The 286,771-nt window shown below is 34.9% G+C and overlaps 2 protein-coding genes across 4 annotated transcripts; both read right to left on the bottom strand.

The window, feature by feature from the left end:
• Positions 1-20,589: 20,589 nt before the first annotated feature.
• Positions 20,590-171,540, bottom strand: LOC124642120 (5-hydroxytryptamine receptor 1-like). Of its 3 annotated transcripts, XM_047180432.1 has the most exons (5): positions 171,139-171,540; positions 128,418-128,478; positions 87,824-87,862; positions 25,214-26,609; positions 20,590-24,847 (listed from the first exon to the last, which is right to left on the bottom strand). In XM_047180432.1, exons 4-5 carry the CDS (start codon positions 26,171-26,173, stop codon positions 24,113-24,115), a joined length of 1,695 nt encoding a protein of 564 aa, XP_047036388.1. In that variant the 5' UTR covers positions 26,174-26,609; positions 87,824-87,862; positions 128,418-128,478; positions 171,139-171,540; the 3' UTR covers positions 20,590-24,112. The 3 variants fall into 3 exon arrangements, with proteins under 3 accessions (XP_047036388.1, XP_047036391.1, XP_047036389.1); XM_047180435.1 differs by lacking the exons at positions 87,824-87,862; positions 128,418-128,478; positions 171,139-171,540 and adding an exon at positions 57,244-57,383; XM_047180433.1 differs by lacking the exons at positions 87,824-87,862; positions 128,418-128,478; positions 171,139-171,540 and adding an exon at positions 44,820-44,951.
• On the bottom strand, positions 71,800-76,908 carry LOC124642121. The gene is made up of 3 exons (XM_047180436.1): positions 76,596-76,908; positions 75,072-76,053; positions 71,800-71,936 (listed from the first exon to the last, which is right to left on the bottom strand). Exons 1-2 carry the CDS (start codon positions 76,900-76,902, stop codon positions 75,074-75,076), a joined length of 1,287 nt encoding a protein of 428 aa, XP_047036392.1. The 5' UTR covers positions 76,903-76,908; the 3' UTR covers positions 71,800-71,936; positions 75,072-75,073.
• Positions 171,541-286,771: the final 115,231 nt, after the last annotated feature.

The raw sequence follows: 286,771 nt of genomic DNA on the forward strand, positions 1-286,771 counted from the left end.
CAAAATTAACTGTCATCGGCTGAAAAAATGTAATATATTATATATGTATTCATGATTTTCAAGGGAGGTTGTGCTCAATTAATATTGAGGATAAATAGCCAACCTGGAGAATTTTATTTACATAGAATTATTTACATATTTACAATACATATAAAAAACTATCCTAATAAAATACAAAACAAACACTATAAATAAACGCATCAAAAAATTCGTCCCTATCGCTGTCGACTGGGAGCGTGCCCAAGAAGCTGGCAGCATTACCTCGTTGGATCGCCATGCTGATCCTTTGTCCGAGGTAATAGCCAGCCTTTTGGTCACGAGAAGCGTCAACCCGCCGCCTAGAGAGATCTTTTAATAGAATGTCCACGACCGGAAAGTTTCAACCCCAAACTGCCAACCTTGGATGGCAGCTGCACCATGCAACATTAGTTTTATCCTTCAGCGTAACTTTGCACTTACAATGCTGTTAAGAGTGGCCCAACCACCCAGACATACACCAACTCTGGCATAACTTAAAAAGTGTTATAAATGTAGTCATTTATATAACAAAACACTGGCTCCACAAATTCTGTTTGCTACTTTTTTATGCAAGGGGAAAACTTGTAATGGAAAATTCTCTATCTATATCATAAACGAGTTTTCCTGGAAAACTTAAACTTTGAGCTAAGTTGCGAGAAATAGTTCCGTACTTTGCTGAAGGTAATTTGCGTCAACGGTCTTTAGCGGGGATATGGTAAGTTAGAGCTTTTCGATAGGTATAGATACGCTGGCTGAAATTGATTTCTATACTTAAGATGAAATTGTTCAAAGGTAAAGATTGAAATTCAAAGGTGCATAGTTTGTTTGAACGTGCAAATCTCAGGAATTACTGGACGGGGTTGACAAATTATAATAATAATTGTATAGTCTTAAATAGCCCATTTATAGATGAAAGCTATAATATCTGTGGGGTGAAGGAGTTCCCACTGAATGTGGTATAAACCACTGATAGAAACTACTTTCACAGTACTGCTACATATAGTACTACATATGACAGAAGTTTTTGTATTGGGACCCTCTGGTCAACCCTCTCGTCACAATCAGGTTCATGACTAAGATAATATTTAAGAAAAAAAAATCACATTTCCAAAAGTGGTTTCAAGGTATAAACTAATACATACAAATGCTAAGCTTTACAAAACACAAGCTATGAAACCTTGTGCTCATAAAAAAAGAAAAGGTTTATACCAACTATAGCGTGTCCAAGTAAAATATGTGCAGGTCTTTATAAAGTTTAATATAAGTTATCGAGCACGTTTGTGCTATATTTTATGCGAATCCCTATATTGTCTCTTAGGAGGCGCGTGATTTACGATGCACCGTGTTCGCTCAATGCAGTTATTATTTGACGGTGTTTTAATAAGTTTATAGCGTCTGTGTATGTAGGTAAACAAAATCTTTTTTATTGTGGTTTAAACTTCTAAAATAAATATATCTGAAAATTATAAATGCGAAAGTTTTTATGTCTTGATTGAATTTATGTATTTTGTTCCCCTTCCACGCAAAAACTACAAGATGGATTTTGATGAAACTTGGCACTAATATAGCTTATGTATTAGAGTAACATACAGGACTACATTTTACGGGGTGTGGAAGGCAGTTCTCTCGAGAAGTGGATAAAACGTCTAGCAGAACATATAAGAAGATAGTCATATAATAAAAAAACCACAAAGTTAAGGTGTTTTATTTGCCCTCTTCCTAAAAAGGAAAAAAATATCAAATCAATCTGAACACCGCCCACAACGTAATAAACATTTCCTATCTTCTACTGATTATTTCCGTTTTAACATTCCATTACTTTATCATTTATCAAGATAACGGAGATAATATCTCTTTCAGCGTAATAAATATTTCATAACAGTTTCATGCCCCTGTGGTTTCAACGCCCATGGTATTTAATTAAGGTGATTCTCATACTGCCCCGCATGATGCAGCGTAGCGCGTGGATGCGTTTTCTTCCGTTGCTTGTAAATATCTCCGTTTGTATGGAAAACACGCACAGTCCAACACACTGAAAATGCATCCACGCGCGTTCATGCGGATCACGCGCATACACGCGGAGAAACATGCACCCCCGCGCGTAGGTGCGGGGCGAGACGCAAGGTATGGCACACCGAATCCCGCAGTAACGCGCGTGATTTTGAATGGGCGTGACGTGTATATTTGAAAATAGATCTCGATCGCGCGTGAGTGCGCAAAAAACCCGCACGATGATGCAGATCTGGACTCCCGCAGGAACGCGCGTAGATGCGTCGACACGCAATATGCAGCGTGACGCGGGGCAGTGTGAAGATTACCTAAGAGTCTCGAAATATTGTACTTGCATCGTTTATACTTTTTAGGTACTGCGGGTCCTTCAGATGTCCCTAACTGGGATTGTTGTCCCGTAAGTCCGTCTGTCTGTCTTATCGGTTTTTTTTTCTCTCAAGAACCCATAGACATAAAGGTATGAAAAGAAGAAATGGTAAAAAAGACAAGTAAGGTTGGGTTCAAATGACATTAATCAATACAAAAAAAAAAAATCGAAGCCTGCTTTTTAACTGAGTAAAAGATACCAGATGCACAGACAGATTGAGCTTCTGTTTGATTACACTAAGAATATGAGCAAAAGAACCATAAAACCAATGAAATAACAAATAACTAAAGAGAATGAACATGAATAACATTCGGTTTTACGAAGTCATTTCCTGAGTGACGGCGCACAAATTAAAATGGGAGGATGTTCAATGAATGCGTTTCATACGGAGATGTGTGTTGTGAAAACACGTAGATAATTAAAAACCGAAGCTGATTATTAATTACGGGGTTTTCACACTTTGTTCAGTAATTAATTAGATAATTATCTACTTGACACTAAGATTTAATTTATTTGCATTGTATGACGTTTTCACAGCCGCAACAAGAATATCTGATTACAATATAATAACATAATACAAGAATACTAAATCATATCCATTTCCATGAAAAATATTCAGTTACTTTGCATGAAATATCTTCGAACTTTTATAATAGGTGACAAAACGTGAGTGAAATGTATATGCACTACGGTTCTTAGCAATTCTGTGTCTTTTGTTGTCAAACAACATTCAATTTTTGAATAAACGAACCTTAAATTTCTATGGAAAAACTTATTTACAGGTAAAAGATAATAAAAACCAAAGTCAGACAATAAAAATATTATGTCTCCAAAAGGCTGCAGTTCCTGTTGATGCAAAATGAATGAAAGTAAACAAGGAAAAATAATTATGTACATAAAAATCTATCACAAATCCGTAGTTATTTCTCACTATTTCTCAGTCATATGCAAGTCAACTTTCCTTAAACATTCTAACCCTTAACAATCCCTCCATAGTTAGTTAAACAAAAGAATGGGAACACCATATCATTGGTTGGTCCCCGAGCTCGGTTACTAGGGCGCCCCGTTTCCCTCACATCTTAAGGGATAACTAGTTAAGTGTAATTGTATACAGCATCTACAACCATTGATGTCATACAGTAGGTTGTCTTGATTTATCAAGAACTTATAGTTTGTGTTTGAATATCGTACTTTGTTTCTAAATAAGAAAGTCGTGGTGGCCTAGTTCGTAAAGGACCAACCTCTCAAGTATGAGGGCGCGGGTTCGATCCCAGGTCAGGCAAGTACCAATGCAACTTTTCTAAGTTTGTATGTACTTTCTAAGTATATCTTAGACACCATGGACTGTGTTTCGGATGGCACGTTAAACTGTAGGTCCCGACTGTCATTGAACATCCTTGGCAGTCGTTACGGGTAGTCAGAAGCCAGTAAGTCTGACACCATTCTAACCAAGGGGTATCGGGTTGCCCGGGTAACTGGGTTGAGGAGGTCAGATAGGCAGTCGCTTCTTGTAAAGCACTGGTACTCAGCTGAATCCGGTTAGACTGGAAGCCGACCCCAACACGATTGGGAAAAAGGCTCGGAGGATGATGATGACTTTGTTTCTAAATAATTTAATGGACAATTTCAAACACTGAATTTTCTTATTAGACGACTTTTTCTCAGAAAATACTGGTCTGATTTGAAGAATTCTTTAAATGTTGGATAGCTTAATTATTGAGAAAGGCTACATTATACTTTTATTTGGGTGCGGGTTGTGGTTCTAGCGTTACGCGAATAAAACCGCAGGCGGAAGCTACCACAAAATATTTATATTGATCCTGTAATTACCAATATTCAAAAAAATTAAACAAAATTCGTCTCAAAAATTAATAAAGAACAGGTCTATTAAGAGACAAAACTCTGAAGCTTATCTTCAATGATTGATCGCATCTAATGGCGCGAGAGGGATTCGTCATTAATCAATGTGTGTTACATTGAATGGATTCACTCAGGCGCGCCGTAGAATTCCCCTACAAAGCCCGTAATGGACAGTTCAAGAGTATTTATAGAATGATCGTTCTGTGGTGAACAATAAAGAAGTCGGTTCTTATGTCTTTATTTAGGAGGATGCCGTTTCACACGTTTTTCTTTCTTCCCTCTGTCTTTGTAGTGTATTCATTTCAGAGTGGTTAAAATATACGTTAAAATATATAGAAGATTTAGACGAAAAGATTTAGTAAGCTCAAGTAGGTAAGTCTAAGATGTAATGATCTATTTTCTATCTTTGTAAACTGTGTTTTCACTATAATAAATTGTTGGCTTCTATTTGTAAGAAATGTTTATTGTTTGTTTTAATACTTAGTCTAAGCATAGGTATGAGTTTGATTTTATCTGTTACAAAACACCTGCCTTATTTTAATTAAATAAACCGGCCAAGTGCGAGTCGGACTCGCGCACCGAGGGTTCCGTACAAATGCTGTATAGATAAAAAGTGAGTTTCGCGCCAACCGTTCAGTTTAGAACAATCATAGTTATGGTAATTTCGTGAGAGTCAAAATAGTTAATATTTTTTATTTTATAATATAACTAAAATAGTAGGCCAGTACCTTGTAAAAGTTATTTTATTGAAGTTATTTATATACAACATTTTATAGTCATCATTCAGAAATCTGATTGAAAATAACTAATTATGTCTTAAAGGTCATGGGGCATATCTGACCCGCTTTGTAAAAAGTGGCGGACATGAATCAAAGTAGTTTTAAATCGTGAAGAATGGTATGACGTTTCTTTGAATATAAATATTTTATTAAAATTCCATGGAGACGAATGTCCAGGATCGTTTGAAAAATATAAAAGACAAGCAGTTTCAGAGGATTGTACAGGTTGCAATGCTAGTTTTTATTGTTAAAGACATTTCATAAAGAAGGAAGGTGCCAATCCGGATGACCAGGATCTGATGAGGATCTGGAAACCCTGAGAAATCGAGGGCAACTCTTGAATATTGTAGGCACGCATCGAGTCATAACCAGACATGTGAGTGTATTTTTGAGGGTACTGTTAAACAGTGAAGGTTTGGAGCTGATTTGATTATGGAGACTACAGAGAGTCAAGGGAACTCCCGAACGGTATGTTGCAACTACCACGTGTTTGGGCTTATTTTATTCGTATTGGCGAAGACTTTCCACAAAGATAGGTTTGACTGCCATTGTGGGATCGACAGCTAAGATCAGATATAGTTATGGGAACTCCTTTACAATTTATAACGTAACCTTGTGTTGGAGCTTATTTTATTTTAGGTGATGAGAATTCACTACTAACTTGGGTTAAAGCAGACCGCCTGACGACTTGTAGCTGTCGAATTGTAACAACGACTTCTAGAGAGTAGGATTCGGGGCTGCTGGCTTTACGTTTCTAGAGCCTTGACAAAAGTGTAATTCTGTCCCTTTCTTTGTTTTATAAAGTCGGCATTATTTTATTTTGTAGCATTTTACAAACAAATCCAACTTCAAACATATAAAAAAGCAACAAGAAAACAAAAGCAAGAAAGAAATTAAAAAGATGTTAGGTGCATCGGTCTAGAAGTCGGTGTCTAGAGGATGCATCTATATTTACTTAACCACCGAGATCTAGACCGATGCATTTAAACAGTTTTCTTGTTGTTTTAGAAGTTGTTTTTTTTTGTAAAAAGTTTTTTATTTTTAACTTTTGTGAAAAGTTCTCGTCAATACGAATAATATAAGCCCAAACACGACGTAACTAAAACATACCGAGTTCTCTCGACTTTCTCACGTCTCCATCATCAGATAAGCTCTAAACCTTCACTGTTTGATAGTATCACCAGACATACATCTGAGAATCAAGTTTTAATCCTATGCATGCCTACAATTTCTGATAGTTGCCCTCGATTTCTCAGGATTTCCATCATCAGATCCTGACCTGATGACAATGGAAATAAACGGCGAGTATACTCTTTCACTACAAAGAAATGATTTCTCAAATCCGTCAAACTTGGTCGTTTAAATTCCCCATTGAAATGAGGAAAATATTTGATGTTTACACTTGATTTTCTCTAGATTCCCATGGTTCACATTGATGCGACTAATGCCATAGTAAATCAGAGCCTTTATCATTATACTGTGCTATATTTCGTTCGTATCCGCCGTGGGTATGGTTTTCATACTAAGGTGCCCAATGACCTTTGAATGATTTAAAATTTTTCACAGTTTAGAGGCCATTATATTTAAGAAGTGTTTGATATGAATTTCACTTTTTATTCGAAACTTTAATATCTCTACGCGTTCATGTCAAAAAGGGTAGGTAGTAAGTTTAAATTATTAAAAAAATATTTTATGTCATGTAAGCAAAAATAATATTTTAATATTTTATGTAACTTCAAATTTATCATTTTCGCAATTTTTCCTTTATCTGTACTATATAACGTTGCTTCGTGCCGAATTTTAAGATTCTGAGTTCACGGGAAGTACCTTGTAGGTTTTGATTCCCTAGCGTGTGACGGAAATTCGTCTAAGGTGTCGGTAAAACTGCTGTATCTTTTGATCACGTTAACTTAGAAGTTTGATTTTTTCATTGCTTAAAGGGACAATAGACCTAGGTATTTGATATAAATTTCAATTTGGTACCTTTATTCGTTCGTGAGAAATAAGGTAGTAAGTTTCATTTTATTAAAATATTTTTATTATATTATATAACAAAAAAAAATGAGATTTTCGCAATTTTTCCTATATTTGCATTATATAACAATGCTTCATGCCAAATTTCAAGATTCTGAGTTTACGGGAAGTACCCTGTAGGTTTTGATTCCTTTGCGAGTGTCGAAAATTTGTTGAAAATATCGACATAATCGGTTGTATCTTTTGATTGGCTTGGCTTAGAAGCTTGATATTTTCACAGCCTAAAGGGGCAATAGACCCGAGTATTTCATGTGAATTTCAGCTTGATACGTCCACGCGTTCTTAAGATAAAGGGTCTTGACAGACAGACAGACAGACAGACAGACAGACAGACAGACAGACGGACAACAAAGTGATCCTATAAGGGTTCCGTTTTTTCCTTTCGAGGTACGGAACCCTAAAAAGAACGCAGGTAAAGATAACACCAAAAAAATGAATATAAATTAAATTTGTTTACCATTCATTTATGTAGGACTTAAAAATTTCGGAGGTCCGGATAAAATATCGTTGAATTTTAAGTGAAAAAAAACGAGTCAGGAAACGTGGCCATTGAGATTCATGAATATCTTGCGAAGTTTTTATTCGAAAAGGCCCAAAAGGAATATGGCATGTTAATTTTATAATGGCAACCCCTGAATTTGTAACAATTGCTGCTAATTAATATTAACCGCTGTCCGTTCTTTTTACATTTGCATTTACTTTTTTTTTAATTGCTCTAATTGAATAATTCAAGTGCTTACGATGATTTAGGGGACATAAAACATTTAAGAAAGTTCAGTAAACCTATTGTTAGTTTACTTTTAATTAGGTATTATTGTGTAATATGAAGTATGACAGTTCATCTGTCTTTCAAACCCAGATTAAAATGTTTTAGACTATTTTTAATCCCAGTGGTGATTAACGCTTAATCCTTCTCTGTGTGGGAGGAGGCCGTTGTCCCGTAGTGCGACGATAAAAAGGCACACGTAAACGTAACATTTAGGGTCAATTCCCACTGAAAGAGCAGCGGCCGGCAGCGGCCGGCAGCGGCCGTGATTGCAAGGGATTGAGCGCGAGCGCGGCGGGCCGCGCGGCGCCGCACCGCGCCGCGCTCTTACATTTTCCGTGCTCTTACGGCCGCTGCCGGCCGCTGCTCTTTCAGTGGGAATTGACCCTTACTTCAAAATAATAACTGTCATCTAGCCTACCCCATTAATTATATACCAACGTAACAACAAAAGGGTGTATATGTAACAACATATCGTAAGTCAACACATTTCAGTTCTCAGAAGTGTAGTTCAGTGACTCGAAACGATATGTCATTCGCTTCCAGGTAAGGCTTTTTGTGTTATGTGTGACGAAACATGACATAGCGTCATTGATTTACTAACCAATGTTTACTAGGTATTGGAATCTTTAATACTAATATTATAAAGCTGACAAGTTTGTTTTGCTCGCATGAACACGCTAAACTTAGGACTTCTGGTCCGATTCAGAAAAATATAGGGCCTTACTACAAAAACTTTAAACCCTGTTTTACACTTGTCTAATAAAATTTTGGCTGCAAAATGAACCATATGTCAACGTCATAATTTGTCATTTTTTTAGACAAGGCATAAACTGACGTTTAAAAGTTTTTGTGGTAAGACGGATAGTGTTATACAGTGTTACAAAACCCATTGATAGAGGAAGTCTAGTCAAATCAAAGTCAAGAGTTTTTAATTGAAATAGGCCTTTGCTACGTCTTATGAAAAGTCAGACACTAATTGCACTGTTCAATTAATGGATCCCACTGAGAAGAATCAACAGAAAACTCCATGGACACTTTAAGAAAATAATTATCCTGCAAAGGAAGAAAGAGTCTTTTGGAATAGACTACTAGTCAGACAAGAGACGTGAGTCTACTTTATATAACACTCATAAAAGTTGAAAGTGAAACTAGTCTTAGAAAATCCTCTACGCAACAAAGAAAAATAAATGCCTCTACTGTAATATGCAATTACACAATTATTTTTTAACAATAATACCTTTGTAATTACAACTAATAACAAGAAGACACACTTTTTTACATTAATAGTTCCTTTTATAATCCATTTTAATTCTTTAAACGATACACTGCATTGTTTTAAATTGTAAACTTAATTAATTGTGTGAAATAATTCCTTGGAAAACCCGCTACGTTTGCGTCATACCCGCTTCAAGTGATTGATTGAACTGCCTATTTCTTTCGTGTGAAAATGTATTGGTTTCCAACGCCATTTATATTATTGTAGGTAATGGATGCTTCTTTTTTTCATAGTGGGATAATTTACTGAGTTGTCTTACTACTTGTTTCTATACCACAAATTATGTAATTCTTACCAATGTCATACCATTAACTCTGCCTGTTTGTAGTCTGTCACACGCTAAAACTACTGATCCAATTTTAATCAAATTTTGAACACGGATAGTTTATCTGGGTGCGGGAAGAAGTACCCACTGGACGCGAGTGGTAACGCGGATAAACTATTAGTAAATCTAACTAGTCCATCTGTGTATTAGTAGTTTAGTTGTGAAAACCTGTCAGACAGACAGAGTTACTTTCGCATCTACAAAATTATTTAGGATTTCAACAAGAAAACATTTTATCATAATCAATTTCCAGTAAAGTAGAATTAGTTATGAGTTTCGTAGGAATTGCGTAGCTCACTTAACTTTGCTTACTTGATGAAGTAATTCCTTTATGCTAAGCTGGCGTACGATGTAACATGGAGTTAGACATTTATATATTAGAGTTTATTACAATAAGGGGGATATCTTGTGAACAAGGGATTTCGAACATATCCATTTTTTTTGTTTAATTTACTTTTTGTACCGATGGTTGACTGGTAGAGAATGCCTTGTCTACCAATGTACCTACCATTTCTTATACATAAAATTTAAATAAAAATGTAAAATCTGCCATTGGACAATTTAAGACGAGTGCAATTGCAACACAGTAGACAAATTATTGAAAGCTTGTATGCAAAACTTTATTTAATCCTGCAATTAAATGATGAATCAGGTTGTGAACATTTGTAATCATTTGTATTGTACCTACTTCAGGTCTAGCTAAGCCGCTATACACATTTATATCACAAATCCAAATGATTCAAATCATATATCTCAACTTAAAACTTACGAGTGACTTACTCAATTGCCCACTATATTTATGAAGTCATACACGTAATCCAGAACTTATTGAAACTACTAACAATTGTACATTCTAAAGCGTTTCAACAGTAATTTTACTAAGGGGCTCACTTGCTCACAGTCGCTTAAGAGTACCTACACACTGCAAACTTTCAGTCAGTCGATAGACTGTTTGGGCTCATAAATCAGTATGGAGACAAGCCAAACTAAAAGAACATGCTTTTCTTAAAAAAAAGGTATTCGACTGTCGACTGTTTAGCAGTGTGTGGATACTCTAAACTGGTATTCGAAATGCAAATACAACTTAAGTATTAATTTGGTAGACTGTTAATGCTTAGTTCTGAAATTGCAGCCATATAATGAAGACGTTGTGGTTTGATATTAATAATATGCATTAGGATTGTGTTGAATACTAGCGGGAGTTATTTCTCGCATTAATAACTTAAGTAATGGGAATCGTTCTTAGAAACTTTGAAGGTCAATGTTTGGAGATGTGAAAGTTAAGCTAGCTTTTAATGAGTAGGTAAATTGTTCGTATTTATAGATAGCATTATGGAATTTTTTTAGAGATGCCTAGTATGATAACTCAAACTCAGGATACAAAGGAAATATGAAGTCTGATTATAACATTTCTTTACGTACATAATATATTTGCTCACATAATAATTAGTCTCACTGCAGAGCAACATACCAGAGAGAGATCAATAGTATTTAACTGTGTTAACCAAATAGTAAAATATTTTTTGTACACTAAGTTAACTACGTAAGTTACAAATCTTCGTAGTTTGAACGGAAATAGTTATTTTTGTCGTAAAATATTCGACCATTAAATACGTATAAATAACTCAGTAGAAATAAAATTGTTTTTCTTGGACAGTCCATTTAATGTTTTACGTCGAATTTGTTTCAGATATTTTTCTGCTATAGTGGTTTAGACGTTTTATGGTAATGGCCTTAGTGACTTTTGTCTACTTTAAGTATACAATTGTTTTGAGGTCAATAACTGGATTGAGAATAAAATAACAATGTTGAAATAGTGGTGACCGAATAATCATTTGAAATGTTTTCTAAGTAAAGCATAGACTTAACAAATATTATTTGAATATTGTCTGAAGAAAAATATTTTTACTCATAAAATGGTTTGTGTATTGATATTGTTTTGCGAGTTTCATTGGCTATTGTTACATTTTGTTAAAACTGGTGCCTTCACAATCTCTCGTAGGTATATTCAAACCTCTCGATGTATTTATTGTATATTCACAAAGTAATGTACCTAAATACACAAAATATACTACTTAAACACTTGTACTCGCGTGTCTAATGTTTTCAGTCTAACAGGCCTATTAATACAGCCGGCGATAAAGACACTTCAAACGTATTGACTTGGGTACAACAGTGCGTTTAAGCGCCGAGTAGTAAGTACCTAAGTATGCTTGTTGATCCAACACGATGTACTCAAATGAGTACATTAGGCTGTAAACACGTATTTTAAGCTGAAAACGATTGTATGTAGTCTTCAGTGTGAGCATTTTGCTGATATCTTTTTGTATCTAAGATATAGCTCTATATCTATCATGATTTCACAAGTATTTTATCATCCCACTGCTGGGTGTGGGCCTCGTCTCACAATTTGCTCAATGCATGTTGGTGATTTAAGACATTATGTCCAAGTATTCTTAAGATGTTTTCCTTCACCTTTAATCATCAGCCATTGGTGTCCAAGATAGTTAAAAAGTGCATACAAACTTAGAAATGTTGCATTGATGCAACCTTGATCGAACCCCCGACTTGAGAGATTGGTGCTTCAACCACTGGGAAAGAATAGTATCAGTGAATACAATACATTCCCTTACTGTTATTATTGATGCATTGTATACTTGCGTCTGACGCGAGCCACTGAGCGAAACCTTTTTTAATCGATCAATATGTTGAGATTGACTTTTCAGACGGTAAGTTTTACTAAAAAGTTTAAATATTTTCATCTGTTACCTATAGGTATTCATCGATAATTGGGTATAATATTAGGTGTAGCTTTTCTAAGTTTATATGCACTTTCTAAGTATATCTTGGACACCAATGGCTGATAAAAAGGTGAAGGAAAAATCTTGAGGAAACCTGGACTATATAGTCTGAAATCACCGACCCGCATTAAGTAAGAATGGTGATTAATGCTCAATCCTTCTCCATGTGAGAGGCTGTAACAGTAATAGTAAGTATAGCGTATGTTTTCAAAAGCCACACCAGCTGTCAAAGACACTCCATGCAGTGTTGATCCAATACGACGTACTCCACGAACACTGTGCATAATGACGTTTGTTTATCAAGCTGTTGTCGCGTTAGAAGTAGTTTCATGCTCCGATGTTTAGTGGGAACATATTACGATAGTGAAGTAGTAGTGTACTTCGCGCTTTACATCTCTGTTATGAATGTACCCCTATAAAGAAGCAAGTTTTAGCCGACGAGATATATAATTGAGTTTTTGCGTTAATTTAGATTAATTCTTGAACTACTTCACATAAGATGATGTCTTGAAATTATGGTACATCTATATGCAATTATTAGTTAAGGGAGGGTTGCAGCAACTTTAACCAAATGCGCTGTTAAATCGTTGATTTGCCCAATTGGCGACGATATGACGGCTGGTTACGGCTTGGTTACCCTTAAGCCCTAAATGAGATGCCATAAGCTTCTCTAAGCGTCTTCTATAGATTTCTATTAATGCTTGTACAATGATTCAACGATTCAAAGAATAACAACGAAAATAGATTTCTAGATAACTATCTAGCCACAATGATGATAAAAACCAACATTTAACAAATCACAGATACAGTTAAACCATAAAAATATCGGCAATAACCCAAATAGGTTCCAAAATAAAGTCTTTAACCTATACAAACAATAATTCACCAAAAATATTTTGCCGTACTTAATGTTCAGTAATCACGAAGGTAGTGCATGTCGAAATACTATTGTCAACGAAGACTAGACTCAAAAAATGAAAAACTACAAAACTTAGGACATTTCACGCGACCATCGTTTCAATGAGTCAAGTTTATTAGCATAACAGCCCTTTCATATGAACATTGGTTAGGTTTTTTTTTTAGGAATCAAGAATATGCTTAACCTTTTTCCAAATATGCTGGGTCAGTTTTCAGCCTAGATTAGATTATTCTTTATTGTACACCAAGAAAATTAACAATACAGGAAATCATAATACACAAAGAAGAGTGCAATGGGCGGTCTTATCGCTAATCAGCGATTTCTTCCAGACAATCTTTGGATGGTGTTGTCAGAGTCTATGTGGATGCAACTGCAACGAGTGTACCAAAGTGCAATGACTGCGTATCTGACCTCTTACCTCTAACCTGTTGGTAAAACTAGTTATCAGACTTTCTGACTTCTTACTACCTCAAAAGACTTTATCACATATAGAGAGATAGACGACCGAATCTTTTTCTTATAAACGAAGAATAAGTTGTATGTGAAAGGCCTTAACCACGAAAGTATTTCCGTCACAGCGGGTGATAAACGGTTTCAACAGCGAAGGCAATTATTTACTTTCTTTCGGCGCTGCCCTAACTTAGTTCGGTAAGGTTTGTATTATCATTTAACACGCTCGTTATACTTGAGGTTTTTTTAGCGGGAATTAAGTAAGTTAGAAGTAATCTATGAATTATTTAGAGTAGGTACAAAGTAATTGCAGTAAAAAATAACCGTTTGGAACCAGACAGAAAACTCGTATGGAAACAGAAGACTGAAAACGAGGAACTTGAAAAGTCTGAGTATAATTTGTAAGATTACATTACATTACATTACATACATACATTACATTACATACAAACATTACATAACATACATTACATTACTTTTATATAGATAAAGTAGTCTTAGAAAGAATATAAAGTTTGGGAGAACTCATAAATTGTCATTTTTACACGTAACCACACGAACAAAAGTTATACCTTCCTTTACATCATCGACATCATTCACAAATATTTTATCTTCTCATACCCCAGAAGAGACGAAAATTATACGTAAAAATGCTGAACAATCACTTGAGATCGGCTTTTGTATTTTTTACTGGAACTCCTTCATTACGTAGTTTTGTTGTCAGAAGCGATCTGAAGGAGAGCTTTAACGAAATCACTTCTTGTCGAGTTTTTTTTTTCTTTTATTTTTCTACCTTTCCTTGGAATATCTTAGTGACAGACAAGTTGCATTGTGCTATGCGATGGTCTGCGAATACGTAATTATTTATAACTGAAAACCAATCATGTTCTTATGCAAAATAACGTATGTAGTCTGAAACTTGAGAGCCTGAAATACTAGCCTAGGTAGAAATTTCTTTTTACAGGCATACATCAAACAGTCAAAAATAGATGTGCCTACTGTATTATTAAATAACAATGACAACTACTGTCAGCCCTTTGGACACAATATTCTGTGATATAAATAGAAACACAATTAATGGTCAAGAATAATTTATTACTGCCTACAGGCCTACAGTAAGCTTTATCCCAACTTAGCTAAGTCCAATTAACTCCTTACCAATTCCATTATTCATTTCTATATCTCCCCAGAGAATACAGATGTAAATAGATAATATAATTTTAGCTACCTGAAGGAAGGACCAATCAAAACAAGGCCCTGTCTTACAACATTAATAAGGTAAAGTTCACAAATCTATGCGGGTCCGGTTACGAGCCATTTCTCATTATGCATTTATACTTGGTTATCCCGCGTTTTCACCCGCATCTTAAGAGTAGTTGAAGAAACTGGGTAAAATCTTTCTATCTTCGCTAGTTTTTATTAAATCACTTAATAAGTCTTAACTGCTAATCATTAATAAATTGTCAAATACAATTATAATTTAGTAACAAGTTACTATTAAACTCTCCAACTTCTTAAAGTTGAGCCCTATGGGGTCCATAATTGTTTCTAAACTATAATGTACCACCTGTATAATATATGAAATGCTAATAAAAATTGAGTATTGAGCTTACCTATAAGAAACTTACAACAAAAATGTAAAAAAAGGATTACAATATAGGATAAAAATACCACCAACATGCATAGAACCGTGAAACCAACCCCAACGGGATTGAGAAAAGACTGAGTAGATGGCGATGAAAAAAAACCTTATAAACTTTCCTTTACCAATCTGTATATTCGATTTCTCTTTAGCAGTTTAACAGTGAATGCTTGACAAACAAACAAAGTGACTTGGCATTTATAATATCAAGTTAGGATAGTTAGACTGTCGTTACCAAAGGTACTATTCAGATGAAACTAGTGTGTCACTTGAAAGTTAGGAAACTTCGTGATTCCAACTTTGATGGAGGATCTGTGTTAATTTCAGTATCGCTTTAATTGATAGTTTGGCTTTTGCGAAATATCTATATTCTATGTAGTTTGAGTATTATTTTGAATAATTTGTCTGTATAAAATTGTACTAGCATGAGTTGGCATATGTATTATAAAAAAAATATCTATCAAGCTCCGTTTGGCTAACATGTTAAAAAAATCAGTCATGTTTTTTCTCTATAAGGGACATATAATTTTTCTCGTATAAACTTTTTTAGAAATATAAAATTTATTTTGGTTAATCTTTTGGCCACTGAAAAGTTAAACTATTTATTTACAAGAAGTGTGTTAACGATAAAAATGTCTTCTAGCATCTGTCATCAGATTTTTTCATTATTATTCCAATGTATGCTGATATACGCGAGACAATAGATTTTCTATTGTTTTATAATTAGAGGCATACAGTTAATACTTACAGCAGATATCATAAGGTGACAAAACAAAAGAACAGCAATTAGTTATCATTATCACTGACGTCATATCACGCCTAACTAATTTGTGATAGCAAAGTTTTGCATAACAGCATCGTTATGGAAATTGCCGCGAATTCATGATGCGTTTAGAAGTGGCATGCGTCATTCGATGACGAGCAAGTTTCATAATGGTGGTAGATGGTGCGTGTATTGTGTAGGTATAGTGTAAATCTATGGTGTGACGACAAAGATTATGTGTATGTGTACTCTGTGTTCAAGCAGCTATGAATCCGGTGGTAAAACAAAAGAACGTGGGTTTAAGCTGGTGTTTAATGCCCATAGAATATGTTTTGTGGACCTGTTTACAGAATTATAAAATGAAAATTAAGTATTTAATCAACCTTATTGTAGGTATTTCTTAAAGCTATAGCCTGTCAGGGTTGCAAGATGGTTCGAAAGAGAAGACTGGTACATAAAAGGCTTACGAAGGAACATTGTGGGTTTCAGTCAGTAAGAGTCTGACACTATCTCACGCTGCAACCACGATGGAGGGTACAGGTTTTTTTGATGATATACCATAAAGAAAGTTCTAGCATGTTCTATGCTCTTTATTATCCGATCACATGACAAACATCTTTCATAGAAGCCATTGCCTAAGGTCATTGTCATCTGACGTCAATTTGGCAATAGAGAGGCGTTGAAAGCTTGTTTAAAAGTCATTAGATAACGTACGGTCTGGCAGCGGGACAATTTGGGAGATGCTTTAGGAATAGGCGACAGCGATAGCGAGGATTGGAAGAATATACTTGTATAGTATAGATATATACTCAAAGGCTATGTTTTTGCGAGTATTTTTGGCAAAAAACACCAAAGATGTGTAAAGAAATACTTATTAGCTTAAGAGAATACAAAATTTAAAATGCCTTTAATATTTTTTTGATTTCTACTAGATCGTGTGACTTACTGGAAGACGAAGTATTTTCTTACTAGAGACTAACTGTAGTTTATTTCCTGACCTAAAGAAGAATATGGACCGATTTTTGAAACAGCAGTTGACTTCTATCTGAAGAATAAATATAGCGATTGAGAAATCGGCTCTAAGTAAAATAAAGTAGACTACAAGTAATATATAAATATATATTTACACAATACACATATACTACATTTACACATGTACTTTATAAATATACATTTATAGCATAAATTATATATTTACAAGTTGACATTAAATATCACATATACTTACTTATACTGAACAAGATTATCGTTCTTCTATTCTAAAATCAAATAGACTCAGACCGTATTTCTTACAGCTTTGTGCAGTAAGTCTAGACTAAGATTTCCCTTTGAACGGTCACCCCGCATAACTGCCCAGCTTGAATCTCAGTCAAAGGCTCTGTGGTCAAGTGCGATCCGTCTTAGCCTCACAAATTACTCTTGAATTTGAATATTCATTCATATTCAGCATTGGTTTAAGATTGGCTGTATAAGATTTTGCTATTGCGAGTTGAATAATCTTACAGTAACCAAATAAATGGATTAGGTATTTTTTTTTAGAATTCGCCTTAGAATATCATAAAGTATATGTGATAGGATTTAATGTGATTAGGTACGACACACTTTTTTATAATGCTTTTATAAAATATTCTCTTATTAATTGATTAAAATCACTATACCCCACTTTTACTTTATAAAACACTTGTCACATTAAATAACTGGGATTACCGAAAAACGCGCCAAAAAATCGGAGCTGTAATTTAATTTCGGAATTCAAGGAAAATCCTTAGAGACTGAAGCGGTAATATTAATTTAATCCATCCATTACGAGACAGGTTTGGTAAGTGAATGCGATTATCCTTAACACACCGATTTTCTTTGGAAATGTTATTTAATTTTCTTGTTCATAAGGAAATTCTGGCGTGTGCGAAACGCGAAAGAAAAAATTGAAACCCGTTTATCGGAATATTCGATGGAATGAACAGGAGTGTTTGCTGACCGATATTTTTTGTGCTTCAGTATTTGTAAGAAAAATAATACAATTATTTAAGGTTTATTTAGTGAACGCTGTTATGCTATGACGTGCGTAGCAATTTTCTTGATATGTCAACCATTCTACAATAAACATATCTGAATGAATTGTTAAATAAATTAATGTGCTAAAAATAACGAACAAGCGGTCTCCTTTGACAACTAAAAGTTATCAAAGGCGAAAAGCTCTCAAAATACAAAATTCAATTTAATTTGATGTCTCAACAAAGTACAGACACTTTTCAAAATGTCACATCTCTTATAACTTGGCTTCGTATTTCCTTTTACAACTGAAATTGTTGTAAAAAAATAATTCAAGGTGGATCTTGTCAGTGTCATCGAAGTTTTACGTACATTTTTTTATTTTTAGAATTATAATAAGCGAAGATGAGCGACCATGTTTGACAATCATTATTGTGTACAGACGCCATTATAGATAATGAACTAGAATTATTGTTTTCTAATAATGACTTCTATAATTATCTTGTATAAATGTGGTCTCTTTACTACGATTACTGTTACAGCCTTTTCATCGTCCCACTGCTGGGCACAGGACTCCTCTCACACGGAGAAGGATTGAGCATTAATCACCACGCTTGCTCAATGCGGGTTGGTGATTTCAGACTATATAGTCCAGGTTTCCTCAAGATTTTTTCCTTCACCTTTTTATCAGCCATTGGTGTCCAAGATATAAGAAAGTACATACAAACTTAGAAAAGTTGCATTGGTACTTGCCTGAACTGGAATCGAACACACACCCTCATACTCGAGAAGTTGGTTGTTTACCCACTAGGCCCACACGACTACACCACGACTTTACTACGATTAAGAAGACAAAAAATAAAAATCTCCGGATTTCTTACCCGTTTAGATAGGATTTCTATGAACTAAGATCTAAAAATAAGCCTGACAGTTTCACATTTCTTGGAATGACAAAGGCGGATTAGGAATATAGGATGAGAAAGATCAGTCGTCAATTCGTTTTCCATCTAAAGGCTTTCTGATTTGTTGAGATTCCATATAATGTTACTGCCTATAAAATCATGCTTATTGGTAAATACGTTTTGATATACTTATTTTCTTCGTAGAAATCTTTATGCTAACACTGATCTATACATTACATACTAGGAAGCAGAAAAGTGTGTTTGTTCGCTTGCATGTGCTAATCCTAGGAAAACGCACGACACTATACCTATAAACGTGAAATTCGCTAGTGTGAAAAGTGTTTCGGAAGAGAATAGTTATTAAAATAGTTAGATGCACATTTCATAATTGTCGGTTACTTCTTTTGATACATTAGAATAGTTACCTACCACGCTAATTTGTTTGCTGAAATCACGAACGCATTACAGCTTAAAATAATTACGCATAAAAACTATTTTGTATCCCATATCAAAGTGACAGGTCCTGTCAACTTTAGGCGTTGACGAGTCTAGCAACGCATATTTTATTTTCTGTAGCTGACTCAGGTCAATGAACTCTAGTAAATATTTCTATGAGAATTAGGAAATATACTTTAGTTTGAGGTCAAAAAGTCATTGCCAAACATTTGTTGTTTATGATAATTAGTGACGCAAGCATTCATTATTTAGCCATTTTATATTTTGACATTGTTACTAATGACTTAGAAGCTTTACGGTATTTGGTACAAAATTCTGTTTTTTTTTTAAAGGATATGGTTTTACCAATAATTACTCAAACTAATTTAGTGTAGATAGAATAATGCTCAGTATAAAAATCCGCCCCTAAGACGACCCACTGACCCTTGGATTTGGATGTAGAATACATATGTTATCGTCATTTATCTGTCATGAAGGAAAACATCTTGAGGAAACCTGGACTATAAAGTCTGAAATCACCAAACCGCATTGAGCAAGCGTGGTGATTAACACTCAATCCTTCTCCGTGTGAGAGAGGAGGCCTGTACCCAGCAGTGGGACGATAAAAAGGCTGTAACAGTAAACTCAAACGCAAACTCAAACTCAAAATTTTTTATTTCAAATAGGCCTATGAAAGCTCTTTCGAAACGTCAAAGTTAGGTGCACGGTTCCAAAGAGTTGGTCTCATGGAGAAGAACCGGCAAGAAACTCCATGGACACTCTTGTTAAAATAAAATAAAAATAATTACAAACATACAGTTTTCTATCTAGTCCTGAGAATGTTATACAATACAAATTGAGCTAAAAATGTATTAATAAATTATACAAAATAATTTTAGTGCAATCGTTACTCGAAAAATAATTTATACAATTCAAAGTAAAAATATATTGGGTAACCAAGTTATTATATAATGCAATTTGGGGTCTTGCTGGCTTGGGCTTGGCTGGTCTGGGCGGAGGCACTCCCGTGTCCCGGTCGCCGGGGAAGCCACATGTGCAGAGAAAAAGAAAAAACAATATTAATTTAACGCCAGGCATCACTGTCATTAATGTAATCCTGAATTTTATAATACGCCTTTTTAATCTTAATTAAATTTTTAAGTAAACCGTATTATCGTCATTTACCTACCTATTTGGTAATTTTTTTCCTTCCGAAGTTTGTAAAGGGAAAATGAAACAAAACAATATCGAATCTAATTTTTATTTCGTCGCTTTTAGGACCCCTACATAAGAAAAATACAACAATGCCAAAAGATAAGAATTCCGTTCGTTTCGCTACTATGAAAGTTTCCATATATTAATCATGTACATTGTTACAATTTATATTTATTTATGTAACGATGACGAAGCTAAGTACACTACGTGAATGGTGGAAAATTTTACGTACTTACTTATTGAAAAAAAAATATCCTTAATGATAAAAGATTTATCATCCATTTTTTCTGTTTCTATGCGGAAAATAAACGCCTCTTCGAAGATATTTTTATAGTAGCTAAGTACGTCAAATGTTGGACTGGTATTCCAAGTATTTATTTTAGGCCTAAAAGGTTTGTATAAGCTTCGGCAATTGTTATTAAGGGCCTAAGATGGTCCTTGCGGCATTTCTCTTCCTTGTTGAACTTTAATAAAGTATTTTTAAATCAAATATACTTACAACTTTATTTTTAAACTTCTGTAAAATTTCCCAACATTCACATAAGTGTGCGTATATGTATATTCTATAAAGGCAGTATTACAACACCGAAAATACACTTTATATGTACACTTTTTCAATTCGATGTTGTAACCCCGGCCTTACTTTAGATTATCCACAGAATAAATACATAGGATATTTAAACATAAGAGAAACACAAATAATTTTCAATCAACAAACAACTGCTTTGTACTTAAAGAGCTCTATTTAAATTAAAAATTTTAATTATTTACAAGTAATTAACTGAGGTTAACAATGTACTCACTTTGAAAAAATGAATGTCAAGTCACTAATGATATTACGTCGTGAAATAAAATGTAATCGAAAACAATATTTAATTTACGAAGTTCAATTAAAAAAATCTTTGATAGGAAAAATAATATAGAAAAGAAAAAGGAGACAATATTATTAGTTAAAAAGAATGCATTAAAAAGACTAAATAATGTCCACCGTTCTTAATTAAAAGCCATTTAGACCAATGCACAGTCATGAGAAAAAAAAAAGATAAAATCAAGCCCGATATGAGCATTGAAATCGAATGCAATTGGGAAACAATAGAAAATCCCCGCCAGCAGGGATACTTCATATTTGAGTACCAGACTCAGATACCCAAATAAAAAAAATGAACATCGCTGTAAGGCTATTGACGAGATAGATTCAGAATTTTCTGATAACTCCTGGAATTAAAGGCAATCAAATAAAAGTGATAAAAGGGGAATGTTATATCTTCTACAAATCCCCATTTCTTTCTTAGGTATTATTCAATATTAACCCGATTAGTAACCCGCATACGGCAGACTACCTACAGTCAGTTCAGATTTTTTTTTAGGAAAGTCGTGAATTCAATCAAAGTTTTTAGTCGGTCTGATACCGGACAAATACCTATCTGATCGTTGTTATGTACGTGATACTATTCATTTCCATACCGATTTGCGAGCCCGAACAAACTGTCGACCGACTAGAAGTTTGCAGTGGGCCACAGGATATCACTTTATTCTGAAAAATTTAATAAAAATTACTTTCAATGTGGACAAAGTTCAGCCTTGAGACACAGAATACGCTTGAATTTATTAAAGCTTTTTTGCTTTTACCACAAAAAAGTTTTTATTAAGTTATTCTATAATTTGGTTATTTGATATTTTTACGTAAAAGGTTTGACCTTTCAATCAGCGGTGAGACATTGGTGACGTAGTTTTGTTTCTCTTTTACATTTTAATTAGTATATTAAAGGAAAAGTGGAAATTATTTCACAACAATTATCATGAGTGACTTGTCATTCGATATCAACAATGTTGAAAAATATTAAGCACTAAACTTGAATTTTACTTCGATCACAAAATGGAGCCACAATTTTCGTAGATACACTACCCTTTCAACAAAACTTTAATATTCTTCAACGTTGAACAACAAACAAAGTAAAACTTTAAAACAACAGAAACATACAAAAACTATATTGTGATGGCAGAAAATGGCATTAACCCTAACTATAAGATTTACAAAATGAATTTTAGACCTAAAAGTACTGAGAAATTTGTGGTCGATCATTCATTACATTTAGATATATCTATTTTAAATAACAACCACGATATTCACATTGGAAAGAAACTACATCAAAGAAATAGTATGTACGTTATTAATTAAAACATCAAATTGAACTGTCAAATTATTTTTTCCAAGCGTAGTTTCCCCACACGGTTTCTGCAATATATTATGCTTATTATTTATACTCATTAACCGTATTATTAATAATAATGTCATTAGTATTATTAACAATATTTACAACACTGACTTTTGTTCTAAGTTAATCTAATTTGAAACGGAAGAGTTAAAAATTAAAATATAGTTACGTATTTAACAAATATATATCACTATGTAGGACACATACAATAGTAGAATAGCTGTTCTTAATAAATTATGAAGGAGAAAATGAATATCGTAAGAAGGCAAATTGGAACCAGAGAAATGGTTAAAATGTTGAAGGCATTCTGAGCTTTATTTCCAAGAGTGTAAGGTTTATAATGATAAAACAGGCTGACAGAAAGTCTAGCTCAGTAACTATGCACAAGAAGAAATAAAGCAATGTATACTCTATGGTACTATGGCTATAACACTTTACGATTACTGTTTTACTATTATTTATCTGGCAGTGCCTATTATTAACTTCAACCATATCTGAAAGATGCTTTGCTTCTTTATATTTACATTCAATTATAATAATATAATTACATTACATTAAAATGCGCATGAAATAAATAAATATCAATAAATAAATGAAATCAAGAATAGAATTCTATATCTACTATCACATGGATTAATACTTCTGACTAAACTTAATGTCATATACATCATTTTATTATTTAACAATATAATACACTGCTATTATTAAAGTTTATCAAATTCACAACATCTTATATGTAAAACCTCGCGTTTTCAAGTTAATATTTATAACTCTTTGGTCATTCCAAAAATTATTCAATAATTATAATACATTCACATCCCATATTAATCTAGGTATTTATAATTTTGAAGTGACGTAACGTACCATGTGATTGTTTATCCTATTTTATAATAAAATCGTACAACTTACTTGAGGTCCATTTATATTTGCAAGGAGAGAATGTTTAGAACACTATTTTGTACGTACGAACATACGCAAACATTACAATTAATTCATTTGACAGATAACAATAATGCCACAACGCAATGTCACGGTTTACCAAATAATTACACAATTACGATTATTTACAATAGCTACTATTTTATCTAACACGAGTACCGCACATTCTCTGCTTGCAGATACAAAACGGCCATTTCATATTTTATTTATCAAACGAAACTTCTCGTACATTTACATAAGTAACGACTAGTTGGGTAGAAACAGCCTTTTATAATACACAAGTTATCTAAACGAACGAAATCGACGAAAATCAACACTGTTAGACCGCGGTTCTATATAAAAAAAGTCTTAATTAGATCACAGTATCTAGGTCTCGAGTATCGACCTCTGGCATTGTCAATCATAGAAAACTTTCCGAAGCTCGCGTCTCCTCTCTATCGACGGCAGAAACTATCTCAACACCCTCCTCATAGTTATGCATCTTAGTAGTATTGTTCACACAGTAGTGCTGATCAGGATCACCGTACTGGCTGTGGTAGAACTCCTCCCGCATCATATGGTTTAGATTGCCACATCTGAAGAATAGGATCTCTTGGAACGGCTTTCTGAAGTCGCGGTTCAGTGTCGCGTAAATGATCGGGTTGAGCAAACTGTTTAGGTAGCCCAACCAGAGGAAGAGCGCGCTCACTGCATCAGGGATTGCGTCTTCCTTCACGAATGGCCGAAGGAGGGCTAACACGAAGAATGGTAGCCAGCAGATCACGAATGCTGACATGATAATACCGAGGGTTGTGGACGCTTTGCGCTCTTTGGCTAGTTGGAACCGCAGCTTCTTCTGATGAACCGCGTTCTGCGGATGTAGCAAGTCTTTGGCGATATGGCTTTTATGAGCAAAATTTGAGAGGGACGACCGAATCCTATTGGTCGTGTTCTTTTGACTACTCTCTGAAGATTGTCGTTGTCTCTCCTTCACGGCAATTTTCCCGGGCATCAACTGTGATGGTGACCGGTTTATGGTATGAATAGGCTTGGTTGGAGTCTTTGGTTGTTGCAACATTGGGCACTGTGACTCGTTCGATTTTCTTTGGCCGCTGAAGCACCTCCCAATTGTGCTCTCAGTTTTTTCTACGCTACACTGTAACAAGGATAACCATTAGTATTTAATTAGAACAAGTAAAAACTATTCTTCGAAAAAAAGAATGGCTACGTAATTTGCAGTTCATTTTCATTGTTTATAAAATCTCAAAGACCTAAAAATTTTCAGAGAACAGGCGAGTAAATTAGTTTTCGCAACTGTTTGCAATTTATTTGCAAAATAATTCAACAGAAAAAGCTTTCTCATTGTATCCAACTAGCTTCTATTATTCAGTAAACAATATTCAAGACAGAATATTATGCTGAGAAGTCTTACTAGATTTCTTATTATTACAAGATCGGTTTCCCCTAGAGAATGTGCTGGAATATTGTAATAACTGCTGAAAGATTTATATGAAGAGCTCACCGTTGTGTTCGTGCTCGCCGTGGAGCCCCTGGGGGGTGGCTGCGCCGGCTGGTTGCCCAGCAACTTGGCTTCGGCTGCTCCGCCATTCTTCACGTTGATCTCCAAGTAACAGTGCGTCTCCAAATGCGATTGAGCACGTTTCTCGTCTTTTACAATCTTCCTAGCAGCTCTAAATATCTTATAGTAGACCACGATCATTACAGTCAACGGTATGTAGAACGAACCAAATGTCGCATAGATTTGGTAGGCCTGATTCTGCGACACAGAACAGGAGGTATCAGTCTTCTCATTACCTAGGATTAGGACCGGAGGGAGGGATATGAATGCTGCGCTTATCCAAACAATGAAAACACAGAAAAGCATCCTCCGAGGAGTTCTTTTCACACCATACTCTAGAGGCTTCGTTATTGCGTAGTATCGATCCACAGAGATCATACATAAATTCAGAATGCTAGCAGTGCAGGATAAGACGTCACTCGATACCCAGAAATCGCATATGACGGGTCCGAAAGGCCACGTTCCCATAATATCGTACACAGTGGCTACTGGCATCACTATACACGCCACACACAAGTCGCTCACTGCCAGCGACACTATCAGATAATTACTAGGCCTTCTCAATTTCCTAACTAAACGCACGGCGACGCAAACGAGTACGTTTCCTATAATAGTGCCTACTATAACTATCATAAATATGGTGACCAGGAAAATAGTGGTAGGTATGGAATATTTTGAATGCTTAATGTGACCGTGCTTCAAGAATGTGGAATTGTCGTCTAGAAACGTCCAGTTGACTGTGGAATTTGGGTTGCTTACGTTGAAATCTGGGCTAAGAATTGAATCTAGTTCAACCGAGGCTAGTGCCGGTTGCAAAAGAATGGACGCCAGTACGAGAAGACACGAAGGTAAAGCAACAAAGCTAGGCAGTGAACAATAGGACTTATGAGTTTGAGTCGCCATACGAATCCCTGGTTTGGGTGACGATTAATTTGTTCGTTATCTTGACGTAACCATACATTGGTTTTGTTTCCTTTTTGTTAAGCAACGATGCCTAAATTGCGTTACCGAATCAAGTCTGAAACACGACCGCGTCACGGAGCTTTTTGGTCTTAGAATGGCGCGCTTGATTACAATTGAGAATAGGCTTTAATTGACATATTGCTTGGATTGTGTTTTCAATTCGGATGAGAGCCATTTGACTGTGGGATGTTGAAGGATTGTGGTCGCTGCGCCGTTGTTATAGAGTTTGTTTTTATTTGAATAAAGTCTTTGGCGTAGTCAGCAGGGGCGTGTTGTTTTATTGCTCGAGGAAGGTGGCGGGAACGGCTGCTAGTCCAATATCCCGTCTGCGGATTGCTTCATTAGTGTTGGCTGATTGGCGAAGAAAATTTCCGATCTGCAAAGAAAAGAAACAGTTTTGAAGGCTTGCTTTTTATTACTACTTTATTTTACTAAGCTTAGTTTTACTTTTGGCATCGTGAGGGACCTTATGAATAGTAATGACCTTTTGGACAAAAATTGCATAAATATGTATGTGTTCAAATACAAGCATATTTCTCTTGGGAGCAACCCAAAGTAAAAATAATGTTGCCAGAATTTGTTTATACATAGGACATAGTTTCAATTTAAATATTTATTGCAAATATCTGAGCCTTTGAGGAGCTTAAGATTAAAATAGCAATGTGACGGAGAAATAAAACATTTTAGGTAGGCAGTTTTATTGCGAAAATGTTGAAAGATATAAGATTAAATACCTATATTAATTCAGAACATGTATTTTAATATGCTCGAATCTTAGTGAAAATTCTTTAATGGTAATTAACAAGACTACACTTTATTAGGCTTACCACGTATTAACCTAAAATACTGCTAATTTAAGTTGATGAATTTAGAATTTAAGTAGTAATTTAGTCCTTGAGACGAGGCCATGGAGAAAAGACATGTAATACGTTTTACTTATTTACTGAACTTAACCTAATGACATCGTTTATATCGAAAGGGTTTATTCGAGAATGATAAAAAAGTATATAAATAAAAAAAATTGATACATCAATAATTTTAAAATGTTGTTCTTTAAGTAGTGTTTTGTCCTCCTATGACGTAGTTAATGCGGTCTCAACTAGGTATCATGCGAAATTCGAAACCTTTTAGCTAAAACGCTACCTCACGGTTTCGTTCAGCAAACGAGTAGATAATATAACAGAGAGCACACTCCCATTGCAGCACAAATGATATGTTCCCATTTGATGACATAAAAAATAGGCTTTCAATTAATTTTCTAAAGCTACATTTTATTTTGCACCGACAGAACTGAAGGTTAAGAACTTATCTATACCTACTAATATAATATAGACTCCAATTATAAACTTTTTTTTGTTACTTTGTATCCTAAAGGCTCCAAAACTACTGAACCGAATTAAAAAATTTCACTGTTGGGAAGCTAAACTATCCCCGAGTAACATGGGCTATATTTTATCCTGGTACGTGAAGGCGTTTCTTCTGTGAAAACCGCGGGAAAGCAGCTAGTAATGCATAAAGTTATATGCATATATTTAATACAAATTAAATGATAAAACTGGCAGCTATTACTAGAACTAAAATATTTATAATAACTATGTTCCATCATTCCATCGATATTCAAACAAGCAATAATGTAACATTGACTTAAGCTCCTGGAAGCGACACACACATACAATATTAAATGAATGTAGCTCGAACAATGCGGATCGGGTGAAACCATTTTACAGGGGAAATTATAACCCACATTTCGCTTCATAGAATTATAAATATGATCATTTTATACCTCTTTGTGAATTTAGACAGCGGTGTTCCCGTGTAATTGTGTATTTCGTTTTTGTGTTAAGCTTGTCGTTTGATATTTTGGGTTACCTACCGCAATTTAATGTTTTTTGATTCAGAGTTTCATGGTTTATCGTCGTTAAGTACTAATATATACTAATATGATAAAGAGGTAACATTTTTTGTTTATGTGATTTGAACAATTCTTTCACTGTTAGAAAGCTACACTCTTCCTGAGTAACATAGGCTATATTTTATCCTAGTGGGTACAGGGAGAAATTTCCACGGGTGAAAGAAGGAGAAAGGCTAGTTAAATATAATGACACTATACATATGTTTCCTAAGTAGTTAGTTTCAGGAACTTTGCATGTAGAAATACACTACCCGAATCACAATTTAGTACCTAATTCATTTTGGCAGTAAATACCATATTAACCAGTAATTAAATCATCATCTCAGCCATAGGAAGTCCACTGCTGAACATAGGCCTCCCCCTTTGATCTCCACAGATACCTGTTGGAGGCGACCTGCATCCAGCGTCTTCCGGCAACCTTAATATAAAGTAATTAAATAATACCTCATTATTCGAGGCATCCATTGGTATTTGTGAAATAACTAAGTAATTGAGCTGGATCATAATGTTCATAAAACAGATAGGATATATAATATGGTAAAATCCATAGGATTTAATATATCAGTACTGTTAATATAACAATAGCTTCTCAATAATTATCGTTCGTAAATTGGTAATCCCTCATTATGATTTAAATTTTAATCGCCCAGATATTATTGGTCGGAATTCATAGGTCCTCATTAACGTTTGCTAATTGATTTTTATTTACGTTTTGATCTCCAACTTACTTATTTACGTAATTATTTTATTTATATAATTGGATATAAAATTTCTCTTTGTCAGTGATTTTTTTCGGAGCTTGGTAATGTAAAAATACGAAAGCTAAATATTAATATTGCGATTTAGAATTCGCCTGCCTACTACTTATATATTCTACTATCTGGTTAGTTTTCCTTAATGGACTGCCAAAAATATCTTTGATAGATATCTGAACACAGCAAATTAATTGTTGACAGTTCACAACAATGAATATTAATCATACTTTAAAAATAAAAACAAATGAATCACAGTTTGACGTGTCAAATGTGACAGGACTATCTTAGATTATCCTATGTAAAACAATTGGGAAACGACATGTAGGTAGACTTATGAGGCCAAAAAACAATTAACCTGATGACGATAGGCTCCATAAGCAGTTAGCAATATAGAAACATGGTCCTTAAAAGGCCATAGTGACGGTATTATGGCCCTATACGCCATTTTAATTATTGTTTTTACGACCCAGCTCGTAAGCGTTGTACGAAAATACGTGATGTCCACTTTTGGTGGTACACTTTTGTATTTTGGTTTTGGAAATTTATGGTAATAGAGTTGAATTAAAAATAGTCTTATTGTTCTTTCAACCAAGAATAGTAAGAAACAAATAGTCAAAAATGTTTATTTCTGGAAGTTTTCAATCCCATCCATTTCTGGATAAGCTATATAGACTTTGGGGACCGAATACTAATTGCCGTTATTCGATCGGTACTCGGCCAGTTTTTAACCTTAACAGTCTTAACACTCAATTGAGCAAGTTGTGGTCTAGCCCTATGATGCATAATAATTACTGGGCTAAACATAACACATTTTAATTAAACTAATATATTGATATCATTCGTTTCACATTCATATCTGTGGAAAGCAATTAGATTCGAATGAATTCCTACCATTATAGTATTAATATTAGCCTTGTTTTTATAATAGCTAATAGCTATTAAATATAATATGAAAATAAATATTAGTACCACTAAATACCAAATAATAATTCATTACACATATTTGTTCACCAATAAACAATTTGATCTAAATCGCGTTTATAAATTCCATTGATATTAAAACGTGCGGAAATCGGAAGATTATTTCGGTTATTACACAATTTAATTTTTTGTATTTGATTTTAAATGCATGACTGAATGCGGAATATACTTAATATCCCGCGTTTTCATCCGCGTCCCGTGAGAACTACTGCCCATAACTGGATAAAGTATAGCCAAACTTACTGGGAAGAAGTGTAGCTTTCTAAACGTTAAAGAATTTTCAGTAAATCGGTTCAGTAAATTCCGGTCCTTAACAGCCAGTTTCTTCATCAAAAGTAATGTCATGAAGTAAAAGTAACGGTCAAATTCGTTTTATCTAGGTATTAGTTTTGCTGTTACTTTAGCCTTGGAAAAACGAATTTGACCGTTACTTTTACTTTATGGCATTACTTTAGCTTTTACTTTTGATGAAGAAACTGGCTGTTAGGGTACAAATAAACAAAAAATATATTCTCTTCTAATCCGTGGTTTCGTCAGTTTTAAATAATCTTACATTTAAGTAGGTTTTGGTCAGATAAAATAAATGATACCGATTACTGGCATTATATTTTGTGAATATACAGACAGTACGGACAGTATTTAAATTGTGTATAGATGGCCTTAAAGTCCATCAATAAAGCAGGATAACAAGGATATATTTCGTAATCTGAAGAGCCGAGTTTTTGCTGGCGTCGATCATTGTCAGCGCGGTATTACAAGGTACTGATTTATCTTATTTTTTTTTCTGTTTTAAGATAAAAAGCCATTGTATTTTTAAACAATGGACGTTAGGGAAAGGTTAATTGATTTCCTGGGTAGCACTCAACTTGTGATGGAAGTGGCCAAAAGGTTTTCTTTTGAAATGGTTTTTATTAAATAAACTTAGGTTCTCTTTAGATTTTTCCCTTTTTTAATTACTATTAGATTGCTTTGAGAAAACAGAGATTGGAAAAGGGCCAAGAAAAAAACCTTTAAATAAAAAATAAAACTTAATCTAGGTAAGTAATTGCATTGTCTATTGATATAATAAAAATCTCTCTTTAATCTACAATAATTGTCTATTTCAATTAGCCGCAGTCCCAAATTGAACCAAAAGGTGAATTGTAATTTCTTTTCTACAAAAAGACACACTAGACCTTTCTAACTTGCTCTACTTAATTAACAAAAAAAAAAAAATACACGAAGAGAATTCTCCAAAAAGTATTTACACACTGCATTAATACCACATGTTGGCAGCCCTGATAATTCAATGTGCAGCCAACCGAAGCTCAAAACATTCCCACACGCTACAAAGACATAACGAGCCCAACGTTTCCGCAGTTAACAGTAACTTCATCGTAATATGGAAATACAAAAAACGTTATTTTTTTATCTTTTTATTGCAGCCTTGTTTTTTTAATATTACCAACATCCTCTGTGTACTTGAGGCATTTTCTTTTAGGATGATTTCGGATGAAAGGAGGTAAAAAAGAAGGTTCTCAGTTTGACCTGTTTGTGCCCGATTATCTCACGTTTGGCTGAACCAATTTTGATACGGTTTTCAGCATAGTATTTTTCAGACTTAGGAGAATGTTTTGGGTATATTACTGAAGTTGGGTTTATTTTTTCGTTTAAAGCTTTTCGTGGACAGGTGTTGTGAAGCAAAAAAAAAATAACACACGTATAAAGAAGCGCTGGTCCGAAATGCCCTTTACCAAGAAAAATGAGGAAATATCAACCGAGTTGACAGGTAAGGGACAGAAGCTGCTATTTGACACGTCATGTCCGGCCATTTTAGGAATGACGTCATTCGATGCGATGTGGTTTGAAAGCGTCGAATATACGCCATATTTTTTTGTCTATCTTTTGTCTAGGTTTGATAGACGTCAAAATAAAGTAGTATAAATCTAACCAGCATTACCTTTGCCCAATACAAATATGCGTGCGTGTGTGCAATTAAAAATTATAGTGCGCTCCTGTTTAGACGTTTTTTACTAGACGCCAGTTTTCTTGAATTTTCAAAATAAAGAAATATTTTAAGTAAATCAGACGTTTCTGTTGCCGACTTGAGACTTGGGCTTTGTTAGGGTCTATTCTATCAATTGAATTCATGATCACAAACATAACACGACATCTATTACTATTTTATCACCACACTAAAGGTCTTAAGAGAGTTTCTAACGATGTATTGGTATTTCTCCAATGTATGTATTTATAATGTGGAAAGGTCTAGAAAGATCGATCGCTAAGTTATTAAATTCCATCGGACGAGAATTCTTGATCTAGCTTTGAATAGCTTTATTGTGAATATTATATTGATGAACTTCGCTCCACTTATTAAGGTTCGCATGCACTTTTAATTAAATATGAATGATTAAGAAGTTTCTAAAATGGTTTTAGTAAATGCTAGATGCAAGCGGAGTATCTTCATACTTTATTAATAAAAAAATAATGCAAGTTAATTCTATAGAGAGTTATTTTGCATAGTATTGTATATACCTATTAAAGTGGATATTTTTATGTATTAGTTTATAAGTATTGTTATGTTCGACATAGGTGTATTTGTATTTTTATGGGCCCTAGTTGCCTGAAATAAAGGAATAAATAAAATATAAATGCAATGTGCACAATTGCATACAAATAAAATGATTCTGCTAATGGCATCATAATTTTACAAGCCGGTAAACCAGATACTACAAATTTGCTCATTAATCTACCAGTAAATACTTAATCATAAGCCCTTATTGATTTTCTCTCACACTCGTACGTAACATTAATAATAAATGGTCGTAAGTGGCGCCCTCCTTACATATCTCTCCTAGGACTTGAAATTATGCCATAGACTAGCTTCCGCCCGCGGCTTCGCCCGCGTAGAGTTCGGTTATATCACGTTTTCAAGAGAATTCTTCAAAAGTCCGGGATAAAAGCTATCCTATGGTTTTTCTCAAGGTCAATTCTATCTCTGTACCTCTCTGTACCTTCTATCTCTGTTCACTGGTTTAGACGTGAAAGCGTAACAGACAGACAGACAGACAGAGTTACTTTCGCATTTATAATATTAGTAGGGATAATTTAACAGGAAGGATAAGCACTAGTACATAATGGTGAACTATGTTTAATCTGTTAAATCCTAGTGTTTATTCCCTAGGCTGCTAGATTAGTAGTAACCAAACAATATTTTGGTGAAATTATAATCAGTACCCGGTTTATTGTTTATAGGATAAAAGCCTTTGTGGGCTTAAACTAATTCAGTTTCATCAGTGGATTATTTCGTCTCCATAAAAAGCGCAGCGCTGATAGTTGAACATCTTTGGCAGTCGTTATGGTTAGTCAGAAGCCAGTAAGTCTGACAACCAGTATCACCTAGGAGTACTGGGTTTCCCGGGTAACTGGATTGAAGAGGTCAGATAGGCAGTCACTCCTAGTAAAACACTGGTACTCAGATGCATTTGCCTAAACTGGAAACCTACCCCAACATAGTTGACAAACATAGAATAAAAAAAAAGAAACAAGAGAAAACATTTTTGAGTCCCCAAAAACTTGTACCCCATCATTTGAGTCAAAAAAACACGGCACATCATAACTTTCCTTCCCATCTTCAGAATCTGACATCAAAAGTCCGCGTCCATATTTAGGTACCTACGTTTGTTGTCCATTCAGAAAGGGCACGCCTGAAGGGTATTCTTTATGATTTATCGTCAGAACGTCCACCACACTCGGTCTGACCCGCATCAGATAGCTGTTTGTGTCTTTATATAGCTGTCTGACTGACCCTTTGTACCTCTTCATGAAAAATTAAAATAGGTATTAGTTTGGGCTAATAAGGTTTGGCTTAACTGTTGTCGTTCTAGTTTTTTAAGGGATTATAAAAAATAGATTTTATTTTGTTTTTGTTTGTAGAGGCGATTAAAACGCGCAGATGTTAATCTTTATAAATATAAGGAACATTTTTCGTATCTTGTGCGTTTGTGCTCCGAAATGACTGAACCTATTTTTTAAATTATTTCATTGTTAGATTGCTAGACTATCCCCGAGTTGCATAGGCTACATTTCGTGAGGGTATGAACAGAAGTTTTCCCGAGATGCGAGTGAAATAGCGAGGAAACAGCTAATGGTTTATAAGACAAAAATGTTTTCAATTTTTTGTTTGTTTTCTAAGTTTTCTTAGTAATAAAATAAGTATATTTTTTCATTCATTATCCCAGTCATGTTGCTGCGCAAGTAAGATCTACCTTAAGTCACAAGAACTGTCTTCCAAAAAGTAAGTAACGTAAAAGGAATCGATTTATGTAGCTACCAGCTCTCTCCACTTAAAAGATAATAATAATATGGAGCGTGTACCTATGTATAAAAGCCGACCCACTTTGCAAGACTTAACGAAAATGCTCTCTCATCGGCACGGAAAATAGCCATAACATAAATAGTGATATTTTAAGTGGAAGAGGATTACTTAGTTGTTTTTGTGTTAATTTAATATAAGATAGTCGAATTAGGATTATAATTTTATAAGGCAGAATTAATTATTACAAGAAAGACGACAATTTAATCAAAATACCACTGTTTTGGGTTTATTTATTTAAGTCGCTTCTTTAATTTAGAAAAGAGTAATTGCTCAAAAGTATATTTTCATCAATCAAGACACTGAAATAATAATATGTATTGTATTATCAATATCAGTAGTCCAAATTCCGTTTCACACAGTACAAATTGCCTCTTACAAAGATTAAAAATCGATTAAAATATACGCGTACAATATTACGTTCATTGTTGTACCTTCTCAAAAATATACAAAAAGCGTGTTAATAAATGACAAAAAATTAGAAGTTTTCGATAATTGTAGTCAAGATTCCGTCTCACACATATTCCTCCCAACAAAAAATAATACGTTTATTGTTTTTACACGCAAAAATAGAAAGTGAATATAGAATTAGGGGTATGCTTCATATGTATGAATAATGCGGCGCCTACCCGGATTACCGTCGGTCCGGTCATAACGCCGGAATGAAGGATTAATCCACGGCACTCCTAACTTACTAACCACCCGTTGTCAGTGTAAGGATTCCTTACATCTCTGCAACTTGTGTAATTGTTGTAATTATGAAATTGTACTACATTCTATGGATTGAGATGTGTAAAATTACTAGATATTTTATTTTTCGCCATTTGTTGAATTTCCTGACTCATCAGTTCTCTTAATTTGTAAAACCCACGCATACTGAACTTATAATTTTATTTATTATAAGTTATTATTATTATTTATTCGTTCAGAGAATATATTTTTGAACGAATAAATAAACGAATAAAAATACCTAACTAAAAATAATTCTTTGAATTTCAGTGCACTAGCTTCCGCCAGCGGCTTCGCCCGCGTAGAGTTCGGTTGTATCGCGTTTCCAAGAGAATTCTTCAAAAGTCGGGGATAAAAACTATCCTATGTTCTTTCTCAAGGTCTATCTGTGTACCAAATTTTATTAAAACCAGTTCAGTGGTTTTGACGTGAAAGCGGAACAGACAGAGAGACAGAGTTACTTTCGCATTTATAATATTAGTAGGGAGTTCATTTAATAAATATAAGCTGTGCACAAAATACCCAATAACACAAGACCGGGATATTGGATCAGATAGGATATAATTAAGGACCTTTTATTACGAACCTAAGGACCAGGTACAGGTACCTAGGCGTCGGCTTATATGGATAATGGCTTGTCGAATTTGAAGCTACAGGATCCTTTCAGATAATAATTTAGCTAATGAAAGGGAGCAACATTCTATCCGAAATTTCAAAGAGCCGTGTTACGGAAATTACAAGACTCATGATGGGAGAAAGAGTATTTATACATGTTGGAGTAGGAAGATTAAAGAAGACGGATCAAAATTGCCCCACGTCCTATAACAATGTGACGTATCTCAAAAAAAAGATAAAAATGTTTAAAAAAATATGGCATACTCTCCAATTCATTTTTTTTACACCTTCATACGAAAAAAATGCTTTAAAAATTGTTCAGGCGCTGTTATGAAAACATCGTTCATAGGACTATTTATGGACTATTTTATTACATTATTTTTTGTTTTGATAGGGTATACCTCACAAATGGTCCCATAATCATCAGGTCAGGATCTGATGATGGAAACCCTGAGAAATCCAGGACAACTTTTGAAAGTTGTAGGCATGCGCAGGATAAAAACTTGACTATAAGGTGTACGTCTTATAACAATATGCAACAGTGAAGGTTTGAAGCTGACTTGATGATGGAGACCAGAGAAGGGCGAGGGAACTGGACAACTGAATATGTGAACTGCCTCGTGTTTGGGCTTATATTATTCGTATTGATAAGAACTTTCCACTTATGCGGATAGTGACAACTGTGCTTGTCACTGAAAAGCCAAAAATAATAAAAAAACTTTTTGCGATAAAAAAACTTCCAAAAACACTGAAAAGCAAAAAAAAAACTAGTCTTAGGAGCATCGGCCTAGAAGTCGTTGGTGAAATAAACTTAGGTACATCCATTAGACACCGACTTCTGAGGTAATTTAAATATTTTGCTGTCGATTTCCCTCGACCTTCTCTGGTCTCCATCGTCGGGTCAGCTCCAAACCTTCACTGTTGCAAAGGTCTATTCAATACAAATAATATGAGCCCAAACACGAGGTAGTTTACATATTCAGTTGTCGAGTTCCCTCGACCTTCTTTCGTCTCCATCATCAGGTCAGCTCCAAACCTTTACTGTTGCATATTGTTATAAGACATACACCTTATAGTCAAGTTTTTATCCTGCGCATGCCTACAACTTTCAAAAGTTGTCCTGGATTTCTCAGGGTTTCCATCATCAGATCCGGATCTGATGAATATGGGACCACCTGTGAGGTATACCCTATCAAACAAAAAAATAATTTAATAAAATAGTCCATAAATAGTCCTATGAACGATGTTTTCATAATAGCGCCTGAACAATTTTTAAAGCATTTTTTTCGTATGAAGGTGTAAAAAAAATGAATTGGAGAGTATGCCATATTTTTTTAAACATTTTTATCTTTTTTTTGAGATACGTCACATTGTTATAGGACGTGGGGCAATTTTGTATGGATTGTGATCCGTCTTCTTTACATTAACTGTTGGAAAATATGAGATAAGTAAAGATAATTTGGGTTAGTAGTGAATTCGCATAATTTAACTAACTTGGCGACATTTCATTAATGATATAATGCGTATATAACTCGCATTTCTGAAGGGGTCGATTCGCCCACTTTGTAATTATATATTTGTACGAGTTACATATACAAAAAATATCATTAAAAAATGAAATTAGAATTGACTTATGACCCATGTTTCCCTAAAAAATATTTTAAAGCTGGTTTATCCCTGTCCAGAAGTCTTAAACGGCGTGTAATGCGGAACCATACGTATTTACATTAGGATTTTTATAAAGAAGTACGAGAAAATAAATCTACGTATCAAAAATATAGTTTTGGTACGTAGCATAGAACACAGTAATAATTATGTAGTGTACATAGTACCTAATTATAAAGAAGTCGCGGTGGCCTAGTGGGTAAAGGACCAACCTCTCAAGTATGAGAGCGCGGGTTCGATCCTAGGTCAGACAAGCACCAATGCAACTTTTCTAAGTTTGTATGTACTTTCTAAGTATATCTTAGACATCATTGGGTAACTGGGTTGAGGAGGTCAGATAGGCAGTCGCTTCTTGCAAAGCACTGGTACTCAGCTAAATCCGGTTAGACTGGAAGCCGACCCCAACATAGTTTGGGAAAAGGCTCGGAGGATGACGATCTTAGACACCATTGACTGTGTTTCGGATGGCACGTTAAACTGTAGGTCCCGGCTGTCATTGAACATCCTTGGCAGTCTATACGGGTAGTCAGAAGCCAGTAAGTCTGACACCAGTCTAACCAAGGGGTATCGGGTTGCCCGGGTAACTGGGTTGAGGAGGTCAGATAGGCAGTCGCTTCTTGTAAAGCACTGGTACTCAGCTGAATCCGGTTAGACTGGAAGCCGACCCCAACATGATTGGGAAAAGGCTCGGAGGATGATGATGACATAGTACCTAATTATAGCTCTTATTAAAGAGCAACATACCCCTAATTAAACTAATTATAAACAAGATCATATTGATGCCAAAATTAATGCGTAGACTATTATTAACCCTTGTATAGACAAATAAATTCTACCCATGATGTATATATGGTATCATTATTGTAAATTATGTTCTAGGCGTTGGATGGTCTGAGAATTTTCGTCCAAGATTTATGTCTAATGCATAATGTCCACATTTTCGGCCATTATTATTGTTTTTATTGCTAGGGGAGAATATTATCTTGAGGCTGCCTATTTTCGACAACGGGTTTCACGTCGTATTTGTTTTTGTTTGTTTGTACTCTAAAGGGTCCGAAACTACAGGACTGATTAGAAAAATTCTTTCATTGATGGAAAGCTACACTCAAGTAACAAAGGATATATTTTATCCTGGTTTGGGCTGTAGTTTCCCTGGGTAGTGAGTTCAACAGCGGGAAAACGGCAAGTATGGAATCGGGGAATAATTTCCACAGAACCCTTGTACTTAATATCAATAGAATATTAGGATCTCAAATTGACATTTTTAAATACCTAATTTTAGTTTACGAATATTCTTCACAAATAAAAAATCAGAAGTTCTATTCTACACAAAGGACCGATACGATCAGTTTATATCTCCTAAAATCTCTAACATACGCTTACTTTACATGACTACGCCAGTTTTAATCCTTTGAGCAAGTCTACAAGCTTTACAAGTTTAGTCTTAAAGGAAAGCAAAGGACTGTAGATTGAGTTCATTGTTAGAGCGCGGGCACACTACAAACTTTTAGTCGGCCGATATTTAGTTTGGGCTCATAAATCAGAATGAAGTTGAATGAAAGTACATACATAATAATGATCAAGTATTTGTCTGGTATCAGACCGACCAAAAATTTCGATTGGACCCACGATTTTAGTCGGTCCGATACCAAACAAATGATCGTTGTTACGTGTGTCTGACTGTATTTCCATTCATCACATACAACCAAACCAACTGTCGGCCGACTAAAAGTTTCTAATATGCGCGTTCTTAAGGGTGCATCTACACGGTGCAAGTAGCTTGCGCATGTTGAGGCACATGCGCAGGCTACATGCATTTTTAAAACGTGCAGGTCCAGCGAGTGGCGCATGTACCAAAGTAAAATACCCACCCGCGTGCTCTTGTCAATTGTCACTTGCGCATGTTAACTTGCTACTATCCACTACTAACTGCTACATGCACCGTGTAGACGCACCCTAAAAGAGGCAAAGGATTGTAGTCTGAGCTTATTGTTACCGTCCTAGTTATCGCCTCAAAGGGTTTATCGCGGGAATGTATAACGTGTAACGCTATAATTTATATCCGAAGATTATAGGAGACATTGTTTTGTTATTAATGTCGTTATATAGCAGGATTTCGTCGTAAAGACATAACTGTCTTGTCGCGTTAATTATTATCTGACGTTGTTATATTGTGGGGATAGACGTATATTATGGCACCAGGATCGAATAAGTTATTGATATTTTATATGGAAAATATACATATTGTAAAGTGTACATGGTTTTAAAATTACTATTATATATATATATATATACGATATATATACGATACTGTTCTCAATCACTTCATTTAACTTTATTTTCTCTCAATTCAAAGATATAAAAATATAAAGAACCACTTTCAGAAGTAAATATAACTTCCCTTTCCCCATACAATAACAGATGAAGAAAAGGACCACATTACCGAAAGGGCCTCCCGGTAAAAACTTCCCAAACAGCCTAAAGCAAAAAAAGGCTTCTCTTATTAGGGGACAATCGTGAGCTATCAATATTGTAACCCCCTTCACTTTATGTTTACCCATGTCATATTTCCGTGCCTCGTCTTTTTATTTAAACCTTATGGAGAACTATTCGTACCTCTGTCTTATTATTTTTTTGCTAGATGGTGAGATAACAAAGACAATGGGAAATGAAAGTTAGTAGAAGTTGTGTAATGTTTTTATGTTATTTCTTGGTATAACCAGCTATTTTTTTGTTTCTGAAGGAAATACTTGCCGCACCCAGATAAAAGGAGGCTATGTGTTATTCTGATGTATAAGCAATATTGCTGCCAAGTTGAATCTAAATCCGTACAGTCGTTTGCGCGTGCAGAAGTAGCAAACATACACTCTTTCATAATTATAATTTTAAGTATGATAACACTAACATTCACGTTACTAAATACACGGTTATAGGCATGAATCCTAAAACAATCACCATTTTAAATATGTAGGCTTCATTAGACCAGATGTTCATCATATAATCTTTTTAATATTATAGTACTCTGAAAATAGAAGCCACCGCTCTTCTGAAATTCAGGCGGGTACCAGAGTTGTATGCCAAAATAAAACAGGCTGCCGACAGACAGTCAAATAAAATATTCTGCGCTTATAAGCGCGTTTTTCTAACTTTTTAATTAAACCAGTTTGTTGGCGGTCGCGAACAAATAACAAGCTCTTAGCTTTTTGAATTGTGCTCACATATGTTGACTATGTATAATAAGTGCATATTTTTTTATCGTAAGCAGAAGTTTCGATAGTTTCGAAACTGTCAAGTGGAAGATGAAAAGAAGTGGTGTTAAAGGAAGTACATTATCTTTCTCATCAATAGTGTCTTCTTTAATACAGTAACCAAAGCTTTCCTTGGGTATTGATTTTGAAATGTGTATCTTTACACCTACGCTTTATTACGAAGATAGAATGCTTTTTATCTAATTACCATCTAGCCTTTTTCTGTAACTATGTTAGGTAAATGTTAGGGTCTGTTTGTAGAGGTTTTTACCTTACAATAATAATATGTTACATTTCATAACGTTTATTATTTCTTATATTCTTTCATTTCCTTGAATATAATGTGAACTATATATAAACTGTGGGTGTAGAACGGAAGGTAGAATGGGGTTAGTGGGCAAACGTCTGTCAGCAATGAACGACTTGCCTCGTGGTTTATAAAGACGAAGACAGCCAGTAATATAAGACGTTATAGAAAATACATTACTGTTTATATTTATAAAATTAATCTTTTTATGACAGTTCGATTTTTAAACGCACGTCAATCATACCTTTGCGTGAAAAATATATTTTGGACATCATTTTCATGTCAGTTTATATCAACCATTTGTCCTAAATATGCATCAATTTTAGAAATAAGTGGTTAGATGAAATATATTACTAATATTCCGTTTGTCTATCATTACTGTCAGATAATCATAGGTAAACAAAAAAATAAGCTTGCCTAGCCTAATCAAACCGATATATATAAATAGAAGCAACAAAACGTAAATATACCCACACTTTCCCTGTAAAAGTATTTAGCCTACCAAAACAGTCCTAATAAACCACTCGAAGCAAGGTCAGGAGATAAAATGCAAATCCAATATTAATTTAATTAAATCAATTGATAACTACGTTTCAGGTGAAGTGATAAGATATCGGTATCATTAGCCTTATCAACGCCTACTGTTACTGAAATTACGATTTACATAAAAAAAAACGTTTTACCTAAATACCAGCTGTTTTCCACAGTTTTACCCGCTTTTTGTTAAAACTACCGCCCTTAGCTGGGTAAAATATAGCTTATGTCATCCGGGCATTGTGTTGCTTTTCAACAGTGAAAGAATTTTTCAAATTGATTTCGTGGTTTCTGAGCCTTTAGGGTGGGTACAAAAAAACAGACGGAAAAAAACAATTCAAAAATTATATACGTAGGTTTCTGTGAAACCATTTTAGCTTGTTGAAACCATCAAAAAAACTTCTGCCATGAAATTCTCAAGTGATTGTAGCATAATTCCCGAAGGACCAAATTGCGCGCCGCAAAGGACCAGTAATGTAATAATTGTAATAGCATAATCTCACAAAAGGGGAATAGCGTCAATTTTCCTAAATGCTTACGGCCCCCCATTCACGATTTTACGTGCCTACAACTTTTCTTAATAATACCTTTTTTTTTTTTTTTTTTTTGTTGTCGCTGGGCTAAAAATGCTATTACGCATCCCCTTCCCATCGGGGGACGGGAGAGGGGTATGTGGGACTCCCCGGTAAAGACGTTCCCGGTATACCCACTAAAAAGGCCCAGCGGCACTCCGACCTCGTCTGAGTGGAGGGGGTCTGGGAATCCATGGCATCCAGTCCCCCACCGGCGATTGCCCGCCTTACGGCAGGCCCCTCATACCTCCCCCTAGTGGGGAAGGGTCCTTATAATGGCCGGAGCGCAGGGGTTGATCCTTGTGGTGCAGGCGGTGGCGCCCCCGCGCCTGTCGCCCGCTGATCACCCCCCGGGGCGGATGGGGACAGACGTTGTATTCGCCGTCTTCTGCCCCTTCTTCGTCTACGGAGCGGCACCGCGAGAGGGTCGTTCTCCCGCATGCGCTCCGCCGCTTCCTTCTGAGACATGACGTCTTCACAGAAGGAGGCTACCGCTTCCCATGTCTCCTCACTTCCCAGCATGGCAGCAATCACGCTGGAGAGCGAGAGGTTCTTAATAATACCTACATCTCTTTTACTGTACCAAAAATCCGGCCAAATGCGAGTCGGACTCGCGCACGATGGGTTCCGATTTAAAAAACGGACAAAAAAATCACGTTTGTTGTATGGGAGTTCCCCAAAATATTTATTAAATTCTAGTTTTCAGTATTTGTTGTTATAGCGGCAACAATAATACATCATCTGTGAAAATTTCAGCTCCCTAACTATCACGGTTCATGAGACACAGCCTGTTGACAGACGGACGGACGGAAGGACGGACAGAGGAGCAAAAACAATAGGGTCCCGTTTCACCCTTTGGGTACGGAACCCTAAAAATGACAAGAATAGAGAATGTTGGTAAGTTCAATGCTTTTCTTTTAGGTATATATTTATAGAAATTTTCTCCTGTAGTAGACATATAATTTTCTCTATTTTTATACATACATTTCAGCCTTAACAAAAACCTTCGCAGCTATAGAATTAACCGTACTTACGTCAAGAAGGCCCAATTATTTTAATGTACCTTCTCATTACAATATCCTTAGCACTCTTACACAGCGCTGAATACCTCTTTCAGGATTTAAACGTGTAATTTTCTACGACAAAAACCCATTTTGTTCTGAAGGCTGTACTTACAATTTATTTTATAGAAGCATTTAAGAGAATTCTATTCAATAGCCATGTGAAATGGCAGGTAGAAAAATAAATCAATTTCAAAGATATGTAAGTTAATTCGTTCTGAATATTCCTAGAAAGACGAGACCTTTTTTTATTAAATCAATAAGAATAATAATATCTTGGAATTATCTAAATTCTATGAAAAATCCTTGTTTATTGGTTCATTTGAAATAAGATCCGAATTTAAACACAGAAAAATCACACTCCAAATCCTTAGTTCTGTGTATTCTGATTTAATAGGGTTTTATGATAAATCGTTTTTTTCGAGCTTCGTAGGTATTTCATATTAAAAAGTCAAGTAAATAGTATGGCAAACATCCAACAAAATAAATATATGATTAAAATAAAGACATATATTTTGTTCGCAAAAGAGTTGTTAATACATTCTATATCCATTCAATACAAATCGAAATAGCTCTCGATTCTGAATAAACGATTATGAATATTCATATGTATTTCAAGATAACCGACATTTTTTGTTCCAAGTTCCATCGGTTGAACAACGAATGAAAATATACTGGTTGGATGAAAGAATAATTTCGAAAATATATTCCCCTTTCAAATTTCGAACAAAAGCTGAAAAGTATTGATTTTATATCGGATATGTTTCTTTTTAATGTTTTCGTTGATTTGCTTCTATGTGTGTGTAATAATGGGAGGATGAAAGAGTGGATTTGAATGAATATGAATGAGTTTTCAGGATACCAGTAAATGGAGAATAATCTGTATTGAAATAAGTACCTTTTCATTAAAATAGCGGCATAACGTACTTATACTGATTGGATTAAAAGTTGTTCTTATATTTTATACATTTATCTACAGTCTACAGTTTAGGCTACAGTCTACTTTTTATCGCGATACGCGGAGTAGTTCCACACGCGAGTGAAACCAATCGCAGAAGCTAGTATTTATTAAATGTAATTAATACCACCCTTAAATACGGAGTATCTACGTCAATATTAGTTTGTATACATATGAGTACAACATCGTATCTAAACACGCGACCCAGAAATTAACCCCAGCCATGTAGCTAATACAATTAGTTCCAAAATCATTAGCGATTAACTCCTAACCTAAAGACATCATCGTTAGAGTAATCAATGTTGGTTTAACCTTTGGTTTAAAACTTACGGTTAGTTTACTGAGAGGTCAAAGTTAATTTTTTGATTAACTTGATAGAGTTAACCTCAGTTTGAATTAATTAAAACTATCGTTTACACTTTCTAGTTTATCTCCTGATTTTGATTAGTTTAATTATGGCTTATGTTAACGTAATTTATTTAAGTTACAAACATTTCAGTTTGACTTTGACGACCTCGATGGCGCAATGGTCACCATGACGGACTGCCGAATCTGAGGTCTCGGGTTCGATTCCCGGCCCGGTCGACATTTGTATGATGAGCATGCTTGTTGGCCGCGACCTGGGTGTAACGATATGTATTTATAAATATGTACATAATTTAGCTATACATAGTGTATCAGTTGTGTTAGCACCCATAACACAAGTTAATTAATACCTTACCATGGGGCTAACCGACCGTGTGTGAAAAGGTATCCTGACATTATTGATAAAGTTTAGTTCGGCCAATCGCTAACCCATGTTGTGTAATGCCAGTAAAATGCTTTTAGTCTAAATGCAAGTGAAATTCTGCAACTTTATTCATGCATGTACAATTTAAATTGGTTGTTTTACCTTAAAACGAAGCCAGTTGGATTTGTTTGTTGCGTACCTGTAAAAACAAAAACAAAACAGTTAATACAAAAGTTTAGAATTTCAGGACTATTTAATTGATACCATTGTGAAGCAGAAAGTCGTGGTGGCCTGGTGGGTAAAACACAAGCCTCTGAGTAGGTACGTGGGTTCGATTCCAGGATAGTACCAATGCAAGTTTGTATGTACTTTCTGTTTATCTTGGACACTGGTGGCTGATTAAAAGATGAAGCAAAACATCTCGAGGAAACCCTGACTATAAACTCTGAAAACACCAACCCACATTGAGCAAGCGTGGTGATGTCATGATGGTGGTGATACTCAATCCTTCTCTACATAGAAACTAGTTAAATGTAAAACTCTCCGATAACCAAATGTAATATAAAAATCTATACGTACATCATTTGGTTCAAAGGACCACATTTTTCGTAGGACCAATATATCGGCCACATGAGAAATTGCATCTGTCATGAGCAGTTTCATACAGGCGTGAAATAGAAGTGTTCCTATTCAAGACGGTCAGTTGTATCAGGATACATTTATACCTTCACCGCAGGGGGTAGGGAAGAAATAGAGTATAGGAAAGAAAGATAGAAAGGAAAAACATTTATTGATACAAGATTGACGCAAATACGGAATAAAAAGTTGAAAAAAAGAAATAGGTAGTTTTGCTGTACAGTGGGTAATAATGTGGCAAACTTATAATATAGGAAAACAGTGTTCATTTCCTAAATACATAGTTTGCATGCAATACATAATAGGAATTTATTTATTTTGTAAATTAGCTTGAAAGATACCTACTCGAATTTTGAATTAATCTAGAGGTATAAGAGGACCCTCTCTTAGAGATCAATTCAAAATTCGAGTAGGTCCTTCGTGTAGATTAATTTAAGTATAAATAGAATGAAATATTGGGCAATTGGACCTCATTTATGAGTTCCACAATAAACATAAACACAATAAAAAAACAGAGAGAATAAAATTTTATTTTTAATCTTAAAATGGCGTCTCTCTAAACAATTCTATTTGGTTCAAAAACAAAAGACTACTGACAAAGGCGCGGTAATCTAGTGTCAGGCCCAGATTTACTTTTTATATTTTTTTACGTATTTTCCACGCAAAAGTGCGATTCGAGGCCTTGTTAAGATTATTTTTCATAAAGAGATAAAAATATGTTTTTATCAGGCTTCAGCGCTTTCAATGGGCCGCTGTCAACTTAGTGGCTTCTTACAGGCAATATCTTTTGTGTTAAAAGAAATATGTCTTAAAAAGCGAAAGTTGTGGACAGTAGTCGACTAAAGAAATACCTATATACAAAGTACATATTAGGTATCATAACTACTCAATACATAGGTACATATTTCTTCAAAGAAACAGCACTGGGTGCAGTATTTTCAGTCATACAGCCCACGTAGAAGCAGAAAAAATATAGGTTACTTCTTTCCACGTGCGGGAAGTATTTCCCGTGGAACACGACATCACGGACGGAAGCCAATATTCATTAATAATACACCAAAACACAATAATTAATTAAAAATATTTAATAATATGAAACCCAAAGCTGTCCAAATTCAAACAATTCTCTGAACACAAAGTTACATAAACCCCAAAACGTGATTGATCTCAACAAACAAACCAAAACCCAAAATAGTGAGGTGCCCTGTCAATAAGTTACAAGAAAATATAAACTATCGTGTTATCGTATCTAAGCGAAACGCAATCCCCGCTCTACGGGTCTATGAATAATGCAAGGCTTGATATTGAGTCTTCGTTGTAAATATAGATATCTTAGGGTACCTATGTATCTTGGTTATCATTATGTACAGTTTAAACTGAAACTAAAATATTATTTTGTTTGTTAAGGTATAAAAGGTATTTTTTGCACACAAAACACAAGTCTGAAATCGCTCAAAATAAACTTCACTATACTTTTAATCTGACGATGAAATAAATATGCACATAAAATATGTCTTAACCGATTTCATATTCTGTTACAAGTAAAGTCCATTGATCCCTTTTTATAAAGCAACAAAGCACATTTTAGCGAGTACATTCCACATTATAACTATGATAAAAAAGACCTTTTGAATACGATATAAGTATTTTCCTTTTCTTTTGAGGATTCCAGAAATTCCTTAAGTATATTTGAAGTATTGCTACAAAAATACTTAAGTATGTATCTATGGAAATTTGTAGTCACCTTAGTTATATAATAAACTTGTGTATTAGTGCTGGTATCTACCCAGATGCCTTAAAAACATCGATCATTAAGCCGCTTTTCAAAAAAGAGAACAGAGAGTTGATGAAATGTTACCGCCCGATCTCACTTATACCCGTAATATCTAAAATATTTGAAAAATACATATATAGTGAGCTTTATAAATATGTCGAAAAACATAACATTTTATGTGACGAACAGAAGGGATTTAGAATGCACAAGACTATTAATATGGCCATATTTGATTTTTATTACAATGTCATAAGTAATGTAGATATGACAAGACCTGTGTGTGGTTTGTTTTGTGATATGACACAGGCTTTCGATTATGTTCATTATCCTACTCTTTTAAGGAAACTAGAAGCATACGGCATTAGAGGTAATGTCCTTAATTTAATAGATTCGTACCTAAAACATAGAAAACAGATAACTGAAGTAAACCAATTTAATAAATTCAATAAACATGAAGATGTATTTCGATCGACAGAACGCGAAGTTACATATGGTGTACCGCAGGGAAGCGTACTCGGACCGTTTTTATTTATACTCTATATCAATGACTTCCCAAAATTTATAGAACAACAATTGACATTATTTGCAGATGATAGCACCGTTACTATACCGTGTAATAATTTAGAGACGTATGAATATGATATAAATAATGCATTAAAATCCGTTGTAAACTGGTTAGATACAAACAACTTAAAAATTAACTTAAGTAAAACTAAATTGATACATTTTAGACAACGGATACCTAATAAAAACGTAAATGTACAATACGATAGTAATATTATAGAGGCAGTTGAAAATACTAAATTCCTAGGGCTTGAGATAGATATGAAACTTAATTGGAAAGCTCATATAGAGATTTTATGGAAGAAACTTAGCAAATCGGCATACGCCCTATACACTTTGTCGTCAATTATATATACAGATGCACTACTTACTGCTTATTACGGCATAGTTGAAAGCCACTTACGTTATGGCATAATATTTTGGGGCAATGCGACCGAGAAGGAAACAGTTTTCAAGGCACAAAAAAGATGTGTAAGGGCAATGTTTAAGCTTCAAACCACCGATAGCTGCGAACCTTATTTTAAGAAATACAAAATCTTAACGTTACCCTGTTTGTATATATTAGAAGTGGCTGTGTTTGTAAAGTCGAACCCGAGCCGTTTTAAACGACTTGCCGATACTGTTCCACGAAACAGACGCGACAATAGCCGACTATGTCTCCAGACCGCTAAGACTACTTTAATGCGCAAAAGTGTCTTCTGCATGGCTCCGATCATTTATAATAATATACCTAAGTCATGGAAAGAATTGCCTATTAAATTATTTAAAAATAAGTTAAAGCAATATTTAGTTACCAAAGCATACTATAATATAAGTGAATTTCTGTCTGACAAAGACATTAAATTAGTCGGTAATAAGTCTACACATTAATTGAATACTGTTAATTTGTTTCATTGTTTTATTTTATTTATATTGTTAAGAATTTTCATCTAGTTTTTACTTAATGCTACTTATTTGTATAATTTAATTGTTTAGTTGTAACGTCAACAATTTGTAAATGTTTGCACGCCGAATGGCAAAATATGGCAGAACTTATTTATTTTTATAACACCATTTACTTTTGTACCCATATTTGCAAAATAAATATATCTTTATCTTTATCTTTATCTTTAAGTACGAGTCAAGAATCCAAAACCGTTGGAGGATAAAAATAAATCTTTTATTCATGTTTTCATGAAAATTATGTGCGTTCTTTCTGCTTACTTTAATCAAGATTATTAATGGTTATTGATTGTGAAGCATGTTTCATATTAAATAAGAAATTGTATTATATCTGTATTTGCAGCTTTTGATATATAAATAGACATGAAAACTAGAAAACTGAGGTGGCTTTTCATTGTTTAGCGTCAGACTTTGTTAGTCAATTTATGACTCTGACCTAAGGAAGATATAGTTTGTCTTGCGAGTTGGAGTTTTCAAAAATAGAACACATGAAAATTTAATTCCCCCCAATATAAAATGCTGTAGCAATTGGCAACAAATAAAATAAAATAAAGGAACATAATAAATCCTTTTCGATCAGAAAACAATTGACACTTCTATTGTCAAAAGTTTTTTTTTTGTACTCGAAACAAAGAACTACTTCAAAATAATTGATTTATATTATGCTTCAGCGCTGGTTGCTTTGACATCCTTGCTAAAGGAATTTAGTCTTTATGTCCAGTGCTTAAGACTTTAGATTTGAAAGCAATCTGTGAAGACTAAAGGAGATTGCGTCCATTCTTCCCTTTCTTTGAAGTTTGAAGTCAGAAGATAATAGAGTGGATCAGATTGTCCCGTTGTGTTAAATGCAGGATATATTTTTAAGACGTACAAAAAGCAGATTTTTTCATTGAATTTGATGATAAGTTCTATAAAATTACCTACATTTACTTTTCTTTCAATTATTTACAATAATGTAAAGTAATATTTACTTCAAGAACCGATTCCACAATAAAGTTCTATTGAAATAAAAATATTATAATATTCAAAACACGAGGCTTAGGTCAGAATATAAATTGAAAATTTGTTACAGCAAAGGAATACTAGTACCTTATTTTTATCCGATTATCCTTTTTCTATTCAGTAATCCTAAACACTAGTTTTATTTGACACACACCTTTTATCGAAATATGAAAATATTTTACTTGACGACGTAGAATTGATATTATTATTCATTTTCATTTAAACATTTATAATACATAATTCTGTTTAAAAGGTTTTGTCGCTGAATAAAATAATGTTTTCAGAATATTAGGTTACGTCAGCATCAATAAATAAAATATCCTGAATTTATTTCAAGCGAATTTGTTTAAATTCGTCCGTAGCGTTATTGGTCAGCACATGCTCTACAAAACACAAAGATAAAAAATACAAATAATATTACTATGTATTCGATTACTTCCAAACACACTATAAAAGAATGAGTCTTGTTATGAGAAAAGTTTTGAACATACTTGGATGAGAAAAGAGGAAGTGGACCACCAATAAACGATGGATGAATTGTGTGAAAGACGATATAGCTAGAAAAAAATATACTTGAGAAATGACACCAGAAGTATTGAAAGCACGCTGAAAAGAATAATAACATCAATACTACCCAAAAAAAGTCATCCGATCGATATCCAAATAACGTTTTAGTAAAACAGCGGGCTCTTCAGTTTTTTCCGAATCCTGAATAACGTCAGGCGATTACAATTGCTAATACAGGCCCTCCATTCCTCTTCATATTACATTTTAGCATGCATTTACATACGACTTTTTATTGAAACTTTGCATATTATTTTATTTAACCTTTGATGTAAATAAAGTTTGTTTTTGAATAGATTTAGGCGTTGCTATTGTGGTTGTGTGCTTTTATTGAATTTTTGGCTTATTTACTGAACTGATTATTTTTTTATCAGACTATTTTTCTTATATTTACGGGTGTGAATCGGTAATATTTATTTGCGAGAACTCATATTCACGCATGGAGAACACAAAAGTGAGAAGTTATTCAAAAATTCTAGTAAAAACACAAACAAGTAGGTATCTAAAAAGACTGTGATTTTACAAGAGAAAAGAAATTAGAGAAAAGCTTGTTACGTTGTCTGTACGAGACCAAATCCCAGCACGGATTTTTAGTGCAAAATAAAAAACTCGAACATTAAGTTTTGTAAGAGATTGTTTGTAGGACATTTTTTTTGTATCCAATCCAAGACAGATACTCCACAAAAGCACTAACAATTTGTACTACCAGACTTTAATAGAATTTACTGTAATTCCGTATCCAGTAGAATACCCGGCGTCCATTACAAATAGAAGTAAACGAGCAAATAATAGTAAAACCAGTGTGCTAGGGGAACTATTTCCTTTTTATTTTAATTCCAATCTTCTACAATCCTTTTCTGTTCCATTGTGTCGATTATTTCTAGGAAAACGGGATAGTACAAGTTTTATGGTATGAATAACTAGATGTTTTCCCATCACAACTTCTTCCCTTCCCGTATCCGGGTAATACCCTGCGTTACTCGGGGATAGTTTAGCTTTCCAATTGTGAACAAAATTTTCAAATGGGTTCAATAGCAGCATCGGATTCTTACGGTACAAATAAAACAAAAAAATATCCTCGTTATTATATTAGTATAAGATATACATAGATGATTCATTTTTTATTTTTTTAAATCATTCATCATTTTTATTTTTACAACCATTTATTATTCTTGACAGATATCTACAAAATTAAATTAATATCTTCAGTAAATTAAATTATCTGATTCTCAATGAATAAGTATCTCTCACTTAATTTAATTTTATTGAATAAAAAATTCTTTCCGTCAACCTTTTCCCAGTTGATATGATATTTTATTTAAATATTTTTCCCGGAACTTTGGGTCGCCTTAAATTTAATAAAATAAAATTTATATAAAAGTATTTCGGTATCAAGGAAAATCAAGTGTATCTTTGAAATTTGTATATTTCCTGGATTTTTAGACCTTTTTACTTAGATAGTTAATTATAGGTATCCTCATTAAAATATTACAATGGCTGCCTAATTATTAGGTCACTGCCTTTCAAAGTTCGATAGATATCTGACTGGTGTTGAATAGAAGGCAATTAGATAAAACGGGCTTCAAATATTTTTGCTAATTAGTTATACATATGTAAAGGTTAAGTTAGGTTTTTATTTTTACTAACAAAAAATTTTATGTAGGTACATATGTAGGTAAGTTATATAATTTTATTCAGGGGTTTACTGTTCTGTATTTTCTTAAACGTAAGTAATCAACAATTATTAAAATTTTCAGCAGTAAATTAAAACAATGTCCTGGCAATATAAATCACTTGAATTAAACCATATTAATAATAAAATAGTTTCCTAGTCTAGGTCACACCTACACTTGTTACATTACATACACATTTTCATACAGTACATTTTGAACATAAACATGAAAATGTATTTCATACAGTACATTTTCTTTAAACACCGTCTTACACTCAAGAATCAATATGGCATACCATTGCAAAGGACCTTTCCCATTTCTTAAGAGAAAATTATACGAGAAAGGTCAATAAACACAATGTATTATGACCTGATAGAACCATCTTGTGGGTATGACCTGACTTCGGAAGATAGGTATTGAATTAACACAATCTTTTGAAAGGAAACCTGTAGGTAGTGGCTGACCTTTAAGAAAGACCTAAAGATACAATTATATGAAGGGGTCGTAAGATAACAACACAAGTACCTATGTAGCTTACTTGGGAGCTAACCGACCGTGTGTAAAAGGCGTCCCGATATTATATTACTATTATATAGATTTTAGGGACTTTTAAATTGATCACCTTTTCCTCTTTTGTCAAGTAAAAAGAGCTTTTCTTTTCAATACACATATACCTACTTTGGTATTTTATAATATACAAAAGGCTGTGATAAAATACTTTTTTTACCGATTGTAAGACAACATAAACAAACGGGCTCCATAAACAAAAAAAAAACAGACTTTCCTTTTGTAAACAAATACATGAGATAATTGAACATAAAACCTCATTGTTAGAAGTACACTACAAAGCAAAAAAAATGTAGCCACAACAATCTCTCCGTAATTAAAGGGAAATATTTTTTAAAGAATCCATTTCTGTAAGTTGCCAAGGTTTCACGAACATAATTCGCCTGAGGAAGCGAAACCTCAAACATTGTCTGTTTTGTACGTAGAACAAGGGTTTTGGAAACTTTGTTTGTCGAAAAACGGCTGAGTCTTGTTATGACTGTCAAAGTTGATACCAGAATGGTCTATGACGTCAAATACCGACTTCTAAAGTGTACTTCAAACCGCCTAAATGTTTTGGAGTTTGACCATGATCATCCTATTTTGTTGGTTCTGGAATTTTGATGATTATTCTTGTTAGGTATGTAGTTAGTAGGACAGAAGTAGATTTGGGTCACATTGTTTGGTCCTTTGGTACGGTGAAGTTCTAGTTAGTAAGTGAGCGAAAGCAATTGAGTCATTCTAAAACTACTGCTGTGCAATATGTTATTTTTTCGCCAAAGACCTAGGTAGCTAAAATAAAAGTCCCGATTTTATCAATTTAAATTCTCTCATTGGAAGATTTGTTAATTTATGAAAACCTCATACATTATGTTTTGAATTCATTATTTTCCATGTAATTAATACATAATAGAGATAAAACCTCGTCCTTGTTCCAGTACACTTAATTAATTAGAAGTCAAGCAGTAACATTGAAAATAGTTCAATAAATACCTATTACAAGATAATTTATTCTAATGATACAGGTAAACATTTATTAAAATCTTTTTCTATAGTATTTGTGCCGAGAAAAGAAAAAAGTAACATATTTTTTTTACATTTTACGAACTTTTGGGAAAATAAATGGGGTTTTTGAGACCGTCCCCATAATTTACATTACCACCATGGAAACCTTTGGTCGAAATCAATTTAGAAATGGAACATGATTTATTATTTTCATAAAACATTGAGAAATGATTTATCATGGCTGCCCTAATGGAATTGGTTTGCGATACCCCCATAACTTAGCATACGACATATTGATTTTAAAGCTGTACTTTCTTACAAGTTTACTTTCATAGATACCAAAACATAGTTTAAAACTAGAATAAGATGTGTATTTAATTCCTTCTTTTTTTTGTTATTAAGGGTTAAAGTCTAAAACAAACAAACATAATTTTAATATTGCTTTATAAACTTTAAGACCTAAGTCTCCTAAAGGTGTGAAAATCTTTTAAAATACCTATCCTACTTACACTTATTTTCTTAGGTTATTTAGAACTTAGAAAAATCAAGAAACAAGGTTCTTAGTTTTTATCGAAATCAATTATAAAAATCACCACAATCAAAACATTCTCAACACAAAATTTCGAAATCCGAATCCGAACATTTCTTTTTAATCACAACAGCACACATGCTCATTCACTCATTCATCGACAGAACTACAAATTACTGGCACAAAACAACTGGCAGACACCACCTTCATCAATCTACGTTACACTAGTGCCGTTAACGAGTTCCTATAATATATCTATCTTTCGATTTGCTTACTGGAGATAGATTTTTGACATGAGCCCTATGGGGGACGCACATACAGGGCCCGTTGAAACGGACCAGCTCGGAGAGCATCGGTGCGCATTTTTGTTTTCACACAGACCGGTGCCGATCGGCTGCGCGAGCATTAAAGAGCATGCAATCGGAGCCAAACGTCAAGAAAAAGTACGCGAGCCCATCGGCTCCTATTATTATTTCACACCGAGTGCCTGCGAGCATTCTTAATGTCAAAAGCAGCACACATCCAAAAATAGACCTTTCTACAAATACTAAGTACTCGATTTCCAACGTGTTAAGGATTTCCGAGCTGGTCTGTCTAAACGGACCCAAAACCTCCTTTTTCATACCTATAATTGTTTTCTTAAAATATTTTGACTTGTGTACACTTGTGAATTGTAATTTGCTAGAGAATAAAAAGTTTTCTTAACGAATATCCGCATCAGAATTTATTGTATGAAATATCGCACAGAAACATTGTGAACGTAGGTAAGTATGTTGTAATACCCAAGCAATATTAGATTCCTATTTTTAGTAACAAAAACAATAGAGGGATCGAATATTGGAATCGTTTGTAAGATAGCGACGTGAAACAATTTGTAGGAAATAAAGAAGGGACTCATTGAATTAAGGGACCGTCACAATGCATTCTGTGTAAGCTTCTGATCTCTTTTGATGTTGATTTCCTGGCTTCTTATTTTTATTATAAAGTGAATACTCTATTGAATCTTTAAGTGCGACCCAAGATTTTTTTTAATATCATATTTATTCTTTGTCTTTTTTTTTTAATGTTTTTCTTTAATTCAGTTTATGTACATATTTACATGACGTAAAAAAAAGCCTTATTTATACATATATACAACTAAAAAATGGCATCAAAAAATTCATTCTTTGTCTTGGATTTCGATTGCGAGTTTTGTATCTGTAATATTGAAGCAGTACCTATATTTTTATTTAACTTTGGGAATAGAAAAAATACATAAAGATAACTCATGTGCCCTCATGTACACCTACTGTTTTTGTTTTAATTATTTCACGTGGCATCTCAAATAATCCTATAGGAATGGGATCTTCTAATTAATAATAATATGAAATTAAATTCACGTAAGTATTAAGAATCTCTCAATTTGACTTTTGGGTGTTTAGGAGGAAGAAGGAAAAGGGAAAACTTCGAATTCAACGTTACCTTATTTAAACAAATTTCCTTTCAATTTAGCACCGAAAAAAATTATAGGGTCTCAATTTATTTTCATTATTCATTAAGAAATTCAAATTACATTACAACGTAACCTTTCTATGATAGTAATTCAAAATATCGAGCGAACAGAAAATAAAATAAAAACCGAATTAATTTAACAAAATACTGAATAATCTCTGCAAAATGCAATTTTAATAGCATTAATGATTTAATTTGAATTTCTCAGCACATCCTTCTTATTGATGAGAGTATGAATTATATATAGAGCGTACATCGCAGAGGGTTATTCAGCGCCCGAATAAAGACGCGAGTGAACGCAAAATACAAGGATTTAAGCATCCAATCCGGCTTCTCGAATCGCGAACATTCTCGTCTCGTTTCTCAGTATTCAATTATTCAACATCTTCATAGTAGGTGTTTGTAAGGCGTTGTGTTCAGCTTTAATATAATGTGATGATGTTTTGAAAAGCAAGAAGGAGGTGTTTTGATAAACTTGGCTAAAAGGCGAGCTCAGAGACATGTATGTTTCTGAGCTCAATTTTCAGCAGGCAGTCAATAGCTAACTCATACAATTACTCATATAACAATAACTTAAAATTACTGGAATTTGTTTCAATATTTATTTCGTTAAACTTAGTGTATACAATTTACTGTTGATTTCTATAATTTTGACATCAGTGCCATTTAATTTTGTGACAAATTACATAAATCCGCGTGATGGGCTACCTATATAATTTTTATTGCATTTCAAAGAGTTGTTTTAACATACTTTGATTGATAAAAAAATACTGTATACTTTATATTATTTGCACATTCATTAACACGACGGCTAGCAATACTAAAGGCATTTAAAAGGTGTTGCCATCTTTAAACAAAGTGATCAAATTAATCAATTTGTGTTTATCTACCGAACATAAAGATTACCGTTAGTGGTCAAGTAAATAAACAAAATAAGATAAATTGTGAAAAAGCAAATATTTTTGTAATAAATTGAGTGTGGTTAACATTATGTTTGTTTAATGAGGTTCGCTGTGAAAATAGTGCTAACATTAAGATGATTAAATTACGTAGTTGAGATTATTTTTAGAAGTAACCAAGATTTAAAGAAAAAACCGGCCAAGTGCGAGTCGGACTCGCGCACGAAGGGTTCCGTGCTATTATTTATAAAACCGTTTGCCGTTATCGATATCGAGCAAAAATTTGCAAAAAAATCACGTTTGTTGTATCGGGGCCCCCCAAAATATTTATTTTATTCTAGTTTTCAGTATTTGTTGTTATAGCGGCAACAGAAATACATCATCTGTGAAAATGTCAACTCTCTAATTATCACGGTTCATGAGATACAGCCTGGCGACAGACGGATGGACGGACGGACAGAGGAGCGAAAACAATAGGGTCCCGTTTTACCCTTTGGGTATGGAACCCTAAAAAATAAGTGGCGAAACGAAACATTTTTAAGAAACTTTAGCAAAAAAAAAAACGAGAAAGAATTGAGTCACTCCTTTTTCGGGATGTTGGTTAAAAAAAGGCGTTATTCGTAGACCAAAAAAATTTGATTGCCAAAATACACGCCTTTACCAAAAACAAAACACAGCTTCGATATGAAAAACCTATCAACACAAATTGATTGTGGTACAGACGGCAGAATAGAATATTTTATTTCATCCAACCAGATGTTTCGTGCGTTGTACCGAAATGTATTGAGCGGTATTTTTACTCTGCGGCTGTGGGTGGCTTGTCAACCCTGACGGTCCGAAAGCTTTCGTTGGATATTTCAAATGGCGAATTTAGAATATGAGTCATCTTTTTTGTAATATAGGGTTGGTATTTTCAATTAATAAATATCTTGAACAAATGTTTATTTTTTGAATAAAATACCTGAATATGTAGGTAGAGTAATTGAATGCTCACTGATTCAGGCCCGGTATCCACCAAAGCGGAGAGGAGAGGAGACGAGAGGAGATGTGCCGCGAAGCTGGCAGGTTATTTCCACCAAAGTGGAAGAAATGAAGTGAGGAGATGTGACCTGTGTGTAGCAGAGATGTGAGCTGTGAGAGATCGAAAACAGTCAAGTTCTGTCTACGAAAGGAAGACATTATGTCGTTACAAAAGTTATATCTTAATTTGCTTGAGGAAGGAGAATTAGAGGTTCAAGAAACACAATTAATTCTTCAACATTTAAATTATCGACGGCAACATACTAGATTCTGGATAAGAAACCATATAAAATGTCACAGTCATGGCGAATATGCCATACTGTTTCGAGAGTTTGATGATGAAAGTTTTCATAAATCTTACAGGGTAACAAGGAATAATTTCCACCAGTTACATGATTTGATTAAACCCTATATCCCAAAGCAAGACACCAGTGACTGTCACCGTGCGCATCCCGGCCGCCCGACTAGACGCTTCTCCGCTCTGCCGCGCCGCTTGCTCGCTCGCTGCACAAAATTCTATAGAAAAATGAGACATCTCCTCTCCTCTCCGCTTGACCCATTTCCACCAAAGCTAAGCAGAGAAGAGATGTAGAAATAACGAAATCTGATTGGTTTATTCAAAAAAATCTCCTCTCGTCTCCTCTCCTCTCCGCTTTGGTGGATACCGGGCCTAATATACAATGCATAGCCTAAACTGCAAAAGTTTCAAACTTCAGATAACAAAATTGAAGATAAAGGACAATTTAAATACTAACGGACACACTCAGAGACATACAATGGTCACTTGAGCCGTTCCTTATTGCAGAATTTCTATGAGAATCTGTCACTAAGGAGTGACTTCATTAATCATTAAATTTCTCTGAGTGCGGGGGTAAGTAGGTGAAGCAGCACCTAAAAAAGTAAATATACACAACATTTACATACGATGCTAAACTAATAAATTACAAAACACGACCAAAAATCTTTCTAAACAAAAACTAAACGCCCAACACAGCGAAGCACTCACGCGGTCAAATAATCAACGTCAAGCACGCCTTTCAATTTGCTCGCCACACATTGTACATCTAATTCCGTAACAAATTAATGGCCCATCCTTCGGCCACCTTCCAATAAGCCTGACAATCCAATAAAACTGAAGGATGGACGGCCTGACAGCCAGGCCTAATAAGGAAAGGTACCACACGGAGGAAGGAGAGAACGGAGATGCCATAATGCAAGGCTAAGGAATTGTTCGAAAGATTTACCGCGACCCTGGTAGACACCTGGATAGACTTATTCGAAGTCTAAAGGATAAATGATTGAAATCTCAATTTAAATTAGTAGTTATAAGGGGCTCACTCGAACGAAGGACTGCCGGGGCTGCGGGACTGTTCGAAAGAATTACCGCGACCCTGGTACATAAAAGGCTTAAGAAGGAACATGATGGGTTTTAGTCAGTAAGAGTCTAACATTCACGCTGCTAAACCACGGCGGGGTCATTGATGATTTCTCATAAAAAAAATGCCATAATGGTAGCTTAGACGCCTTCTAGGTCAAATTCGTACGGTGGGCATGACCAAAACGATCAGTTACTAGTAAACACTACCTACCTACCCTACCCTAGTCTAGTAAGTAGACCTAGTCTAGTTAGTTTTAACGAGGCGTTCCGGTTCTTAAGACATCTGTCAACGATTTTTGGTATAAGAAAAAATGTCCGAATCCAAAGAAGGCGTACAAGAGCTAAAAAGAGCAACGTTCTTCATCTTCCGTTCACCCGCATTGTGGCGCGCTACTTTCTTAGGCGATTTTCCGTTATAGCACCTCCACTATATAGTCATGTTATTCTCTGTGTTCTAACATCATTAAGTGACGCACAAGCGGACGTAGGCACGTCTCTATTTGTATTTTCTACAATAGTTTTGGTAAAATTGTTTTCGTATTAATTGAGTAAGTTGTGTGTTTTAGGATGTTTGTTCGTGTTATGTGATGGAAGGCGGTTTTAGTGGTCGAATGACATCTTTGTTTTGCTAGGTGAAAAAGTTAGGTGTTAACAAACAACTTTGTAGGTGTTTTAAAGCTATTGAAAAAAAAAAACCTATACATATATGGTTTTGCAGAATAATATACCTACCAGTGCTCTATTTCAAGTTACTTTTTCAATGCATATATACGACTGGTAAAATATATTTATTTACTTTAGAAATAATTGTACAGATAAGCAAAATAATGAGTCATCAAGAGATCGAAGTCCAAAACCAAAATATTTTTACTTAAATTTTTCCTGTATTACATTTTTTGTCCACTTTGAACTTTAACCCTTCCAAACATCAAAATAATCTTCAACGGAAGATTTTAACGTCTTATTATTGTAGTTTAAACGTACTTTGCCGTGTTTCATGTTCATTCAAGTCTACTACACTATCAGACTATAACTGAAGTATATTCCTTTGTTTCCTTTATTAGGTAAAATCTCTCAAATGTATAATACTACTAATGTCTTTGCACAATGGGTCATAATCGTGAGCACTTAGGAACGGACATTAGGGCTCAAGAGGAACGTATTCGGTCCGTGAAGTATTGGGACCATTTATCACCGTATTTATGTTCCACAGAATATGTGGGCGTTTTGGAAATTGTCCGTCGCGTGGAGCACAAAATGACTAGCGGAGGTGCCATACCTAACGCAAAATCTCTTAAAAAGTAGCGCGCCAAAATGCGGGTGTGTGGGGACGAGGAACGTTACTGTCTCCGCCCTGATATGTCTTGGACCTGCCCATTTTTAGTTATAACAAAAATTGTCGACGAATGTCTCAAAGAACCAGAACTCCTGGTTAATTCACTCGTAACTGATCATTTCGGTCACACCCATCGCACATACGTACTTGGCCTAGATGAAGGCGCCTGGCCTACCTGCACTATGGCATCTTTGCTATTTCCTTATTCCATGGTATGTCTAGTCGTCTACATTATATATTGACGTTGCAAAGTGTTTATAACTGAGTCTTTTTTTGGAAAAATGGTGTAAGTTTGTTTCGGCTGACTGATGACCAGTATGACTGAGCAGTTTTTGTTGTCTGTGAATAGGAATGTCTGGTTAAGGTTCAGTTAACAAGTCAAGCTTATTATGTTTAGCCTAGCAGTAGGTTTTTTCTGTATTAATATCTGTTCTTGAAACTGGCTTGGAATCTTTTTTCTGGTCTTACAAATGGTAAAGTTCGGTGTGAACTTGAGTACTGGTATTAATAAAAACAAAATGTTCTTTCACTAATAATATAAACTACTGAGAGACAACTCAATTTTGCAGTTGTACAGGTCTATAATAATTCTACCTATTACACAACAATCTAACAGTCATATTGTCATAACTTCCATATTGTTCAATATTCACCCTTATGAACTAGAAAATAAGGTCTAAAACGACAATCAGTAAAGTTAAAGTATTCCTTTAATATTTAATCATTCAGTGATCTTGAATAATTGAACGTCTATTTAATTTTGCAATAATCTATTCAAATTGTAGGAGATTAAATTATACCATTATCATTTAGTGTTTACTAATGTTTTGAACATTAGATACGTCTATCTTTGTGCTCGAAATAATTCCTCTGAAATAGCCTGGAGGTCTTTAATTATCTCTATTACACTGGACTAACTTTTGAACCTTTTTAGAACTTTATGGATAAAATACGTGATTCATATGTCCAAATTAGGAAGTAATTTTTCTATAAGCACTTGTTCTTTTTCGGATAAATTTCGGATAAATTTAAATACTTTTTCTCGGTCTTGCAGACGTTTGGCTCCGATTGCATGCTCTTTCAACCGAACGGAGCCGATCAGAGCCGATTCCAGTCTGTGTGAAAAGAAAAATGCGCGCCGATGATCTCCGAGCCGGTCTGTCTGAACGAACCCTAAGACCACAAAATATTTCGTTTAAAAAATGGTAGCTAAATACGAAAATACGAAACAATGGATACAACACTTAGTACCTTTTCACAATCGATCCCTATTTTTCATACTTATCACCAAAGGGATGCTTAATTTATTAAGGAGTTAATTTCGGAGGGTTAATTACTTAATAATAATCTAACGAAGGGTCTGCACAGGCCTTTCGACCTTCGCAATTGTGTTGATGTCTTAGGAGATTCTCTTTTGAACAGATTGGGTGACTAATGACCTTGAGATGGAATTTCATGGTATTAAAATGACTTCGAAGGGATTTTGTGGTGTTCATTTAGGTTTTTCGTTTAACAAAAAATAATTGAGGACATAATAAAGACATTTGTATAAGGTCTATATCATTTACTAAGAAAATCGTGCCAACACGTCAGTATATCTATATTCGTTCCAGTGATAATGTAAATGTAGTAATAAGCAAATGTTATTTCAAGCAAGTAAAAAAAAACAAAAGAAAAATTCATTCTATTTAAAGATCTCTCTAGGCGGCTGGTTGACGCTTCTCGTGACCAGAAGGCTGGCTATTACCTCGGACAAAGAATCAGCATGGCGATCCAACGAGGTAATGCTGCCAGCCTCTTGGGCACGCTCCCAGTTGACAGCGATTGTTGCAGCGAACAGTTTGTTTCACTAGGATAGTTTTTGATTTTTATTATAAATATGTATTGTAAATATCTATGTAAATAATTCCTTTTTGTTTCATAAAGGCAAGAATTCTATTATAATATATAAATGTCATTGTAAAATAGAAAGAGTATTTTGTAAATAAATTATTATAATTAAAAAGAAAATGAAAAATAAAACGCAAATTGTTACATTAATTATTTCAACAAAAAAGAAAAGAAAATACAGCAAAACAAAAATAGAAACAAGAGAAGGTCAAAAATATCTCTCAAAAGGAGTTTTCTCTAAAAGTTTTGCCCTTTCACTTTAAACGTGCTTTTACTGTGGTCAAACAAAACGTCTATTTTTCTTACCAAGAAAGTACCTTAAGAGACACACTGCAAACTTTTATTCGGCCGACATTATGTTCGGACTCATCAATCAGTACGGACGTAACGAATGGTAGTACGCACATATCAACGATCAGATATTTGGCCGGTCTCAGAATCGACTAAAAACTTTGATTGAATTCAAAATTTTCTTAATTTTTTTTTTTAATCATTGGGCCAACTTTTGGCCGATTTAGTCACCAGTGGGTACTTTAATTTGTAGCCTTAAGGAATATTTTATTCAAATATAAATATGTACAAAATAATTCTTGGCAACAGCAAGGAATATAGAACGGTATCTTATTCATAAGAGTTATGTGTCTGTTTTGTTTTAATCGCCAAATAAATAATAAGATTTGAATGGGTTTGGTATGCACAATTATACAAACTAAATTGAACATGACATTCTGGCGGTTAGCCCATTGAACAGTGAAATGTATTTAACATATTTGAAAATCTACAGAAGCTATATTTAGTTTATATTCTGCTTGACCAGCACAAAACGAAGAATAAGAAGTGATAGTGATCGTAGTTAGAAGCATTTTTGAAAACACTTTTGCTCCAAATACACTTCTTAAAATACCTACATTACTTAAGTATCTATGCCTTCTAAAGAACGCTGTAAGTGCCACCAACTTAGGCATGGCGCAATTCAGACAAATGGTAATGTAGCTACTCTTAAACAACATTTAGCCCAAACTTGGCTATTTCCACGAATCGTAGGCACGTTTTGCGGTTTCCAAAATAGGGCCCCAGGACTTGTGGTTTCCTGGCCCAAATTGAACATTACCTTACTTTACATTACCTAGAAGTTTTGACGTTTTAGAGTTATCGACGTCTATAAAATAATTGTTTGAAGTTTGTTATTGCGGAGGGTCTTGAAATTCAAGATGGCCGACTTCAGGTTTACGAGGGTAAGTAATGATACGCCGAATTTGGGTTGTGTTTAGTTACCGTCTCGAGTAATTAAAAACGGGGTAGAAACTCAGGTATAAACATGAACTTGGTAGGTAATAGTAACCTTTGTTAATTGTGTATTATTTATGTAGCTTTAAAAGTTTGACACAATATTTTCGGATAGAAAATTTAATTTTAGAAAATTACCCTAGAAGACGACAGTTTACCAGCTTATCAATCAAAATTAGAAACATTTTTGGATTAGGAAAAGTACAGCGAAGTAAACAAGTACGTTGTCAGTCTAATAACAATCGAAAAGTATAAATATAGGTGCATCATGGAGGCATGAACCACTAATAGTGATTCATATGAACATTTGACCTGACAGATGTTATGTAAACACCAATAAAAATTATCTTATTGCTATGTACAATTAAAACTAATAGGTAGTACAATGATGGATGTGTGCTCTGCATTTCTTAGTATTTAATCATACATAGTTCCATTGCAATAGTCGAAGCTTGTAGTGTAGTACCTATGGTATAGTTGTACATGGATAAACAAATAAATAACAAACTTTTATGTTTATAATATCAGTGTAGTAATAATTGAAGAGTAGATGCCAAATTTCATAGGTATTTCCCTTTACATTAGACTACAAATTACTCTCTTATATCATCCAGTCCATTTATTTTCTTTCACGCATAATTTTTTAGTTCCTATTTACAATTATTCTCATTATAAACGCAACATTAAAACTCAAACAAGCACAACCAATTGAATTAAACAATTACCATGTTCTATCACTTGGAAGCAGTCCAAACAACGTGATGGCATACTAAAAGTTTTATAGTATTTTTCTCATTAAACAGGCAATATCCGCTGGTTTTGAATGGAAGAGAAAAACCACGGAGTAAGGAACGATGAGCGGAGATACCATAATGCAGGTAGGTCAGGCGCTTTCTTCTAGGTCAAACAGGTACGGTGGGCATGACAAAACGATCAGTTAAGAGTGAACTGCCGAGGCGTTCGGGTTCTTGGAGATATCTGTGAAAGATTTTTTTGTATTATAAGAAACGGTTGGTTCCAAAGAAGGCATTTAAAGGCGAAGAGAGTAACGTTGGGCACCTCCGCTAGTCATTTTGTTTTCTATGAGAAAAACTATTATGTGGGTGTTTGATAACGCACATTGGTACCGCGAACTATTATTTGTAAACACTATAATTTAGAATGACAGTATCCTGTTGAAAACTGACATCATTATTTATTTGCGTTGCACTCTGTTGATTTAAGCGTTATTAAGTGTTTTTCTATGAAAATGTATTGCGTTGATGTTACTTTTGATTCTGCTAGTTTTTTTATTTATGCCTTGTTAGTATGTATAGACTGGACGTTTTTCATTTATCATTAAATGAAGAGCACCGCATTACATATTGTTTGATTTGAATATTTTCCTTTTACCTTTCAAATATACTAAAGAAAATTGTGGTATTTAAGTAGTCTTAAGTTAATCTATGTAATATTATTTATAGTAAAAAGCATCCTATGTAAAACTATAAATTATTTGTTTTATTTATCGAAGTTCAACTGAACTTTTAAATAATTCAATAGCTTTCACATTTTACAGCGAGAATTCATGGAAAACGATAGCAACAGTAAATTATTCTGTTGCCGTAACATGAATAACTATTTCCCACATCTGACATAATCGGCAAATTGTAGCGTGTCTGAAATATGAGAACTATTCAATTGTAACATGCGAGGGCTGTGCTTTTCAGTGAATTTAGGCATAATAAATAATATGTAATAGTTTGACTTTAAAAATATAATTGGACGTAGGAAGTCAACACAATAAAATATAAGGATTTTTTTAAGAGAGAAATGATATTCAGGGATATTTTTCAATTATAGGGGGGGGGGGCATAGTAAGGTGGACCAAAATTGAGACTTCTCACAGAACATTATAATACATATCACTCAATAAAATATAAGGATTTTTTTAAGAGAGAAATGATATTCAGGGATATTTTTCAATTATAGGGGGGGGGGGGGGCATAGTAAGGTGGACCAAAATTGAGACTTCTCACAGAACATTATAATACATATCACTCAATGCTACTCAGATTTTGAAGTGTTCTACCTACAAGATACAAAACATCTTAATACACTCACAGAACATTAAATTCCCTCGACATTGCACAGAAATAACCATACTCCTGTCCTTAAATCCAAAATTAATTAAGATCTCAACCTTCCCACATTTGTATATTACGACCATAATATATTTGGACGTCCCTTGACGTACATACGTAAGATGATTCTACTACAATTAGCGTCCTATGTCCACATAGTTTGACCTCGTCAAACGTCATTATAGATGCACTGTCAATGCCAGGGCTGTCACTTGGTATGTCAGATTGTATGTAAATGAGTCATTAAGATTAACGATTATGTTTTCTTTTTATTGGTCGTTGATATTGTTTGTGATTGTTTTTATTGCGATTTGTATAGACGTTTAGGATCACATTGTTAATTATGGTTCTTGTATCGTGCCAAAATTGTTGGACGTTAATAAAATATAAATCGATTTTTTGACAAAAATACATATTAACCATGTATGAAAAAGTTTTGTCAATCAAAAATGTTGTCCGTTTCTTCCGTTGCAGTCCCTGTATGGAAGATGAATTATTATTACCGAAGTATATAAAATGTAATTTCTTACGCTTTTACTGTTTACACAATGCAAGAAGAAGTTCCCTCCACTGGCGACGTTAAATACCTATTCCCTACTTTAACTCCACTAACAGAATAAAAAATGCCCTCTAACATACAGATTTTAAGCCAAAAAACCAACACAGTTAGCAGTCAACCCTACAAATGCTAGTGTCGCCTCCAAGCTTCCGTGGCTAGGCGTCCGCAAATAGTCCGCGGTCACGCCGTAGGTAACTCCCACATTTTTGTCCAGGGAATTTCATGAACGCGCGAACCGAATTTTTGGTAAATAATATTTTGCCGCGGTTTGCGTAACGGTTAACTATTTCTGTGAGGATTTTTTCGATGCACTATTTTATGTGTTTTTTTTCTAACGCATGGTTGCGTGGATTTTTAATAGTTTTTGGGAATGGTTTATTTGCTAATGGTAGATTTGCCGTAGGCTACCATGTTACAAAAAATACACTTGGATACCTACTAACAATATGCAATACAGCAAAATGCGCGATAGGCTAAAATAATTTATGATTTGTAAAAGAGAAATTAATAAGTTATTTTCACCTACAACTTTGTAGTGTCTACTTTTTATCTACTCTTCTAACAAAAATCTACTGTTTGGTGGCACTTTTAAAAAATGTAACATCACGTCACAGTTCACAATATAAACATTGAAAAAATACCAAAGAATAAAATGTCCACGAAGTGTCCCTCTAATGGTACAAACCAAGCGCGGTACGGGAAACGTCGACTGTGACAGATAGTGCGGACTGCCGGCTCTCTGTGCAAACGTCCAGTTTCCATCAATGTGCTGACAGATGGATTGCTATGCCGTTTCCATGTAAAAAATATCCATGTACTATGTATGGTGAAAGGTTATATAAAGTATGGTATTCACAGATTTTATTTGGAAAGCAATTGAATACCTATATTTAGGACATTTTTGTATGCCGATTACACCTACGCAGGGATCTACGTGGATCACTATTGACTTAATCATTTTCTATTGTCTGACACATTGCGACCTTCAGAAGTGAATCTAGCGAAAATTCTAAACCATGATCAGCAGATCTGTCTTTGCTAAGAAAAGCACATAATTAAAAAAAAAACTATAGTGACTACAGTAGCTTAAAATAAGGCAACCAACTTTAATAAAAATGTACTTACATTTATTATTTTGTCAGCGCCGACTGGAATTGCAAGCACATGACACGTCTCAACTTTGTTGCTCAGATACGGATAGAGTGCAATGAAATGTGAGACACGTAGTAAAGTGAAGCAGGGGTATCAAACGAGTTTAGTTTGTAATATCTCAGTGAACGACTTGGGACGTGTCGCTATTTCAATTAAAAGATGGATATTTTTAATTTTTTGGAGATTGGAGTAACTGAATAGACTTCCAATAATTTTTGGAAAGTCGTTTAAAAAGTTCCTATTAACAGACTTCCGAATAAAAGAAACTTCTATGTTAACCGATTTAAAAATGGGAGGTGTTAGGTTACTATAAGGTCGTCGACATGTCAGAAGAAACTAAATCTTAACCCCGATAAAGTACCAAGATTTTCGAAGTTTTGTTAAAAGTTTCGAAGACACTTTTTATAAGTGCAGCAAAAAATACATTACCATCATGTTGAATTTGAGAAAAAAAGCACCTCGAGTATTGCAGAGTTAAATAGCTAAGTGAAATGTGTCAACTGCATCAAAGAGTACAAAGTGCTGCAGCCTATGTTGGCGTTGAGTGTCAATCACTCACTGTCCCTCCGAACAACGTTGGTTTGGGAGGTAGAGGGTTATACGTCGTATTTTCTTTTTTATGTGCACTGTTTCGGTCGTGTGAAAGAAATTAGTGTTCTAAATCCTTGATAATTTAACGTATTATATTATTAATCCGTATATTTTAGTTACATGCGTGTTTTTCCGATCGGGTGGTATCGCATGTATATACGCGTGACAGAAAACAATTGACAACTACTGAACTATTGGACATACATGAAAGTTGGCTCCTGAAAAAATCGCCCTTCGTTTGTTTAGATCAAAAATTCGCTAGTATGAAAACAATGTGGCAATTGCACATACATACATTCACATTATACTTGTGTTTTAGACTTTTCCGCTTAACTACTTGCATTAAAAAAATCACTCAATGCTCCAGACAGCTGTTTGCAAGCATTAGCCCAATGAGCCAGTTCAATTTCAGAAATGGCCAATATTTTAACGTGCTTATTAAGCGGGATTTAATCTTTAGCGAGTTCAAACGGATACCTGCCATAGCCCACAATTAGTGCGTTTGTCAGTATTTCCGAGGCTCGAAATTTCGACTTGTATTTCACCGCAAAATATAGGCAGTAACCGAGGTGGAAAGGTCAGGTTTCACTTTGGTAATTAGTGCGTTGTATATTCTGTTACGTTTGGGTAAGGGGTGAAGCTAAATATGAATGTATTTACTTGAGTATTTTCTACAAATAAATAAAGCTTGGGCTACGTAATTCCTTCCATCCTTCTCCATATGAGAGGAGGCCTGTGCCCAGCAGTGGGACGATAAAAAGGCTGTAACAGTAACAGTACGTAATTCCAAGATATGTTTAAATTCTACGTAATATATGACGTCTGTTATCAACCGCGTATAAACCTACGTAGGTAGATACAAATATGTCCGGATCGCTAATGAAAATTCTGATGAAAAACCGAATAACGGTCTGATTTAAAGGGATGTCTGATTTATACTGTTATTTAAATCTTCGGGAAAGCTCCGTAAAATCCATTCATGTAGCTTAATGGCTAATCATAATACATCCTACGTAGCTACGTCGACAGTTCTGCAAAAATCAATCTTATGCGCACGTAATAAGAGTTAATTATTACCGTTACATTTGTAACGACATAAGACTGTTTAACACTAGTAGTTTCAGCATACCTAATTGTTTACGACTGTCTTTAATAAATGGCTTGTAAATGCGCATACAAATTCAACACTACGCTAAAAGTGCCACGTGGTTATTGTCTGAAAGATTTATATTGTTTACACAAGTAGTTTTTGTTGGGAAGCACTTATTGAGAGTTTTATGTTCGTCGGTAAATGGTGTTATGGGTCGTGGGGATTTTTTGAAAGAGTGTGGATAACGTGGAATGGGACATCGCAATTTATGGGTCACCTTTTCCCATCTCTATTGATCGTGTCTTTGAAGCTCAGTCACTGCAATAGAATAGTATTTACAAAGATGCACCACGCAAGGGCCGTAAGAGAGCAAGATTTTTTTTCTAGTGACCACATTCTTCTAAAATAGCAATATAGAATACACATTATCTTTTTCTAAAATATGGAAAGGGTACTAGAAGAAAAAATTCTGCTATAAACACTAAAACTTTTAAGATTCATGGTGTTTAAAGGCAAGATTATCACACTTTTACTATCTACAAGAACAAAAAACGAATCAGTCCAGAAAACACGCAAGGTGTGCCAACAAATTGTCACTCCGAAAAAATCTTCAAAGCTGGCCACTTCACCACAAATGGACACAAAGCATTCGTAATGCGTTCTCCAGTTGAAGCCAGGGCGAGATGAAATTTCCGTCTACCCTCCAACCAGACGTCAGCATGACCCAAATTAATTGTAGTTAGCTGCCTAAAATTTGCATAATTTGCCAAAATACAGTGTATTTCGTGTAGTGTAATTCGCCATGAATTCAACTGGTACCTACCTTATTTGTTTTAGGCGGTGAACGTTTGAGTTTCTATTATTTTTAAAAGGAGTTTTTATTAAACCAATATAATGTTTTAAAACTTTCCGCTTTGTTTTCCGAATAGATACGAAGACTTCACATAATAATGTAGTATGTACGTCCTTATTCTTTTTTCTAACAAAATGTAAATTCTAACATTTTCAATATGCAGATCAAACCGTAGAATGCATCTGGTCTGCGGGATTGTTCGAAAGAGTTACCGCGGCTCTGGTACATGTGGTTCTCTTGTTAGGAGATTAGCCAACTGCGCAGGACATGTTATAGTGCATAAGCATTTGCAGACACACAAAGCGATTTCGGCCCGACTCGGGAATCGAACTCGAGACCGCGTGTTCAGCAGCCACGCATGCGACAGCTAGACCAAGGCAGTACATAAAGGCTCTGGTACATACAGGGCTTAAGAAGGAATATGATGGGTTTTGGTCAGTAAGAGTCGGACATTCCCTTACGCTGCACCCACACTCCACAGCGAGAGAGATTATTTGGAGATTTCCCATAAAAAGGATATATCTGGTACAGTACTGCTTCGTTATAAATAAATATTGCTCGTTTGAGTAACAACAAGCGTTTTATGGATGTTCGCGATTACTTTCACGGGATTTTATGAACCGATGCATTAGACCGTTTGAAGTGTTTGAGAATTTGTTTGTTTGTTGTACTCACTGTGTTTGAATGCGAACGTTTTAGATCGTTTGTTTTGTATTTTATTTTGTCTCTTTTGTGAGGTTATTTTGTGTCAGTTTTAGGTCTGAAAATTGAGTTGTGGATTATTAATGGTTAAACGAACTTACCTTAAGTGATGTTTGACCATAATTATACGAGACGTTACATCCGAAGAGATTTAATAATAAACCTTGTAGTTTCACTTCTCAATGTACCAGGCGTCGCACATAATTTTTAGAGCTGTAGAAATAAAAATCAAATTAAAAACCTTTAAATTAAACGTCAACTGTCATTACCCACCGACTGCAGCGCACTCCCCGCACAACTTCATTCATTTTAGAGCAAGTAGTCTCGTTTGATGAATTTTTTTATGGGCTTTAGTTTCTGGGTTCGGGAGGGACTTAAATCTCTTCGGATGTAACGTCTCGTATAATTATGGTCAAACATCACTTAAGGTAAGTTCGTTTAACCATTAATTATACATACGACGTTACATCCTCAAGATTTAATAATAAACCTTGTAGATGTTTAGAGCATTCAATCAAACGAGATTAAATCATAACTGGCCTTTATTTAGATAATAATACAATGTAATAAACACAAGAAAAAACGCTCTTCTGCGTATTGTGGACATTTTAATTAAGTGATTCTGATTATTATTAATAAATTTAAATCTAAATTACATCAACAGCATTGCAAACTGCCTCGGCAAAAGCATTGTCCTCATCTACCGTTATAGGACGATTATAGAACTTAGCAAATGTAAGGGAGTTCCCTGACCAACCCGCGGTCTTTTTAATGATATCTACAGAAACCCCTTTACGGCGTGCGGCCGAGGTAGATGCGTGGCGGGTGCTATGGGCTGAAAATACCTCGGTATCAATACCACTTTCCGTCAACACGTCTTTAATCCATCTGCTTATAGATGCGGCACTAGCGTTATGGATTGGTTTCTTGGTGGTGAGAATAAGTCTTTCGGTCAGTGGTAAGCTCCTATAAATCTTAGTAGCTTCGATATACGCGGACAATGTTTTTGCTGGGCAAACTTGATCTCTGTTGCGAAAAAAAGGTATAACTAATTTAGGCGCTGCCCTATTGGGTGCCGAAGTTTTTATTAGATCGTTTATATAAATGACTATCTTCGCGCTACTCACTTCAACACTGGACAAACGTATAAGCGATAGCGTCTGCACACGTTGTGCAGTTGACAATGCGAGCAGAGCCACTAACTTTTTGGTTAGAGAAGCCAGGCATAGATTCTCATTTGGGTACAATTTTGAAAGATGATCTAGTACCAAATTAGGGTCCCATGTATATTTATATCTAGGGAAGGAAGGTTTGGTTCTATACACGCCCTTCATAAACCTTTTAATTCGATCATCTTCACTTATAGATTTACCCAGTATTAACGTAAGTGCGGAACGGCAGGTGTTAAGGGTTGAAAAATTTGCGCCTAAATTATATTCGTTAACTAAAAATTCTAGAATACATGGAATACTCTTATCAAAGATATAAATATTCTTTTCAATACAAAAGAACCACCATTTTCTTAAAACAACGTTATATTGTTTGAGAGTGGTGTCAGCTAACGATGAAATCATAATCTTAATAGCACTTTCTGGTAACGATTGTGTTATGTACGATTGCTTGATAATACTGACGACACCAGGGTAAGTCCTTTCCAAAGTGGGTGTGGTGTCCTGGAAGGTGATAAAAGCAATAAGGGACTCGGTTCCAAATAAATAACCTGATTCCGAGCAAGGGATAAAAACAGTGGGTACCATGGCTGGCTAGGCCAATACGGTACCACTACAATGCCAGTAGCTTTATCATTAATTATTTTTCTTAAGCACTTTAGAATCAACGAGAACGGGGGGAAAGCGTAGAAAAAATATTGAGACCAGTCTAATGTAAATGCATCTATATTATACGCTGACGGATCTCTTTTCCATGAAATGTACTTTTTACATTTCGTGTTTAATCTCGAGGCAAACAGATCTATTTGGGGGTCCCCAAAAGTATTTGTAATTTTATCGAAAGCCGATGAAGATAAATTCCATTCAATATCAATATTTAAACGTCTAGATTCATGATCTGCTTCTGTATTATCTTTAGACTTAATGTAAGAAGCAAAAACAAACAGATTTCTTACTTCACACCATTGCCAAATTTGTCTAGCAACATCATTAAGATGCACGTGCTGCACCCCCCCGTACCTATTTACATATGCTATAGCTGTGGTGTTGTCAATTCTAAGTAAAATTTCCTTATTACGAAGGTCTTTAGCAAAACACTGTAGACCGAAAAAAGCTGCTTTCAATTCTAAAAGATTTATTTGTTCCTTAGACTCTGTATCACTCCAAAAACCGTGAGCTCGTACTCCGTCACAAAATATACCCCAACCCGTTAGGGATGAATCGGAAAAGATTTCTAGATCATATCTACCACTTCGAATTGGATTTTTTGCCGTTAAAATAGTATCTTGCCACCAAGAAAACTCTGACTTAAGATTGGGTGAAAGGTTCATAACACAATCGTAACTACCTTTAGAATCACGCAACGCTAGAAATTTTTCATGTTCGAAACGTTTCGTGTATAACCACCCATATGAAATAGCTGGACAAACCGAGCAGAGTAACCCCAGGTATTTTGCAAAATCTCTTATTAACAAAGGGGTGAATTTCCCGGGACCAAAAATTGCGTGGCATCGATGAAATCGGTACTAAAAATCATTGTTATAATATTCTTATATTTTTTTCTAAGTAGGTGAAATAGTAATCTATGTGTAGCACTAAATATTTTGTTAATAGGATTAATAGGTTCTCCAAAAAAAATAATTAAACCTCAAAATCTTTCATTGCCGTGTTTGTCCACACGTCACCTTGATGTGTTCTAGACCTTATTGATAAAAATGTATTAGTTATTTATATTAAAACCTATTTTTATTTGATTCGTGAATAGTTAAAGTATTGTTACAGGATACATTTGTTCAAATATTTAAACAATACAACGAATGGTTAATAAAAAATAGTTTGTCTCAGAACTACCATTCATCGCCATGTCCTAAACATATTTGAGAATATTGCTTTTTCTAACGGTTTGCGTCCCTCCCGCTGTGCGCTAAATGTTGCATATTAGTGGACGTCAAGTGTTCGACGTGGAATTACGTGTGCACGTGCCTGCGTTTTCGCGCCATAAATGTAATTATTCAATTTTTTTAGTACTGGACATTTTTTCTTTCATCGCCGTGGATAGGTCTAACTTCTGTTTGAATAAGTTTGTCCTCTTAATTGATCATTCGGTACAATGCCATTTATCTTATGATTATTTGTGACGTGTTAATTACTGTGAATTATTAACAGATTTTTGTTTTTTTGATGTTTTTGCCTTGATATTCATCGCCGCGCTCTCATTTCCGTGGTTTCCGTGGTCAAAATTTGCTATGTCAATGAAAAAAAATACACGGGGATGAAAAAATTTTCATTTCCATGCCTTGTAAAACAATTTCGTTTCATTGCCGTGGCCACATGTTTCATTACCGTGACTTATGTTTTCATCGCCACGGCATGATTAAGAAAAAAAATCAATTTGTACTATACAGTCAACTACAAAATGATATTTCCACGTTCACCTCACAAAAAAATTATAAACATAATAATGGATTGATTCTTTCTAGAAAGCCAAGATGCCTAAACCGAAACTATCGGAAGAGGAGAGAAAGGAAAGAAAAATATTGTCTGAAAGAAACGACGTGAAAAGTTCTTTCATTGCTATGGACGCACGTTTCATTGCCGTGCATGCATGTTTCATTGCCGTGCCATGAAAATTTTAAGCTTGTATATCTCGTTAGATTTTTAAGCTATCTACTAGATATTAAGTAAGAATACATATCTTATCTAAAACTTAAATAAAAACTAATTTTCCTTGTTCTAAAGTTGAAGAATAAAAAATCCACGGAAATGAAGATTTTATTGGACCTGTTGAAATTCACCCAAAGATTTCTTTTTAGCCATTCTTTTTGTTTGTTCAAGTATTTTTTGACGTTTTAATTCTGGCAGCATTAAACACATTTCATGAGAATTTATTTCAAAACCTAGAAACTTTTGAATTTGTTTCGGTATTAGTGTACTTTTTTCTTTATTAATTACAAAGCCTAATCTTTCTAAAACGTGAACAGCAATTGTAGTACTTTCCATGCAACTACTAAAAGAGTTATTTATGCATAACAAATCATCTAAATAAACAACCAGGAGTAATCCTTGGTTTCGAAGATGAGTTACCACTGGCTTCATTAATTTTGTAAAAACAAAAGGTGCTATTGACAAGCCAAATGGGAGACATTGAAATTCAAAAATTGAACCTTGAAATCTAAAACGGAGATATTTTTTACTAGAATTGTGAATGGGCACTAAAAAGTATGCTTCTTGCAGATCCATAGTTGTCATAAAACAATCTTTGCTAATCAATTTAGCAGCGGTACGAATGTCTTCCATCTTAAAGTGCTCCGGCCTTATAAATTTATTAAGACATTTTAAATTTAGAATGAACCTAAACGACCCGTCACTTTTTGGAATCAAAAAAATTGTTGATATAAACTGATCGGGTACGTCATGGCATCTTTTTATAGCCCCTGAAGACAATAATTTAGAAATAGAGAGCTTTAAATGTTTAAGTTCAGTTTTACTAAATCTTGGGTTAGATGGTACGAATTCTTGGAAAGGAAGCTCAACAAAAGGGATTTTAAAACCCTTTACATAGTTCAACACTACTGTGTCTTTGGTTATTGATTGCCAGTGGTTAATATAGTGTCGCAATCTACCAGCATGAATTATTACCTCTAGTGGTTCCTGCGAGTTCTGTCCGTCTTCCGGGCAGGCGGGGCTCGATTGGATGCTGGCTGCCTCCGACCCTGTTGTGTCGATTGTCCTTGACTGGGTGTGTACCGCGGTTTCTGCCCACCCGGCTTGGAACCTTTGGTTGATTGAAACCTGGGTGGGCCCCTCCAGTTTCCCTGTTGTCTAGATGTAGAAGGAACGCTAAAATTGTTGCGTTTTATTTGAAGTCCCGATTTTTCAGCCGTTTTCGTGGCCTTGATTTTTTCTCCAAGGTCCGTTCCAAAAAGAAATGAATCTCGCTTTAAATCACTCATAGTAGCCGTAAATTTTTTATCCAGTGCTGAGGTAATCAACTTTCTCCTATGTTGAGAATTCTCGTAGTGTAGATCCAGGAAAATTCTACTGACATCTGACAGTTTTTTCAATATTTCCATCTTCGGCTGATCGTCTTTAATCAGAGACGAAGCCAGATTACCCAGGCCAGCAATGCCTAGCCCAAGTTGATTCTGAGCTTTTTCGAGCAATTTATCCCGATGCTTAATGCTATCACTTATGACCGCCGACATTTCTAAGTTAAGCTTTGGCGCTTTTGATAAGGTAAAGTTCTCCGGCGTTAGGGTTGCTTTCATGATGGCTTCCTTCGCCTCTCTAGTCAGCCCCTCTACTAGAATTCTACCCCAACGTTTAGAGATCTCCTCATTTATAGGTGGACCCAAGATCTCCTCTTTGCCTGTTGAGTCACCTAGCGCTTCTAATATTTCAGGCGGCAAAACGTCGGGTTCTACTATTATGGCATCATTTGAACTAGCAATATGGCCCTGAGGGATGATAATAGGTGCATCGCTGGTGTGCGATGGACTATTGGGTATGACAACCTCAGATCTCATTGGATTATTTCTTCTTATCACTTCCGAATCATCGGAATACAAAGACAACCGCCGGGAGTCAGGTGTACGCGATCTTGAGTGAGAAGAATAATGTTCTGCAAGATAAGCGGAAAAGAACAATTGTTGTAATCGTTCAAAGTTTGTCTGCGAACGTACTCGCGGTACGCCATTCGACTGTTTATTTGTCAAGCTGCAGGATTCAGCGTGTTTAATATTTTAAAGTCATTGTACGTATTCACGATACGCCACTAGACTAATTAGTTATCAGCCGTGCTCACGTCACGGAGTATAACACGTGTTGATGCAAGGACTTCATAAATTTGCAATCTTATTAGGACCTACTGATATACTTACTTGTCGAATAAAACAAAAAGAAACACCCGACATACTAATCTCGACCTTATTCCGAACGTATTAAACAATGTACTATGTTCAAGGGAAAAAATAAAAAAGTTACCGCAAAATGAAGGTAGATAAAAAAAAAAAAAAAAATTGCAGTAAGATCGTATAAAAATAACATAATTTGAAACAACGAGTTCATAGATATAATAATGATTCTAAGAAACACAGCCGATTGGCAATATAATTCAAATTAGGAACATAGCATAGTAAAGAAGTAGGTTATTAGAGTACTAACCTTCCTCATGTTGACCAGATGATGACGATGACGAACGCAGTTTTCGTTCTAAACGCCTTATCTTTCGAAGAATTTCCGATTTACTACGTTCCCTTTTACGTTTTCCCATAATGACACTGTATTTTCCAGCACTTAAAATATTTTTTAACCCACGCGATGTTTCGACGCCTGCACATAGAAAAGGAATGAAGTTGTGCGGGGAGTGCGCTGCAGTCGGTGGGTAATGACAGTTGACGTTTAATTTAAAGGTTTTTAATTTGATTTTTATTTCTACAGCTCTAAAAATTATGTGCGACGCCTGGTACATTGAGAAGTGAAACTACAAGGTTTATTATTAAATCTTGAGGATGTAACGTCGTATGTATAATTTTGTTCGTCTTTTTGTGAGCAAGTGATAATAATTAAGTTTATCAAAATTAATCACTAGCTATGTAAACTTTTTTCTTTTATGCCAACCAAACTTCAAGGTACCAAATAAGAAGCAAACAAATACTGAAAAATAATTCTCTAGATTCTAGATAAAATAAAAATATTATATTTTTGTTCTAGAACTGAACCATATTTGAATGTGTTGTTATACGAATGTGATGAGTTTAATTTACAATTCTGTTATTCTGTTACAGCCTTTTTATCGTCCCACTGCTGGGCACAGGCCTCCTCTCACACGGAGAAGGATTGAGCATTAATCACCACGCTTGCTCAATGCGGGTTGGTGATTTCAGACTATATAGTCCAGGTTTCCTCAAGATGTTTTCCTTCACCTTTTTTATCAGCCATTGGTGTCTAAGATATACTTAGAAAGTACATACAAACTTAGAAAAGTTGCATTGGTACTTGCCTGAACTGGAATCGAACCCACACCCTCATACTCGAGAGGCTGGTTCTTTACCCACTAGGCCACCACGACTTTAACGAACGCACGAATTTACAATTATTCCATTTGTAACCCTTTTTTAGTTCGCAAAAAACAATAATTGGGGACCTTCAAAGTTGGATCAAAACATATTCATATAGCGTTCCTAATCATCTTTTTTTGTTCATCAGTAAACACTTTTTTGATAACGGATTAAGCCATAAATAGATTGTACGAGTCACGTAACCTTTTTGCGTAGAATATACCATAGTAAAGCATATATTTCATCGTGTACATTAAACCTAATTCTACCTCTTTACACGCTGTTATTTCAGAACATAATTTCTGCATTACGTTTCGTTCCCAAATTGTTATAGAGATATATTGTACAGGTTACAACAGCATAAAATTACCTGAAACGTTCCCGTGTTTAGGGAATTACAGCTTTATGCCTTTGAGTTAAATTTGAGTTTTAAAGGTTGTAGTATTTGCAAGTTTATGAGAACGTTTCGGTTAGAATTGTTTGGCTTTTCTTTTTAATTTTATGAGGAAATAATCATATTGTAATGTTTTCTTTTTGTATTTACTACTTATAAAGGTTGCCGGAAGACGCTGGATGCAGGTCGCCTCTAACAGGTATCTGTGGAGATCAAAGGGGGAGGCCTATGTTCAGCAGTGGACGTCCTATGGCTGAGATTGATGATGATGATGGTAATGATTTACTAGATATTGAATTTAAAAATAGATTTTTATATAGGTACTCACTTTTTACAATGTTTGAGTACTTTATATACTTCTACAGCAAGGTTTCTCACTCACGAAATAACATAATTATTTACATAATAATTAGAGTTAAGCTTGATTATATATCAATCACGAAGATATATTAATATTCTGAACCAAAATACAGGAAGCCGAACGTTTGATTGACACGAGGGAAACATCAAAGATTTGTCTATGACTTGAAATATTACCAAATGTCAGTTCATACGGAATTGTTGTTTATACATAATTATAATAATTATAGTTGGTAACGAAATAAACATGTATGTTAGTTTAAATTACACGCAATTTCTCGTTAATTGACAAATGAGATGTAAATAATTATGTTAAGTATTTTATTTCCTTTACTGTGTTTATTCTCTATACATATGACTACAATTTATTGGGAAGATATTATAGATTTAACGAGAGTACTATTTTTTTGTATATATTGTACTGTATCTGGTCATTATAACACAGATATTTTAAAAAAATATATATCAATACTATTGGGGATGTGTGTCTCATTAATTCTATTTTGTGATTTCCATAAACATAGCAGGATATACCCAATATTTGCTATAAAAGCAAGTTTGTACATACCCTTTTTTACTACCTAATATAAAATTGCACATAACACAACCACATGCAGAGCTAGTTACCCGTAAATAATGTCGACATGTGAGATTTCCTTGAGAAATCCCGCAAAGCTGCCAGCTGCTCACCCGTATTTATCAACCCATCACACCAGGGATCTATTCCCGTTCATCAAATCACTATTTTAAGCTAAAACTCAGTGTAAATGGTACTAATTAATACACTTGTTAAACGTGAATCCGGGACAGTCGATCACTTCGTTTTCTCTTTCGATTGTTAAGATTTGGAACTTAGAAGGTTGTGTTTTGTTTCTAATCATATTTTTTTAAAGAATGGGTTATTAGGTGTTCCAAAATTATTGCTTGCAAGTGTATGTAGTTTCCCTATTTGTTATACATAAACTTTGTAGCTGATGCTTTATATATGGTTATCCCTAAAAACCTTTGAGAGTATTACTATATATAATATTTTTGTATTAATAAAACCACAAAGGGTTGATGCGCTGCACGTCAATGCATTTTTTCAAAATAACTCAGAGCCAATACATATTACTCGTAAAAACAACAGCTTGTATACAGTCATGAACGCCAGCGGTTTAAAAACTTATGGATACGTTCAAAACTTGAATGAATCTTGAAAATAAACCTATTCATGGTAAATAACACAAATGAACCCAAACCAAAAAAATATCAACTTCAAAATACGAATAACTTGTCTTTCAAGTTTATTTCAAATACATTCAGTTGTTTTTGTGTAGGTATAAAAGAGTAGGAACATATATCAACTTACATACGAATATCCAACGTTCCACACTTACAAATATTAGTCTAATGTGATGATATCAATCAGTCTTTAAAACTTAGCCCTCTACCGCTTATAGCTTCGACCAAGCCGCTCATCTTTCGTTAGAGCGGTCTGTTCATATCGGCGGACGTAAATAAACGGCCGTAGATCATTACAGGCATTCTTCCAGAAACGCAGTTATTTTTAGCGTACCAGGTCGATGCCGAATAAAAACTAGCCGCATTGAGGCGAGTGAGGTAATGTATGCGTAAGTTTGTGATTTTTACTGTACATCAGAAAAATAAGTGTGGTCTAATTTATAAATGGTTTTGATATCCGATCGAAAATTTTGTTTCTAATTTGTAGTAGTTGTAAAATTTTGTTTCTAATTTGTTGGGTAAAATCCCTATGCAAAAAACGTAAGTACCGCTTTATTATTCACACGCTACATGTAGTAGTATCCCCGTTCACAACCAATGAACACACAGACAGAAAAACATAGATTAGTCAAACTTATAAAACCCCTCTTTTTACGTGGGGGATATAATGAAAGACAATCGGCAACATTACCTACTCGACTCCAGTGCATATAGGTAATATATGTATTTACTCTGTTACAGCCTTTTTATCGTCCCACTGCTGGGCACAGGCCTCCTCTCATACTGAGAAGGCCACCACGCTTGCTCAATGCGGGTTGGTGATTTCAGACTTTATAGTCCAGGTTTCCTCAAGATGTTTTCCTTCACCCTTTTATCAGCCATTGGTATCTAAGATATACTTTGAAAGTACATACAAACTTAGAAACTTATATATTTACTCAATAACAATATTTAATTACCAATTTCTCTAACATGTCATTTCGTACATCAGATGTTCGTTCATCGATTCGTATGTCAGATGTTCATGTATTATTTGTACCGATACAAGATTAATTAGCACAACTGATCTAAACCTATTAATCTATTACCGCAGGCCTTTTCAACTGAAACATATTGGATGTACATTAATTGTTTCGTTTAGTTCACGTCAGAACGGTAAGTGAACTTGAGATTTTCTTAATTGATAAATCGCTGTTTTTAACTGTGATTAATAAAGAGTTGTTTTGTTTTTCTATTTTTTTTTGTTTGAAGTTAAAGGATTAAATAAAGAATAATGATGTGCTTCTGCCATGGGCTTAACTCGCATCCCGTCGGGCTTACCTTCTTCAAGTACCTAACTAGATAAAAGTAGCTAATAGTGTTGTATATCAAGAAAATTGTTTTCAAATTAAATCATCAAAAGCAGACAAATTCTTTAGTTTTTTTTACTTTCAATTCCTCTACAATATGTATTTGAAACATAGTTGTCACACAATAAGTATACATTATTTTTCAACTTCACATAAGTTAACAATCATTTAGAAATTCCGAAACAAAAACATAAAATTGTTCTTACTAATATTCTTTAATAAGTAAGACAATATTCTAATCTAATGGCCCTATTTCTTTGTCACGAAAATGACAAGGCCAATCTATTAATAACTACGTTAAATGTCAAGTTTTTATGAATGGGGGCTCTGAAAGCCCTTAGCGAAATAACAAAAGAGAAGATTATCGTGAAACAAATCCGTATTTATGTAAAAACCGAAATACCGATCAATATTTCAACAGATAACAACAGATCTTTTGAATACCAAATCTATTTAATTTTACACAAATTCTGTTTTGTGAAAATCACTTACAATGTTACGTATTCGATCAAGCAAAAGAAATAATATCAAACAGTCTGAATTTACGGCTGGGAATCCGGTGCCGAAATAAATTGTAAAAATAAACATTGCTTCATTCTTGTAGGTGTAAATACCTACATACATAAATTCAATGGGGGTGTGTTAAATTTATTGAACGTAAGTCGTATTTAAAAAAAATTTCGAATGTAGAAAACGTTATCTTGTCACAACTAATGATATATAGGTACCTACATTTAATCACATGCTCACTTTATCTTTTATTCAATCAATCTGCCTAGCCTTTTCCCACCTACATACATTGGGATCGGCTTCCAGTGCAACCGCTGCAGCTAACATCACCAGTGTCTATCTGAAGACTACTGTCTACGAAACACAGAAGAACTTGACAGGACAAGATGCTTGCCCATCCACGGGCCGACCGCGCCAAGCATAGCTTCACCTAAGCGACCGACCCGCGTGCCTGTTACTTATCCAAAAACTTTTCCACGTATACTCCAACATCCCCAATTCAAAAAAGGTGCAAAGAAAATACAGCACAATTTCACATTCATTCAATCGGATAAATATAAATTGAATTTCAATTTAATAAATTAACGTTCGCAGCAAATAAATTAAACTGATCCTGCAACTTGTATTTTCAATTAAAAATCTTGCTTGTGGAATGGAAACGAATATATTTTACTTTATTGCGAATATAAATGGTGTATGAAGCTGAATCGGCGAACGCAATCAATTAATTAGATAAAACAGGTTAGCTTTTATTCTGAAGAGATGTGTTCTGATTGGGATTTGCTTCCAATACATATTGTAGTAATATTGTAATGCGTTTCGACAAAACCGAGATTATCTCCATTTATAAGCACTAGTTCATCGTTTGTCCCGATTGTCGCTTGTTTACTCACTACACTGTTAATACGACGTGTGAAAACCCTCATGGTTTTTCAACAAAAAAGTAAAATCTTTAGTTCCGATTACCTACATAGACCCCGATTACCTACATAGATACTACAATTTCCCCGAGAATGGTTACTTAGAAACTAAAACTATAACATAACCAACAAAACAGTCAGTTTATTTGACAAAGTAACATTCAATTCCAAAACCGTGGTCTTTGTTATTTTCTATACAATATTTTGTTCATTTTACCCGCACCTACTCAGTACAAATAAAGAACGGTTGCGGTCGGAAGCAAACTGTTAGACTGATCGTCGTTTGTTGAATGAAACTCGCTCAGTGGCAGTTTTCCCAGTAAAGAAAACGTATTGGAAAATAATATCGAATGTACGAACGAGCAGAATAAATTTTGAATTATTTTTATGCATTTTTCTCGATATAAAGGTTTGTTTTCTTGAGAAAACTGTAATATTTCTTTAATAATACCACATCAACTTTTTTATGTGTGTGGGTGAACGTAGTTCTTAAAATGGAAAAGGTCATTGACTTAAAGTAGGATAGTTGTAGGTACATAAATATAATAGGGACTTCATCCTTTAGGGCCAAAGCCTGCCGAGGCTACGGAATTGTTCGAAAAAGTTACCACGGCCCTGGTACACAAAGGAAGCAAAGGTGGTTTTTAGTTAAAAAAGCTCTGACAGTAGCGTTATTTTCATGATTTTTAACAGAGTAAAGGTTCTCTAACAGTAGATATAATAATTATATACTAGTACTTTGTGCATAGCTTTATGCAGAACAAACATTTGAACACAATATTTGAGTTTGTACAAGTTGTGTCAGTGTAAACTACAGTTGCGCAAAGGGTTAATATTTGTTGTTTGAAAGCTCATACTGATTACATCTTAGAATACACACATGTGTTTAGGTATTATATAATATACTATGAATTTTTTATTTTTTGATGTGCCACCATATATTTGCTTGAAGTTCATGAATAAAATATTGCTCTATCTAATCTCTTGCTTCTTAGAAGAAAAAGAATGATATACTTATCAGTCTCAATTGCTCAAAGTATTTACCACACTAGCACCCATGTCTCATAAAATTTACTCCACGCACCCGGATGGAAAGGAACATTAAATATGGTCTTCCTCTATAAATGTGCCATCTAACAGTGAAATAATTTTTCACATCACATCAGTTCAGCAAGTTCTTGAAATTAGCGTGTTCACACGAAATAACTCTTCAGCTTTAAAATGCATATTAGTTCATATAATTTACCTAATCTCCCAATAAGTAGTAAAGCATGAAAAACGCCCATAACCCTCGTTAAAAATAATAAATCATACTAATATTCCTTACTTCTTAAATGGGGTGTCTCCTTATAAAGTGATCGCACTATAATGGCTGCCGGAAGCGTGGCGCAAACATCGGAATAATGAAGTAAAGAGGAGTTGAGATTTACGCGTAGGACTGATGAAGAAGGATATCTTGAGTATTTGTTTACAATGTTTAAGTGGAATCATTATTTTTAAGAAGTGACAAGCCATATAGAAGGGCAGAGGAATAATAAATCACAGTTACTTTTACTTTATTTTCAGGAATATTGCCATAGAGCTACTTTCATTCTGAAACTATAGAAACACATAGGTATATTTAGCATTATTCGCACGAAAACCAGATTTCACGTAACTTTGTTTTATCTAAACAATTACAAAAATAATCAGCTGACACAATGCCAAAAATATGCAAATAGACTACCATCTAATAAACCCAATAATTCAGCTCTCATTCAGAAACCTCAATGAAAACAAAACGTTATTAATAATATTCAAAGCCGTCTAAACAACTATGCAGCTAAAAATAACAAACATTTCGGCTTGTATAGACAGACGAACAGACAGTTTTAAAAATTTACTCGAGTTTCGCCCACTAACGTCATTGGAATATGGAGTCGACGGAGACCAAACATAGGACGATCGATTGATGGAGAAAATAGGGTTTTACATTCGGTCTATATTGAACATATAAAGTAACTTGTGAAGCAATTTGTGTATCTAGTTGTAATTTCCATGACAGTTTTGACACACAATTATCTATTACCAGCTTCAACCAACCCTTTTATACACGTCCCGTAAGAACTCTTTCCCGCACCTAGATAAAAAGTAGCCTACAGCTTTTTTTGGAAGCTAACTTACAATTCGAGACATTTTCAAAGTTACCTAGTGGTTTCTGAGATTACCGCGTTCAAGAAAACAATCAAATTTTTCTGTTTTATAATATTATATGAATTTTAATATTCTTAGTGTTTGGATATTTTATTAATCAGAATAATAAGTAATAGGTACATGCAAAGCTTTCTTAATGTTTTTCTTTTGCGCAATATGTAAAGGTAGTTGACACATAATTTTTAACGTTAGTCGCTTTTATACAGTTTCAACACAGAACCGTAGGTATTTGAAAAATAGCACTCTGTGTAAAATCTAATCATGTGCCAACGCAACGCACAAACCACTAATGAAATTTCAATTTGCGGTTTGTGATCTATTTTGCTCTGCTTTTCTCTCTGCATTGTAGGTACGCAAAAATAGTCTAGTAAAAGAAACAATTAGTAAAATAGGTATACTATGATTCATTAATCTGTCATCACAGGTTTTTGCTTTTAAAAATGATTTAGCTTAGTCACGTCTTTCAAGATTTTTTTAGTCTGTCCCAGTTGTCTTATGAATTCTGACAGATGTTTGGTCAGAAACATGAAAGTATGAGTACTAAGCCAATTTTAGGATATTGATAGTACTTCGGAGTTGGGTTGTCATGCTGCCTGTCACTGGTAGACTATGATATGTGTAGCAATAAGTTATAAGAGGGTCAATGAGTCGACTGGCAGCGTGGAAATACTAGTGTCAAACACAAAAGCGACACATCCCAAGCGATAGATTTTTCAGAAAAACTGAGCGATTCAGCTCAAGTCATAGTGTGAGAGCGCTTTAAGAACCGATATACCGAATAAGGTATTACAGCCGGAATGGTTCCACCTCTAATCAGTCTAATAGGTAGTAAACGTCTTAATCTAAGATTGAAGCTATCCCATCTGACTTTCAATCCAGCACATATGTTTACGAGATACTCCCAGCTCCAAGTAAAACCCCTTTTCGTGTAGTGTCAAGTCACCTATACCAAAAGATTTACGAGCATCGAATAGCAAAGCGTAGAACATTACCGAGCTTCGATCTCTATAGAATTTATACGTGACAGAATTCCGGGACATATAACGTACGAATTTAATTAAATTTTATTTATTACCTACGTACCGGTCCGTGGATGGGTGAACATATTGTCGTGATGAGTTTCACCCTCCGGTTTCGGAACGATACAGAGGTGGATCCCCGCCTGTCATTTGGACATCTTTGGCAGTTATCACGGTAGTCGAAAGACAGAAAGTCTGACTACTAAGCGATATTGGGTTACACAGGTACCTGGGTTGAGAAGGTCAGGTAAGCAGTCGCTTCATGTAAAACACTGGTTCTCAGCTGCTCAGTTAGAATGGAAGCTGAACCCAAAATTGTTGGTAGCTAGGCAGATGACGATTCTGAGAAGATTTTGTGGTATTGGATCATGCGGGATACTTTTAGCGGATTCCGGGAACTATGTCATTAAAATGAACGTTTTTTATATAAAATACTTTGGTGACTTCACTGTTTTCATTGGCTACGAAATAGGAAATCGAAAAAATAGGCATGCGTTGGTCATGAATGCATTCATTGAAGACCGTCAAGTATTTAAAAATATCATGCCATGCAAGCAATATTTAAAGCAATATAAAAGAAAATGATATCGGATCTCGTCTTACCGTGCGTTGCACCATGGTAACCGAACCATTTTCAGTTGTCAAATTGCCAAATTGACCAATGGGCGGCGAGTTCATGGCTGGTTATGGTTTGGTTCTCATTATAGTTAAATGTCTCACCCTTAGAGTAAATCAAATCTTTCGAATTAATATCCAAAAGTAAGTTAATCAAACCAAGTTTGTTAGAAGGTCGACATTTCCCACACAACACAACTAGAAGGACAGCCTTCAATTCTTAGTTAAAAGTTCCGATTGTATTAAAAAATCGATTCAAAAATAAAACTAGATTTATTTTCCTTTCGAACAAAACAAACAACTTCAGTGTGAATTTATTATAGCATTGACCTTCCCCAGCCATTAGTTCAGCTTCATGTCAGACATCAAAAACAAAATGAGTCGATTGTCCATATTGCATTTTTGATGCGATAACTCTGTAAGGCGTCACTTTCCTTGTCTATCAAGGACAAATCGAAACATCGTTTAATACATAATCGATATTGTCTCGACCTTACTACTGTACTTTCACAATGTTAAGGTTCAGTTTGTCATCGGATATTCCCTTGAAAACTTTTTTATCCATCGATATTTTTTGTCATGATTTTTACTTTCTGTATAGGAATTTTTCATGCGGAATTTGTTAATTAAAAAAGTATGCAATGCGAATTGATATAAAATTAGGGATAGATACATGCTGTCATTCATGAAATTCCGCTCATAGCCTTAATGTTTTTTTGTCAACTAATATCACATGATTGATTATATTACTTTGGATTTATAAACAAATTCATTATATGTATGATAAATTACCATAACTTCAGAACGTTTCACTCAATATTCAGACCAAGTCATAATGAAATGAGAGTCTGAAATAAACTCGTAAATATTTTTGGCTGTAACGTGGGTGAAAGCACGAAAAGTAATTCATGTGGAATAAACCACCATGTTTGTGGCCAAACGACTGATAGTTGAATGCAGGTTACTGACAAATATTGGAACCATATTGGGACCAATATACCAAATTTTCTTTTTGTATGTTTCAGTTCAGTTTGTATATCGAAAGTCTATGTAAATAACGTTCGTTATCAAATATTTGAGGTGGCACAAATATTTTTCCTTTTGTTATATTATATATTATAATTTTTAAAGAAAGCTCAAGTTGCCCGATTTATTTAATTTTGTCCAGTCTACTGTGGCTTCAAGTATAATGGACTGAAGTATGTGATCGATAACCTAAGCACAGAGAATAGACTGTTCTTTAGAAACATTTTATTATGTGCGTACCTTAAACCAATGACTTAATATTACCACGATTTATCAGCATTTAACCCATCTTAACTTTAAACATTGATTAAACAAGTTACAACGCAAAACCTTCATCCGAATAGATAAACATCTTGTTACAAAATCAAAACTTGGCTACATTTCAGACAAGCTTATCATCTTAATTGGTATTCGAAACTTGTCTTCGCCAAGTCAACTAACTTTAGATCTAGGTTCTAAACTTGGAGATCTAAGGTGGAATTCATTATGTCGACATGTCGTGGGTCGTTGGGCTGAAGCTGTGATATAACTATTTTATTGCCAGGATATGTTCCACCTGGCTTTGTGTTTAGGGTTTAACTTAATGTTGTAGGCCTATGATGAAGTTTAGAAGTCTAAAGGACTTGATCAATGATTGAAATCTCAATTTAAGTTTGTAGTAATAAGTGATGTACCTATATTGTGTAGGTATGTATGTTTGACAGTAAAAGCTGTTCTCTTACCTAATTTATTTGTTTTGTTATGGAAGCTGATTCTGTTACCTGGAAAATAAAGAAGATATCGTTATAAAAATATCAATACATTTTGAAATCGTTTTCAAGGTTTTAAACATAAGAAAAATATTGTTTAAACAGAAACTATGTAGGTGGGTAAATAATTTAAATAATGTTCAATAAACACAATTTAATTATTATTTCATACGTGAAGTGAGTAAAATTCAACGAGTTTTGGTATCTCGTTAAGTCCCAATAAACATAAACCAAAGGTGTAATTTTGTGAGATTTTTATTATTGGAATAAATTCGAAGCTTCAGAATCATTGTCGCGTTGAAATATATTAAATTGGCACTTCCACCGACGTGACCTATTGATAAAATCCATTGAACTATTAAATGAGGTTTATTGGCATCCAATTCGCATGTGAGAGCATTTTAATATTCATAAATAAAAATTATTGAGTTTGTAACGATCATGATGTGATATATTTTGCCCCCGTTAAATATTTTTATAATAGTTCAAAAATCAGCTTATAATTATCGATTCTATACAAACTTTATCGGCTAAATACATACCTATTTAAACAGTACATGAAAATATTGTAATATAATCTTACTTCCCTGTTATAAAACCCCAATACAAAATTGCGTAATTTCTTACTCAAAGTTGAGGAAGAATTTTACGAATGACTGAATTACAAGTCAATTACGACGAGCTTGTTTACAAATAAATTCATTTTCAGAACGTTTGATGTATTCATTTCAGTAGTCTTAAAATAATCCCTGAGATCTAAATTTTACTTGCTGCCATACCAAACCATGTTGGGGTCAGCTTTCAGTCTTAACGGTATGCAGCTGAGTATTTTATATGAAGCGACTGCCTATGAACTCGCATACCGTTGGTAAGACTGGTTGTCAGACTCTTTGCCAACTACAGCCGGTAGGTACCCCACCACCTTAAACTACCTCCCAAAACATGGAGGAACTTGCCCTTTCAAGACGCTTACTCATTCCAAGCCATGCTAAGCATTGCTTAGCCTTATGATCGATCTCCCCGTACACTTTAATTTTAAGTAGTGAGAAGATCTTGCCGTCTTCAATAGATCCAGAAATGGCCTCAGATTTTTATACCTATTAGGTTAAGCAGGTGATGAAACAGAGTATAATTAGTTCTATCCAATTGATATAAGGGTCAGCCGATATTGTTATTAAATGTTTCTCACGTGCAATCTTCTTACCAAAAGGTTACCTCATAATTCTTAGTGCATTCCCATTGTGTGACGACAAATACGAAATCGCACATTCGAATCGTCATATCTTATCAATTTTGATGGATTACTGGATATGTTCTCATATATAGGTACGATACGAGATTACGGATTATCGTCGCTATGTAAATGACAAGATGTAATGGGTTAAAGTATGCAAATCCAGACATATTGAAAACAGATTTCAATAGCCTCTCTGTAGTTTAGTTTACTTGAATTATCATGCAAGTAAAGAACTATCTGTAGTAACCAAATCAATAGATAGATATTTTATTGAATTTCACATTAGACACGCCGTTCCGTCAAGGTGCAGTGGGAACGCGTGCTGACACTAACCCACCCCACGTGAGAGGTCGCACTGATAACCATAATAGTGATAAGTGATATATTTAGTAATTTGTTACATAATTATCTTTATCTGGGTTTGTTTGTTTGAACATACCTATTAGCTTAATAGTTGAGTCTGTATTTATTTGAATCTGAAGATTACTTACCAATATTACAAATGCGAAAATAACTGATTGTCCGTCTATCACGCTTTTACATCTTTATATATGAAAAAACTATACATATAGAATTTGCTTCTTCTTTCTTCTTTTCCTTCTTCATCATTCAGTTCATCAATTTATTAAGATCGAGTTTAAGCACTTTAAACGCTTTGCTGTCTCTAATAATCTTTTTTATTATACTAAGTGACATATTAACGATACTTTAGTTTTAACAAGGAATAAAAATCACCTTCATCATCATCATCATCAGCCTATAGCAGTCCACTGCTGGACATAGGCCTCTCCAAGTGCACGCCACTGAGATCGATTTTCGGCTGCTCTCATCCAGCTCCTGCCAGCCGTCTTGCGCCGTCATAAAAATCACCTACGCAACAATACTAATATATAAATAAACAATACTAGTACATCTTGTCACAAATAAACGACGAAGATATTCACACAACATCACGACAAGCACTTGTGAGCTTCCCTTAACAAACAATTCGGATTGTATCCATTCGGGTATCGCATCCCTCTTAACATTCTCACCGTTGCCTACATCCCTCTCGACAGTGGGTCTACAAGAGACATTGAATACTCGACGTACCTCGAACAATCAAGGTTTGCATCAGTATTTGTAAATGGATTATCTTGTAGGGTTCATGTAACAGTTTTACTATGTTTGGCAAATGTATCGGATTTAGTTAGGAATGGTGCTCGTTTTTCGGTAAATTGAAACGCTTCACAGCAGCCATAACTATAACGGGCCTGCTGGAAGAAATTTCTCATGAAATAAGCTGTGCCTATGTACTATGTGTTCTATTTTTCTTCTTGTCTGTATTCCGTGTGTGTATCTGTGTACCTGAACTATCAAATAAATAAACAGCTTATAGGATCTTCTTCTTCTTCTTCTTAGCGTTTATCCCGTCTTGTGACGGGGTTCGCTTTCCGTATCTTCTTCTTCCACTTCGCTCTATCCTGGACATCTTCCTCTTTGAGTTCGCAGATTTCCATGTCTTTCTTTACGACACTCAACCACCGCAGTTTTGGCCTGCCTCTGCGCCTTTGACCGGGTATATCGAGATTGAGTGTCGCATTGCCGATGTACTCAGGTGGTCTCCTTTTAACATGTCCGTACCATCGCAGCCGTTATTCTTGTAGCTTATAGGATGAAATGGGCATAACAACACTTTCACACTAGCGAATTTTACCGCGTGACAACTCTCTGTGTGGCGCGTATACGAGCAAAAGAAAACAATTGACTACTATTGATACAAAAGACGACGCGACGTTTAAAAATCGATCGTCAATTTTTTATCACTCGAATTTTCTCCGCACGACAAGAAACTTGAAAGAGCTGTTAAGCAAGCGCAATATAAGGTATATTTCTATAAAACATAATCATCATTATTCTGATTAACATAAAATATGAGTCTAGAATTGCTATTAAATTTATTTCAAAGAACAAATCTTTGGTTTTCCAGTGAACAAGAGTTTATATGTAAAATGATGTTTAATACTAATTCTACATCAGTCTAGTTGAAACACCACAATACAATTTAATTCTCAAAATAGTACTAAGAACGTTACTAAATTCTATAACGATGTTCATCGTTCCAGCCAGGTGGATATCTAATATATTATTAATTTAATATATTAATCTGAGAGAAATGTTCTGGCAAGTATACATCAAAATCGTAATTATAATTAATCATGAATGATTTATTGACTCCTACGTTGAAATTTAATTTATATATAGGTAAGCATTTAATCGAGGGATATATGTACTTCTGGTATTATTTTTATCATTTTAATGAGATATTAAAACACACTACTGTTCGCTAAATATGATTTACCGCAAAATTAATTTTAATCTAAAAAATTGTGTAGGTATCGTATTATCCAAAGTGGAAACCAGACATAGCTTATCGGATTCAGATTTGTTTTACATAATAATCATTGTATTTAGATAAATGAATTAATCAATCATTCTCATTACTACGTGATTCTGAAATCAATAAAATTATTATGTAAGCAAATAAATAACAGTGTAAGCGTGATGTGATGAGAACCGGTTGCTAATGTAAGGTATGTGCGTTTTGTGACATTTTTTCTAGTGAAAAATGTTAATTTTTTTGAATGAAAAATTACTCAGCGAATTTTTTTGTAAAGGTTTACGTCGGGGAAGTACCTCATACTGGTTTTGGCTGCCATACAAATATTTCTAAAATCTTTTACCTTTTCTTACATATTGTGACCTCATTAAGTGAGTAATATGGTTTCGTTCAAACATGTCTAAGAAGCTCTGCTGAAATACCAGTGTTCATCTAAAATCAAGCGCATCCAAATCGATACAGAGTTTCAAGAGCTACGAAGCCAGACACGTAGATATACAAACGGACAGACACACCTAGTGGTCAAACTTAAAAAAAAACCTTTTTTTGGGGGTTAAAAACTACATCTATTTTGAATGACATATACCTACACATTTTACTTTATGTTAATTATAGTACAAATATAACCACTAGAGGGTTTGTCATGATGTATTTAAAGACACCGCTAAGGTATTACAAATTCATGTTCTAATTACCGGTCTGCTTGCCAAGCTACATGGGCGTGTAATACGGATTTGTAAAAACAGGCCAAGTGCGAGTCGTATTCCAGTGTTATTAATTTTCCATTTTTAGACATTATCAGCCTTACTACAAAAACTTAAACATCTGTTGAACACTTGTCTAAAAATGTGTGTCTGCAAAACGGACCTTATTTCAACGCCATAATCTGATTTTTTTATACAAGTGTTCAACAGACGTGTAAAAGTTTTTGTGGTGCGACGTAATAGCATGATCAATGCTTAATCAGAGCGATTTTGCCACTAAATTTTTATTGTAACAGTCTGTCATTCATGATGAACCAAGCTTTTAAAATTGGAATCAACTGATTGACAATTCACTCAGTTTTAAATCCGTTTCCGATAGCATCAGAGTTAATATTGAATGCCTTACGTCATTTGCCTACTCGTACACTGTAGATTTATCAGTGGGCCGACTGTTGTCACGGTGGTTGGAAAAACATTTTTTTAGAAAGTCGTCAATTCAATCAAAGTTTAAAATCGGTTTGATACCCAAAAATACCTGGTCGTTGTTGCGTTTACTTCCATTCATCATCATACTGATCATCGAACCAACTATCGGCCGACTAAAAGTTTGTAGTTTGCACGTACTCTTGATGAGACATAAATACCGATATGATCGACCTTGTCTATTGGTTTTCTTGTCTCGCATTATTTAGCTGTGCGATCATCGAGTTATATCGATAAGGCATTAAGCTTATCGAGAAATCTAATTTCTAATCGATATGTCAAAATTTGGCTGTTCTAATGGATAAATGTTGGAATTAACAGAAATTGTTTATAAAATAGTTTGTTTTGGTTGCCGCATTAATAGATAAAAATCATTATGGATTACGTGTTTTGATTTTGTAATAGATTTCTGGCATGTATTCAGCAGTTTCTGAAATGATTTCATATCCAAAAACAGAAGGCTTTCGAGTCAAAACAACATACCTATGTATAGTTGCTACTAAGTTGCTACCAGAAACTTTTAATTTCACAAGAACTAGATATGCCTATCGATAGATTTTAATGCCAAATTATTTCAGCAAAAACCCAACCGAGATATTGTATTTTTTTCTTCTTTTAACATGACAATAAAGAAAAACAGACCTCAGGCGGAAAAATCTGCCAATGCCAACTAAGGTTAACCAGTAAATCAATAATCTTTCCTACCGCGACATTTTCCTACCGAATTGTTCAGTCCTCCTGAATTAAGTAACCGTAAATCTTTCCCTTCAATTGACTTTATCGAATCTCACGATACGCTCTCAGTACATTTTTAGGGTTCAGCACCCAGAGGGTAAAATGGGACCCTGTTGTTTTCGCTCCTCTGTCCGTCGGTCCGTCTGTCTGTAACCAGGATGTATCTCATGAACCGTGGTAGTTAGAGATCTCAAATTGTCACAGATGATGTATTTTTGTTGCCGCTTTAACAACAAATACTGAAAACTAGAATTAAATAAATATTTTGGGGGGCTCCCATACAACAAACGTGATTTTTATGTTCGTTTTAAGTATAAATAATGGTACGGAACCATCCGTGAGCGAGTCCGACTCGCACTTGGCCGGTTTTTCTATTTTCCTTTCATTTCCCTTCTAATTGATTCAAACACATATTTAACTTGATGAAGAAAACTTTCCAAAGATTTCCTCCGTGTTAATTTAAACTAATTAAGAAGTTGTAATTAATTCATGGGTGCTTGATTGAAATGGGGATGAAAAGAGTCTTCGTTGAAAGTTGTTTCAATTGTGGAAGAGATATGAGAATTTTGAGTTTAATAGAATGTTTTAAGTTTTACGTATTTGTATTATTTTTATCTTGTTTTCTACAATTAAACTACACCATGATTCTTATGGTTTTACATAACCTATGACAATAGTTTTCCAGATTTTCTTTCTAAGGTGTTGAGACATAAAAGAGGGTAAAACCTAAATTTCTCTGTCATCAAAATGAATACCAAATGAGACTGCCAGTGTACAAATCACCCAAATTAATAGGTGCTCAAATTATAATCATAAATGTTCTCTAAGATAACTGAAAGCTTAGTACTACGTAGCTAGGATGTCTGGTACATTTTCTATTACCCATTATATCCTGAGTAGACGCTGAATTACAGCCTTTAAAAACAATCGAACAAAGGAAATTACTTTGAGCTTCTTACAGACTTTAGTTTTACTTTTTAAAGTTTAATAATTCATTTTATAATAACGAAGGTTATCTTTATACTTTTTCATATTAAAAATGTTCAAACTTTGGTGAGTTTTGCCCATGCAATGGATGGTTAGACTAGTAAAATCTGCACATAATATACTTTATTATTATTGAATATTTGCAATTGTTATGCATAGCACGTAATATACATAGATGCTGTAATACTAATAATAAGTGCGTGGATCATTTTCAACAGTCAATAACTAGGTTAATAACTTCAACTTTATTATAAGATACGAAACTTTGACGGTATTTGAAAAATCGCCTAGCCATTAGCAGTGCGGTGTTTAAAAATAAATATCAAAATATATAAACATTATCATCCTTTATATTTAGAAATTTATTTTTCAGTAACTCTAATTAGGTTTCCCCAAAAACAAAAACTCCGACACTTAACGTACGCAGAAGAAACTTAATTGAAACTTGGCCAACGCCTAATCAGCTTGGCCCAAGTTTTTGCCAATTTTAGGCCTCGTTTGGACAAAAAAGTGACAAAAACCGCCTCGTAATGGGCATGTTTTCATACAAACCTATTGCCTGCGGGAAATGAGATACGTTCAGACAAGCAGTTTACTTTTTTAGACCTCAATAGAAAGTCGCTTTTAAAATATATGGCTTGAAATCTTGGGTCTGTAAGCTCTTTTTGTCTGTTTTTACATCAATTACTTGTATTTTATTTAAACGCTATGCTATGAATTTGGTACATTAAAAAAAATAAACGTTATACAAGCTGTTGATTTGCATCCGTGCCATAGTCAAGGACGTAATTATGCTAATGATTCTCGAACCAAATCAATAAGAGAGAAAATTGGTACGTAATTTTTTTTTCGGAATTCCTTCAATGTCATCTAGCTGTATTTGAACTTGACGCGTGTGTTACTGGCCTTACAACCGTGCTGCGCTCTCACACAAACGCAAACACAAAGCATACGCAACGATTATTCATAATTTTCATTCATAAAATTGGATTACTTCTGAAATACTACGACATTACAATAACAAAAAAAGCAGTACATATTAGCTATTTCCCGTCCACTGTAATTCCAATCGATTATTTACGTATTTTATGACCTCCTCCTGAAGTATGGCACAAATGCAAATCAACACCTTGTATAATGTAGCAAAATGTGAAAAATTCGGAAAATCTGTACAAAATATTTCTGTTTCTTTAACCAATATAAAAATTTATTTTTCGCAGTGAAAAATGCATAAATTACAACAATACTTAAAGCACGTTTACATCAATAACCGACATCGTCGAAGGCACATCAATTTATATTACTTGTTCGCGATATAATATTAATATCTGTGGACGAAACTCGTTACATCGAACCGTTTGGCCGAACGATATTTATGACGAAAATATAGAGGCTTCCCTAAACTAAATGGATGGACGTTGTAAATGATCGAGATATTTATTATTTACGGTCTAGTTTTAGGAGAAATACTTTATATTTGATATACTTGAGTGTAACGTTTATTTGGATTGATAGTGACCGATAAGGAGGAAGTATGTATTGTTAATGTGCCTACGCGTCTTCTTTTCTAATGAAATCTTTTTCGGAGTATCATAATAAAATATATTTCGGTACTCCCATTTTTCCATCAATGTAAGACTAAAATAGTGATGTAATAAAACAGTCCCGGGTTTCCTAAAAATTAACCCCTCTCAACCAACTGCTTTAAGTAGCCCGCATAACCTATTCCTTCAACCTTCAAATGATTGCACATCAATCCATCTTGTGTGAGGTTCAATCAAATAATTACCTTTTACCCGCGGTTTCACCCGCATCCCTTAAATATCGTGAGGAGATAAGGTTATGTGAAAAAAGAATTTGCTAAATAGGATATTTGAAAAAAGCATTCTCTGTGTGAGAGGAGGTCTGTGCCCAGAAGTGGGACGATAAAAAGGCTGATGACGATATACAAGCATTTTTTGGCAGGCTTAAGCAAAAATTAGAGAAGCAGAGATGAAGAATATATTCTGTAGACAAGTTGTACTTAACACGTGAACAATAAACATATCGCTTCAGAAATTACTTGTCAGAAAAACTGTACAAACCACTTAGAAACATCCGTGTTTGATTAAATGACAACATAGGTTCAGTTGGTACAAATCTGTCTTACTTGTGAGAAAGATGATGAAAATCAAACCGAGATCATTTTTTAAGTCGATATAGTTGTTGTACTATGAATTTTCGTATTGTTTAGGTATCTTTAGAAGGGAATTAACGGATAGACAGATTATTGAAATCCACCCATTAATCAACATTGCAGTATAGATAGTTATTGATACCTACTGGAGCGAGTAGTGACGTCACACAACTCAATATCGATACTCGACAAATATACGCGTGAATGAGCAGTCGACAGCATTTGAGCACGTTTGCTACTGCAGAGGAAAAAACGTTAAGTACTTTTTAATCAAAATATAGATATTAATATTTGTAGGTATGTAATAATAATAATAACTCTTAGGAACATCTTTCTGTCGTGTGATTTCGCACAGGTGCATAAAAAATATATTTTACATATTTACGACCTTCTGTTCCCTGCCACTTCAGCTGCGTCCTACGGGAACTTATTCCCGTATGCAGAGAAAATATATTAAATGTCACTCGAAAATAGTGTAGTACCTTTTTTTTAAAATTAGAGAAGGTTTATCAATTTCGGAGCCTTAGCTAACAAACTAGCAAAACAATATCCTCTTTATAATGGTACTTCAGAAATGTGTGTACTTGATCGCATGCATCAATGTATTTCGATACACAGGCATCATTGGCAGCTACCTATTAAAGCTATTTATTAATTTCACTATTTCATAATTCAGTAAATTTTACATTCGAAAGCATGTATTCATCTTCATTGAAAATTGACATCAATGAGCAGTCATATAATAATATTCATATAACCGAATTCACAATTATTAATAATTATATGTCGCGTGAAATATTATACTGCGTAGGTATGTATCCATGTAATTTGAATAGGATTAAATTACGTCATATGTGGTATATAAGTAGCTTAATTTGGCTGTTCTAGGATTAAATAGGCTTCGATTACACTATTATACAATAAACCTAACTTGTAATTTTGATGGATTAATATACCCAATTTGTTGTATGAACTCAAATCAGACACACTGTTTTTGTTGTATGAACTCAAATCAGACACACTGTTTTTGTTGTATGAACTCAAATCAGACACACTGTTTTTGTTGTATGAACTCAAATCAGACACACTGTTTTTGTCAAAAAGACAGAAATATTTTCCTTTAGAGTTACACGTTCCGCTTTAAGTAAGCATCCTCCGAGCCTTTTCCCAAACTATGTTGGGGTCGGCTTCCAGTCTAACCGGATTCAGCTGAGTACCAGTGCTTTACAAGAAGCGACTGCCTATCTGACCTCCTCAACCCAGTTACCCGGGCAACCCGATACCCCTTGGTTAGACTGGTGTCAGACTTACTGGCTTCTGACTACCCGTACCGACTGCCAAGGATGTTCAATGACAGCCGGGACCTACAGTTTAACGTGCCATCCGAAACACAGTCATTGGTGTCTAAGATATACTTAGAAAGTACATACAAACTTAGAAAAGTTGCATTGGTACTTGCCTGACCTGGAATTGAACCCGCGACCTCATACTCGAGAGGTTGGTTCTTTGCCCAATAGGCCACCACGACTTTTTCCGCTTTAAGTAAGCAAACGTTTATTAAACAAACTCAAAAAGACAACTCCAACGAAAATTGAAGATTTTTTTTTTTTACGAAAACTGCAGAGCCAATATCAACGGCACGCTTCAAGAGGTTTTTATTCAAAACCCGGTCCTTTGGTACGAATCTTGCTTTGACTAAAGTTTTATGTACAGGAATCTGCCTTTTTCAAGACCGGGACAACAAAGAATTTGACTTAGAAGAAGGCGGCCCGCCCTTACTGCATTATGGCATCTCCGCTCTTTCCTTACTCCGTGGACTGCAGTCACTTTTGTCACGTACGGTTATAGCAGGGTGTGAACGAAGCTACCTGAGTCCTATTGTCTCCTTCGAATATTGCACTACTGCAGTCTATTGTCCTGGAATCTTTTCTGCTAGGACCACTCTTTGTGGATTTCTTTACGCTTGGTTTAAAGGTCCAGATGTGGATGACATAAAAATTTAATATTTTATCTTTTGTTATCTCTGGTTATAAAGAAATATGAAGAAGAGTGCGTGCAAATCTAAGGACCTAATGATATCATTCGAAAAAATATTTTTGGGTTAACTGTTAAATATTTTAGGAACTCTATAGGCAATAGGATTTTTGTCTGGGTACGTGGGGCAGTTCCCACGAAAGGCGGGTGAAACTGCTGGCGGAAGCAAATAATTGGATATCCTGTGAAGGATATATTTGGGCTTGCATTATTAGTTGCATGATTTATCAATGCAGTCAGAAGCCAGTAAGTCTGACACCAGTCTAACCAAGGGGTATCGGGTTGCCCGGGTAACTGGGTTGAGGGGGTCAGATAGGCAGTCGCTTCTTGTAAAGCACTGGTACTCAGCTGAATCCGGTTAGACTGGAAGCCGACCCCAACATAGTTTGGGAAAAAGGCTCGGAGGATGATGATTTATCAATGCAGACTGGTAGACACTTCACCAAACTCAAGAATCAATGCACAATGTATTACTAAAGTTCAATTCCATCAAAATTCCCGCATTACAAAAGTTTAGAATTCCAACAAAATATAACTAGTTTATTCTCATAAAATTCCCAACGAAATGCTAAGTGGCACTTTCCTAACATTCACGTTGCCACTTTAACACATTGTATTATGCTATGAACATCACTGAAATTCATGTACGTTTAATGCATGGCGAGTAGGTAGATGAACTGTTACAAACTCGAGGCTTGAAATTTACGAGGTTATCATAAAATATATTCATGAAAGTGCATGAACAAATGAGCCTTTCGCATCAGAAGCCATTTATATTTTAAACAGCTTTGGTATTTTCGTTATTAAATCCTATTACATATGCATTTTATCGTTACATCTATACTAATACTATAAAGCTGAAGAGTTTGTTTGTTTGTTTGTTTGTTTGAACGCGCTAATCTCAGGAACTACTGGTCCGATTTGAACATTTATTTCAGTGTTAGATATCCCATTTATCGAGGAAGGCTTTAGGCTCCTTTTTATCTCGGTACGGGAAGTAGTTCCCACGGGATGCGGGTGAAACCGCTGGCAGAAGCTAGTGTACAATAAAGGCATGTAAAGTTTATGTGGTAGGCAAGGTGGTGATGTGAAGGACTTTTTACACGAACACATATTTAATAAATAAACTGTTATTATTGATTTTACATAGATTTAGAGTCGCCTTACATTTTTGAATCGAGTTTTGAAACAAATAGTCATATCAAGTGTCTATAGTTAAGTGCCTACTCAAACAAAATACAGTCTTTTCTCAACAAAAATGTGACGACCACCATTTTCAAACAATTTCTAACATACAACTATCTCCAAAACCAAACACGACTATACAAAAAATCAAAACACACCACAAAAAAAAAAACAAAATACTCTACAATCATTGGCCAGCAATCATCCTTACATTACTGCCTAAACGCCATGTACAAATAATAGCTTCGACTAATATTTAGGTCAAATCCATCAACGAACACAGCTCATGTCACAGCTTTGATTGATAACCCGCCATGATACAGCCAGATTTTAACCTTATTTTTAGAAATAAAGGTGCAATGTCGGAAAGTCGCAAAATACTGGAAATGGAAATGGATGGAGCGGTTGCCCAATTATAAAGCTGATTTTTGACTGATCTGTTGCGGTGTTTATAATTTTTGATTGTGAATCGGCTTGGGGTTGAAATTTAAAAAGAAAGATTTAAACTGGGTTGGGTGGTTTCAGTTACAGTGAAAATAACCCAAGAAAATGCACAGCTATTAGTTACTGTTTTTCACAAATTCTAGGAATATCGGTAGATTCTTCCGTACCATACAATCTTAAGGTTACCTTCATTAATTTCTTCCGAAAACAAGCTAAACCATTTTCACGTAGAGTATAGTTTGTTAAATTCACCAGCACCGAAGATACATAAACACTCCTAAACATAAATAATTACACATCATTGCATCTAATCGGGAACACTTGTCACTTTTGCATGACTCGCACAATGTGCTAGCACACGTTGCTTGATGAATAAAAATGATAGTTTAACATGCACCGGCGTCGTAACACTGTAATGTACTAGAATAGTTCAATACTGCTTCCTCAACTAGCGTCCTATATATGTATCTAGGTATATAGAAACAAAGAATTTTCATATTTAATGTTTATTATGATTTTTCTGTTATGATCACATAAAACTCTTCTTAAAATATGAACAGTCAAAATATAGCATATTCATACCATTTTTAATGCCATTCAGTGTAACGGCGTCTTTTTTTGTGCAAGTGTAAATCATAGTTAAATAAAAGGTCATGAGGTCAATGAACTTCATTTTTGGTGAATAATTAATTGCTTTTAATACGACCGGGAATTTTATAAATGTGCAGTGAATTTTATTAATTTATTCTCTAGTGAAATGTAAAATTAATATGATAAATCCAGATCGCAGTTATTTTTAAAGATATTAAATGAATTTCCACTAAAAGTAATTTTACTTTAAACGTTTGGATGTGATCATGTGAATCAAAAGAATAGTATAAGATTCTGCGCTTCTTAAAAACCTTTTTCTTCATTAATAAATAAATACATTATCAATATCCAAATTTTTCATTTCAATCGGTTCAGTGTTTTTCCCATCTTCATATTGACAGGAATTTCTAGATTTATTCATACATGCCTATAGATAACTTCAACACCTAACTATAACCCCCAAAATATATGCAAGTTATGTAAATTTGGTTTCTAAAACAAACAATAACACCGCCCGTTCTAAAGGTGAGGTCAGATCAATATTATAACTAAGTTGTTGTATAACCCACTACTTAATACAAATTAAACAAAGCTACTAATGACCAAACTTCAGCGTTGAAACTTCGCTATTATTCAAATGTAATTTTCGGCTTTAGAAGGTATATAAGTCAGTCATTGTAAGTGCTTAAAATCGTTATTTTGAATATTTATAAGCTTTATTCTTTACAAGCTGATCCCCGCGGATCCACCTGCGTGCCAAGGTAACGACTTCCCATACTCGAATAAAAAGTAGCCTCACCTAGGTAAATAGACTTATCTAAAACATTTTTTTTTTTTTCAAATATGTAGATTTTATGTTTCGCGCGATTATAAGACCATTTTCTTTCAAATGAATATATGACTTTTACGTAGGTTCTATAAAACTCATCTTCTTATCATAACTGAATAAAAAACCTAATATTAATTAACTGATTTGGTAATAAAAATGTTTCGTTTTGGTAACGGTTATCTCTCATGTCCGTAATTAATCGTAATCATGACTATTCTATAACTATGTAAAAACAAAAAAAATATACAATTTATGTTCATTCAATGTCTTGTAAAACATCAATTCACTGGTTTCATACTTATTCGGCGTTGACATAATTTATTGCGAAGAACACAACTTGAAGATTTTTTGTCCATCTTCATTATCTCTAATTCTACGTATATGTACAAAATGAGAACTTTTTAACATCAACTGGTTAAGTTTAAAAAATATACATTTATATGTGTGTATTAGAAAAAATACTACATGGCCAATAGTCGAAGCTACATGTATTTTATGTCCTTCAGTGCATAGTATGTGTGTTTGACTTGCCTACAAATAAATACGTACTTGCTTGCTGTTCTATTGTTTTAAATGTGTGGATTGCATAATATACCTCTATTTTTTCTTTTTATAAAATTAGCCAGGACATCTTGTGAAGGATTTGTGCATCAATACTATACTTATTCATCATCATCAGCCTATCGCAGTCCACTGCTGGACATAGGCCTCTCCAAGTGCACGCCACTGAGATCTATTTTCGGCTTCTCGCATCCAGCTCCTGCCAGCCGTCTTGCGCAAGTCATCACTCCACCGTGCCTGAGGACGTCCTACACTACGTTTGCCGAGGCGTGGTCTCCACTCTAGAACTCGTTTACCCCAACGGTTATCGGTTCTTCGGCTAATATGGCCAGCCCACTGCCACTTCAGCTTGCTGATTCGGTAGGCTATGTCGATGACCTTGGTTCTCTGACGGATTACCTCATTTCTGATGCGATCCCTCAGAGAAACGCCGAGCATAGCTCTTTCCATAGCCCGCTGAGCGACTTTAAACTTGTGGACCAGCCGCACCGACAGTGTCCACGGTTCGGCTCCGTAAGTCATGACAGGTAGGACGCACTGATTGAAGACTTTTGTCTTTAGGCACTGTGGGATCGACGATGTTAGGACTCGACGTAGCTTCCCAAATGCAGCCCAACCCAACTGAATTCTCCTATTCACCTCGTCCTCAAAGTTGTTTCTACCTAACTGCAATGTCTGCCCGAGGTATACATATTTCCGAACAACTTCGAGAACGGCGCCGTGTATCGCAATCGGTTCCGGTAGAACATGTTCATTGAACATGACCTTGGTTTTGTCCAAGTTCATCCGTGAGCCGATGCGTAGAGAAGATTCAGCCAGGTCGTTCAGCATCTGTTGTAGGTCCTGCAGCGTTTCCGCCATGATGACGATATCGTCAGCAAATCGCAAGTGAGAGATGTGTTCGCCATTGATGTTGATGCCGCGTCCTTTCCAGTTCAGCGTCTTGAACATATCCTCCATTGCATTAGTGAACAGTTTCGGGGAAATAACATCCCATTGTCTCACTCCTCAATGCAACGGTATGGGCTTTGTTTGCTGATTCTGTACTTGGACGGACATTGTAGCGGCTTCGTAGAGACATCTCATCACTTGGATGTATCGCCAATCTACTTGACAACGCTGTAGGGACTCCAGAACAGACCAGATTTCAACCGAGTCAAAGGCCTTCTCATAGTCCACAAATGCTAGACACAGGGGCTGATTATACTCTTCGGTCTTCTGTATAATCTGCCGCACTGTGTGGATGTGGTCTATGGTGCCGTATCCGCTCCGAAACCCAGCCTGCTCCGGTGGTTGGAATTCGTCGAGTCTTCGCGCAAGTCGGTTCGTGATCACTCTTGAGAACAGCTTATATACGTGGCTTAGGAGGGAAATGGGTCGATAGTTCTTCAACTGGGTTTTGTCTCCCTTTTTGAAGAACAGGACGACAACACTCCTACTCCACGCCTCTGGAGTTCTCCCTTCAAACAGGACGGCATTAAAAAGCTTCTGGAGCTCCCCCAGTACGGGCTTACCTCCTGCTTTTAAAAGCTCTGTTGTAATGCCATCCTCGCCAGGGGCTTTTCCATTTTTGAGCTGTCTCAGAGCGATTTCGATTTCGCCACTGCTGACTTCTGGCAGGTCTTCGGTGAAATACTATTATAAAATTGAAAAGTTTGTTTTCTAAAACGCTATATAATCTTACTAATAATCTTACTGGACCGATTTGTAAAGATTTGATAGCTTATATAGAGACAAATTTGATCCAGGGGGTAAGACACTTGAATCTGCTAGTGTTAACTAGTATATACCTCCTTTATTTTGGTAAATTACCTCTACAATCAGCGTTTAACATAATTAGTAACAGGTTAATATTTTTTTTTCCTGTCTCAATCTTATCACTTCAATTTATCGCTACGTGTGAATCATTGGCAATATATTTATTCGTTTATTGTAGCTACTGTGACTCTTATCGCAGTTTATTTATTATGAAAATACTTGAGGCTTATCACAATATTTTGTTTTGGCAAGCTTTTTTTTTTTATTCATTTTTTCATAACCACTTTCCCCACTGTTAAACTGTAGGTCCCGGCTGTCATTGAACATCCTTGGAAGTCGTTACGGGTAGTCAGAAGCCAGTAAGTCTGACACCAGTCTAACCAAGGGGTATTGGATTGCCCGGGTAACTGGGTTGAGGAGGTCAGACAGGTAGTCGCTTCTTGTAAAGCACTGGTTTAAGCTGAATCCGGTTAGACTGGAAGCCGACCCCAACATGGTTTGGAAAAAAGCTCGGAGGACGATGAACCACCTTTCCCACCTTTTCCCATCTTTAATTGTACATTAAAAAGGAGCCCTGAACAAAACAATAAAAAAACGAGTGATAGTTACGATACTAGAGCAATCAAACATATGACAAACTCTTCAGCTTTATGTTATGTAAAATAAAATACCTTTATAAATAAAACGCAAAATATTTTACGTTTTTCTACGAAAATCCACTACAGAAATAAAATAAGAATATTTTCAGCTACAAAATTCCTATCTGACATAACCTAAATACTTTTTTTTTCACATTCTTCTCAATTAGTAAAACCGTTTTTAAGGTCACTTGTCAAGATAATCTCGGATCACGGCCAAAATGTTCTTTAGTTAACGAAATTCCAAGATTATTTCTTAAGATTCTAATTAATTATATTCAAGTAACTTTTTAATGCGTAGATTTATTAGGTTCTTTTCTTTATTAATTTATGAATTTATTTTTAAAAGGTCTCTGCTGTGAGTACCCATAAGAAAAGTTTATTGTAAGACACATATGACAGTATAAAGAATTTATTTCAAGCTTATATAGAAAAAATAAAAATAAAATAATTATTAATTTAAAACACAAACTAATATAAATAACGCTCAGTTATTTGAATAGAACAAAAAAGATACAAATCAGTAACGGAATCAACTGTTTGACAAATTACAAGCACAAAAAATAATCAAAATGTTAATATATTCCGTTTTTTACATAACCACTTGAAAATAATGTTATACTGATTAATTGATAGCTCTAGTATAACGCCTAATCATGGTTGATTATAAAAACAAATATTGATTAATTACGTTTTTTTCTGAAGGCGTGAATTTATTTTACCGGTTTTCGGAGGTTCAACTATGGTTACTGTGTTACTTTGTAGATTATAACTGTTTGATAATTTAATTTATTACATCTATTTATTGATCGTATTAAATCATCTTCTGGTTTATCCCAACTATATATATACATACATATTTGGGACAGTCTAATCGTTAAGTTACGTCTAAACCAGTGTTTTACACGGAGTTTGTCTACCTATGTATATGGTAAGCCGTGCCATGGACAAATCAACAATTATTTTATGAATAGAAAACCTTTTTTTTCTATTCATACCGATATTTACAGAAGTACAAATATTCCCAATAAAAATTAAGACCATCCCAGTAAAAACCTAAAATAAAAAGCGTCAAAAAAAATTAACACCATCGCTGTCGAATACACTAGATGTAAAATTAATAGATGTACAAAAAGGGTCATAATTTTAGTGTCTGTTGCCATGTAAAATTATAACTGTGTATTCAACTAACCTATGACGAAACGGTCACATGATCAATATAAATACCTAATATCTGAAACTCAATAATGTAAATAAGAAAAACGTGAAATTATTATTCGCATATGTCTGAAAATAGAAATGCTGAAATCTATGGATGACGTCATAGTAAGTTCTGGTATAACTGAAAATATTTTTGGAAAAAAGAAATTTAAAAATATTAAGAAGGAATTTTATTCATGTACCTAAAACATTATAGGCACGAAAAGTGTCTTTGTTTGTTTGAACGCCTTAATCTCGAAAACTACAAGTCCAATAAAAAAAAACATCTTTCAGTGTCAGATATAACCCAAATTTTATTGAGAAAGGCTACGGTTTTTTATCCAAGCGCGCATAGTAGTCATGGGACGGGAAGATAATCATTTGTATTTTAATACAGATTTTTACTGACTTTCAAAAATTAAAGCATATTTTTATATCCACAAAGTTGATAGAAGGATTACTTACTACGTATCTCAAAACTCGAAGTTACGGCTCTTTCAACCCAACGTGAAGATAAACTTAATCTTCTTTCACGATCTTTTAGTTTTAGTCGAATTTTCCAGACTCGACTAAATCCTGTCATCTGTCCTGTGTCCTCACTAAGATATCGGAAGGATTTAACTTCCCATTCATACAACTATATCTAATCTAGAAGGATGATGGCAAATGTTTAAAAATAAATACATTTCTCTTTTAATTATAATTGTTTTCGATATTAAACTAGCCTTCTTCGCACGGTTTCACGCGCGTCCCATGGGAACTACTGCCTTTACTAGGATAAAATATAGCCTATTGTACTCGCAGTTAATGCAGCTTAATACAAGGTGCAGTAGTTTTCGAGTTTATCCATTACAAACCTAAATACAAGTTTTGCCGTTCAAGCAGATATCACCTTACGTTAATTTATTAATTCCACGGATAAATAAAAACAAAAGACGTAAGCTCGAACGTTTCATCAACAAGTTTTTGTGACAGTTAAATCGTAACAAGATTCTACCAAAATTGTTTGACGGTCAGCCTTTGTTACCGAGTTTTGAACCAGGGTTCTAAATCATTCATGTTTGTTCAGTAAGTATCCTTGTTATATACAAAGTTTCTCTTTCAGCTCCTAATTTATCGCCATTTCCAACTTGTGTTTGGTGAAAATTTAATCTTAAGTTTTGAGCAGTTAAAGTTCTTTTTTGGCTAAAATATAAACAAGTTACAATGCATTAATATCGTGTAAAATTCAAACATATGAAAAGAAACAATTGTCAATATCGTGTGTGATTTACGCAGTCAGATCAAATAAAAATCTAAATGATTCCTACGTTTAAACCTCTTCTTCTTTCTCCTGCCCTGTTCCCAATTTTATTTGGGGTCGGCGCAATATGTCATCCTCTTCCACTTTCCCCTGTCACTCGTCATACTGACACTCACTCCTCCTATTCATTTCATCTTTCAGGCAATCCAACCATCTTTTCCTAGATCTTCCTCTTCCTCTCCATCCATCTACATTCATACAGCACACACTTTGTTGCATGCGTATCATCCCTCCTCATTACATGCTCATACCCTGACAATCTTCTACTTCTCATCTTATCTGTAACTCGCGCTACTTTCAGACTTCCTCTAATGTACGATATAATTCCTCACTTTATCCTTTTATTTCTACGTTTAAAATGACTTCCCTAAAAAAAGGAGGTTTTCAGTTCTTAACAGTAACTTTGTGACAATAGTTCCAAAAGGATACATATATAGGGACAATGTTACAAATCACAGTTTTGTGTCCCAACTAACACAGTTGAGACAATCCTATGATAATTTTACGAGGCAGACTGTCACATCATACCGTATCGATTTGTATGACCGTTTCCTTTTTAACTTTGACCTTGTTCATCTTTTGAACTCATAACATACCATAGTACTAACACTTACATTGATTTTGCGCATTTTTAATGTTGGTAAAGGGTATTTTTTCGAAGTTTCAAGATTATAAAAATTTTGCTTTACGCGTTCAATATATTTGAATATATATTTTTTTTTCTGTAGGTATTAGAGATATAAATTGTAACATACCGAATTAAACTAAACCTTGTTAACTGATTATATACATACTAGCTTTTGCCCGCGACTTCGTTCGCGTGGAATAGTGACTTCCGGCAGATTTTTGGTTTTACCCACATAGTTCCCGATCTCGCGGGATTTTTGAGAAGTTCCCGCTCCCGCAGGATGAATTAAAACAATAACATGAACCGAACACGTGTAATGACACCATTGCGCGATTAACGCCATCTATCTACGGAGCATAGGAACAGCTCGACATTTGACCAATAGATGGCACTGTATGTCCGTAATAAATTTTATTTTTTATTTTTATTTTTTGTTATAAAAACTATCCTATGTCTTTTCTCAAGTTTCAAACTATGTCTGTACCAAATTTCACACAAATCGGTTCAGTAGTTTAGGCGTGAAGAAAAGACAGACAGACAGACAGAAAGACAGACAGACAGACAGACAGAGTTACTTTCGCATTTATAATATTAGTTTGGATATCACAGCAAAGTTCGTCATCTGGTAATAATTAAATCAACAAATAATTATGCCTACTACCTAACGCTTCAAAAACGTAATAATTTGTAACTGGATTCCAATCAGCTGATTCACACTATGTTCACGATCTTATCGCCATGAAAACATTCATTGAACAAATGACAGTTCAAAATGCTAATATTTTTTTTTTAATAGGGAAATATATTACAATCTGTCTTCAAAACTTCACGTTTTGGTTTGAACTCCCGAGATAACATTGCCTATGATAAGAAGGTTTATAATTGTGTATATTTTTTTAAATAATAACATTGTTTATCAATTAGTTTTAGTACCCACGACCTTCGAAGTTACAATTATTGTAATATGTAGGTAAATGACAAATGTGAGCCAGTAGAGATTGAGATAGATTTACATACATAATATTAAAATAAGAAAGCTGTTTTCACAAATGTATAATTTTATTCAGAAAGAATAAACCCAAGCATTGACTAAACAGGGAGACAATACTTGAAGAATAAAAGAAACCTTTGTAATTCTTTTGTACAATAGCGTAACAAAGAAAAATATTCATTCGGTGAGCAAGCAACAGTTTTATTTGCAAACACTCGTATATTTATAAAGACCTCGTTATCTTAATCTATCAAAACCCGAAGTACATTATAAATTCACGCGTAGTAAGTCTTTCGTCCGGCCGAACTTAAGGATCTTTCTAAAATATTCAGGTCAGGCGTCACAAACATTGGGTACAAGAAATGCCCACTTGTTGAATAAAATAGTACTACTCATACGACGAGGTTGTCTAATATGACCAAAGATTGGCGCTACTCTAAGGGTTATTTCAGGCTAGCCCATTTTTCCGCGCGAAGTCTCTCGTTTCGCCATACGCGCGGTATTTAAAAAACTATAAACGTATACACGAGTATGTGCTGTCGTGTTCACTTGAAACGTTAATGGTGAGTTATAAAGGCTTGTGATTACCTACACGAGTTCATAAGAGCGTCAAAGCTCATACGAATTATACGTAATACGTGCGATTAACATGCTCGTCTAAAACCTCTCTTACAGCGAGATATGCTGAATAATAAATAACGTTCAACAGATTACGAGTCACTTGTAATTAGGATTACAGTAATAATGATTAAAGGCGCTGTAGTTAATGGAAGATCAAAGTAAATTACAGAGAAACATCAACGATAAAAGGGAGTGTTACGAATGTATTATTAGACATTACTTTGATAGAAAATGTAACTCAATTTTAAAATTTTACCTTGAAAAATTACTTAATTTTACCCAGGTAAAAGTAGCAGCAAATATAATTTCAAAAGGAAATAAAATATGTATACCTAAATAGTATCAGATTGAACTTCGTTAGAACTTAACTTTTCATTAAAACGATTCATTTAAACAAAACTAAATCAAAATATTTTAAACCAGAAGAATGTTAATAGGTATTTTAGCAGTTTTGTGGTTAATTGGAATGGCAGTTAATTAGTGTCAAAGTATAATCGAAACGTAATTCGGGCTGCAAATGAGCCCACAAAGTGTCGAGGATTGATTAATTATAGTGCCAGATAGATTTTCAAATAAGCTTATAAATGTATCATTTATTTCATAAACAAATAAAGCACGGATTGTATAGATTATAATATGAAATCCAAATAGCATTTGGATTTTTGAACGGCGATTTGAAATCCTAATTTTACCACGGGGTGTTTAAGCGCAAAATGTTCAGAAAAAACCGTGAAACATGGGTGAGTCCTAACTCCTAGTTAGTTTTATAAGTAGGTGCTACTACTACATAATGGATTTCATCTACAGTGTAAAAACATAATATAAGTATTATCCGTAAAACCATCAACATCAACAAACAAATATACTCATATTTTTTTCAAAATAGTCCAAAATCCGTAGATTAACGCGTTATTCAAAATTTCCTAGAATGTATAAAATAAAAACTGACTTGACTAAAAATAAATTTGGAAATACGAATATTCATTTTGCTTGTTTTATAAATATATAAATTTATGCTTCTATGGTAAGATCTCTTTAGATTTTTTTTTGTCGAATACAAAATTAACAATGCTTGTAAAATTGATTGTTAATTTGATTAAACTACCTAATTTTAATAACTCGATATCTGATTTGAAATAACTTTTCACTGTTAGATAATATCTACTTATCAAGGAATACTGTAGACTACATTTTATACAGGTTCACAAAGCAGTTTTCACGGGACTCGGGTAAAACCGCTTGTGGAAGCTAGTTTAATATATTAGTCAGTGAACCATTAGAATTATAACAAGTGACGTTAGTAATTTTATCAGATTAATAAGCTTCAGTAGTCGCGATCGTGTCACCGATATATTGTAGATAAGCGGTACATGCTATATCATTTATTCACGATTGATAGACAATCTATATTTTTGAATATCCGCTCTTTTACATTTTGGTTGGTTTGGTTGTGTTCCAATTAATGAGTTTTCGTCTGTTTGACACATGTTGCTGTTAAAATAATGCATTTTTAGTGAACTTTTTTATCTTCTTTTATCTCGATCTCGCTACTACCTACTAGTTCATTCACCATGTATTCCTAACCATCCAAAACAAAAATGTGAAAGGCTGCCAAGTTCGATAATATGGAAATCCTTCGCCTATAAAAGAAGTGAGATCTGAATAAGTACCAAGTTCCATACACATACCTCAGTTAAAAATAGTTACTTTTTAATGATGTTACTTGGCAAGTTTTCACACACCTTCTTATAAACCTACTAAAGCAATGAATCAAGTATTTAATTTTCTATTAAAACTTGCCAAGTAACATTATTAAAAAGTAACTATTTTTAACTGAGGTATGTGTATGGAACTTGGTACTTATTCAGATCTCACTTCTTTTATAGGCGAAGGATTTCCATATTATCGAACTTGGCAGCCTTTCACATTTTTGTTTTGGGTGGGATTTCATTTATTTTTGTAAGGTTGTTTATTTTATTTTTTTCTTATGAAATGAAATGAAATGAAATGAAATGAAATGAAATCGTTTATTTTGCAAGTTGGACATTACATCACTTTTACACGTCATTTTAAGAACGCTGAGGTCGGCATTTCCTAACTGACTGATCCCTGAGAAGAAACGCCGAAACAAACTCAAGGGTCATAGTCTCTTTTAAAGTCCAAACATGTTATAAATCAAGTAATATCATGTGTGAGTGTCACCATGTACGCGGTCTCGAATGGCCTTTTGAGGAAAGAGCCACATCAGGCTGGAGCTGACCAGTCCCAACAGACGGCACGCATGTGTTAGATTATTGTATATTTCTTGATTTAAACTATCTCTGTAAACGAACTTTAAATGACAAATGATTGAATATTTTTACTGTCTCTGTAAACGCACATGAAAACGAGGGTACCTTTATGTAATTGTTTTATATTCATTAAATTTTATATCTAAAATCTTACATGTTTAATGATTAAAATAAATATTAAAATTATCGTTATAAGTTTTAAATAAGTTTTGGTGTGTTTAAATTAGTTTATTTCAATTGTGAATTTAGTTATTTGTGTATAAAGCTTACTTGTCTGTGATTGGTCAATTGTGGCGGGATAGTATGACTGTTCGAAATAATGTTTTAAAATAGTCGTGGCACTTTTCTGGTGGACGTTGAGGTGTAGACAACTCACGAAAGTTAAGTATTCTTCCTGATTTATATTTTCTTACTGTGATGTGATTATTGTAATTGTCGTTTTATGTATTATTGTGCTGATGTTTAAAATGTATAGTGATCTATCGCTTTATACATGTCTTTAAGATATATTTATGCTGTACTGTGTATTACATTGGGTACCATATGGAATTATTTCTTTATGATATATATGATTTATGTTCTAATGGGTTATAACCATACAGACAGAATTGTGTTGCTGGGGAGTTTGTTCCACCACTTCTTCTTCCCAGCAAAAACACATAGGAAGTGGTGAAGGGTGGGCGTTTTGGGGGCTGTCTATTGTAAAATCCTGACGTTCTAAAAGTGCTGTTTTGCAGCCAAGTTTGAATAAATGATTTTTCATTTCGATTTGATATTGATCATAGAAAATGTTTTATTTATTTTTTTATACCTTTATGTTTATTCCTTGCTTTCTACACTTATTCTTGGGATTTCAATAATTAAATAATACATTAAATTGCTCTATTATGTATCAAACCTAACATCAGAAGTGGGATAGCCCTGCCTCAATTATATTTTTTTAACATATGGCCTTGTTTCAGGATGGATACTGAGACAATCGTTTAATCAAAATAATGATGTGGCGCTTCCAGTCTTTGATCTGAAAAAAAAACGACAACGGTGCTACCAGGTGGTGCAACAACATTGAAACGGTCGCCAAGGATCTCACCTGGAGTAGCTTAAGAACAGTGGCTAAGGCAGGTAAGGCCCTTAAAGGGTCTGCTTTGATTTGGTTGGATCGAACGTTGTGTCTACAGTGGTTTATGTTGAATACGGCTTGTAATCATTTGTCAGACTGGCCAAGCGGTTTGTAGAAGGTTCAGACTTAACTGTTAAAAAATCAACCGGTTTTACTCCAATTCGATTACTTATTGGCTGTAATGCCAAAATTCCATCAATTCACTCTCGCCTTAGGCGATTATCACACTGCCCCGCATGATGCAGCGTAGTGCGTGGATGCGTTTTTTTCCGTTGTATGGAAATATCTCCGTTTGTATGGAAAACACGCATAGTCCAACACACTGAAAATGCATCCACGCGCGTTCATGCGGATCACGCACATACATGCGGAGAAACACGCACCCCCGCGCGTAGGTGCGGGGCGAGACGCAAGGTATGGCACACTGAATCCCGCAATGCCGCGCGTGATTTTGAATGGGCGTGACGTGTATATTTGAAAATGGAACTCGCTGTGCGTGAATTTACAAAACGCACCTACGCGCGTGAGTGCGTGAAAAACCCGCACGATGATGCAGATCTGCACTCCCGCAGGAACGCGCGTAGGTGCGTCGACACGCAAGATGCAGCGTGATGCGGGGCAGTGTGAAGATCACCTTAATGATGTTAATGTTTCTGAACCTAGTATTTATTGATGTCAGGGTAGATCGAGAATTAGCACGACATCGGTTTCAATCGAAGGCCATTAAATTTCAAAATCGTTTTGATGCTTGTAGGCGAAATACTACAAATTTTGAGATTGGAAATAAGGTATTTGTCAATGTGTTTTATGTTTATATATATTTTGTATATAGTATTTTATTTTTAGTTTTTGTATGTTGTAAAGATAAGTAGTTTAAGTTTGTATATATTTAGCTAAAATAACCTAAATAAAAATGTACTGTGTATATCAATCAAAATCATAGGCGTCATGACAAACTCGGTCCTAGATTAAGGGGTCCATATACTATAATTTGTATTCTTCCTAATGATAGGTATACTTTGAGGGGTCTAGGTAATTCACGAAATATTATTAGTGCTAAGAATAAATTAAGATTATAGACGTTGATGATAATGAGTCTGAATGATATACATTTATATATTTTTGTAATGATTGTTGTTTATTTTGTTAGTTGCTTAAAAATAAATCGATTATATATAAAATCATTGTATTAACGACTAATGTGTGGCTGTGCCTGTGGCTGTGCCAGTGGCTGTGCCAGTGGCTGTGCCTGTGGCTGTGCCTGTGGCTGTGCCTGTGGCTGTGCCTGTGGCTGTGCCTGTGGCTGTGCCTGTGGCTGTGCCTGTGGCTGTGCCTGTGGCTGTGCCTGTGGCTGTGCCTGTGGCTGTGCCTGTGGCTGTGCCTGTGGCTGTGCCTGTGGCTGTGCCTGTGGCTGTGCCTGTGGCTGTGCCTGTGGCTGTGCCTGTGGCTGTGCCTGTGGCTGTGCCTGTGGCTGTGCCTGTGGCTGTGCCTGTGGCTGTGCCTGTGGCTGTGCCTGTGGCTGTGCCTGTGGCTGTGCCTGTGGCTGTGCCTGTGGCTGTGCCTGTGGCTGTGCCTGTGGCTGTGCCTGTGGCTGTGCCTGTGGCTGTGCCTGTGGCTGTGCCTGTGGCTGTGCCTGTGGCTGTGCCTGTGGCTGTGCCTGTGGCTGTGCCTGTGGCTGTGCCTGTGGCTGTGCCTGTGGCTGTGCCTGTGGCTGTGCCTGTGGCTGTGCCTGTGGCTGTGCCTGTGGCTGTGCCTGTGGCTGTGCCTGTGGCTGTGCCTGTGGCTGTGCCTGTGGCTGTGCCTGTGGCTGTGCCTGTGGCTGTGCTTGTGGCTTTGCCTGTGGCTGTGCCAATAATAATTTGTTTTATAAAGAGGTACTTCGAGAGCGAAGTACAGGTCAGTATGGCCGTGTTAGATTATTGTATATTTCTTGATTTAAACTATCTCTGTAAACGAACTTTAAATGACAAATGATTGAATATTTTTACTGTCTCTGTAAACGCACATGAAAACGAGGGTACCTTTATGTAATTGTTTTATATTCATTAAATTTTATATCTAAAATCTTACATGTTTAATGATTAAAATAAATATTAAAATTATCGTTATAAGTTTTAAATAAGTTTTGGTGTGTTTAAATTAGTTTATTTCAATTGTGAATTTAGTTATTTGTGTATAAAGCTTACTTGTCTGTGATTGGTCAATTGTGGCGGGATAGTATGACTGTTCGAAATAATGTTTTAAAATAGTCGTGGCACTTTTCTGGTGGACGTTGAGGTGTAGACAACTCACGAAAGTTAAGTATTCTTCCTGATTTATATTTTCTTACTGTGATGTGATTATTGTAATTGTCGTTTTATGTATTATTGTGCTGATGTTTAAAATGTATAGTGATCTATCGCTTTATACATGTCTTTAAGATATATTTATGCTGTACTGTGTATTACATTGGGTACCATATGGAATTATTTCTTTATGATATATATGATTTATGTTCTAATGGGTTATAACCATACAGACAGAATTGTGTTGCTGGGGAGTTTGTTCCACCACTTCTTCTTCCCAGCAAAAACACATAGGAAGTGGTGAAGGGTGGGCGTTTTGGGGGCTGTCTATTGTAAAATCCTGACGTTCTAAAAGTGCTGTTTTGCAGCCAAGTTTGAATAAATGATTTTTCATTTCGATTTGATATTGATCATAGAAAATGTTTTATTTATTTTTTTATACCTTTATGTTTATTCCTTGCTTTCTACACTTATTCTTGGGATTTCAATAATTAAATAATACATTAAATTGCTCTATTATGTATCAAATCTAACACATGCATCAGTCGTCGTGTGGCTCAAACCATATCTTAGGGAGCTCAACGACCTGTCACACGACGATACCAGATCTGCAGAACATTTGCGTAGGCCATTCAAAAATACTCAAACCCGCCAGACAGTATTTATGTTATAAGAATATATAATGTTTCTCGCATACACGATACTCACATTCACAATAATAATAAAAAAAAATACAATTATAGTATATAAATGTCAATAAACAATGTCATTAATAAAATGTTATCTGATGATAATATATATTTAAATGTCAAAAGTAACAATACACAGGCATTTGAAAAGATATCACTCACTAAGCGAGCAGCTCATTCCCAAGCTTTTTTATCATTTAAATAATCAGATATTTTGTAATATCCTTTTTTCAAAAGTTTGGATTTTATATGATTTTTAAATTTCTTGATAGGCAAATCACGAACCGCTTTGGGAAGTTTATTGTAAAAGCGTATACATTGACCCATGAACGAGTTGCTTACTCTGTGGAGGCGAGTAGCATGTACAGCAAGATTATGTTTATTCCTAGTATTTATGCTATGATTAAGTTAGTTAAGGAAATGTCTCATTTATACTATCTTTCAGATTTTTGAATATGCACTATGCTTCTTACAAAGAAATGAACTAGATTAACTAAATGGACTAGATTTACCAACTGACTGACATGACATGTTATCATATATTATGTTCGTGGATCAAAGTCACACATTCGTTATTTTCGAAAGTGACTCACACTTGGCCGTTTTCAGATTTTTACTTTGACTAAATACAAACCTTTGTAACGAATTTCAGATCGGTACGACCATTCGAAGATATATTATATAAATATAGATAAATTTAGTTCGTTTTAGTTCCTTAGGGGTATAAATTTACACTGGGTATTTTACACCTTCATTATTTTGAAACCGACTCACACTTGGCCATTTTCAGATTTTTCCCTTTACCTTGACATAAAGACCTACCTCCATGCCAAATTTCAAGTCAATACGACCATTGGAAGTGGTCTAGGTTTTTGATGAGTGAGTCAGTGAATCAGTGAGTCAGTCAGTGAGTGTATAGTAAAAATAGCGATTTCCTGACGTCAATATCTCAAGACCTACAATAGGTATATTAATGAAGTTTTGTATTTTAGATAAGTGAGGGGGTCTCAATAGATACTAGAAATTTGATATGCGTAAATAAAATAGATTTTGAGTTACAGGGGGGTCGAATTTGGCCCGAAATGGTTCGTGTAATATAACCCACGGCCGGTGTGTCGCTTTTTTTGCTCGAACTTGGCGGACACACTGCCGTGTGTCTAGATTTATGAACTGTTTACCAAAGTGTTGATTTTTTATATATCATATACAATAAAGAGGATTTTTTTTGTTTGTCTGTACCCTAACTAAAGGCTTCGAAACGGCTGAGAGACGTAAGTCGTTTAGTGACGTGTTTCTAACTACTCAATAGGTCTCAATAAAAATAGGTCAGCGAGTCATGCTTTTTGTATTTCCATGAACACACATTTTATGAAATATATAAAATCAAATACCCATTTGTTGAGCATACAAATAAACTGTCAGAACGTTATCATACTCCTCTATCAGACCTGAAAGTCGATAGTAAGAAACATTTGACAGTCGTTTGAACAATATTTTACAAGAGGGCTTTCGGTTTTCAATTTTACCGTTGGGAATTTCAAATAGTTTTGACAGCTGTCAAAGTATTGCATGTCATGTGTCATTGTATTGGATGATATTGGTTTAAGAGAATTTGAATTATTGATTTGTACGTTTATGTGCGTACAATGTACATAACAAAGTTTTCTTTGATGATATTTTGAATGTATATGCAAGACAGAAGCAGCCTGTTGATAAGGTATCACTTGAATCGGTATAGTTATTTTGGTTTAACTAATGTTATACAATTTTAGAAGTCAGGTTATATTTAAGTGGTTTTAGTGATGAAAATAAATTAAATAATTTGTAAATAGGAACATTATTTGAAAAGGTACTTAGGTCTGATTTTTGTAAAATTTATTTGTTGATACTTTAGTCGAAGTTAATTAACTATAGAAATATAATCTGGTTTTATTTTCTGCGTAATTACCTACATTGTGAAGTGGACTAAAATTCAATAAAATATTGCACCGACTGATATTGATTGCATTATCGTAAATGCAGATAATATATTTACACCTGATGTCTGTACAAATTCGGTTATTTACCGACTTTATTGAGGATGAAATCATAAATAGTTATTAGTTATCGGTCAAAGTATGATAGCGAAATAATTATGAGCATTGCTGTTCAAATTGGTCATTGATTAATCTTCATTTATTATATTTATGTGACTCAATGAATAAGTAATTATGTTTTTGTAACGATTCTTGATTTTTTTTACCGCTTTGGTTCTCGTAAGGAATTTTGAACGCGTAGTGATGAAGTATTACCGGTTTTATTTATTCTTATAAGAATACCTTTGAAATGCTATACCTGCTATACGAATACCTTTAAAATTAGCATAAAATACTTTTAGGCTACCCGCCCAAGTCCGATAGCCGATAGCTGACCGATTTTTTGTAGGAGAAAAATTAAAGAATACATTGATAGTGCAGTACACGCTCTAAAAAATATCAGCCCGATGATCTGTCCTAAAATAGTCCTAATAATTTTATTTATCCAGGGATGCAGAAATACTAAACTGCGTAAAATCTTTTCTCACACTTCAAAAAATTAAAATGATATGCGACTAAGTTTATGCAACTGTAAAGCTGAAAATTCAAATAAAACTCGACCCTATTTCATTGAAGTGTTCACCCGTGGAGACGAGGTGTGATGTCCATTACACCTCGTTGGTCTACAGACTTTTTACACTTGAAAATGTCTTAAGCGCCATCTTGAAATGTCGTTTAGATCTTTTTTGAATTTTAAGTTTAAGCCGCCGTGGGTCGCTGTAATTTTAAGTTTCATATTTATTCATTTTATTTTTTATTTACATCGATATACACATTTACAATAGACATAAAAAATACCTGTCCTAGTAAAAAAATAAATAAAACATATTTGTATTTCATTGAGAATATTTTTTTTTATGTAGAGATTATTCAACTAATAAAGTAAGCGATTTCGAAAATATAAATATCAAATGAATAAACAAAAATAAATAAATATCAAGTTTCAAGGTATTCGCAGTAGGTGCAGATATTTTATTAATTTTTCCATTTACATTTATTTATAAAAAAAAAAAACATAAACTTTTAAAACATTAACAGTATGATTTATTTAACTGATACACGTCCACTATAAACTACAATATAATTAAGTAATTACTTTCGTTAAATTGCACGCCTCCTAAGTACTGCAATACCATTAGTAACACTTAAAGACTTAGTAAATCAAAATTATATAAATCACTGGACTGTTTCAATGCAATAATTCTTCGTAAAATATTACCTAGGTAGCTTATCACAGTAATTATAAGTTACGCTTTTTCTTCACTAAGTACTTACCTAGATATTTTTTCCATTCATTTATTTTCTTGGTCACCATAAGCTACATTGAACCTTATTTTAATAAGACTAATGTTAAAAATGCTGTGGAAGATTGAAATGTGTCCTAGAAATATTTACTTGCACGGCTATTAGAAAAACTTAAAGATTTTTTTGATAGATGGGCTGTGTAAAGCTGAAAGAATTGTTTAAAACGGACTATACATATAGTTCCCGAGTTTACCACGTTCAAGCGAAGAAACTCTCAAAATTTTAATCTTACTTATCTTACTACTTATATTATAAATGTGAAAGTTTGTGAGAATGGATGGATGTATGTTTGTTATTCTTTCACGCAAAAACGGCTGGACCAATTTGGTTGAAATTTGGTACGTAGATAGGTGATACCCTGGATTAACACATTTTTATCATCACACCACGCGGGCGGAGCCGCGAGCGGAAGCTAGTATAAATATAGATTAGGTAAGTAGGTATATGATTCAGAATATTTTTAAGCACTGGTTTATCAAACACCCGTAAAATATCATACTAACAAATTCCGTAATTTCTCACCCACAGCACCACAAACAACACAGTTACACGCCATCATAATTCTCCCAAACCAACTCAAGCCAACAATCTGGTAACACTAATTTATACTTAACAATACATTTGCTAACAAGATACGACACACAACTATGCGGCACACAAGTTTAAATTGCTATTGACAGACGCTATGTCTAAACTGTGTCGTGGTTCCTAAGTCTTAAATAACTGAGAATTGGCACTACTAATAGAAGTGTGTTAAATACCTGTGTTTTAAAAAAGTAACAATAGACAAAGTACCTATTGACTATTAGTCATTCGCAGTCAACTACAGTAATTTATTTATTTATTTATTTATTTATACTTCATGCACTTTTCGTACAATGGCGGACTTAACGCCTTAGGCGTTTTCTCCCAGTCTACCTTTAGGTGGTGGAGAAATAGCAGTGGTAGGTGCAAGGTTTTTGTTTGGATAGTTAGTTTAAAAGTATACAATATATATATAGATAATAATACATAATATACATACATACATATAATTGCCAGGAGAGATAAAGAAATAGATAAAAAAAAAAACAATCTACGGTAGCGATTCTGCCAATTTCCTATGGATGTGGTCGCGTAATTTCTTTTTGAATGTATAACGACTGTTAACCATCCTGACTTCCAGAGGTAGCTCATTCCAGAGAAGAATAGATTTAACAAAGAAGGAAGAGTGAATGATATCTGACCGGTGAGCAGGGCAGTGAAGAAGACGATTATTAGAGGAGCGGAGATTTTTGCTATGTTGAGAACATATATATTGGAAGTGAGGAGTTAAATAAGAAGGCGTACAGGAAGAGTGTAGAATAGAGAAAAGAGTAGTTAATGCCCTCATCACACGACGTTGTCTTATCGGTAGCCATTTAAGTTGCGCTCGATAGGCTGACAACTTGCTAATTGCCTTTTGAAATATTAAAATGCACAGATTTTTTTCGGTGACAAGGAATCAGGTAGGTACTTAACTAATATTAGGTTAAAGTTCCATAATTACTTTGAAAAAGGTAACAAACCATGTTATTTTTCTTTGCATGTAGATTATATTAAAAGCTGCACCTACCACTGCTATTTCCCCACCACCCAAAGGTAGACTGGGAGAAAACGCCTAAGGCGTTAAGTCCGCCATTGTACTATTTGTGCAAAAAGTGTTATAAATAAATAAATAAATAATATACAATTGAATTATAATGAATGAAATAAAACCCGTAGTGTAACACAATATCAAATATCCTTTCACGCTGGTTGATTTTCCGAGCGGAAAAACTGGCAAAATGAAAAGGATGTGACATTACATAGGTAATTGGTAGACAAAAGTCGTCCCTATATCAATTTCAATACGGGATATAGTACACTATCTAATATTGAGATTCAACCAAGTTTATGTCTGAAAATGTTTACGATTGGGCTATTATATAAAAAGGCACAGTTGACCGAACAGACCTAGTCCAGACCATAATCATTATAGACACGATAAAAAGAGTTTCACCTGCCAGTCTTTTGTTCGTTCGTTCTTAATTCAAATAATTTTCGTAATGGAGAAAACTGATAGATACCTAAAAGAAAGAAAAAAGGTGAGACTGGCGGTATAGAATAAATTATTTTAGGCCTTTAACCGAATAAAGAATTTAGGCTGGAACGTGAAACGAATAAAGACAGGAAATTGTGTTTTCTGGATTTTGTGAAAAAAGTACCAAAGTAAAATGAATTCAAAGTGTAATCCCGGTCTAAAACGTTGGTACTGCAAAAAAATAATTTTATGAAAATTTTGGTTAAAGACACCAAACTATCTTTAGGTAAATACAAAAAAAAGTTTTCACATTAACTAAAAACAATCTTGAATACTTACATAAAATTGTTTCACGTCTTTGGCCTAAACCCAGTAATTAGAACATAAAACCGTCAACAACTATTAAAAGTAAATTAATTGTCACCCACTGAAGAGCACTCGTATTTAATTCTGCTAGTTTCATTGTTTCAGAAATCTACAATCTACTACATTGTTTCTGTTCTCAAAAAGGTGTTCTAAAAATATCTGTAATATTTTCACAGATACGCGATATGTGAATTTTGTCTGCACATTTATTGACTCTTTTTCGATCAACAAATAATTAAATACCTAAGTAACAATGTAATAGTGATTTTTTAGTTTAATCTATAATTTTAATACAACAAAAGATTTTTTTATACCATTTACCCCTTTCTGCTTCAGGGGTATTTTTGTAACACCTTGTAATAAGTTATATTCGTATTAAATTACAGGTTCAATGATTGTAAATCGATTCCTTACCTAGGAACATTTAACCCTTATCCACTTCATGGGTATTTTCAACACTCTACTTATAACTAGATTCTGCAATTCTACACGTATATCGTGACTGTCTACAATAAACTTCGAATGTTCCCGTTACAGCGTACGCGCATAGCTAATGAGATTGTAATAAAATAAATCAGCTTTGCTTGTAGTTAAGTAGGGGTTGCTAATTATTCGGTAAGGCTGGATATTCTAATTGAATTATACTTGCTTGGGCTTGGAAAAGAAAAATAAAAACAGCATGTGTTATACCTTTTAAATAGGATATAGAAAAACTACAATAAAGGTCTAGATTTTATGTCTATGTAATTCAAATGATCATATCATCTATAAGTTAGAAGATTAAGGGTCTGGTGGTTTATTTTTGGCTTTCATCAAACGACTAAAATAGTTTGTCTCGTTATGTTGGCAACATTCTAATATTTCTTGATGATACAAATTTATGCGCAAAATAAATACCCAACATCTGCTACAGACAATCTTAATAAAATTAATAATTGATCAGCGGAGAATGAAAATAATTTAATTTAATATTGGCAACGTGTAAACTTTGCACAACTTTTTGTGTAATGATTCGGTCAAGAACAGATACCTAAGTCTATTGTTTCAAATTAATTAATCATCATCATCATCATCATCATCTCAGCCATAGGACGTCCACTGCTGAACATAGGCCTCCCCCTTAGATCTCCACAGATACCTGTCGGAGGCGAAATAAATTCAACAGCTCATTATTTTAAATAGGTATTAAACTTTTTATCCTCTCTTCCAGCAGCATATTTCAGTGTAGCAGAATTCCAAAAACAGCACCAATAAGTTCCTGATTTAATTAATTCTTAAGACAGGTCAACGTATTTTAGTTTAATGACGATCCTCGTGCAATATAAAGGCAAAATCTCTTTACGACCAATTTAAACGGAGCTCCGAATATTAAATCTGTGAGACGTTTTCCATGGGAGAACAAAATGACTAGCGGAGGTGCCATAGCAGAAAATCTTCTAAGAAAGTAGCGCGTCAAAATGCGGGTGTGCGGGGGACGAGAAACGTTACTGTCTTCGCATTCCCTTATACGCATTCTTTGGATCCGATTATTTTTTGTAATAACAAAATTTTTTGTTGGATGTCTCGAAGAACCCAAACGCCTCGTTATTTCACTCGTAACTGATCGTTTTGGTCATGCTTACCGTATTTGACCTAGAAGAAGGCGCCTGACCTACCTGCATTATGGCATCTCCGCTCATCTTTCCTAACTCCGTGAATTTATCTCATAGAGCGGAGGTGGTAGTGAATTTGATTCACTAAGCTCTTGGTATACCGAGTTATGGATACTAAGATTTAGTGCAGAATTTAAAACTTCAATTTTGAGAAGTTCCAGTTTTATTATTTATTTTATGAAGTTTATTGAATCTACTTTGGTGAAATTATTTAAATATTGATATTGAATATAACTAATTTATTTAGTGTACTTAGACGAGTTCAAGGTAAACACACCTTTCTTTAAAAAGGATAAACTTTGTATTTATATTCGTACAAATACTGATGACACTAAATGCCTTTAGAAATATAAATTAAGCTATTATATTTAATACATTATTTAAGAAATTATGTCGCATTTCATACAAAGAAAAATGGCTAAAAAAGAACTAGCAGTCTCACTGAGAATTTCAATTAACGGATCTAGTCGCATCTGGAAGGATTATTTTTCTCAAACGAACGTAAAACTGCCGGAAGAATTTAATTTAGCACTGGAAGCAGTGATTACGAGATAAATCTAATTTTCTCTACAACTGTTCTTATTTTTTTATAACTTATGTAAATAGGGAAGTTCCAAATAAAAAACTTGTCATTCTTAAAAACATCATGCATAAAATGTAGGTAACACATAATATTTATTTACCAATTTTTGACTTCCCAAATATGAAGGTTCTCAATTCGTCGAAATCTATAGGAAATATGATTATTTCTTTAATTTTAGAACCAACTTTTCAAAACACTGAAAAGGACAAAATAAAACTTTTCACGTGGCTTTACAAGTCGGTGTTTTCAAGTCTGTAGAATGTGTTTATCATAAACAGGCTACCTAATAAAAGCTGCCTAATTATTAAATCATTTTCATCGCAAAGTCTTCTCACCTTCCTACGTTCAAAACTAAGGAAGAAGTCCAATCTTAGTTATTAAAGAGTTCTAATTCCAAAGTTTCAGTGTCCATTCCAACTTCAAGAAATTAAAAGCACTTAATATTTGAAGTTCGAAGTTCGAAAGTTGCCACCATGTTGCCAACTATTCGGCAAAAAGCAAAGTTAGGTAAAGTGGAGGTCAGAGGCACTTCAGTCTTAGGTACCGGTGAACTACAAGTACCCTAGAGGTACTTAACTCCTTTGCTAGGTTTAAGTGTACTTAGCACAAGGATCTAGATTAAACTTTAGAGATGTTACGATACTTTTTACGGACGAGTTAAGAGTTAAGTATAAGTAGCTTATTTGAATGTTTTTGAAGTGTGTTTGACTTGATACTTACTTTTATTTATGTAAGGTACATAAAAGTACAAATTACGGTTGATAAATAAAACCACCTTTTTATAGTGGTAGAGTTTACAGTTTATGATAGTTGTTTTGTTTTGATATTTTCTATTAACAAATACTTTCTATAGGTATATTTTGACTGGGAAGAAGAAGTGGAGCAACAAACTCCAAGTTAGGGATCAATAAATGACATTGAAGTCTTAAGTCAAGAAAATCACTCACTTCTGTCTTCTAGAAAAACACAGATTTTCTTTTGTTTAATCTGGTCCGTATCGGGTTCAAGGTCATATCGACAATTTCCCGACCAAATGGGGATGACTTAGCAACAATAAAAAGTTTCCCAAACTGCGAACAAGGACCCATCCGTATAAACTAGTAGGAAAGTTTTTACGAGCCTTTGCGGGGTAGCAAATAATAATTGAAAAATTTCACTACTTTCGTGCTGGGGTGAATTATTTTTTATTTCAAATTTCTGTTTTAGGAGTTTTGCCGTAGTATGATCATTAAATTATTGTCTGTGACGATGTTTTTCAAAATGTTTAATTTTTTGATTAGTTTGTCTTTCTCAATAATTTACAAATACACGCAAATGAAACATACCAATTTATAAAGTAAAAAATTAAATTATTATTATTTAACAAATAAGATTGTGGTCCTATGCATGTATGAGTGTATATATTACGTACTAGTGTGTAATATAGGTACTTACATAAGAAGCTAAAACTAAACCCCTATCAAGCGGGAAAACCTGTCTATCAATTACACATTTTATTTTAGTAAACCAACATTGCTCCTTAAAAGCATTTGAGTTTTACTCACAAAACATGTGAAATGCCACAGAAGTAAGAATGTTTATATCCTAAACCGACCCTTTTTATATCACCACAATACGAAACATTTCAAAGGGACCCAAAGATTTTGATGGAAGCCATAAATGACAAAATTTACCAACATCCGTACTTTAACTCGTATGAAAAGCTTTTGCTCTTTTTCTCACAAAGAAAAATGTATCTTCAGCTAATGTAAATATGACGTATTTTATCAAAAAATGTATAGGTAAGTATATTTTACTTATTACAAAACTAGCCGTTTTCCCGCGGTTTCACCCGCGTCCCGTGGAAGCTACTGCCTGCACCGGGATAAAATATAGCCTATGTTACTCGCAGATAATATAGCTTTCTAATGGTGAAAAAATATTGAAAATCGGTCCAGTAGTTTTTGAGTTTATCCATTACAACCAAACAAACAAACAATGTTTTCCTCTTTATACTTAATATTAGTATAGATAACACAAGATTTCTTGCTGAGCCTTATCCCTTAACCATCCATAAAACAGCATAATTATGTCCAAAAAAAACTGATAACACTCTAAAACGGCTTTTCGTCCTTTCCAATACTTCAGTTGTTTAAAAAGCACAGTTCAAAAAACATTAATAAATTCGAAATGTAACAATGTAAACTAGCGGTGTTCAGTGACTGCAAATCACACAGACTAAAAAACTGCAATTAATAACAATTCAAATATTGACAGTTGGCTCTTTGTTTCCGTCACACGATTTTTATTCTGTTTTTCATTCAAAGGATTGGTGCGTTCATGGTTTTATTTTTTAGTTTGAGAATTTTTAAAATGTGATTGTGAAATGAATTTTTGTGTGTTACATGGTATGCTCGATACTCAAAAAGATGAATCAATTTTGACAAAAAAGTTGGTGACTAATAGACTAGTCTCCAGGGTACAGACATGACTCAGGAAAGCGGGCCTGTGGAGTTAATTCCCTTCACCTCAAATGGCGCCGCAGCCTTTTTAGCGTAAACAAACAGACAGATTTATTTTCGTACCTATTATGATAACAATAAATAATAGTATTATAACTACAGCCACAAAACATCAAGTAAAATCAGATTTTGCATTCATCAATCTATTACCATTCACTATATTTCTACCCCAACCTTTAAACCATTTGCCAGTTCCCATAATGTTACTAAATAGGAAGGTGATGGGTAGTAATTATAAGTAGTTGGCCATACTTAAAGCAGACCTTGACATGGAAAGTCTGTTTTGTATTATCCGACCTCGAGGATGGATCAAACTTCTTCCACTATAGATTTACTTTACATATTTATACCGTAGCTTCATTATGGACGTAAATAGTATTTTGGGAATTCAGTTAACTTGCATGGCCAATTTGAAAAAGACCATAAAGGACGTGGCACATTACAGCAGCACCGCAACAGCACGGCTCCACACCAGCATTTAAGTTGTCATTCAATTTAGAGCATTAAATCGTGTATATTATAATATATTTCGTAATGTCAATATGAAAAAGCCAACGGCGAGCAGTCAGCGTGCTTGCCGCTTCCACACAACTCGACTCGCCGCCCGCGTGCTGCAAGCGAGCGGTCCTCATGCGTACAGCGCGCCGACGGCGTGCTAATTGCCCGCCGACTCCGAGCCGGCAGCGAAACAACGTCATTACGTCGTGTTCAATCATAACATCAATCATAATCGTCTTAAAATAATATTGAGTTTGCGGTGACAGCAAGCTTACACCTCGCGGCCGGCGCGCGGACGGCGCGCCGACGGCGAGCGGACGGCGCGCCGACGGCGAGCGGACAGCGCGTGGTTGGCGCGCTGTCCGCTCGCCGTAGTCTTAATTCGAGGCGACGCCGTGCTGCAGCCGTGCTGTTGCCGTGCTGCTATAATGTGCCACAAGCTTTAGTCTGAGATTGGCTTGACTTTGTTTATGGACACGAAAATTGGTGGTTTCAGTGGCGTAACGAACTATAACAGAAACTACTTAGTACCGTCCGATAGAATTTAACTTTTTTTCTACTACATATGACCGTTCAGCTATATAACAAAAAAAGTTTCGTGATTGTTATAGTATCTAAGAAGTAGGAACGAAGCTTGTCACTAAAACCGAAGTCTAAAGTTTTGGTACGACTTTTAATTAGTCCATTTCACGAACATACTTTCGTCCACTCTAGGTCAATGCTTTTTATTGACAGTCCCATCTGGGTACAATCTAAATCCAGTGATCAGAGACTGAGCTTCACTACGGTTTTGTGGTCCGCAGTAAAACTCGGTGGATCATCGTAAAACTGATGTTTTGATATAAGAGCTAGACTCGCCTTGGCCCTTTGTCGGAGAAAATTCTAAAGAGTTATCTTCAAATGATGAGCCAAGAGATTAAGACCTCTGAAACTAGATAGACTTAATAGGCAACTTTTTGGAGTCTGTTGTGAACCTATGTAACTACAGATGATGACATGTAGATTATTTAGGTTTATACATCTTTTGATGTAGCCCAGAATGTATTTATGCATTGATGAGCCAGCCAAAAACATGTTAAAGAAAAATATGATTAACTTACATCAAAATTAAAATCTTATCAACAGGGCTTCTTAAAAGGATTTATTTCAAAAAACAACTTTACGCTAATTTGAACCCTTCTTCAAATCTTGACCTACAGGCCAGATGCAGAAGGTCATTTAAGTATGGTAATTAAAGATGACTTGCAATTTTATCCATGCGTTAGTTTTTATGAACGCTGATAACATGGTCACAAAATAAATACATTTTGCCCGCAAAAAAGATAAATCATAATTATTAATCAAAATGATTTCCAAATACAACGTGGGTCTTTGAAATTCATCTATATTCTTTTTCGTTTTATTTATTGAAACATTCAATCAAAAGTTTGGTGGGTAACCATTCAACCATTGATTGCATTCATAACATGATGCCCGCATCTGTGGTTGTTATTCCCTTTGAGAATTATTAAAAACGTGTTCCAAAATACTTTTTGGAAATTGTTAAAATAAAGAACGAAAAATATAAAACTTACTGTTCTTTTTGTCAATCCTCTATGTTCTTTGAAGATATCAAATAATACCTATAGCAATGATTGAATTGCAAAATAAAATATACTTATTGATTAGGTACTTACAAATTATTTTCTTGATTTTAACAAAACCTTGGTTACAGCTGCGCTTGAGTTGGTTGAAGATCTGAAAGAAAAAGAAAACACAAGTTAGTAAGAAGCATATTTCTACAAATAGCTGAACAGAACTTGGCAAAATAGATAAACTAGCCGGAAATATCTGCCCAAAATAGATACACTGAGACGGAATAGAATGAAAAATAGATCAGTAGTAATTTAGTTGGCAAATGACTTATTTAGCTAAAATAACTGTTGCGCTTTCTCGTGGTAAATGTAAAATCTCGGTGGTTTATAAAACGAATTCTTTAGCCGTTGTGTTTAACAGCTTGCTGTTGCTGGATAATGCTTGTTGGTTTAATAATGAGTTATATTTAACACAATTGGTAGAAAATTGTGCTCAAACGTGGGTATGACTTTCTTCAAAAGCAATAATAAATTATTTTTATTTTTGATATGTAGGTCTTCGTACTGGTGACCAAACGAACAAAGAAAAAGAGTTCTTGAATTCTTTCGAAGCATTATCTAGATATTAACACAATTGATTGTCTAACTATTGTGTCTACATCGTGGACAGTGAAATGGTTAAGGGCATTCCTTCATTTTCTCTCTAAAAATGATAAGGTTTCTAGAATAGAATGACCATCAGCTTATTGGTTGATTTACTCATTATTTTATGCGAAAAACCATACGTAGATAATTCATTAAATATCTTCGTTATTTCCATGGTTATAGGTAAAAAGCAACCGACAATGTTTGTATAGTAACGGTAGGAACACCACACAAGTAGTAATAGCTAAGTGGGCGTCTATTGTTTTAGTCTTTGTTCTCATTCCCATAGACTAGGGACGCTACAAACGGACTGACATGCTCTGTCTAACTGTTGTTATTTATAGAGTTATGAACTATAAATATTAATCATTTTTCTCTCCTGTATATCTGAGTTCATTTAAGGTAAAGGCTCTGTTTTGTACAGAAGTCAGAAGCATTCATCCACATATTATGCCAGTGCTAAATGCCTAAAGACCTTTACATATTGTCTTCTTTATCTAAGTTGCATCCTATGATAAGCAATTTAAAATAATTCCTGGGAAAATTACTTCCTGCAACTAGATAAACTAGGTTAAAAGCGACTTATAGCCTTGCTTCATAAATGGACTATCCATACACAAGAATTATTTCAGTCCAACCAGTTGTTTCTGAGAATATCGTGTTCAACCATCAAACAAACTACTCAGCTTTATAATCCTACTAAGTACTGTTACAGATTTTCCCACTCACTAGAGTAGTGGGACTCTAATTTACAGTAAAAACCTAATATGTAATCAAATAAATACATCTAAAGTACCACGAAAATTAGTACCCAAAATTGACCAGGTCAATAGTTTCAAATAATGTAAGAAACCTTGACATAACGATTAACATACATATTAGTGTTACGAGCCGCGATTATCTGTTACAACTACCCTCGACAAGAAGCCTTAAATTAGGTCAATATCTTTGTTGCATGTGTAGTATTATCTAAGCTATGCTAGTATGGGTATTTTTTTGTAAGGTCGTTTGTTAGCTTCATTCAGAATTTTGTAAGTTAGTGTATTTTTTGTCCGACTTTAAAAACGAGGTTGTGGAAACTGGCTCGCGACATAGTTGGGAAAAGGCTAGGCAAATAATTATGAGTTGTGGCCATTCAATCATTTTGATATGTATCTTGCATTTTACAATAGATACCTAGGTACATATACCTAGATAGATATACAGATGAAATAAGCAATTTAGAGGTAGAGATGAATAGAGACATTCTAAATACCTACATTACAACTGAAAAAAACCTCGAACGCTATTATTACACTGAAACATTTTCTTAAGTCGAACCAAAAAGCAAACAAAATATTCAACTTTTTAATACTACTACTGACTAAACATAAAAGAAATCACCCCATACATCACACTACAGCTGATCACCATACATTATTATATACGGAACAAACGCAGCAACAAAAAAACTATGTCCGGGGTCAAAGTGCACCGCTACACCATAAAAAGTATATTAAGTACGTATTAGCCATATTAGCTAGAAAAACGTAACATAATGTGAGCTGTACATGAACGTGGTATATGGAAAAAAGTATAATATAATGAATGGATGACGTCATCAGAGAAATAGGGATAAAAGTATGAGATACTATTTTTTTAGGTAATGACATAAATTACAATCATGTGTGGGTTGGCCCTAATCATTCTATCAGTTTAGTCTTTTCCCATATAATTATGTTGGGGTTTGCTTCCAGTTTAACTGGATTCAGTTGAGTACGTTTGTAGTGTATCATATGGACCCCTCAGTAAAAATGGTAGTCTGACTTTCGGGCTTTTGCCAAAAATGTTCAAATGACAGCTGGGACTCACGAATCTAACATTCTATGTTCTCACAATAATGGCATAAAATTGGGTCAGAAAAATATTAAAGTTAGAGTAGAGATACAACTGAACAATTGTTGCTCGAAGCAGTTTTTTTTTAATATGTACTTAATCACACACAACCATAATATTTTGTCCGTCCTAGTAACCTAAATTAATCACCTTATCTCTCAAAAAAACGAAGTTACAAAACATATTTTTGAAACTGCGTCAAAATTATGCAAGTTCTAAAAATCCATTTGTTTACAAATCCTGGCAAGATTATTCGTGTTAGAAAACATGGCGCCCAGTCGACGTGCTTGACAGAATATGATTAATGTCGCCCGAAGATTTGCAATTTTGCAACATTTGTACCTAGTACACTTTTTCAATGCATTTACGGATCAAAATAAATGTTGGTTGGTATCTTTTTATTTGGTTGGGCTAATTGAAACATCTCTGAATTTTGAGATTTAGAATGTTTTCTAATTTAATTTTTAATATGTAACACTGGTAATTTGCCACGATTCTCTAAGTGTAAGTAAATAGCTCATGGGGGATTTGAAAACTTCATTTGATCTACAAATGTATTTTTTTTCGTTACTGTTTTTTTTTTTTAACTATGTATGTTGTTGTGCCCTAACAGGGTCCATGATTGTACTGAAGCTTTAAGGCTTGTATACCATCTGTAACCCACATTATCGAATGCAAATAAATGAATATGATTATGAATGTTAATATGGATTCGGGTTAAAACTTTGTAGTTATTTGTATGTTTCAATCAAAGCTCAAAAATCATACCAAATTTTTGTTAAATTATAATGATAATTTAACTCTTGCCTACCTATGATAATAGGGTATTGCCATTTCACCAAATATCAACACCCGATACCAATGACATATTTTAATTTATAGGTCACATCAAGCTTGTCACACTACAATATTGACATGCCACTGAAATATTTCCACAAACAAAATATTCAATTTTCAGTGTAATCTATAAACTAGAAATTCAATCATATTAATTGTCACACAATTGTTCCTGGTTTAAGTGAACACACAAACTGTACTTTTGTAATAATTATTGTAGTGTTTTTATGTGTGTGAATTGTTTTGGATAGATTTATTCTTTGGAATGCATGCAGTGTATGGTTTCTCATATCATAATTATTTGCATAGCTGTACTAGCCTCTGCCAGCGGTTTTTACTCGCGTCTCGGAAGAACTGCCTATTTACGTACCAGGATAGAAAGTAGCTCAATAAAATGGCTATCTGAGACTGAAATTATATTTTAAATTGAAGACTAAGATTTCGCGTTCAAGCAAACACTAAAATAAAAAAAAACTTGCGCTATATAGGTAAAATTAAGGTTATCTGATTATCTGTTAACAATTCAGAAACAAGTTAAAGACTAGTTTTTTTTTTTTTTTTTTTTATAGATACTAACCACAGCTTAAATAACTTAGGAAGACCTAGCACAAACTTCCAGACTTTGCTAATTTCCTTTTTATCGTTTATTTACACCAAACTTTCATTGCTAATCTTTGAAACTAAATTAATAAATTATACCCAAGTGGAATCTTATCAGTTAAATATTCAACGGCTTATTAACATATTCATTCTTTTGCGATGAAAAATACGAAAATTTTCTTGTTTTTTTTACTAATTTTGGGAGTTGAGTTTTCTTGTTGACTCTGGTTAATGCTGATTATGTTATTGGTCGTACCATTTTTCAAATGTTTCTTGAATTTGGAATGGCCCTTTCTGCAACTCGTTACTAAAGTGATAATACCATACTTGGATTTTTACTGTTACTGTTACAGCCTTTTTATCGTCCCACTGCTGGGCACAGGCCTCCTCTCACACGGAGAAGGACTGAGCATTAATCAGCACGCTTGCTCAATGCGGGTTGGTGATATCAGACTATAGAGTCCAGGTTTCCTCAAGATGTTTTCCTTCACCTTTTTATCAGCCATTGCCGTCCAAGATATACTTAGAAAGTATATACCTACAAACTTTTTTTTTTTTTTTTTTTTTTTTTTTTTTTTTTTTTTTTTTTTTTTTTTTTTTTTTTTTTTTTTTTTTTTTGGAAATCACACTTTTTTCATCTATTCACAAAATATTTACATTAATTGAAAATAATTGAAAATAAAATAAACTTATATATATATACAACTTAAAACTAATATAGAATGTCATGTCAAATTGCCATTGAACTTTACACCTGTTTTCTATTTTTTCTCAGGCGATTACAATTTCCAATAACGAAAACGGAACGTGGAACGCTCAAGAAGTGTTTATGTCAGATGTTTATAGTTCTGAATAATAATTTATATTGTATTTGCGGGACCTGGAAAATACAAAAAACCAACGAACGTTCCCATTTTATCCAGTGTTATTTATTTTGCAAACCGCAACAACCCATTTCTGCTCTAATCCCGCTAAAATATGTAAATAACGTTTCATACGAAAAACGTCAAAACATTGCTAGTACATACATTTAATGTACAGAACAAGATTGGAGTATTCAATAACTTAGTGGTACCATCATAGACTGGCCGGCTAGGCCTGCCCCGAAATGAAGCGGCGCGGCGGCGCGGCCCCTGACAGCGCCACCGAGACGCCGCCCGTCACTGCCCGTCACTTTGACTTTTGATTTTGATTTTGTTTACTTGTGTTTTTTTATAATTATTTATTGTAGTGTTTAAGTGCAAATTAATAAAACTAACGGATGCACGACGACAATGATGTGGTAGAAAGTGAAGGTCAATCTTCGGTATCACTGGATGCCGTGAAGAGATGCCCCCTGTGCCCCCAGGCACGCTTTTTTAAAGGTAAGCGGGGTTTGAGCGTACACATTGGGAAGGTCCATAAATCCCAGTGCCCAGGGCCTACCAATGTGACCGCGCCAAACCCAACTCTTATCACAACTACACCAACTCTCGATCCTTTTTGGCAAAAACTATCGAAATTCAAAAATTCTGTCCCAATATTAAAGCGGGTTCCCCGTGGAGCCAGGCCTCTGGTTGCTCAACACTTGGCAGGTTGTGTTCGCCTGGCCGCACGAGAGAACTCGCAACGTGCTTGGGAGGAATTGCTCACCTTCCCCTATAGAATTCTGCATGTTCAGAAAAGTTTGGCAAACAAAAAGTCACTAACAAAACAAATTAAAGACAATTGTACAACTTTAGGCCATACAGATTTCGATACTAAATTACCGACTCAAAGATGCTCAAATATTTCACGCCTAGTGGAATCAAAGTTGAGTGAAGGTGACATTCGGGGGGCTGCTAGAATTCTCTTCAGCAGTGATGTGGTGGCGCCGTGTTCTCCAGAGACACTTTCCGCTCTGGAGAGTAAACACCCTGCCCCAGCCGATGACCTCTCTTTTCCCGAACCTCCTGATCCGGACACAGATATCCTCACAGTTACAGGTCGACACCTGGTTACAGCCATAGGCTCCTTCAGATGCGGCTCTGCAGGCGGCCTCGACGGCTTGAGTCCGCAACATTTAAAGGATCTCACCTGCCCAAGCGCCGGGGAAGCAGGTGAGTCGCTTTTGAAGGAGCTTACGGCCCTGACCAACCTTATGCTCTCCGGCAAGGTGGACGAAACCGTCATCGACGTTTTGTACGGAGCCAATCTATGTGCTCTGCGCAAAAAGGATGGCGGTATTCGTCCAATTGCCGTGGGGACTACTTACCGTCGTATGGTAGCCAAAATCTGCTCTAAATTTTGTAGTGAGGAAGTTTCGGAAAAATTTCAGCCCCTGCAGCTAGGTTACGGCTCGAAAGGGGGCTGCGAGGCTGCCGTACACGCCCTGTCGACCTATTTAAATCATGGGAAAGGAGATGTCATCCTGAAGGTTGACATCAAGAACGCCTTCAACTCGGTGAATAGGGACACCTTGCTGGCAGAAGTCAAAAAAGAAATACCCAAAATTTACAGTTTTCTTTGGCAATGTTATAGATACCCAACAAAATTATTATATCGGAACAACCTGTTAGAATCCGCTGTTGGCTGTCAACAAGGTGATCCACTCGGGCCTGTGATTTTTAGTTTGGCGATTAACCCAATTATTCGGCAGCTAAATTCTGAATTTAACGTGTGGTATCTCGACGACGGGACCCTGGGAGGCAACAGAGATACTGTTCTTAATGATTTAATTTTCCTAAAAGATAAATTCCACGACATTGGCCTCGACCTCAACCTATCTAAATGTGAACTTTTTATACCCGACTCGACTGACAGACAGAATATTCTTCAAAATTTCCTCGCAATAGCTCCTGAAATTAAACCGATAGACCAAAGTTCTCTTTGCCTCCTTGGATCGCCTATACTGGAAGATTCATTTTCGGATTTTATTGAGAAGAAAATTCAAAATTTTAATGATGTTTCGGAAAGGCTACTCAAAATTAATATGCATGCAGCCATCACCATCATACGGTACTGCTGTTTTGGACCAAATAATAAATAAATAATAAATAAATAATGTCTGGACACCTTTTCACACACGGTCGGTTAGCCCCATGGTAAGTTATTTATTAACTTGTGTTATGGGTGCTAACACAACTGATAAACTACATATAGCTACATATATACATATTTATGAATACATATTGTAACACCCAGACCACGGCCAACAAGCATGCTCATCACACAAATGTCGACCGAACCGGGAATCGAACCCGGGACCTCAGGTTTGGCAGTCCGGCATGGTGACCATTGCGTCATCGAGGTCGGTCGGTTTTGGACCAAAACTTACATATAACTTGCGTGCTTCCCATTTATGGAAGCACACCAACCTTTTGGACAAAATCGACGAAATTATAAGACATACACTATCATCCATTTTAAATGTGGCCTTGGACGACAGAGCTTGGTCTCAAGCGACTCTTCCCATCCGTATGGGAGGACTTGGTGTCCGTAAAATTTCCAGTGTAAGTTTACCAGCCTTTATTTCCTCGGTCCATGGCACTGAGAAATTGATCAGGAAAATATTACCCACCACACTGGTCAATTTTGAGGTGCCAAGCCTGACTGAGGCTTTAAACGCTTGGAAAGTCGCATGCCCCAACACCGACTTACCCGCCAACCTGTCCTCTCAGAGACAGTGGGATGAGCCGCTCTGCAGAGTAATACGGAAAAGTTTAATCGATACGTCAATGACTTCTGCAGAGCGAGCGCGCCTACTGGCTGTGGGTGAATGGGAGTCGGGTCTATGGCTTCTTGCACTTCCGTCCTCAAACACAGGCACCATGTTTGATGACACCACCTTCAGACTCGCCGTTTGCCTCCGACTAGGTGCTCCATGCTGCTCTCCTCATCGCTGCCACTGCGGGGAAGCTGTCAACAGCCTCGGTCACCACGGCCTGTCGTGCAGCCGGAGTGCCGGCCGCATACCACGACATGCCAACATAAACGACGTGATCCGTCGCGCTCTTGTTGCCGTCGGCGTGCCAGCCGTACTCGAACCAAATGGCTTGGCACGCGACGATGGCAAGAGACCAGACGGCATGTCGCTATTTCCGTGGAAGGTGGGTAGGACTTTAGTGTGGGACGCGACATGCGTCGACACTCTTGCGCCATCTCACCTTCCCGGAACTGCATGTCGTGCTGGCTCCGCCGCTGCACAAGCAGAGAACCTCAAGCGGCGCAAATATAGTAACCTTATAGGCAATTACATGTTTGAGCCGTTTGGGGTTGAAACTCTAGGGCCGTGGGGTCCGAGCGCCCACCTTCTTGCCAGGGATATTTCCCAGCGCCTGGTTGACACTTCCCGGGACCCAAAGGCTGGCTTTTATTTCGCACAGAGGTTGAGCATTGCCATCCAACGTGGCAATGCTGCCAGTCTTTTGGGTACATTACCCAGTGACAGCGATGAGGAGCAATTTTTTGATGCCCTATATTAGTTTTAAGTTGTATATATATATAAGTTTACCTACAAACTTAGATAAGTTGCATTGGTTCTTGACCTGGAATCGAACCCACACCCACATACTCGAGAGGTTGATTCTTTGCCCACTAGGCCACCACGACTTTTTTTTACACACATGGATATTTTTTGAAAATTAAACATTAACAGTGGTTCGTACGTGAACCTTAAAAAGTCCTCTTATTTTTTGCTAGACATGTTTACACAACAAAAGTTAACACGAAGAAAAACAAAAGCTAGTTAGGGACATTACAAGCTACAAAAGAGGTCAAAAGTCTTAGGTAAATATTGAACTATGTACAAAAAAGAGAGATAACACTTATCTTGATTCTAAGCTCGTAATTCTCAAACTTGACCTCTAAGTCCAAAGAATAATTTGGACTTAATCAAAATTTATAGGCCGCTGTAGAGAGCTGGGGTAACGCGACGTTTTTGTCCTGATCAAAAATGTACTGCTTAGAGATATTTTTTTGGGAGACTTTTAGTCCTGTTCTAGAATAACTTATGGTAAGTTAAAATAGTTAATCATAAAAAATATATGATTTTGATAACACTAGTTTACAGTACATTTGTTGCCGGGATTTTTTAAGCTGTTGTTGACTACTCATATTTAACCATATTTGAAACTATTAGTAGTTTTTTTTTATCAGCTCTAGTTTTTGAGATACAGCTAAGTGCGGTTTAAAGAGAAAAAACGTGTATTTACCTTAAAGAATATTTGTTTAAAAATTATATTAATTGTTAAGTTCCAAAAAACTTGACTTTAAAGCTCTTCTCTTATGTGTAGACTTTGGGAAATGGCGTATCAGAGACCAGCAATAGTCAGACATCATTTAAATCCCAGAAACCCTGATAACGTTCTTCCATGACACGTTAATCTTGATGCATAGGTACGTTCTCCCTGCTCTTCGCTCATATCTCCTAAATTTTCCGGAAATCTGTCCAGATGACTGAAGAGGAAGTGAGTTTATGCTCAAATTGCATCCCATATCTCTTAATTGTAAGAGCAGGTCTTCGACAAGTTCAACATAATTTTCATTATAATTTTTCAAAATTCAATATAATTTTTATTCTCTGAAAGTTCAGGTGAATGCTGCACTGGACGCTGAACACATGTACTACTTCGGTTTTGCCATTTAGCTCGATTTTTGGTGTTTAAGCTGTTTATGTTCACGCTACAAAAGTAAGAGTCGTCGAGATGATTTTTCGATTATTTCCAAATAGTTCGTGTTTTAAGTTTAAAAGTACTTCTTTTACCACTTTTCCATAATCTTAAGTATTCAACGCACGATTTACAAACACGATCAGGAGCCCAAGATTTGTCATTTTTATCCAACAACATTCCAAAATATAAAAAATAAGTATTTTTAAGCGTCTCTGATGACATTTCTACTCTTCTCAAACACATATTTTCCACATAAGTAACAAACATGGTTTGGATTGTTCAAACAACGCCTCCTTGAACTACTCATGTTGTAAAAACTTCACATATTTGTATAATTACACTAAAATACGTACTTTAGCGACTGAAAAAGGTTCAGAAAAGAGAAAGTCAATAACAAGTAAAGTCGAGCTACAAAAAAATTTTTGCGGGTGTAATTAATAAAAACTAAACATAAGTGAATGTTACCAACCATTAAATCCACGGCAACAGGCAAAAAGTTTGATTTTGTAAACTAGTGTAATTTCAAACGTGCTTAAGTCACTTTAATACGTGCCATGTGTTAAAGAAATAATTTTATCTCCCTGAATTGATAAAAGTGAACTTCTCCCCGTTAGAGTGCATAAGAATAAAATAAACTATTTTGGATTTCATTCTTGCCCGTCACAAATTGTTACAATCGTAAATTGACTCACTGTATACTGTCTACATAGTTATTGGTTCATCAAAAAGATACGATAAAAACGTTCAGACAACAAATTCTCCCCGAGGCCCATTTCCACAAAATAATCCGCCAAAATATTAAAAGGAGGCAATAAAGCCTCATCAATGTAAACAAAGACAAAAAAGAAATTGATCCTCAAATACTTTTAGAAGGGAAACCGTAGTACCTACGAAAATTTTATGAGAACATAAGCCTATAGTCAGGGGTGACCAAACTTTGAAACGCGCTCCCATTCTGCCCTGATAACAAAGAATGCAGTAATCGACATTTTTGAGATTTTCACTTTTTTCCAGAAATGGTATCCCAAGAGGTTCATGTGCATGAAAATATATAATAATAGATTTTCATAAAATATATTATGACCAATAAAATACGAACATCTTGCTCAGATGGTGATGATGATATGTTTTTTGTGTTTATCTCGTAACCGCCATTTTGCGATTACTGCATTCTTAGTTATGACGGCAGCATTGTACACGATAGGACACTTGCAATTCCATTTAGCACCATCTTCTAGGACATAGGTAGGCTTTGCAGTTACATAAAATTAATATTGAAATGATTATTATTTACGTCATATTAATTATATGCTAAATTTTGGTAAGTGGGACAGGGTAGAACCAATTAAAAGGGAAAAAAATACGACAAGACTTATATGTGTATGTAAATTAATGCATGGACGTATATGTATGTAAACTAATGTTTGTAATAAAGTTTAAAGTTGCTATTTTGTCTAAGTGTTTAAAATAAAACGCTTTGATTATAACTATACTACGAAAGCAAGACTTACTATCAGTAATTAAATAAAAATGTTTGCCATCCCTACGCAACAGCTACCGATAAACTCTCGCAATAATTGACTGTAGTACTTATTCGGTTCACGTCGCCACCATTAAATATAACGGTGACATTGTAACGTTCGTCAGTGTTACATATGTACGTCGATACTATAAGCCGTTTGCATCGAAATCCAACCATTTTTACGATATTACAGTTTCACGTTTTGATGTCTATGTAATCTTCATTATTTTTTACGTTATCTGGGGTGGTAAAAACTTATATGGGAGGTAAAAACAATAGGTATATCAGTTAATCTTTTGGTAGGTGGTTTGATTTTACAGATACATAAGATGAAATAAGTATTTTACAGTAAGGTTTATAAATAAGATAAAAGTACAAACCAATTGGCCTTTTAATGGAATATTTGGGTAGGAATCCAATAAAATGTTTAATATCCTGCATCAAATTAATATTTTGAGATCGAATGAAAAATACTTTAACTTTTCTTTCGACTGAAGGGTTATGTTTTCAACCGGCTAGGCGGCTTCTCAAAAAGGATGTTTATTTTATTTACGCTTTTCATCTAATCACGCGTATGAAAACATCGTAGATTGGTGTTTTTTGGAGATATACAGACATTTCAGATTTGCTATATCATAAGTGTTCATGTTATCATCCTCCGAGCCTTTTTCCCAACTATGTTGGGGTCGGCTTTCAGCCTAACCGGATTCATCTGAGTACCAGTGCTTTACAAGAAGCGACTGCCTATCTGACCACCAACTAATGAGTGGTTTGTTTTTTTTGTTTATACGAAAGTGAGATCCAATTTAATATATTACATTGGTGACTACATAAACACGAAAAAAATTTGGCTTTAACAAGTTTTGGGAAGATATCATGAAGTAAATACGTACATGTTTATATTTAATTAGTGGCCCTAACTTAATGGTATCATTAACTGGACATAAAAAAGTACATAACGACATGTTTGGATATTTAGGTAATAGGAAGTAACTCAAACAAAATTCTTATCTAAACAGATACCTACATAAACTAATAATATAGCTTCTATTGTATTTAAAATGCCTCTTCATCTGATTTATGAGCCAAAACAAACTATTGGCCGTCTAAAAGTTTGCTGTGTGCTGTGTGCTCTTAATATTAGAAGAAAACCGATTCAATGACGTCAATACATACGTTTGCATAGCAACAGATCTAAGCTATAAAACAACTGCATTCATTTGTTTGTAAATTTATTTATTGGAGAAATATGAGCATGAGTCAAGTATACGATATTTTTAGAACTAATAAGTTTAATACTGATTCGTAACCGCAGCATGAGATTATCATAAGCTTCTTATTCACAAATTAATTGTGTTCAAATTCATGATTATGAATGAACTTTAATATTCAATTCTTCATAGAACCTACATATTTTCATAATCCTCTCTACCTAAAAATTTATTTTAGAATTTGCCAGATATCTTAAGAAGATAAAAACCTCACTGTTTAAGCCAATATTAAAATAATTTCTAAAGCCCTTTTTATCCAAAATGTAAAAATCTCAAGACACTAAAAATAATAATCAACATAAAATCACTAACCTTATTTGAAGCCCCCATACTCGATATTATAAAACAACATTTGCTTAAACCAAATTCACTCACACTACCAAAAATAATCTGTGGTCAAGACTGACATAAAATATAAGCACGGAACGACACTAAAGTAAACAAAAACAATAGAGCGTCGAGAAAGGAACTAATCGTTTCGCTCGCCCAACAAACCGAGTATCGATTATAGTTTGAATAGCGGAAAATATTACTCGAATAGACTCGAATAGAGAGAGGTAAATGGTACGGTGTTGCCAGCTTTTGTTGGTGGTTGAAAGAGGTTCTATTAAGGAAGTTATTTTTAGTTTTGGGATCGTGTTGCGACATAAAAGTGTCGTAAAGATCGATGTTACTTCACTGTGCTTGGAGTTCGATACATTGGAAAGTATTCGATATGTTCTACTTGGAAAAGGGACATGCTATTTTTAAGTGAGGAGATAGTGCTACGAAAGAGTCTATGTTGGACTCCTTTTAGCTGAATCTATAGCAACATTCCAAAGTTGTTTTTTTTTTGTAGGGCTAATTTCAGGAATTACTGGTCTGATTTAAAAAAATATTCCAATGTCAGATAGCCCAATTATTTACCACTGATGTATGAATACATAGAATCTCACAAAGGCCATTCTAAATGAAACACACACTATGCCCTATCTATGCCTATAACAATAAATAACAGTTGATATGTTATGAAGTACGGTCAACCACGTATAGATTTATGCTCGTCACATAAATCGCACCAGACATCCAGTGTCCCATGTAAGCAATAACACTTCAAGAGGTTCGAATCCCGGACGCGTCAAGGGTCATTTGAACATCCACAACAGTCTTAGCTAGAGTCACGAGTACCCTTGAACCTTCAATTTGCAAGACTAATTTCTTAGAGTTTTTTTTTTATGATAGGATTTTTTGAGAGCACTTAGGAAAATTAAACTGGCCAAATATCTTTGTGCGTTGTAATCTCTGAGCTAGGTAAAGTGGATTGAAAACTTTATGGTCGGTACAGCGTAAAAAGTGAATACATTATCATTATGAACGTATACCAATATCAAATTAATATTAGAAAGCTAAAGATCTCGTTTTTTAAATTGAATATATAGGTACTACATATCCAATTTCAAAAAAAATTCAGTGTCAGAAAGCCTACTTATTGAAAAAGGTTATAGGCTACTCTATCCATTGTGAAAAGTAGTTCCCTTGAGATGAAGATGAGACCACAAACCACTTAGCAGTAGCTATTTAATAAAGAAGCATGAATATGTGCGCAGAACAGAAATATTTATACATATAGGAACTGCATGGACACAGCAAGATCATAATAATACATAGGATTCCCCATTCATGTATGCATGTATGCAAATCCAGCATGAGACCGAATATGTCAAGGCTGGACGGTCAATTTGCTCAGATTTAGCATGTTATTAATTCTATTATTCTCTTGGTTCATGAGAAATTGGAACATCTGTCGATGGTAACGATCTCGGTCAATTTTAGCACGATATCTAATAGAGCAGTGAATATTTTTAACTTACGAGTATATTTAGTCTAAATATGTGCGGTTGCTATGTGAAGTCAGAAGTCAGAAAATCTGACAAGCTGTAAATGAGTTGTAGGTCACATAGGCCTTGTAAAACACTGGTGCATAGAATGGAAGAAGAACCAAAAATAGATTATTGAATATTTGAAAACACTAGTGCCAACCACAACATATGTAGTTAGAAAATGATTTGGCAAATGATGATACTCTTTCATTCATCGTAGTTCATCGTATATTTCAATCTGTTGCTAAGCCAACATGCATCCATTCAAGGATTATATTTCAGTTAAGTATCTCTATAGCCTCGCCTCGCAACTGCTCAATTCAAGTTCAGCTCATGGAGAACAAAATGACTAGCGGAGGTAGGTACCATAACGGAAAATCCCTTAAGAAAGTAGCGCACCAGAATGCGGATGGGCGGGAGAAGAGGAACGTCACTGTTTTCGCCCTTACCCGCTCTTAAAACCTGACAATTTTTGGTAATATCAAAATTCGTTAACTCTTAAATATCTGAACCCGAACGTCTCATTATTTCACTCGTAACAGTCGTAACTGATCGTTTTGGTCATGCTCCCCGTACGAATCTGACCTAAAAGAAGGCGCCTGACCTATGTACTGGCATTATGGCAACTCTCATCTTTCCTTGCTCCGTGGTTCAGCTTTATATTTGAAGTGGTGTTCATATCGGTTCAATGACGCGTCGGATTATCGAAACTGCATACATTTTCATATTCCCAGTTTCTGACGCAGATAATGTAAAGTAAACAGGTTTTGTATTCTTTGATTTATTTAGGCATTACCTACTTTAGTTTTATGTAAAACTATATTTAGATTTTGTATACATAATCTATTGTTTGGTTGTAACCTTATATCGAAAACTTGTAATTGTTATTGACGCGGAAAATTGGCTCCGTATCTTTAAAGATCAAAAAGGTTCCTTATGTCATATCACATGTTTTTCAAATATTAATCTAAGTGATCTGACACTATTTTAACAGACCCGTCACCTACTGGCGTCAAGGCCGGGCAAAGTTTTTTAGGCTACAAAAAAGAACATACAGGATTCAAGGAGGAAAGAAATTTTTAAAGCAGTATTTAGTTCTAAGCGACTACCAGTATTTAGATTTTTCTAAATTGCTAATTTCTCAATACTTTATAAAACTTCATCAAAAGTGTCTTCAAACCTTATATTGTCTCTAAATTATAAATACGAACAGAACTTGTAAACCCCCCAAAGACAGCTGTAATAAATAAAACTAAAACTGCTGTAACAAAAAAAGTCTGGAAATATAACACAATAGAAGAAAATGAATTCACCGTCGAAGTTTTCTTCCTTGAATAGTGATAACTTTAGAAGGTCGGAGCATAAGTAATTTTAATAGCAGTTCTGACGATCGATGTGGAAATATTCCGTTTCTTCGCCATTCCTAATTGCTACGGATATTAAACTTTGAACATGCAAGCTTTATGATTTTTCTTTTATTTCTTTAGTTTTTTTTTATGGCGACTATTACATGGAACTCTATTATTTGCTACTGTATATGAATGTTTGTTATTCTAGATTACGAATATTTGTGTCAATATTATAGAACTCTTTATTTTTCTCGGGTTTTGTTTTATCTACAGCTTCTTATATTTTCGCCGAAATCTACCTTGCTAAATTAGGTATATTTAAAATCGACAATACTGCTATGATGGTACTTTTACATATTATCTCTTTGGCTTAAATCACATCAGAATATTATAGATTGAAAAAACAAAAAAGTGCTTGTTTTTTGTAGTCTTTCGTTTTCGTAAATCTGTTTTTCGATAAAATATTCAATATTTTTGAGCCGTCCGTTTTCTAGCTCATATCAATTTCAGTTCATGTAAGTAAATGTGTCAGGGCAGTTATCTTTGAACTTTGCGATAGCCCAATTAGATAGCCTTGACATTTTAGTGTCTGTCTACAACTTGTCAGGGCGAAGCGCTCATGGCGAACTATGATCTACATTTTATGAAGCAAACATTATGCTTAGTTATTTAAAATCTGATATTTATATAGACAGCCGAATAGTGATACGTAACTCAATTTTAGGGACTGCTGAAACATCACTGACACACTTGAGTTTTCTGCGGCTAAAATACTTTGTAGTAAACCTTGAAGGGTGGCGATTGAAACCACGAGAATCGACTAGCTATTTAAAGGTATTGTAACTGACTAAAACTTAACCCTTCTCTGTTTTTGAAAGCTGAATGGAAGGTATTTGATCATTTTTTTTTGTTGAGAGACAAAACAGAGCATTTGTCTTCAAATATCGCGATATGGTTACCTACCACAAAAATATGATTGAAAAATTAACCAACAAACCTGGTAATTTTCAAATTGTTATTACGTGCCTATACCCACATAAGTGTAGCTTCGATACCAATATTGGACTTCCGATGGACGGGCCGTTATATAATAATCTTTAGTATTATGTAGATGCTTTGTGCACACGGTATTATTAATCGGCTCATTGGCAATTTAGGAGATCGATCGTCCCTACTTGTATGGGGTTTATTGTTTTCCTCTTATTTTTGGCATAGAATATAATGTATTAGGTACTTCAATATCGGGAAAGTTAATGGGAAAAACGGTTTGTATAGAATGCTACATAAAACATCAGAGTTGGAACATGCTGCCGATTTCAAAATACCAGTTGTTTTGATATTGGACTGAATTCTTATAAAGTAATAGTTTGAAAATAATAGAAAACACTCCATTATGAAGTTCTAGTTCATATCTTCCAGCTCAACAATCAGGTCAGTTCAATAGTGCCATCATTTCATCAGGACTACAGCTGCCGTTACCTTTGATTCCATTGCACAGGTTGACCTAATAAAATCGTGTTAAAAATAGTTCCCATTGCGTGAATAAAAATGTATTTATATTTAATAGCTGTATATTTTTTATGGAGTATCACAATTCATAGACACGGAAATATCAAACTCCATGTATTGCAAAATTGATAAAGACAACTACATTCCATTGTGAATTATAATTACATATTTAGAAACAATGGACGTACGTAAGTACTTGACAACTTATATTTATCAGAACATACGTTATAATCAGCTGTAAAAACTATGGAAATATAGAATAGACTTCATAAGAAGTTTAGAATTCTCCCGCCATTTAGTTGGCAATTAGTTCTTAACATAATACATAGGTAAAGAAAATGTTTTTACCTTATTTTATATACAAAAAGCGCGAATTTACGTATAACTGGTCAAGTGCGTCAGAGCTTGGTTAGACAATAGATGTTTTGAATAAACCTGTAGAGTGAAAAGTGAAGATTTATTATTCTGTTTTGCTGTGAATTGTGTACTTTGAAATTTAAATTATATAAAGTATAGCGTCTAAACTGGTATTGAATATGCATTCTGTTATCTTGTTAAAAGCAAATTATTGCAGTCAGGGAAGCAAACTTCTACACTATTGTTTTACAAAGGAAATATTTGTGTGTAAGTGTGTAGTGAAAAAAAAACTCTGAAACTAGAAAACCACTTTCAAAAACTTTTATAGTTAATATGATACAGTGTGGTGGCTCCCACGCGTTGAGGGCGAAAACAATTACTAATAAATTGAAATAATTTCACTCCCATATATTTCTAGGGATTCGAAATCACTCCGAAATACATTGGGACTGATACAAAAATACACATATAAGAAATTAAAGAATACACTTGACGTATCAAGTACATTTCAAAGAAAATCTTTTCAAAGAAAACATTATCCTCTCTTTCAGTTGATCAGTTTTCTAAAGAAACATAATTCATACATAATTTTAGTCAGTAATAACAAGAAATATTTTTACCATGCACACTCGAAAATATCTTTGTTCATTCAAGCTAAAAATAAAATAAAAATATTCAGATTATCAGTTCAGATATTGCAAGCATCTTTTAGTTTTTTTTCTGTTTGTATAAAAAGACTTCAAAACCATTTGTGGAAACGCCGACAGAGGTCGCTTTGGGGCAAACAGTGACCCCAGTGACGATGTCCTTAATAAAGGTCAGTTTTTCTGTGGTACTTGCCTGGATAATGTATTAATGTGGACGATGCCAAGAGTTAAAAAAAAATTAAATGTCGTTTTGTAGTATTTAAGTACTGAACAAAAAATAACGGGTCGTATTTCTAGGCTAGTGTTTTGTTTCAAGGCCAGAACTCCTGAATATAGTAGGTATCTTTTTACTTGGCTGTCTATTGTCATCTGGTACTGTTCATTGGGATAGGTGTATATTTCTTCCCATTGGATATGTAAAAGCATGCCATTTACTGCTCTTAAGAGGACGAATTGGAATTTTTGGCGCCAAGGATCTCAATTTTTCTCAGTAAATACAAAACGGATCAAAATACAACTTGGTTACCTGAAAGTTCATGATATAAACCTTATTTTGTTAGACGTAGAAACATGATTAGGTAACTTTTATAACAGAGAAAAATATATCAAACATACCTCTTTTTAAAAAGAGATTCACATATTATGGGCAAACGGGACCGATTTAAGCGTCTTAACTTTTTTAGTAGTAGAGTATATACATACTCTTTAAAATTGTAGAAGGAATTTTTATCAAATTATCATTTCTAAATAATAAAATTACAAAACCATTTTGCCGCTTACGACTTTTAGTTATAAGCTAGCGCGCGTATTGTTATCCTCGCCCCGCTCAGACGCTCCGACCCCTTTTGGCGCCTTAGATGCGCGTGCCGGTTATGGAATTATTGTTGACCAATTCGTCGCCTTAATGACAGACTTGTTCTACCCAACTTTCACAAAGTCATAGTAAGGGTAACTACAGGTATCGCTATATTGAAGCATTTGGCTATATCACAAGTTAAAAGACTTCTCTATCTTTCTGAAAAACAAGCTTATAACGTAAATTGATTACCACAAACAGGTGAGAAAACGCATATTCTTGAAAATTATACCAGGTTAATGCATTCCTTAAAATATGATAGCGAAACTAGACTAAAAACAGGGCACCCACAAGCTAGTCTGCAAAATCAACGATGTTTATGGAATCTGACGTTATAAAAAACTAAGGAGTAGTTATGTACTTTTAGACCAGTTTACTCCAAAAGATTTATAAGTTCATCTACTCGTAACCTTGCCTTTTCCGAACTTAGTTCGAGTCGGCTTCCAGTCTTAATGAATGCAGCTGAGTACCAGTGTTTTACATAGACTAACTATGTAACTATCCGACCCATGCACTGACCAAAACTCCTCTTTTACGAAGATAGGAGGAAGAAATTGTAGAGAGATTTTCCTAGACCTAAATATTCACGCTCTATCTGGTAAACCTTAGTAACAATTATTTACACTATAATTCGACTACATGATGTACTTTCTTTACTTCATACATTTTTCTTTCACTTATGCCCAACAGAACACAGAGTCGATTCTATAACTTTTTCAATCTCTATGGGAAAAGACGTAATCCTTTCTCGACTTTCAAACGACTTTTTTTTCCAAACGATTTAAATTAAAACCTGGCCAATGGAGTAAAATAAGATCCCTTTAAGTTTTAAATACGATAAACCCTTGAGAACTTTCTCGAACTTTCTTTCTTTTAAAGAGTTTTATTCATTCATTGGAATCGGTATCAATTATTTTAATCTATGATTTTACGGACGGTCTTATCGACTGGGGCAGATTGGCTGTAAAGATATTTGTTACAGCTGCAATAACGATTAATAGCAGAAAAGTAAAATGTATAACAGTCTCTCTTTTTATTTGTTTATTATTAGGTTGTTTGGGTGAGTTCAAAAACCTTTGAGTATGTAACCTTATTCTGTGAGTTGGCAACTAGTGAGATTATCTGCCGGCAGTAGGTAGGTAATTATTAAGTGTGTGTTTGTTTTATTGTAAAAAAGTTCTTTGTCATTCAGCGTCATTGCACATGTACTACATAAGTACTATAAAACAAAGTCCTCTACCTTTTATGACTGTCCGTGTCAATACTGTACAGATTTTCAGTATTTTTTTTTACCAACAGGCAGATCGATTCGTAAAGCCGTATTTCCACTTGACTAGACAATATCTATGGCAACGCGTAAGGATTCATCATGTCAAGGGGAATGCGAGAAACTCTTAATAGTAAATAAATATAATTATAAATAAAGAAATCAATATAACAACTTCTACAGTACAGATATGACTTCTTCAAATAAGGAATATTTAACTTTAAATCACCTATTAGCGCCTTAATGGTTTGTTTGACCTAACATTCTACTGATAAGTGCTAATTGTTAATTTAAACTCAGTTAATATTTATTTTCTCTATGTCATTTTCTACTTCAAAAAGGACTTCCTTGATACGGAATATCCTTCGTAAACCAGACTCCTCTTTCTTATTATAAAAGCTTATTATAAAACATACCCAGATATTAATATCAAAAGGTTTGTCCTTTAAATTATAGCACTAAGTTGACGATATCAGCATACCATGCATATTATTGGGACCACTTTAAAATAAAAAAAAACAATAACAACACAAAACCCATGCCTAAGTCTTATCCATTTTGTTCTTCATAGTCTTAACCCTAATTCTAAAGAAGAAAATTACAAAACAAAACGTCCCCACTACACTCCCTTGCAAAGAAAAATTATTAAAAACTTTCCTTGCAAAACCGTATGCATTGCGAAGACAAGAGACGTTCAGAAATTAAATACTGTTCTCGTTAAACCAAGACACAAGTTTGCAACCACGGAGCAATGAAAGATGAGCGGAGATGCTATAATGCAGGTAGGTCAGAGGCCTTTTTCTAGGTCAAATTCGTACGGCGGGCATGACCTAGACGATCAGTAACGAGAGAACTAATGAGATTTTTTGGTAGCACAAAAAATGCTCGGGTCCAAAGAAGGCGTATAAGGGCGAAGACAGTAACGTTCCTCGTCCCCCTCACACCCGCATGTTGACGCGCTACTTTCTTAGGCGATTTTCCGTTATGGCACCTCCGCTAGTCATTTTGTTCTCCAAGTTTGTAACTCACCCTAGATATTAAACTTTTTTACATTGTATCTCGAAGTAATAAGAAAGAGATTTACACACGGGGGAAAGAAAATTGGGTCGGTTTGAGACATAGAATATTTGAAATATCATGGGGCAAAAGTGTTTACTTTTTTCCGTATTCAGTATGCAATAATATGTTGTGATTAAACAGTAGATTGATTAATCGCAATACTTTTGTTACTAGTTATATGTAATGTATGTTTATAGGAATGTGTGAGCTTTCTTTTTTATATTAACCTGTAATCTAGCTATGATTCTTCAAATAAACTGAACAGAAATCATCTTATGAGTGTTTTTATTTTGTTAAATGATTTTGATTTAAGTGAGACATACAGCAACATATTTTTATGCCTATACCTGATTAAATGTGAGTGATTAGTATTTCTAATATTTTTATATGTGACCCTAATTTACTGCACTCAAATGTAACGTAACTTATTTTAGGATTTATACATAAAGAGTTGAAAACACAACCGCATGTTATCACTGTATGTTAACATTTTACTTACAAACATTGTTTGAAAACAAAAGACGATGTTATGCACAGACTTATCATGTTTCGGAAACAAAAGGTATTTATATAAGTCAAAGTTTAAGTTGTTGTTCCGACATGTGTGTAGGTACTTATTCCCCCAGCAGTTTCAAATGCGTCCCGTGGGAACTACTTCGTGCATCTGTATAAAAAATAAACCTGGCTTTCCTCGATAAATGGGCTAAGTCTAAAGTTTTTTTTTTGTTAAATTGGGAGAGTAATTCCTGAGATTATCGGCGTTCAAGCTGACAGATAAACTCGACAGCTTTATGAATGAGTTGGTAGGCATACATTTGAAAACGGAAAATGAAAACTGAATACATTGAATGTTTGCTTAACTATGAAAACAGTTTTTTTTTTGGTTTATTTGATTTCACACTGTCTCAGTCCGTTATTCGCATATTGAACACAAGGATTTATAATCCTTACAATAGTTTAGTAATATGAACTACAAAATCACTGAAACATTGTTCCACAAACTATGTATTTGAAGTCATGCCTTTGTTTGAAACTTGATTCATAGCTTTAGTTGGTTACAATTGTATGGAATTTGGTTCTACTAAAGTCTAATTGTTTATGCATTGTTGATGTGAGTGTTCAACGAATTATATTATTATATTATAGTTGTGTAATTTATTTGTTAACTGTAACTGAAAAGTAGCATTTAATTCTAAGATACCTACCTATTTGTTATTCGACGCATTCATTTCATTAACTGACATGTTTGTATTACAATTTATTATACTTATTTAATAGTTTATGTTCACACACAGAATACAGACAATAAGAAAAAATAGAACACATAGTACACAAACAGCAAAAGAACACAGCTTATTTCATTAGGAATCTCTTCCTGCAGGCCCATTATAGGAGAGTTAGAATAAGAAGAGATGCAGATAGTGTGTAAAAAAGAAAAGAAGCTATAACTAAAATATAATTACTAACAATAACCTAAAAATTCATTTGATAGTTATGTCAAAAAACCGGCCAAGTGCGAGTCGGGCTCGCGCACCGAGGGTTCCGTACAAATCCTGTATAGATAAAAAGTGACTCTCGCGCAAACCGTTCAGTTTAGAACAATCATAGTTATGGTAATTTCGTGAGAGTCAAAATAGTTAATATTTTTTATTTTATAATGTAACCAAAATAGTAGACCAGTACCTTGTAAAAGTTCTTTTATTAAAGTTATTTATTCACAACATTAGAGATTAAATTAGAGAGAGGCTGCTGCATGGCTTTACGTTTCTAGAGCCTTGACAAAAGTGTAATTCTGTCCCTTTCTTTTTTTTATAAATTCGGCTTTATTTTATTTTGTAAATAGTTCTCATTATATTCAATTATCTATAATTTAATTTTACGGCTAATTAGTTACTAATAAATATATATACAACATACAACTAACTTATTACCTAATATATACACTTACTATAAATAAAAATATTTAAAAAATTGCATCAAAAAACTCCTCCTCATCGCTGCCCACCGGGAGTGTGCCCAAGAGGCTGGCAGCATTGCCACGTTGGATGGCAATGCTTACTTTTTGGCCAAAATAAAAACCAGACTTTACTGGTTCTCATTTAGTTTATATATCTCAATATCCACATTCTCAGTCGTAACTTGTAATGGTGGGTCGTAATGGTCATGATGGTCTTTATCAAAATGAATTTAAAAAGCCTTTTACAAACAAATCCAACTTCAAACATATAAAAAGTAACAAGAAAACAAAAACAAGAAAGAAAGGAAGAAGATGTTAAGTGCATCGGTCTAGAAGTCGGTGTCTAGAGGATGCATCTATATTTATTTAACCACCGTGATCTAGACCGATGCATATAAACAGTTTTCTTGTTGTTTTAGAAGTTGTTATTTTTTTTTTTTGTAAAAAGTCTTGTTTTTTCTATTTTTAACTTTTGTGTAAAGTTCTCGTCAATACGAATAATATAAGCCCAAACACGACGTAACTAAAACATACCGCTGAGTAGTTCTCTCGACTTTCTCACGTCTCCATCATCAGGTAAGCTCTAAACCTTCACTGTTTGATAGTATCATCAGACATACATCTGAGAATCAAGTTTTAACCCTATGCATGCCTACAATTTCTGATAGTTACCCTCGATTTCTCAGGATTTCCATCATCAGATCCTGACCTGCTGACAATGGAAATAAACGGCGAGTACCTATACTCTTTCACCACAAAGAAATGATTTCTCAAATCCGTCAAACTTGGTCGTTTAAATTCCCCATTGAAATGAGGAAAATATTTGTTTAAACCTGATTTTCTCTAGATTCTCATGGTTCACATTGATGCGACTAATGCCATAGTAAATCAGAGCCTTATATCATTATACTGTGCTATACTTCGTTCGTGTCCGCCGTGGGTATGGTTTCCATACTAAGGTGCTAAATAAGGTACTAAGGTGCCCAATGACCTTTGAATGATTTAGAATTTACCACAGTTTAGAGGCAATTAGATTTAAAAAGTGTTTGATATGAATTTCAACTTTAATATCTCTACGCGTTCATGTGAAAAATGGTAGGTAGTAAGTTTATAAATATAAAAAAAATATTTTATGTCATAAAAGCAAAAATAATATTTTATGTAACTTCAAATATATCATTTTCGCAATTTTTCCTTTATCTGTACTATATAACGTTGCTTCGTGCCGAATTTCAAGATTCTGACTTCACGGGAAGTACCTTGTAGGTTTTGATTCCCTAGCGTGTGACGGAAATTCGTCTAAGGTGTCGGTATAAACTGCTGTATCTTTTGATCGCGTAAACTTAGAAGTTTGATTATTTCACTGCTTAAAGAGACAATAGACCTAGGTATTTGGTATAAATTTCAATTTGATACCTTCATTCGTACGTGAGAAATAAAGTAGTAAGTTTCATGTTGTTAAAATATTTTTATTATATTACATAACTAAAAAAATGAGATTTTCGCATTTTTTCCTATATTTGCATTATATGACAATGCTTCATGCCAAATTTCAAGATTCTGAGTTTACGGGAAGTACCCTGTAGGTTTTGATTCCTTTGCGAGTGTCGAAAATTTGTTGAAAATAGCGACATAATCGGCTGTGTCTTTTGATTGGCTTGGCTTAGAAGTTTGATATTTTCACAGCTTAAAGGGACAATAGACCTGAGTACTTCATGTGAATTTCAGCTTGATACATCCACGCGTTCTTGAGATAAAGGGTCTTGACAGACAGACAGACAGACAGACGGACAACAAAGTGATCCTATAAGGGTTCCGTTTTTTCCTTTTGAGGTACGGAACCCTAAAAACACTTGTGGTGAGTAACACAATTTAACTATAATGATATCTGGACAATTTCAGTTTGTCAAATCGGCGATTTGACCAATGCTCGGCAGTTTCATTGGCTGGCTATGGTTTGGTTATCGTAATAGTTAAATGGTGCAAGTCACTCTTAAAATGTGACTTTGTTATTTTTTTGTTATTTGACAGATTTTTGAATCCGCTATCAGAATATAGCGTTGATACAATACTATTGCTATTGGCATTCAAATACATGAAAACGACAACACACTTTACTTGAGCCCGGTGGTAACTACAACTACGCATTTATGCAAATCAAAGTAAGCAACTGCTTCTATAAGCAGACAACATTATTTAAATCGCCACACGATCACATGACACACAATTATTATGCTAAATAACTTGAGGAAGATAGCTGAAGTAACGACCATATGAATTACTGTGAGAACTATTTCAAATGCAAAATCAATTCGTGTTGCGTTTGTAAGTGAATATGTAAATGTGGAGGTGTTGACAGTTTCACAATAAGATGCAAGGTTCTTGACATATTGTTTGTCTATTAAGATATGTGTAGCTGACGGTTTATCGATGTAAGATTATCTTGTGAGATGTGGAAATTATTGTGAATCAGTTTGGGTTTTCTTTTGTTGTTACAGTTTGATAATGTGAATCATAATGTGATCCTATAGCCTATGGAACAGCAGAGTGAACTTATTTATAAAAAATACAGGCTGCCACTGTTACTTTTAACTGTTCATAACTTTCAAATGATTTGTAATCACTTATATTACTATATTACACCTTTTTTTTGCAGTCAGTTTAAAGAACACACTTAAACAATTGAAATCAGTAGCATGCAAAAAGTAAGAAATATCTTCCATATTCAAATCTAAATTGAAACACAAATAAGTAAAATAATTACATACTTTCATGCGTAAAAACGAATCTCGTACATAAATTCATTGCGGATCATTTGATACTAACCACTATGAGTGCTAAATGGTGTCACATATTTACTACGTAATCTGTCAATGTATATCGAACTTTACAATAATTTCTTGACACTAATTTATGACATTACACATACCATATTTAAAAGGCAAAACTGTTTTTTAAAAGAAACAAACTATTCAAATTATTAAAAAAATACTTACCTTCCGTATTCAAATCCAAAATTAGACTTACGATAAATATTTGGGTTACAAACCTCGAACAAATTCAATGCGGATCATTTAATACCAACCGGCTGTAAGTGCTAAATGGTGTCACACATTTACTACGTAATCTGTCAATGTACACATATTTTGGTTTACGGCTGTGTAATAATCTGATAGAACATTATAGCAGAATGACGTATAAAACTGTATTAGTTGGGTATTAACGTAGTAGGGCATTTTCTTTGACCTTGGTTGACCATACTATGCAAAATATCTATGGTGATCAGGTATTTTATACATTGGTTAAACATTATAAAAATAATGAATGAGTTCTTCTTGAATAAAATATTTCATTTTTCTTTTAAATATTCTAAAAATTCAGCTTAGTTTGCAGTTTCGACACCGCACCACATGTTTAGGAATTCAATGCAGACATCATTATAAAATAACATGATGCAGCAAACAAAATGTACAATGCGTCACAAAGTCAAACTACTTCTGTGGCTAAATAAAATATTACAAAAATAATAAATTTCTTACTGACAATAGTCTTAAAGATTCCAAGATTTTCTTACATACAAATAGTTGCAAGTGAAGCTAATATAAGCGTGTTAAAAATGAATAAAATAATCGGCCATCAATAATCGTCAGCATATTATCCAACACATACATTGATTGCCGATGATAAGTCGATTAGATTATATTTATGAACGCGTCAAAAGATGACCTTTTTGACCATAACCAGGTAAATAACACGTGCTAGCATATACAACATAGTATATAGGTATCTGGTATAGTTTGTGTAATTAATAAAGGAAATTATCGTAAAAACAATTGGTCATTATATTAATTTTTATTATCTCAACAACGACTCTTGCTTCACTTTCTTTGGGTCATAAATCGCGTTTTACAGTAAAAGAAACTGATATAAGTAAATTCTGTGACCAAAATTGATAAGTAATCACAGGTATCCTTTTAAATTGATTAATATTTCATGTCATGTAAATGTTTTATATTCTATCTTTTCATTCGTAGACTTTCTTCTGCATTTACCCAACATTAATTCTAACCACATTTCTATCATACAATACCCCGCCAACCTTATTTTGATGAATTTTACAATAGAATTGACAGTAACCTTCCTATCTGCCATTACGAATCGTAAACTATATAGTATGTGTACCATGAATCATCAATTGAGTGCTGCACTAGACCTTGATAATCGTGAGATTCTCGCGTTGTCTGTATGTATTTGTCGTGTTATGTTTTTATTATTTGTTTACACAATTTGTTTCAATTTGAAAATGTGACGTATTGACACTAAAGAAGTCACGTTATGTTTAAATTTGTATTTTGTCGCCATAACGACTGAGTCCATTTTAATGATGTTTGGGCACAGACAGGTCCAGAACCTGAAAAAAGCCATGCTACGTTTAGCCCGGATGCGGGAATTGGTTCTCCCCAGACGTGGTTGAAACTGCAGGGAACAGCAAGTAGGTTTATGTTTATAATGAAACGCGAGTCTTTAATTTCATGAAGTAGGTACCTAGTTCTCACTTCAGTAGTTTAGACAGAACTGTTTTTTGAACTGAATCAATCATATCAATTACTTACATAATGTTATGTAGCCAATTATCAAAACGATCATTCAAGTAATTAGTGGTGTGAAACCAAATAATCAAATGCTATCAGATAAATTGTTGATCAGAAACAAAATTAAGTTTTTCAGATTAGCGGGATTATTTTTACATAATACAATATTGACTTTTCGGTAGCTATAGTACGAGTTTCGTTGTTATTGTAGTTTATAGTATCCTTTCCGATGAAGAAGCCGATCCCAACGATGTTGAGATCGGCTTCCAGTCTAAAAAGGGATAGGTGTTTTACGCTTACAACGCGATAACTGTCTGACCGCCTGAATCCAGTTATACGGTCAATCCGATAACCCCGGTAAGATTTTCTGTAGACATACATGACTTCTAGCTTGTTTTATTGATGTATTTTTCAAAAAAGTGATAAAACAACTACAATAGGCCTAATAGCACCTGGCCTATAACTGTAAAACGTATGTGTAAGCAAAGGGAAATGGTACCTACTATGATTACATCGCTATGTACCAAACAAACGACATTTACTTGGATCGATGTATGGCTGTCATCAATCATTACCAAAAAAACGTACTAGTGAGAGTCGGACTCGCCCACCGAGGGTTCCGTACATAGAATCATTTATTAGGAGTTCAGGAATATGAGGAAGAAATTGGGAAATATAACAGAAGGTCCTTTAATATGATACTGCTTTCGACATAGTAGCATCAATTTTGAATTTTCAACGGGCTATAAAAATAGAGACCTACCTATTTAAGATTTAATTGCAAACGTAAAATAGTTTTCAGAACAGGTGGACAACAACAGGTAATAAGAGATCCGTTTTTCCCTATAGAGGACCCTAATAATCAGTTTTATCGAAATCGAACCCACGACAGCGTACCGATTATCATTGAGTGATGTGAATCAAACATGGGTAAACACGTTTACTTGTCATTTGACGCAGGTAAATCGATATACAAGTTGATATCGAATTATCGATATTTATATCGACGGCGCGACAATAGAATTTCAAGGCTTTGAAGATTGGACTATCGGATGATTATTGTTTTCGATTTTGTTGTATTGCTTGTATTTAATATGAAATTCTAAGTTCCATTGCTGAAAAGTGGTAGGTTTTTTAACCAAGTTGTGTGGCCTTTTCTAAGTAGTAGAAGTTAAAAATATGAAATCGTGGCAGTAAATTAGTAGTTTCATATCGTGAAATATGGAATTATATCTGTAAAAGTCATGAAAATAAATGTTTCCTTTACAATTAAACCTGCTCAGCTATTGTCTATTTCAATGATTTAATAATGAATTTCAGAAAAATAAATCACACCTACATTCAATTCCCCGATTCATTCATTGTCCGGTTCAATAATACACGAACATTAGGTAAGTAAATACTTACGTAAATTCAAATTAGACAAACGTGCATAATACTGCATAATTATAGAAAAAAAAAAGAAGGCAAAGGTTTAAGCAAATAAAAAAAATATTTATTCAAAGAATTTATATATGTAAAGTAGTTGCTTAAGTTTATAAACAAAGCATAAGATAAGACATGATATTTGCAGAACAGTGATTGTGCTATAGTGACAGTAAAAATAGAAGATAGGTGAATAAATAAGACTAGTTTTTTAGTAGAAGAACAAATAAATAAATGTAGGTAATAGAATTCACCCAAAAAGTCAAGCCGATTTAATTTAATACTACGTATAATTCGAATTTGTATTTTTGTTGAAGATCGAGCAAAGCCTCGAATGTTGGGGGAGGCTTTTGTCCAGCAGTGGACGTCTTTCGGCTGGCACCACAAATATTTCGAAAGATTCCAAAAATGTAACAAAAATAAAGCCGAGATTACACTTTTAAATGTGGGTTTGTGTAACATAAAATTTAAATAGCAAATCATGAGACCATACAAGTGGTTCGAAGGTCAACTCGAAATGTCGATGAACAATTAAGTGTCATTTAGTGGTTTTAAATATACTCAAAATAGTTTGTTATCTGATCTGTAAGCATAAAAATAGGTTAATGTGTATTTGGGAGTGAATACTAGAGCTATTCAAGCTAATTTACGAAATATTAAAGAGTTTGGTACTCAAACAGCCTTAATCTATAAAGCTGTCTAAAACTAGCGGTAACTATTGTAAAAGCAGCTTCCTCTCGTGTTTTTCAACGCATTTCGAGGGAAATAATTCTTGCACATAAAAAGTAACTTAGGTACATGTTGTTCTTAAACATATGTTTTCAGCTATAATACAGTCTAGTTTCATCAAATCTTTCCATCAGTAGTTATGACAGTACCAATAAGATGGAAGGGGTATTTTTTCCATCATCTTAGTAAAACGTATAAAAAATATGGATTCGCCACTACAGTGAAAATGAGTCCTAAGCTTAAACTAACAATATTTGAATAAACAATGATAACCAAACATGATAATTTAATGTATCTACCGTATCCGACTTGTATCGATATTTGCTTAAGGTTTTATTTACATTCCTTTGTATGTAAGTAAAACCTATCAAACAATAAATACTCTTGGATAAACAAGAATCTTCGATGGAAAGCCGTAAGGAGTTTGAAGTTAATTGTTACTTATCTATGCCCTAACGGCCCACATTCCATCATCATCTCCCGAGCCTTTTCCCAACTATGTTAGGGTCGGCTTCCAGCCTTACCGGATTCAGCTGAGTGCCAGCGCTTGACAAGGAGCGACTGTCTATCTGACCTCCTCAACCCAGTTACCCGGGCAACCCGATACCCCTTGGCTAGACTGGTGACAGACTTACTGGCTTCGGACTACCCGTAACGACTGCCGAGGATGTTCAATGACAGCCGGGACCCCGGGAACGGCCCACATTGAACATGATCTAAAAGGTTTCTCAATTACTTCTTGCCTGAAGTTTTTGGATCAAAAGAAATTACAAAATAAGACAATTAAGTTTTGTCTTTCGAAGTTAATTTTAAACACATCACTTTTATATGTCACAATTAATACCTAATTAAAACAGCCTCAAATTAATATAATTGAATCCCAAAAAACATTAGAGAACTCCTAAAACCAATGCCTACCAAAAGCTATCTAATACCTACATAAAAGAAATCTAAGATAACTCTCTTCACAAACATTCACAGCATTCGTTATCCCGATCATTTGAAGCGTAATAAAAATATAAACTCGGTCTTAACGAACCCGAGTGAAGGAATACTGAACAACTTTCCCAAATAAATACTGAAAAGCAAGGAGATGCAAGAAGGTATTAGAACTCTTTTGAATTTCTTGTAGAAAGATGTCTAAGTATGCGGATCCAATTGCTTTGGATAATTATTGGAAAAACTGTGGCATGAAAGATTGACGTTAACTAGGTACTCGGTACATCGATTGCCGTCCCATCGGGCTATGAAAAATCCTCAAAAATATAAGATTACTAAAAAAAAAAACACAAATTATCTTCAGACGCAATAGTTCTACGCTAAACCTAATTAAAAGTTATTTATTTAAATAAAAACTATTTGCTTATAGTTTGAAGAGATTTGATGCTTATAATGAAATCTAAATAATTTGAATTAATAAATATACTTACACATTTAACGAATAGTAAAGAAACATCAAAGTAAGTTTGTTTATAATTGAAACATCTGATTGGATAAAAGAAAGTTATCATTTTAATGAAAGATATTACAAATTCCTGCCAACGGTTTAGGCTTGACATAACATCATAAGAAATGATGATGATGCACTTTTCATATCAATTTCTAATGAACATTTCTATTGGGTAATATAACATAACATGATCATCATCATTATTCATCAGTCTACTGCGTTCTGTTTACATTTACAGGCAATTTCAGCCATCATCACAAATACACTATCTGCGAATGGCTAAAAAGTAGCCATTGCAGTGCTCTGATTCATAAGCTATAGGTATTGCTGAAAATTTTCATTCAAATTCATTCAGAAAGTATTTCATACAAAAGTAACATCAATCTTTTGTGTAATTATGATTCCTCTACTACGACTACCCCAAAATAAACGTGTACTTAGCATTCGATGTTCAGCTTGAGGCATCTAATTTTTGCCTGCAGCCTTCAACATTACAAACAAACAAAAAAAAACGTAAATTCAAAATACAAGAACAAACAATAAACAAACCGAGCAAGAAACAGCAGGGACTAACAACACCACTAATGACTTGAAAACAAAAACAAAACAATTTATTTTTGATTTTCCCAAAGATAATTCTGAAGGAAATGTCACTCAAATTATAATCTCTCAAGGGAATGACTAACGCAGTTCGGATCCAAGATTATTTGTGGTTAGAAACAACAGCCAGTATATTTATTACTAGTCGTTTTCCCGCGGTTTTATTCGCATCCCGTGGGAACTACTGCCCGGCATGGAATAAAATATAGCCTATGATACTCGGGAAGAGTATCTTTCCAACGGAGGAAGAATTTTTCAAATCGGGTTAGAAGTTTGGGAGCCTTTAGGGTACAAAAACAATTAAATAAAAAATGATTCCTCTTTCTTATAGGTATGTATTTGTATAGAAGACTAGTAAAGTTGTAGAGTGTAAAGTTTATGGCGGTCAATAGTTTGATTGGGCTCTTAATCAATATGGTAGTTTGCACATTGCAACAATGAGGCATCGGCCGACTTTTGATAGGATTCACAATCTAAAGGTACCTACCGTCTATACAAATATCATGCTGCTGAAGCTGAAGACTTAATTTGTTCGCTCTTTTAATCTCAGGAATGACTAGCTCGATTTTAATAATTATTTCGGTGTAAGATAGCTCATTTATCGAGGTAGGCCATTATTTTTATCCAGGTTGGTGAGAAGTTCCCACAAGATACGGGTGAAACCCACAAACTAAACTCTTGGCCACATATAAGCCGCTAGTTGACCGACAGTTTAATCCCCAATCTATCACCGTTCTTAGAATAGTAACAAAGATATTCTTTCCCATTTCAATTTACTTTTCAACTTAAATATCGTCCTTAGTGTCAGTTCCCTTATCTATCCCAATGGGACCAAGTAATTCTTCCGGAATATAAGTAGGGCGTCACTTTAAGTATTTTGACCCAGAAATTAAGTACCTGCTTTTATTTGTGAGGATAAACAAACAATCTTATTGACGAAATTTGAAAAACAATAAGTGCATTCTTAACATGGAGGAAAATTAAATGATCTGCTTAATTAGATACTTTTAAATACCAGGCAGTGGATGGATGCGGGCTGTCCATGACCGGAATGGTTGGCGTTCCTTGGGAGAGGCGTACGTACTTCAGTGGATGGCAATTGACTGATATGATGATGATGAAATACCAGTGGTTCTATGACATCGTCTTTTTATAAAAAAAATCTCGTTTCATAATGTTTACCTTGCTCCTCCGAAACAGCTTTACTGATTTTTACCAAATTTTATATTGGCCATTTTTCATACCCACTAAATGATAAAGGTTGTTTACTAGTTGTCAGCTAGTTTTAAGTATGATTTAACGTTAATTATGTGTATACCGTTTAACAAAAACATATAGATACACTAGTTTTACATATCACTAGGAAACAGCACTTACCATTGGATATAATCATTTATCTTAAGATAACTATATCAGATAATGTTTTTATGATACCAAATCATTATGTTCTACAGAAATTATATTCTCAAGGAAATTGCCGTACTGATACAATATTAATTGTTTGTCTATATTTACGTGTAATAAGGCAAAGGATTACCTTCGTTTAAGAGTAAATGTTAATTAGTGCTGTTATTACCATAATCTCTTTATCAAAGTTTCCTTCTTTCCTGGCTGTTTCCCTGGAGGCATTTAATCGTTTATTGAGAAAACCATTCGTTGGCTAATCTGAATTATATTATTTTAGTAGAAGCAGTTTTGATGTCTAAAAGTTTGACACCTCTGAACCTTTTTAATGCAAGCAAGAGCTCTACTGACGCTGCAAACCATAGCGTCAGAAAAAGGGTTTTATATTTGGAACTGTATTTAAAAATGATGAAACAATTTTCACGATAAGTCATTAAAAACTCGGTACCCCTCTACAACCAACCTCCCAAAAAGAAAGCCACTCAATATTGATGGTTTTTTTTATTCTTTACAATTACCTTTCTTTCTAAATCCTACCCATCATATTCGTTTAACTTACTCTAAAATCAATATTTCTTCTACAATATTACAACAAAAATAATGAGGTAGGTATCCGACCATTCTACGCTCTTAGTGTGACGGAGCACAATACAAGAATTGATGGAAATGCGCAGCTCTCCGCAGTTATGTAGTTGTTGTTTCAATTTGATCTTAACAGACCAATTGAGTCTTCCTCTATTTAGACGACCGTGGTGCTGGCTATTACATCTTGTACTACAAGTGGGAAAAATATGGCTCTTGGCTCTTTGTTTGTGTCAGTGCGTGCACGGTTTAAAGATATACCGTCAAATTTGAATAGAATTCTGAGATATACTGTCAGATTTGAATATATGATTCTAATCGTTGATCTGGCCTTCGTTCTGTCAAAATAGTTTTGATAACATCAGCTTAACTGATTTGTGGAAATGGTTCAAACAATTGTGTGCAATTTAAATAATTTTTGGAGGGCTATACTTACTTACCTACAATCATTCAGTCCATCAATCTGTTTATGTATTGCTTCAAATAATAAGAGAGATGAGAAAAGATAATATTGTATACAAAACTGGCGATTGGTTCATATTAAATGTACAGTTGACTTTACCTAAATGTTCTATACTTACTTAATAGTGAAAATGTCTCGTATTTGCCTTCGTGTATATAAGGTAGATGGTTACCTTTGAAATAAGATAAATAAATAATAATGTTTTATGGCAGTAAAACCTTCCTATCCTTCCTATCTGCGAGAACGCTTCTCATTTGTTCGCTCGCCTGATGCGCTCTGTAGAACGCATCTCAAATCTCTCCTTAAGATCCCCTCTCATTCCACTGACTTTTATTCCTTCTCCTTCACAGTAAACGCAGTACGGTTGTGGAATTCGCTGCCGCCTGAATTAAGGAACTGTCAAACTGTTGCTACTTTTAAACAGAAACTCAAAAGCTACTATTTGTCCTCCTCTTCTTCATAGAGTTATTTTATAAAATATGTATTTTTGTATGTATGTATCTTTTGCTTTATATATATATATATGTGTAATTTATATATCTTTACTATGTCCTTTTACACAGTCTATCTACCTACTTCTCTTTATTCTAACTCTCCTACTACGGGTCTGCTGGAAGAGATTTCGATTTAGAAATAAGCAGTACCTTTGTACTATTTCTATACTATGTCTATTTCTTTTTTATATGTTCACTGTGTACATAAATTGTTAAATAAATAAATAAATAAATAAATAAAAACATTCTTTATGATCCTGCAATATCTCTAGCGTCCACATAAAATTGAGACACAATTTAAGCTTGAGAAGAATTTCTGTTGAAAACGAGATATTTTGAAATTGAAAATAATGCAAATACCCCTCGGATAGAATATGTATTATTGATATTCTTCTCCAATACGAGCGTAGGTGGAATTTTAAAAGCATCTCAAGTTTCAAAACAAAAATTCTTCATACCTACGTTCCTTGAATTTTATTTAGGAAAGTGAAATAACATTTTGACCTAAAATATGAAAATGTCTTTGAACATATTTACTTTAGGAAAATCATGTCAGCCATTTTTTAACTTTTATGTTTAAATATGGGTGAAAATTCTATACAAATCCTCAAAAACAACAATAAACAACATCTGATTCACTCTTTACTTTTTTATACATTTGTAAACGAAAAGCACATAAGCGTATGTTTAATAGACGTTCTTCGGTTTATGTATAAAATGACACTAAATGCGTAATTATTTCCTTCATTTACACAATTAACATACTAGGAAATGTGCGTGCTATTGAATAAAACATGAATTGAAAGAATACAATAAAATAGTACTATCTACGAACATTGTTAAAACAAAAACAGTATATTTTCTGTTGTTTATTTCACTTTTCACACTATTGTTTGAATTTAGAATTGAAAAAAAAAAATACAATTTCTCTCTCATAGTTTTTTTTTTCAATTATTTCAAACAAGATAGTGTTACAAGATTCCTAAAAATTAAAGTAAAGATATTTTCCATTAAACATTTCAGAGAGGTGTCATTATATTGTTGAGCAGATCTCAAATCGTTTCAGTAAATTAACGTTTTCAGGAAATTCAATGTAAAATTCTGAGGAGCCATTCAATAGCTTTTGTTTACAAAGTGTTCACCAATTATTTGTAAATGAACAGCCATTTAATTCTTGTTTCGAAATAATTTCTTCAAATCATTGCTCGTTTCTTTTACGTGAACAAATTCGCTTTTAAATAGGTTATAATGCTGAAATATAAAATGTTTTTTGTTATTGTTTACCGTCTATTTATAAACAATGTAAAGCAGTGAGAATGTTTTTCTTTTTTATATTATTTATTTTTAAACTTTAGAAAAAAAACAACTTTTTAAGAGAGCATTGAAGCTATAAAAAATTAGAGCATTGTTTTATTATCTTTAAACAATCACTCTTTTATTATTTAACACTTCTATAAAAATATATATTCACAGTTTTCGAACATTATTTTATAGCGCTTATGAAAAGTACCTATGTTTTAGCATCTTTAAATCGTCTAAATTCATCTCAATCGCAATCAACTACAAATATTTTAATGCACAATTCATTTGCACAGGAAAAAATTACTGCCGAGTAAATTGACATAAAATAACTATTTAACCAATTGTTTAAATAATATTTGTGTATAAGCAGTTTCCGTTTCAAGCTGTCGCGTTTGTCTGAGACACGAGACATGAAATTAATATTCAATTATGATCATGGTCATGTTACCAGACATAATAATGTTATGTTGTTGAGAAAAAGAGTTTTCTTCATTCGGTCTTACCTGTAAAATATTTAGGTGTTTTAATACGTTTGGTTTACTTCAGGTATAATTTTAAACGAGTTGAGACCTATTTTGTAATTTTGTATTGCAGTGAAAACTTTGAAAGTTAATCAATACAGAAAGAGAAAATTGCCCTTGACGTTTACCAACTGTGTTCATTTTAACGCTCGTGAAAAAACGTAATCAGTACCTAGGTGACACTTATTTATTTTTGACAGTAATTGTAGGTATTTTTACTTTTACCTGAAAACGTATCTTTTATCTGTAAATACACCTGCCTTATTAAATAAACAATCTGCTAGTATTTACTTAATTTATACATTCAACATAAACAAATAGACAGAACAAACAATAGTAGTGAAGTGACGTAGGCGCACGTTTTGTCACATTTCATTAAACAAACATTAACATAAATTAAATCACGATTGTTTTGCGGACATTTTCACATATTTACTTGGTCTGAACAGTTACATGAACTTAATTCATATACAATATTATAAACCTGAGGAGTTTTTTGTTTGAACGCTAGAATCTCGGGAACTTCTGTACCGGTTCAAAAAATATTTCATTATTAGATAGCCCAAGCGAGGAAGGCTATAGACTATTTTTATCCAGGTTCGTGGAATAGTTCCCACTGGATGCGGGTGAAATAAACGGAAGCTGAATAGAATGATAATGATACAAAAACTAGTAGCTAACGCAATAAAAACTTCATAAAACTGAACACAGATAAATTAACAAAGAAATTGTTGTCCAAGAGGTTTATTTTAACATGTCACCGTGACGCAAAACAACCGGATTCAGGTAGGTAACATTGCATTATGAGGTGCAAAAACTAAACGCGGTATTAATAAATATTGTAAAGGCTCCTGTCATACTGTATTTATTAATCAAATCCATTAATATTATAAATAAATGTGATGTTTTGTATGTGTGATTGTTTGTGCCTCTTTCATGCTAAAACTGCTGGATGGATAATGACGAAACTTGGCAGTAATATAGCTTATATACCAGAATAACTTGGAGAGTACCTTTTATCCATGTGCGAGCAGGAATTCCCTCGAGACGCGGGTGAAACCGCGGTTGAAAGCGAATTGGGATAATAAATTAATGTGAATAAATAAGTCGAAGTGAAGGAAATACAATAACACTTCTTTCTTATTCAGAGCTTGGACAGAGTAGAATCGTACACTGACACGAGTATTGATCATGTTTATGCTTAAGGCATTTTTGATTACAAGCTAATTTTTCCTCTAGAAGCAAAGAGATTTCCTCAGGAAATTTTCCAAAATACCTTAAAACTTATCTTCAGAATTCTGTTCCGAGCCATCAAAACTAGTATAAATAATCAGATTTTCAAGTAAGAATTGTACAAACAATTGTTGATATAATATACAAAACAATAAACTATGTGATGCATATAATAAATGTTTTATAAGAAAAACCTTCAACATAGTTAAGATATATGTGAGAACCGTTTTAAGTAAATAGCTTCTCTCTAAAACAATGATGTATTTATTAGCCAACAACACTATGACGCAAATATCTACAAGCACAGTTTTCTGAGAATGTCACTGCCAAAGGGACAAAGATCATGATTCTCTTAAACAAACATTGCACGCTATATCGAACCCTAGGTATTTTCTTGAACGGATTGGTCTTATAATATTCTAAAAGTCTAGAACATTGTAGAACTTCAAACTGCTTCAAAGTTTAGGTAACCAGTTCCTCATGTAGTGGTTATATGCCTAGCAAGCGCAAATATGCCATTCTCATTGTTTAATGTTCTCCAACACTGTAGGTACTCCGCAGCATTCAAAGCCGACCCCAACATAGTCGGGAAAATGTTACGTAGATTATGGACGTTCTCGACGTATCCGAATTGGTACCTCTGATTTAGTGCAAAGGGAAGCATTATGGGGATATCAAATCATGACAATCACCAAAAAAGTCCAGCCAATCATGATAAAGGTCTTTTTTATGTGATGAAGTATAAACGATCTGTCGGATTGCCGTAAGTGATTATCGCGGTAACTAGTGCGATGCCAGCCTTTCAAAAGGGAGTCATAGGTATGATACAATCCAGTTCATATCTTCTAGCTCCATCATCGACAGTAGCATATTATTATATTGTCATCAGAAATACATACAAATTTCATGACGCTACGATCCTTGTAAGATATTTTAGTGTAGTTACCTCAGCTTCCATTACATTGATTACATACAGACACGTAGTCGACAAGCATGTTTAAAAGAGAGAATGCTACAATCAGTACATAGCATTTAAAAAGAATGGACATCTATGTAGTTTTAATTATGAACTGGAAAATTTGCTAATTCAGTGTCTTGAAATCTGCTCAATGTTTTAAACAAATAGAAAAGGAATTCAGACATGATGTGTGTCGAATTAACTATAAATGGTCACTTAAAATTATGTATTATTACACTTTGTTTGGGTAACGACTGTGACTGTTTTTTCTTTGCTTGTTTTGTGCATTGTTCTTCTTAAATAAGCAAAATGCCTGACATTTATTACTGCCGGGTTTCAGAGCTTAGCTAAAGACTATTATTTTTGAGACAAGTTTTTTTTTTTACCAGGCAGTCATTATGCATGTATTCTGTACTGTAGTATATGTATAGAATAGTAGACTAGAAATTACAGTTTCTAGCAAAGCCTTACCTTTTTTGGCACTTTATTCTTGCGCATATCAATACCATACGCATCTTATGATATTGGCATAGGTATGTTATGTATAAAATGAAGTGGTCTAGAAATAACAGTTTCTAGCTATCATTTAATTTTTTTCAGCATTTGCAGCAGCAGCAAAAATTTAGTAACCTACGCATTTGATGAAACCGTTCAATTTTGTATTAATACGAGAACATAACCTGACTCTTTTTAAATAATAATAATAAGTCATGATTATACATAACAATAATAAGTAAGCGGCTGGTTGACGCTTCTCGTGACCAAAAGGCTGGCTATTACCTCGGACAAAGGATCAGCATGGCCATCCAACGAGGTAATGCTGCCAGCCTCTTGGGTACGCTCCCAGTTGACAGCGATGGGGATGAATTTTTTGACGCCTTTTAGATATAGTGTATATATTTTAGTTTTTTTATTGTTCTACTAGGATAGTTTTCTTTTTGTGTTTTGAATTAAATGGGGAATTATGTTTGGAACAATAATAAGTATTTTTTTTTTGCCGTGAATTTATAAGCAACAAAATAATAAATTGTCATACCTAAATACTTTTTACAAAACTAACATCTGCGCTTTGTAGTTCATATTTTGTTCGAAACTAAGCTCCACAAAACGTTTCATCTACACTAGATATTTTGTTACAATTTCAGGCAACGTAAAGTTTTAAACGTTCCGCACTTTGAGTTAAAATGCAACAGAAAACCTTAATTTGTGTGTTGTTCTGTGGCTTCCACGAAGGGTTAGTTAATAATTAAACCGCTGTGGTTATTGTTCGGAAAATACATAGGTTCCAATAAATACAGAATAATGTGAATTAAGTAATTTTTATCTCGTATCATAATCAGGGAGCTAAGTATCTGCCAGCTGATCTATCTGAGATTTTTTAAATCTTCACAAAGAAACCTGGAGGCCGATTGTTAGTAGTATCAAACCTCTATATTTATTTCTGTACATAAAGTTATTGTCATCCATTGCAACAGCAACTGCTGAAGGCATTGTTTTAAATCCATATCTCATTTCTACCACCAGATAAGAGATTTCATTAATTATCTAGTTTACTCGTTCTAGCAAACAGTAACAAATGACATGCGAACATTTTGAAAATGTCCACAAAACTGCAACTCTTGTGCGCGAACACATGCTAACATAGGACTCGCGACGAAGCGTACACATTTCATGTTCGCAAACCAAAATATTTTACAATTGTTAAAATAATATACGGTTTCCACAATAATCAGAAGAAAGGAAGAAGTCGCAATGCTAACATTCCATTTAGTCTGAGTACTTGATAATCAGCATTTATCAGTAGCACTGCGTCGCATTTAAGTGAAGAAAGGTAAGTACCATAAGATTTATCATAATAGAGGCGCAGATAATGAAGTACTTACTGTTATATCTTTCTATGCTCATAATTAGTCACACGCTCACGACAGCTTACTTATAAAGATTTCCTTAGGAAGATACCACAAAACACGAAGGAAAATATTCCGTTACATTATGTGTGTTTCTACTGAGAGTTTAAGATTTTCATGCACTAATAATACATACCTAGATGCATACAGGTACATTAAGACACCACACTCTCTTTCTTATCGGTACTAAATTAATTCGTTTTCTACTACTTTTTCTAGTCCTACTGAAATAGTTTTTCCACCAATTTAAAATAGATTATTTTTTTCAAATCCATATAAACTCGTAACGTAAAAAAAAGTGTAAAAAACTTGGAGATTCCATTAAGCTGTCGACAGTGACGACCGAAATTACCGGGCCGTAATGGCCGCCCTTTTTACAAAGAAAGGGGTGGATATTAAATTAATTATCGGGGTAGAAACCGAACCAAACCAAATTGTAAGTAAAATAATCTAATCAAGAAAAAAACACTGATAAAAACGAAGATAGCATTCAATTAAAAACAAAGCCATAAAAACTAAGGGATTTACTAAAAAGTTCAGAAGATTATTTAAGAATGTTAATATAAAAAATATTGTATGGAAGTGTGTTTGACAACGTATTACGCTTTCATGCGCATTTAAATAAGAGAGGCACGTATATTTGCGTCATTTGATAAAAACTCTGTTGATCTTGACAATGACAGAATACCTGTAACAGCTTGACTTTGATCATCTGACTGTATTTTCAAATAAATATCTGGAAAATATTTTAATACGTAGTATTTAGGTACCTACATGATCTTTGCATCATTGATCATGCAGTCAATTAATAGCTTGCCTAATCACAGTAACTCTAGTAATAATTAAGTAAGTAATTTTAGGTTCCCATCACAATAGTCCTAGTTTTGTTTTTATTCCATAGCTATCAATAGTTCAACATAGAAACGGAGGATTGTCTACAATGTATACAGGGATAATCGTCGGTTACGTGTCACCATTATGTACTTTCATTAAAGTGGTCTCAAAAGGGCTTCAGCATGTTAGCTTCGGCAAAATCCGGGACCATATGTATAGTCCCTTGATCTGACAGAGACATACAAGATTATAAAATAACTTCAATAAATGGTAGGTATTATCCCCATAGAACTAAATGAATAAAAGGTAAGACAAAAGTCATCTTTCTAAAATAAATCACCTATAAAACAATGAGCAATTGAGCACTGAGGTTTTAATTGTTACCAGAGCAAAACTTCGACGAAAATTTCTATAAGAAGCTATTACATAGAATCGAATCGAACCCGATTACCGTCTCATAGCTTTTTTATTTACCTATGACGGAATATTTTCAAGTAGTAGGTTCATTACATCATAATAAAAACTGCCATGACCTCAGATGCCATTGCTCTATAAGCATGGTATTATAAGTACCTACTTAGCTACATACAAAGCTAATATTTTAACTGTTCTTATAAATGTAGCGGTGGGATGCGTCAAAAAGGTTTAAGTAAAAATCTATGTAAATATGTGTGTAGTCAATTGTCACCTTTTCTAGTATATTTGCCGTTTTACTAATGACGTCATGAATTTTATATTTGGAATACGATAACGGATAATTGTGGTGATCGCGTGAGAACGGAAGATATGCTAGTATTTTTTTTATTAAAATATAATTAATTATTTTTTTATTTAGAATATTTGTTTTTAATTGAGGAAGAATAACTGTGGAAGAAGATGTTTAAAATATTAATTTAATTTATTAAGTTAAAGATTTCTGAGCAAGCATTAGAGATGCGCAGTTGCCATTGGACATTTGAATTTAATTCCATCTATTCCGCTTCAAGGTGTAGTTTTTGTATCCAGTTTTTGTCCAATATTTTGTGAGCACTCATTTTAATATTCAAGTGACCTCCAAGAAACTAATTATAAAGTTTCATCATAACTTACATTTTTTCAGCTCGCCGCAACATTTCTTTGTCCACAAACTGTACATCAATTACGTTCAATAACTCACAAATATACAAACAATTTCACACTCAAAGTATTATTAAATAAAACTATCTTAATTCAATACTATTAAATTTATTCTTATCAAAATGTCAATTCTTTCAAATTTGTTCGTCTGACGCACTAGAGATAAGATAAAAATACGCTAAACAACGAAAAAAAAAAACTTTGTTCTTTAATTATTTTTTTGTATCACTGTCTTAAGCACAGCACTTCACGTTCGTTTTTTATTTACAATCACATAGATGCGTGTTCGTGAACATGTCGGTGACGTTAGACGCGCCGCGACGTCCGTCCGAGACAATATTCGCGGGCCAACTGAGGGCCAAGCCTCGACGCGTGTCGCCGCACTTCACCTGTAGCGCGTTCCAAATTCAAACATATTTTCTCTCTTTATATCCAAATAATCTCCACCGATAATGTCCCAGTATTCTGTGTTCGAAATTTGAATTTAAATTAATTTCGAACTTAATCGCCAGTATAAAAGGCTAATCAAATAATCCGTTTGTCTTTGTAATTGCTGCTTAAGCTGCCTTATTAGTCATTTGTTTTGTTTGAGTAAATATTTTGAATAATATGGCATTCCCTAAACGTTTTGAAACCGTAGGATTTAATTGGTTGGCATAATGTCACATTTCAGAAATTCATCCCTAAAATCCAAATACGCAGCTGTGATTTCGCAGCTTACTTACGATTGTTTTTATTTAATTAAAAATTTAATAAATAAACATCTACTTATCGGATTTCCACGAAGTATGCACCAAATTAGAAGAAGGGGTTTCAGTCTGATGGGTATAAAATATTTACAAGAGGTTTTAAACTAGCGTGCTTCGCCTTCGATCACACTATCGTTTACCATCAACTGAAATACTTAGTAGATAACTGCATAAATAAAAAATATAAACATCCGGATTGAATAACTACTCCTTTTTGATAAATCGGCTTAAACTATTTCAAAAAATCAAAATCAAAAATCATTTATTCAAACTTGGCTGCAAAACAGCACTTTTTGAACGTCAAAAAACTTACAAGAGACAGCCCCTAAAACGCATACCCTTCAGCACAGTTTTTACTGGGAAGAAGAATTGCGCAACAAACTCCCCAGGAATTTTGCAATAAAATGTATGTAAATAATATTATGTGGTAAAATTATCGCTCTTTATTTGCTTAACGTCTCCTGTCACCATTATATAAGTACATTGTTAGGTTGGAGATAAAATTTCACATGTCCGGCAGATGTGTTCCTGTCAAATTAATTTTTAACATCAAAGTTATTGAAAACTAACCTTGGGTAAGTATCGTTTTTCACTCTGAAATATTTTTGTAAATATAAAAAAAAAAACTTTCAAAAGGACACATAGGTAATCATAGGTAATACTGCGGACTTTTCCGCCTGATCACTTTTTTGCGTTAAGATCTTACGTTCGGCGTCGCGGCTAAAAGAAAATTCCTAAAAGATCTCACCTATTAGGAAGTCATAATGACATCTATTTGAAACCCACAGAGCTATTCTTTCTGAAGAACAAACAATTGACTTGATGACAGTCAATTGGAAGTGTCTGGAATAGAACTTAAGCACATCCAAGCAAGTCTTTAAATTCGGGTTTCAACTTAGGTATTTCTTTAAAATTTTACGCAGGTAAGATTGTAAAAAACTGTGAGCATAAGTATTACTATAGTAAATCTCAGCAATACCATAGCTATTTACCCACTACACACATCAAATCGTCCAACCAAAAATTACAAAATGAAGTTTTTACAAAAGCAGGCGACTAAATAATGCGTTGACCAACAAAGGACATGCAAGCCTAACATTACCTCCGTTCATTGCTATCAATATAAAATCAGTAATTTTCCTTATAAATAACAACACTGAAGCGTTAATGTTTCAACATTTAACTTCAACTTAACGATACATTAGGGTTCAGTACGATTTTATGTCGAACTAGTATTTGAATATGTAAAGGCGCAGATATGTCAGAGAGCAGAGCAGAATATTATCTAATGTAATTTTTGTTACTATTTCCTCATTACTTTTACCATTTATTATTTCAGCGTATTTGCTGCTCAGTGAAAAAATTCTGCTCTGCGCCTTTACATAACTGCGCCAGTCATAACTTTAAGTTTCATCAGACCATCTTTCATGGTTTGACTCGAAAACAATTGTTGCGTCGTTATAAATGATTCCTAAGCATTTATCTGTTGGCTTATGCCACTATAGGTATTTTTCTAAAAGACATACATGTAGTAAATAAGGATTTCCCCACGATAATTATAATGTGATTTAATTAACTATGTGTCAGAAACATTGTCGTTTGATTGAAAACATAGGTATGTATGTATCTACTTATATTATTAAGCAATTTCGTTTCGTCTGTTCGTCTGTGAAAAACTCGAAACTGCTGAACAGTTTTTCAAGTAGTATGTTCATCAATACTATGTATTTTCGTTTTTGCAATATATGTTATATTTTAGGTTTCTAAAATAAATCAGTCTCATATTTTGAACATTTTTTCTATTTAACATTACCTATCTTTATTAATAGCACCAAAATTGCCCAACTATAATTACAATTACTACAATAAAAAACACGACAAAATTCAAAATGAATACTTCATTCATCAACCAAAGTTATAATCAAATTCAGCTTTCGAACACGGAATCCTAACATGAAAAATGAATGTACCAAACCAATGAATACAATTTAACTACGAACACGCAACGTTGATGACATGATTTATAGAGGTCAGTTCTTCACATATATGATAATAAATTATTCTGATTAAAACGTGATTTTTATCTACGTTAACATTTAATGAATTGTAACTAGAGTCAACATTAAATGAACGGTAGACTGACGTTATGCGTTGAGAATTGATTTCATGAAAGTGTGAAGGCATCAGGATAAAAAGTAGGCCATAAGTTTCCTAGGTAAAGCGGCTAACTAGAATTTATTACAGCTTTTTTTATAATCCCACTGCTGGGCACAGGCCTCCTCTCACTAGGAGAAGGATTGAGTATTAATCACCACGCTTGCTCAATGCGGGTTGGTGATTTCAGACTATAATCTAGGTTTCCTCAAGATGTTTTCCTTCACCTTTCTATCAGCCATTGATGTCCAAGATATACTTAGAAAGTGCATACAAACCTAAAGTATACGAAGTAAAGGATACGAAGTATCTAGAATACCTCAGAGAATTTCACAATTCGGATCATTAGTTCGTGTGATCAAACAAAGAAATTCTTCAGCTTAACATAAGTATAGTAGTGATAAAAATCGACATAGGTCATAACATACCTAATTGATAAAAAAACAATTTAACGTCAGAGTCAACGCTGATAATAATGTTTTTTAAAATATTATTCGTAATAGTACAACTCGATCATCTATAAAAAAGTAAAAATATTATCTACTGCCACCCAAGAGTCCCTAAAAATTCTACTATCTTCAGTAATAATACTGAAGCTGTAAAAAGAAATTCGCACAGGAATATTAAGGTATTAAATTACGGGACACTTTTTTATAGACTAAAATGAAAACTCAAATTATGGCTTCTCGTATATTTACAGTAATTTATCGTTTTATCGTCACGTCAAGATAACATAGCAGAATAATTTATTAAGACTTGTCACTGTAGTTCGTTGCTATAGAGATTTCAGAACGAAATCTTATCTATGTATCTATAGACAAAGTCGATTTATTTCGTTCTGATACCAATCCGCTGTCGATTCGATATTTTCTACGATACAGTACCTATTTCTCTAACTAAAGCATTTATCGTTTTCTGAACTGAAATATTGGTATTTATTGTTTGTTGTTTTGCTCCTTCAAGGTTATGTAATTTATCACTACGTAGTATAGAAGTATCTTTATTTCATACCATGTCTTATTTCCGTACCTATATAAGTACTGTAGGACCGGGAGATAATTATCTTGCTCAAAATGAAAAACTGATTCGATATCACGACGTTTATTGTTTGGGCTCGAGAGGTGAAGTGACACACTTCAATATAAAAACTTATTCTATAGAACAAATCGAATATATTTAAAATGATTGTCCGGACATTATCAATTATGATAAATAAAACCTTACAAATGAAAAAGTTTCTAACTACGCTACAGTACCGTGAGGAATTTAATTCGACCCAGACCTACCTCACTTAAAAAACCGTTAATATTTCTGTCATCCTCGATTAATGCATTATATTGTAATATCTACATATTATTAAACTGAAGATTTTTTTTTACATGACTTTTATACATAACTTCAAACAAGGACCGATTTGAAAAGTTTTCAGTGTAAAATAGGCCATTCATCGAGTGACGTCATTCAGGCTTCTTATATCCCTGTAGGTACGCGCTTACTAGTTCCCATGGGACGCGGACAAAACCGCCTACCAAAACAAGTGAAGTGAAAACTTTTCGAACACGGTTTTAAAAAATATGTTATGTTTATCGTTGACTCCATTCTTCTTTAAGGTCAAGGGACTTTAGCCATTAGACTTGTTATCTCGTGCACTAAGCGTGTCAATTGCTTCAAACAGCACTTTGTCAAGTCATATAGTCGGACAAAACCCTAATTATAATTTAGGTCATTGTTTAAGGTCGTTCCCATCAGATTGCTAGCTATTTTTTTAGCATAAAGACATCCTTTTCAATAAGATTTTTAACTAATCAAAGTAGATTCTTAGTTGCTTAGCAAATAGCAATTAATTATGAAAGAACATAATCTCATTATCCTAGACTCTAAGACTGAGACTAAAAGCTATTGTAATGATGTTACATTATCAATTTTAATTGGAAACAGAAAGTCTTTATAGAATAACTACAAACGGAATAGTGGATTTCAATTTAAGGTAAGTGCTTTTTGGATTTCACTTAGCTCTAAAATGTTTTAAAACAATCAAAACGCCGTATATTTTTGTTTCAAAGAACTTATACTCAAGGCCACAATCGATTTATTATCGTTTTCTGAACTCAATTACAATCATATTTCGAGTTCAAGTTCAACGTTCTCACATCTCAAATTGGCAAGCCAAAATCGAATCGCGATCAGACTGATATACTGTTATTCCTTCCGACATTCACCTTACCTACTGCCATAAAAATGTATTCAGCCTAAAGAACATGACTACTACTATTATAAAAAATCTCGCGACAATTTTCACTCTAACGAGTCGTATTCATGGTGCCAAATTACCTCTTTGCACGAAATTAGGTTTGAGATCGAGAATGACGTGAATAGTAATTCAGTAGTAGGTAGTAGGACTACGTTAGGGGAATTTATAGTGCCACGCCAGCGTTTAAAGAAGACTGATGGCTACCGATCTATGGTGATTCTTCCTTACTAGGACACAGCATTTATTCATATAAAAAGCTTTTTATGTACACTACGTAAAGTACATACTTAGATTTATATTCTGCAAAAAATGCCATATTCTTGGAAGAGTTTCTATTCTAGGAAGATATATTCTGTTGTTTTCGAAAGTTCAGGAATTGATTTATATTTGGTTTATATTAGATTTTAGTGTAGGAAGTAAAATAATAACATTGTGGTGGAAAAGCGACATAGAAAATAATGTATAACTGTTTATATCTGATATTTGAACAGTATATTCTAATCCGATTTCTTTTCTGATATAAAAATGAATGTGTGGTTTCAACGTCATTTTTTTTTCTTTCAACGACTTTTTTAAAATGATGTGATTCTACAATGCTTCACCTTAATTTAGCGTTTCCTTCTTTTCTCCATTTCAACATATTCAGAATAATTTTGGAATCGTTAATTGCATTCATTGTGAAAGGTACACGTTTAGAAATGATTTCAAGTGGAAATAAAATTACACCTTTCGGAACTGATAAAATGTTACGTGCGTGAAGTTTTATTGATTTAGATAATCAGCACGTTTGCCGGTATATTGGTTTAAAGAATTTACAAATTTTGGTAATAATGATAGATGAGGATAAAGATTTTTAGGTACATACATAATTATGAATTTGTTATTATTGTTATATAGTTTACACAGATGTAAATGAAAACTCTCTCTCTCTGTATAAAATAAAAGTATGAAATGTTATAGATGAAAATTGGTAAGCTTTTACATTTTTATTACACGCTTTTTATTAGCTTCACCTGTATGTTTGTATGTTTGTATGTTTGTATGTTTGTAGGTTTGTAACCGACTTCTTTGGGCGCGATTTTGACCCACTTTAAACGGCCAGATTTCGTTCAAACTTTGTAGATTTATTGAGGACCGATGACAATACACTAATTTGATAAAATTATTCCATTTTTAACCGACTTCCCAAAAAGGAGGAGGTTACACATACACATCGATTACTCCGAGGTTTATAGACCGATTTACGTGATTGTTTTTTTGTTCGACTCGGAATAGCTGGCAGTTGGTCCCATAGTCATCAGGTCAGGATCTGATGATGGAAACCCTGAGAAATCGAGGGCAACCTTCAAAAGTTGTAGGCATACATAGGGTAAAAACTTGACACTCAGGTGTACGCCTAAAAGCACTATTCAACTGTGAAGATTTGGAGCTGACCTGATGATGGAGACCAGAGAGGGTCGAGGGAACTCGTCAACTGAATATGTAAACTACCTCGTGTTTGGGCTTAGATTATTCGTATTGACAAGACCTATGCAACAGTGAAGGTTTGGAGCTGACCTGATGATGGAGACCAGAGAAAGTCGAGGGAACTCGACAACTGAACATGTAAAATACCTCGTTTGGACTTATATTCTTTGTATTGATGAGAACTTCCCACTTGTATGGATAGTGACAACTATTCGTATCACTGAAAAGCTTTAAATAAATAACCTTTTTACAAAAAAATTAAACCGACTTCCCAAAACACTAAAAAGCAAAAAAAAAAACTAATTTTAGGTGCACCGGCCTAGAAGTCGGTGGCAAAATTAACTTAGTAACATCCATTAGACACCGACTTCTAGGCTTTTCAATTTGCAAAATATGATTTTTGTTAATTTATATAATTTTCATCTATAGTCGATAAGGTAAGAAAATTAATTAAAATTTTCTAGAATTTTTCTCTACAGTCGATAAGGCAGGACTCGATGTTAATTTTTATTTCCAAAAATTATCTTTAGCCGTTTTCTCTAATATTGACAATTTTTTGTATACTAAAGAGAATTTTAATTCTACAAAACAAATAATAGTTTTGAAACAAACTAAAAAGTAGAAAATAAATAATAGTTTTAAAAAAAACTAAAAAACACGCTTTTTATAGAAAAACGAACTAAAAATTAGAAAATAAATTTTAATGGATTTAAATTAAGAAAACAGTGTTAAAAATTTCAATGAATATAAATTAATAATAGTGTGAATACAAAAAAAAATATTTAAAAAAAGCGTGGGGTGCTTTTTAAGATATTATCGAAATGAAAATCACTGTACTCATATCTGTCAATAAAATATTTAGAACTATTGACACCATGCACCCCACGCTTTTTTTAAACATTTTTTTTTTTTATTCGCCTGACTCCGGTTTTTGTAAAACCTGTACAAAGGATAGGGACACAAAAATGCAGTACGATTATCCTTATCAGACGGGTATTGTTATCATCAAACAAAAAACATTATCGGCGCATAACAGCCGTTTTTGTGGTGTATTAACCTAGTTTTCCAAAAAAATATGATACCCTACCTCAGAAAAGGGGTTATTTAATATCAGGTTTATTTTTATTATTTATTTATAGTTTTACAAAATCTAATAAAAAACATTTACCTTCGTAGATACTTTATTTAAAGACGCCAATTAGAAATTGAAATTTGACATAATTTATAAAATCCTTCTCTAATCCCAAATCAACACCTATATTGGTATAACATCTACCGTAACTCGACCAAAAAGATAATCTCCAGTTCATAATGTTCTAAATTCCTACCTTTAACACAACAAAACAAGCAGTTAGTAAAGAGCCGGTGAAAAAACATTAAATCAGCAACCCGACATCTGTATATTTTCGCTAATTTAATTTATCAAAAACATTTACAAATAGTGTTTAAAATCTCACATGCTGATTCATTCACGTACGATGCTATTATAGGATCTTGTGTGTATGTGTGCGTGCGCGCATCAATCTCCTTCAATCAGTGTTTGCTGGATCCAAGAACAACAAATACTTAGTGGTGTGTGAGGTGCGTTTGAGAGCGATTAGCGTGGTTTTATGAGCTGATCGCCTGGTATTCTCATCATCATCAGTGGATTTCTGTCTACTGCTGATTGTAAGCCTCTTTTTATGATCGCCAACCATCCTGATCTTGGGCATTCTGCATTCATACACTGGGCTCATAGTATGTACCTTCATTAAATTGTTGGTGAGTTTGCTGCGTCACTTCTTCTTCCCAGCAAAAACACATAGAAAGTGGTGAAGGGTGGGTGTTTTGAGGGCTGTCTTTTGTTTTCTAAGTGCTGATTTATCAGCCCAATTTGAATAAACGTTTTTGGGTTTGTGTTTGACTGTCGGTTCACTGTGTTTTTGATAAGGAAATACCAACAGGTAGATATGGTAGGTCCACGATAAGTTTGGTATACCTACTATGAGCAGTTAGGTAGTACGAGTATGTCTCATAAATTAGGGGAATTCCCACAGTTTATCAAATGAGCTTAATTCCAACAGTAGTAACCGATACGACGATAAACATGAACCCGCTTGATTGTACATAATTACCTAAATGACTTCGTTTTGAATTGCCATGCGGCACGCATTTAAATTACTTTCCTATATTTGTTCAGATTTCCAAGGATACTCTCATCATCATTGTAATATTCATCCTCCTGCCCTTATCCCAATTTTTATTTGGGGTTAGTGTTTTCTTCTTTCATACTCTTCTGTCTGCCGTCATCTCACAAGTAACGTTCTTTCTAGCCATGTCGACTTTCACACAATCCATTCATCGTTTCTTTAAAAGATTCTGTCATATACAAGAAACTTATCAGACCCAAGTAAGTATAATCATCGGCACAAATCTTGAGCGCTGACCTTCACCTGCACAGAAGTTATTTATTGGGTCCCTTTTGTGGTATGAAATGAGGCGCAGGGGTGGGCTAAACCGGTGATTGGCCCGCAGCGCATCGCGTCATAGCCGTCAATCGGGGTTGGTTCTTTGCTAATAAATCACTTCTGCGCAGATGAAGGTCAGCGCTCAAGATTCGTGCCGATAACTATACCTACTAGTGATTGAAACAAACAAACTCTTCAGCTTTTTATACTTTCTCGTCAAATAGTCAATCATTCTAGTGATTGCTGCCAATCCCTTACAGAAGCTATTACACTGAAACAATGTTTCAATGAAAAAGCACTTCCAAGTTTACGCTCCACGGAACAATAAAGTGACGAACACAGTTGCACTCTGACATGCCTTTCACTAAGTTAGTAAAGCTGAATTGTTTCAACTATGTGCTACTTTGTAAAGAATACCAGTGTAGTCTGCTTCTATTTGGAGGTAAGATTACAACTGAAATTAAGGTGTGTCTTTTAATTTAAAGAACTAAAAAGGCAGAAATAAGTTGAACATTCGCGGTTGGGGACTGTTCTTTGGAACTCTTGCATTAGCTATAGCTATAGGATGAATAGGACAGGATGGATGGATAGGATGGATAGGATAGGATGGACCCTCAATTGAGATTGTTGAAAAAACTGAAAAAGCATAATCATATTGAACAATCGCAGTTGGGGGACTGTTCCGTGGAACACTAGTTTATGTAGCTGGGAGGTCCCTCCTGCCGGGACTGCGGGATTGTTCGAAAGAGTTACCGCGGCTCTGGTACATAAAAGGCTTAACAAGGAACATGGTGGGTTTTTTTTCATTAAGAGTCATTAATTACTTAGTCTAGTAAGCAATTAACCTCACGCTGTCAACTCACAGCGTGAGGGGTCATTTTATGACGACCCACTAAAAAACAAAAGCTAGGAGGTCACCCAATTGCCTTCTCCTTTTTCAGATCTTTCATGCAGGCGAGTTTTTAATCAAAGATGAAAGTGAGCCTATAGCAACTGTTTATTTTAACCTTTAAAGAATAAATATTTTAAATCTATTTGTAAAACGTACAAACATGTTTTAACAATAAATATTTTCTCGCACCGATTAAATAAGGGGCAACACTATTTTATACACTCACTAGTTAAATACGTGTATCAGTATAATTATGTGTATATAGTAAGTCTTTTCAATCGTAATACTATCAACGATTGTGGCTTCTAAATTTTGTAATATATTTGGTTTGTGAAACTAGTAACAGCGTTTTTACACCAGCGAATTTTTCTCGCGGTTTTCCCAAGACACGATTGAAAACTATCGGGGCGAAAGGTTGACGTTTAAAACTGAGCGATAGATTTTTGTTACACTCACTCTTATTTGGCCACTGTTATTTTTAAATCATAGCCGATATTTTCCGTTACTTTCTTACATGTGAACCGTCCTTATAACGGACATCGATGAATGCAGAATTAATTTCGGCGCACATACGTAAGTATTGTATAATTTTGATTCAATGCGTTCCTTATTACGTTAGCTTAGTCTATTTGCGAATCAACTGAAAATCTCGAATAAATTTTCTTGTCAATTATCATGAATTTCCAAGTAAAGGATGATGGGTAAAATTGGCCGGTATATCCAATAAAAACGATTCGCATATCAAATGATAGCTTATACCCTAAGCTTCATTTTTTATTATGGGCAAAACATTGTAAACCACCGGAGAACGAAGATATGACACTTGATAGCATAGGACAGCCTAAGGACTTGAACCACTTCATTTTGTATGGGAGGGATGTTTAAGTACATTATTATTGTCAATAATTGTCAGAACGAGTCGCAGAAGGTGTCTGTGCCCATATTTTCCAAGTTTATTGAAAAAAAAAAGATTATTTAGCATTTAGTATTTACAACGTATGGTGTACGTATTCCGCCGTTCTGGTGAGTCTAACCGGCATAACCAATGAAAACCATTTGCATATCAAATGATAGCTCATATCCTAAGCTTCATTTTTTATTATGGGCAAAACATTGTGAACCACCGGAGAACGATGATATGACACTTGGTAGCGTAGGACAGCGTATGGACTTGAAACCCTTCATTTTGTATGGGAGAGATGTTTAAGTGCCATTATTATTGTCCATATTAGTCAGGGCGTATCACACAAGGTGTCTGTGCCCATATTTTCCAAGGTTATAAAAAAGATTATTTAGCAGGTATTACCTATTTACAACGTATGGTGTACGTACTCCACCGTTCTGGTGGCTCTAACCGGCATAACCAATAAAAACAATTCGCATATCAAATGATAGCTGATACCCTAAGTTTTATTTTTTATTATGGGCAAAACATTGTAAACCACCGGAGAACGAAGATATGACACTTGATAGCATAGGACAGCCTAAGGACTTGAACCACTTCATTTTGTATGGGAGGGATGTTTAAGTGCATTATATTATTGTCAATAATTGTCAGAACGAGTCGCAGAAGGTGTCTGTGCCCATATTTTTCAAGTTTATTGAAAAAAAAAAGATTATATCAAATGATAGCTAAATGATAGCATATCCTAAGCTTCATTTTTTATTATGGGCAAAACATTGTGAACCACCGGAGAACGAAGATATGACACTTGGTAGCGTGGCACAGCGTATGGACTTGAAACACTTCATTTTGTATGGGAGAGATGTTTAAGTGCCATTATTATTGCCAATATCAGTCAGGACGTATCACAGAAGGTGCATGTGTCCATATTAAAAAAAATACAGGCAGCATTCACAACATAAGGTGTACGTATTCCGCCGTTTCAGTGAGTCTAACCGGCATAACCAATAATATCCATTTGCACATCAAATGATAGCTTATACCCTAAACTTCAATTTTTGTTATGGGTGGAACATTGTTAACCACTGGGGAAGGAATATATCAGTCCTGTAAGCCTACGACTGCCTATGGAATTAAACCACTTTGGCACGTATGGTATATAAAGAAAACCTACCTATCTTCTTATTATAAATAACGTAGCTTTTCCAGCACTGAAAGATTTTTCAAATCAGTTCAGTCAAGTCCGTAGCCCATTTCATGCAAATACTTGTCGTGAGTACTTGCATGACATCATCTAATGGCCAGGATAATACATCTTGCTTTGAAATATAATCCTATGGAATTGGAGGTGTGCTGGCATCAAGCTATCATCATCAATGACTGTCGACTGTCCTGGCTAACAAGCCTGATGTGCCATATGATGAGAACTCTGTGAAAGCTGATAAACAACTTAAATAACTTTAGTCTAAGAATACTGATTAAAACCCTCATTTATCTTTGCGGACCTGACCACCCGTGCGATTTTTTTAATATATTATTATATTCAAAGATAGAGTGATTGAAGAGGTAGGTTTGTATGTGTAATAACATCCGTTAAATAGTGAGTAAATTCTGTTTTCCCGTGCGAAGCTGGGGTGGGTCGCTACTTTTCTAATAACTCGACAACCCAAGGCCGACTATCCTGGTGCCGCAGAACGAGGAAATGCTATCTCCAATAATGGAAATAGTATACGGTGGTAGAAGTAAAAGTTTTTATGTTTTGTTTTGCTATTAAAACAATTATGCGTAGTTAAGACCGATTTTTATTGATAGTCTACCCTAGGCTTATTTAAAAAAGTGATAAGTTGACGAAAATACATCATACAATGAATTTTTCTAGTATGGATTTTATTTTAAACAAAAAAAAATCGGTGCAAAAAGTATAACTCTTTTGTGCCCGACTGTACTTATTTCCGGTAGATTCTTGACATGAACCGTTTTATTTCAGTAACTATAGGGTATAAGCAATAATATAATATTCATTAGAACTTTATTGGTTATCAGGCCAGGGTTCATACAAAATTGCCCATCATCCTTTAGTATTTCAGTCTGCAATTTGAGTGTATGATGCGAATTATCCCACCATTGTGCATTGTTTAAGAAAAACTAAAAATAAAGGTAGAAATAATAACGTAAGGAATTTAAAAGAACTTAAATTATCTCATTTATAAAATCTTATATATAAATAAATGTTTTTAAACCCTAAAATAAAGGTGTTCTTTCAGAATTTATTTAACTAAAGGATTTTTCTCCAGAAAAAAAAAACTATTGGCTTTCAACCAATTATTTTAATTACAAGGCGTTTCTTGGCTTAATTTTAATTAACTTGGATCCTTAATAAAAGCCTTGAATATAAAAAAAATATTCGACACCCTTTAATAGTCATCCCTAGAGTTGTTAAAAATATATTTTAAAGTAATAATATTGTTTTAAAAACGCCATTAATGTCGGTTATAAGAGAACTTACAAAATAATATGAATTGATGTGCTGAAAGTTTCATTCATTTATATTCGTTATTTTTTATCCATATTTTTGATAATATTATCGCAAGACCGTTGTTATATTGAATTTCTAATGCCATGAAAATAATTTGGGGAGAATCTACATTTCGTTCTAATATGATAACGTTGACCTTGAAAAAAATTAAAGTTTCCTTTGCAATTTACTACTTGCTGTTTTTATTTCCTTTCGAATACGTCTTGGTTTCTCGGCCCTTAAAATTGATAAAATTGTGTTATTTAAAAAAGCTTTTATTGGTTTACACTTTGGTTCTAATTGAATGTGTTGGCATCTACTTTTTAAACTTCTATGGTCGGCCCATAATCTCTTTCGAGGCGCAGAAAAGTAGGGACACATACATTTCATAAAGTAGGGAGCTCAAAAATGGCTCTGAATCCTCGGCCTTACTCATAAATCCGAATATTACTAAATGGCCACGTCTACCCGTTGAGATCCCAACTAATAATTTATGAAACTAAAGGGTAGGCCTCACAAGTGCATAAGGGACCAGAATATTAGGCCTGTGGCCAAACTATCGAGACTAGTTTATGATCGTTCCACACTGTGCTGAAAGTCATGAAATTTAATGAATATTGCTGTTTTCAGTTTGTCCGTCATATTATGAAGTAGAAGTTAAGCAGTGTGTAGGAGTTAGCTCATGTATGTCGTACGTGAATTTTAATTGTTTTTGGAAAGCGAGTAAGTTAGAATCCCACCAAAAACATTAAATGTAAAAAAAGCCAATCCTCTACGCAATTCCTCCACCGTAAAAAGTTTTGAGATCGCATAGAAGCCAAGTCCTGTTCTACTTTATTTGTAATAATAAATCAATATTTTGTGACTATATCAATAGTTTCGGTCACTTTACAATAATATTGACTTGGCCATGAGCATAATAAACTACAAATATAATACAGCATATCTTGGAGAGGTGAAAGTCAAACAAGAAGTTTAATATCACAGAATTAAATACTTTTAGTTTATTCAATTGTTACTAAATCACCGACAGTCAGTATCATCCAACATCAATGAACTGCACATGTACTATGGCGCATGTTTAGTGCATGGTGATCTCAAATTCCAACAAGTCCATAATCAGTCCAATCGTAAAATCATGTCCATATAGAATTTATCAATTCAATGGTATTTACACATTCTTACAAGGAGCGACTTTTAACTTGTGCTCATGGCCAAGACAGTATTATTGTAATGTGAACAAAACTATTGATATAGTCACAAAATATTGATTTATTATTACAAATAAAGTAGAACAGGACTTGGCTTCTATGCGATCTCAAAACTTTTTACGGTGGAGGAATTGCGTAGAGGATTGGCTTTTTTTACATTTAATGTTTTTGGTGGGATCTAATTTATTTTTTGTAGGTCTCTTTCTTCTCTAAGTATAGGTATAACAAATTAAATTAACTGACATGCAACTAACTCAATATATAACAAACTAAATATGTACACCTAAAGTAGCACGTAAACAATATTTTTTTTTACCTAAAAAAAATTGAAATTGTCGAATTTTTTAATCGAATATCTTTTAGAATAAAAGAGATTTATTTCAGAGGTAGATGACGCTATCACATGAAATTATTTGATTTTTTTAAGTACTACTTATACTAAGCTATGTAACGAAACCATAGCGCGATTTAGACCAGGACAACGCCATCTATCGAGCGAGCATGCAGTGTTTATCGCACTGCATTAATATGAAAGATTTTATCATTATTCATTTCATTTAAACCTAGCTTTTTTATTCATATGTTGTATATTTAATACATAATAACAATATACCACTACGTAACAATAAAACAAATAGTAACATTTTGTACATTAATAAATAACAAAGTTATCAATGCAGTCAAATTCATACACAATGTTCTTGAAAAACCGCAAATATAAATTTGTTTCCTATTTTTTTATTAAGTTTTAAGGTTTTTATAATTTTCCCTTTATATGTAGCTAATAACCTATCTTGGTGCCAAATTTGAAGGTTCTAAGTTTGCTAGAAGTACCTTAGACTTTTGATGATCGGTCAGTGAGTCAGTGACAAAATGGTGTAACTTTGATCGCTCATAACTCGTAAACTATTTATTCAAATGTCTTGTAATCTTGAGACTGAGCTTGTTCTAATACTTACTCTTGGTCATCGAAAACCTAAACTCCTAGCTTTGTTCACATGGAAGATACAGGGGGCTGAAATAGCCGCGAAACGCTTCGAGAAAAGATGGTACGGCCGTGCCCGCTTTGCTCGAGTCTTGGCTGGGCACTGCCGTGCCCTCAGATAACCGTAACAAGTCGCTCCTACAACATATCTAAGTCTTCCATTTTAGGTAAACACTTAAGTTGGCTTGAAAATTGCGAGTAAAACGTTAAATCACACAACACCAAAAAACTGAACAAAGACAAGAGACATATTGGCGCAAGGTATAAAGTCAACATCAGTTCAGCAACGTGTATGCATAAATTGCGATCATACACATACATGACATACAGTTTCGACATTCATCACATGTAACTCGAAATATTTATTGTATGCAAATGGTTGCTATCCAGGTGACATAAAAATACACGATTCATTTGGATGAATACGTAAAAATCCAGCAACTGTTATAAACTGATAGGTCGAAAAGTTTGTGAATAAATAACGATATTGTTGATGGATTAAATGGGTAAGATTTGACTGTTTGTTTGATACATTTGAATGTTTGACCAGAAATCTTAGACTAAAAAAATTACCTTCGGCCAGCGGTTTCACCAGCTTGCCATAGGAACCGTGCTATAATATAGCTTATAGCCTTCCTCGATTTAACTATCTAACACTGAACGATCAACTTCGTATATGCAGTAGTTACTGATATTAGCAAACAAGCTCTTCAGCTTTATAATATTATGTAATACGATGTCAATGTATATGTCTTTATGTCGGTTTCTTAAACTTTATGAACGAAAGTACTTACTTAGTTTTCTTTCAAATACTACAAGAACTTTCAATTTTTTTTACAATGGCTTCACTCGGCTGAAGCATTAGACGAGGGAAGAATCAGATTAATTTAGATAGAACATTAAAAGAATGCGCTACGTTTGTTTAACATTAAAAAAATATTCAGAAAATAATGAGTCACTCTAGCTCTATAGTTCTTTATTCGTTTGCCTTAAACGGCCTTAAATCTTCAGACCATTCAACGACTAACGGAACCCTTACAATATTATTGAACCTTCCTCCTACCTATATACCAACTACGTACATACTTATGTATTGTGAGCGGTCGTCTGTGAAATGTAATTTCATAGAAAATCCATCATGTTCGTGACTTCGCAATAACGGTCATGTTCAAAATGTTACCGTCATTTGGCTGACGGCAACCGCTTAGAGGGAATTCTGGTATTATGTACTTTATGTTAGGTACTATTGCGTTTCAAAGGCTTGATTTGGTTATGGTCATGCTGTTTGTAGATGCCTATGTACTTATGTAACCTGTGACGTCATCAGAAGCGTTTTGCACCTTTGAAGTCATTTCATGTACTTACCTATACTAATATCATAAAGCTGAACGGGTTGTTTCCTTGCAATTGCTAAATTCAGAAACTTACTAAACTGTATTAGCCGTTTATGGATGAAGGCTAGTTTTGTCCGGGCTCAAGAAGTACCTCAGAAGTCGGGTAAAGCCACCGTTATATTTAGAATATGGTAAGTATATCACTTATGGTAAGCATTCTCTATCACCAGGGCATTTATTTGACAGTGACCATGGATTTTCTGACATTATTTCAGGCTGATGAACCTTTATGATAGTATGGCTTTATAATAATATACATATAATCTTCTTTCTATCCAGGTACGGCGAGTGATGCACACTGGACGTGGAACAAAAGTAATTCTTCTTAACATCAGTATCGACTAAGTCAAAATACATTTTACAAGTTCAACAACCTTAAATGCACTACCTATATATATATATATACTTGTACCTATTAATGAAGCTTGAAGGGCTTCAAATGGTTCCAATAGACATAACCCGGTCGATTTTATTGCATTAAAGTCTAGTTATCATTTAGAACGCCTATAAATCGGTCTAGTGAGCTTCACATGGTGGCTTCTTGAATATATTATGATCTGGCTGTCTTGTAATGGCTAAGTATAGACAGAACGTTAACCTACCTCAATTTCTTCAATAGATTTTCAACCTTATCATAGTAGTAGAAGGTTAATGTTCGAATGGTAAAATTTTACAGATTCGGGTAGGTTGACCTGCTGGTGTCTGTACTTTATCTTACATAGCTCCTTAAAGTGACGTTTGATTTTCAATCTTAATGTTTTGGAAGCAAGACAACTTCTTGTTGATGATGTTACAGCCTTTTTACAGTCCCACTGCTGGGCACAGGCCTCCTCTCACACGGAGAAGGATTGAACATTAATCAGCACGCTTGCTCAATGCGGTTGGTGATTTCAGACTTCCTCCGGGACTCCAGGTTTCCTCAAGATGTTTTCCTTCACCTTTAATCAGCTATTGGTGTCCAAGATATACTTAGAAAGTGCATACAAACTTAGCAAAGTTGCATTGGTACTTGCCTGACCTGGAATCGAACCCACACCATCACACTCGAGATGTTGACAACTTCTTGCATGTACTGTAATAAGCTCATGTATTATTTGAAACAAAAAAATATCAGGAAAATTGTAGCTAATTCATTTTGACTACATTTTAGTCCGAGAGCTTCGGGAAAAATGTTTATACTTAATTATAAGTTTCATTATTCTATTATCCACATGTCCCATACAGATACAAAGGCATTTGAATAAATTGACTTCAGAAACACTGCCTCAGGCTTTGTTACCGAAGACAGTAGGCAAAAATAATAAAAGATGAACTGAAAATGTACCTAACGGTCAAAGCGAAATTATATTTACTATCAGACTAGAGTTCAGAAGCCAGTAAGTTTGACATCAGTCTAACCAACGGGTATTGGGTGGCCCGGGTAACTGGGTTGAGGATGTCAGATAGGCAGTCGCTTCTTGTAAATCACTGGTACTCAGCTGAATCCGGTTAGACTGGAAGCCGACCCCAACGTAGTTGGGAAAAGGCTCGGGAGATGATAATGAAACTAGAGCTCGTTAGATATAGGTCCTGCGTCTGATCTCTCTCCGGTCGTGTCGAAGGAATAGAGAGTGCACCTGTGTCAGCGCAAACGCTATTGCAGTATAATTTCATCAATCAGTACATGTTTTCTTAAAATATAACAAGTTCCTAGGTATTGGGTATCATGTTGCAGATAGATATAGAGAAAAAAGAAGACCAAATGAGCAATTCATGAATTGTGTAAAAAACGATAATACTTATGGTATACTTATATCACTGCAAAGAGATGACATCAGATAAGTCAGTGTAAAAAGTGATCTTTCAATTTATTATCTGGGTTTTCACACTAACTTACTTTTACAGAAATATATTCTGTTTACATATTGACACGTTGCAATTGTTTAAATATATAAATATAATTTTTACGTAAGTATTGGTTATTTACAATTCAATATTCAGTTATTTATACAGCTTTAAAGACTTGAATTTTAATAATAAGTAATTAATGAGACGATGAATAAATATGAAATATGAGAGGAGGTTGTATTTATTCGTTTTATATTTGAATATGAAATTACAATACATTTTTTCCCTCATGCACCTAGCTGTATGTTTTAATTAAAATCCTATACCTATATAAGTAAATAGTCTAAATAGAATTTCTTAATATATCGTACTAATGTTCCCAACTAGCACACTAGTGGAAATAGCAGCCTATTTTGCAACTGTTAGCTGTACAGTAGTGCTTTAGGGGTTCCAAAAGTAACTTTAAGTTCTACTATTGCTTCCGTAGCTGCTCATAGCTGTAAATATCATTCAAGGCAGCAGAAACTGAACCAAATGTCACTCTAGGTTTTACAAGAGATCATTCTACAACCCATTTGCAGCCTACATCTTTAAAAGAGTGTTCAAACAATTATGTTAAAGGTTAAAGCTGCTAAAGAGTTTCTATTGCCGCTGATGTACGCGTTAGAACTGCATAAAGACTCTAATTGTAGACTTTTTAACGGAACTGTATAAAAGATATATTTATCACTTTTCTGCCACTAAAGGTTCCATTGCAGAAGTGATTTGTTCTTTTGTGCAGACTTAAGTAGGAATTTGATCCTCTGTTCTACTTATAGCCGCATTAAGGCTCCACAATAGAAGTAGGAGGTTAATAGACATTGCCTGCTCATTTGGATACATTCTGTTATTTTATTCACAAACACAAGCAAGGGTCCCGTAGATTTTGTTTTCTCAATTACTGAAAACGAATCAGTTACAGACGAAAAATAATGTTGGTTTTGAAGTAATAAAAAACTTATAACAGAAAATGTGTATTTATTCAAGAATATAAAAAAAATCTGTAGGCCCATTTATTTACTCTCAAGTACAGTGAAACACTCCGTTTTTCCCATTTAGATGGACACATGCAAAGTTCTTGTTTATTTTGTTGTGCATTATACATTTGAACAGTACTCTGAAAACAAGGTAACACATAGTACTTAAGTGTTAAACAATTAACAATAATATATCATCGTATTATAGAGTTTCCAACGACTTCTCATCATCAGCCTATCGCAGTCCACTGCTGGACATAGGCCTCTCCAAGTGCACGCCACTGAGATCGATTTTCAGCTTCTCGCATCCAGCTCCTGCCAGCCGTCTTGCGCAAGTCATCACTCCACCGTGCCTGAGGACGTCTTACACTACGTTTGCCGAGGCGTGGTCTCCACTCTAGAACTCGTTTACCCCAACGGTTATTGGTTCTTCGGCTAATATGGCCAGCCCACTGCCACTTCAGCTTGCTGATTCGGTGGGCTATGTCGATGACCTTGGTTGACCAATTGATCGATGATCGATGACCAACGACTTCTACGGATCTCTAAACAAGTAGCCATTAATAGTGTGGTTTGATATCTGCAGTATCACAGTGCAGACTTGAACTGCAATAGTGGTACAGATATTACTCGGACCTTCAGAAGAGTGAAACTTAGCGCTATGACGCGCAGAGAGGAGTTTTTAAGGTTGAAATTGCAACTTAAAGCTGCTTTCAATGGACGCCATGTTTACAAGATAATTATTTATTAGTAATCGAGAAATTTATAGGTTTTATCGCATTTGTAGTAAAATGTATCTAAATATCGAACAAGCAACTTACTAAAAAGTATGTAGTCCAGTATGTAATTTCAATATCGTGTAGGTATGTGATACAAAAATATTTATATAATAATAATTTATATATTTTACGATATTCTGAGGTAATTATTGAGGCGCGTTAAAAATACTTCAACAATATCAACTATATTCACGATAAACTGATCTGCGTTTGTAGCTTCTTACCATATAATACAAAATATAGCTCATAAACACTTACCTTCACTTAATATTTATTTGTATTCAGTAATGTCTGAGTCAGGAACAACAAATATATTTTATAAATGAGAGACAAGGTGAACGATCAGTGAAGTTTTCTTCATTCAGCTAAATTTGTCATTCATCCAATCATCGCCATAAGAGCTTTAGTATGGTGTTAATTATTCGTTGCCGCTCCTGTATTGCTTTTATGCCTCTACTATGAAGTTCTAATGGAACTATAGACTGCAAGAAGTTGTGCCCCTTTGGCTGCAAAGTTGCTGCATAAGGTCTGTAGAGCACGCTCTGGCGCTTAAGCTTGGCACCTTTAGTAATAATCGGATTGGCTCTAAAGCTCTTAAGCAACAGTTTTGTGCTACTTGGGTTATGATGCATTTACGTATTTAGGTGTATTACTCTTTCATTCAATTTTGATGAAACGTGACAATTGACTATCTACTAGAGACTACTTTTTAATCATGCGGGAAGTTAATAATAAAAGCGCTCAAATCTATTGCAAGCTTGTATAAACTATGTATGTAATTCGTCATTTCTTTACGTAACATTATGTTTAAGCAAACTATAGATTGCACACGAATATCTATTTACAGTTTATTTTCAAAATAAATACCTTCGTAAAAAACTATGTAGTAGTAAGTATAAACACACATGACGTTCGAGATTCTCTATTACTAGCTGTTGCAGTTTCAAAAAGTATAGTTTTTGTCTGTGGAAAAGTTAACACGATAATTATTTTCCAAATTGGACCGAAGGGTTTTTGAAATATTCGTTCAAGCAAATAAACAAACAACAAATTATATTATTATTAGTTTTATTGTAGTCGTCACCAATAACTTACCTCGTAAAATTTAGTTTTGACGACTGATTCATTAAACGCTTATTAAATGCTATAAAACAGACGTTCGAAAAGTGTACTGTGTTTAATAATTAATTTAATATAAAGCACAGGAGTCCAAAATTCCAACAAAAACTAAGTTAAACTTGGACATAATAATCTCGTCTTATTGACTGTTGAAATCTCCCCTAACTTTGCGTAATATTTTATCAAAATCTTGACTTAATTAATTCTCTTCGAAATAAAATCCTGCACAGACACATTTCATTCAGTTTCAATTTATCTAAATCGAGATTTGGTCTGTCATTCGTCCGCCATTCTTCGCTTTTACGTAAATAATGATAACAGCTCGGTTTTTATTGAAAAAATCTGGCATTGTTGTATTTGTTGTTTTTCAAGGATTTTTTTATGGTAGATACTTAAATCTTACTAATATTATACAAGTGAAATTTGTGTTTTTAGGTATGTATGGTCTTCTTTCACGCCAAAACTTTTTTTTTTGTGAAACTAGTCAGTAGGTACTTATCGAAGCTTATTAATCGAAATAACATTAAGACTACGCTTTATCAAAGTAGGTACAGGGAAGCAAATCCCTTGGAAAGCGGGTAAAATCACCGCATCCTAGTTAAGAATATTTTTTAAAATAACTGTTATCCTTAAACAATGCTAATGTGAACAACTACTTACTGAAACTAAAACTATTTTAAATTCCTTCATTTGACAACCTGATCTCACGGGTATTTTATCACAGTTGAAATCAAATATGTCTAACTATTTATCTAATGTTGTCTTGACACTTGTATGGCATTCTTCAATTAACAATACATGTGCAGTTGCAACAACACTTATTGCATAATATTCCGACGTGTTTAATTAAGCTTCATTTAATTAGTTCTAGAAACGTCGCTATTCATTTTGATGAACAATCATTGTGATGCTACATATATTCTAAATTAATTGACTGATCATGCTGATTTAGTATTCAAAGCTGATTTAAATGGTGTATGCTATAAATGTATAAAATATACATACATTAACAAAAAACTTTATTTTAAGTACTTACCTACATAAGTATTTTTTACTGAATTATTAGGTAAGTATATAGTATTTTAGTCATACTATAATGTGCCTTTTGAAATATGTTATAATACCAAGCTTCCAATGTTTGGATAGGAAATCATCTGCCCTGTTCTGGAGAACACACATTAGTCTAAAAGCAAACACGTACACCCTCTATTCCCTCAGTCTTATAGTCAAATGGGACGGCAAAGCGACATGGTAGGAGAGTGATCAGGCGCGTTACTGATAGCTTGATGAACTCACCTAGGCACGGGTCTACCACCACCAACTATCAGACTCCAGGCTGCGTTGTAAAAATTCTTACAACACACAAAGCGATTTTGGTCTGGCTGGAGAATTAAACCGGCATACAGGAATCGCGCTTGCGACCAGGACCGGCAGGACCTTTACCGAACTATGACCTCCAAAATATCAAAGTACTGCACGAATTTGATAAGTATAAGTATGTATCTGGTTGTAACCGGATTCCGCCCTCGGGCGTTTCCTCAGACTCTCAGTAGCATCATATACCTAGCCATCGCGTCGTGTTATAAATTAATTGGCAAGTAATGTAACGATGAGTTTGTAGTTGTGTCATATGGCAGTGTAGGTACTTATCACAAGTACCCGCCCAACGGGTTTCTCAATATGTTCTATTAATTGATTGTTTGTAAACTTGGAACAGATTATCTACATTGTAAATTTGATTCGCATCTATTTACTCAATATGATAACAGGTTAAAGTAGATTGAAATATAATGAGCGTGAGACTGCAGATAAAACTATAATAAAATATTCTTGCTCCATTCGATTTCTCAGAGCTCCCGAGGACCAAACAGTCGGCCAACTACACCAACTATCGGACAACCGATAACTTATGTTAATCATTATTTCCATGCGAGTCATACTGATTTAGATATAAAATAATTTCAAATAATTTAGTATGTAATTTATTGTTATACTCAACAAAACAATACGCCAATGAAATACACCTAAACCTTAACAAAAACGATGCAGAGTTAAATGCCAATTATTAATAAATTCTAGTTACGATACTAGATATAATCTGGTCTGAAACATCCGATATACAAGCATAAAACTTAAACAGCAGTAAACTCTCAAAGCCTTATTCCCTTCTAATTATTTCTAACGCCGCGTTTAGAACACTGAAGCGCTACACTTTCATGTATTAATGATTTAAAGTTTAGTTCACGCTGCTTTTACTATGAAAACTCACAAAATTTTCACGGCAATTTCATCATCCTTGTTACAATTTCTTATTTAGAGTCAGACAGCATGTCTTCTTCTTTCATACTTTTCAAACGTTTTCTCATTGAAAAAAAAAATCCAGCTGAGTATATCCCAAAGACATAAGCCATTCATCGCTTCTTTGGTTATCCCTTCGCGTATATCCAACCACATTTATGGCCAAAAACATTCTCACTTATATGCCACATGCCATGCCATTTCAGAGCAGTTTATCAAAAAATATTTTAGTCATCCCAACATGATTTTCACTGCAGCAATAATTAAATATTCCTTACGTTCTATCTATCAGTATACCTCACTTTCTTGGGTCCATTTAGTATCTAGTTCTTTTAAAGCCGTTCAGAACACGCCTAACATTTTATTTCTATTAATACAAGTGAGTTATGATCGTAATACCCATGGTAGAGACACTAAAGGCTGCACGTTACTAATTTATAACAAAACTTCAGCTTTATTTGCCCTTCGCCGCCTCTGCTCATACCTATTTTAGATAGTGAGAATTTATGCCTTTTGCCGCTTTAACTTTGAAGGGCAAAGTTCACAATAATACTTTGTTTGAAACAAATACGTGTTTCGTGATTGAAAAGATCAAAATAGGCAAACAATGTTCGCTAAATCAAGCGATTGAACAACTCATTCGCTATATATATAATTTAGATAATAATTAGAATAAGCTACTTATTACCTAATCTGGTCAATAAATAGACACGAGATTTAAGCATAGATATTTGTATGCATAATACGCATAGTACATAAGTACATTCAGATCATGTTCTTTGTGCCTGTATCTGCGGTTTCCTTGTTGTAAATGCACTATAACTATCCTGATAATATAAACGCGAATTCAGATCAAGCAGTGTTTAATTACTTTGGACTTTCTCAGCAATAATCCAAAGAATTGATTTGCTTGGATTTGGTGTCAATAAGTAACGTTATATATAAAACTTTTTTCAGTAAGCAGGTGCAACGTAAAATTTGTGTACATAAATACTTAATGGAAAAGAAAATAATGAAAGATTACACTTAACAGTCAACATCACAGTCACTGTTGTTTTTCAACACATTACGTATTTTCACACACCATTTCATGCTCAAAGTTGAAGAAGCACAGTCCTGAACAAATATAAAGAAGGGTTAGAAGCTCCAAAAAATCAACCTCTGAAAATATTGCAAATATCTTTTTCTAACAGAAGTTATTTGAAGGAACCAGTGGTGGGCAAATATCAATTATCTTGCTCTTTTCTATGAAGTTCAATGCATTAGAAGCAAATATATGAGACTTGGCTGAAAGTGAAAGTATGTGGGTTGATCAGTTCACCATTACTACTACCTACATAATATTAACTAAGTAAAATTAAATGTATATTCCTTTCCACCTCCTACTTATACTTAGCTCTCATCAAATGCTTGAGCGACTCTGATATTGGCTGAGTATGAACAATAGTATTGCGTATCCGCGAGACACCAAAATATGGCTATATTACAACGTTTTCACACTATCGGATTTTTGTCGCGCTGAGAAAAACCGAGCGTATACACGCCACACGTGCGCGGGAAAAAAAGGGTCGCTCGGTTTTAAAACGTCATCTCTCGTACCGGTAGTTGTCAATGAGGGTTTTCTAAAATGGCGTCCACGAGGTGGCAGCACCGAGTCGTCAGGTCCAGGTAACTGTCAAAGTGCTTATCTTTACTATGAATAGTGAACGATTTTAGTGTTTTTTTTTTATTTTATAATTAAAGCACTGCATTATTGTTTTACTATTGCGGTTGAGTAAATAAAAAAAACTAAATCATATTGTGTTAACAAATTTTTCAACAAGCTTTTCCTTAGTACCTGTGCTCGGTGGGAGGTGGACTGTATCAATAGTTTGCGGTAAACACCGGGAAAGAGGGAAAACCCGGCCTTAAAATGAAAACAACTAGTTAAAGAAATCAAGAAAAACGAGAGGGCGGCTCGCTGCGAGGCGGCGCGATGACAACTCCAAAAACAGAAAACAAAAGACGAACTAAAAAGTAAACAGCTAGTTGCAGCCAGTACTGCAAGGAGTTCGGAATGCGTACGAGCCTCGCCCTCGTTGGTCAATTTATTAGTTTAATGAAATTAAAAATATTACAACAAAAATCAAAGGGTAAAAAATACAAAAGATAAAATAACAAAAACTAATTCCATCGTTAACATCCCCCACCCCAGTGCGTCAGCACTCATTCCCGATAGCTATATACACAACTCGTGCTACCGGTCGTCGCAATATGCCCGACTTTGTTTGCACCTCGGCGACTCTGATGCGGCCGTCTTGGCCTGGCATCACTCTTCGAATTATGCCGCGTGGCCAAACGTTTCGTGGGGATGCGGGATCGACAATTAAAACGAGGTCACCCACTTGTAAAGGCCTCTGCTCCTGCTGCCACTTCTTTCGCGGACGCATGTGCGGCAGCACCTCCTTCACCCACCGTCGCCAGAATGAGTCAGCCAGCTACTGAGCAATCCTCCACTGTTTGCGCAAGAATGTATCTGACTCATCAAAGGTGCCCATAGTCGGTAGGTTTGAGGATGAGCCAAGGAAGAAATGGTTGGGTGTTAATGTCTCGTCAGTGTTCGGCTCAACGCTCACATGGGTGAGGGGCCGACTATTTACCATCACTTCAACCTCTGTCATGAGAGTTTGTAGAACAGCGTCTCGAGGTGCTCGCTCTTTCAACACGACCTTCAGTGCGTTTTTCACGCAGCGGATGAGTCGCTCCCATGCCCCACCCCAATGTGGGCTGGCAGGGGGGGAAAACGTCCATTTAGTGGTCATGCTGTAACTCTGTACTCCGTCAGCTAAGAGTTTCTCAACCAATTCGGAGACACACTTCTTCAACTCCTTGTCGGCGCCTCTCAGATTAGTACCATTATCCGAGTAAAGGTGTCGCGGCCACCCGCGTCTCGCTGCCATTCGTCGGAGAGCCATTATGACGTCATCGGTATTGAGGCTTCCTACGAGCTCAACATGTATAGCTCTCACGGTGAGACAGGTAAACAACACGCCGTACCTTTTTTCTCGGCGGCGTCCTATGGTCACTTCCATAGGTCCGAACAGGTCCACTCCAGTGTGGGTAAAGGGACGCTGATGATGCGCCAATCGTCCCTCAGGTAAGTCTCCCATTCGAGGAGGTCGAGGCTGTGCACGCCTGATTCTGCATAGCATGCATTTTGAAATAACATGTTTAACAATAGGTCTAATACGTACAATCCAGTACTTCTGTTTCAGCTCATTTACCACCATTTCCTGGTGGCCGTGGAAAGCTCTTTGGTGATAATGCTTCACAATCAGCTGAGTAATGTGACTGCGACCATCTAGTACAACAGGTTGTTTAACGTCTGGAGTTATTTCAGGGGCAGCGTTGATGCGGCCTCCACATCGCAGGACTCCGTGCTCATCTAGGTACGGAGATAAGGTAAGTAGCTTACTCGAAGTAGGTAGTGCCGTAGACGCTTGAAGTAGCTTAATCTCTTTTCCAAATGATAAAGCTTGTGAGTGCTTTATTAGTAAGCGTTCAGCCCTGTCCATCACGTCATCATTCAGATTACAGGTGGAAGCTATCTGTTTTCTCTTATTGATGGCCTTGGTAATGTTATCAACGAAGGTAAGTACTCGACTTGTTGTTCGTAGCAAGCGCAGCCATGAAGAGAAGCGTGAAGATTCAGGTACAGGTAAGTTACAGGTTTCTATGGTGTTATCAATTACTGTTACACATTCTAATAACTCTTTGTTCGCAGGTTCAACGACATCTAGCGGCCAATATTCCGGATGCTTATACAAGAAGGCAGGTCCCTGTAGCCACTCATCTTGTAACACCGAGCAATCGTAGTTTTCTCGTGTGGCAATATCTGCTATATTTAGCTTAGTCGGCTTCATAATAGTTTGCTTGAGCGACGTCGTCGACAGCGGCGTAGCACTGGTGTTGTCTGCTACGGGCGTAGCGCTGCTCGTAGCACTCGTAGGGTCGACGAGGTCATTAGCCGACAGCTGATGCTTTGATGGTGAAGCACCCATTGGCTCCAGCGTGAAGTAGCGTGGCACGTCGTCATCCAGCTCGTCGGTCGCGGAGACAACAGGCGCGACGTCCGACACACACAACGTGGTGTGCTGAGTTTGAGTACCCGGTACTCTGCCGTGCAGGCACCAACCCAATGGTGTGCGGGGGGCGCACGGCTCGCCTGGCTTGCCTACTAGTGTCTCTAAAAGTAACAATAAATGGTAACTATCTTGCCCTATAAGCACATCGGGTTTTTGTGACGTAACACACAGATCGTCCTTAATATCGCGTAAGTGGTCATAGGTCTCGCACTTAAAGTTCACTGACCCTTGTTCAGGCAAACTCAGTTCGTTGACACTACGCGCACTAACATGAATCTTCTCACCGAGTTTGTTAGACACGATTAAGTCCACTAGTTCTGCCGCACACACTAGCTCGTTCTTGTCCCATGCGCTAATCAATGAGACGTTGGAGCCGTCGTCAAGAAGTGCACTTGCACGGAATGCATCATTAGGTCCGTGAATAAGTACGGGAACCACTTTCAACCGCACTGACCATTCGTTGTGGTTGGCGTTAACGTGAGTTACCACTTCAGTTGGTACACTGCTAGATTGAGTCGCCGTGCTTGGGGCGACGACGACTTCGGCGGCAGCGGTCGACACGTAGTGCAGCAAGCGATTATGCGGTTGTCCGCACGCAGTGACGTCACATAAATTTTCTCGGTCGCTAAACTTGCAGACTTGAGAAGACTCTTCATATGCTTGCTTAAACTGTAGCCAATCAAGCGGGTCACCGTCAAACTTCGGTAAGTCTTTTGGCATAGACAGTCGGTTAAGCAGCTTAGTTTCTGCCTGGTTGGCGTTGGTGGTTGCGGTGGCGGCGGCGAGGTCCTTAAGCGCACATGCCATCATGTGAATAGTGCCGTCGTCAGTACCGCTCTGGTTTGGTTGCACGTTCCCGAGCTGGGATGGGCCGGCGTTATCCAATTGCTGCAAGACAGCGTCTTGCCGTTGTGCCGGGCGCAGCGCATCGTCGTGACAGCTAGTGACGCGCTGTGTCTTCACCCACTCCTCGATCCGAGACGCATTTTCCTCTTCACCAGGTTCACCATCAGCTAGCGACTGCGAGCCGCAGCTGTCCAGCTTCGCCAGGTCGGCAGCCAGCTTCTTTTCAATGAGTTCCATTTTCAGAAGCGCCATTTGTTCCGCCGCCTCGAGTATCAATCGTGCCCTCCTCGCCTTCACTGAAGACCTCGCAGAAGGAGATTTTACCAATGGTCTTCTGCTAGCCTCGGACTTCTTTACATTAGTAGGCGTAGGTTTTTCAATCTCTTGTTCCCGGCGCGCCGCGCTTCGCGTGTTCACCATTTTGTTTTCTCAGTTCGCGGTGTACGAAGCATCCAAGTTGCTGGATCAATCCGGCTCGAAGGACCAACGGATGTGCTCGGTGGGAGGTGGACTGTATCAATAGTTTGCGGTAAACACCGGGAAAGAGGGAAAACCCGGCCTTAAAATGAAAACAACTAGTTAAAGAAATCAAGAAAAACGAGAGGGCGGCTCGCTGCGAGACGGCGCGATGACAACTCAAAAACAAAAACAAAAGACAAACTAAAAAGTAAACAGCTAGTTGCAGCCAGTACTGCAAGGAGTTCGGAATGCGTACGAACCTCGCCCTCGTTGGTCATTTTATTAGTTTAATGACATAAAAATATTACAACAAAAATCAAAGGGTAAAAATACAAAAGATAAAACAACAAAAACTAATTCCATCGTTAACAGTACCAGTGACTTTTGCACCCTCTCTCTTAGCTCAACTTTTAGTTCGGAAACCTTATTCTGACCGTAGTCCATAATAAAATCAATAACACTTCCAATATAACAGAATTTCAATAAACAATAAGTTCGGACCCTACAATTCCATACTATTTGACAGCTGTTTGGACCAGACGCATACGTGGCGCCACCCTGTGGCAGAAAAAATTGAGAAGACCCTCATTGTTTTCTTACCCGTACGAAACAAGCGTCGTTGCTCGGAAAAATCGAGAAAAAATTCCGTTAGTGGGAATTAGGCATAATGAAGGATTTTAAGTGAAGAAGTTTTAAAGATGTTTTTGAGTTTATATGTTAACATTGATAGCTACATCTCTATAATAACAGTGAAGATTTTAATGCATCGAGTTGATGTTCACGGAATAATTTCCTGCATCATTATAAGACGATTATTTACGTGATTATGTAAACGACACTTCTTTGATGACAATATTATGTAAACTTAGTAATTGAAGAGTATTGAGACGTAATGACTAGCAAGCGCAGCGTAGGACGTCCACCAACGAGGTGGACAGACGACCTTATAAAGGTCGCCGGAAGACGCTGGATGCAGGTCGCTTCCAACAGGTATCTGTGGAGATCAAAGGGGGAGGCCTATGTTCAGCAGTGGACGTCCTATGGCTGAGATGATGATGATGATGATGAGACGTAATGTAGGTAAATGGAAAATTGATACATCATTACCTACAGTAACATATTTTATTTAATTAATATACCTAGATAGAAGATTCAACAATACGCAAGCCAATTAATATTACGCGAACTAATCATAAAAGCGAAAGTAAGAATTTAAGGATATATTTGTTACTCTATCACACAAGAAATACTTAAGGGAACAAATATAATGACCACCATAAAATGCTTTGATACCCTAATTTTTGTAACCAGAAATATCTACTGAACACCAGAAAAATAAAGTCTAAAAATGTAATAGTACCAGCTATTTTAGTCACGACTTCACTTTAAATTGTATTCGACCACCAAATTTAGTAAATGATCACCAACTCTTGACGACCAAATTAATGTATTATTTTTGCCTAAATAAGTCACTGTGATTGCCATAAAATGTAGGCTTATTACCAAATAAAGTATTATGATGCCATAATAAGTTATGTGTCCGGCTTGCAATGCATGCGTGAGTGTCAGTATGACGAGTGACAGGGGAAAATGGAAGAAAATGACATATTGCGCCGACGTCAAGTAAAATTGGGAACAGGGCAGGAGAAAGAAGAAGAAGAATGTGTTTCTCAATACACTCCCTCGAAAACACACTCTTATCGCACTGTTTAGAGGCATGCAATAGACAATTTTCCACCCTAGTGCAGGAAAAGGGTCCCCATAATGTTATTACATTTATTTTATCAGGCCGAACTTATTTTTTAGGAGTCAGTTTACTTAAACAGGATAGCAAGATGTAAAAACTTTTTTGATGATCATTTACTACTTTTGGTGATCATTTACTACTTTTGGTGATCATTTACTACTTTTGGGATATCAATGATTTATTTGGACTCATTTTGCTTAAATAGGATAGCAGAATTTAAAAACTTTGGTTATAATCTTACTTTAAAATGGTGGTTTAATTTTGGTGATCATTTACTATTTTTGGCTTACGCATGATTTATTTTGGAGTAATTTCACTTAAATAGGATAGCAAAGTGTTAAAACTTTGGTGATAGTTTTACATTAAAATGCGAGTTTCATTTTGGTGATCATTTACTATTTTTGTCTGCTGTTTGTTACTATATCTGGTGATCAGTTAAACATAAGCCAATACTTAATAATTATTTTTTTATGAAACGTACATACAGGTTTTTATTATAACTAAAAAGGCATTTGCAAAAAGGTACATAGGACTAGGGATTCATTTAATTGCCTCTAAGCATTATACCCATTATATTAAATTTTGAATAGCACACCCAACATTTTAAAACATAGAAACACTAATTTGAATGTGTTTTCATTGTTCTGTAATTAATTTCAACACTATAATAATGCAGCTAATTTGAGTCTACGGTTGAACTATTTATGTTAGCAATTAAAATGCAAATTACCGTATAGAAATATAATGAGAATACAATTTGGCAAAGTCATTCTAATCTGAATAAAATTAAATATGCGGTGAGGAGATTTAGGGGTCAGAACCTCTACTCTAATTATGCACTTAAGTCAACTCTCAGTTATAATAGTGATCCTTTGCGATATAACGTAGAAACTTTTTTTTTAAACTGGTGAAACGCCTTTCTGGCCAGCTGTAATGTGTAATGCTTACAATATTTATTTATTTATTGCTCGTGCCAGCGGTTTCACCCGTATCCCGTGGGAACCTCTGCACGAACCCGGATAAAACGTAGCCTATAGCTTCCTTGATAAATGGGCTATCTAATACTGAAAGAATTTTTCAAATCGGACCAGTAGTTCCTGAGATTAGCGCGTTCAAACAAACAAACAAACTCTTCAGCTTTATAATATTAGTATAGATTTATTTAGGACAACCAACAAATCTTACACTAGTTACAATGAATGTTATTACGAAATCTTAAATCTTATGCTAAGTGTAGACTTAATTATAGGTTGCCACAGCATGCATAATGTGTGGTCGGATCTTTTTTATTTGTTTAAGTAAAAGTTTTACCTTTTTTACAATGCAAGAATGATATTATAATGGCAAGGCGAATAAAGAATGACATGCCCTAGACTAATTAGGAAGCAGTTAATTACATGATGCCACTATCCAATTTTGGTAAATAAGTCGATAACAACTTTTAAGTCTTACCTGCAATGTATGACCGGATAAAAACAATTCAATTAAAATTTTATTTTTTTTGTAAAATTTTACCGGCCTTTGATACAAAGGTCGGTTCTGTCCATATCGAAGTCGTTTTCAAAGACTTACTTACGCTACTTTGCAGAGTTAAATGAAAGAGTTTAATTGTCCATTACATGCTCATAACCCTTACTAATATTATTTTAAAACTAATTCTGTATGTCTGAACGGCTAGTAAACTATATAGCGTATACTATCTAACTAGAACCCTAATCGATAGCTGCCACGAGTAGGGCTGCCATCTCGAATTTCGCCAAATCCGGACAAACAATAAAAAAACCCGGACATTTGGCGTAAATCGCATTTTTTCCCCGAACGAGTACGATTTTTTTTAAACAAAATTATACCTAATTTGTAATCCATTTACTATTGTCATATACTTAAATTCAATGAGGTGCTTCCTTACATGAAATGTGTCCGGGTTTTTCCCGGACACTTCTTGAAACCTCGCCCGGACGGCCTCCAAACGAGGACAAATCCGGGGAAACCCGGATGGATGGCAGCCCTAGCCACGAGTATTAGCCAACTACATGCACTCCCAATTAATTCTGTCCATCGGATAAAGTTGGATGCTGTGTTCGTGTATTAGTCACCAATTTATTTTATTTTAGACCGTTACTAAATACTGTGGGTAATGTGCTTTGGTTTATCTATGCTGATAGTATATTGGAATATTTGTTTGTTTGCTTTGAATAGGCTTCGAAACTACTGGGCCGATTTGAAAAACTCTTTCAGTGTTAAAAACTCTTTCAGGGTTATATTTAATCCAACAGGTACAAGTATCTGTTTACTATGTATTTTTTATAAATTCATTAAAGTTGTCTCAAAAGGGCTTCAGCGAGTTGGCTTCGGCCCCACGTTCGCCTCCCAAAAATCCGGGACTCTATAGTCCCGAGGTCGGGAAGAGAATACTTTATAATAATTTTAATGTACCTATACAATTACTGTAAATAAGGGTCAGTACCAGAAGAATTCACCTAGAATGTAGGTTAAGCCACGAGGAACGAACGAGTAAAAATAAAAAATATATATATACTTACTTTTTTTATTATTTTATGTTTAAAAACAATGTAAACAAACTACCACGACAAAATATTCTGAAAGCACCCATTAATAACCTGAAACTGAATAAGAATAAAACCAAATAAAACATTGTATTCACCATCCACATCACATTATACCCGTCAAAGTAGGCAAAACCACACACGACGGCTAGTTGGCAATAAATCTTATTTGTGTTGACTTCCTACAATGTTACCCATTACAACCCGCCATTATGAACCTTAACGTCATATAAATAAGGATCAGCGACGTGCCAATCTATTTGCCACTATGGCTAACGGCCAAATGCACGGAATGATAAAATACAGGAAATAAACTATGACAATTTCACAAATCCGATGAAATAAACTGTCCTTGATTTATATTCGGTATGTTGGTTCGTGTTTTCATATGAAAGGAGAATATTATATTTTTATGTTATGGCGGGATACCGACAAATTGTTCGTTGCAACAAAGGTTGCAGTTTGACAAAAATAATCGATATGTTCGGGCCTAATTTCTTACTAGTCGCTAGAGTGAGTAAACCAGAAGAATCATCTACATTCTACGTCATTCACTGTGCATTACAGTCCCACACTGCGGTGGAGTCTCACCTTAAGTTTTAGTGTGTAGTTTAAAGTTATGATGTTCAATTTAATGTTGAAATATGGAATTGAGATGCATTTTATGTTTATGAAACAGGTGCAGTCGTTCGTAGTAAAGATTTTAGTGTCCATCTATTTTATTTGTTTCGAAATAATGTAGTAAGATATATGTATTTCTTGAGGTTAGGTATACTAGTATTGCCTACATCGAGATAAAACTTTTCAAATTACGATCGCGGAATGGTCTAGCAACATTGACTAAATAGAAACACAACGGATCCACCGATTCATTGATTGTTTCTATATATAGCTAAAATAATAACAACAGTAGCAAGTTGCTTGTACATTGATGACCGCACTACTTAATGCATTTCCAAATAAAAACCGGCCAAGTGCGAGTCGGACTCGCGCACGAAGGGTTCCGTACCATTATTTATAAAACGGACTAAAAAATCACGTTTGTTATATCCCCCCCCCCCCAAATATTTACTAATACTATATTTAATAGGGTCCCGTTTTAACCTTTGGGTACGGAACCCTAAAAATCACGTTTGTTGTATGGGAGCCCCCCGATTTTTTTATATTATTCTAGTTTTCAGTATTTGTTGTTATAGCGGCAACAAAAATACACCATCTGTGAAAATTTCAGCTCTCTAACTATCACGGTTCATGAGATACATCCTGGTGACAGACGGACGAACGGACGGACAGAGGAGCGAAAACAATAGGGTCCCGTTTTACCCTTTGTGTACGGAACCCTAAAAACAGTGGCCGAAACATACCTAAAGGCAAAATATTATATTAGTAGTAATTTTCCGCATAAGAACATAACAAGTTTAGATCTCTTTCCGATCCTTTTCCTCATATCACAAAATCTAAAAAGATAATATTATACTAAGTCAATATTTGTTTTGCACTTGAATACCGATGAAACGCAAATTAATTAATTGCCAACCACACTATAAAAAGATAGTTAGTTAAAAACGTTCAACAAGACTGTCTGTTGCAACTTTTTTAGTAACTTGGAAACAGTTTTCCCTGACTTTTACATAATGAAAGCTTGTTTTTTGATCTCAAACTTGCTTCTGTATTTTATATGAGGATTTTCATTCATTTGAGGTAAGATATTTATGATAAACCACCTTGCATTGCCTTAACGAGCAATAGTTGTGTGTGTACAGACTCCAGCAGGTTAACCTACTCGAATCTGTAAAATTTTATGAATCGAACATTAACCTTCCACTATTGTGATAAGGTTGAAAATCTATTGAAGAAAGATAGATTGAGGTAGGTTGATGTGCATGTCGTCTGTCTATAGGTACATAAAAGAAAATTAGTTGACCGTGCAGTGAAACGATTAAGCTAAGAATCCGGTAAATATGACATACGATAAAGGGAGTCCTATGTATGTATAGGTAATAAAAAAAAAAGTCGACTATGGTTCGTAATTTCGAAAGCCTACAAGACGCTTTTTTATTATCAATCAAAATCGATTCCCCTATCTATATATATATTCACCAATCTATAATTTATTATTTAATTTATTTACCCATATATTATACATGGAAGACATTCATCATGGCTTTCAGCGGTTCAAGCCAGCCGGCCGCTTCTGGCCCTAAGCTCTGCTATAAATCTCTGTTATGAACATCTACGGTAGTTGTACCATGTGTAGGTAGGTATTGAAGCTGTTTATAGTGGTACATACTGCGTATGAGGTGTGCCTACATAAGTGCATTTATTTGGAAAATGCTTCGGGTTTTTTTTTGTCAATTTCGTCCATCCAGTTCCAGTTTAAAATTCGCCACCATTTGCATTCATACAACCCTGTTATTAAGCTTCGAGCTCCTTAATTATTTTATTATATCTGTAGATTGATTGATATAATGATGTTGAAGAATAATATTGAATAACACTGGTTCAAAGATACATGGTACCCTGTAGAGGAAGATGATTACTTCCAACCAGTAGTTCCCTATGGACGCGGGTAAAAAACTCGGGGAGCAACTATCAATATAATTCCGTATACAAGTATATAAGTGGTATTGTTCATTTAGACAGATAGGTCCCTATCTGTCTAAAATCTAAATGAACAATGGCTGCCTCTAGTTTGATAGTCATCTTCAAAACTACTATATACATAATTTCACATCAAACCACTTAGCTCATCAAATTAGCTGGCATTACAGGCTAATCCCTGAGCTTCACAGGAACGACAAACTTGCTACAACTAGGACCACAACCGCTTTGTGCTATTGAACCATAACGTACTTACTTTACACTTTACATTAATTAAAGCCGAATTCATTATTGTTTTATTAAAACAATTAACAAATATATAAAAACTACCTTCCGCCCGCTGTTTCACCCGCGTCCCGAGATAATTGCTTCCCGTAGCTGGATGGTGACAAAAACTTCCTTCTCCCGGAAGGACGTAGGATAGTTTTTGTCACTCAGTCTAAGTTACCTTTCCTCAAATTGTTAGTTTAATCAAGGCGTGATGGCATAACCAAGGGATAGAGTGATTAATTTTTATTTCATATTATAAGTAAGTATATTGATAGATTTCTACTCAAAATTATAATAACGAGTTTATTTTTCTATTCGTTACGCTTTCATAGTGAAACGGCTGAAATAATTAGGTATGATAAAATTGGGTATGTACATGAACATAGTTGGTTAATATAAGCTACTTTTGATGTGAATTGGTATTCTCCATGGAAAACATCAAATATTTCATGAAATAAATATTACTGCTTTTATATTTTCCAACATATTTTTATTTCAAAATACACATTTGGTGAAAGTGCTTTTGCGTGTTCTCATTATTTCTGCTATATGTAGTATGAAATTGTTTCAAAACAGTATGAAGGTTGAGGATTACGAATAGATGAATGCTGACTTGCAACAAAGAAAAATCAAAATATTTATTTTTAATTTTATAGGTAGATTAGTAAGTCTAGACTGAAATAAAAATATGTAGTTTTACATTGAAAGGTAAACAAATAATAATTCTAAAGTATGTATATATTTTTCTATCATGATTAAAAATTAAATTAACATTAAAAAAACATATTACTCGTATATAATGGAGATTTCCTCAATTGTGTGCAGTATCAAACTGAAAAACAAGAAATAAATTGTATCATCATATTCATTTAAATGCTGAAAGATTTTATAACGTTACGACTTTTAGTTTTATTTTCATGTCCTCAAAGAAAGATATGTGTTTAAACTACAAGTGATAAACGATGTGAATGTGAAAATTAATGATTTAATTTCATCAGCGGAAAAACATATTTTAATGACAGTGTAAACTATTTGTTTGCATTTTGATTTTGTGTCTAATTAGCAATTCATTCGCCGAGCTGTTATGATACATGTGGTAAGTATTTGTTTAATTTTCAATTAACATTTGGGTTAGCAGCATATCAACTATTTATTACATAATATTATACCTGTAAAGAAAACCATCACATTCATATGCCTAATTTGAAATTGCCGCTTTTCTTAATTTTGAATTTCGCGCGTCTCGCGCGCTTCTATATTTCATAGATGAATTTTTGAATGTCATCACCGAGCGGACGACATTTGGAATTTACAAGTTGGTTGCATCATTAATATTTTATAAGTTAATACGTTTCTTAAAAGGGATATCAATACCTGAAATAAGGGCATTAAATGTTGTTTCTTTTGTTTTCACAGGTGAGTGAATGTTTTGTTGTAATTTGTTATTGTAGTGTTCAAAATATAAGATAGGATTATAAAATAAAACTTTTGTTTTCACAGAGAACACAACTTGGGTCTTTATTTCATTACACCTCAACGTTTAATCCAATTATAAGGAAAAGAGCATTATAAAACAACATTTTCTTAAGATATTTCAAGAAACATGGAGAAATTGAGGTTTGATTTCGCTGTAAAGTCGTCTACTGATGGAAAATCAAACATCGTGTGCATAACCTCAATAGCCACACCTAATGGACAGATTTATGAGATACCAACCGAATACCAACCTGCAAATCTACATCAAGTAATCACAAACACACCAAACTATGTCAAGGTAAAAAAATCCTTAAATAAACGACATCAAACAAGGAAAATATGGATCACTTTAACAAATGATATCGCAAAAATATATCTAGATGAAGAACAAAACGTACAGTTTAATGATATTTATTTAGAAGAAATTTCAGAAATAACGAATAAATGTGAATCTATACCTAGTAGTTCAAACCAAACATTGGAAAAACTTTTAGAAAAATTACTTGAAGAAAAAACAAAAAAATCTGAAACTCAAAATTTAACTAAAATTGCAAATGATTTTATGATTCATAAATTCACTGGTAGAAACTCAAATGCCTACCAGTGGATTAAAGATTTCAATAAAGAATGTGAACGTTTCAAAATTAATGAAGACAAAAAGAAAATTCAGATTTTAAAAAATTTTTTGGAACACTCCAGTGTAGATTGGTACAGCTGTATGCTTATTAAACTTTCAGTAGAATCAGAATGGGAAGAATGGGAAAAAAAATTCTGTGAGACATTCGCAAATAAGGGATGGTCACCCATTAGATATGCCCTTGCCTTTAAATACCAAACAGGCACATTACTCGAGTATGCTTTAAAAAAAGAAAAATTACTACTCGAAGTGAGAAAAACTATTGATACTGGGACACTTATAGACCTCATAGCATCAGGTTTACCAAACTATGTGGTTGATAAAATTGATAGAGAAGCTGTACAAGAAACTGAAGATTTCTACAATGAAATAGGGAAACTGGAACATCTAGTTGCGAAGAATAAATATGAAAAGAAAAATTATGCACATTCTGACACTAAGCCAAAAAAAGTTGAAGAGAAAAAACCATGCCAAATCTGTATCAATGAGAAAAAAGGGAAACGTTACCATCCTGAAGAAAATTGCTGGTTTAATGGAAAAAATCAAAAAGCAGTAGTGAAAAGTGTAAATAACTCTGAATTGGAAATTGAATTAAATGAGAAGAATCCAAAAAACTAGAGGTGCCACCATTAATAAAAATAGAGTTGCTATTAAATGACACTTTAACAGTTTTTGGAATTTATGACTCTGGTTCAAATGTGTCATTAATAAATGCTAAATTGCTAAAAATCCAACAAAAAGAAGTTCCAAGTGATTTACAAATAGTAAACTTGAAAACTATTAATGGTGAGAAAAAAACAAAAGGTATGGTCACAGTTAAGGTAAAAATATACAACACTGAACATGAAATGGAGGTTTTTGTTGTTGAAAATGAAAATTTTAATTATGACTTCCTGATTGGCTTAGATTGCATAAAAAATTTAGATTAACTCAAGATGAACAATTACAGATAAAATGTGCTGATTCACTTGATAATAAGAAGACCATAAATAAAGAGGTTATAAAAAACTTTGAAATAAACTTCAATGAACATATTAACTGGGAAAAATTTGAAATGTATGTAAACCATTTAGATTTATATCAACAATCAGAAATTGATAAGTTGACTACAAAATACAGTCAAATTTTCGCAAAAGATAAATATGATGTTGGCAGTGTACGAAATTATGAAGCACACATTGACTTGATGGTGGATAAATACTGCTATAAACGTCCCTATAGATGCACAGCGGAAGACAGAAAAGAAATTGAAAATCAGATATCAAAACTTTTAAAAATAAATTGATTGAAGAATCATATAGCCCATTTGCTGCGCCAGTTACTCTTGCATATAAAAAAGAAGATAAGAAAAAAACAAGATTGTGTATTGACTTCAGAGAATTGAATAAAATAGTGGTCCCTCAATCACAACCTTTTCCATTAATTGAAGACCTTATGATAAAGACTGTAAACTGTAAGTACTTTTCTACATTTGATATAAATTCAGCATTTTGGTCAATTCCTTTGAAAATTCAAGATAGACATAAAACTGCATTCGTAACACAAGAAGGCCACTTCCAATGGACTTGCCTCCCATTTGGATTGAAGACTGCGCCAGCCATCTTCCAAAGAATATTGAGCAACATCATAAGAAAATATAAACTTTCTGGATTTGCGATAAATTTCATAGATGATGTCCTCATATTTTCAAAAACATTTGATGACCATATAGCACACATATCAAGACTTCTGGAAGCAATACAAACAGAAGGTTTCAGACTGAAATTTTCGAAATGTACTTTTGCAAAACATTATGCCACATATTTAGGTCATACAATTGAAAACAATTCAGTCAGCCCTCTGAAAGATTATCTAACAGCTGTCAAAAATTTTCCTGTTCCAGAAACAAGAAAAAATATTCGTCAATTTCTAGGAAAAATAAATTTTCATCATAAGTTTGTCCCACACAGTGCAATCATCTTGAATCCATTACACAATTTATTGAGGAAAGATGTCAAATTCGTGTGGTCTGCAGAATGTCAAGAAACATTTGACAAAATAAAAAAATTACTATGTTCAAAACCAATTCTAAAAATTTTTGATCCAGAACTACCAATAGACATTTACACAGACGCCAGTATCAAAGGAGTGGGAGCAGTATTGAAACAGAAAGACACAAATGGAAAAAGTAAGCCAGTTGCATATTTTTCAAAAAAGTTAACTGAATCTCAAAAAAAGAAAAAGGCAATATACCTAGAATGTCTAGCAGTAAAGGAAGCTCTGAAATACTGGCAACATTGGCTTATGGGAAGAGAATTTACGGTTTATTCTGATCATAAACCACTAGAAAATATGAACATCAAGGCTAGAACTGACGAGGAACTAGGTGATTTGATGTATTACTTATCGCAATATAATTTTAAACTTAAATATAACCCCGGAAAAACAAATCAAGAAGCTGACTGCTTAAGCAGAAATCCAGTCCTGGAATCTTATGACAATACGGATGATTTTCTAAAAGTAGTAAATTTAATAAGCTTGGAAGACATAAAAAAAGACCAGCGCACAAATCTTGACCTGGAAAATAGCAAAATAAAACTAACATTAGAGAATGAGATTTATTACAAAAAGAATACTAGAAAGAAAAAAATTATACTATCAGAAGAACTTAGCAAAAATTTAATAAAAGATGTCCACAATACTTACTGTCATATTGGAAGAACTCAGATGATAAATAAAATAACACCATTCTACACAGCAAGGAATATTATTGCAAACATTAAACGAACCTGTGATGACTGTGAAATTTGTATAAAAAACAAATCAAGGAGGAAGTCAAAGTATGGTTTAATGTCACATTTAGGTCCAGCAACACGACCATTTGAAATTGTATCCATCGACACCATTGGAGGCTTTGGAGGATCAAGATCAACTAAAAAATATTTACATCTTCTGGTTGACCACTTCACAAGGTATGCATATATTCTTACGTCTAAAAACCAAAGCTCCAGTGATTTCATTAAACTAATAAAAATTGTAACACAAAGTTACAATATTGATATGGTATTAACCGACCAATACCCGGGTATAAATTCTAAAGAATTTAAACAATTTCTGTATAAAGAAAACATAAGAATAGTTTTCACTGCTGTTGATGCACCATTTTCAAATGGACTCAATGAGAGACTAAATCAAACAATAGTCAACAAGATACGATGTAAAACAAATGAGAGTGTGAAGAAAACAGCATGGACAACGGTTGCACAGGAATGTGTGAGAAAATATAACGAAACTGAACACACTGTCACGAAATTTTCTCCAAAGTACCTTTTGGAAGGAGAAAATACAAATATTTTACCACTTGAATTGAAATTAAGAAATTCAAAAGAAGATCTGAGGAAGGACAGAAAATTGGCCTTTGAAAACACACTAAAATCCCATAATTATAATAAAAAAATATTTGACAGACATAGAGTAGAGTGTAAATTGGAAGTGGGAGACTGGGTCTATGTTGAAAATGGAAATAGGCTGAACAGGAAGAAGATGGATGAACTACGGATTGGACCATATAAAATTCTGAAAAAGATTTCCAATTCCATTTATGAGGTTGATACTGGCCACAAGAAAGCAGAATCAAATCTTTATCATACAACGAAGCTGTCTCCAGTACAAGTTAGTTAATGAACAATTACGCGCGTGCCCACTTGTAATTGTCTCTGTAAGGGGGGGAGATGTAAAGAAAACCATCACATTCATATGCCTAATTTGAAATTGCCGCTTTTCTTAATTTTGAATTTCGCGCGTCTCGCGCGCTTCTATATTTCATAGATGAATTTTTGAATGTCATCACCGAGAGGACGACATTTGGAATTTACAAGTTGGTTGCATCATTAATATTTTATAAGTTAATACGTTTCTTAAAAGGGATATCAATACCTGAAATAAGGGCATTAAATGTTGTTTCTTTTGTTTTCACAGGTGAGTGAATGTTTTGTTGTAATTTGTTATTGTAGTGTTCAAAATATAAGATAGGATTATAAAATAAAACTTTTGTTTTCACAGAGAACACAACTTGGGTCTTTATTTCATTACACCTCAACGTTTAATCCAATTATAAGGAAAGGAGCATTATATACCTAACTATAATATAACCAACCACATATTTATACTTGGCAGCAAAGTTGATATTGTATTAAATAAGTTGCATCTTTTGCATATAAAAAAACTGCCTACGTCTGGATTTTTACTTATAAGATACAGAAAAAAGCTCACAGTTTTCACAAAAACCTGTACATTCGTCTTAAAGTCGGTGTCATAACGCCACCGATTTCTAAACCGACGGACGTAAGACATATTTCTCGCATTTCCGAGTTTTCTAGATAATCTATATTCTAGAAAGAATTATATATCCACACTCAATTCAACGGATTTCAGATAAAAGCTGCACTCTAACAGCATACTGAAACTCACAAACCAACTTTAAAATATTATAACATTACCTCAGTGCTTCAAGTGCACCTCTGAATAGGCCACACATTAGTTGAATGGAGGCGAAATCGCTTCCATTTCAGCTGGGTATCAAAGGGACCCAACGGGACTGAAACGGTGAAATATGAAGACACTTTTACACTTTTGCTGGATGAAACTCATTGAAGTTTGGTATGATAAATGATTGCTGTTTGGTGAATGGGTTGGTAATTCTATAATGACATATAGAAAAGTGATTAAGCAAACTTTGGAACAAATACAGCTAAGAACGGCGGTGTCGATTGAGAACCGTTTATGGCCTCTGTTCTCTACATCGGCGACGGTAGTCCATTTCAGTTTTTTTTTAACATCGTACATTATTTAATATACGATACAAGTATCGGGGCTGCAGGATTATTCGAAAGAGTTACCATGGCTCTGGTACATAAAGGGCTTACGAAGGGACATAATAGGTTTTAGTCAGTAAGAGTCTGAGACACCTCACGCTGCTAGCCCACTGCAGGAGAGGTTATTTGATGATATCCCAATTTTATAAAAATGCAATGATCCGCGCGGTTGAATGGTGCCCGAAGTAGTGGGGACGCGAAAACGCGCTACGGCGCGGATGGGCGGTGTTCATGAATCAAAATCAGCAAATTTCATAACAATTCCAATACAACATATCTACATTCAGAATTTCTAGATTCACCTAAAGTCTCTTAACTACTCGTAAATTGCAAAACTTTCCATATTTCCTATTTAAAACTTACATCAAAACCAACGATGCAATATCTAAAATCGAAAAACAAACAATAAAAGTCTATCAGTTCCTTTAAGTGAAGACTGCATGCTTATTTCCTGAGCGCATTCCCCGATGCATCGTCTGACAAGAGTATTGCCAAAGGAAATAGCCTATTTCAATGGTCCACTGCATTAAACCGTTATGCTCCGTTCAGTTGTCGTAAAGATTTGGTTTAAGAGCGAAGGGTATAGGAAATGTTGTGAAGTAAAGTATATGTTGCTATTGTCGTTTCAGATTCTTGGTTTAAGATTGATATTTGGAACGGTTGAACACTTTTTTATCAATTGAAAACAACTTGCATGCTGATAGGTATATGAAAATTTCATAAAAGACGCAATAAAATCCCGCATACATAAAAGTAGGTTTCCAAGTAAAATTGCTTATGTAAAACCCTAGTTACACCTTTTCTCTGAACACACAAGATAAAACGCACATTTTTAATACAGTCTTAGGTTACGGATGTTTCCATTAAACTCAGGAAGATTTAAAAGCCCAAAATAAGTTTAACGCCACTTCATTGCGAGTAAATACGAGTATAGCAAATCTTTCTAACGGGCTCCTTACGTAGGCGTCACATAGTGCCAAAGAATCTGAATTACCCCTCAGAATAAGTAGCTGAAAAAAGCTGAAAAATACTCAAAGCGTAGTTAGCGCTAAAAGCGCTTAATATTCCCCGTCCATTACTACTGAAAAATACCTTTAGAGAAGTTAACTTATTTTAATTTTCAGGGATTTAAAATGAAAGTAGTTAATGCAGTGAAGTGAACTAAATTTTCTACATGCTCATAGTTAAATCACTTGCTAGTTAAAACTGATGTGAGTTCAGAAAGCACTTTGACATTTTAATGAAAATTTACTTTTTGACGCTTTTCTATAAACAAATAGTATTGGCTTTTAATGCATCTGTATCCAAATTATACGTAATTCCTACCGAAATATCGTGTACTGTTGAGAATGATTTGTAGATGTTTTGCCGACTTAAAATAAAATGAATAAAACAAAATAACGTTTATTGACAAGAAAGTAACATTCTGGTAGTTGACGTCGAGCCACAAACTAAGCTCTGCTTGTGTCTTGTGGCTCAGAGTGCGATGTTTCCTTATTGTTATAAGAAAGTAACATACATTCTGGTAGTTGACGTCGAGCCACAAACTAAGCTCTGCTTGTGTCTTGTGGCTCAGAGTGCGATGTTTCCTTATTGTTATAAGAAAGTAACATACATTCTGGTAGTTGACGTCGAGCCACAAGCTAAGCTCTGCTGGTGTCTTGTGGCTCAGAGTGCGATGTTTCCTTATTGTTATAAGAAAGTAACATACATTCTGGTAGTTGACGTCGAGCCACAAACTAAGCTCTGCTGGTGTCTTGTGGCTCAGAGTGCGATGTTTCCTTATTGTTATAAGAAAGTAACATACATTCTGGTAGTTGACGTCGAGCCACAAACTAAGCTCTGCTGGTGTCTTGTGGCTCAGAGTGCGATGTTTCCTTATTGTTATAAGAAAGTAACATACATTCTGGTAGTTGACGTCGAGCCACAAACTAAGCTCTGCTGGTGTCTTGTGGCTCAGAGTGCGATGTTTCCTTATTGTTATAAGAAAGTAACATACATTCTGGTAGTTGACGTCGAGCCACAAACTAAGCTCTGCTTGTGTCTTGTGGCTCAGAGTGCGATGTTTCCTTATTGTTATAAGAAAGTAACATACATTCTGGTAGTTGACGTCGAGCCACAAACTAAGCTCTGCTGGTGTCTTGTGGCTCAGAGTGCGATGTTTCCTTATTGTTATAAGAAAGTAACATACATTCTGGTAGTTGACGTCGAGCCACAAACTAAGCTCTGCTGGTGTCTTGTGGCTCAGAGTGCGATGTTTCCTTATTGTTATAAGTTACATAATCTTGGAGTTACTACAGATAAAATTATCAACTAATAGGACTAAAATTAGGGTTTAAATTAAAGTCTAACCCCATTACTTATAAACGTAAATTAAATATAAGTAATACTTAAGGGCTGTTTAAGAAAATTCTTACTTATAAACCTTGCTTAAGCATGTCTTAACTAACATTTAATCACTACTTAAGACTTTAAGTAGTGATTAGTTAAAATTTTGCTTAGAAGGTGATTAGAGATTTTATAAGTAAGGGGGTAAAATTCTAAAATATTTCAAGAAATACAAAATGACGTTGAATGATTTTCAGTTTCAAATTTTCTTGTCATTATTATCTCTTAGACAACTGTTCCCATTCTCTCTTTCCCCTTTTACCCAATTTACTTACTCTAATAAGATATCTAACTACATACATTAGCCTGAATTACACGTAACACGTAACAATAGCTAGTAACTATTACTAGCCACTTAATGTACCTACTGTAGTTAATACACTTACCACCGATCAGTAGCAACGAGCTACTTGGCACTCAATATAGTTGACATCCGCACTTGAGTCGGTATGTCATTGAATATTTTACTACCTAGTTATAGATCCTTGGTTTAACTGTAACCACTGTTAATGACATTGATATGTATAAATCTATATTACTACTAGCTTTTGTCAGCGGCAGGAGCCGATTCCTGCGAGAACTAAGTACTTTCTGTACATGGGTAAGAAGTATATTATTGTGATTTATTTATTTATTTAATGTGATGTCAAAGTTAAAACAATTACAAAATTCATCAAAATCCATTCAAAAGTTTTTAGGTGAAATAGCCACCAACATAGTTGGAAAAAGGCACGGGGGATAAAGATGATGAGTAACAATCATACACACGTCAGTAAATTCTTACAAACTTTAGCGTACCTATATAATATGAAATTTTTAGGGTAGGAGGATTACACCTAATACTGTAGAGGAGTTTGTTTGCTGGTCGCCAGCCTGCGGCAGTTCTCTCTAAGCCCCGTTTTATTCTGATATCAGCTTCAAAAAGATTGTATATATTTTAGCCTCGAAACAAAACAAAACAAAAATACCCTCTTCATCTGGACAGCTGTAACATCTGCTTCAAATAATAAACAGCTATATTTTTATCGCAATTCAGCATATTGATTCGAAGGGTATATTAAACTTCATCTCGACAGCGTTTAATATTGCTCGGCATATTTCACTTCTGATAAATTGTTCGATGGCTAATCATACGATTGATTGCAAGGGCTCTAAGTCAGCGGAGATTATTTCCACTAATATAAACTTTCCTTGACAATATATTAATTGATAGTGCCCACTTTAAGCAACCTTTTGTAGTAAGAGTACCCTACAAACTTTTATCCGGCCGATTGTTTGTGCTCATAAATCAGTGTGAAGATGAATGCTAGTACGCACATTACAAATACCAGGTATTTAGCCGATATCAGACCGATAGAAAACTTTGATTGGAATCAAGATTTTCTTAATTCATTTAAAAAAAAATACAATTATCGGATCAACTGTCGGTAGTCTGTTTAGTCTGCATTATGCAGGTACTCAATTCAGAGTTTATTTCCACCTTCATAAACTTTTCTTAGCAGATTATAAATCGATCGTTCCCACTTAAAGGGCCATTTCAAGCAACCGTTTGCAGTAAGGGTAAATTAATTTTCATGGGCATCCAATTTTGAAGCCCTTTTTGAATCAAAATGTAAGTAAACTGCTAATTAAAATTTTGAAGAGCGTTTTTGTGTTATTAAAATGAAAATGCTGCTCATTAAAAATTATAAGTGCACTACATAATTAGTACTGAAATGAAAACTATTTTGTTCACTTTAATTAAGTACTTATTTACTACTGTATTTTCATAATGTAAGTTATAAGCAATTTAATTATACAATTTCACTATAACTTATTTTACTCCATGGTACAAAACCGACCTTTTTGGCACCCGTACCTTTTAAAATAATGCTGGCAACTTTTTTACCCATAAACTTCAAAAACAAAAATGAACTATTCCAATTTCAAAACTGCATTTCCAAATGCCATAAAAGGCAATACGATCCAATTCACGGATACTCTCAACATCTTAATAAGCCCGAGTGTTTAGCGGCAAACTGTCAGCTAGGCGAAAAGGCAAGCAAAATTGCAAAACTTAAACAGTTTTTAAACGAGTCATTCGCGTCGGATTGGAAGCTTCTAGACGTTAGATCGGGGGAATAGCTTTCATTTCCTTGCAAATTCTTCAAGTTAACGCCTTATTCAATTTTGCTGTGTTCCAGTTTATGTTGCTATTTTTTTCGCTTGTATTTTTGTTGTGTTGTATTGAAGTTTGAAATATCAGAGGAGTATCTAAGTAAAGGTGATACGTTGGTTTGTTTGCTTGAACGCAGTACTCTCAAAAACTACTGGATTTATTTGAAAATGCTTCTAATAAAATAAGTAATATAATATAGGTATGATAATAATGAAAAAAGTTAAGGCTACATTTTAGCCAGGTGCGCGAAGTAGTTTCCCTGGGATTTGAGTGAAACCGCTGCCTGGTGGAACCTGATCCCAAAATAAATGTAGTGCGGGCAGGAGAATGAAGACGATGATTTTATATAAGTACCTATGAAGGAAATAAATTATTCTGTCCATGGTGAAATCAGATCCCGTTGTTTTCAAGATTTGGTTACGTTAAATTCCTTTGTTAACCAACCGGTATTAATTATCTAAATTTCAGGCTCCCGGGAAATGCTGGAGAGTAATCCAATAACACTGCCCGAACTCAGAACCTGAAGTTTAGTACTTCCAGTCTTTATTCTTTAAAGATTCTTGCTTCGGTTTTACTTGCATCTCGAGAAGTGTACTTCACCCATCCATATAAAAAGTAGCGTATTCACTCACATAAAGAATGTCATTCCAATTGCTTCAGCCATTTTACGGCAAAAATACGGCTCATAAATGAGTAACTTTGTCTGTCTATCTGTCGCGCTTTCACGACAAAGCTACGAAACCGATTCATATACATACATTTTGGTACGCGGATAGTCGATAGCCTTTTTTTTGTTTCAGCTGAGGAAAATGCCGGACGCATACACACACCGCCCGGGGAGACGGCGAGGTTATGTGGGGCTTGCACCCACTAAAAACTTCAGTTTTAGTGAAGGGGTCTGCCTTTTAGAGAGGGGCCACGAGGACCAAAGACGACTTTCGTGACCTCTCGGCAGTGGCTGGTCGCCTGGAAAACACCAGAGGCTACTTTTATCCGGATGCGGGAAAAAGTTACCGGGGGATGCGGGGGGACTCGTGGAAACAGCTAGTAAGATAATAAAAATAAAACCAACATCATAGCAACGAGAAACTTTTCAATTTTGACATTTGAACGGAATTTGGCAAAAGTTTTATTTTCATTGTCATTTCCTTTGCTTTCATCAACTTTCAGTTATTCAGTCAGGCAGAACTGACTCTTCGCCAAAACGTCATTCAAATGGCATTCAATAAATGTATGAACTGTGGCGTTCAGGGTTTCAGTATAATTACCTACATACATAGTTCAGTAATACCTACAGCAGGTTTGGACTGCAAATTGATTGATAAGCTGTCGTATTTCTCGTTACGGGTTCGACTCAGATATGAACAAATAAATGTGAATTATTTGTTTTAAAAGCTCAGTCTAAAAAATGCGGCTAAATGGGTTCTGTTCTAAAGCGGCGAAAAACAACTGTTGTTCAATGGAAGCTCCCTAACATGCATTTTTGCATTCTGTAGAGGCAACAGGAATCCATAAGCTGTGAAAATGTCGATTGTCTAATGACCACAGTACATGAATACACCCTAATGTCAGGTGAATTGTCAAATGTTAGTAATAGACTCCCCTTTACCCACTTTTCGGGTACGGAACCTTTTTTTTTTAACGACGTCAAAAATCATCAAATGACCCCCTCCCGCTGTGGGTTAGCAGCGGTGAGGGAGTATCAGACTCTTACTGACTAAAAACCGTCGTGTTCCGTCATAGGCCTTTTATGTACCAGGGCTGCGGTATCTCTTTCGAACAACCCGCAGCCCCGGCAGGCCTTGGCCCTGCTGGGCCCCACTGCGGATACGGAACCTAAAAAATGCTTACATAATATCCTCAGCTTTCTGACATACATAGAGTCAATCCTATTGTTGCCTTGTTTTTATTTTCACCATGTTGATCATTCAACGAGTACTATACTGATACTTTATTAGTCTATAAAAAGGTTTCACTCGACACTCGATCCAAATAACGAGTTAGATTCTTATTTCGTTCCTTTTTATTAGGGAAATGTTGCTATAGGTATATGTAAAAGCAGAAGGGTTGTGATATCTACTCATGTATTTGGAATTTATTTATGCTACAACTTGGTATAAAACTTAATTGCCATCGCCATTTAAAAAAATAGTTCAGTTATGCCATGAAATTCTATATATAACTTTAAACGACATTTGTTACAAAATTAATTGTTTGTACCTATTTTTCGTTGTCAAATATAAGGCAACAAATCACCGTTGAAAGCAAGGTGAAAATTGTATACGTCTTTAAACTTTAACTTTCTTAAATGAGTGCAATTTTTCTAAAGTTACCTACACGAAGAAAAATAAACAACGATTTTCTTTAAAATATAAGCGACCGTTTACGAAGCGACGTAGAAAGACATTCTGCACACATCAGAACACGCTGTAGATAGCAAACGACGTTGTATCATCGTTATAAAACATCAAAATGTTCCACAATATACTTTATTGCACTTTTCTTACAAAGAAATAAAGCACTCGAGGCACAAGCACTTGTGAACGCGAATATACTTGTACAGGGTTTTATGACGTACACTCGCTTTGGGAGGCGTAACCTTTATCATCGCGATTGTACCTAAAATACAGTGTTTGTTTATGGTTACGATTTTTTTTTTGGATTGTTTTAGAAGACTGATTTTAGCTCAGATCTATTGTTTTAGGTTAAGTTAAATCTGCCGCAGTTTTTCAGTGGATGGTTGTCCTTTAGGTAATTTTATGCAGATACATATATTTTATACAGTGACAAAAATCTCTGTTCTCTCGTTTTAAGGAATTACCGAATAAAAAACGGTGCTTAAAGCCACAAAATTTTCAAGAAAATCATGCACAGAATATGAAATCCAAAAAAATTCGTTTGAATTTCTATACGGGTGCTGAAATAAGATTGATATAAAACGGAAAAATATTTCATATCGTATAAAATACCGGACAGGCAGCTGTCGATACATGCAATTGTATTTGTTTATAAAAATATGAAACTTCCGCATTTTTCGAATCTCGTCGATTGCCAAATAAAACGCGTTGCATATAGTTTATAGAAAGTAAAATAACTTTTTTGTGTGTCATGTTTTAGTCAATGTGATCAACTAATGGTTGAGTGATGCGGACTATTTAATCACCTGTCTAGCCTTTTTTAGATATGCTGGCTTATGTTCTTTAATGGCATTCCTAAGATCGGGCAAACTCAGCGGTTGCATCAAAACTATTTGATGTCCTTCCCTAAGCAACCTCTATTATCAAACGTGTGAGTTCAATCAGTTAGGCCATTTTCCCCAGAACAAAAGTAGGTAAATGAGTTATTACTTTAAAGCCAAATTATAAATTAAAAAGTTCGTTTTCTTTTCTCATTAAAATAACTACATACTATTTTATTATTTTTTAGCCTATAATGTCCCACTGTTGGGCAAAGGCCTCCCGACCTTGCTTCCACACTTCTCGATCTTTTGACCGAGTCCACCAGTCACGAAGATAGGAGTCATACTACATAAATAACCAGAAAATTTTGAAGAAACGAGTATCGAGGTAATGCCACAAAACAATAATATTGTTTTGTGGTATATTATAGTTTCTAAGGTAGCATTCCAGAATCTACAGTTTCCAACTTTATCAGGAAGTGTGGAGTATAGAGAAAGTTTCGACTCCATCGCGCCTTCGAAACTACCTCCATCGTCTAGTCTAGTCGGCACTTTACTTAGACCTTTATACTGTAATAGATTCTGTACTTAGCAAGGTGTTGTGGTATTGTGTGAGTAAACTGTTATGGAATATTGGTATTTGAAGCTTAGCAATAATGAGCAGTAACTGTTCTTGTAAATATTTATAGATGTAGAGATAGTCATCAAAAAATATTCTTTCATACACTTTAATTCCTAAGGGTGTAGTTCGGAGTATGTACCTAACGGAATAGAGGTGTGGAGAGGGAGGATATTTAATTTTCAGACAACACGTAAGCTTTTGTTCCTGCGCCTAATGTCTCTGCGGTCGTGTCGGATTGCCCTTCCGTCGCAATTTGAGAATGAGAAAAAGAATCTACTGCCTGTCTACGCATGCACTCGTGTACTATTAGGCTGGCAGATCTTCTATAACAGCTACAGTTGCTGGAAATCTCCGTGGACAATAACCATTTATTACATCCACATTTCACCTGTTATATAATCCTATGTAAAATGCAATCTAAAAGCTACATATCCAGTCTCCGTTCAGTCTCTAATGGCCAGTTTCTTCATCAGAAGTAAAAGCCAAAGTAATGTCAAAAGTAAAAGTAACGGTCAAATTCGTTTTTTCAAGGCTAAAGTAACAGCAAAATTAATTTAATCGTTACTTTTACTTTATGACATTACTTTGGCTTTTACTTTTGATGAAGAAATTGGCTGTAAGACTCTACTTTGAATAAACTGATAAACAATAACGATATCAGCTTAATAAGCTTGCAACCCTAACACCAACAAAGCCTACGTTAATTTCCTTCTACCCAAAACCGGGGGTAATCAGGTAAAATTGGCAACACTGTAACACTGGCATGTTGTGATGTAAACCGACTGACATGGCAATCGTGTAATTAAGTTCAAACATTGAAGCCTCGTTTGCATCTGTTCCCGACAGAGTTAATCGTGTTAGCTAAATTATGCTTGTGGTACTGCTGGGTGGTGCAAGGTATGAGTGCACAGCGTTTCTTGTGGCTTGAACAATGCTGCTGGGGAAAGAAATAATAATTTTTCTCGTACTTCGTGTTTACTAACTATGTAAGGGAATCAAGTTTGATTTACTCTCCATAACTGGTAAATATAACGTAAATTGAGATCCAGTCTAGCTAAAATGCCTTTTACTGAATAATTTTACTCTTACTGATCTTCTTACAGATTGAGTGGGTCGCGTTCCAAAGGAACTACGTCTCGCACCTAGATCAAAAGTTGCCTAGAATTCCATCTGCAGGGTACAATATCGGTCAAACATCTCAATCTATTTAGTCGTTTATGTGTAGAAAGCGATTTATAATATTAGTAAGGATTAGAAACTAGCGTCGATACTGTACGCTTATGCTCATAAAATCGCCCCGCTACCGCTTATCACTCGCGCCTCAAGTAACGCACATGTCTAGCTATGCAAACGACGCATGGCTTCGGTCGCCGACTTCACTGGAATATTATTAGTTTGTACCAATATATATATGTAGAAGTTATTTTTATTTCCAAGATTAATAGAGATAAATATTTTAATTAATTGCTATAAAGTTGTCGCTAGACAGCCGTGTGACGTTGAACATATGATTTCTTACTTCTTCATTTTAAATTAATTTGTTTAGTACGATGAGAGTGTTTAGTTATTATTTTTCTCTGGTCAAAATTTTCTGGACTGTGTATAGAAATATTTTTAGTAGAAGTAAAAATATTAAGATAATAGAATAAACAAAATAACTTTTCATTTTTCATTTTTTTTTTTAATTTTTCGAGAGATTTTCAGATACCCATTCAACTTCAAAGACAAACTTTTAAATAAAAAACCTAAAGTTTGAAAACAAAGCATTGTGGTATGAACCCTTTTGTCTACCTCTCTTTGTTCTTAATCGCGCAGAAATAAAATCCGCAGTTTATAAACTGAGGAAACTTTATCTCGGTGTTAGACAACAAAACTTCGTTAAAAAGTTTTGAGAAAAAAATTTAGCTGCAAGATAGTGTTTTGAAAAAATAATTAAAAATATGAAAAATAAAATATGGTGCCTTAAACATATTTTTCTTTAGTTAAACATCAGCTTTTATTTACCAAAATAATGTAAAGGACGAAAGATTAAATTGAGTTTGTGTTATAATGTTACATTCTTTCAGTAAGGGTTTCAGGAATTATCCTCAAGCTTTGTTCTAAGCGCTTCAGGCTATGTCACTCGTAAAACACGGAAGACGCCACTGTAGAATCCGGTTCAATATTTACACTATAAATGTTAAAAATGTTTATTTACGTTAGCTATTGTTTGTAAAGACAATTAAAGAAGAAATAATATTGACATACAATTGACTGAATTTTGGGTTTATTCTTTTTAGATCCAACTTTTCAGCAGTCATTTTTCAAAGAACATAATAATTACTTAGATTATATTTTTTACATTCTATTTCTATATTGAAAAATGAAAACACCTACACATCATAAGATTATTACCAAACCACTAAAAATAAATTTAGACATCACAAAAACGAGTTCGAATTAATATTTTTTCTATGTCACCCAGTTAAATCCATTAATTAATTGAAACTATCCAGAAAATCGTTCAACCAACAAGCTAAGATTACAAAATCTGTCGTATATGAATGTTTGGGAAACACCCCGAGAAACGTTAGTGGTTGAAGAGGCATTTATCTGGCAACTTCGGTGACCGCAGCGATTCGTCACCCTGCCCTTATCACGTGTGACAAGATTGATGGCACAACAGAAAGTTACATTTTATTACGTAGTTACAATTTCCACAGAATAAAGATGTACTGTTGTAAAGCTATGTACTAACGGACGTGAAAATATCACTCACACACGCATGTGCATCGACGAGCTTTTACCGGCGCTACCGGTGCTGTCAGTACTGAGTGTCGTGCATCGAGCACATGCGTGTGTGAGTGACATTGTTACGAACGTTAATACGTAGTTTTACAACTGTTTAAAAGCAGTGGATGCGGGTTGCTGAAGATCGAGCGAGGCGAACCTTGGGGGAGGCCTTTGTCAGTGGAAGTCTTTCGGCTGACACGACAACTTGAAGCTATTATATTGGAGAAGAAGAGCAGTGTGCAAATTACAGTTTGTGAAAAATATACAAACAAAATGAGAACTTCTTTTCTGACAAGTCGGTGAAAACAAAACACGACTACTAGTCCTCATTATCTTATCTAGCTAACAAGTATAAATTGCAAATTGTCATCAAAAATTAATAGCATGGTTTATGCAAAATATTTTTTCAACTTATTTTATTTTGTTTATCTACGTAGGTATAATATAGACAGAGATATATAGTTTTCATGTGCAATGAAATTTTGCCAAGTTTTTTACACATACGTAAATCTTGTGGGCACATTTGTCATAGCTATTTCGATTCTGAAGACATATTTATAGTCGAGAGTATAAATAAGCAATTATTTTCGTGTGTTCTTCATATTTAAACGTCGGATGTTGAATCAAAAACTAATATTTCAATGTTGATTACCTATAGAGATTTATGAATGAAAACTACATGATCTTGTACGTATTTCAATTTATGTCGCATAATAATTATATTATGTTCGGTATTTAATTTCAAAAATTATAGTTCGGCCATTCAGAGAATGCGTTCCTGACACGTCGCGATTGAACTGACGACGTAACTACATTCATTGATTATTGATATAATAATGTTGTTTTAATGCTCCTCAATTGTTAAAACGGTAAACAACCAGCAAAAATATTTTTATCGTAACTGCAACGCCATTGCAAAGTTACGTCGTCAGTTCAATCGCGACGTGTCAGGAACGCATTCTCTGAATGGCCGAACTATAGTACTAGCTTTAAAATATTTAAAAAGTAGTTTTATGGAAGTTAAATTGCATTTTTATTTTATACCCGTTTTAATATTTTTTTTTGTTAGAAAGGAATTAAAAATAAAATATTTGTTTATATAGTTAGGTACTTTAGTTTTGTAGGTAATTTTTTTTTCTTATCCTAAAAACCAGCACAAACGAGAATGAAATAGTAATATCTCAAACATTAAAAAAAAACAAGTTTTGACAAATACATTTATTATCTATTCAGTAGCAATGTCATGCTTATGTTTTACCCACCTTTTAACGTCATATATTTTTCAAAAATAAAAAAATATAGGTAGGTACATTACAAAAATCCTAACAGGACCCATTTCAAAGTTTTCAGCGGTGAAGCGCCCGCGTCATTTTCCTTAATGTAAATCATTACAGGATGCCATTTGTCACTCTTATCTGTGCCGGTGACGTTCAGATGCGCTGCTGACATTTTTCATGTGTTACACATTCATTTAATTTTATTAATATTTATGTGGATTTTTTGTATTTCTGTAAAGTTTGAATGAATGGGAATTTTCAAAGAGAGTTACTTTATGATTTCATTACATTGGGTGTAGTAGTAAAAATAATAAATTATTTGAAAGTAAATGTTTTATCTTAAAAGTTGTGTCAGACGACAAAAGATCTTCACTACAGAATGAACATGAATTTAGGTACCTATGTGTATATACTCTTGATACTATTCATAGATAGCTGTGTAAAGTTTATTTCTAATTCTATCTCATATCAGATCAAAATAAAAAGCAAAACTCCCTTCATTTCCAACTCAACCTATACATTTTTCTGCTTACATTACTCCAAGTAACGAACGCCAAAAAACCCCTAATTATTTAAAAATACCTTAAACAAACATTCTGTTTACATTGATCCAATTTCGTCGTACCTCAAAGCTATTTAAGGAATACGGGCCACATAGCTGGAAGCTTCAAATTGAATCGATATGCAAATAACGGACAATTTTTCCATCTGAGATTCTTTATAACTTGTGAACATACGTAACATGGAGGGAGTAAATATAGCAGAGATGCCATTAGGTAGAAAAGTCAGGCGCATTCTTATAGATAAGTCAAGCAATTTATGGTAGGCGAGATGAGTTACTAGAACTAAAGAGACTTTCGGGTTCCATAGAAGAGTGTAAGGGTGGAGCTAGTATCGTTCCTCTCCCCCCGAACACCGGCATTTTAGCGCGCTACTTTCTGATCAGATTTTGTGTTATAATATCTCTGCTAGTCATTTTGGTCTCCATGGTTCGTAATACGTAGAGGATGTTTATATTAGGTACCGAATAGGTGTGTAAGGGTCCCTTTATAGTGTGTGAAAAGATTTGTGAGGTGTATATAGTGGGGTTCTGCTCTTAAAGCTTCTCATTTTTTCTATCATGTGTTCATAACCAAGCAAGATTTATTATTTAAACTTATAGGCTGTCGTTTAATTGTAACTAGGTAAAAAATATGATAGGCTTACCTATCGTCTGTAGTTTCCATTCTTGAGTTAGTTCAGCATTTATTCTTAGGGGCAGTAATGTAATGTCCAACCTGTAAAATTTCTAAAAACCTGTCAATTTTCAAAACCCCAGTATTTAAAACAAAAAGCCCTAGATACTAGTTTCAATTCACATCAGAACTTTAATTGGTTATCAGGCCAGGTTCATACAAAATTGCCCGTCTTTCTTTCAATTACAACATTTTAACCCTTTTCAAATACCAGTTCATATTAGAACACGTTGATATCATACACATACAAAACTCTGTTAAATTCAGAAACTCGTTGCAGTTCAAAGTCACTTAAAGCGATCAACAAAATGTTCCTTGCAAAACTGTCAGTACTCATCTGAAACGGTGACATCCGATCTCCGAGCACAATCCTTTATGTCTGTCTACCCCACGCAGTAAGGAAAGATGAGCGGAGATGCCATAATGCAAGTAGGTCAGGCGCCTTCTTCTAGGTCAAATTCGTATAGTGGGTATACTTATCGGCACAAATCTTGAGCTCTGACCTTCTGACGCAGAAGTAATTTATTGGGTCCCTTTTGTGGTATGAAGTGAGGCGCGGGGGCGGGCTAAAGCGGTGATTGGCTCGCAGTGCATCGCGTCATAGCCGTCACACGGGATTGGTTCTTTGCTAATAAATCACTTCTGCGCAGATGTAGGTCAGAGCTCAACATACGTGCCAATAACTATATGACCAAAACGATCAGTTACGAGTGAACTAACGAGGCTCTCGGCTTCTTTGAGACATCTGTCAACGATTTTTGGTATTAAAGAAAATGGTCGGGCCCAAAAATAAGGGCCGAAAAGAGTAACATTCCTCATCCCCCATACACCCTCATTTTCCCGTGCTACTTTGTTAAGTGATTTTCCTGTATGGCACCTCCGCTAGTCATTTTGTACTCCATGGTCTACCCTCAGCCCAACCTGATGTTATTATCACTGCCAAAACTACCTGCATCGTTGACAGTATTATATCCACGACTTAAAACTTGGGGACAACCCAAGGCATTTTGAACCCTAGCTCCATTAGCACAGGGTTGGAATTAAAAGGGTGGGTTTGATAAACAATTCAGGTTAGTGTTTGTGCTTTAGTATTGTAATAAAAGCAGTCTCCATATTGTTTTACTGTCGTGTGACGTGTACACGAACGTCTTTATTATCCTTTGTCTGAGAACCAAATCTTTCCTTTAAGGATGTCTGGATACCTGAACTTTGATTCTATTTATAGATAGGTAAGTATTTCTTCCAATTTCTTAGTATCAATTTTTACATTGTCTTTTATTATTATTTGTATATAAATAAACAATTTCATTAAAGTTGTCTCAAAAGGGCTTCAGCGTGTTGGCTTCGGCCCCACGTTCGCCTCCCAAAAATCCGGGACTCTATAGTCCCGAGGTCTGGAAGAGACATACTTTATAATAAACAATTCATTTAAAACAGAAAGAATCTAACATAGAAAGATTCGTTCTACTAAAACCACTTTTGTCTTGATTTAATAATATTGTAGAGCTGTTTGTAAATACGAACCGTCTATTGCACCATCCAAAAGTAAACGACTTCAAAATACATCGCAATAACCGAAAATATATCCCAAAGCTTTGATTGCATCTGTTTTGAATAGTACCAATCATTCATGTTTACAAGTACTCTTGAAGTAAATAGTTTCTCTATTCTCGCACACAATACATGATCCTGACCTTCTGTAAAGGATAAAATTAGAACGATTGCGCATCAGACAGTAAATCTTCTCTATAGATTTCGAAACCAAGCTTATCTATTACCTGATGAACTTTTGTATAATTTAATTGTTAACGTAAAGGTACATGTCCATTCTTTGCTACATATCGCAGCTGCGTGCGTTTTGAAAGGTGCAGAACGCACGCGACTGAGGAAACCATGGAAGACAATACGACGAGGAAATGTATGGGCGTTATTTCCAAGGAATAACAAAAGTCGAACGCAGCTGATTTCGATCATCACACAATACCCATACTCTGTTACCGTAACTTGTCAGTAAACTAAAGATGTGTCCTGTGTGGGCCAATTGAGAACGCGATGGGATCCGAAGCGAATTAACAGATGTATGCTACGCCGCGCCGCCCGTAGCGAACCACACCACTGCGCGCTGGCCACTTAAAAGAAAATCGCGCCGCGTCGTTTCGCATTCGTATCGAGATCGCTCACTCAGGACACATCGTAAGCAAGATTCTGACCGAGCGTAGCTGCAATCATTCGCAAAGCATAGAAGTAAACCTTTTTCAAAGTGAATGCGAATTGGAAGTAGCTTTATGCATTCTATAAACTACTGTTCCGCTACTTTAAGGTTCCCTGGAGAGAAAACTTGTGTCTCTGGAGTAGAGTAAATCTAAACGGTTAATACTATCGTTTTAAGTAAGAAATCCCAGTGCAGTATAAGGAATTAGAATATACTCTACAACTTTATTTATTTTGCTTTTATTGCTTCATCAGGTATAAGAATGATTAAAAAACTACGATCAATCGTCATAAGGGTCAACCCTTATTCAGATTATGTAAAAAAATTTCATAAAGAGTAATAAAAAAATTGTTAACCATTGATAATTGAAAAAGAATAAAACTTTGATTAGCGTGCATACTTTTAGATGCACGTGCTGAAGAAAATAGCTTTTTTTTCACAGATTGATCGGCCCACAAAAAGACAATGTCAATGTTCAACAATAAAACATTCAATAAAGTTGCCTGAAAATCCTAAAATACTAATTCACCGACTAAAATGCGACCTTAGTATCTATTGGTTACACTAAAATTAAGCTACATACCTGAACTCCGGTCAGTTGGCCAAAATGTCTGGAATATTTAAAGAGACTACAGTCAATTGTTTTAGGTCTCCGCTTAGGGAGCAACTTGTCTAGCTTTTGTGTTGGATTTTAAACTCTGAAACTTTAAGGTTATGGTTGACTTTACAATGTCAAATGTTTGGAGGAGTGTAATTCTGATTTTATTTGGTTAATCTGCTTCATTACCTTAACATGTTCTTAATTGTTAGTAGTCCACATGAAATGACGTGTTTCACCGATTCTTCTACATAGTCAGAAAATGAATAGATACTTAGCTTAAATCTTAAGAAACTTATAAAAATAATACACAGCAAGAGTGAAAATAATATTTCAAAACTCACAATGCAAAACTGTTTGCATAATAATGCATATGATTTATCAAGAGCTACACAAATGGACATTGCTGATAACTAGTGAAAAATATTATAGACGGCTTTTTGAAACGTGTGTTGTGAATATCAAAGAAAAACCTTTGAATACTTCTCTGATGGTTTAATGAAGATGAATTCATGTTTGTTTGCTGTTTGTTACTGAAAAGGGGAATAAAATGGCGGGTTAAGTTTTGAGTTTTGCATTCAATAGTTTTGTGTGAAGCTATGTGACTTTTACAATTAAAGTAACCAATTCGATCTTATTTAAGGTGATTCACACACACAAAACGATTTTTTTTCTGCTATACTTATGAATTTACAAAAATAAAAACGTACCCAAGTATTTTTTTTTGCCAATGAAACTAATTAAAGTGGTAGGCATAGTCTTGTTATAAAATATAGGTATTAAAAATTTAAAATAAATATTTAAAGTCATAGAGAGTACTCACATAAAACAAATACCTATACTACACAATTACAAAAAATCCTACTGCGACTTACATTTACATCAAAAAGCAAATTAATTTACTCTACACACATATAAAACGAAAATAAAGCGATGTCAACAAACACCTGCAGGGCCTGCCCGTTTTATTTGTTTTGCGTAATTCGCAAAAGACTTTCCACATACGATTGTACGAGCAAGCCATGGAAAACAAAATGACTAGCGGAGGTGCCATAACGGAAAATCTCCTAAGAAAATAGCCCGCCAAAATGCGGGTGTCCGGGGGACAAGGGACGTTACTGTTTTTGCCCTTATACGTCTTTGGACACGACCATTTTTTGTAATACCAAAAACCGTTGACAGATGTCTCAAATAACCCGACCGCCTCGTTACTTCCCTCGTAACTGATCGTTTTGGTCATACCCATCGTACGAATTTGATCTAGAAGGAGGCGCCTGACCTACCTGCATTATATCATCTCCACTCATCTTTCCTTACTCCGTGGAGCAAGCATTCTATTGTAGTCATAGCAAATATTTACTGCCGCCAAGCACAAAGCATTTTATACGGAATTCTACTTCGCTTCTAAATTCTGTTAAACCGTTGCAGTTTGTTTTATAATGCAACTGTATTTTATTGTTGTAACTTTTGTGAACCAGGAGAGAGGGAATTTGCTAATGCTATTTTTGTTGAGAGTCGGAATAATGTCAATCCTTCTTCATAGTTCCAAGCCTAATAATGTTTATGTATTTCTAAAATAATTAGTCTCTAAAGTAAATACATATTTATGCATTGATAGACTTCCTAATTTATTGTGACTTTTAATTATTAATTATATTATTAAAATTTACTGTATGGTCAACTACATAGTTGGCTCGGTGAGTTTTCATTTTAAATTGGGAACGACGCTGTCTCTCTCTCTCTGCCCCTTCTAATATTTTTCAGACATTTATCGTTAAAATGAAGTTATATTAAACCAAATTATTCTATTCGGTAGTATTCACAAATGGACCGAACCTATAAAATTCAGAGTGCTTCAACTAAAGAATATCACCACGTTCCTTCACATTATTTGCAGGCTAGGGCGAAACGTGTAACTCTGTGCGGGAAATGTGGGTACCGCAGATCAAACGCATGATTGATCTGACAGGGCCGTCTACGTGACGGGTGTACGTAAGGACTGTGGTGCTAAAACTATAGTTCGGCCATTCAGAGAATGCGTTCCTGACACGTCGCGATTGAACTGACGACGTAACTTTGCAATGGCGTTGCAGTTACGATAAAAATATTTTTGCTGGTTGTTTACCGTTTTAACAATTGAGGAGCATTAAAACAACATTATTATATCAATAATCAATGAATGTTATAATTTTGTGCCAAACTGAGTGTCAAATAACTTGGTAAACAATATTTTTCTAAATCTATACTGCGCTATTACAAGGTTATGTCAGCGGTTTATATTTTGTAGTGCTGTGCTAAAAATAACAGGCAAGTATCGTAATCTGTTCTTATACAGTTATAATATAAAAAAAAAAACTAAAAAACACGCTTTTTATAGAAAAACGAACTAAAAATTAGAAAATAAATTTTAATGGATTTAAATTAAGAAAACAGTGTTAAAAATTTCAATGAATATAAATTAATAATAGTGTGAATACAAAAAAAAATGTTTAAAAAAAGCGTGGGGTGCATGGTGTCAATAGTTCTAAATATTTTATTGACAGATATGAGTACAGTGATTTTCATTTCGATAATATCTTAAAAAGCACCCCACGCTTTTTTTAAATATTTTTTTTTGTATTCACACTATTATTAATTTATATTCATTGAAATTTTTAACACTGTTTTCTTAATTTAAATCCATTAAAATTTATTTTCTAATTTTTAGTTCGTTTTTCTATAAAAAGCGTGTTTTTTAGTTTTTTTTAAAACTATTATTTATTTTCTACTTTTTAGTTTGTTTCAAAACTATTATTTGTTTTGTAGAATTAAAATTCTCTTTAGTATACAAAAAATTGTCAATATTAGAGAAAACGGCTAAAGATAATTTTTGGAAATAAAAATTAACATCGAGTCCTGCCTTATCGACTGTAGAGAAAAATTCTAGAAAATTTTAATTAATTTTCTTACCTTATCGACTATAGATGAAAATTATATAAATTAACAAAAATCATATTTTGCAAATTGAAAAGCCTAGAAGTCGGTGTCTAATGGATGTTACTAAGTTAATTTTGCCACCGACTTCTAGGCCGGTGCACCTAAAATTAGTTTTTTTTTTTGCTTTTTAGTGTTTTGGGAAGTCGGTTTAATTTTTTTGTAAAAAGGTTATTTATTTAAAGCTTTTCAGTGATACGAATAGTTGTCACTATCCATACAAGTGGGAAGTTCTCATCAATACAAAGAATATAAGTCCAAACGAGGTATTTTACATGTTCAGTTGTCGAGTTCCCTCGACTTTCTCTGGTCTCCATCATCAGGTCAGCTCCAAACCTTCACTGTTGCATAGGTCTTGTCAATACGAATAATCTAAGCCCAAACACGAGGTAGTTTACATATTCAGTTGACGAGTTCCCTCGACCCTCTCTGGTCTCCATCATCAGGTCAGCTCCAAATCTTCACAGTTGAATAGTGCTTTTAGGCGTACACCTGAGTGTCAAGTTTTTACCCTATGTATGCCTACAACTTTTGAAGGTTGCCCTCGATTTCTCAGGGTTTCCATCATCAGATCCTGACCTGATGACTATGGGACCAACTGCCAGCTATTCCGAGTCGAACAAAAAAACAATCACGTAAATCGGTCTATAAACCTCGGAGTAATCGATGTGTATGTGTAACCTCCTCCTTTTTGGGAAGTCGGTTAAAAATGGAATAATTTTATCAAATTAGTGTATTGTCATCGGTCCTCAATAAATCTACAAAGTTTGAACGAAATCTGGCCGTTTAAAGTGGGTCAAAATCGCGCCCAAAGAAGTCGGTTACAAACCTACAAACATACAAACATACAAACATACAAACATACAGGTGAAGCTAATAAAAAGCGTGTAATAATACGTTTTGATTTTCTTTTTAAGAATTGGAAAATAATGGACTATAAGACTTAATTATAACTTTTATGAAATATAAAAATAAAACTATGACCAAACCGCATTTTTATACTTAGATTAAAAATGGTAACCCCCAAATGGCGTTATGGGCTGCCATTTTGTGACGCTAAAACAGTCGTCCGTTGTCGTTTCGTGCGCATAGACCACGTTTTTCAAGTGTTTTCGATCTGTTTTTATTTGATTACCCGGCTTTTGTTAGACCGAGATATCAGGATTGATTCTGTTATTGATAATAATATAATTATACATGTAGGCGAAGATGATGATGAAGACACCACCTCCTCAAGCAAATCGGAGTCTGATTAATATTCTGTTCGCACATTCAATTCAATGTACTTGTAACAAAGAATAAATAAAACAATTTTATTATATGAATATTACCTTTTTTTGGTTTCCACTTAAATAACTAAAATATAAAACAAATGATTCCGCCAATTTAAAACGAAAATAATCTTAAAATAATGCGGCGGTTCATTTTGAAGGAACGGTAACGAACTCAGTGTTATGTTGTGCCCATCACTAGTCGTGACTAACTGATAGGTGTCAGGAACGCATTCTCTGAACGGCCGAAGTATAGCTGAGATTTCATACTGTGTAGCTGGTTTTCCACTTGGGTTTTTAAACGCGTACCAGTACTATGATGACACCCGCAACCGTGAAACTTTTAAGTTCAAGTCAAAAAAATGGCTGGATTTCAAAGCGATCTATTTATTTTTTTATTTAAGTAACAAAGCGGTTTTATGCGTTATTGCAGCTACATACTCACGCTCTATACCCTGGAGAACATTGTAGAAAACTCGAGAAGCGCTCAGTCTATAGATACCATCTCGTTTTTCTGTACTTTGCACACGGCCACGGCTTTACATACGGCCTGTCTACAAATGCGTGTCGCGCATGGCTCGTGGCTACTATCTTGTATAATTTGCAACTTCTCCGTGGGCGGCGATAACCGCATTCATAATATGTAATCAGGCGATCTGACTAATTTCTTTGGCATACCTCAGATCCATATCACATAAAAAATATCATCTATACATATAATAAATCTGTAGAAAAATAATTTTTGTACATTGAAGAAATTGACAAAAAAAATAGCCAGCATGTTAAAGGATAACTAACAGAACCCATTTCCATCATTTTTGTCATTTTTGTCTGTTTGTCTGTTTGTCTGTTTGTCTGTTTGTCTGTTTATCTGTTTGTTTGTTCGGGATTCACGTAAAATCTACGAATTCAATGCAGACAATGCTTATATACAAAAATTCTACGTAACTTGGGGTATTACTTAGTTTTTGTTTCATCGAAATCGATTGACTCTATCAAAAGATATGATTAATTTTGTGAATTCAAGATGTAAAATATTACGACACGCAATCTGTTTGTCAAAACTGTACATTTGAATGTTGTACTTATATTAGTTGATCGGCCTATTATTAACCTTTACACAGAAAATCACACCTTCATAAGTAACTTCGGAAGAAAAAAAATATGAAAATTTTGTTTAGCCAAGGTTAAAGTAGCTCCATCTGTGGTAATCTGTGATAAATAAAATACATCAAATTTGTCAAAGGAGGGAGGTGGTAAATGACAATAAATTACCATACATTCTTTATAGAGGATTATTATTTCAACAGATGGAGTTGTGTATTTTCCGTAATTCGCAATTTTTTGTGTAATTTTTCGATAGACATTTCAATAGTGTTTGTCAGTTTGCCGTGCCACATCAAAATTCAACTATAATTATTACCTTGATGAAAAGAAAATTAGTAGTTCTCAGCCAAATTTAAAACGGTGCCATCTAAATTATTTTTTGAACATTATGTCAAAAATGATGACTTTAGTGGAACAATTAATTATCATTTAAAGTTACAGATGGAGTTCATATCAGGATTTTTTCATAAACATAGTTTAGCTTATCTTCCACTAATGTGAAAACAAATTACTTTGAGTGAGTAGTATTAAGTAGACCTTAATTATTTTTTCTGATGCAAAATATGTAAACTTAATCCTAGAAGAAAGGAGGATCTGCGTGAGCGTGTGCTAAGCGTGAGGTAGGTAGGTAATGTAGGATTCTGTAGCTTTAAGAACAAGCCCAGATACAAAGTGAGACGCATAAAATGCTTTATGCGTCTGAAAACGCACAAATTGCGCGTCGCATACCAGAGACATGCTTACTTTCAACTTCTGATCGCAAATACACTGGTCACGATTACGAACAGTCTCAGTAAGACCCGAGCCAAGTCTAAAAAAACACCTTTTATATAAAACTACGTTTGATGTCATTCAATCACAAAGACAGAATTGTTTTCTGTTACAAATCCTATCCACCTGTATCCTATCCTAATCCAGCATGCATTGCAGGTGTGCATTGCACAAAAACCAATGGTATCCTATTCGAGAAGTCAAAAGAGTCGACCTGCCAACGTCAGCTTCTGCGCTAAGTAAGTGTTCTTAATAGTACCATCAGAATTACATTCATCGTTGAATGAGGTGAATAAATTTTCAGAAACCACAATAACAGTAGGAGCCAAAGCATATGATCGCTTCATAGAGCTCTGATTGGCCCCAGGTGACCAAGTCAGGTCTGATTTGTTCGTTCATCAGATCTTTAAAAGTGTTTCGGTGGATACTTACTGTCGTCCTGTGTGACACAAAATATGGTATATAAACGTCCTCCGCAAGAGCGAAATTTTCCCGGTGTGCGGTAGTGACGCACAGTATACAACACTTCTGTTTCTTTTGATTTGCTGGCTCCACCAAGAAATGACAAATTGCGAGCGTACATTTTGAAAATCTTGGCAAAACTGCAGGTTTCCAGTACGAACACATGAAGTGGACTCACACAGATACGTACATTTTGCCTATTCGTGAACTAATGCAAACATTTCGGTGGAGTCCCGGCTTAGGCCACCACATTAGGCGTGCGCGATCCTCGGGCGTGTGAGTAGCGCGGGCGCCGCGCGTGCGTCGCGAGCGCGTTGCGTGAGCGTCGCGTTTTGCTGCCCTGCGGAATTTGCAGCGCGCTCGCGTCGCGCACGCGCTGCTCTCCTTGACGTTTAACTGCTAAGGCGTTTAGCGGGCGGCGGGGATAGCGGGCGAAGGGGTAAGAACGCAACTCGAGCGCCGCATGCTCGCCGCGAGCGCGTCGCTTGCATTCTTCACACATGCCGCAGGGCAGCAAAACGCGACGTTTACGCAGCACGCTCGCGATGCCCGCGCTACTCACACGCCCGAGGATCGCGCACGCCTAATGTGGGGTCAGCCTTACCATAGTGAGTAAGTGCACAGAAAATCCCCGTCATACAAGTGTTTCTCCCCAGTAGTGAAACTATCCTACCCTATGCGCCTGCTGATGATGATGACTCATTTTATCATCCATCCAGCTATTCCCCAACTATGTTGGTGTTGCCTTCCAGTCACCGAATCTGTTTGAGTACCAATATTTTGCTTGGAGCGACTACCTATCTACCTATCTTCAATCCAGTCTCACTACACAAGACGATATCCATGGTGAAACTGACAGACTTTCTGGCTTCTGATTAGTCGCAGAAGCTGCAGAAAATGTACAAATGACAGCTTTGTCAGACTCAAAGCATATAGACATAGATTATAACTGTTTCCTGTGAAAATTACTTACGCACCATACGTAATAATTTTCCAAATTGGCTGACTAGATCCAGAGATATTCACAACGTCACAAACTTTACTTCTTTTGTTTAGATAAATGGTCACATCCACAACACAACCTTGATCAATGAATCTATGCGACTGCTAAGTGCTAATCCTAATTATACTGTCACGTGAAAGAATGCACCTACGGGATAAGTAGTATTTTGACTATTCTATATTGCCTACGCAGACGAAGTTGCGGGCAACAGCTAGTAAAAAATAAAACTTAAAAAAATCCAATCATAATTAGAAAACTCATTGAAGTTCGGTATGAAGCCGTGATCTCTATCACTTGCTATAAAGTGCGTCCTAACTTCTGAGTTATAAACGTAACGCGTCCCGGTTTACGTTTCCCAAGATATGCTACTTGAGTAGCACCTTCTGTTTAACTTTATGATGGGTTCGCAATAAAGCCTTTTCGCCATTAGCACTAAAAGCCTCGTAAATTACGCGTTTTATCTATCTTCTTTACGACTCAACAGGCACTCGGTTGAATATTTTTTGTGGGTCTTTAAAAGTTTTGTATTGGTCGCTCAAGATTTTGTTGAGAGGCATTTTTTAATGTATCCGCGAAATGTAAGATGATGATTTTCTTTATGAATATCGAAAGAAGAGATTGTGTACTTCAAGTCTAATTAATGTGGTTTGTGGAAATTGGCTACAATGTATTGTGACCAATGAAGAAAATAAATAAGAGGAGTAAATTATTACATTCAATAGATGCATTCACTTCTTTGCAATTTTTTTCTCTGTTAAAAACTTTATCTTCCCTCCTCCTAATTTATAAAACCAATTCCAAAATTCATAACTTTGAAATGAATTGGCGTCTTTACTCATTTTTTATTGCACTGGTCTCGAAAACTATTTTCATATCAAAATGCAATCACAATCAACTTGGAATGCAAAGCTGTAATGCACCAGTTCTAAGCTCGCAATTTATTTGAAAAAGTGCATCCAGGTAAAAAGTAATATATCTTTGAGAGTGCTGCAAGTTGCAGATATCAAGGGAATTAACCATTTGTTTGAGCGCCTGTGGAGCTGTGATGACAGTCATTAATAGTTCTGATGATATTGATAAAGGTTAGTGACTTTATATACGAATGGTTGTACCCCGCGATTTTGATCGCGTTACAAGGAAGCCACTTCTAGTCTCCGGGTGAAAAGAAGCTTTTGCTATAACTGTTAAATTACATATAAATAAGCTTAGTACCTATATTTTACAAAGAATAACAAACGTCTACACCTTCAAGCGGTCACACATTATTTAGTTTGATTAATTATAATAATTCTCGCGCATATATCAGGAAATAAGTGAGAAAATATAGTGTAGTCAAATAGTGAAATCCCCAAACCAGCTACATGCAGTGTAGAGAGGAATTTTAGGATCTTATATGATTTACTAACGGTACAGAATACAGCCGTATCTGTAGTCCGTAGAGGTTTGAGCGAATTTCACAGAAGTTATAAAAGTACGGTAGACCGCACATCAGTGGTAACTGTCATGCACCCTAACTCATTAGTAATAAGTACGATTTTCCTATAAAACTGTTACCACTGATCTGAAGTTGACTGTACAAGTGTAGATCACGCTTCCACTACTCCTCAAAACAATCCTTGTTTCAAAAGAGGATTAGGATTACTGTCTCCACGTGGCGTATGTTATCTCCAGATATTATAATATAACTTATACAACAGTACAGACTGCGTCAACTAAATCATAATTATGTTTATGATAATTTATCTCTGTTCACGTGGATATCTAATTTTGGCTTCAAACGGAATTCCTTAGCATAAGCGGATCACGAAACAAGACCGTGAATCTGAAATGAGGTGAATGTGACTTTAATCGTAAATTATCTTCATTGTACTTAGATTTGTGTTTATTTTGCTTCCCTGATTATTATAAGCCTTTATTCAGATTTAAATATTTGTTCATTCAAAATCAAATAGTGAACTAAACTTCTAGATCAAAAGATAAGTACCTATATAAGGCTTGGTCCATGGACAAGCGACCACAGAACAAAAAGAGATGCTTTCACGAAAAGATGATTATTTTTGTGAATAAAGTTTAAAACTCAAAATCATCAAAATCAAATTTATTCATTTGTTGAGGTGTTTTATTTTGCCTTTTCAGGCGTTGTAAATAATTGATTATATCCTATTAGTATATTAACTCAAAGTTACAGCAGTTAAAAAATCCAAACTACAATAAAAGAAAAATCAGATCCTTGAGATAATCTAAGTAGAACACGCCAGCACTGAGTTCGAGCAATTTGTTTGAAAAATGCAGGCGACCAGGTGAAAGTAATGTATCTACGCTAGAACCGTTCCCTGCAGCATCTCCTAGGAAATTAACAATTCTCTTAAACATTTTTTACATGAGAAAAGTTTATGCTAAGTTTAAAATTAATGGTTGTACTCTTAGTCTATCTTGAAGTTACTGTGCATTTGTAAATGCAGAAGCATATTTTATATTGATCATAGGTCTGAAATATCCACTGCTTGACAAAGGCCACCCAAGAATCGTCACTCTTCGCGGTTTTCAGTCACCTGTGTCCACTTGGCATGATGCCTATATGAGTTTATAATACTTAATAGGTACCTAAGTAAACAGTTGTAGATTGATTAAATATTATGTAATAATATCCGTAAATAAATGTAGGCATCCCGCTTTTCCAAACACGACCTGAGATAAATACTTACTTCTCATACTTACCCGAATAAAAATATTTTCCACAAAACAATATCCCTTTTCTGGCTCTGGACTATGTGCGTACCAAGTTTCATTTCAATGGGCTCAGTAGTTTTGGCGTTTAAACCGTACACACAAATTTAATTTCGCTTTTAAAATATTTCTTTTAAAAAAACGATTTTAGCCAACCCTAACTCAAAGGCTTCATTGTAAAAGATACGCTCAGCAGATTGCATTTCTCTGTGTTTCAATGCATGAAAATTCGTTTGTTCCAACGAGTTTTTGGTAGAACATTTTATATGCATCCCGAATCCAGTTCATTCTTTGAAATATTTGTTGACTTTGAAACAACGAATTGCATCTTGCATTGTTTTGAGTTTGGTTTTGTAAATCGTGTAAGGAATACTGTAGTCTTGTTCAAGCTTATTTTGAAAATGTTACGTTAGTAAACATCAAGGTACCTTGATGTTGTACTTGCTACACTTAGATCGCCTTCCTAATAGGACTTATTAAAATAACAATAAAATTGTAACTGACTTTGATTTTAAGAACTTATAAAGTCCTGAAGCAAATTATCAGTTTTATTAAGATCAATCTAATAATAAAATCTTGGATGTTATTAGTTTTGAGAAAGTCACTAACAAAACAAAACCTGTAGAATTTCTCATGATTTGACTTAGAGGTAATTACAAACTTATGACTAACTCCCGTCTATTGCAAGTTACTATACAGAGGAAAACTAATAATTCTTGCAAAAACTATAGAGTTCGGTAAACTGCAATGCATAAGACAGGTAATTAATTTAGTACATCGAAGAAACTTAGGTATAGAACTACAAAACTTTACTACAAGCTTCGCGGCATGGAAAGATAAAATGTGCAAACGCCATCTTGAATTTTGTATTTTGAAAACAGAACGTTAACCTTCAACCTTTTGTGAAAACAATTGAGAATCAATTGAGTCTCGAATCCTCGATTCTGCCATATCAAAGTTTAATTTTTGTGTGGGTAGCTATTGAATTTCATCCTACGCATTTTCGACGTGAGTGTAAAAAGCTTCAACGTTTTATTGAATAAGTATTTTAATCGTAAATTATTATAACACATATTATAATATATTATCGGTATGAAAAAAGGGGTCAGTCATCTGCCCAATTAAAGTAGGTTATAGCTTTACCTTATCTAGTAGTTTCCATCTAAAACATAGTTGCTACTATTTCACCCACGTGCCAGGAGAACTATTTTCCACAACAGATTGAAAAAAGAAGTAGATAGTCTATGTTCTGACTCGAGCTCTAGACTATACTTATCTGCACCAAATTTTATTTGAATGAGTATACGTAGTTTTGGCTCGGAACCTGTATTTGTAGACAGACAGAGCTACTTTCTCATTTACAATATTACATGGATTACGTACCTATAAGTCCATTTATTACGTAAGTGAGGATTACGGACCTATACTAACTACTACCTAATATGAATACTAAACTCCACAAAAGCACTTACTCACACCCGTATTCAGTTTGCATGTTCAACGGTAACATCGCAAGCGATTCATTACAGAAAGGCTTTTAGAATTATTTCAATAGGCAGACGTTTAACACGTAGATATGATCTAACGGATATAGATTCACGATAGTATTGTGTATTACACCCGACCCAGTTCACACCACTAGGTGCTAGGGTTATTCACATTGGGAGCTACGAATTTTTTTAGAGGAGGCTTTAAAATCACGTCTTTTTAGTACTGAAATGCTACTCTAATCGGAAAGATCAGATTCGTACCAAAAAAAATATTCGGTTAGAAAAACCGATTCGATCGATTTTTCCTTGGGGGCTCATGAACAAGCATTTAATCAACATCCATCTATCGATGATACAAATACTTAGAGAGGGCGGTTACTGTTCACGGTCTAAAACATAGTAATTATTGCCTAAGTCTCGTACATGTTTGACCATCATCCTTTAGTCGACGTAGATTCAAAGCTAATTATCCATCGTTAAAGAGATTATCTTCTCTATCAGTTCATAGCTCTGTGACCACGAAACGCTCACACGTAGCTACATTCGTGAGCGAGTCGGACTGCCACAGGTTCTCACACGTCGCACTGCGCTCACCAGCTGTCCGTTTGCTGATCAGCACGTGTGAGTGCAATGTCTGACTTGAGCTTGAATGTTAATGCATATTATTTTAGAGAGAACAACTAAATAATGCACTGTTGTTTTCTTTCATAGGTATAATTTTATTTATTAGGAATACAAACAGGATAGGGTAAGAATTCTAAAATGGCGTGAAAGAATTAATTCAAGTTGTATTTGTTTGGTCTGGACGCACATTAGTTTTTTTTTTAAGATTTTATTTCAGACATGAAAGCCAGGCTAAGTAAAGATTTTCATGTTCCATTAAATAATGGTAATATCAAGGTTATCGTTAGAACATTTGGCATTCTTTGCGGTCATTTGCAAGCCAGAAAGTCTGACAACCAGTCTTATCAAGGGGTATCTTTTTGCTTTTAATAACAGCATGAACATGAGCACTTTGATACACGCCAGATTTAAATAAAAATACATGCGGAAACAATTAAATTTTCCAAGTATTTTCCTGAAATAAGAGAGTTATTAATACTTTTATAATAAAGCCGAGGTGCGGCCGGTTTTCAAAGAAATATAAAATTAAAGGGGTTTCTACCCTTTGTGCTGAAGCGGATATGACGAAACCGGAAGAACGAGGGTAGGAAGTGACGCACGTACGCACCCAACCGTTAAACTGAATCTAGGTTACGATTAAACCTGGTTTAAAATTAATCCAGGTATGAAGCTATGAATAGTTCTGAAAAGCAATTTGCATGTGCAATTCTAGTTAGGTTGTCTTTGTTAGAACCTTCATACAATGCAGACTAGAAACATATTAAGTGACTTTTTCTTATTTAAAGGTTTTTATTTTTTTTTATTTAGGGATGATTTTTCTAAATTTTATCTGTAGAATATGTTTGACGGTTTGACTGCTTTTGTGAAGTTCAGTAAACCACAATTTTTTTTATTTTCATTCGATATAAGTTAAATGACCGTGAGATGTTAGTCGGTAGGAGTTTATTAAATATTTACCTATTTTGCTCGTTTTGATTAAAATATTCTTACGTATCACAAACAATCATAATAATGCGATTTATAATTCTGTTGTGATTTCAAAGTGTTGACGTCTTACCAAAACGCTGTTAGCCTTAGGTCGAAGGCAGACGAAGGCTTTAGAAATTATTACATTGGACGAATACGTCACAACCATGTTTGTGTTTTTGATATAGCCCCTTTGTTATATTCGGTTTGATGAATGTAATATCAATAAAGGTAGTTTAAAGTTAATGAGTTGCATATAAACTGAGTTACAGATAAATTTAATTAAAAAAAGAAAACAGGGATAGTCTCGGCGTTTTTTGTGGTCTGATGTTATAAAGTAAGTAGCACTATTGCGTAATGTAAGTAACTCGGTTATAAATAACATCTGTTTAAATACAATTTTTCCTTGCCAAAATGTTTCGCTAGAATATTGAGGCATTGAAACCTCAATATTCTAGCGAAACATTTTCGGAATGCCGTTTTATGCTCATGCAGTTTCAATAAACTTCTCGCATGTTTTTAATTAATTCTCAAAATATGAATATATTGTATTATAATATTGTAACATTTTGACTGTCACAGAAATATAATTCTAAGAAATTAGAGTAATAAATATTTTGGAAAATGTGCCAAAATATCTTATATATGTTTTTGTAGTGGAAAAGAATTCCAATCAAGCGTAAAAGATTGTCAGACGGGACTATTTTGCTAGATTAGCGAACCGACAGATCTACTAATGTGTAGAAGAAATAGATATTCAATCAAGTGTTTATTTCATCAAAGAAAACTAATCTATTCTATTTCCATGTTTTTCTAGACGGTTCACCCACACATGTATTCCTATTTATGGTTCTATATTTTTATTTAGAAAATAACAATAAATAAATTACTTTAGTTATTTATAAATGACCCTTCCGAGATCCAACGCAGTTTCAAAATGAAATAGATTGATCAATCCATGAAACTATTAATGGGATACGAATCTCTTCTAAATATAAATAGCTTCAATACAATTCGCAATCATTGATAAAAGAAACTTAAAAATAAATCCAAAAACATACGATTTAAAAAGTCGAATAAATATGTCCGTTCACGACCTAAGGCCGTTTACACGTTACGCTTCAGTACAGTCGAAACTCCATCGTTGCCACTGCAATAGTCCCCAATGTATTTTCTATCCAGCTTTTCACACTACCTATCGTTTCGACATCGCAGTCCCTATCAAATGTACGGGTTCGGTTAAAAAAATGTTGTCGCTGTGGCGTAATATGTAAACGCCTTAACACAAAAGTGTTCGAAGCTCGCTTAAAAATATGATTTATTTTCGTTATTCAAAATGATTCATCAAATTTTCGTTTCATTCGAAATGAATAAGAAGTCGAAAGTCATTCTCGTTAAATGACTTATGATTAACGATATTTCGCACAAACACAGACCAGTTTAACTTGATACACGGCAAAGTGAAGAACTAAAATAATTTGTATTGTATCTTTGTGAAGAGAAAAATAAGTTCAAGTTATTTTAGGAATGACTTTAACACGTCTATAACAATAGTATAAAATGACAAAGGCACGACTATTTTTACAGACGGGTTAATTGAATATCATACTTGACTCTCCAGTTTTACCTTATTAAAATACGAACTTAATGACATAATAAACAGTCATTAAACATCAGAAAGTAAAAAAAAAACTTTTACAATCGATGATAAGTTTTCTACAGTCTATATCAATCTTAGTATAATCCAGAGGCTAAAAGAAAAACTTTTTAATATTTTTATTTTACCTATATTACTTTTCTTTTTCTACCTTTATTTTGTTACAATGTTAAATGAAGAACCTCCTAGCGATAGCGCCACCTTAAAATATCAAGTTACACTGGTCTGTTGACAACTTGTACTCGAATTGGATTCGTTTCTCCCTGTTTTGTTTTTGTTTTAAATTAACACTGAAAGATACACAAAATGAGAAAATAATAAGGTATTTTCGTGACTTTCAATATTTATTAAATACGTCTTTCTGTGTAATAACATTGTGAGTTGAACATTTTGCTAGATTGGGGTAGACTTCTAAAGTTGATTTCAAATGGATATTTAGTCGGCACTTTGGGTCCTTGAAAACACGGTAGGTACTATTCTTTTTTTGTATGTGAAACCCCCTTTTTAGGGTTCCGTAGCCAAAATGGCAAAAACGGAACCCTTATAGTTTCGTCATGTCCGTCTGTCCGTCTGTCCGTCTGTCCGTCTGTCACAGCCGATTTACTCGGAAACTATAAGTACTACAGTGATGAAATTTGATGGGAATATGTGTTGTATGAACCGCTACAAAAATATGACACTAAATAGTAAAAAAAAGAATTGGGGGTGGGGCCCCCCATACATGTAACTGAGGGATGAAATTTTTTTTTTCGATGTACATACCCGTGTGGGGTATCAATGGAAAGGTCTTTTAAAATGATATAAAGTTTTCTAAAAAACATTTTTCTTAAAGTGAACGGTTTTTGAGATATCAGCTCTCAAAGTCGTAAAAAGTATGTCCCCCCCCCTCTATTTTTATAACTACGGGGTATAAAATTCTAAAAAAAATAGAGGTGATGCATGCTAATTAACTCTTTCAACGATTTTTGGTTTGATCAAAGTATCTCTTATAGTTTTTGAGATAGGTTGATTTAACTGTAATTTACGGAACCCTTCGTGCACGAGTCCGACTCGCACTTGGCCGGTTTTTTTTGTTTCAGCTGAGGAAAATGCCTGATGCATACACACAACGCCCGGGGAGACAGTGAGGTTATGTGGGGCTTAACCACTAAAAACCACAGCTTTTGTGCCCTCTTCTGCCTTTTAGAGAGGGGCCACGAGGACAAAAGACGACTTTCGTGACTTCTCGGTAGTGGCTGGTCCCCTCCATCTACTGGCGATCCATCTCAGCAGTAGCTCGTGCAATGCAGGTAGCAGGAGTTCCCCGGTCTGCTACCCACTGGCTGCTGCTAAGGCGGCATCTGGGTGGCGTAACGCGTCCGACACCTGCCCACAATCCGGCGACGAATTGGGTCCACAAGAGCGTCTGCCTCACGAACCCGCTCCGCCGCCACCTTCTGCGATATTGCTAATTGTTCACAGAATTCGACAGCAAGATGTGAAACCCCTTGACTGCCCATGTCGTTGGATTGTGTGAACATCTATCGGCACTCAATAAAAATACCTTGTCACGCTAAAACTACACTCTTTCCATTTTCTAACAAAGAAAGACAACGTAAAAGCTGGACAAACTTAGCAAACCTTCAATAAAATTATGACTTACCCTTACCTCAATGACACTCAAAACTGAACTTTACTCTCTCAAGCATAAAGTCCAAAGTTGGAATTACAGTTGTGGCTATTAGTTTAAGCGTAGTGTATCCATAGAGAATTCAAGATGGCGGCTTAAAGCGCTAACACTTGGTGAAACCGTTAGTCGGACCCTTGAAATTATTAATAAGAGTACGCACATCATTGAGCATCGTTTGTTCTTTGATGTTGAACATTATTTCAGTTTTCAGCCACTTAGAAGTAATAGTTTTGGGTTAACGTTCTAAGTTTTTTCTTTTTAAGTAAGGTAGCAGATGTTTGCAAGCAGAAAATTCGGGGTTAAAATGTGTGAAGAGATAAATTTATTTTTTGAAGATATGTTTTTTCAAAAGAAAGTTGTAAGGGTGATTTTTTGGTATTATTTTGTTAAAGAACAACTCAGGTTTTCTAAGAATTCTAAGAAGTTAAGTATTATACCTACATTGCACCTTTTGAGAAGGTAATTTTTACAATCATGTTACGTGAAGTCCCCAGTCCAGGTAACTGGGTTGAGGAGGTCAGATAGGCAGTCGCTCCTTGTAAAACACTACTACACACCCTTGTACTCAGCTGAATAAGGTTAGACTGGAAGCCGACCCCAACGTACTTGGGAAAAGGCTCGGAGGATGATGTTACGTTAAGTCCCCTGTCAAGATTTAATTTTTCCTTACCATTCTAATAATCAGTATAAAACAAAACAAAATCAAAACCAAGCTATTAGCACGCTAATATTATTAAAAACGATAATTCCACGAACGATTTCGCGCTCCAAAATAATTATCCCATAACCAGATTACTGGTAATGATTTTATTGACGCTCCAACTCAGGTTGTGACAAACAAACGAACAACGATTTATTTACTTACCTCATTCATTTATTGCTCTTTATTTGCGAAAAGAGACGAACATTTTTACTATCTAACTGTTTTATTTAGTTCAACTTACAATTCGTTTTTTGTAAATAAAGTGGTGTACTGCAGCTGTATATTTTTTTTTTGTGAGAATACAATCAATAGAATTGATCAACTATTGCAATTTGGTCAACATTTGTATTGAACATTCTCGTGGCTGTATTTCATTAAAACATGCTTGTTATTCGTCCACACAATCTTAAGTTTAAATATTTTTAATCCTAAACTAAATAAAAATAATCGGAAATAATGATCATTGCCAAAAAAAAAAAAACAATATTAAATGGCTTTATGATTTCTATACCCATGTATATGAAATAATGTTACTCACGGTTCCTCCATTATTTTATTTGAACAAAGTATTGTAATTTTACTAGTTCTAATAAAAGTTTGAAATGGGCATATAACTTTGAATTATGGGCCATAGATCAGTTATACGACATATTGGGCTAAATCTATTTTACGCGAGGACCAATTTATCTGTATGATAATGATCAAAGTATTTGACTTTGATACATTTTTATTTTTTTATTTCGTAGGTATACAATATCATAAAAAGACATTTAATTACAGGTTGTTATAAAAACTCAATAGCTAGGTGAACGGTTCCACGGTATGGGTCTTATGGAGAAGAACTGGCAATAAACCCCATAGAGGCATAGACAGTCTTTTCAAAATCGAAATGTTTTCAATATTTATCTGACACTATAGGTTGACTGCGAGGAAATTATAAGCTGTACTGGGTTATGTATAATAAAACAGTGCCACCATAAAAAATATTATGAAACCATAAACCTCTATAGTATTTCATTATTAAAAAACCGGCCAAGTGCGAGTCGGACTCGTGCACGAAGGGTTCCGTAAATTACAGTTAAATCAACCTATCTCAAAAACTATAAGAGATACTTTGATCAAACCAAAAATCGTTGAAAGAGTTAATTAGCATGCATCACCTCTATTTTTTTTAGAATTTTATACCCCGTAGTTATAAAAATAGAGGGGGGGGGACATACTTTTTACGACTTTGAGAGCTGATATCTCAAAAACCGTTCACTTTAAGAAAAATGTTTTTTAGAAAACTTTATATCATTTTAAAAGACCTTTCCATTGATACCCCACACGGGTATGTACATCGAAAAAAAAAATTTCATCCCTCAGTTACATGTATGGGGGGCCCCACCCCCAATTCTTTTTTTTACTATTTAGTGTCATATTTTTGTAGCGGTTCATACAACACATATTCCCATCAAATTTCATCACTGTAGTACTTATAGTTTCCGAGTAAATCGGCTGTGACAGACGGACAGACGGACAGACGGACAGACGGACAGACGGACAGACGGACATGACGAAACTATAAGGGTTCCGTTTTTGCCATTTTGGCTACGGAACCCTAAAAAAAGGAAATATTTAAAAATTTGGGCATAAATTATATACTAAAATCTGATTAGAATTTTGCTGAACACCAATGACTGGCAAAGTCAATGACCTCATTCATAACTCACCGTCAGATTAGGCATCTAATCGACCATTACACGTCTAAATTATATCAATGCCAATTAAATAGGATTAACAACCGCATTCAGAAACATCGAATTTCAGCTCTAACAAGTATCTGGTTTCTTCGATCTTTCAACTTAAGACACTGAACATAAATTCATCTAGGGTTGCAGACATGGACGAAAAATTACTACAGAATAAAAATGTACAATACAGTTGTAAAGATATTAATAAAGTTCGTAAAAATGGTCACCTAGATATGCTTGTGTAAAAAGTCGTGGTGGCCTAGTCGGTACAGAACCAACCTCTCGAGTATGAGGTTGTGGGTTCGATTCCAGGTCAGGCCAGTACCAATGCAACTTTTCTAATTTTGTATATACTTTCTAAGTATATCTTGGACATCAATGATTGATAAAAAGGTGAAGGAAAACATCTTGAGGAAACCTGGACTCTGAAGTCTGAAATCACCAACCTGCACTGAGCAAGCGTGGTGATTAACGCTCAATCCTTTTCCGTGTGAAGGCCTTTGCCCTGCAGTGGGACGATAAAAAGGATGTTACAGTACAGTAGTACACATGTTTGTGCATTGACGAGCTTTTACCGGTGCTATCGGTGCTGTCAGTACTGAGTGTCGTGCCTCGAGCACATGCGTGTGTGAGTGACATTGTTACGAACGTTAGTACGTAGCTTCACAACTGTTTAAAAGAGAATATATTTCAACTGTGATCTCACGTACTTGAGAGGAATCTGATAAAATATATCAGGGTTTGTTACATTAATCATTCGTATAAAACAGTTTATGAAGGTGAAAAGTGAGCGGAGTCTACTGTTAAATTATTGAGCGATAAAATATGAAAGTTTCTGGGATGACACGGAATAAATGAAGATGTATGTCAGTATGGTAACGTAGCTGACTCAATAGGGTGTAGAAGAAATGTTGTGACGTCACTTAGAACGCTAGTGCCAGCTGTGAAGTCATTAATCAATGGAAATGAATACCAAATAGTTCTGCATAAGGTTCAGATTTGCTCATTTATTTTAGCGTTAGTATGAGGGACTAAATGATCCGTAGGTAGACAGATCTACCCACTCTTAATTTCATGAAACCTTACTGAAAAGATTTTACAGTGACATAATTTGTAAACACAATTTTTATTTCTTAAACTCTTTCTTTATTCTTCTTCTTAGCGTTTATCCCGTGTTGTGACGGGGTCCGCTTTCCGTATCTTCTTCTTCCACTTCGCTCTATCCTGGACATCTTCCTCTTCAAATTCGCAGATTTTCATGTCTTTCTTTACGACACTAAACCACCGCAGTTTTGGCCTGCCTCTGCGCCTTTGACCGGGTATATCGAGATTGAGTGTCTCATTGCCGATGTACTCAGGTGGTCTCCTTTTTGCATGTCCGTACCATCGCAGCCGTTTCTCTTGTATTTTGTTGGCGACATCGCGTAGTCCAATTTAAATTTCTTTAACTATTAAAAAAAATATGCTGAAGTAAGAAAATGTTCGCAGTTTATATTTCTTAAAAGCAACACTGAAGCCGACAAATGAACAAGTTTTCCTTCACTAACAGAGCGTTTAAGTAGTGAAACACGCTAATTTAATCTGTCTTCAACTCAAGCAGTAACTCAAACACAGATTAATTAGTAAATGGAGAGAACATTACTGAGAGTAATTTAGCGAAAACTCGAGACGTGTGAATTTATCAGAGACATTAATATTATAATTGGCCACATATTATCCGTAATTTGGTTTTTAAATCTCTCTTACAATGATGTTATTGCATTTTTTTTTAAGTGCTAGCTATATTCATGTATACTTACTGCATTAACTGAAGTACATCATTGTACACACAGTACTTTAATAAGTGATCTATATTAAACTTAATATCTATCTAGAATATACTTCAAAAATATTAGTGTGGAATAATGTCTAAATAATATAATCACTAACAAAGTAACCAACTATAGTTCGGCCGTTCAGAGAATGCGTTCCTGACACCTATCAGTTAGTCAGGACTAGTGATGGGCACAACATAACACTGAGTTCGTTACCGTTCCCCCAAAATAAACCGCCGCATTATTTTAAGATTATTTTCGTTTTAAATTGGCGGAATCATTTAAAATTTATATTTTAGTTATTTAAGTGGAAACCAAAAAAAGGTAATATTCATATAATAAAATCGTTTTATTTATTCTTTGTTACAAAGTTACAATCTGTATTTCTATGCAATAAAGTAAGTACATTGAATTGAATGTGCGTACAGAATGTTAATCAGACTCCGATTCGCTTGAGGAGGTGGTGTCTTCATCATCATCTTCGCCTACGTGTATATTAGGTATTATCAATAACAGAATCAATCCTGATATCTCGGTCAAAATCTTCCAAAATCAGGTTTTTAGAGCTCTACCTCACTGGGACGCCATGGCGACGTCGCCAGCGGCACAGGTCTGGCTACTTCTGGCATCCAAATGTCGCCAAGTCGAGTGGCCATGGCGTCTCGACAGTCAATTGTTTACGTTGTCGCTCAAGAAATTGCAAGCTGACTGGCGACCACATTGGCGACTGTGTGAGGGAGGTGCGCTTTACCGTGTACATTATAGTGGCTACTGTGGCCACGTCGCCAAGTTGCCACGGTAGCCAGAAGCCACATAGGGAACTGTAGCTCGTTGCCACGCCTCCAATTTGGCGACGTTACCAAACCGTCGCCAAGTGAGTTAGGTTCCATACATTTCAATACTAACTGCTTGGATACGTAGCCGGCGACGTCGCCATTGGCGTCCTAATGAGGCAGGGCACTTAGTCTTAGCGCACGAAACGACAACAAATGACTATTTAGCGTCACAAAATGACGGCCCATGATGCCATTTGGGGTTACCATTTTCAACCTAAATATAAAAATGCTACTTTCTTTCGCGCGTTCAGTTTGATCATAGTTTTATTTTTATATTTCATAAAAGTTATCCTATAGTCCATTATTTTCAAATTCTTAAAAAGAAAAACAAAACGTATTATTTTATATTATAAGTACCTATAACTGTATAAGAACCATCAACCAGAACAGATTACGATACTTGCCTGTTATTTTTAGCACAGCACTACAAATATAAAGCGCTGACATAACCTTGTAATAGCGCAGTATAGATTTAGAAAAATATTGTTTACCAAGTTATTTGACACTCAATTTGGCACAAAATTACAACATTCATTGATTATTATTGATATAATAATGTTGTTTTAATGCTCAACAATTGTTAAAACGATAAACAACCAGCAAAAATATTTTTATCGTACTTCAACGCCATTACAAAGTTACGTCGTCAGTTCAATCGCGATGTGTCAGAAACGCATTCTCTGAGCGGCCGAACTATAATCATTTTTAGAGCAATCTTTAACTAAATACTCCATTTGCACTCTACTCTGTAAACTCAAACTAACACTAATTTTACGCCTAGATGTTTAAAATGTAAGCAAATAAGCAAGTGTTGAGTGCTTCATAAAATGCATGAATACACGAACATATTTGCATGCATGTTGAGTTAGTATTTTGCATGCGTTAGAAGTTTTCTTGAGACTTAAAAGCTTTTGAATTCGCGTGAAATTATGAATGTTGAAAGATGTCATTATGATTGTATACAGAAGTTATAGTTCGGCCATTCAGAGAATGCGTTCCTGACACGTCGCGATTGAACTGACGACGTAACTTTGCAATGGCGTTGCAGTTACGATAAAAATATTTTTGCTGGTTGTTTACCGTTTTAACAATTGAGGAGCATTAAAACAACATTATTATATCAATAATCAATGAATGTTATAATTTTGTGCCAAACTGAGTGTCAAATAACTTGGTAAACAATATTTTTCTAAATCTATACTGCGCTATTACAAGGTTATGTCAGCGGTTTATATTTTGTAGTGCTGTGCTAAAAATAACAGGCAAGTATCGTAATCTGTTCTTATACAGTTATAATATAAAATAATACGTTTTGATTTTCTTTTTAAGAATTGGAAAATAATGGACTATAAGACTTAATTATAACGTTTATGAAATATAAAAATAAAACTATGACCAAACCGCATTTTTATACTTAGATTAAAAATGGTAACCCCAAATGGCGTTATGGGCCGCCATTTTGTGACGCTAAAACAGTCGTCCGTTGTCGTTTCGTGCGCATAGACCACGTTTTTCAAGTGTTTTCGATCTGTTTTTATTTGATTACCCGGCTTTTGTTAGACCGAGATATCAGGATTGATTCTGTTATTGATAATAATATAATTATACATGTAGGCGAAGATGATGATGAAGACACCACCTCCTCAAGCAAATCGGAGTCTGATTAATATTCTGTTCGCACATTCAATTCAATGTACTTGTAACAAAGAATAAATAAAACAATTTTATTATATGAATATTACCTTTTTTTGGTTTCCACTTAAATAACTAAAATATAAAACAAATGATTCCGCCAATTTAAAACGAAAATAATCTTAAAATAATGCGGCGGTTCATTTTGAAGGAACGGTAACGAACTCAGTGTTATGTTGTGCCCATCACTAGTCGTGACTAACTGATAGGTGTCAGGAACGCATTCTCTGAACGGCCGAAGTATAATGTCACATTTTGTAATATTGTGCAGAACTACTTAATAATATTTATGATTTTGAAAGGTACGAAATGTCGAGGTACTTTCTGTCGTATTTTTTTTGCGTTTCTGAAATTATTAAGCAAAGTTCAGTGGCACAAAAAGTTAACGCTACTTAGACACATTTGGATTGTCTGCATTCAAAGTGTTGAACAAATCTATACTTACTAATATTATAAAGCTGAAGAGTTTGTTTGTTTGTTTGTTTGTTTGAACGCGCTAATCTCAAGAACTACTGGACCAATTTGAAAAATTCTTTCCTAGCTAGCTTTTTATCCGGGTTCGTGCCGTGGTTCCTAAGGGATGTGGGTGAAACCGCTGACAGAAGCTAGTGAATACTGTAACTAATATAATTTAGCCCAGTAATAAAGCCTCACAGCCCTATAAAAGCTTATAAAACAACAGTATTCATTGCAACAATATCAAACTACAACAATACAGCTTCATAGAACTAAGACTAAACAAAACTGAAATTCCGTGAATCATTACAATGCGTTCCGTTTCACTTCAAACCATTGTCTGTCTAATAAATTCACGTTTAGTGTTTTTGTTTCAACGTTCCGTTCCCTGCGGTTTTGTAAAGCCGATTACTTGGCATGGGGTATTGGTTCGGCCGAGATTAAGACCTTTGATAAAGTCCACCAGAAAGGGTTGCTAAAACATTTTAATGGGATTTTGGTACTTAATGAACGATCTTCTGCGTTCCGGAATACGATGTTATTTTAGAATTTGTTAGAAGCAATCAAATGTTTGAGGTTTTTGAGGTGTTCGTAAGTCGAGGGCTTTGAAATGTCAAATGGTATCAAATTAATGTGATCTTTTTGAGGTGATGAGAGACTTCCGGGCGGCAGATAGTCCAGGTGTATACTAAAATACTACCTATTAGTTTAAAACAAAATATGTGATAGATCTGTTTTTGGCCTTTTCGCAAAAGTATCAAGGAGTGAAATGTAAATTATTGTCAGAATAGCTTAGGCCTTTTTTTAACGACGTCAAAAATCATCAAATGACCCCTGCTGCTGTGGGTTAGCAACGGTGAGGGAGTGTCAGACCCTTACTGACTAAAAACCGTCGTGTTCCATCGTAGGCCCTTTTATGTACCAGGGCCGCGGTAACTCTTTCGAACAATTCCGCAGCCCCGGCAGGCCTTGGCCCTGTTGGGCCCCGCTGGGGTTACAGACATCTCTTTGACAATAAAACTGAAATAAAAGTTCGTTTGCTCATATTTTTTCCCCACGCTTCAACGATATGTAGGAATTTTATTATTAAAAAATGACGAAAAGAGTTCCCCGTGATAACGTTTTCATCGAATCGAAACCCACTCCAAAACTGGGAAAAACCTTTTTTTCTAAGCTTAGCTTTCAAACAATCCATCCTTTTATTTAATAGTCCTTTTCCAATAAATCTAACTACATTTATGATCAGAACCTTCTTCACAATAATAACCCTCATTCCTCCGCATCACATGCCAACTTTTCAATACAGTCAACGTCCTTGCCTTATCCCAATTTTATTTAGGGCCATATTCTTCTATCTACCATCATCTTAAAGATAAGATATTAAGTCATGTATCAAAAGTAGGCTGAAAATCAGTACTTTTTGAAGGTCAAGTTTACAAAAGACAACCCCAAAAATGCCCGCCCTTCACCGCTTCCTATGTGTTATTTTCCTGGGGGAAGAAATGGTGGAACAAGCTCGCCAGTAACATAACAAAAAGTTTAAAAACACATGCAAAATGATATTCAACATTATACAAAATGATAACTATATGGGGTTTAACTAGTATTTAATGTATGGGGTCTGTCTTTTGTATACAGGACCTCCAAAAAGTGCTGATTTTCAGCCTAGTTTCAATATTTTTTTTTTTTCTTTTATTACCATATACGTATTTTTTCAGAAATATGCTGCAAACGAAGTCTCACTCTGGTATTTGTCAGTGCACAAATATAAGCACGTAATAGTCGGCTATACACAGGGTGTTGTAAATAGTGTGGGGCTGCGCAAATATTTGTGCGCCACTCGAGCGGTACAGCGTGTTATTTACTTGCAGCGGACAATGACTGGGGTGAATGAAATGTGTGTAATAAAATAATTCACCGTGTAAACAAAATCTTTTGAGAGGATGCCTAATTACCGGTTATAAGTATTTATTGGCTTATTGTTTTTTAAAATAAATAATAATCCTTTGTAATATTTAGGTACCTATCATCGTTATTTAGCGTATTTGGCGTTCTAAGGTTTTAAACAATTTTAAATGTTCGCTATCAAACATTATCAAATGGTTTTAACTATCTCATCGAGTCTAGGTTTTGAGAACAACAAAATTGTACAAATCGATTATTTAAATTGTGATCTGTATATTTATTAAAATTGTATTCTTTTATAATTTATCTATACATATAATAAATCTGTAGAAAAGTAATTTTTGTACATTGAAGAAATTGACAAAAAAAATAGCCAGCATGTTAAAGGATAACTAACAGAACCCATTTCCATCATTTTTGTCATTTTTGTCTGTTTGTCTGTTTGTCTGTTTGTCTGTTTGTCTGTTTATCTGTTTGTTTGTTCGGGATTCACGTAAAATCTACGAATTAAATGCAGACAATGCTTATATACAAAAATTCTACGTAACTTGGGGTATTACTTAGTCTTTGTTTCATCGAAATCGATTCACTCTATCAAAAGATATGATTAATTTTGTGAATTCAAGATGTAAAATATTACGACACGCAATCTATTTGTTAAAACTGTACATTTGAATGTTGTACTTATATTAGTTGATCGGCCTATTATTAATCTTTACACAGAAAATCACACCTTTATAAGTAACTTCGGAAGAAAAAAAAATATGAAAATTTTGTTTAGCCAAGGTTAAAGTAGCTCCATCTGTGGTAAATAAAATACATCATCAATTTGTCAAAGGAGCGAGGTGGTAAATGACAATATTACCATACATTCTTTATAGAGGATTATTATTTCAACAGATGGAGTTGTGTATTTTCGTAATTCACCATATTTTAACACGTAGTGTAATTTTTCGATAGACATTTCAATAGTGTTTGTCAGTTTGCCGTGCCACATCAAAATCCAACTATAATTATTGCCTTGATGAAAAGAAAATTAATAGTTCTCAGCCAAATTTAAAACGGTGCCATCTAAATTATTTTTTGAACATTATGTCAAAAATGATGACTTTAGTGGAACAATTAATTATCATTTAAAGTTACAGATGGAGTTCATATCAGGATTTTTTCATAAACATAGTTTAGCTTATCTTCCACTAATGTGGTGGCCTTAAAACAAATTACTTTGAGTGAGTAGTATTAAGTAGACCTTAATTATTTTTTCTGATGCAAAATATGTAAACTTAATCCTAGAAGAAATGAGGATCTATCTCTCGCAAGCGCTGCTAAGCGTGAGGAAGGTAATGTAGGATTCTGTAGCTTTAAAAACAAGCCCAGATACAAAGTGCAGATAAGAAATGGGAGCTCTCTCTATTTAATACCATACACACGTAAAATGCTTTATGCGTCTGAAAACGTACAAATTACGCGCCGCATACCAGAGACATGCTTACTTTCAACTTCTCATCGCAAATACACTGTTCACGATTACGAACAGTCTCAGTAAGACCCGAGCCAAGTCTAAAAACCCTAAAAAATACCTTTTATATAAAACTACGTTTGATGTCATTTAATCACAAAGACAGAATTGTTCTCTGTTGCAAATCCTATCCACCTATATCCTGTCCTAATCCAGAATGCATTGCAGGTGTGCATTGCACAAAAACCAATCGTATCCTATTCGAGAAGTCAAAAGAGTTGACCTGCCAACGTCAGCTTCTGCGCTAAGCAATTGTTCTTAATAGTACCATCAGAATTACATTCATCGTTGAATGAGGTGAATAAATTTTCAGAAACCACAATAACAGTAGGAGCCAAAGAGTATTATCGCTTCATAGAGCTCTGATTGGCCCCAGGTGACCAAGTCAGGTCTGATTTGTTCGTTCATCAGATCTTTGAAAGTGTTTCGGTGGATACTTACTGTCGTCCTGTTTACGTGTGACACAAAATATGGTATATAAACGTCCTCCGCAAGAGCGAAATTTTCCCGGTGTGCGGTAGTGACGCACAGTATACAACACTTATGTTTCTTTTGATTTGCTGGCTCCACCAAGAAATGACAAATTGCGAGCGTACATTCTGAAAATCTTGGCAAAACTACAGGTTTCAAGTACGAACACATGAAGTGGACTCTCACAGATACGTACATTTTGCCTATTCGTGAACTAATGCAAACATTTCGGTGGAGTCCCGGCTTAGGCCTCCCCCACATTAGGCGTGCGCGATCCTCGGGCGTGTGAGTAGCGCGGGCGCCGCGCGTGCGTCGCGAGCGCGTTGCGTGAGCGACGCCCGCGCTACTCACACGCCCGAGGATCGCGCACGCCTAATGTGTGGTCAGCCTTACCATGAGTAAGTGAAACTATCCTACCCTATGCGCCTGCTGATGATGATGACTCATTTTATCATCCATCCAGCTACTCCCCAACTATGTTGGTGTTGGCTTCCAGTCACCGAATCTGTTTTAGTACCGATATTTTGCTTGGAGCGACTACCTATCTACAATCCAGTCAACTACACAAGACGATATCCATATTATGGTAAGACTGACAGACTTTCTGGCTTCTGATTAGTCGCAGCAGCTGCAGAAAATGTACAAATGACAGCTTTGTCAGACTCAAAGCATGTAGACATAGATTATAGCTGTTTCCTGTGAAAATTACTTACGCACCATACGTAATAATTTTCCAAATTGGCTGAACAACGTCACAAACTTTACTTCTTTTGTTTAGATAAATGGTCACATCCACAACACAACCTTGATCAATGAATCTATGCGGCTGCTAAGTGCTAATCCTAATTATACTGTCACGTGAAAGAATGCACCTACGGGATAAGTAGTATTTTGACGATTCTATATTGCCCACGCAGACGAAGTTGCGGGCAACTGCTAGTATAAATATAAATAAGGTGTATTTTACATTTAGCCACAATCTTTGCTATAAATATTGTATTAGCGACATAAAATTGGACGCCGCGTATATTTTGAAAGTGCCATCTCGGTCGATCTCGTGTGAGAGCTACGCTGTTGCATTACGCGGTGCAAGCGCTCTAATGCTAAAGTCGAAGTCACACAGAAGAATTAGAACATAATATAAATACCAAAAACTCTGAAAAAAATACGCAAAGAATCTGCAAAGTATTTTAAATAAATGAAGGTGCTCATAGAACCCAGGGTAAGTTTGGTTTCAAAACCAGATAAGATTTATGAAACCCTAAGTTAGGAAACTTTTCAATTTTCATAACAGTTTCATCGACAACACAAACTTGATATCACTTACAAAAAAATAAACTACTTACTTACTACCCTTAATTTAAAGCTAAAAGTATAGGTTTTCAAACGAGACCATAAACATTGAACTGTAAATATTGTATCATTGGAAATCGTCGTAATTGTATAAGTAGCGCAAGGGGGCGATTCCATTTTTTTGCTCGGGAGTGTAGAAATACTTTTACCTGTACTTTAACAATAATTTAGAAATATTAAGTAACTCCATAACTAAAGCCATCTGTTCAACGAATGCAATTTCTCAATAATATCAACCGTAATAAATATCTGGTTGAAGGCAGACTACAGCCTAAGTTGTAGGTGTTTGTATCCAATCTCCCCGTTGATAGAGGTGGCCAGGCTTATGAATATAAATCGACGACAACAACCAATTACAAACTGCGTTTTAGTGACAGCACTAGGCTAATCAGTTTACGGTCTTTATTAAAATGCTTAGAATATTTTTGCTAATAAACCCTTATAGGTATTGAATGGGAAAGTAAGTTTGTTTATATCGCTTTCACGGTAAAATGCTTTACCCTAGAGTGATGATATTAGGCATGGATGGATGGAACCCTGGATATGGCAATAGACTTTCCCCGGATATGGTAAGGGCGGAAAACAGTTTTTTTATAATAGTGTCGAACTAAGTTAAATTATAGTTTTTAGACTACAGTGAAAGCTTATTCAAAAAAGTTGGAGCAAAACTTGTGTAGGACAAATTAGACCGTTTACTAAGCTTCATCTAAAAGTGTCATTATTTTTAATATAAATAATCTAAATGCAACAAAAGTTCAGTGTTACCATAATTTAACACAGTGCTATCCAGACACAAAACTACGACAACTCGAAACTGAACGACCATTCGTCACATTTCTGTTCAAATATTCATTCGGCGGCGTCTCCTACCAGAAAATATATATGGGAAATGTAATATCTGTCACGAAAACGTCATATATCGTGTTGAATAGGCCAGGGGACTGATACGGACCTAAGTAATGCCACAGAGTAAAGATGTGCAGTTGTGAAGCTACGTACAGTCAACTTCAGGTCAGTGGTAACAGTTTTATAGGAAAATCGTACTTATTACTATTGAGTTAAGGTGCATGACAGTTACCACTGATGTGCGGTCTATCAACTAACGTATAAATGTCACTCACACACGCATGTGCATCGACGAGCTTTTACCGGTGCTACCGCTGCTGTCAGTACTGAGTGTCGTGCATCGAGCACATGCGTGTGTAAGTGACATTGTTACGAACGTAAGCACGTAGCTTCATAACTGTTTGGAAGAGAGTATATTTAAACTGTGATGATATGGACCTATGTAATGTTATCCGAGGACACGTCACGCTGGACGGAGAGTGATTGCTTGGCGGGAAAAGAAATAACTTGGACAGGGTAAAAAAAGATGTAGTGTGATGTGTGAGTTTTTAGACCTACTGAAGGGTAACAAGGGTATTATAGATACATGTCAATATGATTAGAGGAGGAAATAATAATTGAAAGGGACAAAAGTAATCATTTTAAATCCAATATCAAAGCCATTACAGCTACAGCCATACAGCCACACTATTGACACTTAAAATTAGAGATAATTTGCTATTAATAAAAATTAATTAAGGACAAATGTTTTTATTTCTCTCTCATGAAAAGTCAGACAATAGTTGCCTTAATATGAACTATTTCCTCCATACCACTCTTGAAAGAAAGGACAACTTCACACAACACTACATACACAAGCAACCTTGACCTTCACACACCCTATCCCTTAAAGTTACCATCATAATAATCCCCAAAAATACATAAAAAGGCAAGACGAATATCTCAGTCTCCGTGGATGTTTTTCCCGAGAGCTCTCGAGAAGGCTCGGGTTCCACGATACTTCGTCATTACAGAAAGGTCTAATAATAGATGGTATTTGACACCCTGTTGGATGCTTTACTGACGATGAAAAAGGTGTTGTAAGGTTTTGACCTTAGATAAAGTTATATAATATAAAAACCATTTCACAAAAGGATAATAATATATCTAAGAGTTTCTACTTCTTCACCCTCTGACAAAACATATACTATACTATGGTCAAAACAATGGTAAAAAATTTGATGTTCTTGGTTTCGTATTTAGATAGATTAATAAAAGAGAAATTTCTCCCTAGTATTTTTCTAACGATTTTGACGGTTTCCCTCTTATTTTTCGTATTGTTTGTAATTCTACGTAGGTACGTTGTCATGTGATAAGGATAAGTAGGTGCCTTTTTGGACTCTAAAGAAATTTTCTAAGGTTTTCTTAGGAAATTGTATCGTTAGACTTTCACGCCAATGAGCGTCAATTTTCTCTTCGAGAGAATAGAAAGAGTTCTCAGAACACAATTCTGATTCTGAAAATAGATCCTGAATTAGCCGATATCAAAAAACGGTGTGTGGTTTGAATCACAATTCTTCAAATTAGTTAATCTCAGCCTAACGAGTATTTTATCGTTCCAAGACCTTCATAAAACATCTTTCTTCTAATCATTAACTATCACATTTTGCAAAAAAAAACTTTTTTGTGAAGACCAAAAATAAAATAGTTTTTCTAATGTCATACTACCAAATACTTTTGTCAGAGCTAAAGAGCTAAACAAAGAAGAAAAAATGTCATACAATCCGTTCTCTGCAAAGTGTTTTTAACAATCTGTTATCACCAGTCTTCTATATTAGCATTCTTGGAAGCGCCAGCAACTGTTGGCATGACATCAAAGTTATCATGGCATGATGTATGCATGCATGGCACTGCGCATTGAACTGCATGAATGATTGACAGGCTTACAGAAATATTTGATGTGTAGCATGCGATAGGATATCACGACCTTTACCTATATTTTGGATGCATTAAGATTGCGTTTACAAGTGGTAATACATTATTAGATAGTCATAATAACATGTGTTACTCAAACACGATTTGAACACTGTTTTAAGAAAAAAGCTGTATAAGATAGATAAATTGTGTCTACCTACGTTTAAATGGTCAATTGTTAGGCCCTGAATAAAACTGTGTTTTTTTATAAGACAAAAGTTAATAATACTTCAGTTAGATTACAAGTAAGCGAAAGCTTCTGAAATAATCGATTACCCGATTATTCGTTATTCGTATTTCATGAATGAATGCTTCTTTTACCAGAAGCATTCCCGTTTTCAAACATCATCACTCTTGAGACTAATACAAACCCAAAAACATTATAACTAATGTTCCTTTTGCCTAAAATTTCATGAAAATGCAACATAAACTGCATACAACATGCATTATACACAAATAATATCATGTTTCTCCCCAAATGTCCTTACCCATTAGCATTCCCAGATTACGTAGTAACATTATGACTCTATCTCTATGATAAAGTGCCCATTGTCGACAGATGTAGCAAAGATATACACAAACAGCTATTTATAATGACTTTTGCGGCAATAAAAGTTGGTTTAAATAAAGTTAAAAGTATTTTTATGTCTGTTTTATAGATGGCCAGCTGTTGCTTTTTTAAGTTTTTAGAATAAAGAATGTGTTAAGACTTGTGAAGGAATTAACTTGCCAGTGCTTAGACCCCTTTCCACTGACGACATAAACGACCATCATCATCGGCCTAGTCTTTTCCCAACTATGTATGTTGGGTTCAGATTCCAGTCTAACCGATTGCAGCTGAGTACCAGTGTTTTACAAGAAGCGACTGCCTATCTGACTTCCTCAACCCAGCTACATGGGCCACCCAATACCCCAAGGTAAAACTAGTTGTCAGACTTACTGACTTCTGACTATTCTTAAAAACTGCCAAAAAAAATTCAGTGACAAATATAAATTCAAAATTAATTCTAAAGTCGAAACATTAGTTAACGTCAAAAAATCCTAAAACCATTAATCAAACTGAATGCCCAAAAACTATTAGCCAATCAGTAATATGCACCTATTCACTAAACGCAATAACTAACTCAATACCGAACAAATATTTTCACCTATTGTTTTAAACTTGGAACTCACGTCCGATATTGAATTTCTCATGTATCGGTAAACTATTCAAAATAAATATCGAATACCGAATATCGAATATCGGTGATTCGGTGCATTGGCATCGTACTGAATAAAGCTTGTCACAAACAGATGTATGTAAGGTATCGATTGTATTTTTTATCGGATAATCGAATACTTGAATCAGCATATTTTTAAAAGTTACTCAGTTACTTAATGCTGCATTATTAAGTGACAACCGCACGAGTCGATCGATCATAAGGATAAGCAATTCTCGGTTCGGCCAATTCGTAGATGGATGGTCGTATTGTCATGATTAGTTCCTCCGTAAATTAGTGCAATCACTATCTTTGTAAAAAAATATATTCCTTAATATAGAATTGATACTATGATTGATTGATATATTGATTGATGATTATCATTAGGTACCTAAACATAAACAAATATTCATCAATAACATTATATCTGGTGTCGCACCTAATCACATTAAATTAAATACGTTAGTATAATAGTTAATAAATGTCAATTAGAACAAAAAAAAAATACGCAAAAATAAAAAATATATTTTTCAAACAAAGTAAATAGAATAAAAATGTGCGAGAATTAGAACACCATATAAGAGTCAATCATTTCAAACAACGTTAATTCTCCCTTGAAAACTGACAGCTGTCAAGTAGTTAAACTTTCGATACTCCTAACTTTATCTCTGCTTTACACATAGGTACCAAATGTTGTAATATGAAAACGAAAAATGACTCCTGTGGTTAAACCACTGAATAGATAAGGTTTTACAATTCGCCATAGAATATCTTAAAGTATATGTAATAGGATTAAATGTGATTAGGTACGACACACCCGATATATTTTACTGTGTATGTGAAAGCATATTATTATATACCCTAGCTTTAACCCGATTTTGTTCAGCAGGCTCGTAATACTTTTTTCCGCCGGTAGTGTAATGGACGATTTAGTACCAGTACGTGCTTTTAATAAGAGAGTAAAGAATTCTTATCAGAATAATTTGCACTCGCATTAAAATTTTCTGCACACCGCATAATTTTTCTATCTTTATGGAAGGACTTAAATTTTCTTAATTGAAAACTTGAGAGGTTTTTCTTAAGTGAATGGGAAAACAAATGAGCTTAAGATCTAAAGTATTTTTAAATTCATGTATGTACTTTTTTTCTATATGTATTAGCGTTATCCTACTTATATTATACCTGCGCTGTTATTTAGCAGTAACCCTTTTGATAAAATACTGCATACACCATTATTAAAACTAAGTAGTAAATCAAAACATTTTTTCAAAATCCGATTAACTCATAATGATTATGGATATTTGTGGCAGTGCGTAAGTTTGATGCGTTTGACCTATTTACATCAAAGAGTCGGCCAACTCTCGATCGATAGTCTCCAAAGGCTCTTAATTCATCATCATCCTCCTCCGACCCTTTTTCCCAACTATGTTGGGTTCGGTTTCCAGTCTAACCGGATTCAGCTGAGTACCAGTGTTTTACAAGAAACGACCGCCTATCTAACCTCATCAACCCAGTTATCTGGGCAACTCAATACTCAAAGGCTCTTAATTAACACGCTTATATTAGCTTCACTTGTAACTAACTATGTATGTAAGAATATTTTGGAATCCTTATTTGACCCACTTCCCGGGCTTCGATTACGATGATTTTTTTAATAGACCTTTAGCTATTTAGCCACTCTGACATACATCTATGATATGAATTATTACCAAGGCATCACCGCATAACTCGATATGCATCACATTGTTCCAGTGCGTTTGCCAGATATACATTATCAGAGCAATTTGCTGGCTATTGATCACGCAATTAAGATAATGTACGTATACCCTTGTGCAGTAAATTAAATTGCTTGAACACGCTCGTTAATAAATGTGGTAGATTTGTTCATATCAATTCTGTTTCTTTGCAATGTTGTATTTTTAAGAAGGATTGTTTTACTATAGGTATTTTAGACGTTTGAACAGTCATTTCCAAAATATATTAAAGTCGGTTTCCTTTATAATGATTTGAAAAAAAAAAACAAAAACACTAATCCACGGTAGCCACATGAATGTGTAGGCACCAATATATATATTTTTATTTTAAAATACATAATTTTTTATTTCAGTAACAGCAAAACTACACGTAAAACTATTCCATTCTAATTAAAAACCTTTCAGATTTCGAATAAAGAACGAAAAATTCATAAAGAACTCAAATCTCATAGAACATTAAGCAAGAAGAAAAAAACAAAAGAAAATACTGGCATGAAACAATGTAAATCGAATAAAAGAGTCTCGTCGTGGCGTGCCAAGCATTTTTCATATGCATTATCTGACAGCTAGCCGTTTTGAAATTCAGTTCTTCTAATTTGGTACTCCGGGATTTTCGAACCTTAATCTGTCATAGAGAAATGGAGAAAATAAAATCTTTTTCTACAAAGCTGCTATCGAATTTTATATTTTTGTTTTTAAAGGATTTTTTTTTCTAACTTTCGCAAGGCCTTTTGTATTTTCCTCTATTCTTCTGCAAACACCTAAAATAGATTGTAATTTACTGAGAATTCTAATCAACTCACCCTAAGCCACGTGTAAAAATATAACAAAAAAAAGATACACTGACATTCAACCACATTCCATTGTTAACATTTTCGCTTGTCATCAAGCCGCTGCCACAAGGTCATACCCTCCATTCAAGCCGTGGATTGAGGAAAACGCGATATTCCTAATTACCTCCAGTCAAGGTCACATCGCCAGGCCTTCATTTTGAGTGCTTTCGCGAACAATGGGCGGGCACGGAGAACAAAATGACTAGCGGAGGTGCCATAACGGAAAATCACCTAAGAAAGTAGCGCGCCGAAATGCGGGTGACCGGAGAACAAGGTACTTACTGTTTTCGTCCTTATACGCCTTCTTTGGACCCGAACATTTTTTGTAATACCAAAAATCGTTGAAAGATGTCCCAAAGAACCCGAACGCCTCGTTAGTTCACTCAACCCGACCGTTTTGAACATACCCCGTATATACCGTACGAATTTGACCTAGAAGAAGGCGCCTGACCTACCAGCATTATGGAATCACCGCGTATCTTTCCTTACTCCGTGGCGGGTAGCGACCTCTGAAAAGTCAAATATTATCTAATGATCCGTTACAGACACGGATTTGGTTCAAAAGCGAAAATTTGTGGAACAATTCCAATTTGGCAGGCGTTGTGCTGTGATGACAGCTCGCTTTGTGTATGATTCTGAAATGATGGGCTGTTTATGCGAGAACTATGACACCAATGCTTTCTGAATTGGTGGAGTTTGCGTGTTGTATATAGACGTATGTATACGTCTTCGGGAATGTTAAAACTACTGTCCTTGAGGTCTCTATGAACCTAAAGTTTCGACAGAAAATTTTTCTGTTTCTGTTAAGGTACAAATAATGGCGTCCACGGCCGATTTCGGCCACGGCGGCTGTTCTCATTTAAGGAGATCAGCCAGCTGCGCAGGACATAGTATAGTGCACAAACATTTGCACAGACACAGGGTGCACTCCCTATTCCTTCACTCTCATAGCCCGATGGGACGGCAATCCGACACGACCGGGAAGAGATCAGGCGCAGGACCGACATTTACGTGCTCTCCGATGCACGGGTGAATCAATCACCAACTTCCAGACTACGGGTTGCTTTGTGAAAGTTTAAGAAAACCCACAAAGCGATTTCGGCCCGACCCGGGAATCGAATCTGAGACCTCGAGCGCAGCAGCCGCGCTTGCGACCACTAGACCAACGAGGCAGTCACTGCCACCTGCAACCTAATATTTTTCTAACAAAAATATATTTCTCTTGAATATCCATACTCGTAAGCTTATCATTAACCTGATTCAAAGAATAATCAGGCTTTGTATTTGAAAATGCTTATATTCCAAACACATTTTAATAAAATTGACCTGGCTATTTGCAGGCGAATTAATCCGACATAAAAGTTATTTCTGTTGGACCTACAAAAGCGCCGGGGGCAAATCTGTGGGGAGATATTTCCCCCATAGCCTTTCTGGGCTTCAAACAATCTGCAAATGGATGATAACAGAATAGGCAAACAAAAGTACATTGTAATATGATAATCAAACAAAACGAAAACTTCCGAATTGTTTTACGGTTAATTTTTCGTATTTAAATTGTTAATGTTGGGATTTGTTATTTTGTTGTGTTATACTTGTGTTTGACGGAATTTGGTAAAGTTGGAAATATATTTTACTAGCTTCTGCCAGTGGTTTCACGTGCTTTCGGAGAGAACTCCTTACTTCCCGTGGAAAAAAGTATTCTACGTGCAATTCCGATATAAACTATATTACTGCCAAGTTTTTGCGTAAAAGAGGAACTTGGAAGTTTGTTCTTCACCGCCTCTTCTTCTCAGCCATAACACTAGGAAGTGGTGAAAGGGGAGCGTGGGGGTGCTGTCCTTTTGTAAATTTGACGCGAAAAAGTGCTAAAAACTAGCCTGCTTTCAATAAAAGTTTTTGACTTGACTTTGAAATACAGCCATTACAACAAAGGTGAAGAATTTGTTTACTTAAACGAGCTAACCTCTGGAAGTACTGGACTGTTTTGCTACATTTAAAGTTAGCTACTTATAAGCCCCAGAAGCTAGTCTCTCATATACTTTATCTGAAAACACAGATTTTTACATTGCATTGGCCGTAAATAGCCTTGAAAAACTGCTGACGTCTTTTATCTCGCATGCCACTCCAAAAAATTGTGAAAACCTCTTGTTTCCTTTTTCGAGGAAAAGTATCTATCGCTTTGACCTCCCCCGAAATTTATACAGCGCCATGATATTTGAATTTGCAAAGATATTGAGGCGTCTGAAATTCTAATAAGCACAAAAAACATTTTTACATGTCAATTTTTAGGGGAAAGAGGAATAATTTTGACAGGAAAAGCATTTTCTTTTTTTTTATTTCCATTTCTGGTTCCACGGTTTATGTGTTTTTGTTTTGAAGGCGTGGAACCAGTTTTCGTTTCTGTTTTAATTGTACAATACTATATTAGATCTGTCTCAATATCAACAATTTATTTCCCAAATACTAACATTTTAAATTAACCAACAAAAATAACACAACATTTTCCATGTAAATTCAAGCAACCATATGCTAAAAAACCCTCGTACATGCTCAAATATGGCGGTTTCTAAAGGGAAATGTTTTTCGAAATAATATTTTCATTTCAAGAGCAAGCTAATTTATTCATGTACTCTATCAATACTAATACCATAAGGTCAAAGTTTGGTTTCTTAAACGTGCCTTAAGAAAAAAATCGTCTATTTTTTGGGTTCGAAAATAGTGATTCAGTTTTCAGTGACATGAAATTGTTACGTCTCCTTACAAAGATACACATTACTATACAATATATGTAAAGTGGGGTAAGCTAGAAACGTGGGTACTTAGCTACAATGCCGGCTGTGGTGACGTGAGTCGTGACGTCACTACCGGCGACGTTCCGCCTTTGATATTTCAGGGGTGCTCCAGATTTTTGTAAGTTAAAGGTAGAGTAGGAGGTCTGTTCCACTTCAGTGCAAAAAGTACTGAATGGATATTAATTAAAACTTGGCAGAAATATGTGTAGCTTGTGGACCAGAATAACACGCAGGCTACTTCTTTGCTGGATACGGGCAGTACTGTTACTGTTACAACCTTTTTATCGTCCCACTGCTGGGCACAGGCGCATTAATCACCACGCTTGCTCAATGCGGGTTGGTGATTTCAGACTTTATACTCCAGGTTTCCTCAAGATGTTTTCCTTCACCTTTTTATCAGCCATTGGTGTCCAAGATATACTTAGAAAGTCGGTACATACAAACTTAGAAATGTTGCATTGGTACTTGCCTGTCATGGAATCGCACCCACTTCGTCATACTCGAGAGGTTGGTTCTTTACCCACTAGGCTACCACGACTTTTTTTTGACTTTACGGGAGGTATTTCGAACTTGTATGAATATCTAAACAGCTGAAGTAATAATAATAATTTCAGTTATTCTTATTTATTTAGAAGTGGCATCCCTACTCACCTCCACCGCACAACTTAGAAACTTAGACAGTTGAGATCTTTGCTAAATGCAGTTGAAAAATATGCGAATAAAACTTTTAGAATATTTCCATGAAATATAGCTTCTAGTACAAACAAACTTTTTTGTATAGGTAAACACGATTCAAGGTCTTTTTACAAGTTTGATTTCAGGTTTCTGTAAACATGTTTATTTAGGTAAGAAGTAGATTTGAGCACAAAAGGCAAAAATTGTAGGTAGGTATTCAAAAACCGTGAAATATTAACGAGTTCTAAAGGAACACGATAGGTTTTTAGTCAGTAAGAGTCTGACACTCCCTCACCGCTGCTAAACCACAGCGGGAGGGGTCATTTGATGATTTCTACCATCGTAAAATCAAAAAATACAGTTGTACAGCAAATTAATTATCAAATTACATACCTAAGAAAAGTCTAGTACCTATTCAGAACGAAAAACTCTCTGTAAATAATACTTACGTTTTGTATAGATATTTAACATCACAAAAGCAAGTAATCTATAGTATGAGTATCACATTTTATTTGTATGATAGGCTCAAAAGCGGTCGATATATTCGATTCGCTGAGTCATACGAAGACAATGTGCATTATTGTGCATCTTCATTTACACGTAAGAGTGTGTGGGATAAAGCATCTAATACAGAAAGCTGAAATATTAAACACCGAATGTTCTTACTCATCACCCCCATGTTTTTTTAGGGTTCCGTACCCAAAGGATAAAACAGGACCCCATTGTTTTCGCTTCTCTGTAAGTCCGTCCGTCCGTCCGTCCATCTGTCACCAGGCTGTATCTCATGAACCGTGATAGTTAGAGAGTTGAAATTTTCACAGATGATGTATTTCTGTTGCCGCTATAACAACAAATACTGAAAACTAGAATACAATAAATATTTTGGGGGGCTCCCATACAACAAACGTAATTTTTTTTTCTAAGTTTCTAAATAATGGTACGGAACCCTTCGTGCGCGAGTCCGACTCGCACTTGGCCGGTTTTTATACGTACGTTGTTTTTCCTACATGAGTTAACCCTTTCGACACAAGCCCAAGATTGACATAACGTTTATTTGCTTCACGCCTCTTTTCTCCTACTCGGGACATGAAAGTGATTTCTGATGTTATCACATCCGTGTGATGTAGATTAAACGAATTGCTATGTTTTTTATTTGACAGTTAGTCCCTCGTTTCGTGATTGAAGGTTTAGGTTCGAAGCGATATATGTAAATGGTGGCATTTTAGTAAGTAGTTGGCATTTTAGCTAGTTGTAGTGATATATTTAGAAAAGTGACGTAAGTTAAGGAGAATTCTTTCACGTAACCGGACGCAATACATGTCACTCGAAAATTGTGTACACTTTTTTTGTTTGATGGGAAATCATCAAATGACCTCTCCCGCTGTGGGTTAGCAGCGTGAGTGGGTGTCAGACTCTTACTAACTGAAACCTGTCATGTTCCTTCTTAAGCCTTTTATGTACCAGGGCCGCAGTAACTCTTTCGAACAATGCCAGGAGGGAATTGTGTACCTACCATCCCGACAGGCAAATTGGTTTAGTAGATTCGGAGCCCGAAAAATTTGTTCTTTATTAGTATTAGTTAGGAGATAATGTACCTTCCTAACGGTGAAAGAATTTTTCGAATTCGTAAAGTACCTAGCCTTTATTAGGCTCGGAAACTACTGAACGAATTTATAATAGTTAATCTTATTTGTTCTATGTTCAATCTATGTTCAGCAGAGTGGACGTCCTATGGCTGAGATGATGATGATGATGAATCTTATTTGATGTAGTTCAACTTGTACACTTATCTAAGGATTTAGAAGTACAGTAATACTACTTACTTACCTTTATACATAGCCGACTGATGTGCACATTAAATTCGAGCGCTGTGGCCGACGCTCGTGATGCTGTTAATCCAAATCTTGCTGCAATCTTGGCCGGTAGATGGCGTCTTAAGGCGAAGCAGATATCAAATATTTCTGTTCTATTATAAACTTTTCTAGAATATTGACTTCAATATGTTGATTTCTAACAAACACTTAGGCGAATATTAGACATGTAAATAAAACTGCTTTTACGTATTTTATCGCGGTTATATTAATATTATTTAATTCCGACTGTTTGTCACTATAATATTGATTTCAACTTTTCAATAATTGAATGTACGTAAATATTCTTCCCATTCCATTTTATAATCTAACAGTCTTAGAATTTATCATTAGTGGTCATTTTTTTTTCTTAACAACCTTAATGTTATTGGAACCTTCATGTTAATATTAAGTAATGTTGTCTACTTATCTTGCTACTATTCTCTTATTCTTTAAGTCTATTCTATTGACATTCTCGCATTTCCAAAGTTTTTATTATGTAATCTTAAGTTAAGTTTTTATTATTAAATTAACATAGTAATCATTTTCCCTTTTATTATGGTTATTTTAAATTGGATTTACAAGAACTTCCATAGCATTTCTGACGTTTTCATGATTCGAGTGCAACGTAACAGAATACATTAAATTAAATGGACACAAGATGATAATTACGTTCCACAAGCGCTCACGTTTCGTTTCGCAGAATACGAAATAACAGCAGATTTTCATTATTTTTAATGAAAATATGAAAGTACAGGATTCATTGTAATTTTTACAATTAATTTGTCATTGCAATCTCGTTGAATTTTATCGATATCTCTCTTTTATAAGCCTGTCATAAAACTTAATACACACAATATTGACCCGATTACACTCGAGTTTTTTTAATACCCGAGTACAAAAAAAAAGCATATATAAATAAAAAGAGTGAATGTAACCAAACAGGACAAATGAAAATACATCTTTACAAAGACAATGTTTACTTAGAGACAATTTATTTCTTGTTTCTCTTTAAAAAATCAAACACTGGCTGAACACAATAATCCTTCCAAAAACTTGTAATGGTAGAATTTAGTGTAAAATGGTGTAAATCACTGCATATGTAGTATACAATCAATACAAATCATTCAACTACAGCAGCAGTAGCCCTATATCCCTATGTATGCTTAAATCTTTAAAACTACCTAACGGATTTAGATGCTTTTTTTAATACGTAGATAGAGTGATTGAAGAGGAAGGTTTATAACTATCTTCCGCCCACGGCTTCGCCCGCGTAGAGTTCGGTTATATCGCGTTTCCAAGAAAATTCTTCAAAAGTCCGGGATAATAACTATCCTATGTTCTTTCTCAAGGTCCACTCTATCTCTGTACCAAATTTTATAAAAATCCGTTCAGTGGTTTAGACGTGAAAGCGAGACAGGCAGACAGACAGAGTTACTTTCGCATTTATAATATTAGTAGGGATAACATCCAGCACACGTGCGAAGCCGGGGCGGGTTGCTTGCTAGTAAATAAATAAAATAAACGAAAGATAAACTTCGCCTTAACATAATATGGAGTGGCAAGGTTGTCGGGTGACCATCGTCGCTTAACTTGACTTACTGCCACTAAGTGCTTCGGGCTGCAGCTACACATTCCTATCACAGTATCTATCTATGTAGTAAATTGCACTGGCAACACTGAAACATAATATAATAATAAATCTGTAGAAAAGTAATTTTTGTACATTGAAGAAATTGACACAAAAAATAGCCAGCATGTTAAAGGATAACTAACAGAACCCATTTCCATAATTTTTGTTATTTTTGTCTGTTTGTCTGTTTGTTTGTTCGCGATTCACGTAAAATCTACGAATTAAATGCAGACAATGCTTATATACAAAAATTCTACGTAACTTGGGGTATTACTTAGTTTTTGTTTCATTGAAATCGATTCACTTTATCAAAAGATATGATTAATTTTGTGAATTCAAGATGTAAAATATTACGACACGCAATCTATTTGTCAAAACTGTACATTTGAATGTTGTACTTATATTAGTTGATCGGCCTATTATTAATCTTTACACAGAAAATCACTAACTTCGGAAGAAAAAAAAAAATATGAAAATTTTGTTTAGCCAAGGTTAAAGTAGCTCCATCTGTGGTAAATAAAATACATCAAATTTGTCAAAGGAGCGAGGTGGTAAATGACAAAATTACCATACATTCTTTATAGAGGATTATTATTTCAACAGATGGAGTTGTGTATTTTCCGTAATTCACCATATTTTAACACGTAGTGTAATTTTTCGATAGACATTTCAATAATGTTTGTCAGTTTGCCGTGCCACATCAAAATCCAACTATAAATTATTACCTTGATGAAAAGAAAATTAATAGTTCTCAGCCAAATTTAAAACGGTGCCATCTAAATTATTTTTTGAACATGATGTCAAAAATGATGACTTTAGTGGAACAATTAATTATCATTTAAAGTTACAGATGGAGTTCATATCAGGATTTTTTCATAAACATAGTTTAGCTTATCTTCCACTAATGTGGTGGCCTTAAAACAAATTACTTTGAGTGAGTAGTATTAAGTAGACCTTAATTATTTTTTCTGATGCAAAATATGTAAACTTAATCCTAGAAGAAATGAGGATCTATCTCTCGCAAGCGCTGCTAAGCGTGAGGTAATGTAGGATTCTGTAGCTTTAAAAAAAAGCCCAGATACAAAGTGCAGATATGAAATGGGAGCTTTCTCTATTTAATACCATACACACGTAAAATGCTTTATGCGTCTGAAAACGTACAAATTACGCGCCGCATACCAGAGACATGCTTACTTTCAACTTCTGATCGCAAATACACTGTTCACGATTACGAACAGTCTCAGTAAGACGCGAGCCAAGTCTAAAAAAACACCTTTTATATAAAACTACGTTTGATGTAATTTAATCACAAAGACAGAATTGTTCTCTGTTGCAAATCCTATCCACCTATATCCTATCCTAATCCAGAATGCATTGCAGGTGTGCATTGCACAAATACCAATGGTATCCTATCCGAGAAGTCAAAAGAGTTGACCTGCCAACGTCAGGTTCTGCGCTAAGCAAGTAAGTGTTCTTAATAGTACCATCAGAATTACATTCATCGTTGAATGAGGTGAATAAATTTTCAGAAACCACAATAATAGTAGCAGCCAAAGCGTATTATCGCTTCATAGAGCTCTGATTGGCCCCAGGTGACCAAGTCAGGTCTGATTTGTTCGTTCATCAGATCTTTGAAAGTGTTTCGGTGGATACTTACTGTCGTCCTGTTTACGTGTGACACAAAATATGGTATATAAACATCCTCCGCAAGAGCGAAATTTTCCCGGTGTGCGGTAGTGACGCACAGTATACAACACTTATGTTTCTTTTGATTTGCTGGCTCCACCAAGGAATGACAAATTGCGAGCGTACATTTTGAAAATCTTGGCAAAACTACAGGTTTCAAGTACGAACACATGAAGTGGACTCTCACAGATACGTACATTTTGCCTATTCGTGAACTAATGCAAACATTTCGGTGGAGTCCCGGCTTAGGCCACCACATTAGGCGAGGATCGCGCACGCCTTATGTGGGGTCAGCCTTACCATAGTGAGTAAGTGAAACTATCCTACCCTATGCGCCTGCTGATGATGATGACTCATTTTATCATCCATCCAGCTATTCCCCAACTATGTTGGTGTTGGCTTCCAGTCACCGAATCTGTTTGAGTACCAATATTTTGCTTGGAGCGACTACCTATCTACCTATCTTCAATCCAGTCAACTACACAAGACGATATACATGGTAAGACTGACAGACTTTCTGGCTTCTGATTAGTCGCAGCAGCTGCAGAAAATGTACAAATGACAGCTTTGTCAGACTCAAAGCATATATACATAGATTATAGCTGTTTCCTGTGAAAATTACTTACGCACCATACGTAATAATTTTCCAAATTGGCTGACTAGATCCAAAGATATTCACAACGTCACAAACTTTACTTCTTTTGTTTAGATAAATGGTCACATCCACAACACAACCTTGATCAATGAATCTATGCGACTGCTAAGTGCTAATCATAATTATACTGTCACGTGAAAGAATGCACCTACGGGATAAGTAGTATTTTGACTATTCTATATTGCCCACGCAGACGAAGTTGCGGGCAACAGCTAGTATAAAAATATAATAATAATGTCAGGACACCTTTTCACACACGGTCGGTTAGCCCCATGATAAGTTATTAATTAACTTGTGTTATGGGTGCTAACACAACTGATAAACTACAAACACATATCCATATTTATAAATACATATTGTAACACCCAAACCACTAGATAATACTGATAGAAATAGAAAATTCTTTAAAAGGAACGTGTCATTTAATTCGTTTTAACAGTAGTTCATTGGCTGTAATTATCATTAAAAAGAATAAGTACTAAACTGCACTTCTGGTTGCTTTAATACGTTTATTTTTTCAAGCCTAGTTGAGCTACGGCGCTGTGGGTTTTTTTTCGAAAGAGTTAGCGCTGTCCTGGTTTATAAAGGGTTTAAGAAGGAGCATCATAGGTTTAGTCTGCAAGAGTCTGATACCACCTCACGCTGTTAAAAAAAAAGGCGAAGTAAATCTATCTTTTGCACTCTTTACACCCCCAATCCACTACAGTGCTAAAATGAAGTTTGGAAATCACGTTCATTAAAATTTGAATCAGGCAATATTGTTGTGAAGACCTTGAATATGCATGGATGGTCGGTAGAGAAAGAGGATTACCATATGGCTGCAAACAATTTTACTTGGGTGACAATGTCAGATAAGAAAGTATGGAAGGAGAAAACATGTAGGATAAAGATAATAAATTGTAATAAGGGCAGGAAAATTTTGATGATGACATGAAAAGAAAACCAACAATACAGTTGCCTCTACGTACCTTTAACACTGACCCAAGCCAGTTTAAGTAACTATTCGGTCTAACCCTATAAATTGGACGGAGGTTCCTACATTTATTGCTGGAGCCGACATTAAGGAACCGCATCGGATTGGATAACTAGAGACAGCCCGGATTTGCTTGCCATTATTTACGGGCGAATTTAAAGCTCAGCTCAACGTTGCTGTTCTTACAAGAAATGACACAATCTGTTGTAAATATCGTGTTCTAACTTCTAACATGTGTATTTGTGTAGAATAATGTGTAAACATTCTGTTTGTATTAAGCTAAACATGTAACTGTTTTTTTTTGTCCCAAATAAATAAAAAAAAATAAAAAAAATAACATTTATTTACAGGTACTAATAATATTTACAATGTACTCTTTTTTTGTTTGTGTGGTAATAAAAATAATAACATCCATAATATCTTTGCAATCCAGGTTTTTTAAACTACTGTATAAAACTTGATAATATCAGCCAATATGCCCCATTTATCATGTAGACATCTGTCCCCCTATCTAAAATTCATGGCATGTACCTATTTCAGAGCTCAAAAGCAAAAGAACACAGTTACACAATGTTGCCACAGTTGATATCCAGAAAACTTAGAAATAAACTATTTAATGTATAGTAGGCAGGTATCTATAATAAAATCGTGACGTCATATACCAGTATTCTAAAACACCCCTTACACAATATTCGTAGGTATATCACATACGACTAGGGCTGCCATCTCGAATTTCGCCAAACCCGGACAAATATTTAAAAAACCCGGAAATTTGGTGTAAATCGCATTTTCCCCCCGAACCTAATTTGTAATCCCTTTACTATTAACATATACTTAAATTCAATGAGGTGCTTTCTTACATGAAAAGTGTCCGGGTTTTCCCCGGACACTTCTTGAAACCCCGCCCGGACGGCCCCCGGACGGCCTCCAAACGAGGACAAATCCGGGGAAACCCGGACGGATGGCAGCCCTACATACGACCAAACCAGACCCGAAATGCATGCATTTGAAAACCCAATTTTGATGGCGGCTCCCATTGAAACGGAATGCCAGCTCTTTGGTAAAACCATCAGAGTGCACCATAATACTGCTCGTTAGGATACGATTGGTCTTAAAACCGTGAAAGCATCGCCCATAAAGACAAAAAAGTTCAAGGTCAACCAACTTCTGCTAAATTTCCTTTAAGACATTCTGGCGCACAGCCAAGACAAACTTCAAGTGTGGATCGGGGATTCAAATATCACCTGTATTGCTATGAAGTTAGGTCCTACTTTTGCTTTTATTGCTTTTTATTAACCTAGGTGAGCTAGAACGATTTTCACTTAAACGACTATTCTCAAATATGAAGGTGCCTACAATATTATTCTGTTTTCCTGTTGTGAGGCGTAAATAAAGTAAATAGATACCTATTTTGTAAACAAGTAGGCTTACTTCACTCTCATATATAGAATTAGTTACTTTCTTAAAAACTATTTATTTTGTTTTTACCTATGTACCACAATAAAGAATATTTGTATACCTAAAAGAGAAAAGCAATCAGAAGACATTTCAATATTATGATATTTTTTCCCTTTTAACTATAGCACACTTTCTTCATAACGCCTGAAAATTTAATTAAACATACTTAAGCGTAGACTGAATCCTTACATAAGCAAGCCTGTACTCAGTCCACTTTGCATTTCACGCCGACTACACCTCCGGTAGTTAAACCATCGTAATTTCAGAGTAATAAACAATTGAGAACATTCCTTAATGAATCACATAAAAATGTGCACCGCGAACGTAATACGGAGGAAATATAAAAACATTGTACTTTTAGCAATATTTTGTGTGTTAATTTCTATAATATTTTTATGTTGTTATAATATTTTTATCAATACCCGTTCAAATAATGTGATTGACAATGGAACAACCAGAAGTGGAAAAGTGAATTCTAAAATTAATTTAGAATACGTAACAGTGCATTTGGATTTGAAAGGGTCACCTCCTAAGATGGATTACTTGTTGTCACTTCTGCCTACATTGCAATATTATGGAGCTAATTCAATATTGTTGGAATATGAAGACATGTTTCCTTTCGAAGGCAGTATTGTTAATTTGAGTGCTGTGTACCACTATACAAAAGATGAAGTAAGATATTAACAAGCGTTACAAATATAAGAGAGTTATTTACTCGTGCTTATATTTAAGAAAGGATATTTACCTGATTATTTGAAGACTAGCCCGTTTACTTGCGTCCCGTTTGAACTGATACCAGGATAAAATATAGCCTATGTTACTCGGAGACTGTCGCTTGTCCAGTGAAAGAATTTTTCAAATCGGTTCTATGATTTCGAAAACTTTAGGGTAAACTAACAGAGAAAGAAATTATTCCTTTTTATTAAATTAGTACCTATTTCTTCATAATAATAGTATTGTCAAAATTAATTTTCCAGTAGCTACTGTATTGTCAAATTATTGACCCGATTTTGAATTTTCAGCTCATTCAGTTCATAAAACGAGCGAAACATTTTGAAATGGAAATAATACCCCTGGTTCAGACCTTTGGCCACATGGAGTATGCTTTGAAATTGAAGGAGTTTGCTCATCTCAGGGAAAATCCCCGTCAGCCAGGATCCATCTGCCCCAGTAATAACATGAGTATAGAACTAATTACTAACATGTTAACACAAGTAAGTAACGAACTTTAATATTCTACTAGTTATAAATCGGAATTTATTTAATAATATCTATACTAATATTATAAAGCTGAAGAGTTTGTTTGTTTGAACGCACTAATCTCAGGAACTACTGGTCCGATTTGAAAATTTCTTTCAGTGTTAGATAGCCCATTTATCGAGGAAGGCTATAGGCTACTTTTTATCCCGGTACGGGAAGTAGTTCCCACGGGATGCGAGTGAAACCGCTGGCAGAAGCTAGTATTGTATATTGCTGTGGAAGATCAAGCACTGTTTGGTGCAGTTTTTCTAAGAGTTCAGTTATGTTGTTAGGGTTTATGACAATTATAGCATATAGACACGAAGATAGAAATGCGTGCCCCACTCGATAAATCCCTTTTTTCACTCTTCGTCGACTGTATTTCATGTGTAAAAAAAAGTCGTGGTGGCCTAGTAGGCAAAGAACCAACCTCTCAAGTACGAGGGCGCGGGTTCGATTCCAGGTCAGGCAAGTACCTATGCAACTTTTCTAAGTTTGTATGTACTTTCTAAGTATATCTTAGACACCAATGACTGTGTTTCAGATGGCACGTTAAATTGTAGGTCCCGGCTGTCATTGAACATCCTTTAAAAAATTCGGTCAGGAGTTTTTGAGACCTACAAACAAACTTCAGCTTTAACGCGCTGAATGCACAAATTGGGTTGTCTCAAACAATTTTTTGGCCAAATCTTTACATTACCTAATCTTGAATATACAACATGTAACGTAATTAACGCACACCCTCAAACACCCTAATTAGAATATTATGTTATAATCATAATACATACACAAAATTTTTAATTTAACATGTATATGCATTGTTATTTACTAAATTAGTTATACCAATTCTTGGAGAACTTTTTGGTCATACTACTACGCACGCAAATATCGCGCCGCGCGCCGCTCGGCTCGACACAACATAACGAAACTACGGAAAAAGCCGACAGTACACGAAGTCTTATTACTTTGAGTTACGGTCTATTTGAATTTGTTTTGACTGTACAGGGTTAATCTATACTAAGCTATATTATCTGCGAGTAACATATACTCGCAGATAATATAGCTTTCTAATGGTGAAAGAATATTTAAAATCCGTCCAGTAATTTTTGAGTTTATCCATTACAACCAAACAAACAAACAAAGTTTTCCTCTTTATAATATTAGTATAGATTAACCCTGTACAGTCAAAACAAATTCAAATAGACCGTAACTCAAAGTAATAAGACTTCGTGTACTGTCGGCTTTTTCCGTAGTTTCGCTATATTTTATCCCGGTACGGGCAGTAGCTCCCACGGGACGCGGGTGAAACCGCGGGAAAACGGCTAGTATGACAATAATTTCCGTAGTTTTAATTATTTTTGGGATAAAAAATTACCTATATTAAAAATGATATAAATCGATTCAGTAAACGATTCTGAACAAACTAATTTCAGGATGTGCGTTAATTAAGTTACATGTTGTATTTCTGAGAACCCTGTTAATTTCAAAACACGTACCTATTCGAAAAGTTTTCTCGATCCAAAAATAAAATTAAACTTACCTCTTAAAATGATCTTCCAATAAAAATATATCTGTACTAGCTTCCGCCCGCGGCTTCGCCCGCGTAGAATTCGGTTATATCGCGTTTCCAAGAGAATTCTTCACGAGTCCGGTATAAAAACTATTATTATTATTCTTTATTGCACAAATAAATACATTTGACACACTGAAAACGGAGAGATAATGTACAATGGCGAGCTTAACCAAGTGTTGGGTTCTCTTACAGCCAACCTTAGAGTGAAAGAGTGATTTGATGGGGTAGGGCAAATGTGCAACTTTATACTAATAAAAATAATGTATATCTATAACAACTTAATAAATTAAATATATACCTTTTATAATTACATAAAATATATATAATATAATATATACAAATATATACACAAATATACACAGGTCATGTTGATAAATAATGTTCCTTAACTCGTCTCTTAAACATATCCAATGATGAGCTCTCGCGTATAGAATGCGGAAGGGTATTCCACAGCCTAACAGCACGAACAGTGAATGATCCATCATAGCGACTTGAAGTGTGGGATGGGACACGAAGCAGAAGAGATAAGGAAGAGCGACAAGGTTTGCCTCTGGGAACGAGAAACTCAAAGCGTTCACGAAGATAACTTGGAGTGAGAGGATTGTGAAGAACAGAGTAAAGAAAAGAAAGAACGTGAGCGTCTCTACGCCGCCGAATAGGCAGCCACTTCAACTGGTTCCGAAATTCCGACACATGATCGTACTTTCGGAGGCCGAAAATGAAGCGGATGCACAAATTCTGCAGACGTTCGAGTTTATCAAGTAGCTCATCAGTCGCATCAAGGAAACAGACATCAGCATAGTCTAAGGCCGCTGCCTCGAATTTTGCGGGCAGCGGGGCGGCAGCGGCGGCGGCGCGTTCGGTCACCGTTTTGACTGGAGCTCACCGCTCGTTGCCCGCTCCCGCGCCGCTGTATTCGAGGGCCGGTCCATTTGATTATACGCGTAAGATCCTGCCGCTCCCGCGCCGCCGCCGCTGCCGCCCCGCTGCCCGCAAAATTCGAGGCAGCGGCCTAACGGAGGAAGGAGGAGCGACTGAGCGAGAGTAATCTTTGTTGGAAAAGGCAGGAACTTCTGGAGGGATAAAAACTATCCTATGGTCTTTCTCAAGGTCACCTCTATCTCTGTACCAAATTTTATTAAAATCAGTTCAGTGGTTTAGACGTGTAAGCGTAACAGACAGACAGACAGATAGACTTTCGCATTTATAATATTAGTAATGATTACTTATCAACGTACATTGACAAAATTTGTAACATTAACGAGTCCATATGTAAATACAGAACTTAATTTAGTCCATATGTAAATACAGGTTAATTTTAATTTTTGACTACTCAACTCATTTTAAAGCTACTAGCTTTTGCCCGCAACTTCGTTCGCGTGGAATAGTGACTACCAGCAGATTTTTGATTTGACCAATAGATGGCGCTATATGTCCGGAATAATTTTATTTTTATTTATTTTTTTGTAATAAAAACTATCCTATGTCCTTTCTCAAGTTTCAAACTATGTCTGTACCAAATTTCACACAAATCGGTTCAGTAGTTTAGGCGTGAAGAAAAGACAGACAGACAGACAGACAGACAGAGTTACTTTCGCATTTATAATATTAGTTTGGATTATTTATATGTGTTACGAACGTCGCATCAGCAGGCTTCTGTCTCGTACGTAAATACGTACGAAGAAAGCGAAGAGAGTGTTTTGGGTGCTGTCAGCCTCTTAAACTCTTATTTGAATAGATAAGTAGTAGGCAGAAATCGTAAATTAAAAAAAAAAAATACTCATATTAGTTCTTACTTATTATAAATCTTATCATTTGTCACACCGTGTTTGCTATTTTATTAGGCACTAAAATAAAAAATAATTACATTTCAGGTAATAAAACTGCACACACCAATAATGCCACTAAAACACATACATATAGGCTGTGATGAAGTATACTACTTAAATGAATGTTCACTATGTAAAAAACGAGTTCTGGATAAAAAGTGAGTAAAGACTTTACGACCATTGCTGTAAATAAAAACACTTTTACGGATTTTATCGCGGTTATATATATTGCGATATTAATACTGTTCAATCCCTACGTTTTGGATCCTCTACAGCATCCATGGTCACGGGCAGACTAAGGCGCTGGTCGACTTGATATTATAGTTACAAGCAGCTACCCTACATTTGGTCGATTACTGACAATCCGATTCACGCAGAACGAGCTCACTCATTGGGTCCTGCAGTTTTTGGATTTAATAGTTTCTATGATCAAATCAGGTGGTACGATCCAGCCATCTTCTCTATTGAAATTTTTATGTTTTTTTTTTTGAAATGACGAACAATCCTACGCAGGTTTCTTTATGGAATTATGGTTTATCAAATGTGATGTAATGCTGACCTTTGTCAAATGTGTGTTCACAAACTGCTGACTTTCTGGAACGGCGGTGTTTGACATCGGCAATGTGTTTTTTTACGCGGCTCCCTATGCTTCTTGTAGTTTGGCATATGTACGAGAGACCACAATCACAATCAAGCTTGTATACACCCGCATCTTGTAGAGGTATGTGACACTTGACAGGTGGTAAGATTTGACTGATCTTCTTCAACGGCTTGAAGTAGGTTTTGATTGAAGCTCGGCTCGCTATTATTAAGGATCGCTCGGAATTAAATAATACTAATATAACCGAGATAAAATCCGTAAAAGTAGTTTTATTTAAATGTCTAATATTCACGCAAGTGTCAGAAATCACCTAGCGCTATAAAGTTTGACATAACTAATTTGTATCCCTAGTTGCAGTTTTCATTCGTTATTAATTTTAGGTAACAGTTTCTTTTTAGGTACTTTAAAAGTGTTTTCTATCCATTTTCACATCATTCTCGCTCATACTTGAGAGGTTGGTTCTTTATCCACTATGCGGCCACGACTTTTAAAGGTGAATATAGACTACAACATTTACTTGTAACAGAACAACGAGCCGCTCTTTGAAATGTTCTAATGTATCATCCTTTTACGAACAAAAAATCGAGCACTCTCACCTGCTTGTTGCAAACCAACGAGCATATTGGTGTAACATTTCATCGATCTAAGTGCGGGCGATGCGCGGTTGCGGGGTGACGCGGAAGGAGAGGGACGAAAGACTCGCTCGCTGTGATCATTTACCCGTAACCTAACGCCGAGTATTCGAACGAACGTTACATTATATGAAAATGCTTTGGAGACTGAGCTTTTGCCTGTTTTTTACCATTCGCTAGAACATTACACAGAAATGCTCCAGAAAATGTTGTAGTCTATACTCACCTTAATACATAACAAATACCAAATAGTGACTGCCTCGTTGGTCGCGGGTCAGATTACCGGATCGGGCCGAAATCTTTGTGGCATTAGAAAATTTCACAAAGCAGCCCGGAGCCTGGAAGTAGGTGATTGCTAGATCCGTGCATCGGAGAGCACGTAAATGTCGGTCCTGCGCCTGATCTCTCTCCGTGTCGGAATGCCGTCCCATCGGGCTATGAGAGTGAAGGAATAGTGAGTGCAATTGTGTCTGCGCAAATGCTTGTGCACTATAATATGTCCTACGCAGTTGGCTCATCTTCTTTCATGAGAACAGCCGGCGTGGCCGCTAAATAGGTGGACAACACATAATCAATAATTACTCGTTTAATTTTCAGTACTTTATTTATGGACCACGTACAAAAAGTGACCGCAATAGTCAGAAAACTAAGTCCAGGTACCAAAGTTCTGATATGGCCTGACATGATCTTGGAGAATAAGAAGTCGAAGAAACACATTTCGTTGGACAACTTTGAAGCTGTGTGGTGGGACTATACACAGGACCTCAGATCGCTGTCACATACAGTAGCCTACAATTTGCATCATCAATTTGCTGATATCTGGGTAGCATCAGCTTTCAAAGGCGCCGATGGAAAGAAAGCAGTAATACCTAATATAAAAAACCGGTACCTAAATAATTTAGGATGGCTGAAATTCATCTACAACTACAAGTTTGGTGGAGAAAATAAAGTTTACGATTTCAAAGGAATTATTCTAACAGGTTGGTCGAGATATTCTCATATGAGCGTGCAGTGTGAACTTCTTCCAGTCGCTTTGCCTAGTTTACTATTGAATCTTATGTTAATTAGAACATTAAGAGGAGGAATTGAAGATGATTTTCATAAAATTGATAGTTGCAAGTTTTACGATAAATATTTGAAATCAGATTTTGAGGATATTTTTCAAACGCTACCCTCTCACGATCAAAAGGATCATCAGTGTTCCTTTGACCAAACAAAACTTTATAGGGAATTCCATAAGGTGTTTGATTTTAATCCAATTGAGATTTGCTTAAAAAAACTGCAGACAAGTTACGGACTTTTGTCATCAAATAAGCCCATAGATTTACGTGATCTACAAGTTTCCTGTTTTCTATATTGTAACTCAACATTGAAAGGGGCAAAGACTATGAGCACGAGACTAGAATCGTTTATGAAAAAATACTACAGAACGGGAGTTATTAATAGTTATATTAATGAAAGAATAACAACACCTCAAGCAGAAATTGAACATCTATTGACACATTTTAATTCTAAGTATAATGAAATTAAATATTGGACCAGAAGGCATTAAAAGAGAGTTGGGGATATTGTCAGTTTAGAAGTATAGTGAGACTAACTGACACTTTTTAATATTCGCAAGTATCAATGACACAAGGCATTATTTAAAAGCGTTGTCTTCGCTATCCGAAAATATGTTACAGTAATCATTCACTAGATATTCTTAGAGCAACATAAAATATCGTGGTCATAAATAAAATTCAAAATCTTCCATCGCATCAACATTTCATGAGTACCTACTAAATTAATATTTGAGTATTTTCATTGCAAAGCCAAAACTCTTTGAGTGTAAAACCATGTTTTTGGTCGAGTGTCGATCATTTTAAGGAAAGGCTTTCAATATTCAATAGTGGGATAATCATTCAAAATATAATGCCTGTCGTAAAATACTGGTCATGCTTGCTGCGAAAACAAAAGGATACCATAATAATTTGCTAACAAGGAAAATATATTTCAACTATAAAAGAGTACTAAATAAATGTTTTACGATTTTTTTTATTTTTTTTCATAGAGGTACACTTTTATAACCCTAAACAGGCATTCAAATTGCTTTCGCTATGAAGTGTATATCTAATAACCGCATTAAGTACATGTATTAATAACTGCCTCGTTGGTCTAGTTGTCGCAAGTGTGGCTGCTGAGCACGAGGTCTCGGG

Source organism: Helicoverpa zea, chromosome 23 (genome assembly GCF_022581195.2).
Source record: "Helicoverpa zea isolate HzStark_Cry1AcR chromosome 23, ilHelZeax1.1, whole genome shotgun sequence".
Taxonomy (NCBI): Eukaryota; Metazoa; Arthropoda; class Insecta; order Lepidoptera; family Noctuidae; genus Helicoverpa; species Helicoverpa zea.

Coding starts and splice junctions, on each gene's coding strand:
- LOC124642120 (XM_047180432.1), bottom strand. CDS start 26,173: ATGGCGACTCAAACTCATAAGTCCTATTGTTCACTGCCTAGCTTTGTT. Junction 24,848..25,213: donor CGGCGAGCACGAACACAACG/GTGAGCTCTTCA, acceptor TCCTTGTTACAG/TGTAGCGTAGAAAAAACTGA.
- LOC124642121 (XM_047180436.1), bottom strand. CDS start 76,902: ATGTACCAGGCGTCGCACATAATTTTTAGAGCTGTAGAAATAAAAATC. Junction 76,054..76,595: donor ATCTGGTCAACATGAGGAAG/GTTAGTACTCTA, acceptor CTTATCTTGCAG/AACATTATTCTTCTCACTCA.